This window comes from Oryctolagus cuniculus, chromosome 21 (genome assembly GCF_051225735.1).
Source record: "Oryctolagus cuniculus isolate XC-2025 breed Fujian yellow rabbit chromosome 21, ASM5122573v1, whole genome shotgun sequence".
Taxonomy (NCBI): domain Eukaryota; kingdom Metazoa; phylum Chordata; class Mammalia; order Lagomorpha; family Leporidae; genus Oryctolagus; species Oryctolagus cuniculus.
In genome coordinates, this window is record NC_142887.1 from 24,320,328 (window position 1) to 24,597,685 (window position 277,358).

Below are 277,358 nucleotides of genomic sequence, written 5' to 3' on the forward strand. Positions count from 1 at the left end.
CTTTTCGGCCTGTTTCCATAGCCTCGTGTGCTCCTGGGAAAGCAGCAGCAAATGACCCAAGTCCTTGGGCCCCTGCGCCCACATGGGGAACCTGGATGGAGCTCGAGGCTTCGGCCTGGTCCAGCTGCGCTCACACAGCCTTGTAGGGAGTGAACTCAGATGGAGAGGCTCTCTACCCCCACCCCCACCCCCGGAACTCTGCCTCTCAATTATGAAAGATTTCTGTATTTGAGAGGCAGAGTTAGGGAATGACGGAGACAGAGAGGAGGGGTGGAGGAGAGAACCCACCCCCTGCTTCATTCCCCAGATGCCTATGACTGGGGCAGCTCAGCCTGGAGCTCACCCCAGGTCTCTCACACGGGCAGCAGGAAGCCAGTTACCCGAGTGTCCCCATGGCCTCCCACGGTGCAGCAGCAGCTCCTGGAGTGAGCCGTGGAGCCAGGTTTGGAGCCTAGGTACCCGAGCGGCTCCCGCGTCTCCGCCTTTGGTGCACGTGCACGAGGGCCGACAGATGTTAGTTTATTTTTTTAAAAAGATTTATTTATTTATTTATTTATTTGAAAGTCAAGAGTTACACAGAGAGAGAAGCAGAGGCAGAGAGAGAGAGGTCTTCCATCTGCTGGTTCACTCCTCAAATGGCCACAATGGCCGGAGCTCTGCCAATCCGGAGCCAGGAGCTTCTTCCAGGTCTCCCATGTGGGTGCAGGACTTGGGCCATCTTCTACTGCTTTTCCAGGCCACAGCAGAGAGCTGGATCAGAAGCGGAGCAGCCCAAACTCGAACCAGCGCCTATATGGGACGCTGGCACTGCAGGTGGCGGATTTACCCGCTACACCACAGCACTGGCCCCCGTTACTGTTTCAGACCAGATCCGTGTGTACTCCACGGGGCAAACAGTGAAAGAGCCCGTTCTCTCCATGGACTGTACGCACTTATCTGAGACCCTTTTCTGAATTCCTTTGGCACTTCTATACTCGCATTTCACCTCTCAATTTTCCAATGGCTAGAAATGCCCACCCTTTGAAAACACGTGAGGTTCGCACCTGCGTTGCTCTCAGACCTCAGTGTGACCTTGTCACGAGCAGCAAAGGCATTTTTACTGGTTTTGGTTGTAGCCCTTGGTGACTGCTTGTAGACAAGACAGCACGCCAACAACATGAGATGCCTGTTCCCGGAGATGACGCTGGTGACCCCGCAGCGGCCAACCACCCACTACCCTCCAGCATTCTGGAATGTTCTGTTAAGGGTTTTCATCCAGTGGTGGCGTCATCTCCGCGTGATGCCCAAGGGTGAAGCCCGCAGTCCACATGGCCGGCCACCGAGGAAGGGCAGGCTCCTGCAGACTCCCGCCTGGGGGCACGGCTTAGCGGGGACAAGCCGCGCAGCCCATGTCCCAGACGGGGGCCTGGCCATCACAGCCCTCGGCCCTCCTGTGGCACCAGTTTCTAGAAAAGATGGCAGCCAGAAATTGTGCGGCACCTGTGCAGGCTGGGGGGGAACGGTGAGGGAGAACAGCAATCCCTCGGGCTCAGCAGAGCGGGGACACTACCGGACCCTGGGTCTCTTGGGGACCTGCAGCCCAGCACCCACCTCAGCCCCAGCCCCGCCAATCTGACCAAGTTCTCTATCTGGTGCGGGATACACGGCCCCACCCCACAGCCCCATCTGCGGAGCAAGTTAAAGCCTGCAGTCACCGCGTCCCTAAGAGGGACTCTGCCAGCACAGCCACCGCCCGGAGCGCCGCTCAGAGCAGGTTCACCCCGTGCCGCAGCAGCTTCTGCTTGGCTTTGCCGGAGAGGCTGAAGGCGCCGTCCTGGGGGTTGGGGAAGCCCGAGCTGGGCGCGGCGGACGCCAGTTGCTGGAAGTAGGTCTCCTGGGCGGGGTTGCAGCAGGCGTACACCGCTGTGGAGGCGTTCCTGCGGGAGGGCAGGGAGACAGGCTGGCGGTGCGGCCCCTACAGGCGCGCGGGCCCGCTCACCGCCACACCGTGCGCTGGCCAGCCGCTGGGGCTCAGGACCTCCTGATGCACCCACAGCGCGAGGGGCTATCTGGGGGCTCACTGGGGGCCGCCCGGTCCACGGGGCCTCAAGCTCTAGTCACCGCACCCAGGCTGAGCGCCTGCTCTGCTGACGGCTCCAGCCACGCAGCACGCCTCCCGTGCGGTGCTGGTCTAGTCCTCGCACATGCCTCGTGCTCTGGAGCCAGAACCCATCTGACAGGGAGGGACCCGGGGCCCAGCGGCGGGGGCTGCACGTGAGGAAGGGATCAGACGCCCCCTCCCCCAGGTGTGGCCGGACGGAGTGCTGACAGGTGGCGGCAGGTATGTGTGTGTGTATGTGCAGAGCAGGGTGGGACGGACGGCTGTGGACACAGATGCTGGGTGTGGCTGTGGGCCCCAGAGGAGGAGCCACCTGGGAGGAACCAGTACCAGGGAGAGGGTGCCCTGGTTCCCGGCCCCTCCCTGTCTGAAGCAATTCTCCACCAGGCCTGCTTCCCCATAGCTAGCATGAGGGGGGGGCAGAGACCCCCTGGCTCCCATCACCCAAGTGTCTCCTCTAGGGGCTCTCTGGGACTTTGAGGGGCGCCATGGGCTTCTTATGGGCACAGGGGAGGCACATGGCCTGTGGTGGCCGTGAGCCTGGGTCTGGGGTCCACATCCAGCCCCGTACTTCTAGCTGTGTGCCCTGGGTTGCATTACTCAGCCTGAGTCCCGGCCTTCCATGCACATTGGCTATGCCACGAGTGTGTGCCCTGGTAAGGAGGTCAGCTGAGCAGAACTGCGTACTGATTGCTGACACCTGGTAAGAGGTTGTGGCATGGCGGCTGCTGTCTCTGTCGCCCGCACTAACACAATCTCACCACATCCCAGCACTGAAACCCTGCTGGCCCCCAGGGCTATGGAACACCGCGGCTGCCGGGCAGCTGGCGGAGCAGACGCTAACATTTCACGTGCTGCCACCCCACACGCCCAAGAAAACCAGGCCCAAACCACACCCAGGCGGCGGCCCAGGGCAGCTCTGCACGGGCGCTGGAGCAGACCCATCTGGGATGGAGCGAGGCACCAGCAGAGACGGGGGCATGCGGGTGTGGTAGGCTGGGCTCACTGCAGCGGTCCCCACCACCAGGGCTCCCATGCGTCTCTGTGAGCCGGGCCCACGGCCCTCCCGCCACGCACTTTGCAGCCAGGGAGATCCGAGGTCAGACCTCGGCCTGGCCACGTCCTAACAGCGTGACTCTGGGACAGCACGCGTGCCTCTGCATGCTCGCCTGTGACTGAGGACTAGCAGGTGCACGAGACCCGGGAGTGGGGAGGGCCGGATGGAGTAGCACAGCACGCACGCCTCGGGCACTCCCTGCCTGACTCCCTGCTACCGGCTTCACCAAAGAAGCATGGGGGGGCGGGGCCAAAAACAAGGATCTTATTGGTTAAATCCTGTAAGTCAGTCACAACCGTGATTCACAGAATGGGCGAGTTCAAGACGTGCAGCGATGGGAAAAGCCAGCTGCCGAGTGCCGGGCCCTCACTTAAACCACGAGAGGAGATAAAGGTACCAATCATCTGGGTTTTATGTACAAAAATAAAAATCCCAAACCACGAAACCTGTGGCCACACACACAGACTCCGAGTGTGGGTCTGCCGGGCTGCGATGGGCGTGCAGGACGTGCCCCTCGGTAGGTTCCGGCCGTCTGCCCGCTGCTGTCCCACCGGGGACACTCAGCGCCTCCCTTGGGGACAGTGGAGCTCCCCCAGGGAGGCCCACAGGTCTCTCCTCTGTGGGACCCCGAGTGGCTGACGCAGGAAGGGACCCAGAACCCCGGGCCATGTCAGCGTGAGAGGGGGCAGACACGAGGGCCTGGTGGGGCTGGCGGCACGGCACAGCGGGTTAAGCCACTACCTGTGACTCGGGTGTCTTAGATCTGAGCGCTGGTTCGAATCCCGGCTGCTCCACTTCTGACCCAGCTCCTTGCTAATGTGCTAGGGAAAGCAGCAGAAGACGGCCCAGTGTTTGGGTCCTGCACCCATGTGGGAGACCCGGATAGAGTTCCAGGCTCCTGGCTTCAGCCATTGCAGCCAACTGTGAGTGAACTAGCGGCTGGAAGATCTCTCTCTCCATTCTCTCTCTCTCTCTGTAACTCTGCCTCTCAAATAAATAAATATTAAAAAAAAAAAAAAAAGAGAGAGAGAGAGAGAGAAGACCTTGAACAGAGCAACTAGAATGTTCCTCACTGAGTGAAGACCCTGGCACTGCCTGGCCCCCGGGAGGTGGCCGTGTGCACGGGACCGGGGACAGCAGCCGGTGACAGCGCTGGGGTAGCTCACCTGACAGTCATCTCGTACAGCGCAGGCAGCTGGGCGAAGTCGGAGTGCATCAGGCTGACGGCCTGGAGGAAGCGGCGGTCCTGGGCGGTGGCCACCTGCGGCAGGTTCGCTGGCAGAGGACACGGAGCGTGAAGAGCAGCCCCCACCCTCCCTCCGCCGGGGGAGCCTGGCGGGGGTTCGGGGCCCTTCTGTTGCACAGGTGGGCGGCACACCTCACGGACACCCGAGCACAGAGACCCATGGGCAGAGAAGCCTGGGCCAAGCCGACTCTCCGCTCCCTGAGCCGCAGGCGCCCAGCTGTGCAGAGCAGCACTGCTCGCCTCCTCCCCCTCCCGGTGTCTCTGCAGCCCACATGGGCTGCTCACCTGTCAGCATGTTCTGGATGCGGTCGTAGTGCGTGAAGTTGTAGGTGCTGCTGGCGGGGCCAGCTTTGTCCGCGGGCAGCGTCTCCTGCAGGTGCACCTCCAGCCCGTTCAGCGACGCCAGGCTGCTGTGGTACTGCAGAGCAGAGGTCGGAGCCGGTCACGGGCCGGCAGGACGAGCCCGGGCAGGCCCCGGGAGGGCTCTCGCTTCGACCGCGGACGCAGTGAGAAATGAAGCGTCTACAGAGCGTCTCGGAGGCTGCTGGATTTAGGGAGATGGGCTGGGAGCACCACTTCCGCCTGTTTTTAGAAAAGCACTAACCCCCCCCCCCCCCCAGTGCTTGTCAGCCAGGCCTGGAGGAAGGCAGCCGTCAGAGGGTGGAATGAGGTAAGAGGAGGTATTCTCTCCCTGCTCCTGGGAGGACACGGTTTTCCAGGTTCAGTGGTTCAGAGGGCTGTCGGAGGGGTGAGGGCCTCTCTGGAGAGCAGTCATGGGTGGGCAACGTTCAGGCCACTGCACTGCACTGCTGGGTTCCATTCCTTCCTCATGGGACAGAAAGGGACTCAGCCTGCAGGGTCTAGCTGCCCCATGGAGCGCGAACGACCTGCCCATCCTTACTCTACATCGCCCTCTAGTGGCCATGCAGTTATGGTGCGCCCAGGACAGCAACCCGGTTCTGACAGATTCTGTCTGAAATGGAGCCTCCCCGCTCCGTCCCACTGGGCCAAGACCGCTCTTCCCAGGCCAGTGAAGGGCACCCGGGCCTGGCCTCCTAGCCGGTGATCAGGGGCAAGCCATCGACCTCTCTAGGCCTCACTGCCCCACTGGCAAAGGGAGCCCCACAGGGCTGTGGGGCGGGCGAAGTGAGGTGGCACACATGGGGCACACAGGAGCCCTCAGTCAACGTCAATGTCAACACTACACTGCTGCTCTGGAGTGGGCATCTGGATACAGTCGCGGAAACGACGCGGTGCTGCCCCCTTGTGTGCAGACGGCTCTGCCACAGCCGGGCAGGAAACGCGCGTCCGGAAGCCCACGTGGCATCTTTGCAAGTGCGCTGGGGTTGAGTTCATGTCCTACGATATGTATCTTTCATAGATCTAGTTGGTTTTTAAGATTTACTTATTTATTTGAAAGGCAGAGCTACCGAGAGAAGAGACAGAGACAGAGGTATCTTTCATCTGCTGGTTCATTCCCCAGATGGCCACACAGCCAGGTCTGGGCCTGGTGGAAGCCAGGAGCCAGGAACTCATCTGGGTCTCCCATGTGGGTGCAGGGACTCAAGCCCTGGGGCCACCCTCCACTGCTTTCCCGGGCCATAGCAGAGAGCTGGGTCAGAAGGGGAGCCGGGCGGACTTGAATGGGTGCTCATGTGGGATGCCGGTGTCACAGGCAGAGGCTTAAGGCTTAACCTGCTGCGCCACAGCGCCAGCCCCTAAATTAGCTTTTTATCGACTGTCCTAGAGTTGACACTGAAAGCCAACAGGTCTGACATTGAAGGTTTTCTCTTACACGATCAGAGCAGCTGACTCCTAGCAGACACGCAATGAATTTGTAATAAATGGAGTCAAGGAAGACACCCAAGGCCCAGCGCTGTGGACGCTGGAGCTGTGTGGGGGTGTGGTCAGGCATGCCCGGCACCTCTGGACGTGTGTGTGTGTGTGTGTGAGCACGCACAGGCACCCACCAGCACTCTCCAGGAAGTCAGGCCACAATCTCACTGGGAGTTTCTAGACCCCAGGAACCTAGCACTTGTCATTCCTCCCACTCTAAGCCAGAGCCCTGGGCAAGGGACAACGGTCAGACTGTGAACAAAGCCAAAAATCCGTTTCCCTGACAGGCACCAAGCTCAGCTTCCAGAATCTTCTACCCTGTGCTTAAGATATAATCACCTCACCATAAGTACACAGCCAGCCACAATGTGGGCAATTCTTCACTGACTTACACAAGCAGCCAGCAGCCCACGGCCCAGGAGCTAAACCCAGCAGGGTCTGTTACACAGACTGAGAGCTACGAGCAGCCAGCCAGGGCTGCTCCGGACTGAAGCCAGGAGCCAGGAACTCCACCCGGGTCTCCCGTGTGGGAGGTACAGGCCAAGCACTCGGGCCACCCTCAGCTGCTTTCCCAGATACATCGGCAGGGAGCAGGCTCAGAAGCACAGAGCCTGGACTGGCCGTACTCCACATGGACGCCAGCAGGTGGTGCCTCGAGGCCAGCCCTGAGTTCCATGTTTTCTTGTCTGGGGACAACTTCGTGACACGTGCAGGTCGGATGAAGCGCCAGTGTCTGTGTCCCTAAACACAAGCTCTGCATGGACACAGCCAGGCCTGACCCCGCATCTTGCCCCAGGCAGTTTCCCACCCTAGCAGTCACCCCACGCTGACAATGGGGCCTCTGCCAGTTTACAGTTTGCCAGCCCCGATGCGTGCCGTGTGTGGCCCTGGGAGAGGCAGGGCTGGGCTAGCTCCTGGGTCCAGGGACTTCCCTCCCGCACCACAGCACACAGCACGCGGCACGGAACACACACTCCCTAGGAAGCCCAGGGTCACAGCCGAGGGGAGGAGCTTCGGCGTACTTCATGGTAACGCGCTCGCACAGCCGGAAGCTGCAGCCACAGCACACAGATGGCTCCATGTCCCAGTGTGTCAACGAATCACTGATCTGATCACTGTAGTTCAAGGCCAACGACAGGATCCTGGCTTTTGGAGCCCGGGGACTGACAGTGGCTCCGTGCTGCCCCCTGGCGTGAGCCTACTGGGTTCCCAGCTCAGACCCTCCTGGCTGCTCCCCCAACCCACGCTGCGCCCGCCGCTCACTCCTGGGAGTTGGGATGGGGAAAGGACGCTCTGTGCCCTTTCCTGTGGCTGTGTGCGACGGAACCAAGGCCGCTTCAAAGACGGGTCGCGCTCCCGGGCCGCCCAGCCTGGAGCTGCCCGCGCTGCGGGATTCTGGCTCTGCACAGCGGCAGACGGGCTGCGGGGACAGCGGTCACGCACTCGCACAGGTCTGCACGGAGAGGCTCACTAGAGCCCCCTTCTAATCGTAAGCAGACTTCGGGTCTGGTGAGCGCAGCTGCTCTCAGGCCCACACGCTCCCCAGGCTCGGCTGCACCCTGCTCTTCCTGGGAGAGATGAGCTTGGTGAAGCTGGACTCCACCTCACAGGCCTCGCTGGCACCAGGCCCCGCTTTCCCCGGCGCCCACAGAGGCACAGACGGGCCTGGAGGGACCAAGCGCTGCGGCGAGAGCCACAGGAAGCAGCCGCTGCCCCCTTCGTCAGGGGGAGGCACGCCAGGGAGGGCGTGGGGAAGTAGATGAGAATTCTGGGCCTGGGCCTGCAGGGGTCTTCCTGCCTCGGTGAGGCTCAGTTTTCTGATCCATAAAATGGGGGTGACAGTGCCTGCCTCCCGGGCATCTTCCAAGGCGTGGCTGAAGGAACAGGGGTGAGGTAGCACGGTGCCCCAGGGTGTGGAGGGAGAGGAGAGCCACGTTCCGTGCTCTCGCCTGCTCCCGCACGCTGGGCCCCAGGGTGCACTGCGGAGACGCAGCGCTGTGCAGAGCAGACTAGGAAGCTCCATGCACCGCCACGGAGAGGAGGGGCAAAGCTGCAACGGAACTCCCCACGGGGCTCAAAGGAGGAGGGGGACGCAGCCCCCTCAGAGCCACGGCAAGGACGGCAAGTGAGGACAGAGGCCGCGAAGGGGACAGGTGTGCCCACACAGCTCTGGAGAGGAGCTCTGTGGGTGGGAAGCTGCGGGTGGCCTTCCCGCCTCGGGGCTGCGAGGCAACCTGCTCGGTGACAGGGGGCCACAGGCCCTGCATGCTCACGGGACCGGCTTAGAATAACATAGATTTAAGGATAAAAACAAGGCAAGTCCAGGACACCACGGGCCCTGCAGCCATTTCCACCTGCTGTGCTTTCTGCTACCGCTGTCCCTGCCAACTCCAGCCAGGCTGTTACCATGGAGACCGCATCTCCAGCACCACCCGGCCTGTCCAGCCCTGGAGGTAGTCTACCCCTGGGAGGGGGGAGGGGCGCCCCCCAAGAGCCAGTGTGCATCTCAGATGGGCGGGGCCTTCTGGGAAGGAGCTGCAGACCGCCGTGGGACGTGCTGGGCCCTGGACGGACACACAGGTTCCCTGGGGAGCTCCCAGCCCGGGCTGGGCCACGCTGCAGTGCACGGGGCTGCCCAGGCCAGGCAGTGGGGCACGGCCACGCGTCACTGTGCTGTGTCTAGGGCCGCCCGTGGGGTGATGGAGTCGGGCTCACAGGGCCAGGGCTCGAGGGCAAGCCTCCCTGGCAGGTCTTTCTTCGCTCTGAAAACCACACAGGACGTGAAGCAACACTTGGGCCTCTGCAGCAGGCCAGGGGCGTGCCCTGACTTCCTCTTCCTCACTCCCACACAACCCACGCAGGTAGGAGGTAGGCCCTGGCCTCCCCCTGGCCTCCCCCGCACGCTGTAAGCGAGGGCGTCTGGCCCAGGGTCGCAGAGCCAGAGGCCGAACTGGCCGCTCCATGCTTCCAGGGGGCGGGAAGAGGGCACAGAGGGCCGGGGCGGCCAGGGACACTCACCACCTCCTCGATGGCCGCACCGTCGGCCAGCAGCGGCTCCTCGGCCAGCAGGGACAGCACCAGCCCTTTCACGCTGTGCGTGTACAGGTTCATCCGCACGAGTCCCACGCAGGGCCCTGCTGGGGGCAGGCCGGAGTCGATATCGGCGGCGGGGCCTGGGCCTGACTCGCACTGCAGACCAGGCGTGGGGGGGCGCTCGTGGGTGCCGTCCAGGGCCCCATCCCAGCCTCGTTCCCTCCCAGGAGGCGCACTTCCTCTCCGCCTGCTTTCTGGGCAGGGCAGAGATGAGGGCCAGCTGCTCCTCCTGGGGAGAGGGCCACTGTCGCCTGGGCGGTCCTCACGCTGCTCCAAGGCTCCGTTCAGGGTGAGCGCCTCAGGAGGGGAGGGGGGGGAAAAGCGGCCGGCAGCTGCGTCCTCAGGCGGCGTGGGCGCCAGGTCACCGGGCTTGCTGACGGATTCCTGGGGACGAGGCACTCCGCTGTCTGGGGCACACACAGGGGCGATGGCAAAGTGACCCGCGGCAGTCCCTGTTTCCTGAGCCCCTGGAATGTGGATTTCAGACAAGTCCAGTTCCTTCTCTGGGGAGCAGCTGAGGCCGGGCCCCCGGCCCCGGGCAGTGCCGTGCAGTCCCGCAGGCCCCAGGTTCCATGGGTGCCCGTTCTCCCCCTGGACGTCTGGCCGAGCTTCATCAGTGGACGGGGGCCGCAGCGTGGTGGCCAGTGGCCAGGCCACGGATTCCACGCACCCAGGAGATGTGCTGTCGGGCTGGGGAGGGCGCTGGGCTGAGCCGTCCCGGAGCCTGGCTGGAGGTGCAGGAGGGCTGCCAGGGGAAACAGAGGTAAGGAAGGGCAGGCACACGGGCTGAGGGCAGGGCGAGTGCCCTTCTCCTGGGGGGACCACGGCACGAGTGCCTCAGAAACACAGGCATCTGGGACAGGCGGCTGCCTGGGGCCGCACAGCCTGAGGCCACCGTGGCAAGACCCGGCATGAGCTGCATGACCACGGGCTGCAGGCGGGGCTGCGGGTGGGGCTGCGTGGCCTTCTGAACTCGGGGCTCAGAGTCACTCACGCTGGGGGGCGCTGAGCCAGGCCTGTATGGGGGCCAGGCAAAGACTGTGCTCAACTCACATGGAAACCCACGCGAGAGATGCTGCTGGGTCCATTTCACAGATGAAAACACTGAGTCTCAGAGAGAAGATGGGCTTGTCCAAGGCCACCAGACCGCTGAGAGAGCTGCAGCCTGACACCTGCTCTTCCTTACTGGGCCAAACTGCCTCTTACCAGCCTACTGCAGGCCCAGACGCTTGCCTCGGGGACAGGGTGTGTGGGAGACGGAACCGAGGGGGAGGGGCCGCGGGAGGGGGTCCCATGAGCGCAGTTTACAGCTGACCCACAGGGGGCTCCTTACCCAGTGCTCCGCTCTACTGGGAACTCACGGAGACTCGCGGCTTCCTCTCCGGTCAGGAACACAGGGATGATGCGGACGTTGGCGGGCAGCGCTGCTCCTGGAAATGCAAGTCAGCATGGGCAGGGCTCCCCGCGGGCCAGAGAAGACGAGGGGCGCTAACCGCTCTTGGGGGTGGGTGTCTGGCCCAGCGGTGAAGACGCCTGCACCCCAGAACAAGCGCCTGGCTCTGACTCCTGACCCCAGCTTCCTGTTCACGCAGACCTGCAAAGCAGCAGCTGATGGCCCAGTGCTGGGCCCCCTGCCACCCGCACGGGAGACCTGGGATGAGTTCCTGGCTCCTGTCTTTGGCCTGGCCCAGGCCTGGACCCTTGTAAGCGTCTGGGGGAGCAGCTGGGGGTACCCTCTCTCAACAAACAGTAATTAAGAAGGAAATACTGTCAACGGAACTGCACTGGCTGCGCCTGCGTGACCTAACAGCACAGCACACTGTGGTGTTAGCGCCATGGTGGGGCTGCCCACGGCTGTGTCCACTGAGCATGCCCAGCACCAGGAGAGCGGGCCGTACTGGGTACCACCGGCCTGGGAGAGGAGCAAGATTCAACACCGCAAGCATGGCTTCTATGGAACGTGCATCGCTTTGGCACCACTGTGAGGTCAAAAGACCCCAGTGGAAGCATCCTAAGAGGAGGGCTCTCCGCACTGAGTTACACAGGCTTGGCGAGGCCTAACATCGTGCATTCGGGATGGGAGATTGTCCGTGAAGCTTTGTGACGTGCCTTTTCGTTAGGAAGCGAGGCAGTGAACGCGCGGCCTGCACTGCCTTTCGCCTGGCGTGCACAGGGTGGGGAACGCTGCGGTGCCTGATGACGTACCTGATGCTGGCGGGGCGTCCCTCGCTGCAGGAAGTCTCTGAAAACAGACACATGCCCAGTCAGTGCCTAACCACCAGGAATCAGCACGCATCTGTCCACAGAACAGCCGAGCCGGGAGAGCGCTTGTCCCGACCCCAGGCCCAGGGCCGTGCAGAGGCACCGGCTCCCACCGCGACTGCGAGCAGCCGAGGCCCCACCTGAATTCCCATCACATGTTGTGTTCTGCTTCCCTGTCTGCGCTCAGGGAGCAAATGCGAGGATCCACGTTCTCTCCGATGCCTTCAGGAGAGCTCCCTGCTCTAGAAACTGCCACGCCTGTCCTGGCCCCTGACTCAGAACTCACGTCAAGCCCATCCCAGCACAGCCGTGAGAGTTGTGGGACCCTCAGCGTAGCGGATCTGACCCGAACAGAACGCCACACCGGATCGTCCTTACGGACCCCGGGTCACAGCGAGGCTCGAGAGCTCAGCACCTTCACAAGCTGGGGGTCCCGAAAGGGCCTTCCAAACAGAGCAAAGGCCGAGCAAGCAGCGCGCTTCTAACCAAAACCTTTCCACTCCTATAAACGATCAGAGGTTGCCTTTGTCTTTGGGGCTTTTCAAAATCATGTTTTTGTTTACTAAGTTATAAGTGATCTTATAGGCTGGCGCTGTGGCCTAGCAGGCAAAGCCGTCGCCTACAGTGCCGGCATCCCATATAGGTGTGGTTCGAGTCCCAGCTGCTCCACTTCCAATCCAGCTCTCTACTGTGGCCTGGGAAAGCAGAAGATGGCCCAAGTCCTTGGGCCCCTGCACCTGCATGGGAGACCCTGAAAAAGCTCCTGGATCCTGACTTTGGATCGGCATAGCTCCAGTCACTATGGCCATTTGGGGAGGGAACCAACGGATGGAAGACCTCTCTCTCTGCAACTCTGCCTTTCAAATAAAATAAAGAAAGAATATTAAAGAAAGTTATCTTACCCTAGAAACAGACACACACACAGTCCCTCACCCCCACAGCAATACGGTTCACACAGGGCATTTTCCCTGTCAGTCTGTGCACTGGGGCCAGCCATCACAGCACAGTGGGTCAAGCTGCTGCCTGCGATGCCGGCATTCCATATGAGCCCTGATTCTTCAAGTCCCAGCTGCTCTGCTTCCTATACAGCTCCCTGCTAATGTGTCTGGGAAAGCAGCAGAAGATGGCCCAATTGTTTGTGCCCCTGCCACCCATGTGGGAAACCCAGATGGAGTTCCCATCTCCTGGCTTTGGCCTGGCCCACCCCTGGCTGTTGCAGCCATTTGGGGATGAACTAGTGGATGGCAGGTCTCTCTCTGTGTCTCTCCCTCTCTAATTCTGCCTTTCAAATAAATATTTTTTTAAATAATAATTTACTGTTGGTTTTTTTAACACATTCTTTAAAAATCTTATTTACTTGAGAGGCAGAGTTAGAGAGAGAGGGAGAGACAGAGAGAGGTCTCACATCCATTGGTTCACTCCCCAGATGGCTACAAGGGCCAGAGCTGCACTGATCCAAAGCCAGGAGCCAGGAGCTTGTTCTGGGTCTCCCATGTGGGTACAGGGGCCTAAGCACTTGGGCCATCTTATACTGCTTTCCCAGGCCATAGCAGTGCTGGATCGGAAGAGGAGCTGCCGGGACTAGAACTGGTGCCCATATGGGATGCTGGTGCTTCAGGCCAGGGTTTTAACCCACTGCGCCACAGCACCGGCCCCAATAGATAAATCTTAAAAAACAAATGGTCTTTGCATTTTCTATTCTTTTAAGACCACATTGTGTAAAATTCCCCTTTTCTGCTTAAACAGGAATTCCTGTCACTGAAGCATCTCTGGTCATTTTAAATGGCTCATGAGAGCTGTGTGAAGTCCCGGCGGTCAGGCTAAGTTAACCAGCTCCCTGCTTTGCCCAGCCGTCAGCCAACATGCCCTGCAATGGGCAAACTGCTGACACCTCCGGCTTCATGAACCACGTGGTCTCTGCCTCATGGTCTCTGCGGGGTTAATGGACGGCCAGGCCACACAGCTCCCCTGGAGGCAGGTGGCCCACAGGCAAGTTCGCCAGCCCCCACCTGCGACACTCACATTTTATCCGAGTGTTCGCTTTCCTGAACCAGGCCGTATGAAAGTCCGGAGTCCAGATCTTTCCAGAGGTTGTCTCCTTGAGACAGAGTCTAGAAGCCAGGTTACCAGGAAAAAGGAATGGGCTCCCTAACTCTGGGTGACGAGACAGGCCGGTCTGGGGACTGACAGCTCCCGCTCTGGTGGGCAAGGGGGCTGCACAGAGCCCACCAGGGCGCAACGTCTCCTGATTTGAGAAGCAGGAACAGAGAGCCTTATGATACAGGTGGAAGCACAGCTTCCGCGTCCTCCGCACATCATGAACACAGGAAAAGCAGATGGGATGGAACTGGCGGGGGCCATCAGGGCTGCCTTCAGGTTGTCGAGTGGGCAAGCTCGCCCTCGGTGAGCACGGGGATGGCTTTTCATTAAAAAGCCAAGTGAGCACAGATGGAAGTACCTTAACGAGCTGCTGTTTCCCAAGGCTTTCTAAGGATGCAGCCCTGAGCATTGGTCTCTGGGAAAACCAAACGTCTGTTTGACTGACAGCCCGCCTGGTGGGAAGTCAGTCTCAGCCCTGCCCTCGGTGTGGAGAAGAACCAGCCCCCTACGCTGAACCTGTGCAAGAAAGCATCATCTCCCGGCCTCGCCAGCGGGGTCTGGACGCGATGACGGGAACAAGCGCTCCCGATCCACGGCGCGGCCACAGTCCTGCCAGATCGGAGCGCCCAGCCGAGCAGGTGCGCTTGACCATACCTGTTCCTGGGGTGCGGCGCTCTGCAGCAGGACCTTGGCAGTGATGGAGGGCGGCAGCTGGGTGCTGACGACCCTAGGGGTGACACAGGCACAAGAACAGTGTGAGGAGAAGTGAAGTGCGCCGAGGCCTCTCCGTCTCAAGGGGGCCAGGCGTCCCCTGTGGCGGAGGATCCGGGGGCAGGACTGCTGGGAGTTTGAAGGGAAGGCACTCTCAGTTCCCATCTATGCTCACTGTCTGAGGCCTCTCAGCAGGCTTGTACCCGGATGTATGCAGGATATTCAGCCCAGGGAAAATGGAAGAAATGGGCAAACATGCGGTGGGCACGCGGGGCAGCAGTTAAGACACCATTGCCATGTCTGCATCGGAGAGCCGGCACGTCCACTTCCGGTGCAGCTTCCTGCTAGTGCACGCCCTGGGAGGCAGTCAGTAATGGTTCAAGCACTTGGACCCCTGGCACCCACACGGAGACCTGTAGCTTCGACGTGGTCCAGTCCTGGCTGTTGGCAGGCATTTGGCCAGTGAACCGGTGGGTGGAAGATAGATACCTCTCTCAGAGAGATCTATTTAAAAAAGTAGAGCTTCATAATTAAAATGGGAAAAAAATACAAAAACAGGTCTTTTAAAAATTGGGCAAACAATCTAAATGTCCATCACAAAGAAAATAGTGAAACAGATCATGGCAGGGCCAGCGCACCACAACACGTGCATTCTGTCCACGGACAGGTGTCACCTCAGCCTCCCCTGTGGGACATTGCCAAGGACTCGTACAGTCCTGGATGCCTCTACTCACAGGTCCAACCAATGGTGAGGGCCAGGGAGGACTGGGCTACTCAGCACACAGCCAGTGCTGGGGATGGGGCCTGAGAGCCGGGGACGGAAGGGGGCTCTCCAACGTGCTTTCTGTGTTTCTCTGGGGTTGCGGTTTTAGTAATGAGAATGTGTTCACGTGTTAGCTGCCTAACCTAAAATACACAAGAAAGGCAGCATCAGGAACGATGCTGTGCGCGGGGCCACGGCCTCGGTGCTGGAGACGCCCCACAAGCTGACGCAGCGGCATCGTGATGGGAGCGGTGGCAGGGAAGGGGTGCCGCCACGCACCAGGGCCTGTGCCTGGCCCCTCCACACCGCCCCTCTCATTCCAGCACTGGCCCCTCCACACCGCCCCTCTCGTTCCAGCACTGGCCCCTCCACACCGCCCCTCTCATTCCAGCACTGGCCCCTCCACACCGCCCCTCTCATTCCAGCACTGGCCCCTCCACACCGCCCCTCTCATTCCAGCACTGGCCCCTCCACACCGCCCCTCTCATTCCAACAGCCACAGAGTTGCGCCCCTTCCCAGAAGACAAGGCTGAGCTTAAGCAGCTTGCACAAGGTCGCTCAGCCGCTAGGAAGGAAGTCAGGACTGGGCTTAGCCTGTCGGGCTCACGAGTGCCCGCGCTCAAGGGCTCTTCCCGAGCAGCCGGGAGCACCTGCGCAGCGGCGCGGTCCATCAGTCAGCGGAGAGCTCTGAACAAGGGCCCTGGCCGCCCCGAGCCCGGGAGAGTACACCCTCCAGGAGAGAGGCCCTGCGAGGTGCATGGAGTGGCTCTCAGGCACTCGGGCTCACAAGGAGGCCCTTCAGCTCTGTGAAGAGCCAGCAAGTCCTCGAAGGCCAAGCAGAGACATCGGCTGCGGGCTGAGAACGGCCTACCCGACAATTCTGCGATCCCTCTGCATTCCTCACGCGTCTCTGCACCGAGCTCGTATTCCCCAGCGTGGCTCCAGGACAGGTACACGCGCTCAGTCCCATCTCAGCCCCTGACATTTGTCCAGCGGGGCCACTTGGGACCGGCCAGAAGCCAGGCTGCCTGCCACGGCGTGGAGGCGGCTGGGCGGGTGAGTTCTGCAGCGGCGGGTGGCGGGCAGCGGGCGGCGGTACTTACAGTCCTTTATGGAGGATGCAGCCAGCCAGGATGTGAGGTGCGCGCTGGCAGGTCTGCAGGATGAGCGCTGCCTTCAGCAACAGCAGGGGCTCCACCTGTGCCGGGCAAGTCACACCACTCAGGAGCACGCTCCCAGTGAGCCCCAAGTCACACCACGCAGGAGCACACTCCCAGTGAGCCCCAAGTCACACCACGCAGGAGCACGCTCCCAGTGAGCCCCAAGTCACACCACGCAGGAGCACGCTCCCAGTGAGCCCCAAGTCACACCACTCAGGAGCACGCTCCCAGTGAGCCCCAAGTCACACCACTCAGGAGCACGCTCCCAGTGAGCCCCAAGTCACACCACGCAGGAGCACGCTCCCAGTGAGCCCCAAGTCACACCACACAGGAGCACGCTCCCAGTGAGCCCCAAGTCACACCACGCAGGAGCACGCTCCCAGTGAGCCCCAAGTCACACCACGCAGGAGCACGCTCCCAGTGAGCCCCAAGTCACACCACGCAGGAGCACGCTCCCAGTGAGCCCCAAGTCACACCACGCAGGAGCACACTCCCAGTGAGCCCCAAGTCACACCACGCAGGAGCACGCTCCCAGTGAGCCCCAAGTCACACCACGCAGGAGCACACTCCCAGTGAGCCCCAAGTCACACCACTCAGGAGCACACTCCCAGTGAGCCGGGGAGAGGGGAAGGGAGGGGAGGGGAGGCACAGGACAGACAGGCTCTGCACAGGCCCAGGGAGAGGAGCGGGTGTGGGACTGCCCAACCTCTCCACCCTCGACCGCTGACACGACAAAATGCCCCATTCTTGGAGTAAGGAGGCCTCTCGGCCCGCTGCAGGTGCAGCCAGTGTGGCATATGGCCTTCCTGGGGACAAGGGAGGTCCCCCAGGAGATGCTGACTACCGACGTGAGTGCGTGGCTTTCATACACGGGTTTCAGAGCCAGGGGAAGTCAACCCCCGACCTCCAGCTGCCCTCTGAGGCACGAGCCCCCTGACGGTACAGCAGCTGGGTCCCGTGAGTACCCTTAACATGAAGCAAAGCATCAGGCCTTCCACTCGGGAAGACCGGTCTCGCTCCCACGTTGCCTGGCAGGAGACAGCTGCCCAGAAGCCCCTATGGGTACAAGGAGAGCACCTGACCCTGGTCAAGAGTGGGCGGTGATGACCAGCAGCCCCTTCATCTCTCCACCTGCCTGCCTGCCAGGCACGACTCGGCATTCACAAAGCCAACCTCTGGAGCTGTGGCCATGTGAAGAAGTGCAGTTCATTCTTCCGCAGCCCCGGACTGGGCCACTCCCAGCCAGCCACTCTCTAAGGCTCAAAGTCCCACAGACAGGAGCAGCGAGAAGCCCGCGCCGTGTCTGGCGGAGTCCTGCCACGTGGTGGCCGAGGCCCAGTGCCACACCTCACGACAGTGGTGACACTTGCAGGATGCGTCCCCTGCCCAAGACGCTCAAGACCCAGGTAGCTGCTTCCCAGGAGGGCAGGGCCAGCCACACAAGCAGCCAGTGCCTCACCGTCAACAGCAGATGGAACAGCTCACAAAGACACATCCTGATCACTCTGATAAAGCAAGATACCATTTCAAGAGAGAAGGAAACCTTGAGAATACTGAGTCTACCACTTGAGTATTTCCTTGGTATCATTTGACACAGCAACGAAGTTGCTACCTGGGACGCTGGCATTCAACCCCACAGTGCCTGGTTCGAATCCCAGCTACCCTACTTCCAACCCGGCTTCCTGCTAGTGTGTGTCTCTGCAGGCAGCAGATCACGGCTCAAGTGCTTGGGCCCCTGCCATCCACGTGGGAGACCTGGATTGAGTTCCTGGCTGCTGGCTTTTGCCTGGCTTAGTCCTGGCTGTGGGCACTCTGGGGAGTGAACCGGCAGATGGTAGATCTTTTTCTCTCTCCCTTTCAAAAACAAAATAAAAGTAAATATAATTTTTAACAAAACCAATTCTAGGCAGCAGCTGTCCTGACGCCATTTTATGAGTGTGGCGGCTGTGAGAGCCGAGCTGAGGCACCCAGGTGTGCACAGCTGAGGGGCAGCAGCCTGGGGCTCGGGTGCAGGGCTTGACAAGGGCCCTGCTGGAACAACGCCCTCTGGTGGCCTTTCCAGACATTGCTCACGTAGGAGCGCTTCTTCCAAGTGCCCAAACTCTCTTCTCATAGAAGCAGTGAAGAGGAGGAGGAGAGAAATTTACTTGGGTTCGGTCCAAGTTCCAGAGGGAATTGAAGATCTTGTGCAGGTCGCCGGTGTTGTGCAGGATCTGCTCGATGAAGGAATCCCAGGCCACGCTCAGCTCGTCCCGAGAGCAGTTCTAAAACACAACCACTGGGGTCAGCGTCCAAGATTCCCAACTACCAGGAAAAGCGCCCCTCGCCCAGGGGAGCGGCCACAAGGGGGGCCTTCTTTGAACTTCCTCCATACCCGTGAGCCCCCACCTCCCACCCGATAATCGTCCCCAGCACAGATCTGCCTGCTCCTTCAGACCATCCCGGGGCAGCGCAGACAGGCCGGCGACCCAGCTGCAGACAAAGGCACCCCACAGGGCACGTTTGCTTCAAGAATCCCAGATCCCAGGGTCTGCACCATGGCACAGTGGGTTAAAGCCCCGGCCTGCAGCACTGGCATCCCATAAGGGCACCGGTTCGAGTCCCGACTGCCCCACTTCCCATCCAGCTCCCTGCTGATGTGCCTCGGAAGGCAGCGGAGGATGGCCCAAGTCCTTGGGCCCCTGCACCCACATGGGAGACCCTGAAGAAACTCCTGGCTCGTGGCTGCTGGCTTAGGATCGGCTCAGCTCTGGCCATTGCAGCTATTTGGGGAGTGAACCAGCAGATGGAAGATCTCTCTTTCTCTACCTCTCTCTGTAACTCTTTCAAATAAATAAAATAAATCTTTAAAAAAAAAAAAAAGAATCCCAGATCTCAGAGTGAGGGCTGGGCTGTGCGACCCTGTGACAGCTGCTGAGGCCCAACACAGGGCTCCTCCAGGGACGCGTTCATACCTGGTAAGCCAGGGCAACGGGGCCATTGGAAAAGTGAAAGAATCCAATGAGCTGATCCAGAAACCGCTGGCAGCTGACATCCGGGAGCTCCACGGCACAGCCCAGCACCTGGCAAGAGGGAAGCCGGGAAGTCGGGCATTCTCCCTGCCCTGAGCCCTGGCCCCCGACCCTGGCCTCCTGGGCTCTCGCCAGGCCTCAGCGCCCACTGAAACTCACCCTCCCCAGGCCCCGAGGCGCAGCCCCCATCCACCCCTGCCCACTGCCCAGGCCGAAGTGCCCTGTTCCTTCCTGTTCATTTGTCCAGGCCTTGCCCAGCCTCTCTGGGGCCCAGCCCAGATCTTGGCACCTCCATGATCGCTGTTTGGCTAGCTCCAGACCCCGTGGACCTCTCTTCAGGCCCCTGCATCGTTAAGTCTGTCACCTGGACGGAGCCATGGAAGGCGCATTTCACTACAGACCCTCCAACTGCCCCGTGGAGGGCCACGCTGTGCCTGCAGCTGGACCAGGGCCTCTGGGCCAGAGCCGGCTGAGTCATCACAGTTCTCGGCCGCCAAACTGCTGAGGTTGGTGCTTAGCTACACGGAAGACAAACGCTTGCTCAGCTGGAAAGCCAGCTGGCCACGTGCTCAACGGGCCTGAGAAAAGCTCACGTTCTTGAAGCCAGTAAGCTCCCTCCAGGAACCTGCCCTAGGGAATCGTCAGGAATACAAGCCAATAAACAAACCCGGGCAGAACACTCATTTAAAAAATTCCCTGGCCGTGGCTACAGTTGGACAAGGCTGTTTCCGTTGGTCACCGACATAAGACAAGGGCTTGTACTGGCCTGGCAGGGCAGTGCTCACTGCCCCCCAACTCATCTGCAGGCTGAACGCAACCCCAGCCGTAACCCCTTCAGCTCCTCTGCAGAAGCTGACACGCTGACTCTACAATGGAAACACAGGGGACCTAAAAGAGCCGAAGCTGTCTTAAAAAAACGGAAGAAAAAAAAAAGGACGGAGAATGTAGACTGGGGTCAAGACGAGCCCAGAGCAGAGCCACGCCCCAACGGTCACCACATCTGCGACAAAGGAGGCAAAGGAATCCCAAATGAAAGGAAAAGTCTTTTCAGTTCTGGGACAACTGGGTGTTTGTTCAGATGGAAGAAAATGACCTTTGACCCCTACCCACACCATTCATAAACAGTAACCCAAGACGGATTAAAGGACCTGAGTTTAAAATCAGAAACTACAAAACTCTTAGCAAAAAAAACAAAACTAGAGACTATTGTCTCCAAAGCAGTAGGCAAGGGTTTCCTGGATAGGAAAGCAATAATCATAAATGCTAAAAGTGATAAATTAGACTCCATTAGAACTAAAAACTTCTTCTCAAAAGGCATCATTAGGAAAATGAGGAGGGGGCAGGCCTAGTGGTGCGACAGGCTTAACCGCCACGGAGTGCATAGCTCAAGTCTCGCCTCCACTTCCCATCCAACTTCCTGCTAGTGCGCACCCTGGGAGGCAGCAGGTGACGATTCAAGTACTTGGTCCCTGCCACCCACGCGGGAGACCTGGATGGAGTTCCTGGCCCAACCCTGGCTGTTGAGGGAATGTGGGGAGTGACCTGAAGGATGGAGGATTCTCTCTCTCTGTCACTCTACCTTTCAAATAAATAAAAATTAACAAAAACAAATTCAGAAAAGAAAATTAAGGGGAAGACATCGGGCTAGCAGAAAAGACATGGGTGGGGACATCCGCGCCTCACACCAGACGTCTGACGCCAGCACTGATCCCGCCGTTGAACTCACCCAGAGGTGATCCCCGTCAACCTTCACGGCAAACTTCAGCTTCCGCAGACGAACGAGGGCCGGAGGAGAGCCGGAAATGTCGGAGACGCAGCGGACGACGCCGGCAATCTGCCCGCAGAGCAACTCCTGCTGGTCGAGCAGGGTCTGCAGGAGAGGAGCAGAGCGCAGGGCCAAGGTGAAGTTCGGGAACTCCTGGGTCACGCCTCAGACTACACGAAAGCCTGCAGGCCCACTCTGGTCTGCAAGCTAAGAATGGCTTTCGTGCATTCCCAGGGTTGTGACAACCAAGAGGAAGACGCGCTGGAGACCTTGCGGGTGCGATGCTTCCTCTCTAGCCCTCTCCAGAGCTGCCCAGCCCTGCCTGGGCTGACGGCACCGCACAGAACACCCACAGCCGACCCCGGGAGACCACGTGGAACACCAGCTGTGTCCTGGGATTACAGCACGAGCTGCAGCAGAGGCACGAGCCTCGGGTTCCCGCTGACCCCCCGGCCCGGGGTGGCTCCCAGAGCGGGATGGATCCCGCTGCCCACGCAGGGGCGCCACCTGCGGACTCTCCGGCCAATCCCAGCCTCGGCGGGCCGTGGGACGGGCAGGCACTGCGGGACGCGGCAGGGACTGTCCACGCTCCCTACAGAGAGTTCTTTCCTGAGAGAACCGACCGTGAACCCAACGAAGCTCTGGAGCTTACAACTACTTGGAAGGAAACACAATGCGTAGAAGACACTAGGAGGCGGCGCCATGCGGCAGGGAGGAGGCGAGTCGGAGCGTGAGACATCCCGCTACAGATGGGCCAGCTTCTTTAAGCACTCAACGGCCTGGGCCAGGGGGACGCTGGATGGGGAGGTGAGGGGGGGATTGAAAATACAGAATGGGGCAGGGGTTTGCAAAATATGTGGGCCTTGTTTAACTCTTAAATAGGAAAAAAAAAAAAAGACGGAAAGAGGGGAAGGAGGACAGACTAAGTAACACTGACAATAACAAGAGAAAATTTAAATATAGTCTGGGGACCAAATGATATTAAGGAATTATTGTTTCTAATTATTGTAGCTTCTGTTAGGTGTGACAATGCTTAAAATGCTAAGAGATGTTACTTGACACTGGTGAGATGACACAATGTCTAGAATTTTCTTCAGGAAAAAAAAAAATTGGGAGTGGGAGGTTAGGATAGAGCACAGGAAACTGTCCGCGAGCCGACACCTGTGGAGTCAGCAGTGACGCAGGAGGGTCCACGACACCCCCCCCCCCACGTCTACACAGGTTCAAACCAAGATGGAAGATGGAGGCGCTGAGCTGCCTGGGAATTTTATGAGTGAAATAAGAAACAGCGCGACTAAGAAGGAGACCGCAGCCACGCACGTGCCTGGGGCAGCCACCGGAGACGGCCTGTGCTCCCTGGCACGGAGCCGGTCGGAGGCCGCAGGAGCTCCCTGCAGTCACCCGCCACCGCTTACCTGCGAGGGATAGAAGTAACAGATGCCCGCTCTCGTCGGATCGCCTTCTTCCTTCACCTTGGAACCATCGTAAAGAAAAAAGTAATTCCACCTGGCGAGAGAGCAGACCGGGGCCGCGCTTCCTTTGACCCGGGGGCCGTGGCGCTCTAAAGGCAGCGCCCGACAGCCCAGCCCAGGGAGGGAGGGAGGGCTCGGGCTCGGGCTCGGAAAGCCCTCCTCTGGAGGCCCCCGAGGGGAAGGAGCCCAGCAGCTATCCAGAGATAACACCGTCCCGTCCGCAAGGGCGGGAGCCCCACTAGGAACAGGGCCCTCCCCAGCAGCGGCGTCTGCGAACAGCCCTTCCGGCAGGAGCTGGCCGCTCACCTCGCACGCCTGCAGGGGGCGCGCACCTCGCAGCTCCGGTGCAGGTGCAGCACACTCGGAGGTCCGAGACGGGAAGAGTAGAGGCCTCCCAGTCACGGAGGACACAGGACTCCTGGCTGCTCAAACCTCACCAGGCCGGGGCCTCTGAGGGTTACACAGACCCTCTCCTCACTCACTCGGCCGCGAGACACCCCCATCCCCGGATCTTCCTAAGCCTCTGTCCCCACTAAAGACTCTCAGGTCTACGCTGCGATACGCCATCCTCCGTCAACGTTTTTACCCGATTACTTCTTTAAGGCCACAAAGCAAACTCTCCAAAATCTGGGACTCAATTTTATTCTTTAAAACAAAAAATTAACCCCCCCCCTTTTTTTTTAACGCTGAGTGAAAGAGACAGAGAGAGAAACTGATCTTCCACCTGCTGCTCACTCCCCAGATGGCTGCCACAGCCAGGAGCCAGGAGCTCCATCTGGGTCTCCCAAGTGGGTGGCAGGGGCCCAAGCACTTAGCCACTGGCTGCCACCTCCCAGGTGCATTGGCAGGAAGCTGGATCTGAAGCAGAGCAGCCAAGACTTGAACCAGTGCCCTGATACGGGATGCCAGAGACGCGTCACCTTAACCCCCTGTGCCACAATGCTGCCCCAAGTTTTACTCTTAAATTCTCAAAAGCACCCCTGGTCAGCCTCAGGCATGAGCCGTGTCAGCAGCGCCCTCTGCTGGGGATCTCTGCCCTTGCTGGCTCCCGCCACCCCTTCCTGCTCCGTCCCTAACTTGCTCCACTTTCCTGGGTCCTGGGGCCGGGAGAAACTGCATGGCAAGTAGATCAAATATCCCCCAAGGCACTGCAAAACCACCCTGGAAGCCCCACAGTGGGCCCGCTCCTCGCTCCTCCCTGTCCCCCATGCGCTCAGGGAAGGCGCCCCTGCTCTCCAGGCACAAGGCAGGAACTTGGGTGTCATGGGGGGGGACTCCCCGCCCGTAATGAGTCAGTGGAGCCTGCCAATCCTAGCTGAGTCACGCCTCTCACTTTCATCTCTCTGATGAACTGAGGCAGGAGAGAGGATTAACCAGCAGACGCTGTGCAATGCCCTGCACCCCCGCTCACGCCACTCGGTCCTCAAAGGCAGCCATTCTTTGGCTCTGCAGAGTGAAAACCTCAATGCCTACATGACCATCAGAGTGGGCTGTGAGGGGCAGCTGTGGCTTTTTTTTTTTTTTTTTTTGCAAGCTACCAGCAATACCAGACTGACATGGCAAGAGCTTTGCAAGCTTAAAACACTCGCTTTTGAGAAACATGCCCCACGTGCTTGCTTCAGCAGTTCTGGGGAAAACGGCTTTCCATTTTATTCTTCTTAAGAAAATCAACATGGAGCAGGCTGTGCGGCACAGTAGGTTAAGCCACCACGTGTACTGAGTCCCGCCTCCACTGCCAATCCTCCAGCTTTCTGCCAATGCGCCAGGGAGGCAGCAGGTGACAACCCAAGGACCTGGGCCCCTGCCACCCACGTGGGAGACCTGGAGGGAGCTCCTGGCTCCTGGCTTCGGCCTGGCCCAGCCCTGACTGGTGTGCACATTTGGGGAGTGAACCAGTGCATGAAAGATCTCTTTCTATCTCTCACTATCTGTGAACTCGGCCTTTCAAATACATAAACGCATCTTTTTTTTTTTTTTTTTTTTAAGAAAGAGAGAGAATCAAGATGACCCGGCTGTGGACTTTCGATTCACGCACAGATCCACCCAGCGCGTGGCCTCGCGGCTGGATACTCACCAGGAGTTCGCCTTTGTCTCCGCGGCCGGGGCGGCGGCCATCTATTCCCCAGGGGCCCTCATCCCCGTTCTCCAGGGTCACTTCCGTCGCCCCGCGGTCCCCCAAGTCCAGTGAATCCGATGTGGCAGCTTTCTGTGTCTTCTGTCACACTGCCACGTAGTTTGTGTTCAGCATGAACGCGTCTCTTCTCTGCCTCGCAAAATCCTCAGTTCCAAATACCTCTCCGTCCCTTAGAACTGGGTGAGCACACGACACAGGACTCTACCGGAGAAGTCACTGCGCAGTGTGGTCCCGGGAGCCTCGGCGTGGCTGTCTACGCGGTGGCCTCTCCTAGGCGCTCCCCAGGAAAAGCCCAACGGGGCAGATGCATGCTGGGCCTGGATTCTGAAGGCACTCGGAGCTTCCAAAGTCCGGAAGCTTCCAGTCCAAACATCAGTGCCTCGGCTCTGGAAGGAACAAAGGGGCTGATTATTTCAGAAACCCACGAGCAAACATGTGACCAGCAGAATGAAAACAGAGGCTGTGTCTTCAAAGAGCTTCCTAATGCGAGAAAATCACGTTTCAGGCTCTAAAAAGGGCGGGCGGGCGGGCGAGACTCCAAGTTAGGAGCCTTAGTTCCTTGCACAGTCAACAGCGAATACAACACACACCTCACAGACATAAAATGAAACAGCGGGAGTGCAGAAGGCGCTGGGTGTACCGCACAGCCAGACAGATCAAGCGGCTGCTGTAGTAAGAACAGAACCCAAATTAAGGAACTGGGCTCCCCGCCAGCCCCTAAGTCATCCGAAGGTGCCGAATTCCAGGGCTGAGCAAGGCTTCTACAAGCAGAGAGAACTGGACCAAGTGGCTTCCAAACTCCCACAAGACAAAGTGGGATCCGGCTCTGGCATCATCCGCTCGGATCCTTGAATCCGCCTCTGACTTCCTCAAGTCGCAGGCTGCAGCTCCCCCCCTCCCGCGGCTCTGTGAAAACACCAAGTGTAAGCCTTCCAGCTGGCAACCCGGGGTCACGTCAAGGGGACATTCTGGGGCAGGGACCTTCTGCCGCCAGTGGGGGCTCGATATGGCTTGTTAAATTCGCCGGCCTGCACAGCAGCTCTCAGATCTGTTGAGCTGGGCCCCTCCCGGGGTCATCCCCATCGGATCTGCGTGGCGTGGAGCGACCCAGGGAAAGCAGCGTGAGCCCACTCCCCACCCCCCACGATGCCTAGTTCCCAGAGCTCCCCGGCCCTACCCTGCGAAGGTCCACTCTGCGCTCTCGGGAAGGCCCAGGAGACGAGGCTCACGGCCGGGCCTTGGGTGGGAGAAGGCAAGCGGACGACTCGCGGGAGGGGAGGGTCAGGAAGTGGCCAGAAAGGGAAAGCCGGGGGATGGGGGGCCGCGATGGCGGAAATGGCCGTGACGGGGTGGCCGGGCTGACAAGGGGGCCGCGAAGGGGCAGGGAGTCGCCGGACGCAGCCCACGGAACTCAGGAAGCGATAGCAACCCGCAAAGCGTCCGGCCTCCGTGTCCGGGGCGCTGGGAAATTGTGGGCAAGGGGCCCGGGGCTGTGATGGGGCTGGGGTCCCGCCCCCCTCGGTGTCCCCGCGCCACCAGCGCCGCCCACCCACCGGAGTACACAGGCAGCCCGGCGCTCGAGCTTCGTGCGCTCTGAACCCGGAGTGTGGACGGCGGCGACGGCGGCGCAATCGAGGGCTCGGGCCCGGTTCACCCACGCGCGGCGGCGAGGCCCCCGGTCACGCGCCGCCCCGCCTACCGCAGCTCCCGGCCAGCCGGCGCGCGGTGATGACGCACGGGCCGCCGCGCCGCGCCGCGATGGCGTCACAGGTTCATGGCGGCGGTGGACGAGTGGGAGACTGCGGCTCCGCGGAGGAGGCGCTCAGGCGCGCGGCGACCGCGGGCACGGGCGGTGGCGGCGGCGGCGGCCGGGAGTCCCGAGGCGGGGCTCGAGGCAGACCCTGGAGTCGTGCTTCGTCGCCTCCGGGAGGCTGAGTGAGTGGGAGGCCGGCCCTGGTTCTGATGATCCCCGCGTGCGGGGGCACCGCCGCACCTCCGTCTTCCTCTCCGTAAAGCAGGGCCGCACTGCGCGCCCTGTAAGCGGTGCTGGGGGGCGGGGTTCCCCCGGGGCACGGAGCGCGTGGCGTGGCGGGGCCGGGGCGGAGTACGCGCTCAGCAAAGACGGCCATTCCTGGTGCTGTGGGTGCGATGGCTTGGACTTGGGCAGGTGGTAGACCCCGCGCCTCTGCCGTCTGCTTTGTGAGCCTGGGGTACAAATAGCAGTCACCTAGGATTATTTGGGGGGCCTGTGAGCTTTCTTGTGGAGAGGGAGAAATAGAGGTCTTCCACCCGCTGGTTCATTCCCCAAATGGCCACAATGGCCAGGGCCCTGCCAGGGGGCAGCCAGGAGCTTCTTCTGGGTCTCTCACGCGAGTGTGGAGGTCCAGGCATTTGGGCCATCTTCTTCTGCTTTCCTGGCTGCATTAGCAGGGAGCTGGATCGAAAGTGGAGCAGCTGGGACTCGAACCGGCGTCCATATGGGAAGTCCGCACTGCAGGTGGTGGCTTTATGTGCTACCCCAGGGCGTGGGCCCCTGTTGTTTAGGGTTACTACTTTTGTTTGCAGTCTTGCAGCTCTAGTTAGCCTTTCTGCATCTCAGCCTCTGAAGGGCCATCAGAAAGGAGAGCAAATAGGCTGCTTCTGTGTGCTCCTCTCCTCTGGAATCAGGGGCGAGAGGCAGTGGGGACCCAGAAGTTACCTCTGAATAGCAGGTGGCGGCCTGAGAAAGAAACAGCAGGACTAAGATGTTGGAGGGTGCCTGTGAGAGTGTCTGTGTATTTGGGGAAGGGGGGGCTTGGAGAACTCTGAAGTCGCTTCTCCTAACCCTTGACCTTGGACCTCTTTCCCCAACGTCCACATCATCTCCCAGGAGCTCCCTGCTTCTCCTGGCGCCCCTGAGTGTGGTGTGGTCGACCCACCGCGAGGACAGAGGGGCCTGGCACTGGACGGGCTGACCAGAGCGCTCCTTTGCCCTCCGTGGGGGATGTGGGGGCAGCCTTCGGGCAGATTTTTACTCTTCCCTTCTGTTCCCTATGGCCTTCCGGCCTACTAAATACTGTCCCTGGCTTGAGGCGTGTCCGTCCGTCCAAATCCCATTCCCTTTAAGTCCACCGTTGATGTTGTTTTGCTCCGGCAGTTTGGAAAGCAGTTGACTAGAAAGCAAGCCCAGGTGCTTGGCGTTGGTGTCTTGGACTCTGCCGCTTTGCACTGTGGCCTCACGCCGAGTGGTGACCGTTTAACCTCCCCTCCCCCCAACCCTTGTGCTAGATGGGATTCTCCCCCCCATTTCAGCGCTGAGGCAGTTATGGCTCTGAGAGCCGAGTCTGAGCCCGCAGCCGTCCACTGAGCTGCATCCCTGTGTGCGCTGGGGACCAAGGATACGGAACAGGCCGAGACCTGACCCTGGTGATCAGGGTCGCTGTCCAGGAGGCCTCCCTGAGCCCAGCAGCATGTGCTCTGGCTCTGGCGTGTTCACCGACTCTGTTTGTAGCTTGCTGGGCTTGGGGGGCCTGGCACGGTCGGGGAGGTGAGCCTTGTAAAGGCTGGGAGACCACCGCAGTTTTTCTCTCCGCAGGGGAGACCTGCTCCTCTCGGACTTCTGGAGTTCAGCACTAGGTGAGTCCCCCCTGCCGTGGGGAGGGCCGGAGGACTGGGGAGAGCCCTGAAAGGGAACAAGGGAGGACTCCGATTCCCCCGAGAGGCATTTTGCTTCCCAGAATGGTGTAGGTGCCGGGTTCCAGTTCTGCCTGCCGCCTCACAGCTGACACCCACTTCCTTACCTGTGACATAGGGGATAACATGCATATCCTGCAGTGCCATTCTGAGAACTAAGTGCCTGTCTAGTGCTTAAAACTGTGCTGCCTGCTGCCTAGCAGGAGACCTTAGTGTCATCGTTACTGAACCTTAACATCCCTCTGCTCTGTGTCCTCGATGTTACAGCTGTAGACAGTTCTAGTCTCTCCCGACTGTGTGGCCTTGTAGTTATACAGGGAGTGACTAGACCATAGCTATCTTCATTGGTGAATGTTTACGTTTTGCCTTTATCCTTGATCATTACACCTAACTTCACAATGAACACCTTCCGTGTAAGGTGTTTACCAAATAGAGGGTGACTTTAGGATATATTCCTGGCACCAGAATTCAGTGAGAGGTGGTAGCCAGCGTGCTCTCCATTGTCAGCTTCTCCAGAAAGCTTTTGGTAGCAAGGACCTCAAGAGCCAATTCCTTCGTGGATCAGTTTCTAGCAGGAGTGGGTGTCTTACTTAACAATCTGTCTGCTGATCTGATAAGTGGCCTTTTTGTATGGCATGCGATTTTTCAACTAAATTAATGACCAGTGTGAAAAAGGCAGACAGTAGCCTTTTCTTTGAGCTTTTTATAATTAAATACTCCTATTCCTTTTTTTTTTTTTTAAAGGTCTTTGTTTACTTGAAAGGGAGAGTTAGAGAGAAAGAAAAAGGGGTATTGCTGGTTCACTCCCCAAATGGCTGCAACAGGCAGGATTGGGCCAGGCCAAAGTCAGGAGCCTGGAACTCCATCCCTGTCTCCCATGTGGGTGCAGGGGCCCGAGGACTCGGCCATCCTCCGCTGCTTTCCTAGGTGCGTTACCAGGGAGCTGGATCGGAAGTGGAGCAGCCAGGACTGGAACCCGCGCTTGAAACATTGCAGGCAGCAGCTTACCCACTGTGCTGCACCAGTCCCTCCCACTCCCGTTCATAGTGATTTTGAGAGCTCTCCTCCATTGTTTGTTGTAATAAAAAGCAGGTGTTTCACTGAGGGCCCACCTTTACCCTACATCAGAGTGGCTTCCCATTCAAGTTCAGATGGAAGCCTGTTTTGTTTAGCTGGAAGCCTTCTTTGGGTTTGAGGCCGTGGGAGCCCTTCTGTTTGTGGTGGGTGTGGCGGCACGGCCCAGGACATGCGGCCGTGAGGCCAGCAGAGTGGAGGCCCCTGACCTCATGTTCCCTTTCTCACGGGGTCTCGGGACTTGGGTGTGGGGTGACTTGCGCACGCCCTCTGACCCCATCTGGGGCTGCTCTTCCAGACACTGTCAACAGGTGTCTTACAAAACATCGGGAGCAACTGGAGGCCCCGGTGGGGTCTCTCTCTGGAGCCCTGGGAAGGCTGCATCTGGCTGAGTCAGCCGTGGCCCCTGGCTCTGCGCCGGCAGACGCGGTGGCCCCTGGAGCCTGCCAGCTCAAGTGTGTGTGCTACGGCCTCGGCAGCTTTGCCACGTGTGTCGTAGCGAGAAACCAGCTAGCGTTTTTGCTCCTCCTCCTGGAAAAGTGCCAGGTAAAGTTTCGGATTCATCCTCACCCTCACGCCCCTGGTCTCACCCTGAGCGCGCACAGACGCTTGCACTGAACTAGTCGTCTTCCCTTTCAGATCCCCAGAAGTCACTGCTGGGTGTATGACCCTCTGTTCAGCCCACTTGAAATTGCAGTTCTGAACCGCCTCGGTGTGGCTGTTCTGAGCGAGAACGAGGTGCGTGTTTCCGGGAAGTGGAAGGGGAGGGCCAGGCAAACGCTGACCACGCTGGACCCTGGCTCTGCCCGTGGAGGGGCTGGCTTGGAAATGGTGGACACTCCTCGCCACTGCTTGCCTGCCCTTCCCCGTGCTGTGCTCTGTGGCTCGTCCAATACCTCCGTGTTGGCGTGTGTTGGGCTCATCAGGAAAACGTGAATTTCACACACACAGTGTGACCCTGGTCCAGTCAGGAACAAAAGGGATGGGACAGGCTTTCCCCCTGGACTGGAGCACCCACAGCTCCCGGCCGTGATGTGGACAAAGCCCCTGCGTCCCCCAGATAGCTGGGATTTGCTGTTTGAACCCTGCAGCTCACAAGCACAGGGCTGCAGCCGCTTCAAACACACCTGTGCATTTTGTTTTGTGTTATTTGGGGACTATAGGACGTTCCCAACCTTCATCAGACTGCTGAGTAAGCGACCATGCGATGAGGTCCAGCCGAGAGAGGCCCCACTCCCCGGTAGTGGCCAGCTCCAAAAAGTCTGTAGCTTCGCTCAGGTCAGCTTTGCCTGTGCTTGCTCTGTGCCAGACAGGGAACTTCTGGGAGACCAAGAGAAACTCAGTCCCTGTCTTCAGGGGCCCCATGGTCCCATCAGAGCATGTGGCCTGTTAACCACAGATGATGGATGTCAGTCAAGTGGCACCGCGTCCCCGGAGCTGCGGCAGGGGTCCTGGTCTGAGCTGGGATCTGCAGGCCCGCCAGGGATCTGCCCAGGCTGCAGGATCAGGCCTGTGCGCCCCTTGGGCAGAGCCAGCGCTGGCTCCGCCCCTGGCAGTCTAATCTAAGCAAAGCTGCCAGGGAGAGAGGCGGCCAGGGGCAGGCAGGTGCCTACCAGAAAAGAGCCTGCTGTTCCCTGCCCAGGGGTTTGCCTGCAGACCCGTGATTCTTGGGAGGGGGTGACTGCCCCCCGGGGGACAGCTGAAGGGGCCGCACTTTGACGGGGCTCTGCAATGACGAAGTGGGCAGGATTCCAAATGCCATACGTGGGGACCACGACTGCCTTACCCAACTGTGGGATCTCCACACGCCTCTGAGGTCCGTGTAGAGATCACAGCCCTGGGCAGTGGGTGTCTTCTGTCCCTCCTCTCCCCCGCGTGCTGTTCACACCTGCCGCTGCTGTGCCCAGGAAGGAAAGCGGAGTGTTGCTGGCGAGCCCACCCTCTTCTACATGGTGCACTGTGGGACGGCCTTGTACAACAACCTCTTGTGGAGGAACTGGTCTGTGGACGCGCTTTCCAAGATGCTCATCATCGGCAACAGCTTCACGGGGCTGCAGGAAAGGTGAGCCCAAGGCCGGGCCCAGGGCGACACCTGCATCCCCCCAGACAGCCCCCAGCGGCCTGCTTCTCCGTGTGCGTTCCCCACTCAGGCATGCTTCTCCGCAGGGGCCTGGGGAGGAGGCCATCCAGAGAGGTCAGCAGGCTCTAACCAGTATCACCTCCCTGCCCTTATGCACACAAGTGTTTCTAAAGACGGGGGAAGGTAGCCGCTGCTGCCTAGGGCCCCACACCCTGTGTCCGAGTCACTCCCGTCTCAGCGAGGCGGGCAGGACACAGGGCTCGCTGGTTGGCCTCTCTCACGTCCCCAGTGGTTCTCTAACGTCTTACTACACTGAAGGCATCCAGTGTCCCGTGTCTGATGTCAAACAGGACCACTCTTCCACCTGGTAATCAGGGCTCCTTTATTTGCAGGTTGTTGACAAGGACCCTGCAGAAGAGCTACTCCTACATTGCGAAGGTATCTGTCTGAACACAGACAAGGGAGTGACATGTCACTGCTGTCACCGTGCTGGCAGCTCCCTCCCTCATCCGGGGGTTCTGCTGACCATCCCTGCCCCTCAGGGGCACCGTCCAGCACGTCCACTGGCCTAGGGGTTTCCCCATTCATTGCACAAAAACATTCCAATCAGATTCCTTGTTTCGTAAGACTTAAAATGGAATGGAAGCCAGAGCAGTGGGGCGTGACCGTGACCATTCAGTTTGTGTGTTCCAATGTTTGCCCAGGTCCTGAAGGGACTGGAGGAGCTGGAGTTCGCCCAGACGGCCCAGTACGTGGACACCTTTAACGACACTGCTGTCCACTGGTTCCCTGTGCAGAAGCTACAGCAGCTCTCCACGGAGGTCTGGACGTTCCGGGAAGAACCCGAGTATCAGGACTGCGAGGACCTGGAGATCATCAGGAAGGAGAGACGGAAGAGCCCGCAGCCCCTGAGCTGAGCTCCCTGGCAGGCACGCGGTGTGAGCGGAGGCACACGCTGCCAGGGACCACAGGGCTGGCCGCTGTGAAGGGCAGGCCGAGGGCCCCTTTCTTGGCAGCCCAGGAAGCGCCTCCACAGGGCCGTCCGATTTCGAGGACGCATGGCGTTCGAGAGCAGGTGAGGCACATGTGAGGCAGCGTGGCTGTGTCTTCTGTCCTGGAGCCTGGCACAGTGTGCAGCGTCTCCAGTGACTACGGAAGGCACCCTTCCTGGAGCACTCCACTGCCGCTGATGCCTGCACGCCGCCTACTTGGCCATGTCGATCAGGCTCTGCAGTGAGGTGGGCACCCAGGTCTTCTCGCCCTGCACGAAGACCACCCCGCGGTCGATGTAGATCACGATGCGGCCGAAGGTGTAGAGCTGCTTCCCCTCGTGCCGCTTCCCGATGACGGGCATGAAGACGATGTTGTGCTCCTCGGCCTTGGTCTCGATGAGGTCCTTAAAGTTCATGGGCACCGAGCTGGCAGCCGCGCCGATGCCCCGCTGGGCCATGTTCTCGGCCTCACGGCGCTCCTGCATGGCCTCGTACTGGAAGTCCTTCCTCCGCTCCGTGTGGGTGAGGTAGGCGATGTTCTCCCGTGCGCCTGGCTGCATGTAGGCGCCTGTGGGGAGGGGAAGGCGGTCAGGACCTGACACCCTGGCCTCGGGGTGCCACAGCGCCTGTGACTCACAAGGGCACTGAAGCACCCTCACAGAGGAGATACGCAGCTTGGGGCTGGGGGCAGCGGTTTACAGACAGCTGGCCGTCGTCATGTAAGACTGTTTGCCAATATCAAAGAACCAGAGATTATGGGCTGTCCTGAGTAAAAATGGGCTTTAGCCTTTCAGGGCTGGAAACCTTGGCAGTCATTAGCCGGGAACCCATTCCCATCTTCCTTTGTAGTTTCCATTCTGCACTGCCAAACATGCACCACCGTCCAAGACCCTGAAAACCCTGGCCCACTTCAACCCTCTCCTGCAGGGCTCTGCCTTGGGAGAATGTCACATGTGCTGGGGCAGCAGAGACATGGGTGTTTAGGGGGTAAGGCGGGACCACAATGCCAAGTGCTGGGGGGGGGCACCGACAGGGAGCAGTCCTGGGAACATGGGCAGGGCATCTGGGGAAGTTCCTGGAGAGCACGGAAATGGACACAGCCCTTGGCGGCCTGGGGAGGCGCAAGAAGTGTGGACGCGTGGCTGCCTCATTAAACAGTGTATTTACGTAACCTACAGCTCCACGTGTCTGCATGTAATAAGCTAGAGGTAAAGACACGGCAGGCCCAGCTGCCACCCTCGAGCTGGGCGACCCTGCACAGCTCTGGCCTCACTGAGCGTATGTGTGAAACAGACTCGTGTCCCAGTACACTGCTGGGAGTTGGTGAGCTGGCTTTGAGATGTCAGCTCCTAAATGTGGGCCTGCACACCTCCTTCACCTGGAATCTAACACAGGACCGACCTAGAACCAGGGAGCTCTGCCAGATGCCAAAGCCACACTGACTCCTACCCCCTGCTGAGCACCCTGCACAAACTTGAGCTCACCGAAGCCCCACTGTAACCAATCAAGTAGTCTACTGTTACCAGTAATGACCATGGGACTGAGACGAAGTGAAGCTCCCACCAAGCGTCAGCCTGTCTGTCCCAGGCCCTGCCCAGGACTGGCTGGGAGAGAGGGCCTGTCAGGGGCTTACACCGCCCTGAGTCAGACCCACATGGTCCTGGTCCTGCTCGTCTCCATTCAGGGAGACGCCCCTCCTGGTCTCGGTGGGGGTGGGCAGTGTCTGCAGGAGGGAACAGTGACCTGGGGTTCAGGCAGCCTACGGGACCAGAACACCAGGTGTGCGCCATCTGTGCGCTCAGAAACCTGCACGGGGCCAGGAGCCTTCGCTTACCAACGTTCGAGGACACTGCCCTGTTCATGATGTCAAGGGCTTCGTTGAATTTGTCCTTGACGGACGGATGCGCCAGCACCTGGTCTGAGAACATGGACTTCCAGCCCAGGTACCACTTGGTGATCTCCTCGTAATTTGGGCTGTTACTGAGCCAGGAGCACAGCACCTGCCGAGAACAAACAGGAAACTTAGATCCACAGAGGCAAACGAATGGGGCAGAATTACCAAGCGGGCCGCTGGTTCTGATGGGATCCTGGCCCTGTGAGCTGTGGGAGCCGAACAGCCTGGAACGTGAGAGTGTGGCTGGGGAAGTCAAACTGGCAGCTCCGTGTCCTGGCCACCATGTCCATCCCCCTGGGGGGCCACAGTCCCCACGGAGCTGCTGAGAGCAGCAGCCACGACTCAGCCCATGGTGCCCTCAGCCAGGCCTGCATGGAAAGGAAGCGCCGGCCCCGGCCCGAGCACACACCTGCAGCCACTTGGGGAAGAAGTGCTTCTCGAGGAGCCCCACGAGGCTGGAGACGGAGATCATGCCCTCCCAGTCGATCACCCAGTAGAAGGCATCCATGTGCTGCTGGTGGGGGTTGATGACCAACTCGCCCAGACACATTCCTGCAAGAGACAGCCTGGCTCGGAGGGGGCTCGGCTCCTGCGAGGCCGCAGCAGCCACGGTGAATCCCCGCCAAGCTGCCCGGCCGACCGTTCCCAAAGATCACTTTGAAGCCTTGATGTAACAATTCTTAAAAGGCATCTTCTTCTCTAACCCAGAACAAACTCATATTTAGCATGAAATCCCACAAAAGCTTGAGAACACCGACAGCCCAGCCAAGGCCAGTGCTCGGGAAGTGCACAGGGCACCCCGAGTCCAGCACCGCCCCTGCAGACACGGCAGAGGACCCCGCGAGGTTACGTTCGGCCCCTGCACACACGGCACGGTTCTCACAGCGAGAAATTACATGTGCTACGCATTTCCACGCACTCAGAGGCCAGGGCAGCAAAGCCACCGGATACACAGAGAAGGCGTGTGGCCCGTGTCCTCACCCAGCTTGGGCACTATGTTCTTGACCATGAAGGCCTCCCAGGAGCCGGGGGTGAAGACGTCCTTCCAGGGCTGCAGGATGAGCTTGGCGGAGGAGTCGCTGGGGTGCCACTTCTGCAGCGCGCTGGACAGCTTGCTGCGGATGGGCGAATAGAGCGGCTCCAGCCGGGCCTGCATGAGCGGCAGCCACGGGTGGATCCAGGAGTGGATGGGGACGGTGTCCGTCAGTGGGTTCCAGTTCTCCACCTGCGGATGAGTGGGGAGACGCGCTTCAGAGAGTGTGGGGCGGCTGTCTGACACCCGGCGGACTTAAAGGCAAGCGCTGGTCCTGGGGGAGGAGGCCTGGCACTCTCCTGGCCAAGGGCCAAAGCCTTCTGCATGTGGATGGAGGACATGGTCTCATGGGCAACTCTGTTTCCCCACAGACGCTGACCCAAACACGGCCATGCATCTGTGATAAATCTGACAATGGCACAGTTCTAACTGTGCAGAATGGGCAGAAAGCACTGCCCCGGGGCAGGGGGTGTGGGGGCAAAGCGGAGAAGAGGGCGGGGCTGACAGCACGGGACGACAGCCACGCCGGCAGGGCCTGCTCAGTCCAGACGTCCCCGTGGTGCCGAGGTAACGAGCAGAAATGCTGGCCAGCCCCCTGGGCACCGGCGAGGGCCCACCTCCTTCTGCAGCTTGGGGAAGATGAGCTGGTCCAGGATGTTGTCCAGGACCCACGCGGGGATGATGTGCACCCAGCTGTCCAGGAAGTCCACCATCGGGTCACAGTTCCGCGGCTGCCACTGGTTGACGATGTTTCGGACAAAAGGCATCCAGACCTCCCATATCAACCTGTGGGGAGAGGCAGGGGCGGGCGGTGAAGTGCTCAGGACACTCGTCACCGCCCGCCCCCAAGAGAAGGGAGAAGACCCAGCAGGGAAAGCCGTTAGCCCCAGGAAACCGCGCTGGTCAGCCGGGCCCGCCTCTGGGCGTGCTCTGGCTGTCTGCACCTGCTCATGTCCTCGGGGATGTTCGCCGCCAGGCAGGGCAGCTTCAGGACCACAGGGCCCCTGCAGGCCACTTTCCCCCCAGAGTCCCCCCACAGCTGACGTCTGTCTCCGGGTCACAGCTTAAATGTCGCCTCTCTGGGGGAGGGGCTGGCCCCTGCTCCTCTCCGTCACTGTGAACAGTAAGCACCCTATGTCTGCACTTTCCCATCTGTCCTCTGCCCTGTGCACTGTACTGCAGACGGGGGCTGCTCCTGAGTGTGCCCAGCACCTGGCACACGCGTTGACCCAAAGCCAGCTGAATCCGTCGATGCTCCTGGGCCTCCCCCGGGCCCAGGGGCCAGCAGCAGGAGCGTGGAGCCCCACCCGCAGTACCTGTGGAAGGCTTCTCCTGAGAGGTCCTGCCCCCCCCCCCCCGCCCCGGGCCCTGGGTCCAGGGGCCAGCAGCAGGAGGGCCGAGCCCCGCCCGCAGTACCTGTGGAAGGCGTCCGCCGAGAGGTCCTGCCCGCCGTGGGACAGGAGCTGGTCATTCTCCAGGAGGCTTTTCCACTTGGAGATGATCTCGGTTCCGTACGTGCAGTCCTAGGAGGAAGGAGCAGCTGAGGGGCAGGGCCAAGCAGCCCCGGGCCCTCGGCCCAGCCTCCCCCGACGAGGGCGAGGGCGGGCAAGGCTGGGCTCCACGGCGACTCACCTTGAGGGGGTCCCAGTCCTTGAAGTAGTCCTTCATGAGCGGGTAGACGATGGCCACGGCGAGGTCCACGCGGTCGGACATCCTGTACTCCTCGTAGTACTTGTCCTGCAGGGTCTGGAAGACGCGGGCGCACTCGTCCAGCGTGAGCGGGTTGCTGCAGGCCGGCTGCAGGCGCCGTGCGCACTGCTCCACCAGCTCCAGCACCTTGCTGAGGTTGGCGATGGCGCGCTCCTCGTGCTCCAGCACCTCGGCCATCTTGTCGAGCTCGTGCGACAGGTTCACCACCATGTCCCGCTCGTACTGCAGCTGCCGGTCGTTCTGGATGATCTCCTGCTCCGTGAGCTCGATCAGCAGCTGCAGGTTGTGCTCCAGCTCGGGCAGCGCGAAGCCGGGGGCCTTGGCCTCCTTGCCCGGCACGGGCGGCGGCTGGGCCTGCAGGGGCAGCCCCTCGTCGGGCACGCTGTGCTTGTGGCTGATCTGGCTGTAGCTGTAGTAGACCTTCTGCTCCCGGCCCGTCATGTCTATGACCTGGGGGAACGGGGGGAGGCAGAGGGGCGTGGGTCAGCAGGTGGCTAAGCCTGGCCGAGAGTGAGAGCCACGCCACTCGGCAGAGCCGCAGCGGGCAGTGTTTGATAAAGTGGGGTCCGCGCAGTACTAGACTGAGGAGACTCAGGGACAAAACAAACGACGCAGCAAGCGGTTTAGGCTGCATCCCTTAGAACAAGCTGGACAGAGGATTCTTGGGAAAGCTGAGGAAACTTCAATGGGAACTGAGGACCAGTGATGCAAAAGTGATCTGACTGGAAAAGCAGAGGCTGTACTGTGTACACACCAGGCCCTGATGGCAGCAGGCAGTAAAACATCTCACTCTGCTGAAACACACTCGTGCGCATGGAAGCATCGAGAAACATGGACAGGGACGTGCGGTAAGGAGCTAGCACCTGCTCACGTTAGGTCAGGAACTCCCTGCGGCGGTTCAACTGCTACCTGGGACACCCTCATCTCCTAGAGTGTCTGAGTTCAAGTCCAGGTTCTGATTCTAATTCTAGCTTCCAGCTAATGCACACCCTGGGGAAGCACTGGGTGTGACGGGGGCGTGACCTGGGTCACCACCTCTGTGTGTTGGGGGTGTGACCTGGGTCACCACCGCTTTATGTGATGGGGGCATGACGTGGGTGACCACCACTGTGTGTTGGGGGCATGACCTGGGTCACCACCACTGTGTGTTGGGGGCGTGACCTGGGTCACCACCGCTGTATGTGATGGGGGCATGACGTGGGTGACCACCACTGTGTGTGATGGGGCCGTGACCAAGGTCACCACCACTGTGTGTGAGGGGGCCGTGACCAAGGTCACCACCACTGTGTGTGATGGGGCCGTGACCAAGGTCACCACCACTGTGACGGGGGCGTGACCTGGGTCACCTCTACTATGTGTGACGGGGGCGTGACCTGGGTCACCCCACTGTGTGTGATGGGAGTGTGACCAAGGTCACCACCACTGTGTGTGATGGGAGTGTGACCAAGGTCACCACCACTGTGTATGACGAGGATGTGACCTGGGTCACCACTGCTGTGATGGGGATGTGACCAAGGTCATCACCCCTTGCCGTGAGGAACAACTGACGGAGTGTAACTGGATGATCATACTAAACCTAGAGTAACGAGAGCAGCGTGGCACTGTCATGGGCCACAGTAGGAGCGCTGCCCTCTCCACGCACGAGGCCCTGAAGCCCCCAGGAAGCTCAGGGATAGGCAGTGAGGGGCGGCCTCTGGGCTGTGGGACTGCTTTCTGTGGTTCCTGAACCCGATGTCCGGAGCCCCGTACCTTGACCTGCGAAATCTCCTTCTGGGGAGCACTGAGTTTCTTGCTGACCCTGCCCTTGGCCTTCAGCTCTTCCACCGTCTTATAGGAGTATTTGGGCTTCTTCTTGCTTCCGCTGGGGTCTTTCCTCCACTGGCTCAGCTCCTTCTGAAACTCCTAAACCCCAGGGAAACCACTGGTCACACAGGAAACAGCACTTCCCACAGCCTGTGGGACGAAGACCACTGACACCACAGGGCAGCCTCTCACGTTCACCCCAACTCCACACCAAGGCTGTGACGCTGCAGCCACCCAGCCTCTTACAGACAATGAGGCTCGGAAGGCGGGGCAGCAGCCCCGTGCTGCTGGGAGATCCAGAGATAAGGCCACCCCGCTGGGCATCACTGTGGGCAGGCTCTGCTGGTGTGAAACTGAGCGCGTGCGAAACTCAGAAATGCAACAGGAAGGACTTCAGGAGTACCCCAAGCCTCGGTTCTGATTAAAATGATAAACAAGTCTCAAGGTGAGGATCCACTTGACACTCGGGTGTATAAAACCCCTCTGCAGGGAGATCTGAAGAGAAGTGAGGAAGCAAGCCGGCCTGAGGATGGCACGGCGCAGCCCTCAGAAGTTGACGGTGTGGCTGTCCCTCCACTTTTCTCACACTGGTTTACACACATAATTTATTTTCTCAGACACTATCTGGACGTCTGCTGGCTTTGGGGGAATCAGATCAGGCAATCCCAAGCTCGTGTTGTCATGGCAACAAGTGCCTAGCGCCGAACACGAACAGCGGCTTTCCACAAGTTACGTCCTCAGCTGTGTGCCCGAGTCCCCACCACCCCCTACAGCCTGGCACCTGGCTCGTGGCGTGCACGCCCGTCAGCTCTGAAGCCTGAGAGCCCGACTCAGACCTGTCACTTCCACACTGTCCAGCGTGTCCTTGCTCACGAGGAGGCTGGTGACGACACGAGCGAGGCGCTCCCCTGCGGCGCCTGCCTTCCCGCTCTCTGTGGAGAGCCGCCCCACCCCTTCTGTCAGCAGCACAGCTGCCAGCAGGTGGCTCCTCCTGCACTCTGGGTGAAACCCAAACGCCTCCAACCCCCGCCCCACCCCTCCCTGAGCCACATCTCAGTGGGACTCCTTCCTTCCTGAGATCAGAGATCACTTCCGTCCCAGCCTGTGCCTTACACTTGGGCCACGCCCCTTCCCTGCCCCTCCTGTCACCTCCTCGTCTCCAGCACAGCCTGCATCCCTAAGCACGTGGAGCTGCTGGCTTACTGTGTGTCTCCATCCAACGGGCTCGAAGCCCAGCCCGGACAGCACGAGGCCTGACAGAACGCAGGAGCAGTCGGCCGCCCGCCACGGCACAGGACACCGAGGCCTGCCTTCCACTCACCTCCTCGGCTTCTTCTTCCGAGTCCACCACGGGGAAGTCCTGCAGGGACTGCGTGGTCCGCTCCGAGCCGTAGGCCCCCACGGCTCCCTTGCCCTTCCTCTGTTTGGCTTCGATGGGGTTTATGATGCCTGTCGATTGTCAGAAGACAGAGAGCTCAGACGGCAGCAATTCATGTGAATAAACCACTCGGGGATGTCAAGCAGCCTTGCCCTCAACAGGCAGCACGGTCCCCAGCAAGGAGAGCCCTGCCCTGCCCAGGCCCAGGCCATTGGAAACGTCCAGCACTTATGTGATCACACAACAGCCTGCTGACCTCACGTAACTCATGTCCCAACCAGAGGCTTGCACCGTGGATGGGAGAAAGCACAAATCACTTATCACAGAGAGCGCCGGCACACTCGATTCCCCGCTTCACTCCTCTGGAAGCTTCCATCAGGCAAAGTGCAGGGATTCAGACAACATGTACCCACGGACTCTGAAGTACAGGTGCACTTCATGGAGATGTGGCGTTTATTTATGTGAAAGACAGAGAATGACACATCTTCCATCCACTGGCTTCCTCCCCAGTTGGCTGCGACGGCTAAGACAGGGCCAGGCCAAGGCCAGGAGCCTGAAACTCCACCTGGGTCTCGCACGTGGATGGCAGCAGGGGCCCAGGGACTTGGGTCACCTTTTGCAGCTTTCCCAGGCACATTGGCAGAGAGCTGGGCTGGAAGTGGAGCAGCCAGGACACGTGGGATGCCAGTGTTGCAAGCAGAGGCTTACCCCTGCCCCACAACGGCAGCCCAAGATGCGGCACAAGACGCCGCCCCTGCTGCACTTCTTAGCTGATGTCCCCACACTGAGCTTTTCAGAAACACACTGAAGCCCCAGAAATACTCGTGCAGGTTGTTTCTCTCATAAAAGGATTTAGACAGGATTACAACTTTTCAAAAACTGCTCCCCTCCCTGCTTCCCACCTAGCGCTGGGGAAGTCTCACTCTTCCTCCCGGTCACCAGCCCTGCCTCACTCATGCTCGTGTTCTCAACACAACACAGATTTACGCCAACTACTAAAAAGAGACTGGAATTGGAACCACAGGCTTCACTCTTAATTACACCCTCGGTCACTGCCCGGGGAAAAGTTCTTGCAGGAAGAATCCAACTGCTTACTAGGGTGGTTGTGCAACCCAGGAAATGCGAACGTGCGACAGGGGCTGCGTCACAGTGGGGTGGGCTGTGCACCTGTGCTACAGACTATGTCGCAGTGGGGTGGGCTGCGCACCTGTGCTACAGGCCGCGTTGCAGTGGGGTGGGCTGCAAACCTGTGCTACAGGCTGTGTTGCAGTGGGGCGTCTCAGGGCTGACTCAGCAAACCACTTCAGGCAGAATCCAAGGTTCTAGGCGGATTTTTCAATGCTGGCAACCCATTCACTTTTCAGAAACACGAGTCAGGCCAACACAGAAGGCTGTCTGCACCCTGCACCCCTTCTCCTCCTGCTAGGACGCATGCTGTGTCTAGGGCGAGTTTTGATAAGGAGAGGGCGCTGAGAGCAGCACGCCCTGTGCTGGCGGAGCCGAGGAGAGCCGAGACACAGCAGTGCCCGCCACAGGGCGCGGCCTCGGCGGGCGGGCTGGGGCGGCGCGGTACCTTGTGCGTTCTTCCCGAGGCCCCTGCCGGGCACGTAGCCCATCTTCTGAAGAAGCTTCTGCCCAATCCCTTTCGTGTGCCTTTCCCAGCTGCCGAAGTCCATGAACGACTTGGTTCCTCCTGCAAAGCCTTTCTGGCTGGGCTTAAAATTGCCCCCCTGCAGAGAACAAAGGCCAGAGCTTGACTGCAGGGAAAGGAAGGAGAAAGCGGCAAAGTCCGAGGAAGCCTGGCCCTGGGAAAGCAGCCCGGCAGTTACAGGGCACCGGGGCAGGTGTCTGCGCTGCGCCAGGATGCAGAGACGCGGCGCGCCCACGCCTCACGCACCTGCGGCCACAGAAACCCACGTGACCAGGTCCCCCTGCCAGGAGAGGCCACCGCGGCCCAGCCCCGCGACAGAGACTCTACCGTCTTTAGCTTCTTGGGGCCCAGATCCTTCGGAAGCTCCTCCTGCTTTCCAGGCTTCTCTTCGTCCTCAGAGTCGTCCAGCTCCGCCTCCTCCGCTGCCCCCTTCTTGAGCCCAGCGCTGATGAAGTTGACCGGCGCAGAGTAGTCCCGGGGGCTGTGGGCAGACACCGAGACCAGGGGTGAAGGCTCCTCCACAGCCGCCCTGCCCAGACCCCGGCCTGCGCCAGGAGGTGGCCCCCACGGAACACATCTGAGGAGCAAACGTCTGCCTCAGAAAGTTCATGGCAAGAGGGAATTCAGGGAAAAGTTTATTTTCACACACACACACACACACACACACAAACCCTGAAATGTATGCATAATTTTTATAATATTCATTTTCCATGAATATTTTCAATCTCCTCATGTATCAGAATATCAACACTGCTTGAAAGGATTTATTTATCTGTTTAAAGGCAGAGTTACAGAGAAAGAGACACAGAGGAGAGATCTTCTATCTGCTGGTTCCCTTCCTAGATGGCCCCAACAGCCAAGCCGAAGCCAGGAGTTTCACCTGTATCTCCCACATGGGTGGCCGGGACCCAAGTACTTAGGCCATCTGCTGCTGCTTTCCCAAGCGCATTAGCAGGGAGCTGGATTAGAAGTGCAGCAGCCAGGAGTTGAACTGGCACCCAAATGGGATGCTGGTGTCGCAGGCAGCGGCTTAACCCACTGTACCATAAATGCCGGCCCTAACACTTAACATTTTTTAAACTGACATGTTCAATTCAGATCTATCACTAAAGGGTACACAATGCCAATACAGAGCTATTATAAATTCCCAATATGCAGGGTGGGTGTCTGGTCAGTGGTTAAGATGGCTGCATCCCACACCGGAGAGCTGGGTTTGCTGATCACTCCCAGCTCCAGATTCCACCTTCCTGCTAGTGCAGCTCCTAGAAGGCAACAGTGACCAGAGTTCCTATCCTTTCACCCCACGGGAGACCGGAGTGAGGTCCTCACAGCTGGCCTGTGCCTGGCCCAACTCCTGGTCATTACAGGCACTGGGGAGTGAAGTAGAGGAAGGCAGCTCTCTCTGTGCATCTCTGCCTTGCAAAGAAAAAAAAATTAAAGAAAATTAAGGGTTGTTCTATAAGTAAAAAACTAATCCTATTTTCATTTTACATTAAAAAATTAATTTAGCTCAAAAAGCATTTGTTCCAAATACAATTTTAAGGACAAAATCAAAAGAGTAGAAATTTTGATAAAGTCATAATAAGTGAAATCCAAGGTTATCTGAATGTAAAGTATATTAACAACTATGTTAATCAAGCTCAGAAGCAGTTCATATCCACTATGTGTATATGAGAATGAAAACTAAGAAAGCATAGGAGAGAGCTGTGAGTGAGCTGTGCTCCGTGAGCCCTGAGCTAGAACACCCGGGACAGCTGTGAATGAGCTGTGCTCTGTGAGCCCTGACCTAGAAACCCGGGACAGCTGTGAATGAGCTGTGCTCTGTGAGCCCTGAGCTAGAACCCGGGACAGCTGTGAATGAGCTGTGCTCTGTGAGCCCTGAGCTAGAACACCCAGGACAGCTGTGAATGAGCTGTGCTCCGTGAGCCCTGAGCTACAACACCCGGGACAGCTGTGAATGAGCTGTGCTCCGTGAGCCCTGACCTAGAACACCCGGGACAGCTGTGAATGAGCTGTGCTCCGTGAGCCCCGAGCTACAACACCCGGGACAGCTGTGAATGAGCTGTGCTCCGTGAGCCCCGAGCTACAACACCCGGGACAGCTGTGAATGAGCTGTGCTCCATGAGCCCCGAGCTAGACACCCGGGACAGCTGTGAATGAGCTGTGCTCCGTGAGCCCCGAGCTACAACACCCAGGACAGCTGTGAATGAGCTGTGCTCCGTGAGCCCTGAGCTAGAACACCCGGGACAGCTGTGAATGAGCTGTGCTCCGTGAGCCCCGAGCTACAACACCCAGGACAGCTGTGAATGAGCTGTGCTCCGTGAGCCCTGAGCTAGAACACCCGGGACAGCTGTGAATGAGCTGTGCTCCGTGAGCCCTGAGCTAGAACACCCGGGACAGCTGTGAATGAGCTGTGCTCCGTGAGCCCTGAGCTAGAACACCCGGGACAGCTGTGAATGAGCTGTGCTCCGTGAGCCCTGAGCTAGAACACCCGGGACAGCTGTGAATGAGCTGTGCTCCGTGAGCCCTGAGCTAGAACACCCGGGACAGCTGTGAATGAGCTGTGCTCCGTGAGCCCTGAGCTAGAACACCCGGGACAGCTGTGAATGAGCTGTGCTCCGTGAGCCCTGAGCTAGAACCCGGGACAGCTGTGAATGAGCTGTGCTCTGTGAGCCCTGAGCTAGAACACCTGGGACAGCTGTGAATGAGCTGTGCTCCGTGAGCCCCGACTACTTCCGACCAGCACTCACAGCCGGCCGCTAACCTCTGGTCCCTTCCTCCGTTAGCCTGAAGCTCATTTATTTCCATTGTTTACTTAAAGGAATAGAGTGGGGAGAAAAATCCAAGGAAAACCCCAGGCAATACTACAAAATGGGGTGAGCCCTACAAAACGACCAGCCGCGTCACTCAACATCCCCGGGGCAGTGTGCACCGAGGGACCTTTTCCCTAAAAGACGCAGTATCTGAGTGCCCAGGAGCCCGACCTCCAGTCAGAGAGGTCCAGCTTGCAAAGCTAGCACAGCTTCTGCCTCGGCACGAGACCCCTGGCTTCAGTTCCTTGACCTGTAAGATGGGGTGAGAATGGTTCCTCTCCTCCCAAGACCCGGCTTGTGAAGTCCCCAGAAGCAAGCAGGCAGCGCATGCGGGCTCTAACTGCAGCAGGATGAATTCTTGATCCCGACGCATCTCCACCCAGTCTGAGACCTCCCTACGATGCCAGGAGGCTGAGCTGAACCCCACCCCCGCCCCCGAAGCCTCCTCTGTGAAAAGGCCATGTCGCAATGGGCTGGGACCGCGGGCCACAGCAGGGGTGCAGAGACAGCCCCGTCAGCCACACACTGGTCGAGTAGCTGCAGCCCACACACCCGTGAAGGGGGCTTCTCAAATATAACCCCCCCAACCCTTCTCATACCGTGCTCCCCTTCCTCTCGCTGCTCCAGCCCCCAAACCTTCCTGATCCGTGTGGGTCTCCTGCAGCCCCCGCCAAGGGCCTCTGCGTGCTCACACCTCTCCCACCACCCCGCAGCCTAGGGTCACTTGTCCAGAAACATCCTCCCTGGCCCCCGGAAGACGTCAAGCACCCTTCCAGGCTTCTGTGCTCTCCTCCATAACCCTAATCCCGGTCCCAGAGTTCAGTGGTCCAGGCCTGTCTCCATGCACTGGAGTCTAGACTCCAGGAAGCCAAGCGCTGGGTCCACAGCACAAGGCCTGGACCACAGGAACTGCTTGGAAGCAGGACTGCCGGTGAAACAGTGAACGAGCAGCACTCCGGCCTCGGGAGGAAGCTGCTGTCCCAGCCTAGGGACTCCCTCCAGAAGGCCAGGAGAGGCGGCCACCTGTTGGGTCCCCTCCCCACCCCTCCCCTCCATGAGACGAGGGCAAGCTGCCCGGGGCCAGGCAGTACCGTTTGCCTCCGAAGCTGGGCCTCTCGTCGTCCGAGTCGTGCTCCGCCCACACTCCGTAGGTGGCCTCCTCCTTGGTCTGCCAGTGGCGCTGCCGGTTGGGGTTGAACTCGTTCTGCAGATCCCAGTCGGTGATCTCGAAGTTCTCCCGCTCATCGTCGTCGTCATCCACACGGCCTTCGCCATCCCGATACAGGTGGGACAGCGACATGGCCCGTCACTGAAGGGACAGAAAGGGCACGGCGTCTGCTAGGTCCTGGGGGCAGCAGGAAGATTCTCGCTGCCCCCAGAGCTTCCTCCAAATTCCAAGTCCGTCAGGACCAGTGTTACCAGTCAATGAAGCAGAAACTGGAGGTGTGGGTTAGAAAGCGGTCGGCCCTAACACGGGTGAAACAGGAGACAAGTTCCAGGGCCATGCGACTCAAGGTCACTCCCTGCCCTCACCAATGCCATAAACACGGCACACATGTACACATGCACGGATACACGCATGGACATGCAAACACACCTCCCGGCCTTCCACGCATCACTGCCTCAGAAACTGGGCGGACCTCTTCTGGGGTCCCAGATGCCACTATTTTTTAATGTAACTGTTTGGGAAAGAGGTATCGCTCCACCCCTGGCCGTCCCAGGGGGACTCCCTCGCCCCTCCCAGTATGCTTTCTGAAACATCACTTGACAAGACTCAGAGACGCCTGCTCTTCCAAAACACGGATCTCTTCCTTCGAGCCGGAAGGCTGCAGGAATTACGATTACATAACTCAGTAAGGTATCTGTGGGTCAGAACAGGGAACCCACTTCTGGGAGGTGGAGCTGTCTAAACTTGAAATCGACAGCTGTCGCGGCCCTGAGTGTGGGGAGCAATTCGGACTATACTGTTACTGGAATTAAGATTTATTCTATGCATCTGCTCTCCCACAATATGGCGCTGGGAGAGAAGTAAACAGCTTCTACCCAGCTGCCTTTCACCAACTTGACAAGCTGCAGGAGCTGCTCCTGATTGGAGGAGAGCGGCGTGCTCGGCGTGTGGGCAGCCGAGTTGGGATTGGCGGAGGAGGACTATATAGGAGGAGAGAGACGGCATAGTGGTGTGGGTTGGTTGGAGAGTGCGTTGGAGAGTTCGCGGGGAAGTTCGTTACTTCGTTCTTTCTCATTTCTCTCTACTCATTCTTGCTTTGGGAGTTTGCTGTTTACTTATTCTTACTTTACTATAGAAAGGACTTGTAAAAAAAGGGAACAACAAGCGCCCGGTCCGGTGCGGCTCCTCCGCGTGCGGAGGAGCAGCACCTGAGCAGTGCTTTGCAAGGAGGATTCCCTAGGAGGATGCTTAACGCGCACACAGCTCCTCCCCAAGTCCCATCGTTAGGTTCATCACCATCACGACAGCCCTGCTAAGACCGCAGCCCGAGTTCAAATCCCACCTCCGCCAGTCGCACAGCGCCAGGCACGTCGCGCCGCACAGTGAGGGTGGCTGTGGCCTGCGTGTAGCAGGAGCGCCAAGCAGGGACAGGAAGCTCACTGCTTCCACGGGCAGCTCCGACAGCAGGCACGCCGGGGGAGGTGGGGGAGCAGAGGGTCCCCGTGTTCTCGGAGAGCGGGTCCCAGAGACGTGGGATTACAGAATGCCGCCGCTTCCGAGGGCACGGGGCACGATATTCCCAAGAGCAGCGGCGAGTAGGGGTCCTCACCGGGCGCTCAAGCCGGCCGGGGTCAACGTTAAGACCCTTCTTAAAGGTACCGCCGACGCCTCCATGCAGAAAGGTAAGTAAAATGAGGTTCGAAGACGTTAAAAGCAACTTGCCCTGGGGGCGCCCTGCTGGCCGGCCTCACAACCCGAAGCTAGAACTCCAACTTCTGTCTCTCCTGCGTTCTAAGCTTCGCGGAGGCGGCTCCGGTTCCCAACCCCGCGGCCCGAAGTGATCGCCACCGGGACCGCCCCGCGCCGGGCTCCCACATTGCTGCGGGCAAAATGGAATCCCACCCGGGCTTGGCCGAGGCCCGCCTTCCCCGACCCGAGTCCCCCGTCCCGCGGCCCGGCCTCGCTCACGTCTCGGAGGCGGTCCAGCGAACCAAACAGCTTCACACTCCGCGCAAGTAGAACGCCGCTCTGGTGGCCGGACCCCGGATGTGGCTAGGCCGGCGCGCCGGAAATGACGTAGGCCACAGCGGAAGTGGCTCGCCGGTTGCCATGGCAGGGAGGCGCCACAACGGGTTTGGCCCCAGAGGGGCAGGCTGGGTAACCAAAAATGAAGAAGCCGATTGGCAGGGCCGGGAGTAATTGGAAAGTGACTTTTCGGTCGTGTGGGCCTCCCCGTCGCGCCTGCTTCGCCCCGCGACGCCCAGCCTATGGCGACTGGTGTGGCGGGCGCTGAGCCACGTTGGCCTGACAAGCCTCCTCTGCTGTCTGTGATTCTTTTTTTTTTTTTTTTTTTTGACAGGCAGAGTGGATAGTGAGAGAGAGAGACAGAGAGAAAGGTCTTCCTTTTGCCATTGGTTCACCCTCCAATGGCCGCTGTGCTGCGGCCGGGGCACCGCGCTGATCCAAAGCCAGGAGCCAGGTACTTATCCTGGTCTCCCATGGGGTGCAGGGCCCAAGCACTTGGGCCATCCTCCACTGCACTCCCTGGCCACAGCAGAGAGCTGGCCTGGAAGAGGAGCAACTGGGACAGAATCCGGCTCCCCGACCGGGACTAGAACCCGGTGTGCCGGCGCCGCAAGGCGGAGGATTAGCCTAGTGAGCCGTAGCGCCGGCCTTGTCTGTGATTCTAAATCTGCGACATGGGGCTGGGGCACTGGCTCGGAGGACCGCTGTGAGGAGACTGGAGGGAACCAGGGACGTGGCGATCATCGACTGAGAACAGTGAAGTCAGGACCGCGCCGTGACCGGCGCGCCGCGGGGAGCGCATGGCAGGCGGGCACGGATTCCAGAGTCCCCGAGTGTTCTCTCCGGGAACAGTGAGACCAGCTCACTTGCTCACTCATGTGGTTAAAAAGGGCTGAGTGCCTGCACTCGCAAAGGACTCGATGAACAAAAGAGGCGTGACCCGGGCTCCTCCCGGGGGAGCTGTCAGCGGCCGGGGACGCTGCGTGGACCTTGAGGACACACACGTGGGTCTTGGAGCTGCAGCCTTCGCTCTGTAATCTACCCGCTGCCGTGGACCTCGGGCGAGGCGTTGCATCTCTCTAAACCAGGGATGAGAACCTTTTTTCTGCCAAGGGCCATGCAAAATTATCAACAAAATTAGCCTGCTGTAGGTTTATTGAAACAAATAACCTTTTAAAAAATTTTTTGTTTATTTGAAAGGCAGAGTTACAGAGAAGCGGGGAGGCGTTTTCCATCCGCTGATTCACTCCCCAAATGGCCACAACGGCCAGGGCTGGGTCTCCCATGTGGGTGCAGGGGCCCAAGAACTTGAGCCATCTTGCGTGTCTTTCTCAGGTGCATTAGCAGAGAGCTGGATTGGAAATAGCCAGGAAGGAGCCAGGACTCGAACCAGTGCCCATATGGGATGCCGGCACTTCAGGTGGCATCTTACCCAGTACGCCACAGCGCTGGCCGTGGTTTATGGAATTTCCAGTCCCACCTGTGGTTGCCTTGGCAGGGCCAGAGCAAATGATTCCCCGGGCCAGCCGCTCCCCACCCCTGCTGTAAACCTGAGTTCTGTCTGCTGTGAAATGGTTGAGGAGTGAGTGAGCTGAGACATGCTGGTGATGCAGTGTGGCTGGCGCACAGTGGGGCTGAGGAAGCGCCGTCGGTGTCAGCGTGTGGTCTCTCTCCCTCCTGTGTACTCACACGGAAAGACCCAAGAGGCTATTGTCACAGTGTAGAAGGAGCACTATGCCGTGAGTCAAGGCTGGGCTATACCCTTACACAGTCATGAATCAGACACTCCAATGCAGAGTTCTCAGGGGCTTCCTGTTCTCTGCACCACTCGGCTTGTCAGACAGCAGGTGCTCAGGAGAGAAATCAGAGTCGTAGCAGAGGACCAGGTCAGGAGAGGATCTGCCAGACTGTGGGCTCCGCCAGGAAACAAGGAGAAACTGAGCCAGAACCAAATCTAAGGTAGCATGGCCCTCCGTGGCCACGTTATGGGGCTGCAGTGACTTGGATCAGGACAGGTTGGCGCTTGTGGACTTGGGTCACCAAGTGGACCTGGCCAGGTGGCTTTTTCAGAGGGGAGTTGAGTAGATTGTTGTGGGGTGACTCAAGGGTGTAGACCTGCAGCCGCTGTGGTGATGTAGTGGGTAAAGCTACCACCTGGATGCTAGTGTCCCATGTGGGCATCAGTTTGTGTCTCTGCTGCCCCACTTCTGATCCAGCTCCCTGCTAATGTCCTGGGAAAACAGTGGAGGATGGCTCAAGTGCTTGGGCCCCTGCACCCACGTGGGAGACCCGGAAGAAGCTCCTGGCTCCTGGCTTCGGCCTGGCCCATCTCTGGCCTTTGCAGCCATCTGAGAAGTGAACCTGAGAATGGAAGATCCCATCCTCTCTGTCTCTCCTCCTCTCTCTGTAACTCTGATTTTCAAATAAATAAGTTAAAAAAAAAAAGTGCAGACTCCAAGGCAGGCACGTGGCCTGGTGGTTGAGATGCCCACATTCCGTATCAGAGTGCCTGGATTGAATTCCTGGGTCTCCAGTCTTCCAGTCTAAACTGGGGACAAGGACATGGCTCTCAAAGATTTATTTTCCCAACAACGCCAAGAGCTATTGGACATACAGAAAGCTGGAACACTCAGGGTTTATTTTTATTTTTTGGATAGGCAGAGTGGACAATGAGAGAGAGAGAGACAGAGAGAAAGGTCTTCCTTTGCTGTTGGTTCACCCTCCAATGGCTACTGCGGCCGGTGCGCTGCGGCCAGCGCTGCGCTGATCCGAAGCCAGGAGCCAGGTGCTTCCTCCTGGTCTCCCATGGGGTGCAGGGCCCAAGCACTTGGGCCATCCTCCACTGCACTCCCTGGCCACAGCAGAGAGCTGGCCTGGAAGAGGGGCAACTGGGACAGAATCCGGCACCCCGACCGGGACTAGAACCTGGTGTGCCGGCGCCGCAAGGCGGAGGATTAGCCTAGTGAGCCGCGGCGCCGGCCCACACTCAGGGTTTAGTAAATGACTGCGACTGTTTTCATCTCACAGCCCAGTGTCCTATCTCTGTGCTGCATGCCTCGGCGCCTCCAGGACCAGGGGGCTTTCAGGATTTCTGGGCTCAATTACCCAGCCTTTGGAAAAACAAGGAGAAAAGGCAGCAAGTTTTAGATCCAGAGCTTCATATCCACCCTGATCTCCTGTCACTTTCAAGAGGGACCCTTGCTCTGGGACCTGGGGACATCCAGGCCCATGTTGAGATTCCCAGTGAGGTGCTCAGACATGTGGCCATCCCAGCAGGGGTTTCCAAGCAACAGGGCTCCTCCACAGGAGGCAGGCGGGGTGTGTGACACCGATCAGTCCACCCCCCCTCCTTTCACAGCTGCGGAAACAGGGGAGGCCGTGGCGGTGGGGGAGAGTTCAGTGACAGTTGAAGGACGGAGCCAGGCCTGGGACCCAGGACTTCAGACTTCCAGGCTGGTACATTCTTGGCGACACGACGCTTGGGGTCCTAGTCATTTCTGTTGGCTTATTTGAGCTAATAGAGGGAGTGAGTCCTGTGTGTGCAGGGGCACACGGCCTAGTCCTGTGCAGGTATCATCTCTTCCACTCCCCAACCCCCCAGGTAGCCCCTCATCACCACCTGAGTCCACACAGCGTCCAGATCGCCTCCAGATCTGGGAGAACACGTCCTCACTCGGTTACGACTTTAAATAGGCTGGTACCATAGAAACAATCTGTAAGTGACATTTCAAAGCTGGTGTATTTAAAGTCTAGCACATGTACTTTTTCCAGGAGGGTGATATTATACAGGCGCACATGGCTTATTCTTATTTTGAATTTTGTCGCAAAAATATAGATGGCATCCTGATCTTGGCGGAATGATAAGTCCAGATCAGCTGAGATTAGCAACGCTGTCTTCCCTCTAAATGTTCCTTCCAGATGGTTTCTACCCTACTTATCTTTTTTAAAATTCATGGGACTCTTTCCATAGCAAGCTAGGACTGAGGCCTAGCATCACCAGTTAACCCAGCACCCTCAGAAGCACGCAGGTAAGATGGGGACGTGCAGGCTGCAGCGTTCATGCCCGTGCTCATCTCCAAATATTTGATGAGTACCTATGTATTTTTTTTAAAGATTTATTTTATATATTTGAAAGGCAGAGTGATAGAGAAAAGGGAAGAGACAGAGAGAAAGAGATCTTCCATCCACTGGTTCACTCCCCATGTGGCCACAACCACCAGGACCAGGCAGAAGCCAGCAGCTTGGAACTGCATCCGGGTCTTCTCCTTGGGTGGCAGGGGCCCAAGCACTCAGGTCACCCTCCACTGCTTTCTCAGGCACGTGACGCGACTGGATGGGGAGCAGAACAGCTGGCACTTGAAGCAGCACTTCAATATGGATCCCGGAGTCTCAAGTGGTGGCTTAACCTGCATTTGTCCCGGTAGGAGTTTGAGAGTGGCTGACCTGGGCGTGTCTGACTCAGGATCTCTCATGGGGCTGCAGGCATCCCCAGGGCTGACCAGGTGCACGGTCCCATGGCTGGCGAGCTGGTGCTGACGACCCACAGGTCTCAGCTCTTCACCCCAGGGACTTCGCCAGAAGCCAGGCGAGTGTCTTTACCACTTAGCGGCTGGCTTCCTTCACAGTGACCCGAGAGAGCAAGGCCGGAGCCATGGGGTCCTTTATGACCTAGTCTCAGAAGTCACTGCCACTTCTATAGGATCACACTGGTGACATGGTCAGCTCTACCCTGGATCGCCAGATTTAGCAAGTAAATTTCACTGGATGCCTCTCAAATAAATAAATTAAAAATCTGGGGAACAAAAAACCCTCAAGAAGTTTGCTCAAATGTATCTGAGACCAACTCAGACTGCCATTCCTAAGCATGCTGAAGATTGTCCATTTGCACATCACCGACAGCAGCCCTCCGTGTCTGCAGGGGACTGGCTTTAGGACCCCCTGTGGATACCAGAACGTGGCGATGAGCTCAAGTTCCTGCCGCGGAGACAGTGTGGTGTTCACCTGTCCCTGTGCTGCCCTCCGGTCTCCCTTCAGTCACCTCCCGGTCACCTCCAACGCCTACTGCCACATCAAGACCATAGCTCATCACACTGTCCTCCTTGGGGAAGGCCGGCCGGGTTCAATCCAGAGCTGATGTCTTTGGTGGAGCATTTTCCATCTGTAGTCGGTTGAATCTGTGGATACGGACGTTGAAGACATGGAGGCCGACCATACTGTGTATGGAAATCTACAGAAGCCTGGAAGCCTAGTGTCTAGACAGAAAATGGTAGCCTTGCCTTTAAGGAAGTAAGGAGATATTGAGAGGAGGTACAGACTGGGCCTCTTACACTCTGACTCAACTCTCGGGGTTGCATTTTATAATGGACTGCTGCTGGCCGGCGCCATGGCTCAATAGGCGAATCCTCCGCCTTGCGGCGCCGGCACACCGGGTTCTAGTCCCAGTAGGGGCGCCGGATTCTGTCCCGGTCGCTCCTCATCCAGGCCAGCTCTCTGCTGTCACCGGGGAGTGCAGTGGAGGATGGCCCAAGTGCTTGGGCCCTGCACCCCATGGGAAACCAGGAGAAGCACCTGGCTCCTGCCTTCGGATCAGCGCGGTGTGCCGGCCGCGGCAGCCATTGGAGGGTGAACCAACGGCAAAGGAAGACCTTTCTCTCTGTCTCTCTCTCTCACTGTCCACTCTGCCTGTCAAAATAAATATATATATATATATATATATGTATATATATATATAATGGACTACTGTTGTATTCTTATTTTTTATTTTATTTTTTTGACAGGCAGAGTGGACAGTGAGAGAGAGAGAGAGACAGAGAGAAAGGTCTTCCTTTGCCGTTGGTTCACCCTCCAATGGCCTCCGCAGCTGGCGCACTGTGGCTGGCACATCACGCTGATCTGAAGGCAGGAGCCAGGTGCTTATCCTGGTTTCCCATGGGGTGCAGGGCCCAAGCACTTGGGCCATCCTCCACTGCACTCCCTGGCCACAGCAGAGAGCTGGACTGGAAGAGGGGCAACCGGGACAGAATACGGCGCCCGGACCGGGACTAGAACCTGGTGTGCCGGTGCCGCTAGGCGGAGGATTAGCCTATTAAGCTGCGGTGCTGGCCACTGTTGTATTCTTTTCTTTTCTTTTTTTTTTTTTTGACAGGCAGAGTGGACAGTGAGAAAGAGAGACAGAGAGAAAGGTCCTCCTTTGCCATTGGTTCACCCTCCAATGGCTGCCACATCCGGCACGCTGCAGCTGCGCTGATCCGAAGGCAGGAGCCAGGTGCTTCTCCTGGTCTCCCATGCGGGTGCAGGGCCCAAGCACTTGGGCCATCCTCCACTGCACTCCCTAGCCACAGCAGAGAGCTGGCCTGGAAGAGGGGCAACCGGGACAGAATCCAGCGCCCCGACCGGGACTAGAACCCAGTGTGCCGGCACCACAGGCAGAGGATTAGCCTATTGAGCCACAGCGCCGGCCTGTTGTATTCTAAACATCTTGACAGATCAAACCAGGGGAGATGAGGGGCCAGTGTTGTGGCACAGTGGCTTAAAGTCTCGGCCTGCTCACCAATATCCCATATGGATGCTGGTTCGAGTCCCGGCTGCTCCACTTCTGATCCAGCTCTCTGCTATGGCCTAGGAAAGCAGTAGAAGATGGCCCAAGGACTTGGCCCCTGCACCTGTGTGGGAGACCTGGAGGAAGCTCCTGGCTCCTGGCTTTGGTCTGGCCCAGCCCTGACCATTGTGGCCATTTGGGGAGTGAACCAGCGGATGGAAGACCTCTCTCTCTCTCTCTCCCCCTCCCTCTCTCACTGTCACTCTACCTTTCAAATAAATAAAATAAACCTTAAAAAAAAAAAAAAAACACCAGGGGCGATGAAACGGGTGGGTGCTCAGCCTAGGTTTTGCAGAGGATGAGACCCAAGCCCGCCGCCTGGGGACTGGGAAGAGAACCCACTCCTCCTCTCTCTCCTATTTTTATACTTGCAGTGGTTTCCCAAGTGGTTCTGCGAACATCGTCTTCACGGATGGCTTCCCATAGAAGGTGCAAACTCCTAGAGCCAGACTTCAATGTCTTCTCATGGAGGAAGGACGCACAGCCGTCCCCAGATTCCCAAAGGCACAGCCCTGCCCTTGGCAAACCAAATCGGATTCGCAGAAATGACTGTGTGTATAAACAAAAGCCTAAGTGACACCCCACTGCAGTCCCGGGACAAGGGGAGAGGGCTCAGCATGTCGCAGGCCAGCTGCCAGTGTCAACTGTTAGCCACTCCCACCCAACAAACTCCCCCATGTTGGAAGCAAAGAGCCGAAGAGCTGGTGGGTCACCTGTCTCCTTAAAACCCATGCCGTCAACACTGGGGGCCTCATGGGTTATCCTGGGGTCAAAGGTAATGGTGGGGTGAGGGTAACACCTTCACCCCGAGAGCTACGGGACTGACCCCCCTGCACCTGGGACTGCACAGCACAGGGTCCCCCAGCAGGCTCTGAGTGGCTCTGGTGCCTCTGCACAGCACCGCGTGGACAACGTGGTAACAGTGGGGGCCTTGGGCCTGCTGTGTCCCATTGACCTCTGGGTCACATGCTTGCTCCACTCCTATGTGACTCAGCCTCCTGTAAGAAACATGGACAGCGAGGCTCCTGGCTGGCCGCACCATGCACCTGCTGTCACAAGGCACCGTGGGGGAAAACGAAGCATGGCGCACAGGGATTCCACTCTGTCCTGCGTGGCTCGCACCTTTGCTCATCTTAACCCACACCCTCTCCTTCTAACAAATGGGCACCGTGAGCGAGCAGCCCTTCCGAGTTCTCTGAGTCCCTGTGCGTGGCCATGGGAGACCCCGACACGAGGGACGGACCTGCCCTGCAGCCCCTGCTCGTCCCCAACACGAGTGAAGACAGTGGACATGGACAAAGATCTGCCCGCGGCGCAAAGCCAGGCACAGACGAGCGAGACTCTGTTCACTTTATTCAATCTTTCCCCTGCCGTGGAACTGAGCAGAACCGAGGAGGAGGAACCAAAGAAAGCCTCATATATTAAATTCTTAAATAGATTCTCTGAATTCCAGGTCCAGGGCGACAGGAGAGGCACAGGTGTGGGCCTTGTCCCAGCCAGCAAAGCCGTCGAGGCAGCCCTGCGAATTAAGGAGGGTGGCGAGTCCATTTCATAAAAAAACAGTTCTGGAGGGGAGAAATTAGAAAATACCTAAGTTTCAAAATGGGCTACTTCCCACGCTCTGCTCTCCGCCCCGGGAGCAAGGCCCAGGCCACAGTGTTCCAAGGCTAGCCCTCGGTGACTCCGCTTTTGCACACATATGCAAATACATTCCTCATTAGCAGGCCCGGATTTTTTTTGGCGATTAATAGCAAGCAATATGCTTGGATTAGAGGTCCGATTCCCACTCGAATGCAGTTTCCTGTCTTCTTGGCAACAAAGCCGTTTGCAGAGATCTGAAAGGAGCGAGAAGGAGGAAAGCGAGTGAGGCCCAGAGCACTGCACCCTGAAGCAGACCTGTTCTGTGAACACTGTGACGGCAGAACCAGCGGTCTTCCTTCGCAAAGTGCGCCTGCTTTTAGAGACGCACCCCAGATGGCCAGAGAACTTCCATCTGCCAAGCAGTCCTGGGCTCGTGCCCGCAGCGCGACCCGCAGCCGCCTGACCCCAGAGACAGACTCATTTAGAAACAGCAAGGGAGAGCGCCCACGTGATCAACGCCCACGGCTTTTCTGGAGGCAAGGGAAGGATTGGCGTCTTGTCCAAGGCCAGCTCTGTGCCACGGACTAACGGAAGCACCCTGTACGCGATACCTCATTCAAACGGCAATGCCACGGATAAACCTGGTTTAGTGAATGAGAAGGGCTCTGAGTGGGGGAAGAGAGTTAGGGAGACAGTGAGAAGGGCTCTCTTCCAGGCGAGGGTGCTTGCCTTTGGAATTACATAGAACACCAGGATCTTAGCCCAGCTCAAGATGGAAACCCTGATGATGCCACAGTCGGATTATCCCCAGCCTGGCAAGTTGCTGCAAAGTAGGTTAAAAGAAAAAAATTTAAAGTATGCTGATTATCCAAAAAAGTAAGACAGGAAAACAAAAAACAAACAAACAAACAAAAACACAGAGTCTAGGCCACAGCACTGCTTCAGTCTCAAAAATCAGGCAAAGTGCAAGCAGGGCCCAGTCTCCCCACGGGCTCCCCTCGGTTTCCCTGACCCGGATGAAGAGAGACAAAGAGAAGCTGGGGCCGGCGCCATGGCTCACTCGGCTAATCCTCCGCCTGCAGCGCCCACATCCCATGTGGGCCCCGGGTTCTAGTCCCAGTTGCACCTCTTCCAGGCCAGCTCTCTGCTGTGGCCCGGGAGGGCAATGGAGGATGGCCCAAGTGCTTGGGCCCTGCACCCGCACTGGAGACCAGGAGGAAGCACTTGGCTCCTGGCTTCAGATCAGCGCAGTGCTGGCCATGGCGGCCATTTAGGGGGTGAACCAACGGAAGGAAGACCTTTCTCTCTGTTTCTCTCTCTCTCACTATCTATATCCCTACCTGTCAAATAAATAATAATAATAATAAATCTTAAAAAAAAAGAGAAAGAAGCCGTCCACAGGAGCCTCAGCTCCAGTGCCCAGGGCCTCAGCGAGGGTTCAGCTCCCTCCGTCTCACGACCACCCTCGGGGGTGAGCGCTCAGGAGTCCCCATGCTCCAAATATGGATGACCGAGACTGGCACAGGTCAAGCTTGGGGGCCTCAAATGTTTAAATTCCCAAGTTCAAAAATCCCTTTCCAGGGGCTGGCGTTGTGGCGCAATGGATTAATGCCCTGGCCTGAAGCGCCAGTATCCCATAGGGGCGCCGGTTCGAGACCCGGCTACTCCACTTCCAATCCAGCTCTCTGCTATGGCCTGGGAAAGCAGCAGAAGATGGCCCAAGTGCTTGGTTGGGCCCCTGCACCTGTGTGGGAGACCAGAGGAAGCTCCTGCCTCCTGGCTTCCAATCAGCGCAGATTCACCAGCACCGCTGCCTCCCAGGTCTGCATCAGCGGGAAGCTGGAGGCAGGAGCCTGAGCCAGGAATCCAACCCAGGGACTCCCCTGGGGGCAGCAAACATCTTAAACCACTAGGCTACATGCAGGCTCGCTAAGCTTAGCTTTCTAATTCCATGTTTCCACGAACTTTCTGGAATCTCTTTGTAGGGATGGTGAAACCTGCCCCTGAAATCACTCATCAGAAGCAAACCCTGGGCGAGACGGATTCTGGAGGGTTTCCACCACCTGGTGGCCGTGCGGCCCTGGGCAAGTCACAGCTTTGGAAGATGGGGCATTGTGCCACCTGCCTTCCAGCGCCACTGAGGGTTAAAGGAGTAACACACGGGAGTCCTTGGCTGGGTGCCTGGAGGTTATTCTTACTACAGAACTGCGTGTGGCTATTATTAGAACATTAATTGCTTTGGCCAAACCCCCATGCTGTTTATAGAAGGCCGGCTGGCACACTGCATTCTGTGCAAAAAAATGGCTACAGATTTCTCCCCGACACAGTGGTCCTGCCTGCCCCTCCCCAGTGTCAGAGGAGCCTCGTTCTGGTGAGTTCAGCACGGATCCCTGCCTCCATCCCTGGTCCACAGCCAGGAGACTAAGCCTCCATTCTATAAATAGCCACCCCAGCCTGTCACCATGGAAACCTCTGCGGCGGGGGAGGGGGGCTGGGTCAGCCCACCTGGGTGGACACTTCTCCCCCAGGGAGACTGCAGAGGACAAGCATTTGGGAACAGTGGCTCCCAGGCTTGGGCTCGGAGGCGGGCAGGAGCCCCCCCGCAAAGTCCGCAGGCCTTACCTGGAAATCAGGAGCTTCCTAGGTGGGAGGAGGTGCTGTTCTGGTTCACCTGGAAGACAGGGCGCAGAGACAGCGGTCACGGCCAGGTGGGGGACGCCACGGTCTCAGTGCCCCGAGGTTCATCTCGGCGTCACCGAGTCACACCTGCACGGCACACCTGCCAGGCGCCGGGTGCTGGGGACAGCGTGGTGAGCACCGCCTCCCCAGCCCCATTCTTAGGAGGCCTCCATTGCAGAGGAGAGCCCGTCAGACACACACGCGGGCGGCTCTGAGTGACTGCTGTCAGCGCTGCCTCTGCCTCCCACCCAGCGGTCAGCAGAGGCCTCTGCGAAGCGACAGCAAGGCTGCAGCTCGCTCTTCCTCCTGGGCTCCTGGCAAAGCTCTGGGTGGACAGGAGTGCCTCTTGCAAGCCGCTGACTGCTGGCTGTGGGAGCCCCTGCAGAGGTTCGGGGTGGGGGAGGAGGAGGATGGCTCAGAGCTGGATCAGAAGGACCCAAGCAGGATTACAGGGCTGGAGCTTTTGGCCCCCGCCCCACCCCCGAGCCAGGAACTCCATCCGGAGCCCCCACGTGGGTGGCGGGGACCCAAGCACGTGGGCCACCTTCCACCGCCTTCCCAGGTGTGTTAGCAGGGAGCTGGAGAGGAAGTGGAACAGCTGGGACTCGCACTGGCACTGATGTGGGATGGCAGCATTGCAGGCAGCGGCTTAACCAACGGTGCCACAGCGCTGGCCCCGCACCACCTCTTTCCCACTACCCTCTGGGGAATGGGGAGGGGCTGGAGGCGGAGCTAAATCACCAGTGCCCAGTGATGTAATCCACCAGACCTGCAGAAACCCTAAGTGACAGGTCTGAGGGCTTCCTGGTGGGTGAGCACACCGAGGAGCTGGCAGGGCGGGCCACCGGAGAGGGCCTGGGAACCGTGTCCCCCACACCTCACCCTAGGCACCCACCCCACTGACACTGCACCCTTTCCAGCAAACAGGTAACAGCAAGGAAAAGGGTTTTTCTGAGACCTGTGAGCCCTTCCGGCAAATTCTCAAGCCAGAGGTGGTGTCCTGGGAGCCTCCCAATGTATAGGCACCTGGACAGAACAGGGGGTGGCCTGGGAACCCCCGCCTCCCATGCATTGGAAGTGGGGCTGATGCTAACTCTGGGAGTTGGCGCTGTGGTGTAGCAGGTAAAGCCACCACCTGCAGTGCTGGCATCCCATGTGGGCGCCGGTTCTAGTCCCGGCTGCTCTACTTCTCATCCAGCTCCCTGCTGTGGCCTGGGAAAGCAGTAGAAGATGGCCCAGGTCCTTGGGCCCTGCATCTGCATGGGAGACCTGGAAGAAGCTCCTGGCTCTTGGCTTTGGATTGGTGCAGCTCCAAACATTGTGGCCAGTTGGGAAGTGAACCAGTGGGTGGAAGATCTAGACCCCTCTCTCTCTCTTTCTCGCTCTCTCTCTGCCTCTCCTTCTCTCTCTGTGTAACTCTGACTTTCAAATAAATAAATAAATCTTTAAAAAAAAAAAAAAAGAAAGAACTGAACCACCGATCGCCCTATCAGCATCCTGTTAGTCACAGAATCGGTTGCTGGTGTTGGCAAATGCCCATCTGGTACCTGCCAGCATGCACTTAACACTTTCCGGGTCCTGCACCACCCCAAATGGCCAATGCAGGGGGTGAGGGCAGCAGGCAGGGGTCTGCTGGGATCACAAGGCAGCTTCCCGCGGGCGGGCTCGGGCCTTAGGCCTTAGACCCCTTAGGGCTTCACTCCCAGGTCAGTGCCGACAGCCTGCATATTCCATCCCTGCAGTGCAGCAGGAACTGGGAAGATAACCCCTTTTGTGACGTCCAGCAACTGGAGCCCTTCCTTGCAAAGCTACCCCCTGGGAATGGCTGGGTAGAGCTCTCTCACCCCGGGGGAAAGAGCCAGGCTGGATGACATGACGCTGCAGAGCTGGGAAACACTCTTAGGGCAGCAGTTATACAGGAAGGGCAGGCACCCTCCGACAGACAGAACTACCGCCCATCCACTGGTTCACTCCCCAGACGGCTGCAGCAGCGGAAGCCGGGAGCCAGGAAGCCCAGCCAGGTCTCTCAAAAAGTGGGTGGCAGAGGCCCAAGCACTTGAGCCGCCAACCCCCTCCTTCCCAGGCGCATGAGCAGGGAGGTGGATCAGAGGCAGAGACTCAACTGGCACCCCGAAATGAGGTGCTGATGCCACCAAGAAGTGGCTGCTTAGCCCGCTGTGCCCCAGCATCAGCCGCTACGTCATCGTTCTTGGTTAGAACAAACAATACTCCAGCACCCACTACTTCTGATTCCCAGGAAGGGGACCCGCTGCACAGCCGAGGTGCCCGGTGCTCAGACGCCATGCATTTGCTCCTGTATCCGGGGGCCGCCCGCATTTCATTTGGCCACATTAAAAACAGGTGCGCAGACTAAAACTACCACTCTTAGCATCACCCCCGCATTTCAAAGGGGCATCTTAGAGCCCAGAGGACAGTTACAGTGTGGGCGGAGGAGCGGCCCATATGGAGGCCGATGCTGACGTGAAGTGTGGCCAGACCCAGGATATACGTGGGAGGCACCGAGCGCCATGAGGCTGTGCGCAATAACTCAGGAGTGTGTGCACGTGTGTGTGTATGTGTGTGTGTGCATATGCATGCATCCACGCACGTACAGGCATCACAGGGCCTGCACGCAGTTTATTTTTGTGGTACCTGGATGAGAACTCTATGCTAGGGTGTGTTTGGGAGCTGCCACTTGAAATAAAGCTGTATTTAAGGCGAAAGACAGAAGCATAGCAGAAAGTCCACAGGCAGTTTCTCCACACGCATTTCAGCCCAAAGCCAAGGTCAAGGACAGCTCAGGCGGAAAGGGGGCCGAGATCTGGCCTCAACCCCCGAGATCCTGCCCCAGTCACCTAGATCCGGCTGCCTAGATCCGGCCCTTGCAGCTGAGATCTGTCCCCAGCTGCTGAGATTGGCCCCAGCTGGTCAGAAGAGACCCTGTGGCCCAGCAGCCCCCACCCCCCATCCCTGCACCGCTGTACGCCGGGGAAGGCGTCAGCCAGCACTGAGAAGTGGCACGTCAAGCCAGGAAGGCAGGTCTCAGAATTCCCCTGGAGGTTGCTAACCTGAAAATATCCTTTCAGATTGGCTGGTGTCTTATAGTCCCCTTTCAAGACCTAGGAGAGAAGAGAAGAGACATCACCGTGTAGAAGTGGCCAAAAACCAAAACTTCTACTCTGAAACATACACACGCCCATGTACCCCTCCAGCCTCCCACCCTCCTATCTCCCCATCTACCCACACGCCCATCCGTCCGTCCGTCCATCCATCCATCCACGTATTCATTCACCAGCCAGCTAAAAGCCCTTATTGATATGGGACAGACTCACCCCTCCTATAGCTCTGTCCACCGCCCACCCACCCTTCTCTCCCCATCAATCTCCATTTGTCGAGCTCCTTGGACCCAGGCACTGTTCCAAGCCCCGCAGGGGACACTCAGATTCCCGTTCCCCTGGAGCTCCCGCAAGACGACACGCAAGGAACAGTGACCACGTCCAACCACAGGGGTGCCGTGCAGACGGTGAAACAGAGGGGTGCGGTGAGTGGGGCCTGGGGCTGCTTCTGGCCTGGGAGCCGAGCCCTGAATGATAAAGTGTTCCTGGCAGAGGAGACGGCAAAGGCAAAAGCCCCAAGGAGAGGCCCAGGACACCCCAGGCCTTCCCACCCTCTCTGGGCCCGGAAGCCACAGGATTGCCTGCTGTTGTCGTACAGAAATGTAACGTGAACCACCTAAGGGATGCAGCTTTCCTGGCAGCCGCATGACAAAAGTGAAACGAGGGGGCCGGCACTGTGGCGCAGCAGGTTAAAGCCCCGGCCAGCAGCGCCGGCATACATACGGGCGCAGGTTCGAATCCCAACTGCTCCACTTCTGATCCAGCTCCCTGCTAATTCACCTGGGAAAGCGGCAGAGGATGGTCCAAGTGCTTGGGCCCCTGCACCCATGTGGAAGACCTGGAAGAAGCTCCTGGCCCAGCCCTGGACATTTGGGGAGCAAATCAACAGATGGAAGATCTCTCTCACTATTTCTTTCTGTAGCTCTTTCAAATAAATACATTTATATATATATTTTAAATATAAATAAATAGGGGCTAGAGCTGTGGCACAGTGGGTAAAGCTGCCATCTGCAGTGCTTGGTATCCCTTCTGGGCACTAGTTTGAGTCCTGGCTGCTCCACTTCCAATCCAGCTCTCTGCTACGGTCTGGGAAAGCAGTACAAGATGGCCCAAGTCCTTGGGACCCTGCACCCACGTGGGAGACCCAGAAGAAGCTCCTGGCTCTTGGCTTCGGATCGGTGCAGCTCCAGCCACTGCAGCCATTTGGGGAGGGAACCAGTGGATGGAAGACCTCTCTCTCTCTCTCTCTCTGCCTCTGCCTCTCTGTAACTTTACCTTTCAAATAAACAAATCAATATTTTAAAAAACCTTAAAAACACCCCCCCACACACACACAGGAACATACACACACATGCACAGGCACATACACACACACATAAAAACACACAGGCTCGCTCACACGGCCTCTGCATCGGGGACGTAAGTTCACAGACACCGCAGAACCATGGTACGGAATAAACAGGGCGGCTGGCACTCGCGAAGACGCATGCAGCAGCCAGGGAAGAAACCTTCTGGAAGGGACTAGAGACTCAGTCTGCTTAAAAGAAGCAAACAAAGTTCCAAAGAAGTATCAGGACCATCAGCGCCCATGAGCACTCCCCAGGTTTCCCGTAACACAGGCAGGCCTCCCGCAGGGGACCTCTGACCCCAGCCCAGGGACAGCCGGGGGCCGCCACCTTCGCAGAGAACCCAGAGGAGCTGCTGCTGTCCCCACGGCGCCCCAGCCACCACTTCTGCAAAGGCCATTGCCATCGTAGGCTTCTTAATCTAGTACTATTATTATTGTAGGCAAAATAGCTCACTGTTTGTTTATTTTGGTTTTTATTAGTTTTAAAATTTCTTATTTTCATGTGAAAGGCAGAGAGACAGAGAGAGACACAGAGAGAGTTCTTCTGGCCACTGGTTCGCTCCCCAAGTGCCCGCAACAGCCAGGGCTGGGCCAGGCTGCAGCCAGGAGCTGGGAATTCCATCTGGGACTCTCAGGCCTGCCAGGGGGTGCGTTAGCAGGGAGCTGGATGCAAAACTGGCACCCCAGTGTGTGAGGCAGGCACCCTGTGTTCCAACCACTGTGCCACACGCCCGCCCCCTTTGTGGTCTTACTTTGTTTTCAACTGATGCATAATGCTTGTGTTAAGTTTATGGGGAGCAGTGGCCTTTCAACAGTGAGTTTGTACAAGCATAGCACACGCCCGGCAAGTCTGCAGAACACGTAAGATACCAGAGAATCACTGCTATTGTTAGGGAATATTAGTAAAGTCAAAGTGCCCGGGAATCATCTAGAATACAAGCCAACCGCACCGCAGTTCCGGGCGCCCGCACCGCCAGCATGGCTGGGCACGCTCCTCGGGTCTCCGTCAGTGAGTGTGGGCAGAATCCACTGCGGGGCGCCGGCCACCGGCTCAGGGCCGGGAAACTGTTAACAAGGGAGACGAGCAAGTGCGGAGAGGCAGCAAGGGGACCCTGCCGGAGCCGACCCAAGACCAACGGGGGAACAGGGAGAAGGGCTGGTGTCCTGGCGGCCCCACCAGAGTGTGCACATCAGCGCCTGCTCAGACATGCTGAGCTGAGCTGCAACTACGACCCTGGGTTTTCACAAGGTCAAGGCTACGGGGGCTCCGCCTTAGACCTGGGTTCCCCCCTTTTTTTTTCTTCAAATATTTCAGCTAACTTAGAGCCATGAAAGCAGTTAGAATCCAGCAGCTAAAGTAAACCAGAAGCTGATCAGCACCACAGGGACAAGACCATGAACTTGTGAGCTATCCTACCCGGGAGGCGTCTGCTTGGCGGCCTGGGCTCAGGACAAAGCGCAAAGGGATTCCAATGGCCCCGTGCTCACGTGTGTTTGAGAAATCAACAGCAAACCTCACAGGGCAATCAAGGGACCCACAGTTTGTTCAGTGGTGCCCAACCGCAACAAGAACTTGAAGCGCTTTACAGACAGGAAACGGGAAGAGAGAATGGAGAAGAGAAACAAGAAGAGATGAGCACACTCGTGGGTCTGCTGTGAGACGCCGCAGAGCAGGAGAGGCAGGCTCCCAGCTGGCTCCGAGCTTCCTTGCAGCCCAAGCAAAGGTGGAAACCCGAGCAGTCACGCCACGCCCACCCGATAAAGGAACTGAGATGCCCAGAGAGGCTGTGAGCTCCCGCACACTCACCCGGTGTGTGTTGTTGATGACAATGGGGTCCGGGTTGCCATAGTTGGGGGGGTTCGCGTAGGGGTCGTAGCCGAGCCGGGCCAGCATGGGGGCGATCTGGGCCATGTCCCGCACCACGTCCCCAGGGATGTGGCCAGTCCACTTGGAGAGCGCCTCCAGGTTCACAGGCTTGATGACCTGGTCCGTGGAGCGCTCGATCCTGGGGAGAGAGGAAAGTCGGTGGGGGCGGGGTGGGGGCGGGGCAGGCTCCCTGCTCAGCTGCTCTGGGGGCAGCAGGAAAGGCTGGGGGGACCCGCTTGCCTCGTCACACCTCTTCTGTGCAGTGGGGCTTAGAGTGTGGGTAGCAAGTCAGAGGAAGTCCTCACGATGCATACTGTTGGTGCATAAACTCTGCTCCCTTGACTCCCCGACTGTTCAAAAGTCACTTTTTTAAATTTGTATGGCTAATACGAGTATTTTGAGCTTGAAAAAAAAAAAAACCATGAAGCACAAGGGGCGGCCACCACTTGCAACACCCACATCCCACGCAGGAGTACCTGGTTCCAGCCTTGGCCACTCTGCTTCCAACGCAGCTCCCTGCTCACGTATGTGGGAGGCGGCAGAGGACAGCCCAAGTCCCTGCGCCCCTGCCACCCACACAGGAGACCCAGATGGGCGTCCCTGGCTCCTGGCTCCAGCTGTTTGCAGCCACTGGGGAGTGAACCAGCAGATGGAAGATCTCTCTCTCTCTCTCAAATAAGTAAATTAATACATCTTTTTTTTTTTTTTTTTTTTGACAGGCAGAGTAGACAGTGAGAGAGAGAGACAGAGAGAAAGGTCTTCCTTTTGCCGTTGGTTCACCCTCCAATGGCCGCCGCGGCCAGCGCGCTGCGGCCGGCGCACCACGCTGATCCGATGGCAGGAGCCAGGTGCTTCTCCTGGTCTCCCATGGGGTACAGGGCCCAAGCACTTGGGCCATCCTCCACTGCACTCCCTGGCCATAGCAGAGAGCTGGCCTGGAAGAGGGGCAACCGGGACAGAATCCGGCGCTCCGACCGGGACTAGAACCCTGGGTGCCGGCACCGCAAGGCGGAGGATTAGCCTAGTGAGCTGCGGCGCCGGCCATGAATACATCTTTAAAGAGAAGCGAAACCCTAATGGTAATGGTACCAACACGACTAAGCACCCTGGGAGCCTCAGTCTGCTCATCTGCAAATGGGAGCGATCCCAGTCTCACTGGGCTGCTCTAACGAGTAAGGGAGTTAATCCACACGAAGTGCCTGGGAGAAGACGGCTCTCCACACACTCTGCTTGCTGTTGTTAAAGCAAGAAATCATGTCCTGTACACTCTGGTCCCCTGCTCTTTTCCCCGCTGAGTTCGTCATTCTTTTTGTCAGCCGTGTAGTATTCCACGGCGTGAGCACACCGCAGCTCTCTCCTCCCTTCCTGACCCTGAGGCCGTCTGCAAACGTTCTGCTGTTACGCATGCATCCCGCACCAAGTGCGATCCCGGGACCTGGTAGGACTGGGGGTGGGGAAACCCCAGGATCGAGGGTGTGTTTCTAGAAGCTTCTGTCTCGACTGAGAGATGACTTGGGCGGGGGGGAGAACAGAAACAGGCGGGCCTGGGAGAAAGAGGTGGGGAAGGCCCAGGAGTGCACACGGGCAGGAGAGCCACGCTCTGGGGTCTGTGGACCAAGACTTAAAAAAAATCTCAGCTCTACCCGATGCACCCAAAACGCTCAAGAACGCACATGGCTTTGGCTATCACCCGCGTGTCTCTGGGACGTCACAGCATCAGAGTGACATGGGCCGCTTCCCAAGAACACAGACGGCAGCGTCAGTGCCCGATACACGTCGCTATCGCTAGGAATAACCTATGTGTCCAACGGCAGGAGATGCAAAGCAGAAAATGGGACTCTGTGAGGGGGAACGGTAGGCAGCCGCACAAAATGACATCAGGAGCGAGCGCTGGGTGCCACCCGCAGGGGCCCCTACACAGGGGAGCTGGCTGCAGAGGTGCCTGCTCACCAGGGCCCAGTTTTCTTAGTGTGCACGGAAAGACGCCCAGTAGCTCACATGTCAAAGTGCGGGTCTGGGGGCTACAGGCAGCGTTTCCTTTCCTACGTTCTGTAAGAAAGACGTACGCCTTTGGTGATCTGATTCTGTCGCGATAATCTGCAAAAGCTCAGCTCCCGCTGCAGCTGGCTGGGGTACCCGGCACGCAGATGCCTCACCCGGGGCTCAGGGGCTGCAGGGCGCAGCCGCTGTGGGGGAAGGGGATGAAGGGCCCGACCAGGAGGCCACACACTCTGCTCCTGTGCTGGTCAAGCTCTCCTGGGTGTCTGCAGAGTGACAGTGACCTCAGCAGACGCGGAAGGTCAAGGTCAAAGGGCGGGGCAGGGGAGGGGCAGGGAGGCAGGAGGAGGGGTCCTGGACGTGAGGGCTCAAGGGCAGGGGCTCTGGAGTCCAACAGCCTGGACCATGCCTTGCTGGCTGTGCCGCCTTAGCCGGGCAGTTCTCTCTGACTTGGCTTGCTCATCTGTGAAATGGGGTGAAGAGGGGCTCGCACACTGTCAGGCTCCTGTGGGGGCCAAGGGGGTGAGCATAGCGCCTTACCCCAGGGCTTAACACAGCAGGTACTCACTAAACAGAACGACCATGGGCCTGACCGGTATTCCAATAAAAGCACCAACAGGGCCGGTGCTGTGGTCCGGGGGTGACACCGCCGCCTGCTACGCCAGCAGCCCCTGTACCCCATATGGGCGCCGGTTTGAGTCCCGGCTGCTCCACTTCCGATCCAGCTCCCTGCTATGGCCTGGGAAAGCATTGGAGGATGGCCTAAGTGTCCAGGCCCCTGCACCCTCATGGGAGATCTGGATGAAGTTGGCTCCTGGCTTTGGGCAGCCTTGGCTGTCGTGGCCATTTGGGGAGTCAACCAGCAAATGGAAGATCTCTCTCTCTCTCTCTTCTTCCTCTCTCTCTCTCTCTCCCAACCTCTGTAACTCTGCTTTCGAATAAATCATTTTTTCTAAAAAAAAAAAAAAAGGCAACACTAAGACACGAACAGTAAAAATAGCACCCATGCTGAATTGACGTGTGGCCACTCAGATACTTCTAAGTTATGGAGCCAGGGCCAGAAGCATGGAGGGGTGCAGTTGTATGTTCAAGGCCACCCAGGTCCGAGGCAGTGGGGAACCCGGACAGCCGGGTCCCCGAATCTGTGCTCTGACCGTCACCTGCGCCTCCACTGCTGTACCACGAGGCACCTGCACAGGTCGGGACTCCCTTAGGAAGATGCGAGTGACCGCTCCTGCCGCGGCGGCTCAGTCAGTGTCCTCACGCTTCCTGGCCGGGCCGGGCAGCCGGCTCAAGGCTCTGCCCTTGCCCGTCCCCTTCCCAGGTCTTCCCCTCCCCCATCCGTCCACAGCAGAGGAGGCCTCTGGGCTTACAGGGGCCTCATGACTTCCGGGGAGGCCACACAGCTCAGCAGGGTGCCCGGACAGACAGGGTGGGGGCTGGGAGTGGGGGGGCGCCACTCACTTGGACAGGGAGACACCGCCGGGCTTGCCGATGAGGTCTTCGTGGTGCAAGACGGCGTCGCTCCAGGCGATGCCCAGGAAGTCCAGGATGAGCTTGAGGGAGCGCCTGGGGTGCAGCACCAGCTGCTCATAGTACACGGGCAGGCACTTGTCGCGGCCCACCTCCATGCACTGGGCGTACATCACCTCGATGGCCTTGTTCCACTTGGTGAGGCAGTCGCGGTAGCTGCTCAGGTCGAAGCCGGCGATGGTGACCTTGCGCGTGATCATGGAGTGCACCGAGGCCCGGCCGTCGCGCAGCATCAGCAGGAACTTGGAGTTGGGGAAGAGGCGCGACAGGTAGACGGAGGACTTGAGCGTGAAGGGGTCCTTGTTGCAGAGCACGCGCGCCGGCTCCCCGTGCTTGGCGATCACCTCCAGGATGAAGGCCTGCATGGCGGCGTCCAGCACCTCGTCCGTCACGCCCGCCTCGTCCAGCCGCAGCTTCTCCCGGCCCGACTTGGACCAGGCCTGGCGCATGGCCAGCACGCGCGGGATGATGCGGGTCTCCTCGCCGCAGCGCACCTCCGGGTGCGCATCCAGCATGGCGCGCATGAGCGTGGTGCCGCTGCGGGGCACGCCGCCCACGAAGATGAGCGGCATGGTCTTGCCGTAGCGGTACTCCACGCGGTCGGCGCCCACCACCACCAGCTCCTCCTGCTCCGGCCGCATGGCCCGCCGCGCGCTCCGCGGGCCCCCCAGCGCCGCGCGGCACTCCAGCACCTGCTGTCCCAGCTGTACCGCCAGCACCAGGGCCAGGGCGCAGCCGACCGCCAGCAGCGCCCTCCGAACCGACAGGCGCATGCTGGGCCGGGGACGCGGCAGGCCCGGCCTGGGCGCCCGCTTCAACGATGGGTCAGCCGGTGGCCTGCCGGGCTCACGTCTGGGGAGAGAGAGGGGAGGCACGCCATCAGGGAGGCCTGCGGGCCGGGGGCCGTCACAGCACAGACCCCAGGAAGGGCAGAGGTGTCTCTGCAGGCACTTAGGGACAGAGCGCAGCCCACCTGACCCACCCTAACTCACAGGATCCTCCCGCAGTAACAGGGAGTGGTCTGGCTATTATCACCCCCTCAAAAGACTCTGGAGACAGAGGTGGGGTTCTGACCTTACTCCCTGCTTGCCAGCGCTGGGACCTTGGACAGCTCCCAATCCCTCAGTGGCGCCCTCCTGGGACAGGGGATTGCAAAGTCCCTGATTGGGAGGCCCATGTCCCATATTGGAGTGTTTGGGTTCAAGTCCCGACTCCGCTCCCGATTCCAACTTCCCGCTAACATGCACCCTGGGAGACAGCAGGAACTCTGGCCTGTCCCAGAGGATGGAAGAGCTGTCTTTTAATAAAATAAGTAAAATACTGGGGCTGATGCTGTGGCGCAGGTGAAGCCACCATCTGCAGCTCTGGCATCCCACATGGGCCCTGGTTCGAGTCCCGGCTGCTCCACTTCCGATCCAGCTCCAGGCTAATGCACCTGGGAAAGCAGTGGAAGATGGCCCAAGTGCATGGGCCCTGCACCCATGTGGGAGACCTGGATGAAGCTCCTGGCTCCTGACTTTGGCCTGGCCATTGCGACCATTTTGGGAGTGAACCAGAAGATGGAAGCTCTCTCCACACACCCCCCACCCTGTAACTCTGTTTATAAAAAATAAATTTTGAAAGTTCCTGTGCCTCAGTTGTCTCGTCTGATCAATGGAGATGCTATAACCATTATACAGTTTACTATCAAAATGCGGAAAAGAGGAAGCCGCGGGCATGCCAGGCTCCAACAGCAGGAACTCCCCAGCAGGGAGGGGGTTTCTGCCTATTCTGTTCAGCGCCGTGTGCTCGGCTTAGCCCAGCCCTGTGCCTGGGACGTAACAGCTGCTCGGCCAATACCTACGGCCTGCGCCCGGGCTGACTGAGCCGAGTGCTAGAAAATCAGGCCAGTGGAGAGGCACAGGCAGGCCAGGAGGCGGCCAAGCCAGGGTCCAGCGGTCAGACCCACGCCGGCTGGCTCCAGCACTGACCGGGATCCACTGCCCTGTGCCGCAGCAGAGCCACTGCCCGCGGGGAAGGCTCAGCACGTCCTGGCCTGGAATCTTCCAGAACTGTCCCCTCTCAAAGTAATGACTCAGCACTGAGAGGCCAGGCACCAGCCGGGAACTCAACAGCAGCTCAGACAGCCTGGAGCCTGACCTCGGGAGGCCGCGTCCTGGCAGGGGACAGAGGTATGGACAGAAGGACAGAGCACGGTGGGTGCTTTCAAAGAACCAGCCACTGTGAGCAGGGGGAAGTGAGGGGAGTGAGGAGGTGGTCAGGGAAGCCCTCCTGGAGGAGGTAGCCTCCAAGCTGTGACCTGGATGAGGAGGAGCCATGTGAAGATGTGTGGGAATTGTGTCCTGTGCAGCGGGAACAGAGAACGCGAAAGCCCTGAGGTGGCCTGCAGGAACCAAGGGGAGGCTGCCGGGGCTGGGGGAGAGGGGAGGGGGAGGGGGAGAAGGCCTGGGGCGGGGGCAGTGGCCAGGCAGGTCCTCAGGGATGAGTGAGGAGCTGGCTGCACTCTGTGGGCAGCCCCCAGGGACGGGGCCTGCAGGGGTGCAGGTGGGGGCTGGGAGGCCAGGCAGGGGGCTCCAGCCAGTGTCGCAGGGAGGCCCGGCAGTGCTGGGACCACTGGGGATGGCTCAGGGCACGAATCCTGGCCCCGAGCCCGTGCTCCTAAGAAGGTGACTTCTCCCCGGCGACTTTATGGGTAAGGGCTCATTTTAGGAAGCAGGGGCCCACTCAGCCAGGTGCCCCTCAAATGACAGCTCTGCCCTCCTCCCCCAGGCACCCCGAGCCCTGTGCAGAAGGTGTGGAGCCACACACTGAACAGACATCCCAGGCTACCCAGGCCCTGCCTGGCCTCTCTGTGGCTGTGTCTCGGAGCCCCTCCCCTCCCCTTCCAGAATCTAAGTGCAGGCCTGAGCTATCTGTGCATGAGCTTGGGCAACGGGCTCAATTTCTCCATCTGTGAAATGGGCCTTAGAATGTCAACTTCACAGGGCTGCCGTGCACACGAAAGGAACGTGCTACAGGAGAGTATTGACAAAGGCCCCCAGCACACAAGCAGCACTGGACAGAATCTGCGTGGTTTTTACCACGACCACTGCTTCTTCATTCATTCCAGCACTTAATGAGCACCTGCTGTGTGCTGGTGGCTGGGTTGTGGAGTGAAGACCTGGGGGAAGAGGCATCCTCACGGGGACAGGGGGTGACGCGTAGGGGAAGGCAGGCTTCCTGTAGGAGGCTGCCTTAGGGACAATGGGTAGGCACCAGGCAGGTGAGCAGCAGGGTGTTGCTGGGAAAGCAAGCGGCCAGGCAGGAAGGGACCCAGCCCGAAAGGGGTGGTGTGGGTGGCCTTTGCTGGATCCAAGAGGGGAGACGGTGTCCCTGTTCAGCCGTGACGGTGTCCGGGAGATGCCAGAGGGCCCGGTGTGCAGCCGGGGCACTGCCCCCATAGGCTTGGGCTGCAGCCAGAGGAAGACGCACGTCCAGGCTGGGCGGACACCGACTCAGCCCCAGGGGGGAAGCTGCGGAGGCCCCAGCACTTCCTGGCCTCAGCGCTGGGAGAGTCACTTCCCCTGTCTCAGCCACGGTTTCTCAGCTGTGGGCAGGGCTGCACTGTCGGCTCAGAGAAGCGTCTGACAAGGTAAAAGTGTGAGTCTCCCTGGGGGCCATAGACACCCAGGCCTGATTCATTCTGCTTACAAGATCAGGGGTTCAGGGCCGGCGCTATGGCGTAGCGGGTAAAGTTGCCGCCTGCAGCCCCAGCACCCCATATGTGCACTGGTTTGAGTCCTGGCTGCTCCACTTCTGATCCAGCTCTCTGCTATGGCTTGGGAAAGCAGCAGAGGATGGCCCAAGTCCTTGGGCCCCTGCACCTGCATGGGAGACCTGGAAGAAGCTCCTGGCTCCTGGCTTCGGATCTACCTAGCTCCAGCCACTGTGGCCAACTGGGGAGTGAACCAGCAGATGAAAGATCTCTCTCTCTCTCTCTCTCTCTACCTCTCTATGTAACTCTGCCTTTCAAATACAAAAATGTTTGGAAAAAGCAAAAAGGCTGAGGGCTGACTGGTGTCCCGGATTCAAGGGCTAAGTGACCCCAGGGCTCCTCCAGGCAGGGAGGCAGCCGCCCCGGGAGTGGGGCCGCTCCGCGATCCACTTCTCCGAGGGCTCCATGAAAGTCTCCCCGGCGGCAGCCCCGTGACTCCCAGTCCTGCCAGCGGAGACCTCAGCTGTCAATCTCAAGTGCTGCCCTGGACGCACCAGCATTCTGAGCTGAGCGAAGGCCTTGCGTGCGCCCTGTCTGCACGAGCCGAGCGCGCACTCCCGGCACACCATGGCCCACGCACGGCCTGGGCTCAGAGACAGGAAGCCACCTGCCCCAGGCTGCAGACCCCGAGTGGCCGGCCAGGAGGAAGCAGCCCAAGGCGGGCAGGGCAGGGCGGCTGAGGACAGGGTTGACTTTGCAGATGGAAAGGAGGTGGGAATTCATTCACAAGTCATAATGGGGAGCGGCTTCCTGGCACCCCGGGTCAGAGGGCACATGCCAGGCCCAGCCCAGGGATCTGAGCGTGACGTGCACCCCACACCTTGCTGGGCCCTAGCACCAGAGGTACCCCGACCTCCGGGCAGTGATGATGGTGGTGAGGAAAACACCTTGAACTTGGAGCCCTAGGTTCCAATCCTGCCTCTTACGCAAGGCGCTGAGCCAGTTCGGCCGAAATGCTAGCATGGGCACAAGTGGGCTGCAAGAGGACCTGGGTTCCAGCTGGGGCCTCAGTCTGCACAGTGATGGTGGACGAGTGCCCTGGCTGCTCCGGGTCTCAGCCTCCTGTATCCTAACACCAGGGGCACTGTTGGTTCCCACGGCACAAGGGGAGTGCAGGCCTGCTTTGTCCACACCAGGGGGCCCCAGCCTGTTCTGCTCATGCGTCTCTCCCCTGCAGGCTGCACAAAAAGAAAGCTGGCCAGGGGCGCTTGGCTCAGGTCCAGGCAGCCGGGACCCCACGGGGGTCTCCTGGGTGTACTTACCTCCCCTGGGGACTGGCATCTCTGGGCTCCAGCCTGCGCACCTGCTCACCACGGCCGTGTGCCAACAGAGCCCTGCAGAGGCGAGAGAGATGCTGCATCAGGGGTGGAAGCAGCAGAGAGGGGCCGGCCCCCGCCCCCAGAGAGGCAGAGAGGGTGCCCGGGGCACCTGAGAGCAACACCTGGGGGTAGAGGATGCAGCTGGGGTTCAAACTCACTTGCTCCTACAGAGAATGAACCGGCTCCCTTCACAGACAGCGAGGAGGGGACTGAGTTTGAGTGAAAGCCCAGCTGCCTTAGGGAGCCCTAGAGTCTCCGATCAGCGAGACCTGCTCTTGGCCTCAGGACCTTGGCCTTCAGGAAAACTAACCACAGCAATAAGCAACAAAAAGCGTCACTCCACTCCTGTCCCCACCTGCGAGTGCTGGGCACAGTCAATCAGGCTGTGCACTGCACAACTCCAAAGGGTACCATGTACCCAGACTATAATGAATATGGGTGCTTTCTGGGGCTGGCCAGCATCCTGCCACCACCCCCTAACACTGACCAAATGCCCAGTAGGAGAATACCTTGTGTCGTTTAAACCCCAGGAACAGGAAAACTCGGTGTTCTGGATTTTATAGCTGGGAATACACGCACACTGGAAGAGGAGGAACCGACCCGAGGAAGTGACAGAACCAGTTTCGCCATCCAGACCTGCGGCTCCACTGCCCGGCTCTTAACCGCTGTGCTACAGGAATGAGGCCACGTCCGCGATGGGCCCGGCTGGCGGCCCGGGCCCCGCTAACGTGGAACCAAGGAACTCCTTGCAGCTCGGAGCGGGGAGCGGGGTGCATGCATCTCAAGGCTGCGTCCTGTTTTCAGAGTGGTCCGACGCTCACCTACCCCTGTTACAGATGGGACAACTGAGGCCCACGAGGGGCCGTCACTCCCAGACTCGCAGGCTGAGTCTGCGCTCGGCTCCACCCACTGCTCTCAGTTTCAGGAGGTGAGGGCCGTGCACAGGGCAGCTCTGCCCTGGGACAACTTCTGATTCCAGGAGGGATCTTCAAAAAGTTCCTGGGGAAATGGGTTTAAAAGGTGACCTGCTGGAGCCGGCGCTGTGGCGCAGTGGGTTAAGCAGCTGCCTGCAGTGCCGGCAGCCCATCCAGGCACGGGTTCGAGCCCAGCTCCTCCACTTCCAATCCAGCTCCCTGCTAATGCATGTGGGAAAGCAGCAGAAGATGGCCCAAGTCCTTGGGCCCCTGCACCCACGTGGGAGACCTAGAAGAAGCTCCTGGCTCCTGGCTCTGGCCTCGCCCAGACCTGGCCGTTGCAGCCAACTGTGGAGTGAACCAGCAGATGATGGAAGACCTCTCTCTGAATCTTCTGTCTGTAACTCTGTTTCAAAAAACAAATTGAAAAAAAAAAAAAAGGAAAGAAAGAAGAGGAGTCTATTTTTTTGGTGCAAAACAATTTGAAATTCATGTGGTTTTTTCATAATATGTATTTTTTGTGAACTTCTGGAACACTCCCTCCTATGCATATATTTCAACATTTTTTGCACCAAAATAAACTTATCCTTGAATTCCATTTCCCATGACCTTTTTGAAGTCTATTCACATGGAGGAGTGCTCCTCGGAGCCTCAGTTTTCCTGATCTGTAAAATGGGCTATGGCGAGGTCTCAGGACTCTTGGCTGTCACTGCTACGTGTGCCACGAGGGACATGAGCCTGGCTGCAAGCTGCTGTCTGTCTCTGTCCTCCCTTCCTTCCTACGGGCGCCAGTTTCATCTACTCCCCAAATGCCAGCCTGGGTAGTACCTTTAGACCCTGATGGGGGGGGGGCGGTCCTCAGGTGTTACCATAGCAACCAGCACCCACATCCCCCACTCCACCCCAAAACCACAGAGCACTCAGGCGGAGCGCTGCTGGGGCGTGGGCAGCTGCTGAGTCCAAGCCTCCCCCTCGGAACAAAGAAAACCCATTAGCGCGGGGGCCCTCGATGCTATCCGGGGGACAGCATGGCTTGGGCCCAGCTGCCCTGGGGGTGGCCCTTGAGATGCCAGCGGGCCCGAGAGGCCAGCAGCTGCACAGCTCCCACGGCCCCGGGGCCTGGCCCCTCCCTCCCCCACCTGCCCCGGAGAACACAGACCCCTTCTGGGCAAGGGTCCTCCTCGGTCTCTCACTGCCGCGTGCCATGCACAGCTCCTTAGGTCCACATTAAGCACAATTAAATGAAAAGCAAAGAGCAGCTTCCCGTCCCCAGTGGCCACACTGCACATGCCCGGTAGCCAAGGGTGGCCTGCGGCTACCCTCCCGGTACCCTGCGTACAGACACAGATCCAGAGAGGGGTGGGCGAACCACAGCCGGCCCCTGGGCCACATCCAAGCCCTGACCACGGCCCCTGAGCTGGGAACGGTTTGTCTGGTCAGCCTTGCAGCCTCCCCCGGCCTTGGAGAGAGAAGCATTGGAAAAACACGTGTGCCTTGTCCTTCCTGCCAGGACTCCCAAGACCCCACAGTCCAACAACGACCATCGGAGGGACTTCGCACGAGGGGTGACACGCGCTCTGGAGCTACCGGAAGGCTGCGTGTGGACGCCATCAGTGCAGACCCCACGCCACGTGCCCCAGGGAGAAGCTGGCAGCCACAGATTTGGGGACCCTGGGATCTGTCCTCAGTAGACACCAAGGGAAGACTGGACATTTTGCAGGGGGAAGTGGGGAAGGGAGGAGGAGGAGGAGGAGGAGGAGGAGGAGGAGGAGGAGGAGGATGTACTGCGGCAGCCACACCTGCGCCACAGCATCCGAGACCTGCACACTCACTGCAGGTTGCCACCCACTGCTCTAGAGTTCTACAACTGAGCACGGACTTCCGGCACAAACGAGAGGCTGAGTGCGGGTTAACAGTCCTCTTTCTCTTACAAGGAATAGCAGCTAGAATTTATTAAGCACCACTGTTTCCTTCACATCAAACCAAGGACTTCCCAGGCCTCGCCTGGTTTCGCTCTCACACCAACCCCCAGGAGCAGCAGCAGGTGCCACGGTGTCCACTTCACGGATGAGAAAGGGCCACGCAGGAGCAGGGTGAGTGCAACTGTAGCACCCAGCAACGCGGCCACCACATCAGCCGGACCCAGGGGCAGACAGAGACCACAGCCAAGGGGCCGGCACTGTGGCACAGCGGGTTAAGTCACAGTTTGTGATGCCGGCATCCCATATGGGCACCGGTTCAAGTCTCAGCTGCTCCACTTCCAATCCATCTCCCTGCTAATGCACCCACAAGGCTCTGGCCCAACCCTGGCTGTTGGAGGCACCGGGAGAGTGAACCGGCGATGGAAGCTCGCTCGCTCTCTCTCTCTCTCTCTCTCTCCCCTCTTCCGACAGACTGGGCTGCCCTTCTCTATGACGAACTAATTTAGAGTGACTTGTAGTTGTTGAGCTATGTGCCAGGCATCGTATGTGCCCAGACTGCTTCGGTCCAAACCCACACGGCACCTGCACCAGCTCTGTGAGCTCGGGGAGTGACAGAGTCTCTCCGAGCCTCAATCTTCTCACCTGTAAAATGGGGATAATGACAATCCCCACTAGGAGGCTCCCACGTGGCGACTGGGCACTGGAACCGGGGCTGGGAGAGCCAAGCAGCACCTCGCAGGAGCCGGGGGAGGAGGTGGGTCGGCCGTGTCGGTGGATGGCCAGTGGCAAGTACTGCCACCGCCTTAGGTACCGGCCCTCGTTTTCAGCAGGACCGGGCGAGCTGGGCATTCTCAGCCCTCTTTGGTAAGTGAGAGATGACGTCATTGGTAGAAGCCAGTTGGCAAATGTGGCTCTGTCCCAAGACGCCTTTCTTGGCACAGCGTCACATGACCCAGAAAATGGGTCACCAGGAGAGGGGGCTGGGCTCCCTCTTCCCTCACTCATAAGCTACCTGAAGGCTGCTGGGAGGGGAGAGTAGAGGAGGGGAGGGGAGGGGAGGGGAGGAGGGGAGTGGAGGGGAGGGGAGGGGAGGGGAGGGGAGGGGAGAGAGGAGGCAAAGGGAGAAGAGCTCCCCTAGATCCAGAGTCATTCATCCCACAAAGGTTTCCTGAGCACCTACTATGTGCTGGGCACTGCTTAAGCTGCTGGGTTCCATCGTGGAGCTGACACCTCGGCAGGGGACAAGGACACCAGCGCGTGCCAGGACTCCGGGGATAAATGCTCACAGAGGCAGGTGCAGGCCTTCCATGGGGGTCAGAGCAGGAGGTGACAATGACACTGAAGCCACGCTGGTCCAGGCTCAAACTCATCCGCACTGTAAAATCCTCATTTCTCTGCGCTTAGCAGATCAGGAGGTTCCCAGGGAAAAAAGTGGACGGGGGAGGGGGTTGGGTGGTGGAGCACACAAAGCCGGCTAAGGAAGCAGGTCGCGGCACCACGTGGCGGCCTTGGAGGGAGGCCCAGCACTCCCGCTCCGTGGGAACCACCTCCCAAACATTCCATTGCCATGGCCGCCACTACCCGCCCGCCATGCCCTGCGTGCCCCGTGCAGAGCTAGGGAGCCCACAGCCCTCTCTCATGCAGGTCCCCTGGGAAGCAAATAGCACCCTTTGAGCCACATCAGGGAAAGCCAGCCAGACTCCCAGGGCACGAGACGGAGGGAGAGTGAGCCCAGGACTCTGAGCACAACAGCACCCGAACTGGGTCAGGGGCGGCTCCCTGCCCTGCTTCATAGATCTTTCCCTACATCAGATCAGGGTCCCCACATGCGGTCCCAGCCCTCCCCCACTCCCCGCCGAGGCTCAGTTCAGCTGGGGGTGAGGAGCGATGAGGCCAGCAGTCACGTCCTGCCCCCCCTCCCAATCCAAGGTCAGACATCCTGGGTCCATCTGGGGTAGCTCTCCAAAGCCTCAGTGTTCGTCTCTGAGAAATGGGAATGACACCTGGAGCAAAAGGCATCATGAGGAATTTTGGGACTTTCATTAAGACAGTGTGCTGGGGCTGGCGCTGTGGCGTAGTGGAAGAAGCCCCTGCCTGCAGCGCCGGCATCCCATATGGACGCTGGTTGGTGTCTCAGGTGCTCCACTTCCGATCCACCTCTCTGCTGTGGCCTGGGAAAGCAATAGAAGATGGCCTAAGTCCTTGGGCCCCTGCACCCACGTGGGAGACCCGGAAGAAGCTCCTGGCTTTGGATTGGCTCAGCTCTGTGGCCATTTTGGAAGTGAACCAGCAGCTGGAAGACCTTTTTCTGTCTCTCCCTCTTGCTGTCTGTAACTCTATCTCTCAAATAAAAAAACAAAAATATTAAAAAAAAAGACAATATGCAAAAAAAAAAAATGAACGTGCTTAATCCTCTGATTGTGGTCATCGACGCACGTGGAGGATGAGTGGGAGGAACAGAAGATAAGGGACACGTGGCCGGGCAGTATGGGGCCTGCGGTGACTTCTTTTCCTGTACCCGTGCCCCAAACTCTCTAGAGCCTGTTCTACCGTCTTTATCGGGGATGGCAAAAGCTTCCGTCTCTGGTTCCGTGGGCCAGTGGTCTTTGCTGCGAGCACTCAACATGCCTGTGGTAGGGCAGAAGTGGCCACAGACAACACAGACGTGCACAGACATGGCTGGGTGCCAGGAAGACTATTTGCAAAGACAGGCAGGGTGAGTGAGATGTGTCCTGGGGGTCACTGCCCGCCCACCTCCTGCCCTGCCGTATGGGACGATGCTAAGCGGATCCCAGGCTCCCAGGGCAACCTGAGCAAACCTGCAAAACGCAAACGTGGGGATTTTAGTTCTGAGGCTCAGCTCAAGAGAGCCAAAGGGGAGAAGACCCAGGGGGTCAGCTTCAGTGAATATGAGAAAAATGGGGCATGCCAGAAAGCAAAGCGGCGTGGGCACGGCGGTTCTATGCAGCTTTTAGGAGGCTGGGTGCAAGTATTAGCTCCATTTTACAGAACGGGAACACTGAGGCTTGGAGAAGTGAAGTGCTTCGAAGTCAGCGGCCACCCAGTTCGGAAGTGCCTGGGCCCGAGCTGGACTCCAAGTCCATCTGATGCCAGAGCTCCGGTCACAGATGGGGAAGCTGCGCCCAGTGCGGCTGCTGTTCTGGGCAGGGACTCCCTGCTGTGCCCCAGCCCCTGCCGCAGCCCCTGCTCTGGGCTTCCTGTGCAGCAACGCACGGGGGACTCCGCCCGGTGAAGGTCACAAACAGGAAACAGCCAGGTGACCTTGCAGGGCCGGGGCTTCCTGCACCTCGCACGCGCACGCACACACACACACAGGCTCCTGTCTCGAAGCTGTCCGAGGCCAGAGAACAAGCCCAAGAGTGCTACCCGCTGGCCTGGAGCACGGAGTCTGCGGATGGCTGGCCAGGCAGCCCCGGCGCCGGGTAACATGCATGCTCCTCCTATGCAGGCCGTACATCAGCTCCGGCGCCCGGTGGGTGACTGCCCAAACGCTCACGCAGAGATGAGACTGAGTGAGGAACTGAAACATGCTATAAAAAGACGTGTAGCTGCTGCAGGTGGCCCAGGTGCTGCCACCACTACCGTGACCTGGTGCCTGCGTCCACACCGGGGCGGGGGGTGGGGGGCGTCAGAGGAGGTGCCCATCCAAATTCCTAGGCCCCTGAAGGTGGCCCGGGGCCTCTGATCAACAAACCCCTGCCGGCCCCTGCTGACACCCAGGCGACGGCTCTCAGGGGCAGGGAGCTGGAAACATCTCCCTCTGCCCACAGCAAGCACGAGCCAGGGGAGGAACGTGCAGAAAAGCCCAGTGGCGTATTTGGGAGCAAGGTGTGGCCACCCGAGGGCCAGGGCCTTCCTATGCCACGGTAACCTGCACCCCTGCTTCCCTGCTACCTTGCTTTGGCTTCGGTATGATATAGCTTTTTTTTTAATGTACTGATTTGAAATGCAGAGTTATATATATAGAGAGAGAAACAGAGATCTTCCATCTGCTGGTTCTCTCCCCAGATGGCCCAAACAGCTGAGGCTGGGCCAGGTCAAAGCCAAGAGCCAGGTGCTTCACCTGGGTCTCCCACGCAGGTGCAGGGGCCCAAGCACTTCAACCCCATCTTCTACTGCTTCCCCAGGCAGAGAGCTGGATCGGAAATGGAGCAGTCAGGATTCAAACCAGTGTCCACATAGAATGCCGGTGTCACAGGCAATGGCTTCACCAGCCGCAGCACCAGCCACATAATCTCTCTCTTCCCTGCCAGTTTTCTCATAAATGAACCACCCCAGGAACGCCACAGACAGCAAGGAGCTAGGTGCCACCACGGATGACCAAAGTCAGCCAGTGAGGATTCGAAACTTGTGCGCATGCCTAGTTGCCGCGGACTGACCTCGGGACCGCTGGAAGGCTGTGGCAAACACACTGTGTTTGTGGTTTTTGGCTCAAAGTCCCCTTTCTGGGACCCAGAGACAATCGGCGACTCCCCTCTCTGCAGCGTCTGTCTTATGCTGGAGAGAAAGCACTGGACAAAACTGCTGACGTGTTTTGGTTTTTTTCCTGCACTGTGTCTGTAAATATCCATCCTGCTGGGTTCGGAGTCTGCCTTCTGGACGTGAAGCCTGAGGCCGTTCTCGGGGCGTGGGAACTGTTGGTCCCACGGAGCAGCTCGGGATGGCGCACGACTCTGGGGGTCTGTGAATGTGTCCGCGGAAAATGAAAATGCTTTTCAGGGCAGTGCAGTGCCTGGAATTTACTAACCGTGTACATCTGTTCCGTAACAACATCATGTACTCTAAAATAAGTAAATGAAAGGGGGAGTTAAAAAACCATTACAGGTGGGCCAGCGCCGCAGCTCAATAGGCTAATCCTCCACCTTGTGGCGCCGGCACACTGGGTTCTAGTCCCGGTCGGGGCACCGGATTCTGTCCCGGTTGCCCCTCTTCCAGGCCAGCTCTCTGCTGTGGCCAGGGAGTGCAGTGGAGGATGGCCCAAGTGCTTGGGCCCTGCACCCCATGGGAGACCAGGAGAAGCACCTGGCTCCTGCCATCGGATCAGCGCGGTGCACTGGCCGCGGCAGCCATTGGAGGGTGAACCAACGGCAAAGGAAGACCTCTCTGTCTCTCTCTCTCTCACTGTCTACTCTGCCTGTCAAAAAAAAAAAAAAAAAAAAAAAAAAAAAAAAAAAAAAAAAAACATTACAGGGGCCGGTGCTGTGGCGTAGCGGGTAAAGCCGCCGCCTACAATACCAGCATCCCATACGGACACCGGTTCGAGTCCCAGCTGCTCCACTTCCAATCTAGCTCCCCGCTAATACTCCCGGGAAAGCAACAGAGGATGGCTCAAGTGCTTGGGGTCCTGCACCCATGTGGGAGACTTGGGGGAAGCTCCTGGCTTCAATCTGGCCCAAGCCCAGTCGATGCAGCTATTAGGGAAGCGAACCATGGATGAAAAGAATTCTCTCTCTCTCTACTCTGCCTTTCAAATAAATAAAGAAAATATTAAAATAATTAAAAAAAACTATTACAGAAGCAGCACGCCTTCTGTCCATGCTGGCCTCCCACACTGGCACGTACGTGATCTTGAATTTTTAGCTCAGGTCAGGACCGTGGTGTGCGCTGGGGGCAGGAGTGACCTTGGCCATAGACATGGGTGCAGGGCCCCAGGGGAAAGCAGAAAGAGGTTCTTCTTCTCAGCTGAGCGGCAGTGGACGAGGGAGGCACAGGCAGGTGCACAGAGCCCAGGTGAGCCGTCAGCTGACATGGGCATGAACCTGCCTCTCTCCCAGACCCTCCGCAGCGTCAAGTCCACCTCGAGCCTCAGTTTCCCTATCTGTGAAATGGGCTCAATGGCTGCTTCTTCTCACTGATGTTCACCATATGTGTTTGTGGGGTACAGAGTGACAGCTCCATCCGTGTGTGATGCAGAGTAATCAGATCAGGGTTACTTTGCCTGTGCATCTCACCATCTATCACTTTTCTGTGCTGGGAATATAAAGTCCTCTTTAGGGCCAGCATGTAACCCAGTGGTGGGGAAGCGGTGAAGGCACCTGTGTCCCCCGTCAGAGCACCTGGGTTCAAGTCCTCCTCCTGGCTCCTGATGCCCAAAGGGGTTCACGGCCGACAACTCAGTGATTACAGAAGGTGTCAGTCCCCGTGACTGGACCGGGTGGCACCCACGTGGGACAGAGTGATACCCACTGGTGCCCGGAGGAGCACCCGGCACTGGCCATGCCTCCCAGGGACTCAGGCGGTGCAGGTGACCTCCCGGAGCTCTGGATCCCTTCTCCAGGCTATGAGCTCCTACACGCTAAATACCTTTACGGATGGGACAGCACCATATCCGGCAACCCCCAGAAGCACCCTGGAGGCTCGGGGACGGCCGTCTGGATCTCACAGACACACACACACACGCACACACACACACACACACACCACACGCACGTGGCTCATTGAGTTCCTGCAGGCAGGTGCGTCACTGGCCCTGGAGAGCTGTTCCAAGCATTCTGACTTCTAATCGGTCTTCCTCCCTTCCCCGGCCAGCACCCTGCCTGCCCACCCTCCCCCAGGACGCACGGCAGTAAGAGAGCACAGGGGAACAAGCGCAGGTCGCAGGGGCCCAGCGCTGAAGGGCCCGGGGGCCACCAGCGGCTCTGCCGAGGACCCGGGGCAGTTTAACTTCAGCAGCCTCAACCTGTTCATCTGTACAATGGAACTGCATCGCCTGCCTCGGAGGGCGGCTGCGAGGGGTGATGGGCGAGTGCTGGGGGCGGGACTTGGCAGCAGGAGCTGTTCCGTAAACGCCAGCCATTAATTTCTCATCATCTCTTAATTAGGGAATAAACAGTCCACACCGCATAGCGTGGGCGTAGACAGGCCCAGGCAAAAGCACTCATTATCCGGGGTCAGAGATCAGGGGATGAACAGGTCATCTGCTCCGTTCTGGTAAAGATGTTGGGAGGAAAAAAGAAATCTCTCAAGAAACACCCTAGGATACAAGCCAGGGCTTCCGGGCAGGCACTGGGCCTCGAGGCCGCCTGGCTCTACTCCCACATCCAGCTTCCTGCCAGTGCACACCCTAGCAGGCAGCAGGCCAGGGCTCAGGTCCTCCCGGCCCTGTCATCCACCTGGGAGCCCTGGCTAATGTCCTGGCTCTCAGCTGCAGCCTGGCCCAGCCCCAGGCCTCGCAGGCATCTGGGAAGCAAGCTCTCGCTCTGTCTCTCCCAAATAAAACAAATGCATTCATTACTGGATAAAATGTAACCTGCGGCTTCATATAAGGGTACTGCAAAAGGTTCACACAAAGTGGAATGAAAAGATAAGTTTGTTCTGTCGAACACATTTTTGAATTCTATGTATGATTCTCCCCCACCATATGCATTTTCCAAGAACTTGCTGAACTTCCTTCACCCGCCCCCCCCCCCCCCATTTTCTGAATTTGCCAACGATTCAGTAGTAGCTATACCAACCATGTGGTACAGAGAAAGAGAATGGAAAAACGAGACTGGGGTGACGTCTTGGTTTGTTACGTCACTCGCGACCTTGGGCCCCAGAACAGAGTGAGGTGCGGCCTTGTGGAAAGCTCTGGGAGGGTCCAGGCAACGTCAGAGCAAGCCCCGCCCTGAAGACCCCCAGCCCAGCTGCCGCCTATGCTCCCAGGGTCACTTCTGCTGGCACCACACTGGTGCACTCTCCAGACAAGACCAAGCAGGATGACTCCTGGTTAAAGACGGTTCTAGTCCCGGCTGCTCCACTTCCGATCCAGTTCTCTGCTGTGGCCTGGGAAAGCAGTAGAAGATGGCCCAAGTCCTTGGGACCCTGCACTCACATGGGAGACCTGGAAGAAGCTCCTGGCTCCTGGCTTCTGATCAGCCCAGCTCTGGCCATTGCAGCTATCTGGGGAGTAAACCAGTGGATAGAAGACTTCCCTCTCTGTCTCTGTCTCTCTGTAACTCTGCCTTTCAAATAAATAAATAAATCTTAAAAAAAGAGAAAGAAAAAGACGCAGCTCTGGAGTCGGCGGCAGATCCCGGCTGCACCACGAGCTCTGGGACCCTGGGCGAGACACCCCACCTCCACGGGCATCACCTTCCTCATTTGCAAAATAGGAAGCAGCAGAGCCACTTGGCTCTCACAAGGATTCAATTAGATATCACGCACGAGATATTTAGCGCCAGGCCCGGCTGCCGGCAGGTGCTCCAGCTCCTCCGATCACAGCCAGCTGTCACACGGAGAGTCTTTTGTAGGACATGCGGTGCTAACCCAGCGGGCACAGGAAGGCAAATTTAGACTGAGGTTCTAGGGAGCCACAGCAGATGTCTGAGCAGCAGAGAAGCTGCACGGGGCTGGCCGTCAGTGCCCACCTACAGAGACCAGACCTGCCAAGGTCCCCCCGTCCCAGGCTCCCTGTCCCTGGCGGTCTTCCCGGTGCTGTCAGGCAAAGCCACAGCACAACTCCCACACGGTCTGTCCCCTGCCACTTCTGGCCCTGCCTGCTTCCTGGTGGGTGTCAGCCAAGCTGGGGGTGGGGAGGAGGCTGGAACAGCTCACCCGGCCTCAGGGCACAGGTCTGATGGCCAGGAGGCCCAGGAGCCTGGCCGGAGCTGAGGTGGCAGAGGAGAAACGGCCCCTACTTGAGAACTTCTGGTCCGAGGTTCGGTCCTATTTGCTGTGTGGCTCTGGGCAAGTGCCTCTTGGTCTCTGAGCTCCAGCCTGAACACACACAGTTTTGGCTGCTTCCGCCTAGGGGGAGCTGGGAGGACGTAGCAGCACCATAATGGGCTCTGGCTACATTCCCACTGCGAGCCAGGTGCCGACATGCACTCCCTGAGTGCACGCTTGCATCAAATCCACACAGCTTGGGGCCAGCCCGGGGTTTCACTCCCATTTGAAAAATCCACTGAACTGTTCCACTCACAGCTATGATCAATCTCCACATTAAACGGAACAAGCCAGGGGCGAGTGTCTGGTATAGTGGTTAAGCTGCCCAGGGCACCTGCATTCCAATCCTGGCTCTGCTTCCGGTCCAGCGTCCTGCTCACGCACGCCCTGGGAGGCAGCAGTGACGGCTCAAGTACTTGGGTCCCTGCCACCCACGTGGGAGACCTGCATGGAGCCCATAGCTCCTGGATTTGACCTGGCCCAGCCCAAGCTGTTGCAGGCATTCGGGGAGTAAAGCAAACTCCTCTCGCTCTCTCTGTCTCACTGCCCGCCCCCCTTAAAGATTTATTTTGTTTATTTAAAAGATAAAATGACAGAGGCCAAAGCCAGGAGCCTGGAACTCTGTCCAGATCTCCCACGCAGGTGCAGGGGCCCAAGCACTTGGGGCCACCCTCTGCTGCTTTCCCAGGTACATTAGCAGGGAGCTGGATCTGAAGCGGAGCAGCCAGGACTTGAACCGGCATTCTGAAATGGGATGCTGAATTCACAGGTGGCGGCTTAACCAGCTGTGCCACAAGGTGGGGCCCACCGCCTTTCAAAGAAAAAAAAATAAAAATAAATCAGTCAATAAAAAGGACATGAGAAAAGCTTTAAGTCTCTAGAGCAAAACCTCCAACCTGTCCTCTGGTCCCTTTTCTTTTTCTTTTTCTTTTTTTTTTATTTGACAGGTAGAATTATAGACAGTGAGAGAGAGAGAAACAGAGAGAAAGGTCTTCCTTCCGTTGGTTCACCTCCTAAATGGCTGCTACGGCTGGCACTGCGCTGATCCAAAGCCAGGAGCCAGGTGCTTCCTCCTGGTCTCCCATGCAGGTGCAGGGCCCAAGCACCTGGGCCATCCTCCACTGTCCTCCTGGGCCACAGCAGAGAGCTGGACTGGAAGAGGAGCGACCGGGACAGAATCCGGCGCCCGTATGGGATACCGGCACTGCAGGCAGAGGATTAACCAAGTGAGCCACGGCGCTGGCCCCTTGTCTCTTTTCTAAGAGGTGGCCCCAGCTGGGCAGTTCGGACAGGAGCCAGGTGCACCTGCATTCTCCAGGAGGTCACAACCAAGTGTCTGTCGAACAGGAAGGACGCGGGGCCTCACCCTCCTTCCACCCGCCCACCAGCCCATCAAGCAGTCCCTCAGGGGACAACAGGCGGTATCCAGAGACAGTTGTGATGGCTGGGGGCTATCCGATGGGAGAGGCTGGGGATGCTGCTGTTATCCTACAGGGAGCGGGCCCCTTGCCCCGCAGTTAGGACGCGGGTGAAGGCACCCTGGAGCACCCGGCTTCCACTCGCAGCTCCCCCTCCCGGGAGGCAGCAGGTGATGGCTCCCATGATTGCTTCCCGCCCCCAACGTGGGAGACCCGCACCACGTTTCTGGCTCCCAGCTTCGGCTCCAATCCCGCCCTAGCCGCTGGAGGCATCTGGGGAGCGACCCAGTGGCCGGGGGCTCCGTCTGTCCATCTGCCTTTCTCTGCCACCCACCACCACCGATCACGGAGCCCCAGATGTCAGCAAACCCCAGCTAAGAGGCCCTGGATTATTCCCCCACTTTTGAACCTCACCTGCTCCCCTCACCTTGAAGTCCTCCCTGTCACCCTACGTGTCCCTCCTGCCAGGTGCCTGGGCACCTACCATGTGCCAGGCCCTGTTCTAGGACGGTGGCCACTTCAGTAAACGCAGGCGAAGCCCCAGCACCCAGACAAGCCCCTCACCAGGCTGGACCCCCGTGGCTCTCTCCCTCTTTTAATCGCTCCCCAGCAGCCCCGGCAGCTACGGGGCACCTCCCCCCAGCTGAGGCCTCCCCGACAGACGCCTAAGCTGCCAGCCACACGCCCTTCCTATCTCGGCAGCACCCCCCGCCCCAGACCCATCCCCCAGCACTGGGCCAGCGCCCCTTCGGCACCCACTCTGCACTGGTGCACCTCGCCGTCTGTGCTACACTGGCGATTCCTCCCATTTTCCAGATGCAGTGAGTGAGGCTGAACGAGGCATCCAGGCAACCAGCACCGGGGACCGACTCCCTTCTAAGGCCTCTCCCGGCTCTGACTCGTAGGATCTGGCCCCGGCCTGGGCCACCTTCCTGGCCAACCGCTCTGGCTGTCAGAATCAGCTTAGAGCAGGAAGGTGGATGGGTAAGCGCTCACCCAGCATGGAGGGAGGGAGGGAGACAGCTCGTGGGCACTGGCACGGCTACTCCTGTGCCTGTTCACGTCCAGCCATGCAGGACGGATGCCTGGGCTGGGCACCGGGCAAACCCACTCTGCCTGTGTGCAACAGGCACCCCCAGAGAGCTGCGCGGTGGAGGCCAAGGGCACCGGAGCCCAGCGGCAGTGGGACCCCAGCAGCAGGTGGCATGGCTTAGCCTCGGTTCCCTCTGCTGATGAATGGGCTCACAGCACACGCCGCGGAGGGCTGCAGGGAGGGCTCCCAGGCAGATCAATCAATGAGCCTTGGGCACTGCTCAGCACCCAGCCCATTTGACAGATGCAGAAACTGAGGCTTGGAGAAGTACAAGACCCTTGACCGAACACGGAGATACAGCCCAGGGATTTGCGGCCTTGCACCTGCAAACTCAGCATTCCTCATCCGAATTCTGCCTCTGCAAAGCTGTGTGGCCCTGGGCAAGGTGCTTCACCTGGGCCTCGGCTTTCTCGGCAATGAAATGGGACCATAACACAGAGACTGGAGAAGCCACCCACAAACCCAGAGTGCCATCTGCACGGTACCAGCTGGGTATCCTCTGTGCCACCCCCAGGCCCTACTCCAGGAAGACCTGTCACCCGTGGGCATTTCTCAGGTTTCCTGAGCACCAGGCATGACAGGAGTAAGGCCGGGCAAAGCCGGCAGCCCCCAGAGACAGAAAGCTATTTGCTTAGGGTCACACAGCAGGTAAGGGGGGTGGAAAAGAGGGCTGGGCAGCAAGAGATGGGGCATCAAACCTGGGCAGGTGCAGAACACTTGACTGAACACGGAGATACAGCTCAGGGAGGTGCGGGCTTGCACCTGCAAACTCAGGAAGTGGAGCAGCCGGGGAAGGGGAGGGCCAGGCCGGGGCTGGCAGGTGAGAGGGAGCAGCGGTAGCTGAAGTCTCTCCTGCTGGCGTCTGGCCGTTGAGGGCTTTGAAGGAGCGGTCGGCCCTGGGCCAGTCCCGCCTCCCCGGAAGGCTCCTCCTTCCCCTGGGTCCAGCCTGGGCGTTCACCCGTGGATCGGCGACAGTGGGGACACCTGGGGCATCCAGGCTCCTCTCCGCACTGCAGTGCAGCCCTTCTATTCCAATCTCCCTACGGGTACACTTGTACACCCAGCTCAGACGTCCAACCGCGGGGCTCCTGCCTCAAGCGTCCCGTGACGGGGCCTGCACTGTGGTGCAGCGGGTTAAGCCGCTGCCTACAATGTCAACATCCTATACTGGCGCCAGTTCAAGTCCCAGCTGCTCCACTTCCGGTCCAGCTCCCTGCTTATGTGCCTGGGAAAGCAGCGGAGGATGGCCCAAGAGCTTGGATCCCTGCACCCACGTAGGAGACCCAGATGGAGTTCCAGGCTCCTGGTTTTGGCCTGTCCTGGTCCCAACTATTGCAGCCATTTGAGGGGTGAAGCCAGGACTGAAATCCAGGAGCTTGGATGTGGGGTGTGGGCACTCTGACTGGCATCTCCTCTCTGAGGCCAAACACCTGCCCCCACGGCTGTGCTTGCAGCGCCCAGCCCGGAGCCTGGTATACACTAGGTGCTCAATAGATGCCTGCAGAACTTCCCTGAGAAACAGGAAGGACTTTGATGAGAAAACCCCACTGGGCCAGTTTTGCCCATTTTAGTTCAGGGCTTTCTTATGCTAGCAAAGGTGCTAATCAAAGCCACAGACAATGGGTTAACGTTCTGCAGGCTGTAGGAAGGAAAACTGAGGCTCGCACAGGGGATGGGCTTGCCTTGTGCTCAAATCAAGGAGTCCAAGGCTCAGAGCTCCTGCTTGTTCCTCTTGCTGCTCAACGAAGCCACAGGCAAAAGGAGACATTTACAATACCCATTAGACAAAAGACCTGTATCTGGAATATATAAAGAGCTCTGAGAAATCAATAAGAAACGGGAAAGGCGAGTCTGAAGAGACAGTTCACCAAAGAGGTTATCTGAACAGTCAGTAAAGTGTTTGGCAGGCGCACCATCTCACTATCCAGGGAATAAATGCAAACTAAAAGCACGTGGCCAGGGAGGTGCATGCTTGGTAGAGCGGTTACGCTGCTGCGTGGGGCCCTGTGCCCCGGATCAGAGTGCATCGTTCGAGTCCTGCTGCTTCTGCTTCCAATCCAGCGTCCTGCTAGTGCACATCCTGGGATGGCTCAAGTACTGGGGCCCCATCATGCACATGGGAGACCCGGATGGAGTTCCCGGCTCCTGGCTTCCGCCTGGCCCAGCCCCAGCTGTTCACGGGCATTTGGGGAGTGAACCAATGAGTGGGAGATAACTCTCTCTCTCTCTCTCTCTCCCTTTTTAAATAAATCCATAATTTTTAATACTCCACTGTGGGGTCACTATGCATCTGACGAAAGTGAAGCCAACCCCAAGTGCTGGCGAGGCGGCGATGCAAGCGGACCCTGGCTGCTCTTATGCTGGGAGGCTGACCGGGCGCTGGCCTCCGGAAAACCTGACGGCAGCAACTCCGCCCCTGGGCGTTCACCACAGCACAGACGTCAGTGCAACCCCAGCGGCGACCCCCCCACCCCCCCCCCCCCACCGCCAGGGACGCTCTGATGCACGTTCACTGAAGGGTGGAAAAATAAATGGTTGCCGGCGCTGCGGCTCAACAGGCTAATCCTCCGCCTTGCGGCACCGGCACACCGGGTTCTAGTCCCGGTCGGGGCGCTGGATTCTGTCCTGGTTGCCCCTCTTCCAGGCCAGCTCTCTGCTGTGGCCAGGGAGTGCAGTGGAGGATGGCCCAAGTGCTTGGGCCCTGCACCCCATGGGAGACCAGGAGAAGCACCTGGCTCCTGGCTTCGGATCAACAAGGTGCACCGGCTGCGGCGGCCATTGGAGGGTGAACCAACGGCAAAGGAAGACCTTTCTCTCTGTCTCTCTCTCTCTCACTGTCCACTCTGTCTGTCAAAAAAAAAAAAAGAAAAGAAAAGAAAAATAAATGAACACGACAGATAGCCGGGAGATGGAGTCAGACTGGACCGACAACAGCAGAAGTCAATGCAGAGCGACCATGGTGCGTGGTCCCTGGGATGCCAGGGCCAGTATAGACAGGGGGGGGGGGGAGTGAGTGACAGCAGCCACTAGGGGCCGGCCGCCCCAGGGACTGGAGGGGGCACAGGATGCCCTGGTGCAGGGAGGGCGCGGGCTGGGTTTCCTTTCTAGATTTGGGAACTGGTCCCAGGGACACATCTGTCTACAAAACCCCTCGAGCTGGCCTCACGATGCACACCCTTCCCTGTGGGTGTCTTGGAATTGTGCTGTGCCCGACGCTGCCACTCGCACGCCATCCCTGGCTGCCCCGGAGGGACACACCATTCATTCATCCATTCCATCCGCACTCCCTAGTGGCCCCCTCCCTGCCGGAGCAGGGAACACCCAGGCCGAGTGAGCCTCAGCCTGCGACCGTGCCAGCCACGCCCCAGCTGCTGGCACCCACGACCCCCAGGCCCGCACTCAGTAAGCCGGCAGCCGGGCTGGACTGGCCTGTGCGCACACGCCCAGGAGTGAGGGCCGCTTGGCTCCGCCTCGCTCACTCTCTGCCACCCCGAGGTGTGAGCTTGTTTACAGGGTTTTTCCTTAGGCCGGGCCAAACCCAGCCATCCCAAGTCCTCCCGGTGTCCCCTCCCGGTCCTGGCAGCGCCACCCTTTCATCCTCGGGCCAGAACCCCTGCGGGCAGCTCTGCTGTTTGCCTTTCTCTCGCACCCCAACGGGACCTTTCAGACACAGCCATACCCCTGTCTTCACCACTCGCTCGGGTGGGCGTGCTCCGGGGGCCACCCTGCTCTGTGGCCTTTCGCCTTGGGCTGTGCAACTTTCTCCGGTCTCCCTGCTCCCCTCCGCGTCTCCTGGGTCTGTTTGCGGCGAGCATCAGGAGCGATCTCGGGAAAGGGGAAGCCAGGCCCTTCCTGCCCCTTCCTGGACTCCCACTTCAGCAGGAAAGGCCAGTTCTTGCACGGCCTACCTGCCAAGGCGCCTGGGAAGGCAGCAGAAGACGGCCCAAGAACATGGGCCCCTGCCACCCGGGTGGGAGGCCAGGGCGGAGTTCCAGGCTCCCGGGTTCAGCCTGGCCCAGCCCCAGTTCCTTCAAGAGCACAAACAGGGGCTGGCACTGTGGCCTAGAGGGTGAAGCTGCCACCTGCAGTGCTGGCCACGGTTCGAGACGCGGCTGCTCCACCTCCCATTCAGCTCCCTGCTGACGTGCCTGGGAAAACAGTGGAAGATGGCCCGAGTGCTTGGGCCCCTGCAACCAGGTGGGAGACCTGGAAGAATCTCCTGGCTTCAACCTGGCCCAGCTCCAGCAGGTGCAGCCATTTGGGGAGTGAACCAGCAAATGGAAGACCTCTCTCTCTCTCTCTGTAACTCTACCTTTCAAATAAAACAAGTTTAAAAAAAAAAAAAATAATGCAGTGTCCTGACCCACAGGAGCACCTGGATACAGCTGCACCTGAAGACAATGTGCCTTTGAAACTTCCCATGTCCCAGGGCCAGGTCACTGCTTCCCTTCCTTCCTTCGGTCACTGACTCACCGTGTTGCCACTCAAAGGCGCATAGTAGGTTCTTTGTGACCTCAGCATGCTTCCTGTTTTCACAGTCATCTCCCAGCACCAGCCTGACTTCGAAAGTCTGTCTCAGCAAAAGCAGCCAAATGTGTACCCGGAGTCTCAACGGAACACTGAGGCTGCCCGGGGCCGCTCTCCCTTCCGCCCCCTAAATGCAGATGTGAGTTTCCACTTGGGAAGAAGATTCCAGAATATCTGCGCAAAAAGGTCAGAAGGTGATGAGATGCCTGGTGCTTAGGAAGTCTCCAGCTGCCTTCCCCTTGCCCCCCACCCCCACCCCCCGCCCCCGCCGCCGGCACTTCTGATCACACCGCCTTCCACGACTTCGTGGTGGCGGCTTTGCGAGTGGCTGCCGGCCAAAAGGTGGAAAAGCTTCACCAAGAACAAAGCAAGCAACTAATAAATACCAGCTGCAAGCAATGTTCTGGGCTAGACGGGCTCCATCTTCTCTTGTAGTCCGTCCAAGAGGCATTAGGCTGCCGTCCCAGGGACACCGTGGGCGCGTTAGCAGGGCACAGGATTTAGGTGGGGGTTTGAACGGTGTCATTTCTTGGCCCCGTTCCGAGGTGGCCAGGCTTGTGACTCTCATCTCCTGCAGGCATTAACCCACCCCTCTGTCCTGCCGGAGAAACCGGCAGAGCCTCCTCGCTTGGTCCTGGAAGCAGGAAGAGCTTCAAAGGCCTCCAGCCCTGCTCAGAATGAGAACACACACGCACACGCACACGCGCACATGCACACGCACACACAGACACATGGACACATGTGCACACACGGACACACACGTACAGATGCACACACAGACACACACACGCACATGCACATGCACACGCACACAGGCACACACACATGGACACATGTGCACACACGGACACACACGTACAGATGCACACATGGACACATGAACACACACACGGACATACACGCGCACACACAGGCACGGACACACACCCATGGACACATGTGCACACACGGACACACACGTACAGATGCACACACAGACACATGAACACACACACGGACACACACGCACATGCACACAGGCACGGACACACACACATGGACACATGTGCACACACAGACACACACGTACAGATGCACACATGGACACACACATGGACATACATGCGCACACACAGGCATGGACACACACATGGACACATGTGCACACACGGACACACACGTACAGATGCACACACAGACACATGAACACACACACGGACATACACGCGCACGCACAGGCACGGACACATGTGCACACATGGACACACACAGATGCACACATGGACACACACATGCGCACACAGGCATGGACACACATACAGATGCACACATGGACACACGTGCACACACATGGACACACATGCACACACAGACACATGCACGCATGCACACACACATGGAGTGACTGAGGCAGGAGAAACGGCAGGTTCAGAATAAGGGAAGAGCCTTGGGCTGGGGGCTCCGAGGGGGCCTGGGATCTTGCTGGTGGCCAGTTCCCTCTGCAGACTTGCCTGGTCATGTCCAGGAAGGCCTTGAACTTCTGAGCCTGTTCACCTGCAAAATGGGTGAACAGCAAAACCCTTGGAGGAGCTCCTGGGTGCGTCTGTGCACCAGGTACCACGACAGCCCCGAGATGGTCATTGCTATGATCCCTGTTTGAGGGGAGTTGGGGGGACTGACTACCACAGCGAGAACATGTGTGTACCCGGAGGTCTCAGGTCCTGCAGCTCAAGCCAGAGAGAGAGCTGCGGGTCTCGCTCCAGTGTGCCTGACCCAAGAGCTCCCACATTTCCACCACCGGGGGCCCCTGCTCGACGCCTGCACCCCAGGTCACCATGAGCTTCCAAGGCCTCTCAGACAAGCCCAGATGCAGCCCCAGGCACCTGTTGGCTCAGCAACAGTTGGAGGTTTACCAGATGACCAATGCAGGCAGCTACAAGTCCTTCCTCCTTGGTTCTTCCTGTCCCTCCCCCGTCAAGAGTGCAGGGCCCCCGCAAGCAGAGGTGGAGGAAAAGGCAGGAGGGAGCCACTGCTTCCGTGTGACACAGGCCACGCACGGGTCACATGGTGCCGTCGCCTCCGCCCACACCACACCCCACTCCCAAGCGTTCCATCCTCCAAAGCCTCCACGATGCCCAACGCCTTAGTGTGCCCCTCTGGGGAAGGACAGGGCTGGACCCAGGTTCCAATCTCATTTTTCTCCCCAAAGCTCTTAGCCAAGAGGCACCCCTGGCCTACTATGTGCTCGGGCAGGGCAGCGAGCAGGCAGCCACAGAGAGAAGGCAGACACCTACTGTGTGCAGGCACTGGGGGTCCTCAGAGGAAGAGGACCCGGCACCCCCCAGCCTGCCTGCTGCCCACCTGCTCTGGGCCCCAACGCAAACCAGACCCAGAGCGGCCCTGCCGCCTGCTGCTGCCCGCCCAGCCTTCCTTCCTCTTCCTCCCCAACAGCCCTAAGGCAGGCAGGGAGGCCCTGCAGGCATAGGGCACACACCAGCCTCGGGCACGCAGGGGCCTGCCTCCGTCCTCCCCCCACGCCCCAGGAGGCCCTGAGCAGGTTCCAGGAGGTTCTGCAGCAGAGGTCCCTGGCAGCCAGGGGAAGTGGGGCAAGCGCACCTGATGAGTCAGGGAAGGCTGTGCCACTGCCTGTGTGCACGTGAGTGTGTGCACGCGAGTGTGTGCCTGAGTGTGTGTGAGCGTGTGTGTGCACGCGAGTGTGTGCATGCGAGTGCATGTGCACGAGTGTGTGCGCACGTATGAGTGTGAGTCTGAGTGTGTGTGAGCATTTGCATGCGTGTGTGCACCTGAGTCTGTGTGTATGTGAGTGTGTACATGAGTGTGTGAGTGTGTGCACGCGTGAGTGTGCACCTGAGTGTGGGCACGAATGTGCGTGAGCGTGTGCATGCGTGAGTATGCACACCTGAGTGTGTGTGCATGAGTGTGTGTGAGTGTGCACATGAGTATGTGCCTGAGTGTGTGAGCATGTGCACATATAAGTGTGCACGCCTGAGTGTATATGTGTGCATCTGTGAGTGTGTGTGTGCACACGCAAGCATGCACATGAGCCTGCGAGTGTAAGGGCGGGGAGGAAGGCAGCAGGGGACCCAGAGGCAGAGAGCCAGTCAGTCAGGGAGACAGGGACAGAGAGAGATGAGACACAGCAGAGGAGAGCGCCAGCGGGCAGAGGCAGGGAGACCAAGACGAGCAGAGACACAAACCCAGGAGATGGCGTGGAAGGAGACAGAGACGCAAGCAGGGACCAAGACAGACGGGTTGGGACGAAGCAGCTGGAACAGGGCCTCAGCCCCACCATCCCCTCTGCGCTCACCCAGCCGCCTCCCTCAATGGCTCCCACGGCCCCAGGCAGGCAGCTGAGCCCTGGCAGGCACAGCACCGCTGGCCCCGCCCCTGTCCCAGGGCTCCCCAAACTCCCACCCGCTGGGTGCCACCTGCTCAGCGTCAGCCCCTTGGAGCTTGGGTTGCTGGACTGCCCGTGTGTAAAACCTGTTCTCAAAGGAAACTATGCGGGGCCAGCCCTTTGGCACAGCGGGTTAACCCCCTGGCCTGCAGTGCCAGCATCTCATATGGGCGCCAGTTCAAGACCAGGCTGCTCTACTTCCAATCAGCTCTCTGCTGTGGCCTGGGAAAGCAGTAGAAGATGGCCCAAGTCCTTGGGCCCCTGCACCTACATGGAAGACCTGGAGGAAGTTCCTGGCTCCTGGCTTCAGATTGGTGCAACTCCAGCCATTGTGGCCAATTGGGGAGTGAACCAACGGATAGAAGACCTCTCTCTCTAACTCTGCCTCTCCTCTCTCTGTGAAACTCTGACTTTCAAGTAAATAAATAATATCTTTATATATATTATTTATATAATATATAATATGTATTATATATATTATTTATATACTTGAAAGGCAAAGTTATAGAGAAGCAGAGGCAGAGAAAGAGAGAGAGTGAGAGAGAGAGAAGGCTTCCATCCACTGGTTCACTTCCCAGATGGCCACAATGGCTGGAGCTGCGCTGATCTGGAGCCAGGAGCCAGAAGCTCCCTCCGGGTCTCCCACGCGGGTGCAGGGGCCCAAGGACCTGGGCTATCTTCTAGCACTTTCCCAGGCCACAGCAGATAGCTGGATCAGAAGTAGAGCAGCCGGGACTCGAACCGGCACCCATATGAGATGCCGGCACTGCAGGCAGTGGCTTTACTCGCTATGCCACAGCACTGGCCCCACCACAAAGTTTTATAACATGAAGGGGTCCAAGAGACAAGCACCAAGAGCCAAGAGCAGACAGCAGGCCCCAGGGTCTCCCAGTACCCCCATCCAGGGCACGCCAAGAGATCAACAGTAAGGAATAATACAGAAAATCAGTGAGACGCAAGAGCATGGGTCGGGGGTCCTTGTGATGTAAAACAAGGGTGACCCGAGCAAGGCACCAAGACAGCGGGCGGTGCAGGCTCCCCAGCGGCACAGGGCGAGGCAGTGCACGGCTTCCGGCTCCCTCACACTCCTCACTCCATCACCGCGCACTCTGACCTTCTGGAATTTTCCATAGGGCATTTGCTGACTGCAGATGCTGGGGGTAGCTGGCTGCAGCCATGGACGGGGGACTGCTGGTCTCCACTCTGCTTCTGTGACGCGAAGGCAGCTGCAGCCAGGACACAATCCAACGAGCGTGAGATCCACGAGAAGGCTCTAGAGAAATGGGGGTGGGCAGGTACGGCCCCGTGGGCTCTGTCACCTGCTCGTCAGGGCCTTGCTATGCCAAACTGCTCATTGGCCGAGCAGGAATGGGGTCCCCTGGACGCTGGTTAGAAATGCAGTCTGTGGCCCTCACCCTAACCTGCTCCCTGCACCTGCTCTGCACTGAGACCCCCAGGGGCTTCGAGCACACATTCAGGCTAGGGAGGGGCACGGACCCCGATTTCTAGGTAACCCTCTCAGGTCAGAGTCGTGCCTGGCTCTTTCATCACTATTTGCCAGGCACACAGACAAGGGAGCGAGCTTCTGTCTGCTGGTTCACTCCCCAAATGCCAGCAACAGCTGGGGCCAGATCAGCCCGAAGCTAGGAGCCTGGCACTCAATCCAGGTCTCCCATGTGGATGGCAGGGACCCAAGTACTTGAGCTGTCACCTGCTGCCTCCCAGGAAGCTGGATTAAAAACAGCCAGGACTCGGATCCATGGGCTGTGATACAGGACACAGGAGCCAGAAACCACAGGCTCCTGACCCAGGGAGTGTGGAATGACGGCGAAGGCCGGGTGTGTAAAAAGCCCCAAGGGTGGGGCCAGCACTGCTGTGAAAAGGTTAAGCCACAACTTGCAATGCCAGTTCGAGTCCCAGCTGCTCCACTTCCAATCCAGCTCCCTGCTAATGCACCTGCGAAAGCAGCAGAGGATGCCCCAAGTCCTTGGGCCCCAGCACCCATGTGGGAGGCTCAGATGCAGTTCCTGGCTCCTGGCTTCAGCCTGGCTCAGCCCTGGCGGTTGCAGCCATTTGGGGAATGAACCAGCAGATTGAACAGCTCCGTCTCTCTGTTTCTGTCACTCAAATAAATAAATCTTAAAAAAAAAAAAAATCCCCAAGGCACCAGGAGGCCTCAGCCAGCCTCCAATGTCTAAGAAAAGCAGAGCTGAACAGGCTCAGCGAGGACATCACAACCAGTCATTTAAAAAAAAGAGCTGTTTTCCGAGCACTGGAACTGCTTGTTCAAGTGGCACCAGGCAGGCTCAGGGCGTCCTCTCAGCCCGGCAGACGGCGCCAGGCCAAGGGGCGTCTGAGGCCACTCGGGTCTTGCAGGTGACAATGGGGAAGGGGCACGGATCAACTGGGCCTGACTGCCTGAGTTTCTGAGTGACAAACTGGACTTTCTTTCCAAAATGTTTGAACGTTGTGGATGTTAAGAAACACACACATGGGGCCGGTACTGTGGCATAGTGGGTAAAGCTGTGACCTGCAGTGCCGCATCCCATATGGGCGCCGGTTCAAGTCCCGGCTGCTCCACTTCTGATCCAGCTCTCTGCTATGGCCTGGGAAAGCAGTGGAAGATGGCCCAAGTCCTTGGGCCCCTGCACCTGTGTGGGAGACCTGGAAGAAGTTCCTGGCTTTGGTCTGGCCCAGCCCTGGCCATTCCGGCCATTTGGGGAATGAACCAATGGAATGGAAGACTTCTCTCTCTCTGGCTCTACCTCTCTCTGTAACTCTGTCTCCCAAATAAATAAAATAAATCTTTTTTTTTTTTAATAAATCACACACACACACACACACACACTGCACAGGAGCTAAACGAAAACCATGTTGCAGGCTGAATTCACCCATTTAACAGTTTGGAAAACTGAGGCTCAGAGACGGACCGTGCCTTGCCCCGTGCTTACAGTGAACTAGAGGGAGAGTTGAGACTTGGTTGCTGATGAGAGTGTGGGAAGTGGGAGGGTGGGAGGACTGGAGTCTGCATTTCACGAGCCAGACCCATCTCTGCTGCCCACCAGGGAGGGGTGTGGCACAGGGACTTGAGAACCTGCCCAACAACTGCCATTTGCTACCTGCTTCCTGCGTGCTGGGCAGCAGGAAAGGCATGGAGGTGTAGCCACGTGTACACAGAGAGGACAGGGCCTGGGTTCAAATCCTGCCTCTCCCACTCCCAGTCTGGGCGACCTTGTACAAGTCACTTCCCCTCTCTGTGCCCTGGCTTGTTGGTCGCTCAGGGCTGTGGGGTGAGGGAAAGGGGTTCAAGGACACGGGAAGTCTGAACAGCGGCTGGCGCCCCCTAGCGTATTCAGGATTAGTGCTTTGACAAACGGGGCCGTAGAGGCTCCCAGGCGGCCCAAAAGCTTGTGTGACAACTCAAATTCCACCTGGGACCAGGATAAGCACCTTACTGCCAACGCCCTCCCGTCCCACGCCCGCAACTCTGCCGGCGTGAGAGCGGAATCCCCGGGAAAAGCAGCCAGCCCGTGCACCCTCGTACGCTACCGGCCTGCTCAGTCTGCCCGCTGCACACTGGCTCGGCAGACGGGCTGGCCGCCTGCCGCCTGAGCACACAGGATGAGATGGAGCCGCTTCCCCAGGGCCAAGTGGGCACTGCCCTCAGAGGGCCTCCCCTGCAATTTCTGGGACTTGGCCTGGCCAGCCCGCAGCCTCCTCTGGAGTGAATCATTCCCAAGAATCCACCCCGGGGCGGGGAAGACCTGCAGAGGGGCGGAGGAGGGGGCGGTGTGTCTGCAGACAGCAAAGCAGCACGTGGGGAGGCTACACAAAGAAGCTTCCAGCACGCCCCATGGCCACCCGAGCCACACCCGAAGCTTTGGAGAAAGCACCTTCCAGTCACCAGTCAGTACTCCTGCCATGCAGCTGACCTGCCACCATGGCTACAAGTTCATCTACAAAATCACACCCACCAACAAGCGCTGGCCCCAACAGCTTCGCTGACTCCGGGGTTCTGACAGGCCTATTCCCATTCTTCAGTGAGGTACACTGAGGCCCGGAGAAGGGCAGCCCCATCCCCCTAGGCTGCGTTTCTTTTTTTTAAGATTTATTTGTTTATTTGAAAGGCAGAGTCACAGACAGAGAGATCTTTTTTTTTTTTTTTTTTTTTTTTTTTGACAGGCAGAGTGGACAGTGAGAGAGAGACAGAGAGAAAGGTCTTCCTTTGCCGTTGGTTCACCCTCCAATGGCCGCCGCGGCTGGCGCACCGCGCTGATCCGATGGCAGGAGCCAGGTACTTATCCTGGTCTCCCATGGGGTGCAGGGCCCAAGCACTTGGGCCATCCTCCACTGCACTCCCGGGCCACAGCAGAGAGCTGGCCTGGAAGAGGGGCAACCGGGACAGAATCCGGCGCCCCGACCGGGACTAGAACCCAGTGTGCCAGCGCCACTAGGCGGAGGATTAGCCTAGTGAGCTGCGGCGCCGGCCGACAGAGAGATCTTGCATCTGCTGGTTCACTCTCCAAATGGCTGCAACGGCCAGAGCTACACTGATCCGAAGCCAGGAGCCAGGAGCTTCTTCCAGGTCTCCCATGCGGGTGCAGGGGCCCAGGGACTCGGGCCATCTTCTACTGCTTTCCCAGGCTGTAGCAGAGAGCTGGGTCAGAACAAGAGCAGCTGGGACAAGAACCAGCGCCCACATGGGACGCCGGTGCTGCAGGCGGAGGCTTACCCTGCTACACCACAGCGCCGGCCCCTGGGCTGCGTTTCTTCCTAGTGCACAGGAGTTCGGGATCTTCAAGGGACAAGGAAGCGCAAGCATGCAAACACGAACAAAGGCAGGAGGGCCCAGGGAGGGAGCTGGAGGTGTAGACGTCAAGCCCCGCCCAGAGGGCAGGTGCCCAGGTGAGCTGTGGCGTGGCGGCTGGGAAGCCGGACCACGCGGAGGAACGCCGGTTGGAATTCCTGAGCCAGCAGACCACAGGGTAGCCTCCCAGGAACCCGGCACCTCCATGGAAACCCCGCGCCCCGCTCTGACCCGGAGCTCTTGACTTCCCCGAAAGCAAGAAGCGAGAAGCAAGAGGGAAAGTGTGTGAGTCTGGGGTGCTGGCGTGTTTCGAACTCTGGACTGCTCATCTCAGGCCTGGCGCTGGCTCCCTGAGGCCCCTCCCACAGCCATGGCCATGAGGCACGGACAGGACCAGGCTTGATGGCAAGGCCGAGGGGCAGGGCTTTGCTGTGGGCTGTGGTCTAGGAAGCCTCCCCATGGGCCTCTGCTGTCCGAGGACTCCAGGCTGGCCTGGGGCTGGAGGATCTGAGCAGCTTCCGCCTGTTCATCACCTCCTCCTCTTCCTCCCCCCCTCCCATGCCGGTCCCGGGGAGGGGGCTCTGTGTACCCCTGGCTCTCCTGCTGCCTTGGGTGCATCAGCAAGGACTTGGCATTGTCACAACAACAATGCAGCGCACGCAAACCCCGCCTACCCACTCAGCCAGCTTCACCTCTGCTTCCCTCACTGGGAGTCCCAGGCGACACAGGGGACACCCCTCATTCTGCTAATGAGGTGCTTGACTTACTGTGTATCAGGAAAGCGATTACGGGGGCTGGTGTTGTAGTGCAGCGGACGAAGCCGCCACGGGCATCCCCAGTGGGAGCGTCGTCAGTTCCAGTGCCGGCTGCTCCTCTTCAGGTCCAGCTCCCTACTGACGCTCCTGGGAGAGCAGCAAATAACGGCCCAAGTGCCTGGGCCCCTGCTACCCCCAGAGGAGACCCAGATGGAGCTCCTGGCTCCTGGCTTCAGCCTGGCCCAGCCCCCACTTTGGGGAGTAAACCAGTGGATGGAAGATCGATCTCTCTCTCTCTCTCTCTCTCTCTCTCTGCCTTTCAGACAAACAAATCCTAGGAAACCATTTATAACTAGCACATCTAACCCAGTGACCTCAAGGACTACAATGCTGTCAGCGGACGATGACTGAAGCCCTCCTACACTGCCCGTGGGGATCCACCACAGGGTCTCCACTTTGGGAAAGAGCTCCCCTGGGACCCACAATCAAACCACACCTTCATACTGAGACTGACATGCATTGTTTACAACAGCCAAAAAGGAGCAACGCCCCAATGTCCACCCACTGATAAGTGGATAAATAAAACCGGGTCTGTCCACACAGCAAAATAGTTACCAGCCATAAAAAGTAACTCATCCCCAAATAAACAAACACAAAAGGAAGCACGCGCGGATCTCTGCGACAACAGGCTGGACCCCGGGAGCAGCACCCCACGAGCAAAGCTCCAAACACCACGGGACACACGGGCCCCACGGACACAGACACCCGGCCCCGGGACATGCACGCCGAGAGCGGGTAAGTGGCTGCCAGGCCCTGGGAAGTGACTGTTAATGGGCACTGGGTTGCTTTTGGGGATGACGAAAATGTTCTAAAATTAGATGGTGGTGATGGTTGCACAACTTGGTGAATATCCGAAAAGCCACCGAATTGTATACTCTAAAGGGGGCAACTTGTGGGCCAGGGGACTTGTCCGCACAATGACAGTGATAGTGAACATGACCGTGACGGGTGCTGGGTGTGGGGCACAGCAGTGAACGCGGCACCCAGGAAGCCCATACCCCATCAGAGTCCCGGCTCTAGCTCTTGCGAACGGGCACCCCGGGAGGCAGCAGGTGAGAGCCCTAGCAGTCACCCACACGTCACAGATGAGCTCCCAGCTCCTCGCCCAGCCCTGCCTGCTGTGGGTATCTGGGGGCCGGGGGGAGTGGTGTGAACAAAAGAGATGGAAGATTTCTCTGACTCTCAAATAAAACGAATTCAAAAAATGTTTAACATGACATGGTACAAAAATACACAGTAAGTAAACAACAGCATAAATGGGGTTCAACAGGGGAGAGTAAAATGGTTCATAAATGATGCAACTATTCCTTCAGGACTGAGGCTATGGTGTAATGGGTAAAGCCAATGTCTGCAGAGCCAGCATCCCATATGGGCGCCGGTTTGAGTCCCGGCTGCTCCACTTCCGATCCAGCTCTCTGCTATGGCCTGGGAAAGCAGTGGAGGACGGCCCAAGTGCTTGGACTCCTGCACCTGTGTGGGAGACCCTGAAGAAGCTCCTGGCTTTGGCCTGGCATTTGCAGCTATCTGGGGAGTGAACCACCAAATGGAAGCTCGCTTGTTCTCTCTCTCTCTCTCTCTGTAACTCTGCCTTTCAAATACATAAACAAATCTTAAAAAAACAAAACAAATTCCTTTAGCACAATGCAACAAACCCAGGCTCGGCTGTGGGGGCAGTGACTCGCTCAGGCCACATAGCCACTGAACTAAACCACAGTGACTCATGGCCCCATCTGTCCAGATCCAGGGGCCTGGCCTAACCATCAGGCCCCCTTGCCAGAATGAAGGGTGCATGAGCTGAGACATGGAGACAGGCAAAGGGGCTCCCTCTGTGGGGTTCAAAACAGGAAGCACCCAAGCCCGCCTGGCCACATTCAGAGGCGGCTTCCAGGGTGAGTGGGAGTCCCCGGGCCAGCCCTGTTCCCCAACACCCCTGCAGGACATGCAATGCGGGTGGGGGGCCCGTGGGGGTGGGCTGAGTCTCAGCTCTGCCACATCCTAGCTGGGGGGGGGGGGGGGGGCTAGGGCCACAGGCACCTGACCTCGGGGACCTTTTGCAAAAGTAGAATGGAGGAGAGGTGATAGGTTCAAAAGAGGAGGGCTCCCACCCGGCCCCTGTGGAGCGGGAGAGCCAGACCTTGACCTCTGTCCCACATACTGGCCGCCAGGTCCCAGGCGCCCACCCCCTTTTCTCCACTGCCACACTCCCAGCCCCAGCTCCACGAGGCAGGTCCGGGGCAGCCCATTCGGCCAGGGGGAGGCTGTCCGCCTTGGGACGGGGTGGCACCTGGGGCCCAACGGACTCCAGCGTGACCTCCAAGCGGTCCAGGGCTCCCCGTGCCCATGCGCTCAGCACCCACCTCCCCATCAGCGATCCCCGCCCCCCCACGCCTCCCAACTCCACGGCGGGCGGCTCCAAGTTAACTTCCACGCGCCCGGGCGGCCGCCGGGGGGTCCGCGCGCGCCGGGGCGGGGCTGGGGACTCCGGGGGCGGCGGCGACACGCGGGTGCCCCCCCCCCGCCTCAGTCTCTCTCTCTCTCTCACACACACACACGCACTCAGACCCCGAGCGCCGCCGGGTCCCGGACGAGCAGCGCGGTTACCGGGGCCCCGGCAGTGCCGCACCCCGCCGAGAGCGCTCGGGGCGCCTGGCGGCTCTGCGGGTCCCCGCCCGCCCGCCTCCCGGCTCCCCGCCGCCGAGCTGGAGCAGGCGCGCCGGGCCCCGGGGGCAGACGCCGGGACCGAGAGCTCCAGGGCGCCGGAGGCCGCGCGCCCGCCCGCCCGCGCCCGCAGCCCGACACCCCCCGCGCCGCCGCGGGGACACCTACCGTGGCGAGGCGCGGCCAGGCGGCCCCGCGCGCCCAGCGACTCGCGGCTCTCCAGCCGCCCCGGCCGGGCGGGGAGGGGGGGAGGAGGAGGAGGAGGAGGAGGAGGGGGAGGAGGAGGAGGAGGGGCCCGCACGGGGGCGGGGCCTCGGCGCCGTGACGCGGAGGGGGCGTGTGCAGGCGCGGCCCCGCCCGCCGCCCGAGCGCGTGGTGAGCCCGGGAGGCCCGGGGCTGTGCTCGGAGCTGCCCGCGTGCGGGGCTGCCACCTGCGAGGGCAGCGCCTCGCGTTTCCTCGCTGCCTGGAAGCAGGAAAGTTGGATGCTGGCCCCAAAGTGGCGATTTGGAGACGGAAACCAGACCCGGAGCGGGGTGCACTGGTGCTGCCGCGTCTGCTACACGCACATGCATTAGTGCCAGAGAGAGAGAGAGCGAGACAGAAGCGCGGCTCCAGCATCCTCTCCCCACCTCCCTATCTGACATCTGACCTCAGCTGAGGACTTTTTTGGGGGTGTCACTGCGTGGGGCAGCTTGTGGGTAGAAGCCTGGGGTGCAACTCGGTAGCCCCCAGAGAGGCGCGGGACAGCCCCACCCCTCCAGTGCGGAGGTGGCGAAACCCCGGAATAAATAGGACGCCAAGCTTGAAAAGCCACAGACGCACAACCCCTCTGCTTCTTGGCGTCATCAGTAATGCCTGCCGGAAAGGAGGAGAAAGAAATATACAGGCTTATTTTTCACCGTGAACTTTTGCTTTTGTTCTCTTTCTAATCTGTTTCAACTATAGCAGCAACTATGACACGCGCATGTGTGTGGGAAAACCAAGTTGGGGCTGGCTTTGTGCTAAGCTGGCATCCGTGTCAGAGTGCAGATTCCAGTCCAGCTGCTCTGCTTCCAATCCAGCTCCCTGCTAATCCGCCTGGGAAAGCAGCGGAAGATGGCCCAAGTGCCTGGGCCCCTGCGCCCACCTGGGGGACCCGGATGGAGCTCCTGGCTCCTGCCTTCAGCCTGATCCAGTCCTGGCTTTTGCAGCCATTTGGGGAGTGAACCAGTAGATGGAAAGTCATTCTCTTGCTCTCTCGCTCTGCCTTTCAAATAAATAAATCAATCTTTAAAAAAAGAAAGAATGAAGAAGAAGATACCGGGGCACACAGATAGTAAGTGATTTGCCCCTGGCCAGGCATGTGTCCATTCAAAGCTCATTCATTAATTCATTCGGGTGTCTGATAAATGGTGCCTTCCACATGGAAGGTGCAGGGCCTGGCAAATCGAAACCCACTGCCTTCGCAGAGCTGGCAATTACTGGTCTGGAAATAATAAAAATATTAGGCAGTGTTTATTGGGTGCCTATTAGAGACTTCCTATGACTGATCTGACGGACACACAGATTAAACGCCAGCTGGGTGTTGTGTAAAGTCCTGCTGTGGGTGGAGAAACGGAGATCAAAGGAAGAAGGTGGAGCCGGGGCCTGTGTTTAGTAACAGCAGCAGTACTCAGTGCTGGGTGCTGGGCGCTGGGATGCCACAGGTAACAGCAGGCCAGGGCCTGGAGCCAGGCTCGCCAAGGGAGTCCCTGCGGCTGGCGGGCCAAGAGCTGGGAGTTCCGGGCGGGAGGGAGGGCCAGATGTGTTTACACGGAGGCCAGAGGCATGATGGGGTGGGGGTGGAAACGTGTGGCAGGCACCAGGAACAGCAGGTGCGAAGGCTCAGCAGGTGGGGGCGGGGCCTTTCCCGCAGTGCAGAGTGGACAGGATGTGGTGGTGAGAGATCAGGGGGCTTCCTGGCCTTGTGGGCAGGGGTCCAGGTTTCGCCTGCCCGCAGCCACGCCGAGATGGAGAGAATCCGGGACAGGGTGCGGCAGGGGAAGGGCGTGGTTTGCCCAGCTGTCTGCAGGGATCCCCTGATGCTGCCTGCAGCCCGGGGAGGAGGCCGGGGAGGTCAGCAGAGCCCGGGGAAGCACCGAGGGCACGCAGGGAGTGCTCTGCATCGGAGATGTTTGGCAGGCAGCATTGATGGGCAGGTGTCAATCCCAGGGCTAAGGAGGAACAGCGGAAGGACCCTCTGGTCTCTAGATTTCACCTTCTCCCCTCAGTCCCCAGCCCCGCAAGTCTTCTCGGGGCTCCATCTGGGTGCCGGCTCCTGGAGGGAGCCTAGGGCACCCTGACCCATCAGGCACAGGACCGCACAGCCTGGGAATCCGACGCAGCCTTGAAGGCAGGTGAATGAGCGAGCTCCTTCTTGTCTGCTCCCCCAGCCTGGGCACACCCAGGGCAGGGCCTGATGCTTGTCTTCTCCCAGCAGCGTCTAGACAAAGCGTGCCACTTAGGAGGTCTACCATCCATACTTGTAGAAAGCCGGAGACAGACACGCAGCCTAAGACACATCGATCCCAAAACTCGGTCAAGAAGAGGCCACTGATGCCAGGTCAATAACTGTGCGTTATCCAGGTGCTTGCTGTGTGCAGAGCCCCTCATAAATATTAAATCAAGCTGCTCATTTGCTTCCTCCGCCCTCCCCCCGCCATCACCTTCTGAGGTTTTGTTATCATTACTCCTGTTCTACAGAGGGACAACCGAGCCTACACCGAATGCTCTGATTCGCCGAGGACAGCAGCTGCAAACCGGCAGAGCTGGAGACCAAACGTGGGTCTCTCTCACGTCTTCCAGTGAGCTGGCAGCAGGGGATGGCTGCGAGGGGACAGGAAGCCCCGGGCGGATGGCGGCTTCCCTTTCCTGTTGGAAGGGTTTGGAGGCACCCTTCCGCACTGGGGAGCCAGGCTTTACAAAGCAACCTTTGATCTGGCCTGTGTCAGCCAGGTAGCTGACTGTGTTTCAGAAAAACCCCGTAAGTACACAGGGCCAGCTGCCAACGGAGGAAGGTGCTGTGTGGTGGGGAAAAAAAGACAGAAAAATTCAGAGTGACACCAAGTTGATTTTATTAGTGACTCCTAGGCGGAAGAGTAGTCGTGGGTGGCCACAGGACTTGAAGATCCCTGTACCACACCACACAGGAGAAAAAGGTGGTTTTTTTAAATTAATTAATTTGAAAGGCAGAGGGGAGGGGGGAAACAGAGAGAGGAGAGAGAGAGAGACTGGGCCAGGCCAAAGCCAGGGGCCAGCCATGCCATCCAGGTCTCCCACGTGGGTACACTCAGATCATCTTCCTCTGCTTTCCGGGCACATGGGCAGGGGGCTGGATTGGGAGTGGAGCTGCCAGGGCTCTTGTTGGCTCTCCAGTACGGAAGGCCAGCGTCCCAAGGGGATCCTTCTCCTTCAGCTGGGCCACACCCCTGGACGCTGCAGGGTTTCCTAGGCAAAGCTGCCCTGCGCTAACCGGAATGCACCCGGACTCTCTCAAGAAATGCTCACGTTCTGGGCATTGGATAGGAGACATTCCATGAGGCAGGTTGTATTAATGACTGGGTTTGTCCCATGGGGCCTGGGGTGACCATCAGCTCACCGAAAGGACATGATGATGGCTGCTACTAATGAGATGGTTGCGGTGACCCCAAGCCGGGTCCTCAGACGCCGCAATGGCAACGTGGCTCTGAGCAGCGGTGGGGAATGTCCAGCCTGCTGGCCGTGTAAGGCACTCAGAATCATTTGTTCTGGGCCTGCCAAGGCCCACAGGGGGGACTCGAAATTCATCTCTAGCAGACTGGTGTTTAAGGTGATAATGTTGTGTGGCCCGCAAATGACATCATCCGTATCCAAATTGCCTTTGGCAGAAAAAAAAAAAATAGGAAGGTTCCCAGCCCTGCTTTGGAACCCACTCAGGGACCCTGGAACCAAATCTTTTCCCCAGAGCTCAGCTGTTGTGTGTCCATCAGCATCGGACACTGACACCCACGCGGCCGATACCTCTGATGGCTTTGAGAATGGCCCTCCTGTCCCCACTGCACGTGTGTGCCTCATGCTGGCACCCCGGTGCCTGGGAGGGGCTGCCTTCTGTCACCGTGGCAGGGAGATGACGCTGCATAACCAAGACACTGTCTTCCCAGAGGCCCACGATGGGGAGTTTTACCCACCAGGCTCCCGCGATGGAGCATAACGAGTCCCCAGACTGTGCATCCGCTGAGCTCCAAAGGCCGTGTTCGTGGAAAATTACAGCAGAGCCAGAGCTACCATGCAGAAGCCCCCGCCCCAGGGCACGGCGGCTGCTCCGTGAGTCCAGCTCCACCGGTTTCCCCCGGTATCACCCCCATCACCGAGCACCCAGTGAAATCGAAACTCAAAGTTTCAGTTTCAAGGCAAAAAGGTGACTTCTCTGTGAATTCGGACAGCCTGCTGCAGGTGGCGGGGAGCTGAAAACCCAGGGGGAGGGCACGGGGTTTGCGGCTCTCACGCGACGCTCACTCCTGCCCTCCTTTCGTGTTCCCTCTCTTGGTCTCGGTTCGTCTTTATGATTTATTTTTGTTTATACTCTCTTATTCTGTGTTTTTATTACCACGTGTTCTATGGCTTCAGACATCCATCAGCATACAAAAAAAAAGTCAATGAAGTATAAATATCACCATGTTAACTGTTGTTTTCTTCTGGTTTGGGCAAATGTATGGATCTGATTTCAGCCATGCAAATGGGCACTTTTTTGGTTTTGTTTTGTTTTGGTGTGTTAACATCTGCGAGAAAGAGGATATTTGTGAGTTGAAAGCAGTCCAAAAGAGCTGACCTACCAATGCAAAGACGTTTGGAGAAGAGCTGGACGGACGAATTTCTAGTATGTCTACCTTTTTATAGGACTCGTTAGATTGAGACACTGGAAACTGTTATGTTCAAAGTTCTCCCACGTGGTTCTCTCACTGATGATAGAATGAAAATCCCGGGTGATCAGGAAGCGACAGGGACTCAGAGAGCGATAGCTCTCCTTTCCTCTCCGGGGTTACAGAATCACCGTGCATCTCAGCAGAGAGAGCGTGGGGTTGAGGAAACACACAGTCAGCCCCTCGTGACTCACAGCATTGGAAGGCTCGCGACCTCAGGGCCTCAGACACTGCAGTCAGAGACTCCCAGAAGCGGGGAGATTAAGTGGCAGAATCTGGGAGAGTCGTGGACCCTGGGAGCCGTGGAATCCCAGCCACAGAACTTGGGGCTCACTGGGCGCGAGAGCTGCCACTCTGCAGGAGGGAAGAGGGAATGGTCCCCGAGTATGTGTTTGGAGGGAGGGGTGGACGCGCTCTGTCAATCCTTTGCAGTGACGACACCCACGTGTCCCGATCTGCTCCGCAATGCCGGCCCACAGGCTGCACTGCAGGACGGAGCTGGGAGAACGAGGCTGGGAAGAAGCAAGAGGGAGGGTGCATCACACAGCATGACCCACCCAAGGCTATATGAGGCGGCGCCTCAACCTTGAAGTTCAGAAAAACCACGGAGCGCGGTGTCGGAAGGCCCACGACTCCATCTTCCACCACACTCAGCATCCCCTTCCTGCCTCCCACTTCTGCCCACGCAGCCACCAAGCTGCTGCTTCGGTGAGCTCTCTCAGCCTCTGGGCCCTCGCTCACAGTGTGGCAGGACTGCCAAGCACAGCCGCACAGGTTGGGCACTGCACCAGGGGGGCCACATTCGCACCGCAGCCATGCCAAATGTATACCAATAATGTCTGGCAGATGGCAAGACAACGTCTTGAAGAAGAATCATCTTTTCATCTTGGAACACAAGTGCCATCTGGGGTGGCAGGGACCTGGATGTCTGCCCTGCCAGGGATACCATCACCCCCGTTCTCCACCACAGAAATTCCTGCCCCATCCTCTAATGTCTCTTTCAAATGTTCCCTTCTTGGCTGGTGCCGCGGCTCACTAGGCTAATCCTCTGCCTGCGGCACCAGTGCCCCGGGTTCTAGTCCCGATTGGGGCACCTGTTCTGTCCCGGCTGCTCCTCTTCTGATCCAGCTCTCTGCTGTGGCCCGGGAAGGCAGTGGAGGATGGCCCAAGTGCTTGGGCCCTGCACCCACATGGGAGACCAGGAGGAAGCACCTGGCTCCTGGCTTCGGATCGATGCAGTGCGCTGGCCGTGGTGGCCATCTGGAGAGTGAACCAATGGAAGGAAGACCTTTCTCTCTCTCTCTCTCTCTCACTGTCTAACTCTGCCTGTCAAAAAAAAAAAAAAAAAAAAAAAAAAAAAGTTCCCTTCTCCAGGAAGTTCTACCCACCCTCCTGCGGGGTTCCTGCGTGGATTAATGGTTGATAACCCCAATCAATGTGAGCTGTTGATACAGGAGCCAATCAATAGTGCCTGGCAGTGATTTCCAAAATAGATGATTCCAGGTGGAACTTGGACCCGGAATTAAATAACAGTGAATCGGGGGCAGGAGTTGTGGCTCAGTGGATCAAGCAGTGACTTGTGACACCAGCACCTCATATGAGCGCCTGTTCAAGTCCTGGCTGTTCCACGTCTGATCCAGCTCCCTGTTAAAGTGCCTGGGAAAGCAGCAGAAGATGGCCCAGGTACCTGGATCCCTGCTACCACATGGGAGACCTGGATCAAGTTCCTGGCTCCTGGCTTCAACCTGGCCCAGCCCTGGCTGTTGCAGCCATTTGAGGAGTGAACCAGTAGATAGAAGATGCCTCCCTCTCTCTGTCTCTCCCTCTGTCTCTCTGTAACTCTGTTTTTCAAATAAATAAATAAATCTTTAGAGAAAATAAATGGGCCAGCGCCGCGGCTCACTAGGCTAATCCTCCGCCTTGCGGCGCTGGCACACCGGGTTCTAGTCACGGTCGGGGCACCGGATTCTGTCCTGGTTGCCTCTCTTCCAGGCCAGCTCTCTGCTGTGGCCAGGGAGTGCAGTGGAGGATGGCCCAAGTGCTTGGGCCCTGCACCCCATGGGAGACCAGGAGAAGCACCTGGCTCCTGCCATCGGATCAGCGCGGTACGCCGGCCGCAGCGCACTGGCCGCGGCGGACATTGGAGTGTGAACAAACGGCAAAGGAAGACCTTTCTCTCTGTCTCCCTCTCTCACTGTCCACTCTGCCTGTCAAAAAAAAAAAAATTAAAAAAAAAAAAGAGAAAATAAATGATGCCAGGTCAGATACACTAGTATTCTCTTCCATCTTTGTTGAGGAAGTCAAGGAGAGAAACGTCTCATCTTGCTGCATGCATGTCTTTCACACTTGTCCCCAGAGCCAGCCAGTCATCCACTGTGTGAAAGAGGAAGCAGCGGGCCGGCGCTGTGGCGTAGCAGGTAAAGCCCCTGCCTGCAGTGCCAGCATCCCATATAGGCGCTGGTTCAAGACCTGGCTGCTCCACTTCCTGTCCAGCTCTCTGCTGTGGCCTGGGAAAGCAGTGGAGGATGGCCCAAAGCCTTGGGCCCCTGCATCTGCGTGGGAGACCCAGGGGAAGCTCCTGGCTCCTGGCTTCGGATTGGCTGAGCTCAGGCCATTGCAACCATCTGGGGAGTGAACCAGCGGATAGAAGACCTCTCTCTCTCTCTCTCTCTCTCTCTCTACCTCTCCTTGTCTGTCTGTGTAACTGCCTTTCAAATAAATAAATTAAAAAAAAAAAAAAAAGCGTGAACAGACTGAAAGCCTTCTGCAGGCAGCCATGTCCACAGAGAAGCTGTCGTCTTTCCATCTGATTGATTTGATTACAGGATGCTGATTCTCCACCTCCCACAGTGCTGTAAAGCACAAACAAGCACACCAAGCCTCTTTAAATACAACTCTGAAGTCACCGCAGGGCCAGGTGGTGCGCAGATGTGACCAGGAAGCCAGGAGAGTGGTGCACAGAGCACGAGTTTGCAGAGTGCACATTTGGCAAAGACTCTGGAACCAGACTTCCTGGATTCAAATCTAGACAGGCTGTCTGTGTGGCCTCGGGCAAGTCACTTCCCTGCTCTGAGCCTCGAGGGGAATATTTCAACACCAGCCCCCCAGTGTTGTCTGAAAGATAAACCAGAGTAATGTACACAAGAACTTTGCTTGGTGGGCATCGAGTGAAGCATTTAAGATGCCACTTGGGGGGCCAGCGCTGTGGCACAGTGGGTAAAGCCTCCACCCATGGTACCGGCATCCCATATGGGCGCTGGCTCAAGTCCCGGCTGCTCCTCTTCCAATCCAGCTCTCTGCTATGGCCTGGGAAAGCAGTAGAAGATGGCCCAAGTCCTTGGGCCCTTGCACCCCCCATGGAAGACCCAGAAGAAGCTCCTGGCTCTTGGCTCCTGGCTCCTGGCTTCGGATTGGCCCAGCTCTGACTGCTGTGGCCATTTGGGGCATGAACCAGTGGATGAAGGACCTTTCTCTCTGTCTCTCCCTCTCTGTTTGTAACTCTGCCTCTCAAATAGATCTTTAAAAAAGAAAAACACGTGGCCCGTGGGACACCCGCATCCCACATCAGAGCGCCGCGGTTTTGAGTCCTGGCTCTGCTCCTGGTTCCGGCTTCCTGCTTGTGTGCACCCCGGGTGGCGGGGGGTGCAGGCTCCAGCGGCAGGGTCCCCGCCATCCAAGTAGGAGACGTGGATGGAGCTCCCAGATCTGGGCTATAGCCTGGCCCAGCCCTGGCTGTCGTGGGCATCTGGGGAGTGAGCCAGTGGAGGGGGAGTTCTCTTTCTCTCTTTCAAAGTTTAAAAAAAAAAAAAAAAGCACATTGCAGTGTCATTGTTACAAGGACTAAGACTGTGCAAGTCACGCCACCACCCCCCCCAACCTGGGGACTCCGAGGCACACAGCAGTTCACAGACCCCAAGAGACACTCTGGCTTAGGAGTTTTTATTTGCATGGGAACAGCAGATGCGACAGTGAGCCTGGGAGGGGCGGGGCCGGGGAGTGGAGCAGCGCGTGACCCCGCGTGGCCCCGCGTGGACTCACTGCGGGGGCTCGGCGGCCAGCACAGGGAAGCAGCCCTCGCGGTGCCACTGCCGGTCACGCAGGCGGCGCACGGCCTGCATCTGCGGCTGGAAGGCCCCCCAGTCGTTCCAGTGCCGGAAGTCTCCAGGCTCCAGGAGGTACTGGTACCCACGGTAGCCGGGATACTGGTAGCCAACCCACCTAGGAGGAGAGCAAAAGGGACAGCCTGGCTCCTGGACCCCTGCGCGGGGCCGGCCAGTTCTCCGACTAGTGTGGTTTGAAATGTCTGTCTCCCCAGTACCCCAAACTCGCACAGGAGTTTAGTCCCCAAAGTCCCACATTAATGGTACTGAGGATTGCACAGTCAATGCAAGTCTAGTGGTCGAGGCGGGGCCTTGAGGGAGGGATGAGATTGGACTAAATCAGTAGGGTAGAACACCCATGAGTGCATGAGAGAGGGGGAGGGGGGGAGAGGAGAGAGGGAGGGGGAGAGGGAGAGAGGACAGAGACGCAGACACGTGCTCGCTGTCTCCGGCTGTGTGCCCTGTGCCCTCGGGACTCCCTCATCAACAGAGGCTGAACCCACTGGGCCTGTAGAACCATGAGACAAAGCCAACTCATTTTCTTGATAAAGCAGACAAGGAGCTCATGGATCCCGGCAATCTTCTGTCCATCTCTCACCTCTGTGGTCTGGGGCCTGTGTCACATGGGGCTCCTCAGCCCTGAATTTGCCCCATCCCAATGCGTGCACTCGTTTCTCAGACAGGCCTCAGTTTCCAATTCTGGAAAGTGGGCACAACCACAGGGACTGGCTTATTCCGAGTGTTTTGCGGGGCACATGGGAAAGAGGACTTGAGGTGTTTTCGATGTACGATGTCCACACGTGAGAAGGGAGATCAACACACACCCCACTGGATGTGGTGCCCCGGGGCTCAGAGGAGAACGAGCAAAACGTAGCAAAAATGGGGGCTTTGAGATTGCTCAGCAAATGTCAATGATTCCTTTCTCACTTCCCTCTCTGCTCCTGTTGGGAGAAGAGTCTGTAGGTTTCTGCTGGGCCCTTGATGGTCTTTCAAAGCCTGGTTCAAGCCCCAGTCTCTTTGAGCAACCGTTGGAGCTGTCTGCCACCCAAAACACACACCCAGGACCCAGGCTCCTTCCTCCCTCCTGCAGCACGGACATCTCGTCTGGGCCACGGCTTCCCTAGCACGGCTGGACCTCATCTCACCAGGCGTGGGGCACCCCCGAGAGCCCGAGGAAGCTTCTGGAAGGCAGGACCTGGGCCTCACTCTCCTCTGCCTGCCCCAAGGTGGCACCTGACCCCAGACAAGTCTCTGTTCGCTCAAGATGGTTCGAACGGCAGGATCACAGGCTTCCAGGAATGGGGAAATAGGGCCAGGGCTGCGACAGTGTTACAAGGGACTCAGCACGAGCCTGGGCTGGAGGGATGGAGGGGCCCGGGGGTCTCCGGCATGGCTGTTTGGAGGCAGAGTGATGGACACAGTGGCCTCCCCGGGCACCCAGCCTTTCCCTCCTGTCTTCTCAAGGCCACGGGGACACAGGGCTCAGCCTGGGACAACTGCAGATCCTGGGGGTTGAGAGCAGGAAAGGCCCTTTAAGTCCTAGGAGCGCGGCGTGCCCATTGTGCAGCCGACGACCCTGAGCCATGGCGGGCCAGGGGGGTAGTGGGTGGGGGCCAGGACTCAGGCTCTCAGCACCATGGTGGCCACACCCAGCCGGTTTCTAGGGCCCTGCAGAAACCTAGAAAGACCCTTCTCCCAGGAGAGGCAGAGAGAGAAGTGAGAGACAAATTCTTGGCGTCAATGACTTTTTTGAGTGCTGACAGTACGTGAAGACTGTGCCTCTCGCCCGAGCTGGACCTCCCTGCTCGGGAGTTCTTCTGCTCCTTTCCCAGGGACTGTGCGTGTCCCTCGTCCCTCTCTGTCCCCAGGCCATGCACCCCTCTGTCCACAGCAGCCCTGAGCCCCGACTCCATTGCTCCCTCGGACCCCGTCTTGGCCAAGCAGCTCTCCGTCTCTCCATTTCCAGGCTTTTTTTTTTTTTTTTTTTTTTTTTTGACAGGCAGAGTGGACAGTGAGAGAGAGAGACAGAGAGAGAAAGGTCTTCCTTTGCCGCTGGTTCACCCTCCAATGGCCGCCGCTGCAGCCGGCGCACCGCGCTGATCCTGGCAGGAGCCAGGAGCCAGGTGCTTTTCCTGGTCTCCCATGGGGTGCAGGGCCCAAGCACCTGGGCCATCCTCCACTGCACTCCCTGGCCATAGCAGAGAGCTGGCCTGGAAGAGGGGCAACCGGGACAGAATCTGGCGCCCCAACCGGGACTAGAACCCGGTGTGCCGGCGCCGCAAGGTGGAGGATTAGCCTATTGAGCCACGGCGCCGGCTCATTTCCAGGCTTTTCACAGCCAGCGGCCAGCTTTGTCTTGCCTGCCTGCCATGGAATACACCAGAACCCCAGGTGCCAGCACCAGGAGGCTTGGGGAGGGGCGGGGCAGGGCACACTGTTAGCACGCAGCCTCCCAGTCTGTGTGAGCCCGGGGCAGGGGGCTTACGTTCCACTGGCGACCTTCACGCTGCCCACGCGGTCACAGAAGCCGTAGACCCAGAGGCTGGGCACGTCGTCCTCCTGGATCTCCATGGTGTTGCCCTTGAAGTTGGCACCTTCGTACAGGCAGATCTTGTGCTCCTGGGAGTCCTGGGAAAGCAGAGGCGGGGTCAGCTGTGGCACGTGTTGGCGGGGTGAGAAACAGAGACAGGTCGCTTGGTGAGGCCTCCTGGGTATGGAGAGAGGACGCCGTGGGGCTCCCCCGGGATCACTGGCCCCGAAGGAACTTCCTCGTCTGTGAAAAGGGCTCATGGTTCCTACATCCCAGTGTTGAGATGGTGATGAAATGGATTAACCCACCCAGGGCACCAAGTGCGATGCCTGGCCCTCAGCCACTGCTCAGAACACCAGGTTCATGGCAGCTATGATCACGGCCAGGGTCAAGGGTTGTGGTCAGTGTCACACGGCCGAGGAGGGCAGATGCTTGCAGGGAAACATGGCATTCCCAAGCCCCATGCCATCGAGAGCTTAACCGCCGGCCCTGCAGTTCCTACTTCTGCCTCACAGAGGATAGGCCAACCTGGAGAGTCTCGGGGGGCTCGGGGGGGCTGTGATCTGGATTCAAAATCGCCCCCTGACGTTCACATGCTGGTGACCTGGGGCATTTTACCCTGCCCTTCCGTGCCTTGGTTTGTTCGCCTGTGGAACGGGCTTCCAGTGGGCCCAGGGGATGGTGAGGGACAACCACTCCACTCATGACAGGTGTCAGCTTTGTAACAGGCCTGCCCTTGGACTTGGGCACACGATTCGGCTCTGGCTTCTCAGAGGCTTGCACATCCTGACCTCGCCTCCAGTGGGGGTGGGGAAGGTACCGAGGGAGGCAAGGCGTGGGCGGTGGTGGTGGGGGAGGTTGGAATGCGTGGGATGTATCTGTGTGGCCAGGGCACAAGCGGATGAGAGCGTGGTGTGGGGCAGGGTTGGGAGCCCAGGGGATCCGCTCAGGGGCAGGCCGCGCACCCCCGAGCAGTTGCCAGCCCAAGGTGAGTGCCTCACTGCTGCAGACAACCATCATTTATCACTGTCAAAGCCTTGAGTCTTGGGGAGGTGGAGCCATGATGGCTCCCCATCGTGGGTGGAGTCAACACGAACTCCGCGTGGGGGCCTGCATGCCCAGCTCTGTCCCTGCCCACACCCCTCCCGTCTGGCACGCCTCTCCCCTCCACTCCCCCTGCTGCAGCCAGCCATACAGGCCCCCACCACCCAACGTGAGAGACCTGGCTCACTCTCCCCAGTGAGCTTCCGTGACACAGAGGGCCGTATAAGGACCATCAGCAATGGAGAGAGGAATGCACGTGTTCTGACAGTCTTGTGTGGGCTGATGGTTCAGAGAACTGGAGGATGGCTGGGTTACAGAGACCATCAGGACGCATTGCGTGAGGCCCAGCAGCTGCTGCTGGCTCCGGAGCACCTCGGATGGGCGGTTGTGAAGATTGAGCAACAGGGGTTGGAGAGCTGGCACAGTCCCGGCCAGCTCCCTGTGAATGCTCCCGGGCTTGATACCTGGGCCCCTGCCACCCACATGGGAGACGGGGAGGCAGTTCCAGGCCCCTGGCTATGCCCAGTCCCAGTGACCATTGGGAAGTGAGAGATCTCTCTCTCTCTTCCTCTCACTCTCTCTCTCTCCCCTTTCTCCCTCACTTTCTCTCTGTCACTCTGCCTTTCAAATAAATAAATAATCTTTTCAAAAAGAAAATTCTGCACGAGTATTCCCACTGGGGAAGACACACGTGGTGTCCCACATTGAGGGGACCAGCTTGTGACTCATCATTGAGTCATAATCCCGGAAAAATTCTGAGTCCCCTGCGGATATCGCCACGTGCCTAACCTTGACTCTCCTTAGTTAAATATCGCGATCAGCAAATTCGCAGTGTCTGATTATCAACAAGTTCAAGTGGCTTTTCAGTAACAACCCGTGAGCCCACTCCTACCCACTGCATACTCTGCAGCCTGCAGCTTTGCTGATTGGGTGGGCCTTGAAGGGGTATAACGTGAGCCTAGGGTTCGAATCCTTCCACCGGGAGAATGAAAGCAGACACCGGAATTTCTATTCTTAACCATTGCAACATTGAGTCCACTCCCCATAGCTACCGAAAAAGGAAAAACCTGGCTTTGGGTTTATCATGTGCCCAAGGCTCCTAACGTAGGGCTGGGAGCCCAGTGAGGGTGTCAGGGCAGCTGGATGAACAGGAGAACCCACTGCCCTGGGGCACACCCCAGAGGCTCCCACGCCTCCCATCCTCTCACCATCGGCCAGCAGAGGGGCCCCAGCCCTCCGCCAGGAGCCACTCACCATCTTGATGGGCCGGAAGGACATGAGGCGGTCACTGCGGTAGCTGCTGGACCAGGTGTCCCAGCGCGGGTACTCTCCCTTCTCCAGCACAAACATCTCCCCGCGGAAGTTGGACTGCTCAAAGGCAACCCAGCTGCGGGCGACCAGAACGGTGAGGGCAGGGAGGGCAGAGAAGAGACAGCTGTTAGCGGAAGTCCCTCTGCACCTCTGTCCCCCCTTGCAGGACAGCTCCAAGGCCAGAGCCATAGCCCACAATGGGCCTAACAGGCCTGGGTTTAATTCCAGGCTCTGCCTCTTGCAGGCTGTGAGACTCTGGGCAAGTGGCTTCCCTCTCTGAGCTGTCTACAGTAGTGAGCGTGTTTTCTGGAAACTAGCAAAGGGTAAATGGGATCATGTGGGTAATTAGCTGAGCACACTGTGTCCACAGATTGTAACACCCAGAGAAACACTTTCTTTGGAGCTTAGTTATGCTGGGAGCAAGTCTCTGAGGCTAGAGTGCCTTTAACGCTTACTAATCTCTCTCTTTCTAACAAAGGAAGACCAAGCCACAGGCTCAGAGCCTTGAGCAGGTGATGGGATTAACATAACTGCATTTGCGTTCCTTAGATCAAGTCCCCCACAGCCCTTTTACTTAAAGCAAGCGATCCTTAGCTTTCTATTTACAAATGAATATATGTTCTCTGTGTTTAAAAAAGGAAAGTCCCTTTAAATGAAGTGTGTTAAGTAAATAATAGTTCCGGAGCTACGGGAAACCTTGGGACAGGTGCTCGACTCAGACATTGCGCCAAGCATGGGCTGGCAACCAGGTCACACTGGCTAACAGGTATGGGGCAGTGGGAGGGGAGCCCCGCAGATCCCCCGCAGGAATGAAATGGGACGGTGCAAACGAATGTGTTCAGTCCTCTGCAAAGACTCATTAGAAGCTGGCAGTCAGATGAGAGCCCTCCCTGGCTTTCCCAGTGCTGCCCGATATAGGGCGGGGCATGAGCTTGTGTCAGAGATGCCAGGGGCTCCTGGGAGCTAGGATGATCCGCGTCGCCCAGGGGAGAAGGTGGAGACCGTGCCCTTTACTCTCTCTGTGTTCTGGAGTTTTCAGGGAACAAGAGAAGGCTGAAGGGACAAAGGCACGAGCGTCAGCTTCCTGCAGGCTCCTGGGAACCTCCCTCCCCACAAGGAAATGGGAGGGAGACAGAATGTACCCCAGAAACCTCAGGGCCTTGTCAGAGGCAGGGGTGAACCACGCAGGAGAGATAAGATTCAAGATGGGGACTCGTGCTACCAGAGTAGAGTTGGATTTGCCTCAGTCCTGTTGTGTCTAGAATAGAAGAGAAAAGGACACTTGGGTGGATAGGTGGATGGATAGATGGGTAGATGGCTGAGTGGATGGCTGGGTGGGTGGATGGCTGGCTGGGTGAATGGCTGGGTGGGTGGGTAGATGGCTGAGTGGATGGCTGGGGGTGGTTGGATGGCTGGGTGGATGAGTGCATAGGTGGATGGATGGACGATTGGATGGATGGATAGGCAGAGGGATATATGGATGGTAGGTAGATAGATGGATAAATGGGTATATGGCTGGGTGGATGGGTGGGTGGTTGGGTGGATAGATGGTGGGTGGGTAGATGGGTAGATGGCTGAGTGGATCAATAGATGGGTGGTTGGTTGGATAGATAGATGAGTGGATGGAGAAGCAAGAAAGGGATAAGTAGACATATGAATGAATGGGTTGGTGGATGGATGGATCTGTAGCTGGATAGAGAGAAGTAGACGGGTGATGAATGGGTGGATGGATATATGCATGAGTGGGTAGGAGGGAGCTTGGAGGGTGACCTCATGTGGGAGTTAAGAGCAGACTCTGGAAGCAGATAATCCCGAGTTCTAATCCCCATTCACCATTTGTTTGCTGTGGGACTTAGGCCAGTCAAGCTCACTAAGTTTCAGTGAAGAGAGAAAACCATTGCCAAGTACCTGGTCAGGAGACTGTGGGGGCCTACAAGAGGGAATGCATGGGACGGATCCAGCCCGGGGTCTGCACGGTCACCAATGCCATTATGACACAAGGGAGAGAGAAGCTTCTGGGGACCCGAGCTCATGGAAAGACAGATGCAGAGGGGGTCTGGCTACCCCACCCAGCCTGCCCCCGACCCTCCCCCCCACTGTCTTCTTCAGGGGGCCCAGGAGGAGCCGTGGCAGGATGAGGAATGGTCAGTATTTATGTCAATGCCTTTTCTCTCCCAGGGCTCCTTGGAGCCCAGCAGCAAGGAGAGAGGAGGACGGGGATTCTGATTTACAGATGTGGCCACTGAGACCCAGAGAGGGCACAGCTCTAGCGTCACATGACGGTGTCAGGTGTCGGGCTGAGGTTTCCCCGGTCTCACGCAGGCATGGCTGCTCGCCCCCACGCTGCGGGCTCTGCCTCTCTTCCCGCACCCCTGCCCACCCTGCCCTTCCTTTCTGCCCGCAGCCCTGCTGGCCCTGACACAGATCCGGGCCCCCGCAGCACAGGCCTTTGTGCTCCCCGCCTTGGGCACAGCGGGAGCAGCTGCATCTCTGCTGGAGGAGAAATACTCTAGGTTTGAGTCACCAGTGCTGAAAAAAGCCTGAAAACCCAAGCTGCCCACATCCGGTGCAGTTTCTGTTCCCAGCTAAGTTTGGGGGCCGAGGGTGGGGCTGAGGCTGTGCTGGCCACACTGGGGGTGGGGTGGGGGCAGGAGGTGGAAAAGGGCCCCTCCCCAGCCTGCACTGGACCAGGGCGACTTGGCTAACAGTCATCACAGTCACCTTCAGGGTCTGGTGCCCACTGAACACCTGAACAGTCCCCCGAGGGGCCTCAGAACCATCCTGGGAGGGCTGGTGGGGAGCAGGTGCCTCCCCACTTCAGAGGTGTAGAAACTGAGGCTTGGAGACTGAACAAGACAAAGGGGACAGTGGGGACTCCAATCCACGCTTCTCCGACCTCACAGCCCATGTCTGCTCTCTGTCCCACCAAGAACCTGAGATGCTCAGGATACAGGTGGAACATGCCCTTGAGGGGTCGGGGGAACAGAGACGAAAGGAAGCGGTCTACTGGGTTTCGTCCTGGGACCGGGCCTGTGTCCTGCCTTCATCGCACACAGTGGGGCAGCCACTCCACCTGCGGGACGGTTCTTTCTACTCTGGGAGACCATGGAGACCCAGAGAAACCCAGAGAGCAGGCAGTGAGGTCCAGGGGTTAAGAGCTCTGGGATCGATTTCGGCCAGCCTGGGTTGAATCCTGGCTCTGTCACTCACCAGAGATTGTCTCCACCCCTACCCCACCCCCGCCAAGCCTCAGTATTCCCATCAGTCCAATGGGTACAAGAATAGCCCTCCCTCATGCAACATGGTACTGGCATCTAGGTAAGCCCTCGGCCAGTGCCTGACCCCCAGTGGGGGCCCTACAGATGCTTCTTGTGACTCCCAGGGGCTGCCTGAGGCTGGCAGAGGAGGCAGCTCGGTGGGCACTTGGCTCTTGGGACTCCTCTTATCCTCTCTGATAGGTTAGAACAAGAGCAACATTATAGCGGGAGAACCATGACTCACTGACCGTGTCATACAATTAGATCACATCTGAGCCTCTTTTCTCATCTGTAAGATGGGAAGAACCATAGCACCTCCCTCCGGGGCTCGACATGGGCTGGTGGCACAGTGGCAGGCACACAGCGGCCGCCCTCGTGTGCCGATGATGTCGCCCCTCCCTTGCCCCACACTCACGGTCCCGAGGTGACAATGAGGCTGCGCACTCGGTCAAAGCTGCGGTCGCCCAGGTTCACGCACTCCCCCGAGAATTCCACGCGGCGGCCCTGGAAGTTCTCCTGTTCGAAGACCACCAACTGCAGGAGAGAAGCCCCCACGTCCCAGGGCGGGGGTGGGGTGGGGCAGAGAGTGAGGGGTGGGGCTTCCTCCAAACCACAGAAGCTCCAAGTGAAAAACCCAGTAAGGGTCTGGCATTGCGGTGCCGCAGGTTAAGCCGCTGCCTGTGACGCTGGTGTCCCATATCAGAGAAGTGGTTCGAGTCCCAGCTGCTCCACTTCTGATCCAGCTCCCTGCTCGTGTGCCTGGGAAGGCAGCGGGTGATGGCCCAGTGCTTGGGTCCCTGCCACCCGCATGAGAGCAGGATAGAATTCCGGGCTCCGAGCTCCTGGCTTTGTCCAACCATGACCATTATGGCCATGTGGGGAGTGAACCAGCACATGGAAGATATGGGTGCCGGGTTCTAGTCCCAGTTGCTCCTCTTCCAGTCCAGCTCTCTGCTGTGGCCCGGGAGGGCAGTGGAGGATGGCCCAAGTGCTTGGGCCCTGCACCCGCATGGGAGACCAGGAGGAAACACCTGGCTCCTGGCTCTGGATTGGCGCAGTGCGCCGGCCGTAGCAGCCATTTGGGGGGTGTCTCTCTTTCTCACAGTCTAACTCTGTCAAATTAAAAAAAAAAAAAGACTGCCCCACTGTGATCCACTTCTAAACAAAACAAGTAACTCCACTTAGTCACTGCTGCTAGCTTTTGCTCTGGGGGCTCTCTCTCTCTCTCTCTCTTGCTCTCTCTCTCTGCACCCTCTCTTTACCCAAGCTCAGCAGAGACCAGGGACTCCTGCAGCACGTGCTCCAGGGCCAAGGCTCCAGACACACCTGCCGGTCTAGGGGAGAACTCGAGCTCACGGAGCAGCACCTGCTGTTCCAGGTCGGGGACACTCTGTGGCTCACCTGAACCAGGGAATCGTCTGCCTTTGAGTCTCAGTTTCCCTAACTGTAAAAAGGAGGAGTCTTTTGACCTTGACCTTGTCCTTCCACAGCTACCTGAGAAGCCCTGGCCTGAGCAGGGACCGTGTGGTTCTGGACTGCAGAGAGCCACCACTCACAGGGCCCCCTGCAGGAGAGCGACCGGCACTGCACGTCCGGCAGCCGACGTGAGCCACGCACGGCAATGCACAGGACGGTAGGGGTTTCACAGTGAGTGGAGAAGAAAAAGGAGATAAAGAACAAAAAGAAGAAGGAAGGGGCTGACGTTGGGTGCAGCAGGTGAAGCTGCAGCCTGCAACGCCAGCATCCCAGATGAGCGCTGGTTCGAGTCCTGGCTGCTCCACTTCCTGTTCAGCTCCCTGCTGACGTGCCTGAGAAGGCAGTGGAGGATGGCCCGAGTCCTTGGGCCCCTGCAGCCACGTGGGGGACCTGGATGGAGCTCCTGGCATCTAGCTTCAGCCTGGCCCAGCCCTGGCTGTTGCGCCTATTTGGGGAATAAACCAGCAGATGGAAAACCTCTCTCTCTCTCTCTCTCTCTCTGTCACTCTGCTATTCAAATCAATCAACCAATCCTTAAAAAAAAAAAAAAAGAAAAGGAAAAACGAGAATAATCGCATCTAGCATATGTCAATAAGTTCCCTTAAAGGAATAGTGCATACAAATATATCAAAAGGAATCCGGCAGATGACAGACACAGGGTAAGGATGTGATGATCTGGAACTGGGAGGAGGGGAGGGCTCTGGAGGACACCCAGGGCTAAGGGGAGGGTTTTCACCAAGTCCTAACTTCTGCAGAGGTCTTTAAGAAGTTTATGAAAAAAGGTATGCCTGGTTAAAAAAATATTTGCACCTGGGGCTGGCGCTGTGGCACAGTGGCTTAAAGCCTTGGCCTGAAGTGTCAGCATCCCATGTGGGCACCGGTTCTAGCCCTGGCTGCTCCTCTTCCAATCCAGCTCTCTCCTATGGCCTGGGAAAGCAGTGGAAGATGGCCCAAGTCCTTGGGCCCCTGCACCCGCATGGGAGACCCAGAAGAAGCTCTTGGCTCCTGGCTTCGGATTGGCACAGCTCCGGCCATTGCGGCCAATTGGGGAGTGAACCAGCAGGTGGAAGACCTCTCTCTGTCTCTACCTTTTTCTCTAACTCTGTCTTTCAAATAAATAAAATAAATCTTTAAAAAAATTTGCAGCCCAAAACACCTTTCTTTTAATTTCATTACTAATGTACTTTAAAAAATATTTATTTGAAAGGCAGAGAGAGAGAGAGAGAGAGAAAGAGAGAGAGATCTACCATCCACAGGTTCACTGTCCAAATGCCTGCAACAGCCGGGACTGGGCCAGGTTGAATCTGGGAACCAGGAACTCAACCCAGGTCCCAGGTCTCCCACATGGGTGGCAGGTGCATAAGTACTCGAGCCATCATTTGCTGCCTCCCAGGATAAATCAGTGCCAGGACTTGAACCTGCACTCCAAAAGGGTACACAGGTGTCCCAAGTGGTGGCTTAACCCGAGCTAGGACGCCCACCCACCGAGACTTTTTGAAGTATCCTTGTAGGTGGGTGGGTTTGCAGGTAGTGGTTACATTATTACTAATTAATGCTCGGTGCTGAAGACACTGCTCAGGATGCCTACGTCCCATGGGGGGACCTGGGTTCCAGCTCAGCTCCTCTCCTGACTCCAGCTTCCTGCTAATGCACACCCTGGGAGGCAGCGGGGGACGGCTCAGTGGACGCATCCTTGCCACTCTCACGGGACACCTGGGTTGAGCTCTTGGGTGAGCCTGGCCCAGCTGCAGCTTTATTTTGGGCATTTGAGGAAGGAACAAGCAGATGGGAGAGCTCTCTCTGTCTCTGCCTGTTTGTTTCCTCGACTTTCAAATGAATAAGGGGCATGAATACAACTAAACAATGTAATGATGAAATAAGTAACAGTATAAACAAAAGCCAATCATATCCAGCCCATACAACAGCATAGCACAGACCAAGGGACCTGAACGTTGAAACCGAAGCAAACCGCAGAGGACCGGACCCCAGGCTCTCCAGGGGCCCCTTTGGCAGGGGCTGTTTGGAGCGATTCTCCAGGAAGTTGGAGCCCCTCCTGCTGCCTGCCCCGGGCCAGGTGGTTCCTGTTGCTAAGCCAACCTCCTTCCGTCTGGAGAGTCCTCCTCCTGTGTTTAGCTTTAGATCAGCTCTCAGCTTGTACTGATCTGGGCTCTCTGGCAGGTGTCCAGAGTGGCCCCGCCCCCCTGCCCAGGTGTGGCCATTCTCCTAGGCTCCCCAGATTGGCCGGGGCACATCTGTGTGTGCAGAGGAGTGGGGAGAGGAAGAAGCCACGGAGGAGGAAAGGGCGGGGTGGGGGAGAGGAGGGAGAGGATGGTGAGATGGAGAAAGAGAAAAGGGGACCGGGAGAAGGAGGAGGAGGAGGAAGAGTGGTGGAGCCCTACCACCCGGCTCCGGCTCCTTACCTTGTAGCTCCCAGGAGGCAGGTCTCCCGCTTTGGCACCGGGCAAGGGCACTGAGGCTGGGGCCTGGGCAGGGCCGGAGCCTGGGGCTGGTCCTGCCGGGGGGGCCCCCTTCCCTTTGGCATCTGGCCCTGGGTTCACGGCCGCCGTGGCTGTGGCCTTCACAGCCTGAGACATGGTCCCGACCTGCAAAAGTCTGCACGGAAACCCCTGGCCTGCGTGGGTCCTGGCTGGCACCGCAGGCTGCCTCCTGCTCTCCCCCCCGCCGTCCCCTGGTGCGTTTCTGCCTCCATGGACTCATCTCTCTCTCCTCCAGAAACCTTCGCCTGCACAGCTTTCGATGCCCCCCATTTTCCAGGATGCCATCCCTGGGTCCCACAGGTCCCTAGTACATTTCCTGCCGCTCCTTCTACCAGCCATGCCTTTCCCTGTACCCCTGACCAACCAGCCAGTCCCTCCTTAGCCCTCTGCCAGTCTCCCCCAACCCCACCCCCACTAATCCTGTTTGGTGGTCTGTGCACCAGCAAGACACCTGGCCAAATTAATAACAAGAACCAGGCGCGGTCACACACAGTGTCACACATTGCAATGTGGCCCTGACCCCTTGGAGGAGCCGTGACGGCACTGGCACCAGCCCGGCACAGCCTGAGGCTTGGGGTAGGGGGTGCTGTGTGTGCTGCTCTGTCACTGAGACTCTGATGCAGCCCCTCCCCTCACCCTAGCACCCGGCTCTATAGCCAGCACACAGGAGGCTCTGGGTTAGCATCTGTTTCAAGAACGAAGGAGCGCATGTGTTCGTCTCCTTTCCCAGCCGGCTGCCTCTGGCCCTGTCTGGGGGCCCGGGCTGTGCGTGCAAATTCAAGCCAGGAACTGGGGTGAGAAGGAGGCCCCTGAGGAGGCCCTGAGCGTGCGTCCCGGGCTCTACCACGGGGGCTGTGGCCGTATGGGTGGTAGGTGGAGAGGGCTGTGGCCCCCTCCAGCGGTTCCTCATAGCTTTGGGGTCACGGATGCCTCTGAGTGCTCAGTGAAGGCCTTGACCTTGTCCCCAGAATGAACAGACCAAGCCCTCCATGCCCTAGCTTTCCTCGTCTGTGAAATGGGTACAACCCTAGAGACTGGCCGAATGGACAGAGCTCCTGGAAGTGCAGATGCAGAGCCGCTGGCCCCAGGGTCCCCAGAGCTGCCTGTAGGAGGGGCTGATTTGGTGGGCAGACCCCTGCCCCGGCCTCCCCTGGGGCCACACTGCCCACACTGGGCAGGACAGGCATCTGGACCCCATCTGGGGTGGCTGCCGCCACCCCCTCTCTGCTGGCAGCTGAACCAGCTCCCTCCTGGAGACGCGCTCATTCTCTCTCTTCCCCACTCCCCGTTTCTCTCACTGTTTCCTCCAACTGTCTTTGTGTCTCTCTCCCCATCTCTCTGTATATCTCTCTCTCCCCATCTCTCTGTATGTCTCTCTCTCCCCGACTCTCTGTATGTCTCTCTCTCCCCCGTCTGTCTCTGTATGTCTCTCTCTCCTCTCGCCCTCATCTCATCTGAGTCTGTTTCTAGTTCCTTCACCATCTCCTCCATCTCTCTCTGTGTCTCTCTAGCCCCATCTGTCTCTCTCTCTCCCCCTGTATCTTGCCCTCACTGTATCACAACCTCTCTCTCTTCTTTATTACTTTTTTATTTCTCCCCTCTCTATTTCTATCTTTTATTTTCTCCCCTATCCCTCTCCTTCTCCTCCCTTTCTTCTTCCTTTACCAGCCCCCTTGTCTCTTTTTCACTGTATCTCTGTCTCCCTCTCTCTCTTGTCTTTATTACGTGTGTTTTACTTCTCCTCTCTCTATTTCTATGGTTTCTTTTCTCCCTCTCTCCCCTCCTCTTTTCCTTCCCTGTCTTCTTCCTCTATCTGCATCTCTCTCTGTGTGTTTCATTCTCTCCCTGTTGCAGTCTCTCTCTTGCTCTCTCCCTCTCTGTGTGTGTGTTGCATTCTCTCTCTGTTTCTCTCTCTGTGTTGTATCCTCTCTCTCTCTCTCTCACTCTCTCTGTTGCATTCTATTTCACTCTGTTGCATTCTCTCTCTCTTGCATTATCTCTCTCTCTTGCTCTCTCTGTTGCATTTTCTCTCTCTCTCTTGCATTCTCTCTCTCTCTGTTGCATTCTCTCTCTCTCTCTTGCATTCTCTCTCTCTCTCTCTCCCCCCTGTGCTGTCTTGTGTCCTCCTCTCTCTGACTCTCCTGGCTGCCGCCCCCTCCCCTGCAGCTCTCAGCGGCTGCAGCCCGGTGTATTTCCTCTTACCTGGGCCTTGCTACTTCCTGCTAGAGGACAGGCAGGTGGACAGGCGGGTGCTGTGGGTGCCTAGGGGCCGACCCCCCATTTTATAGTCTGGCAGACACCAGGGCCTATAGTCTGTGGCACAAAGGGGGTGCTGGCTCAGCAGGCCTGGGTGGGGAGCAGAGCCTGGGGCCCTGCCCTTGGCTGCAGACAGCAGCACTTTCCATTGTGAGCCCAGAGCGCACAGCAGGAACCTGGCCAGCAGCCGCCTCATCTTCCGTCCCTGCCCTGACCCCCTTCTGCTGGTGGCAGCCGTGGGACGGGGCCCAGGGGAGCCCCTGGGAGGCAGGGGCTCTGGGTTTGAATCCTGCTCAGCCAGCGTGTGCTGCGCGGGTTTTGGATGCTCAGGGCCTCTGCACCTGTAGCTCCAAGGTGGACCCGAGCGTTCTTGCTGGTTGCTGTCCAACAAGAAAGAGGAACACAGTGCCAAGCCTGAAATGGGCTGGGGGGTCCATGGCCCCGATTACCGAGGCCTCACCATGAGTCAAGTCCAGCTGCAGACGCTCTGTCCACTCGGCCAGTGTGCAGGATATACCCATTTCACAGATGAGGAAAGCAAGGGCACAGAGGTGCAGCTGGCTCTGGCTCTCATTCTTTATTCTCACCCTCTCTGACCTTGGTCCTTGGCCGACCTTGCTGTTGCTAAACGGGAGACGAGGAGAGGCCCGCTGGTCTCACCCTGCTCACGTGGCTTGGACACTCGAGACCTAGGTCGTGCTGCCGTGTCTACGCTGGGCCCCCTCCTGGCTGCCTTGCCTCTAAGGTGCCTCTTGCCCCCATCATCTGTCCCCAGGGGCAGAGCCGGCAGCTAGGGATATGACAAGCATCTCGGGGCCTCCCCAAACCCCATCATATTCGTTCCCTGCTGCACCAGCACCCAGCATAGGCCCTGGCGTCCAGTGGGCCCGAGGGACCGGAAGGGAAGGCGGGCCCGGGTTGAGAGAGGGAACCCAAGCTGGGGGAGAGAAATCGGGAGAGTGACAGGGAGGTGTGGAGAGAGACGGAAACGCAGATGTGGTGGGGACAGAGCTCAGGGGGAAGCCGGCCCCAGGACTCAGAACAACCAAGGCCCCTGGTGGAACAGGGGCACCCCGGGGAGCCGCTCAGCCCCACTACCTGCAGCTCCCCTGCCCCAGGCAGGGGGGAGGGGCGTCCATGTGGGTTCCTGCCTCTTCCTTGGGGGTCCGAGATCCCCACGGAGCCCATTTCCTGTATCTCCGTGGCCCCGGGCCAGTTCTGCCTCTGCCGCTCCACCCACCCCGCACCCCCTCCTTTCCCAGCCTCCCCTCGGTCTTTCATCTTGGGCCAAGCTGAGGTTGGGGGCGAGGGGGTGGCAGGAACCACAGGATGGCGCAGCCGCTGGAACCGGGGCCAGGACGCCTGCGGCGGGGGCCACCCACAGGCTGGCTGGGGCAGCTCCCTGTCCCCCACGGCAACGGGCTGCCTGCCAGAGATGGGGGACGGCCCACCCTGCTGGGGGGCTCACTGCGAGGGTGGCATCTCTGGGCTACATCCACCCCCCCTTAGAAGCTTCAGCGTCTCCCATCTCCTCCTTCCACTGCTTTCTCATCCATCAAAAGGAGTTGGAATTCACGGCTTTTTAGCACCTGGACCCAAGCCCTCAAAAAATGGTCTCCTGGGCTGTTGCTGTGGCTACTGCCTGAGAGGCCAGCATCCCATATGGGGCCAATCCAGCTCCCTGCTAATGCACCTGGGAAAGCAGCGGAGGATGGCCCAAGTATTTGGGTCCCTGCACCCACATGGGAGACCCGGAAGAAGCTCCTGACTTTATCCTAGCCCGTCCCTGGCCAGGGGAGTGGCCACTTGGGGAGTGAACCAGCGGATGGAAGATCTCTCTCTCCTTTCTCTCCCTCTCTCTCTCTCTCTCTGTCTCTCTCCTCTCTCTTGCTCACTTGTTTTGTCTGTAACTCTGCCTTTCAAATAAATAAATGGATCTTTCAAGAAGTGGGGCACTCCTGCGTTTTACGAAGCGCTCCTTAACAGACAAGGACGCATCTCCGTTGTGAGTGATGATGATGATAACGAAGATGATAATGAAGATAAGGAGATCCACAACGCTTTCCAGGCCCCAGGAGCAGCTCCAAGTGTTACCCGTAATAATTCACGTTGGTCCTCACGAGACAGCAATGTCTTAGCAGAAACCCCACTTGGGGTGCTGCTGTGCCTGTTTTGCATACAAACAAACTGAGGCTCGGACAGGTTAAGGGACACACTCACAGTTACCCAGCCAGCCAGGGCGGGATCCGAGCCAGAGTCATCGGGCCCCTGGCCAGCTCCTTCCTAAGCGAGGAGACATCCCTCCCAGGCCTACTCCAGGGGCAGGTGCAGGGACAGGAGGCACACAGCGAATGTTGCAAGCCGTGGATATTTGGCAGGTGCGCTACAAGCTTGCGATGCGTGTTGTACCCAGTGGCTCCTCGCCGTGCCCACAGAACCATCTGGACTCCTCCTGAGGGCCCTGGCCCTGTCCACCCCTCCTGCCTCACTCCCGCCCACCTGGACCACCTGCATTTTCTTGTGGTCACCTCCACACTTTCGCTTAGCCTGCCCCTCCTTACATCTCAGTCATGGATCTCTCCACCCCGCGGAGCCTAGTATAAATGCCACCTCCTGCATGCAGCGCACCCTGGTTGCTCCAGCTGAAAGAGGAAGAGGCAAAGAACAGCATTTGTTGAATGTTTACTCCGTGACGGGCATGTGCCACAAGCTCCTTACAACATCATCCTGTTTTACAGTGAGGAGGCCAAGGAGACAATGACTTGCCCAGGACCACACAGCAAGGAGAGCCTTTGTCCACCGCACAGCGTCCTGCCACAGGCACAAGCCCCGTGGCGCTGACTAAGGCAGACCTTGCGCCTCTGGCCATCCCTGCGGCTGATGCATGGTTCCCTCCCAGCTAGAGCTGGGGCTGCTGACTCCTCTGGCCTGGGCTTCTGCCAGGGCTGCCTTTTGTTTCTCGCGCTCCCTTGCTGAGTCGGGACTTTGTCTCCGGGGGGCCCTTCTCCCCTCCCGGCCTATAAGAGCCCTGAGCTCCGCGGTCCCCGTTCTGACACAGTCTCTGGGCCCATCTCGGTAAGTCCCAGGTTGGAAGGAGGGGTGGGACCAGAGCCTCGAGTGAGCACCCAGGGAAGGTGGGGAGCCCGGGTTCCTCCATCCCGAGGACGCCACTGTGTCGTCTCGATCGCCAGCCCCATCCTAACCAGGGGCAGGCAAGTCATGCAGGTCATGGCAAAGCGAGATGACTCCTGTTTGTCCCTTTGCCTACATCTCCGCCGTGAGAGCGTCCTTGTTGGGTTTGGTGCTGCAGTGCACCCACCAGTGACAGCCACGGCAAAAACTCTCCCACGGTACCCAGAGCTGAGATCAGGGGCGAAGGCACTGGGAACCGGTAAGCTATGAGATGGTGACGGGGCCGGAGATGGCACTGGTCACAGATGGACAGGGTAGGGCTGGCCACCTGGCCCGGTCACATCTGGACCCCACCTGGATCCCGCCAGCGTCAAGGAGGAGAAGAGAGTCAGGGCGGGAGATGATCCTTGATCCTGTTCTCTCCCTTGCAGGAAGGGGCCAACATGACCCTGCAATGCACCAAGTCAGCGGGACACTGGAAGGTAGGGCGTGGCCTGGGCAGGTGTGTCCAGGGAGTGCGGTGGGGGTGGGGAGACCCCCGTGCCCGGCTCCACAGAGTCCCCTCCTCACCCCTACGAGGAAGGAATCAGCAAGGCTCACCTCACAGCTCAGGCAACCAAGGCTCAGAGTGGGAAAGGGAGTTGCTCAAGGTCACACACAAGGAGCTTGAATTTGAACTTGGGGTTTCTGGGTCCCAAACATGAGCTCATAATTATAGCGTCCCCGGGAGAGACGGCGAGCAGACAGTGAACATGGCTTCTTTGATCTTCTCTGTGTTTACAAAAAGAAAAAAAAAAAAGTTTCAAGCTTGTCAACTGCTTGACAACCTGGAGGTTTTCAAAGGTTTTCACCTCTGGGGTCTAGATTGGGGAACCTGCAGTCCCACTTGGCAGTCGTGGGTGGCGCTAGAGAGCGGCCACACAATTACCGGGGGACCTGGGCTTTTGGTTCTAGCCAGCTCGGGGCTCCCTTACCTGCCTGGCCCCGGAGGCCTGTGCATTTGTGGCCCATCTTGAGCCCCCCACCCCCCGGCCCCAGTCCCCCATAGGATTCTGACGGGGACTGACCCCTGCCTTTTCTTTGGGGTGCAGATGGTGGTGTGGGACGAGGAAGGCTTCCAGGGCCGGCGGCATGAGTTCACGGCGGAGTGTCCCAGCGTGCTGGAGCTCGGCTTCGAGACTGTGCGATCTCTAAAAGTGCTGAGCGGCGCGTGAGTCCCGGAGGGGCGTGGCGGGCTGGGAACAGAGGAGGTGGTGGGGGCGGGGGCAGGAAGGGACCTGGCACCTTCCCGGGCTCCGACCATGCAGGTGTGCCCTCCTGAGGTGCTGAGCCGCGCACAGGACTACCTGCGTGGTTCCAGGACTACCTGCGTGGTTCGGTAGGTCGTGCACTGCCCAAGGGTAGGACTCAGCATTCCCACAATCCCTGCTCATCGGATGGAGCGGCTTGGCAGGGGGAAAACCTCAGAGCTGAGTGTTGGGTCTGGAGTTGCCCTCTTAGGCATAAACCAAAAGCCAAATTAGAAGGTAAAAATAAATACTGTATGTTTAGTAAAAAATGCACTGATTTGTAGCTAAATATTGTTGCCCGTGACTCTGAGGGTGATGCCTGCTTTCTTTATGTGGAGGGAGAGGTGGGGGGGAGGTTAATAAGCTGTGGAGAGACATTAAAGACATGCTAATAACATGTGTTCTCCACCCTCGGTCATTCACAGCCCCTGGATACATGGCCACCAAGGATTCCAACTATAGCAAGTGGGAGTAAAGGACTTATTTTTATTTTAAAGGTTTACTTGTTTGAAAGGCAGAGTCATGGAGAGAGAAGGCAAGAGAGAGAGAGAGAGAGAGAGAGAAATGGCTGCAATGGCCGGGGCTGGGCCAGGCAAAAGCCAGGAGCCAGAAGCTTCTTGCAGGTCTCCCATGAGGGCAGCAGGCCCCGGGCACGTGGGCCGTCCTCTGCTGCTTTCCCAGGCGCATCAGCAGGGAGCTGGATGGGAAGCGGAGCAGCCGGGACTCGATCTGGTGCTCTGATGCTGGCCCCACAAGCCGCTGGCCCTGAGACCTTAATTTTAATTTGGATTTAATCTTGATTTATTTATGTTGAAATGTAATTAATGAACCGCCTGTGACCAGTGACTACCACTTTGGGTAGAACGTTCTAGAAAGTTAGAAAGTGGACTGACAGGCGTACACGGTGCCTTGCCTGTGAGTGCCACCTGCAGCCACCTTGGATGGTTTTCACGTTCGCTCAGCTTCTGCTTGGCACACAGGTGCGCCAGCGGGGGCTCCGGTGGGGACCGTGGCCCGCAGAGGGCTGTAAGCAGCTGACTTCGGACTTGGCCAGTGAGGAGGCACTGAGTCTGGGTAGCGTGGGCCAGGTTATTGGATAGACAGCAAACGCAAGGTGCACATGGTGACTGCCTCCTGTGTCCCCTGTCCCCTGTCCCATGGGACACCACCAAAAGCAAGGAGCCAGGTCATGGGAAATAGGAGTAGGAGAGGCTTGTGGCTGAGAAGGGACTTCCCTGCGCTGGTGGCAGCCTGATGCTGCTGTCCCCACCTGAGTGGCTTGTTATCTCGGGGGACCCAGAGAGAAACCACCAGATTGGAAGTGGAGCAGCTGGCACCATCCCACATGGCAGTGGCTTCACCCCTGTGACATAACATGGGCCCCTGCCCCAACCTTGACACCAAAAGTGTCTCCAAGCCATCAGCCAGGGGCTCCTGGAGACACTGTCACCCCCTGAATGAGCCCAGTGGCTGAGACCTCCGGGCGGGGGGGCCCTCACTTCTGCTCTCTGCCTCTCTCTGCAGGTGGGTGGGTTTTGAGCACGCCGGCTTCCAAGGGCAGCAGTATGTGCTGGAGCGCGGCGAGTACCCCTCCTGGGATGCCTGGAGCGGCAACACCGCCTACCCTGCAGAACGGCTCAGCTCCTTCCGCCCGGTGGCCTGCGCTGTGAGCCGATGCCCATTCCAGGGGTGGGGAGGGGGGCGGGCTCCCTCCAGTGGGCGCCCCAGAGCCCAGCGGGTGCTGGGGAAGGCAGGGGTTCCAGAGCCTGCTGCCGGTTCCTGGTTGGTGCTCCCAAGTCGTCCATGGGGGACGCGTGGAGGTGGGCTTCGGATCCCCTCTTACACTCAAAACCACTGAGAACAGGAGAAGGAACCGTGGTTTGTTCTGGAAGCAACCAGATTGGCGTGGAATGACGTGAGGCGCCCTGTTTTACCATCTGAAGTTCAGGGGAAAATGTGCCAGAAGGAGAAAAGTCACCCAGCCATAATTACAGATGAGCTAGAAGCCCACTGTCAGGGGGCTGGAGATGGCCTCTGCTTCCCTCCCTCAAATGCCCACAAACCCACGGGGCTGGGCCAGGCCAAAGCCAGGAGCCAGCAAACCCATGCTGGCCTCCCACAGGGGTGGCAGGAACCCAAATAGTTGGTGGCCAACACCTGACACCTCTCAGGAGCGTAGGCAAGAAGCAGAGGTGGTACCCAATCCCAGGGCACGCCCGTAACGGAGGTGGGTGTCGCAGGGGTGCCTTATCTCGCTGTACCACAACACCTGCCCGTCGCAGGATTTGTGCTCACAGAGCTGACGCCCTTCCTCCTACCCTAGTGCGATACGCAGTTTGCCCCCTGCCCCTGCTCCCTCATGGCTGGACATTCAGGTTGATTCCCTACGTATTGATTGCTTTTATTGCTATACCCAAAGCCCTTGCAGCTCATTGGGTCGTTGATGAGTTTCTTTGTGAATATTTCCGCAAAGGGAATTTCGGGAAGTATCAGGTGTTCACCTCTTGTAAGGTTTCTGGTTCCTGTTGCCTTACTGTCCTTCTAAAAGGCTTGGGGGACAAGTGCGGGGGCATCTGGGTTTCCCACTCCGCGCCCGGGAATCTGAGCCATTCCCTGTGCCCATAGAACCACCGCGACTCGAGGCTGACCATCTTCGAACATGAGAACTTCCTGGGCAGGAAAGGGGAGCTGAGTGACGACTACCCCTCCCTGCAGGCCATGGGCTGGGACAGCAACGAGGTGGGCTCCTTCCACGTCCACTCTGGCGCGTAAGTGCATCCGAGGCTCGACCTGGCAGGCGGGGAGGGGGAGGGACCCTGGGAGAAGAGTGTGCTGGGTGTGTCTGTGGCCTGACGCCCACTTTCCAGCGACCACTGAGGCTCAGGGAAGTAACACGCAGGATCCGCGGGACTGCAAGTGACAGGTCACACTGGTGTAAGCCTAAAGGATATTTATTGGTAACAGATTCAGGCAAGCTGGATCCAGGTGCCTGCCTGGGCGTGGCTGCATTTTTACCTTGTGAAAACACAGAGGGTAGCTCCATCTTTCCATTCCTCTCCTTTCTCCCAAGGATTCCATCAAAGATTTCAGGAAAGGCTCTCATTGGTCAAACACGGGTGACGTGCTCAATTCTGAACCAATCACGGTGCCCACAGGAGTGGTGTTTTCTAATTGGCTAGACCTGGACCAATCACAGTGCCCAAAGGAGCGATGTTTTCTAATTGGCTAGACCTGGTCATGTGCTCATTGCTAGACGCAGCCCCCTTTCCCCACCTTGTCGGGGGGCGGGGGCAGCAGGATCTGTGGCAGAAGAGGGGAGATGGGAGCTTGGCCACAATGAAACAGGAGGGTCAAGTTCAGCGACAGAAGGGGACTGAAGTCGGCTTCAGGTTCAGTGCTCATGGACCCTCCCCATTTCCCCCCCAGGAGGCTGAGATCCTCACGAGAGAGGGCGCCAGCGCCAGTCCCAGCTTCTCAGGGGCGCGGGAGGGGGCGTGGCGAGTCCCAGGCACTGAGGACGGCAGGGTCTCCGGGCTGGGTGTGGTGCTCGGGTCCCTTCATCCCTGTCCTGCTGAGCGCGCTGGTAACGGGCCCCTGCCTGCCTCTTCCCTTTCCAGCTGGGTCTGCTCGCAGTACCCGGGCTACCGAGGTTTCCAGTACGTGCTGGAGTGCGACCACCACTCGGGCGACTACAAGCACTTCCGGGAGTGGGGCTCGCACGCCCAGACCTTCCAGGTGCAGAGCATCCGCCGGATCCAGCAGTGAGCCGGGCCTGGCGGGGAGGAGCTCGCGCGTGCCTGTCTGCTGCGGGGCAGCCCCGGAGGGCGGCCCGGCTCTCCGATCCGATCCGGCCTCCGCCGGTGCCCTGTGTGAACTCCGCACGCTGTGAGCCGGCCCGTGCACACTCAGCACAAAAAGCCTCAGAGTAATAAAGAAAAGATGGTTCGCTATCAGCTGTGCTTTTTGATTTTCTCAATCTTTTCCAAACCTACTTTTCTTTCTATCATTTGCATTTCATTTTAATGGTGTTTGCTTTTAATAATTCCTTCCTCCTGTTTACTTTGGGTCTGCTTTGTTCTTAGTGTTCTATCTTTTTTGACTTATTTATTTATTTTACTTATTTGAAAGTCAGAGAGAGAGAGAGAGAGAGAGGGAGAGAAAGTCTTCCATCCACTGGTTCACTCCCCAATTGGCCGCAGTGGCCAGGGCTGGGCTGATCTGAAGCCAGGAGCCAGGAGCTTCTTCCAGGTCTCCCAAGTGGGTGCAGGGGCCCAAGCACTTGGGGCATCTTCCGCTGCTTTCCCAGGCCAATAGCAGGGACTTGGATTGCAAATGGAGCAGCCAGGACTCAAACAGGTGCTCTGATACTGAATGCTGGTACCTCGGGTGGCAGCTCTACCCACTGCCTCAGACAGCCGGCCAGCCCCCATAACCCTTTATTTCTTCTCAATTCCCTATGACATCCGATATCCTGAAGTCTCTCATCTAACACTCTTCACCTTCCAAAGAAAGCCCATCAAACAACAACAACAAAAAATAAACTCCCAAATCATTTACAGCCTAATGACAAGATGGTCCTCTCCTCTCCCCTCCCCTCCCCTGCCCTCCCCTCCCCTCCCTTGCCCTCCTCTCCTCTCCTCTCCTCTCCTCTCCCCTCTACTCCCTCCCCTCCTCACTCCCTGTCTCTGTCCCTCCTCCCTCCCCTTCTCACTACCCGTCTCTTTATTACATAGATTTCCTTATTCTCTCTCATAAACTCTGTGACTTTTTTTTCCGGATTCTCTTGACCCGTCTTCCCCCGTGCACAAATGTCCGTGATCTGTGATCCGCCTGCCAAGAACAGGCAGGCGCGGGGAGGAGCAGCCTGCGGGAAGAGAGAGCCTTCTTCAGCCCAGGGATATTTGCCCTGGAGCCAGTCCAAGCCCTTGTGTATCCTCCCAGTCATCCTGTAGTCCACCTTCCCCGGGCTCTCCTGGGTACCAGGCTCTGGGAAACACGATGGTAAACAACCCACAGGAAGTCCCGCCTCCTGCTCAGTGTGCCGGGAAGACAGATCCGGGCGTGGCAGGTGAAGCCTGTCCTGTGACAGGTGCTGCAGTGGGGGAGGCTGGGGGGACAGAGGGTGGGGAGGGGCTGGTCACGGACTTTCTTTCTTTCTTTCTTTCTTTCTTTCTTTCTTTCTTTCTTTCTTTCTTTCTTTCTTTCTTTCTTTCTTTCTTTCTTTTTGACTGGCGGAATTAGTGAGAGAGAGACAGAGAGAAAGGAGAGAGAAAGGTCTTCCTTCCGTTGGTTCACTCCCCAAATGGCCACCACGGCAGGCGCTACGCCAATTCGAAGCCAGGAGCCAGGGGCTTCCTCCTGGTCTCCCATGGGGTGCAGGGCCCAAGCACTTGGGCCATCCTCCACTGCTCCCGGGCCACAGCAGAGAGCTGGAGTGGAAGAGGGGCAACTGGGACAGAATCTGGCGCCCCAATCAGGACTAGAACCCAGGGTACCAGCGCTGCAGGTGGAGGATTAGCCTAGTGAGCCGCGGCACCGGCCTCGGACTTCCCTTCTGAGCTCCACCCTTGGACGTCCACCTGCCTGCTCAACACCTCCACGTGGGTGTCTCATATACGTCTCGGAGCCCGTGCTGAGCCTCTTTTAGATTGTTCCAGCCCAACCTTTGGGATGACCCATAGCTCTGCCCCTTCTTTCCCACCCCACAACCGACTCGGGCTCTTCTGAGATGCACCGGAATCCACTCACTGCCACCCTCCGTGCTGCTGCTGCGCTGACCCAAGCACCCTCCTCTCTGCCCCTCAGAGTCTCTGCTTCTACTGCTGCCCAGTTAAAAATGCACGGTGCAGTGGCCAGCTCTCTCTCTCTCTCTCTCTCTCTCTCTAACTCTGCCTTTCAAACAAGTAAATAAATCCTTTAAAAAAGATTTCATTTATTTATTTATTTGAGAGGTAGAGTTACAGAGAGAGAGGGAGAGACACAGAGAGAGGTCTTCCATCCGTTTGTTCACTCCCCAAACGGCCTCAAAGGCTGGAGCTGAGCTGGTCGGAAGCCAGGAGCCAGGAGCCTCTTCCGGGTCTCCCGTGCGGGTGCAGGGGCTCAAGCCCTTCGGCAATTCTCCGCTGCTTTCCCAGGCTACAGCAGAGAGCTGGATTGGAAGAGGCGCCTGGATTCGAACCTGTGCTCCGATATGGGATGCCGGCGTCATTGTCTTCCTCTGACTCTTTGCTCTGCCATCTCCACCCCAACTCCACCTGCCTGAGGCCACGCAGCCTGTGAAAGCATTTAGTCCGCCACGTGGGGTGTGTTGAAGACACAATGGGCACACATAGGCTTATCAACAGTAAGTTGCTGCATGCGTGTCGTGCCTAAAAGGAGTTGAGACAGGGGCAGTCACTGAACGCAGCGGTTAAGACGCCGCATGGGACAGCTGCGTCCTATGTCAGAGGACCTGGGTTCGAGTCCCAGTTCTTCTTCCCACACTTCCACTCCAGCTGCCTGAGAATGCACACCCTTGGAGGCAGCAGGTGATGGCTCAAGTATTTGAGTCCCTGTCACCCCCCCCCCCCCCAGAAGACTGCAGTGGAATTCTGGGCTCCTGGCTTTGGCCTGGCCCAGCCATGGCTGTTGCAGGCATTTGGGGGAGGGAATCAGCAAGTGGAAAGTTCTCTCTCCCTCTTTCTGTCTTGTCTCTGTCTCTCTGCCTTTTAACTATAAATAAATAAATACGAGTGTTTAGGAAGTAGCTCCTCACACTTCAGTATGAATAACTGTAGAGCTGCTTATCAGATCCCTGGGGGGCAGGGCAGACAGTGTTTGCCAGGGGAAGGAGTTTCCTTGGACTTTGAGGGGCAGCTCTTTTAACAGCCGGCCAGAGGCAGGGCCAGGAGTGAGTCTGGCAACCATGGAGAAAGGAGACCCCAGATGTGCGCGGACGCTGGAGTGAGAGGCAATAAAGAGACAATTTGTCGGGGGCCACCCGTGGGAGGGGAGGGAAGAGAGCGTGAAATTATTTTTCGTATCTTGCCAGGAGACCAATTTTCCTAGGCTATAAAGGCGAGGGAGCTTCCATTAGGGACGGTCTGGGCTCCAAAGGAAGTGGTGGGGTGGAGGACAGCCCTGGTCGGGGCATCGCGGTCTGCTCTAAGGATGACCGCAGGAGCGGCCGGCCGGGGAACCCTGGACCAGAGAGGGGAAGGCTCAAGGCTCGGTCTCAGACCCTGAAGCAAGTCTGTCCGCGTTGTGGCTCCCTGCAGCCCCATCCGCGGCTGCACGCTCTGGGTCCCGCGGGGTGAGGTGCGGGGGGGAGCAGGCGGGGCGACCTGCCCTGCCCGGAGCCCCCTGGCCTGTTTCCTCCGCTTGTAAAGGGCCCAGGAAGGCGACATCTGGAAAAGTGCAGGCCAAGGTGCGGCTTCTCCCTCCCCCTTCCCTGAGCCCTCTCCTGATCCCTGGCCCAGCCTGGCTGCTGCTTCCTCCTGCGCCCTGTCCCCCGTCCCCGCCCCCACACGGCAGAGCCACAGTCAGAATGAAGCCCCCAGGAATGGAAGGGGTGAGGATGTTGTAGGATACCCCCCCACCAATTCCACGGTCCTCCCATCGCTAGGACAGAGCAAAGCTGAGTTTGCCATCCCCAGGCCTCGCGCGGGATGAAGACTTGAGGAATGCTACCGACTCATGCTGCTCTTGAGCGGGGCGTGGCTAGCTTGTGTGAGCACCTCTGATTGGCCCACGGCGCTCGGGGCCCTCCTTTGATTGGTCAGCCATGGCACCTGCCTGGGACTTTCCCGGCCAATGCTGTCCCGGCTGGGGTCTGGGGGCAGCAGGTGGATGACGCACAGCGCCGTTGCATCACAGCCTGGGGTCGTGTGGGGCCTGTGCAAGCAGAGCGAGCGGTAGGAGAGAGATCACAGGGGCTTCGCTGAATTCTGAGAATTACGGGACCCGCCTGACCGTGCCACCGCGGCCTTCACTGAATTGAGTTCTTCACTAAGCAGCTGGCGTCTCACGAGCGTCGAAGAGCAGACAGGAACTGCAGGCGCCAGCCCAGGGATCAAGCCTGCGTTAGAGGTGTTTGGGATGGGATCGAGTCCCAGCTGCTCCACTTCCGACCCAGCTCCCTGCTACTGCGCCTGGGAGGCAGCGGAAGATGGGCCAGGTCCCTGGGGCCCTGCCACTCACGTGGGAGACCCAGATGGAGTTCCTGGCTCCTGGCTTCCACCTGGCCCGGCCATTTGAGGACTGAACCAGCACATGGAGGATTCTCCTCACCCCCATCCTTGTAGTTCTGCCTTTCAAATAAATAAATAACCTTAACAAGGAATTAGGGATAGTTGAAGAGCTGTACAGATCTGGGTGTGTTGATGAGAGGGAAAAAGGGAGAGAGAGAAAGAGGGAGGGAGGGAGACAGAGAGAGAGAGAGAGGAAGAGGAAAAGAGTGAGCAAAGCGACCGTGTAAGCACTTATCTGTTATCGAGAAACAGCACAGCGATGGCGGTTACAGTAACAGCACCCCCCACCCCCCTCCGCCACCGCCTTTCTGGAAAGGAGACAGAGAGGGCCCAGGGCCGGGCGACACCCCCCCCCCCCCCGCCCTGCCCCGGCCCCGTTATCCCAGAGCCAGCAGCCTCCAGCGCCAGGCCTGTCTGGATCCCCACTCCTGCACGCTGGGTAATGAGCCCCGAGCCCGGAGCCCCCTCCGCAGGGCCCCGGCCCCGCCTGTGGGCGGCGAATGCCCGCCCACCCCTCCCGCTTCCCGGAGCCTCCGTTTGCAGCCGCTGTAATTACAAGATTAATGGAGGGGAAATATCAGCGGGGTGGAGAGGCCCTTCCTTTTCCTGCCAGGAGCTCCCCAGCTCCCAGAACCTTCTGTTAACAGGAGACATCCAGACATCGGGGCAGGAGGCCCGCGGTCCCCACAGCTTCCTGCGGGGGGCGGGGACGAGCTGTTGTTTTTGGCTTTTGGGAGGAACTGCGGTGTCTGTCGGTCGCTTGGGGGAGGACCAGGCTGCTCGCTGACCCGCCCTGATGCCAGAGGGGAGGGCGGGACTCAGGTCTGGCCAGCGGCGGCCAGGGTGATTGAATCCAGGGTGGGCAGACACTGACGGTCGGTGCTGGGCTGTGACCCGGGTCAGTGGTAGTTTGGAGGTTGCCGCTAAAGCCAGCCTACAAACAGAGCGGCTTCAGACGCCCACATCTGCCTTCAGGGAGCCTGGCTCCAAGCCCCAGCCCCGCTCTGGATTCCAGCTTCCTGCTGGTGTGCAGGAAGGCTCCAGTACTTGGGTCCTGCCCCCAACCTGGGAGACCCAGGTGGAGTTCCCGGCCCTTGTCTTTGGCCCCCACCCAGCCCGGCCTGTTTTAGACAATTGAGGGGTGAGCCAGAGGCTGTGAACTCTCTGTCTCTTTCTCTCCAAGGATCTCAAAAACAAACAAACAAAAACAATGTAGAGAAAAGCAGAGGCAGAGACGGCAGAATGGGCCAGGCAGCCTGTTCTACAGGTGGGTGTCTGCGGTTTACTTTTCAAAGACGCCCTGAAACTGTTCCCAAGGAGAACACTTCCATTCCAGAACAGGGGTCCCAGGACAGCGGCTGCCTCCTCTGCCCCCCGCTCCTTCAGCGTCTGCCTGTCCCAGGCCCTCGCCTTGCCTGTGGCAACCTCCTCTTCTCTCAATGAGCACCATCAGCCACCCCCTTACTCAGATGGGAAGACTGAGGTCAAGAGAGGCAGACCGATGGGCTCAAGTCTGCAGAGAACTGGAAGCACAGCCGGGCTCCGCACCCCTGACTGTCCAGGGCTCTCTTCCACTCTTCCCGCTCCCGGAGCTGCTGTGAGGCCTTTTTCTCGAGGTTCAGCAAAGCCCTGCCCCCATGCCCTGTTTTCTAGGGGCTCCTCCCACGCTGGGAAACCTCCTTCGGAGACCTGCCCCGCACTGACACCTGGTGGTGAGATCTGGAAACACACCTCTAAGGCGCGCCGGGGAGCCTCTGTTCAGACCCTAGGGTGGTGGGGCCCAAGGAACCGGTAAGGGAAAGCCGCGCCAGGTGTTAGGAGACTGAGAGTCCGCGCCGAGCCGAGGGGCCCTAAGCCGGCTTCTCTGCAGCGTCAGCCATCGCTGTGTCTCCGTGTCTGGGCTTCCTTCTTTTAGCTGACACTCAATGCCTGACCATTGTGGCCATTTGGGAAGTGGATCAGCAGATGGAAAAAAAAAAAAAAAAACCTCTCTCTCTCACTCTGCCCTTCAAATCCATCGAGAAGTCTTTAAAAAATAAAAGAGCTTGGCCGGCTCTGCGGCTCACTAGGCTAATCCTCCACCTGCGGCGCCAGCACACCGGGTTCTAGTCCCAGTCGGGGCGCTGGATTCTGTCCTGGTTGCCCCTCTTCCAGGCCAGCTCTCTGCTGTGGCCCGGGAGTGCAGTGGAGGATGGCCCAAGTGCTTGGGCCCTGCACCCGCATGGAAGACCAGAAGAAGCACCTGGCTCCTGGCTTCGGATCAGGCCGGCTGTGGCGGCCACTGGAGGGTGAACCAACGGCAAAGGAAGACCTTTCTCTCTGTCTCTCTCTCTCTCACTGTCCACTCTGCCTGTCAAAAAAAAAAAAAAGTGAAAAATAAAAGAGCTTGTCTACCTTCCACCGCCCTCTGTTTCCTTCTCTGTGAAATGGGCACAGTGTCTCTGAGTTGCAGGGACCTGCGTGGGTCTAAGAGGTTGCTTGGCTGGCATCAGCATCTGTCCCATCTCCCATCGCCTCTTCCCCAGGGCTCTTCGAGGCCTGTCGAGATGCAGAGGACAGTAGAAGCACCCACATTTTGTCCTCGGCCACCCTGCTCCATGCTCGGTAGGTCCGGTGGGTGCTCCTGCCAGGGCCTGGTGTCCTGACCCCGGCCTCTGCCTGCCCCTGGAGGACCTGTGCTACAGAACCTTCCACCTGGTTCTGCACATCCTGAGGCTTTGCAGGGAGCCCAGATGCAGCTTATACATGACGCATGTGCTGTTCTGCAGGACAGCTGTGGCTTGGCCAAGGGGGGGCAGGCGCATGGGGCTGGGAGCCACAGAGACGGGCGGCAGGGGGGCACACCGGGCTGCTGCTCAGCTGGGAGGAAGCTGGCCTGGGGAGGTGTGGCGGGACAGGACGGGGAGGGGGATGTAAATGGGGAGGGGCTCCCTGAGGCCAGACCTGGATGCATACCCTTGGAGTGGAATCCTGGCTCTGATGCCTTCTACCTGTGTCTGTTTAGCCTCAGTTTGTTCATCTGTAAAAAGGACACCATTAAGGGGCTGGCGCTGTGGTGCAGTGGGTTAAAGCCCTGGCCTGAAGTGCCGGCAACCCAAATGGGCTCCAGTTCTAGTCCTGGCTGCTCCTCTTCCAGTCCAGCTCTCTGCTATGGCCTGGGAAAGCAGTAGAGGATGGCCCAAGTCCTTGGGCCCCTGAACCTGCATGGGAGACCCGGAAGAAGCTCCTGGCTCCTGGCTTCAGATCAGCTCTGGCCATTGTGGTCATTTGGGGAGTGAACCAGCAGATGGAAGACCTCTCTGTCTCTACCTCTCTCTGTAACTCTGTCTTTCAAATAAATAAAATAAATCTAAAAAAAAAATGACACCATTAGGCTGTTAAGACATATTGCATTTGTAGCATTTATCCCAGGCCCCAGGAAATGCTCAATGTGTGTTATTTGCCCCAAACTTCTCCTTCTTTTAAAGATTTATCCATTTATTTAAAAGTTGTACAGAGAGAGAGGGAGAGACAGAGAAGTCTTCCATCTGCTGACTCATTCTACAAATAGCTGCAATGGCAGGGCCCAGCCAGGCCAAAGCCAGGAGCCAGCGCTTCATCTGGGTCTCCCACGTGGGTGCAGGGGCCCAAGTACTGGGGCCATCTTCCACTGCTTTCCCTGGTGCATTAGCAGGGAGCTGGATTGGAAGTGGAGCAGCTGGGACTCAAACCAGCGCCCACATGGGACACTGGCATTGCAGACAGTGCCTTAACCTTATACCCCACAGCGCCAACTCCTGGCCCAGACTTCTTCAGTGTCTTTCCTAAGAGCGCTGTGTCGTTTGCGCCGGGGGGAGCCATGAGGACGGGCTGCAGGCCTGCATCTGTGTCAGGAAAGGGACAGGGCACAGGAACGGGGCCAGGGCAGGCAGAGGTGGTCACGGTGGCAGGAACAAGAGAGAAGACATCGGTCACCAACCCAGACAGGCTGTGCAGCCGGCTTGCGGTGGGGGCTGGAGATATTGGCCTGGCTTCAAAGGGAGGGGCTGACCGTCGGGAGATGGATGGAGCCAGGAGACGCTGGGATTGTGTGGTTGTGTTGGGGCGGAGCCTGGGGCAGGCTGCTTCCTGGGCTGGCTCTCTGGGGTCTTTCCAGAACTACAGCATTTGAAGCTTCAGGATCTGATCATTCTATGGCAGGTGTTTTGGTACAGCAGCGAAGACAGCTCGGGACACCTGCATCCCATAACAGGCCCCCGGTCCAATTCCGATTCCAGCTTCCTGCTAGGGTGCACCCTGGGAGGCAGCAGATGGTAGCCCAAGTCCTTGGGTCTCCATCACCCAAACCGATGTGTCCCAGATGGAGTTCCTAGCTCTTGGCTTTGGTGTGGCCCAGCCCTGGCTGTTGTGGGCCCCTCGGGAGTGAGCCAGCCCGCGAAACAGCTCCTTCTCTCCCTCTCTTTCTGCCCTTCAAACAAAAATAAAGTGCTAAAAGTTCCAGCCATTCTTTTAAACAATAGACATCAAGACATCGCCTGTGTGCAGACCCGTGGCCCATGGGTTGAAAAATACAGCAGGACACCTGCCTGAGGAATGTCCCAGGTTGGTCATGCTGTGTGTGTGTGTGTGTGTGTGTGTGTATACAACAGACCAGCAAGTGCATTTATAATCACATCATACCCTGTGCTGTCGGGACCACGTGTGTCCAAGGGATTGACTTCCATCTGGAGGTCAGACAAGGTTCCCTGGAGGCCTAGAGGCCAGGCTGGGGCGGGGCTTGGTGACCGTGAACCTGGAGCCCTTGCAAGTGGAGGTGAAAGTGGTTCTTTGTGCTGAGGTCAGCGGGGACTGTGCACAGGGGAGCGATGAGGTCAGCTTTGCATTTCTAGAATCTTCTGGCTTGCAGCAAGGGGGAAGGGAGTGGAAGGGGACCGAGTAGGGGCTGATGGGGGCAGGGAGGACGGTGGAGCCCTGGAGGGGTGAAATGTTCAAGATGGGTCTGGGCTGCATCGGCTCTCTCGGTGCTGGGAGAGCAACAGCGGGACAGACGCCTGCGACGTTAGCGTGCGGTGGGGGAGGGGCGGAGTCTGGGTACAGTCTGGGGCAGCGTCTGTCCGCGCAGGGCAGAAGAGGAACCTCATCTCCCCCTGCTGAGGGCGGCGGCGGGGGCAGGGCGGCGGGGAGGGCGGCAGCTGCTGTGCTGGCGGCTGTGGCTGGTGTAGCAGGAGAGGCTGGCGGAGTAACAGCACCTGCTGGGGCGGGGAGGGCCCCGGAGCAGGTGCGGGGCGTCTGGCAGGGGGTCTGTTTGCAGATGGATTACCACGAGATGGGATGCGGGCGGGCGGCACATACTCTGCCCGCTCTCTGCTGTCGGGACACAAAGGCTCAGACAAAGGAGTGGGGTGGGGGGCGGAGGGCAGGGCTATGCACGTGGGCGCGCACACACATGGCCCACGCCTGGTGCAGACAAAGGGGAGGAGGGCAGAGGGGTGGAGGGCCACGGAACAAGAGCATGGGGCAGTGGGGAGGCGGCCTGTGACCTCAGACAAGGCCACCTTGCTCTGGGCCCCACAAAATGAAGAGGTTGGCGATGGGGACAGAGCGATCCCCCAGTTTTCCCAGTTGGGATGGGCTTGTTCCTACAGGACCACGGGGTGCAGACTCCATGAAGGCAGGTGACACAATTGCAGGTCCTGCCTGTGGCGGGAGAGCGGATGGGGAAGGAGCGACCCTGCACGCAGCGCAGGTCTGAGTTTACCCTGAGCCCTGGGCGGAGGGTCCACATCCACGCACACAGGCAAAACCATGGGGGCATCGCAGACTGGCCCGCTACGTGCGTGCGCTGCGGCCGGTGCGGGGCCTCTCTCTGACCGCTTGTGACAACTTCCTAGGAATAGGTTCTCCAAGTCTTGCTACAGCTGGGGCTGCACCAGGCAGAAGCCAGGAGCTAGGAGCTTCTTTCAGGTCTCCCACGTGGGTGCAGGGACCCAAGCACTTGGACCATCTTCCACTGCTTTCCCAGCTGCATTAGCAGAGAGCTGGATCGGAAGTGGAGCAGCTGGGACTGGAATCAGTGCCCACATGGGATGCCGTTTCTTAGGTGGCGGCTTAATCCGCTCTGCCACAGTGCCAGCTCCTGTATTTCTATACTCAAATCACTGAATTATTCCAAGGGCCCTGTAAGAGAGGTTATATTATGCCCATTTGCCTCAGTTCTTTTCTGAAAACCACATGGAGAGCGAGGGGCACAGTTGGGATTCGAACTCAGGTCTGCTTGATTCCTCTGTGCACATGTCAGCAGCCAGCCCGGGCTGGGGCTGGGGACAGAGAAAGAAAGCAAGATACAGTTTGGGTGGCAAAGGGGCTGGCTGTCCCTGGAGGGCTCCTCCCCGCTTCTTCTGCAGACGGAAGGAGGCAGGGCTGCGGACACCACTCCTTGCCACCCTAGAGCGTCCACTGCCTTGTATGCCCAAGGCAGAGCCCAGAGCCCGCCCCGTGGGGCAGTGCAAGGTGGCTGCGCTTGGGCAGGCTGGACACGGCCCCCTCCTCGAGGACTTGTGAGTCTTGCATGGAGCAGGCCTGCCACCGGGCCTGGCACCGGGGATGTCGTCCGTATCGGGGCTTTTATTCAAGTCTACAGCCCTGGCTCATGATGGGCTCCGGCAGAAGGGCATGTGTGTGTTAGGCAGAGACGTGGCTCGCCAGACGATGCCCACATCCTGCCCCAGGGACCCTGTGAAGGCGCTGGGTGACTCAGCAAAGCAGAGTGAAGCGAGCTCATGCAGGTGGGGCTCATGGGGCGGGCCCAGTGGGATCCCAAAGGACCTTACAGGTGGGAGAAGCACATGGAGGCGTGAGAGTGGAGGAAGGCCCGGTGACACGCCACGCCAGGGGCTCAGTCCTTCGCTGCTGGCTTTGATGATGGAGGCAGTGGCCACAGGCCCCAAGTCCGGCAGAGGCCAGGACGCCAATTCTCACCTAAAGTTTCCAGAGCAGACGCAGCCCCGCTGATGTCGTGATTCTGTCCCAGCCGGACTCGGGTCAGACTTCTGAGCTCCAGCAGGACACGGGGACAGACCTGCCTGTGTCTCTGGGAGCCACCACGTTTATACGAATTTTTTTTTTTTTTTTTGACAGGCAGAGTGGACAGTGAGAGAGAGAGACAGAGAGAAAGGTCTTCCTTTGCCGTTGGTTCACCCTCCAATGGCTGCCGCGGCTGGCGCACTGTGGCCAGCGCACCGCGCTGATCCGATGGCAGGAGCCAGGAACCAGGTGCTTTTCCTGGTCTCCCATGGGGTGCAGGGCCCAAGCACTTGGGCCATCCTCCACTGCACTCCTGGGCCACAGCAGAGAGCTGACCTGGAAGAGGGGCAACCGGGACAGAATCCGGCGCCCCGACTGGGACTAGAACCCGGTGTGCCGGCGCCGCAAGGTGGAGGATTAGCCTAGTGAGCCGAGGCGCCGGCTGTTTATGCAAATTTGAAACAGCAGGCTCAGAGGCGAGTCCCCCTCCAGTGCCTCCCTCCCTCTTCCTTGGGAGGCAGCCCCTCGGATTGCCACCCTCCTGTTCCCTGCTTCAGGGTTCATGGCTACCTGACCCGGGCCAGAGCGCTGGACTGCTTACAGGGGTGTGGCTGAGCTGCAGGCAGGAGCCTCGTGTTTCCGGGGCCCTTTCGGGCTGCATGTGGGCGGGGCCTGTCTGGGAACAAAGCAGCCCAGAGGATGGCAAAGCCCGCAGCTTCGAGAAGGGCTCTTGGACAGCTGGATGCAGCTGTGCCCGAAGCTGTGCGTGGAACTGGCGTCCGCTACTTAAAACGAAGAGGGTTTTGGAAAAGTTCAATGTTCAATGCGGTTGCACTTATTCTTGCCATGTTAGCTTCTTAGCACCTGCTGTGGGGTCTGGAACTCAGCGTCTCCCTGCAGGAGGCCGTGCGCTCAAGAGGGAAAGGTTCTGTCACAGCCATAACACACCAGGTTGGCATCTAAGGGGCATGGGATTCTCATGCTGGACTCGGGGCGGGCTCTGCAGAGGGAGGACCAGGCTGTGGATGGCTGCTGGGGACATGGGCCATCCCTGGTCCCCGTGGGGATGTCTCCTCAACATTCACTGTTCCCAGGTGCACCGGTGGCTTCTTCCTCTGGGATACTGTGATTCCCCGCTGATGGCCAAGGACACGCACTAGGTCTGTGCACGCGGCAGCCTGGAGGTGGGACGGGGTGGATGTGCAAGTGGCTTCCTTCCTCCATGACAGCCTCTTTGGGCTCAGGTAGGACAAGCCAGGTCCCCAGCCTGTCCCACAGGCCCCAGCAGGGCTGAGTTCCAGTTGCCCACCACAATTTGCTCCTCACTATGGACTGTACTGGGTCCCCTTCCTGCCACACTCCTGAGTTGAAGCCTGAGCCCCCAAGGTTGTCTGTATTTGGAGAGAGGTGATTCAGGCGAAGATGAGGACTAGGAAGGGACGCCAGGCATGTGTGCACGTAGACAAAAAGCTACGTGAGGTCAGGCGAGAAGGTGCCGTCTGTATACAGAGGGGCGAGGGTAAAGGAGAAGCTGACCTTGCAGGCGCCTTGATCTTGGACTTGGCGGCCTCAGAGCTGAGAACAGAAATCTGCTGTGTAAGCCGTGCTGCAGAGCAGCCTGAGCAAGTGAGCAAAATCATGGCCGCACCTGCCCTGGCTGTCTTCTCCCCGTCTCTCCATCCTGCCCCCTTAACAAAGCGGCTTGAGATCCTCTCGCACTGGGAGTCTTGCCTCGGGCCCCACGTCTGGGACAACCAGGTGAACAGTCCCACCCATCCCTTACCTAGAGGCACAGCTGCCTTCCCTGGACGCACAGAACAGGGAGAAGTCTTCGGAGACTGCAACTCCAGTCGTCCGAGGTAGTGACCCTGAGCCAGTGACGCCCCTTGTGAAAGGGCTCAGAGATTCCTGGCTGGCGTCACACCCAGGGCTGGGGAAGGAGCAGACTCCAGCCTGGCCCGGCGCGGCCTGTGGGTTCATTCACCATCCAGACAGCTGCGGGGTGGCCGATCCCTTCCTGGGTGTGAAGGCAAAGAGGCTGCCAGAGATTCCGATGGAGCTTCCGGAGCCACACACAGTGCCGCTGGCTCAGCTGTTTTCTCTCCCTGAGCCTGGCACTGATGGACATGAGGCCGGCACCTCCGGGAGGGACCCGGGAGGGGGTGCAGATGAAACACTTGGGAGGGGTTGAGGCCACTGCATCTGGGGGGCCCTTCCAGGGGCTGGGGGGCGGGGGCGGGGGTAGATTCTGGAGCTGCAGGGATTATGGCAGGGCACTCTGTCCCCGGGGCCACTTCCAGTTCGGCAGGGGCTACTCCAAGGATGAGGAGCTGTTTCCTGCACATGGTGGGCTGTGGGGTGGGAGCGCCGAGCCGAGCCTCCCTAGCTGGCAGGCCTCGCTGCAAGGGAGTCTCCCGGGAAACCCAGGAGGCAGCAGCTCCAGCTTCAAGGTGCAACTTTATTCCGAAGTGCAGCTTGCGAGGGGTCTGGGCCCCCCCCCCTGCGTCTGTTGCCATGGCAACCAGTGCTTTCTAGTGAATGGCTCCAGTCATTTTCAAGAGAGGGGAGAGGATGATGTCTCTTTGGGATTCTCTCTCTGTCTTTCAGATTTATTTATTTAAAAGATAGAGTACACACACACACGCACGCATGCACGCACACCCAGATCTTACTCATGTTCCTTCATTTCCCAAATGCTGCATCAGCTCAGCTGAGCTTGGGCCAGGCTGAAACCAGGACCGAGTCTCCCACGTGGGTGGCAGGGGCCCGAGGACTTGGGGCAGCTTCCGCTGCTTTCCCAGGTGCATCAGGAGGGAGGTGGAGGGGAGGTGGAGCAGCTGGGACTGGAACCAACACTCCTGTGGGGACATCAGCGATACAAGAAGTGGCCTACCGCACTGTGCCACAGTGTCGGCCCCTCTCCGGGATGTTTTTGGCAGCTCATGAGGAAGATCGGGAGCTTTGCGATGAGGATGGTGTTCCCCACATTGGAGTAGATTCTTCCATGCCCCGGAAGAATATCGCCGGAAGACGAGGATGGCAGATGTAGCTATAAATCTGGACAGCAATCTCCAAGGAGCTCACAGCGGAGCCCCTGGGCCCACAGGAGACCAAACAGGCCGCTGAATGTCCTGGGCCATCCCTGGGGATGTGGAGGGTGCCAGGGCAGGTTTTGCTTTTTGCAAAGGTGCTTGGCAGATCAACAAAAGGAGGGCAAAGGACCAGCCGAGGCCCTTGGAGAGCTAGTTTGGTTCGCTACGTGATCAAGACATGCACTGCTTTAGAGAACCAGAGACTGAGGCCAGCCAGGCAGGTCCACGCTGCCTTTGGGGTCTGCCCCCTCGTAATGGCTGCACTCAGCTCTGGCCTTACCCAGCGCCCACCTGAGTGAGACAGCACCGGAGCCACACCTGTCACTTGCCTTGCAAAGACACCTCTAGCACCAACCACACTCGGATCCAGGAGCGTGGGCTCATGGCGCGCGTCTTTAACAAGCCCCAGGGAAGACGAGAAGAGTTGAAAGTTTGGGGGTGGACAGCGGCTGCTGTTATTATTTCTTCCTCATGGATATTGGAAGCAATGGGCTGATTCCAGAGAGACTCTGGGGACAGTGTAATGACACAGGTGGCTTGGGGACACTTAAAAGAAAAAGTGGTGCTCCTTATATGTCCCCTGCGTTCTTTTAGGACGTGCTGTGCCAGATCCCATTCCCTTCTTCGGTTTGAAGTCTGGGGAGACTGCACCAGGGCGGTTAGCTCTGCCGGGAGGGGAGGGACCAGCTTCCAGCCAGGGCCTTGGGCACGTTGGAGACGTGCTAGGAGTCTGGTTTGGGTTTTCCCAAGGTCTCAGCAAGAGGTGGCCGGTGTAGAAAGCTGGCCTTGCAAGGGGTGTGTGGTGTGGTCAGGTGCATGGGCAAGGCGGGCATTTAACCCAGGGCAGTCTGGTGCTGGAGGCCAGTGGAAAGTTCTAGCACGATGGGGGCTGGCGTTATGGCAACGCAGGCATCTCCCATCTGAGTGCTGGGTGCTGCTTCCCATCCAGCTTCCGGCTCCCGTGCGTGGACGATGGCTCAAGTACTTGGGTCCCTGCCACTGTGTGGGAGACTGCTGGGTGGAGTTCCTGGCTCCTGTTTCCTCCCAGCCCCTCCCGATGCTGCATTTGGGATCAGTGGATGAGTGGATGGAAGCTCTCTCTGTTTCTCTCTCTCTCTCTCTCTCTCTGCCTTTTCAGTAAGTAAATAAAGCAAATCTTGAAAAAAGCATCTGGCGGTGGCTTGTTAGGATATGCAGTTCTCTGGGCCCCACCCTAGGGGTGCTGACGTCTGACAACCGTTGCTGTAGAACTTTCTAGCATCGCTGGCTGAGAAAGAAAGAGGTACGAAGCAAAGGGCAGTTAAAAAAAAAAGTCTACACCTATGAATGCCGTTAGGCCAAAGAGGCAGGTGCATGTATGAAGTCAGGGGCCTGGGTTCAAGTGTGACTCCAGCGGAACCGCGTGCCCATCACGCGGGGTTAACAGAGAGGCACATGCCCGGGGCCTGGTGGGGCTGGGCGCTCGGTACCCCGGGATCGGTGCCTACCTGCAGTCCCCCGCCGCCGCCAGGGTTCGAGCACAGCCCGGGCAGGCGTTGCCATGGCAGCGCCGCGGGCGGGGACGCCTGAGGCTGAGCGCGCCGCCCCGAGGGCCCCTCGGCGAGGCGGGGGCGGAGGGCGTTCTCCCACCCCAAAGCCTCGTTGCCCCGCGCCTCCCGGGCCGGGTTAAAGGGTGGGGTTGCAGGGGTGCAGCGGGGCGGGCGCAGGGCCGGGGGCGGGGCGCCGCCGCCTGCCAGCCGCTCCCGCATTAAAATTTCATGCGCGCTGCAGCAGCTACGAAGTCGGCGCCGGCTGCGCTCGGGGGACCAGCGGGAGGGAGGCTGCGGACGAGTGCGGGGAGGAGTCTGCGCTGGGAGGCGCTTGCAGGGGCTCCCCCAGTTCTGCGCCGAGAGCCGCGGCACAAAGAGCTCTCTGCGCCCACCAGAGGTAAGCGGCCGCCCGCGTCCCCACCGCCCGCGCCGGCCGGGCATCTTCGTCGCCTCCCCGGAGGTCCCGGGGTCCCAGGGCAGGGTCCGGGGGAGGGGGCGGGCCGACGCTGCCCGGAACGCCCTGCCTCCGATGGGCGAAGAGGCGCTCGCTCAACCTGCGGTTGTCAAACGCAGCCAATGGGGCGCGGGAAGGCAGGCTGGGCTGGGAGTGCGGGGAGGATCGGAGATTATGCCGTCGGGATCTGGGGTGGGAGGCGACGAACAAAGACCCTTGGCTTCCCCTGCCACCAGACAGACGTGGGAGGCGGACCCCCGGGTTAGCAGCTAACTGGCCGAGTCGTGGACAGAGCCCAGATGGTCTTGCGGGTGGGGGTGGGGCGGTGGGGCGGGGTCCTCGAGTCCTGCGCCCCCGTCCCCAGCCTGTCGTGTGCCCCCAGCCAGCGCCTTCCATTCATTCCCGCACTTCCGGAGCTCCAGTCGCAGACGTGCGGTGTCGTCCCGGGCGGCTAGAAGGGGCCGGAGAGGGCTGGCCGTGGTGGTGACAGCGGTGCCGGCAGCGATACTTGGGCTTGCTGCTCCGCCTGCGTTCTTCCGGCAAGCCCACGAGGTTCGTGAGAGCCCCGTATTAAGGATGAGATGGAAATGGAAATCCAGAGAGGGTTAGCGACATGCCCAAGGTGACACAGCCGGCGAGTTTGGGATCCAGACCTCTGGGACTCTAAGATCTGTTTTACACCCCCACCCCGCAGGGGTCCGCAGAGACCCCCAGAACCCAGCAGCTTGGCTCCCTTACCTCTCCTTGGACCCAGCGCACTCTGGAGAGGCTGGGAATTGGGGGAGGGTGGGGGGGGCCAGGCCGGATCTTTTCTCTCCTCAGGCGGAGAGTCCTGAGCTGGAGACATTGTTTCCGGGGCTGTGGGCGCTGGCAGAGCAGGGAGAAGGGGTATGCGGGGAAGGTCCCGGGGGGCCCCGGATTCCCCATCCTCGCCCAGGGCTCCAGACCCGAGGCAACCGAGCGCCCGGCCTTGCTGGCGCGCGCACCCCACTGCAGTGCGCGGCTGGGAAGCCGCCCCCACCTGCTGCAGGAGCGGAGCGGCGGGCGGAGGGAGCGCGGGAGCGAGGCTGGCGAGTTCTTGCGGGAAGCCGCTTTGTTTTGCTTGCGGTCAGCCTCGCAGCGAGCGCAGCCAGGGAAAGCGCACGGCCATTTGGGGGCACCCGGGCTGGATGAGTAATTCCACTTGACAGACGGGGAAACCTGCGCACGGCGGCTGTGAGGCTCCAGGGGCGTGGCTTCCCGTCGGCAGATGCCTGGGCCACGTGGCCAGGGGCGTGAATCAGCAGGTTTGGGGTGGGGCTGGGCATGGGGCATTGGCTCAGGTGCGGCCTCAGGGGTCGGACCGCAGGGAACGCAGCAGTGCCGGCGCGCCTGTCCTCACCCCGTCCAGCCTGGCTTCCTTGGGGATCCTCCTTTGGGGGCGTCATTGACCGCACCCCACACAGCTAAATCCCAGTTTGGCTGGTTTCGCGTTGACCTCCGTGGTCTAGTTGTCCTTGAAAATGATTCTGAAATCTTCCCAGGGTCGTTCTTGCTGCAATATTTTAGCCTCTGCCTTCCTCCACAGAGGGTCTCAGAAAGGAAGCAAGCCCCCCACCCCGGCCGCCAGGCTCGCCGGGCTCACCTTCCATGCCTGCCTGTTTTTAGAATTTTTTGGTGATCTTTCAAAAGACAAAAGCTAGGAAGCTTTATAATGCATAATAATTGTGGAAGATTGAAACAGAGAGGAAGACGGCACCCTTCCGGCAGCCAAGAATCACCCGTGTTTTCTGTTGCTGAAAAGAAATGACTCAAACTGAATTCTGTGATTCCTGCTTTAGAGAGGCCACAGCAGGTGTGTGAGTCAGCGTGACCTCTGCGGAGAACCTGCAGAGCTGTTAGCGTTCCCTGGGGCAGACGAATAAGGTCCACCCAGCCCCTAGTGCTGGGTCTGCCAGGTGTTTGTGGTCCCTACAACTTTTTTTAAAAAAAATATTTATTTATTTGAGAGGTAGGGTTAGAGAGAGAGAGAGAGAGAGAGAGAAAGGTCTTCCATTTGCTGGTTTACTCTCCAGCAATGGCCGGAACTGGGCTGATCTGAAGCCAGGAGCCAGGAGCTTCTTCCAGGTCTCCCACACAGGTACAGGGGCCCAGGCACTTGGGCCATCTTCTACTGCTTTCCCAGGCCATAGCAGGGAGCTGGACGGGAAGTGGAGCAGCTGGGTCTCTAACCAGCGCCCATGTGGGATGCTGGTGCCCCAGACGGAGGCTCAGCCTACTGTGCCACAGCGCGCCCCGCTCCTTCCGTTGGACCTGATGGGTGCTTCTTCCTAGGGTGGGACTGCACTCTTTGGGCTTGTTTGCAATGGCAGCACAGCCTGGTGGAAAGAGCAGGGTTGGCCATGACACCTGTCCGTGTGCAAATCTTCTCTGAGCTCAGTCTGCTCATCTGAGATTGCTGTGAGGCCATGCACAGTGAGTGTAAAGTACCTGACCCCCTGTGGGTGATGCCCCGGGTGCCCCCAGGGCGCCGGCCCCTTCCTTTGGGAAGACCCCCCCCCCCTTGCCTCCGTTCCTTGTTTGGACGCCTACGTACCAGCTCTTATTCCGCCAAGGCTGTTGTTTCCTGTCCTGGGTGATCCTTGGGCTGTTGGTGCTTCTGGCACTTTGGAGCCATTGTGCAGGTTCAATGGGCTGGTGAATAACACATCGGATCGTCTTTTGTCCCTCCGGAGTCCCTCTCCTTGTCTCTGAGGCCGGGCTCATCTGTCAGCCGGCGGAACAATAAGCACAGATTCGCAGAGGCAGAGGCGAGGTCTGGCTGAGGGGACATCTGTCTCCCTCTCCTTTGCACGCTGATCGGATTAGATGGGGCAGGTGCTCCCTGCTCCCTCGCCCTGCCAGGTGGGCCCTCTGGAAGCTGCTGGGTGAATCACAGCCGGCCGGGAGGGAGGGGCTGGGCTGCTACGCGCTCCAGCCTGCACGGCAGCGATGAATGACAGTTGGAGTTCTTTTGAAGGCTGGGGCTATTACAGATGAGACACTGGGGCTCAGAGAGGGGGAGTGACGAGTTCAGAGTCACACAGCAGTTTAGCTGGAGAGTTAGGATTTGTTAAATGTTAATTATTTATTGTTTTCTTTAGTAGGGGGAGAGAGAGATCTCACATCTGCTGGTTCATTCCCCACATAACCACAACAGCTAGGGCTGGGCCAGACCGAAGTGAGGAGCCAGGAACTACATTGGGGTCTCCCACAGGAGTGGCAGGAACCCAAGCACTTGAGCCCTCAGCTGCTGCCTCCCAGGGGGCGCATTAGCAGGGGGCTGGGACTGGGAGTGGGGCTGGGACTGGGAGTGGAGCTGGGGCCCGAGCCCCAGCACTGAGACGTGGGGTGCTCCAGCCCTCTGCAGCTCTGCCGAACCCTCCGCTGCAGAGTGAGGTTTTTATTTTTTAATCTCTCCTGGATCTTTGAAGATTTTTTTAAAATTAATTTGAAAGAGTGTCAGAAAGAGAGAGCGAGAGAGATCTTCCATGTGCTGGTTCCCTCCCCAGATGGCCACTATCTCTCTCTCTTTTATCTCTCTCTGGAGAGAGAAACTGACAGAGAAAGAGAGTGCCCCCGAGAAAGATCTCCCGTTTGCTGTTCACTCCCTAAATGCCTGCAACAGCCAGGGCTGGGCTGAGGCTGGAGCTGGGGGCAGGGGGAACTCAGCCCGGGTCTCCCTCGCAGGTGGCAGGGACCCAACCTTGGGAGCCCCCACTGCTGCCTCACAGGGTGTGCATGAGCGGGACGCCAGGATTGGGAGTGGTGCTGAGAATGAAACCTGGGCTTTGATTTGGAACGATCTGCTAGTGGCCATGGGGTACCCCCCCATTCATTTTTGATCCACACCCTGGGGGTGTCTTTGACTGCCATATCTTGAAACAGGACCTGGCATCCTGCCCCCAGGTGCCCACGGCCACACCTGGCCCCTCACTGCTGCCTTCTTCTCTCTTGATGATAGCTGTGGCCTCTCCCTGCCCATGCACGTGGTTTCTGAGACACGCGTGTGGCCGCCATGACCCAGTGGCAGCAAAGGGGTAAGCAAAGTGCTCGTCATCACTCTCTGTCTGTGGGCAGTGGGAGTGGGGGCCCTGGCAGCCATGTGCTGATTCCTCCTGAAGGCCAGAGGTGGGGGAGGAGCTGGGTCCCAGCGCTTCCTTTAGGGGGCTCCTTGAGGGACCCGTGTGGCCTTTGCGAGCCCAGATGCGGGGGTCCTGGCACCCAGCATGAGGTCTCTTTCATTACATGTGAACAGGTTTGGACAAAAATCGCCTTACAGAGGTGTACGGTACCCAGAGGGAAATGTACCTGCGGACGGGTGGGACCCTCACCACGGTCCAGATGTGGGACACGAGCAGGGCGCGAAAATGTCCCTCTGCGTCCTGTCCCTGCCAGGCCCCAAGACACCAATGATCTACTTTCTGTGACTGTAGATTCTGTGTGTGTGTGTGTGTGTGTGTGTGTGTGTGTTTTAAGATTTATTTACAGATAGGCAGAGGCAGAGAGAGAGAGAGAGAGGTCTTCCATCCACTGGTTCACTCCCCAATTGGCTGCAATGGCTAGAGCTGTGCTGATCTGAAGCCAGGAGCTTCCTCCAAGTCTCCCACACAGGTGCAGGGGCCCAAGGACCTGGGCCATCTTCCACTGCTTTCCCAGGCCATAGTAGAGAGCTGGATCGCAAGTGGAGCAGCTGGGACTAGAACTGGCGCCCATATGGGATGCCAGCACCCACATGGGATGCTGGTTCTGGTGTTTTTGCTAAAGGTCCACGCCCGTGTGCAGAATCCTCCGCTTGGCTGCTGGTGCATCGTATTTTTAAGGCTCACCCTTGTCTGCCTCAGTGGTTGGAGCCCTTCTGGAAGCCGAGTTGAACATCAGCAGTGTCAAGTGTACAACTCAACAGTAATTTCTAGTCAGTTTACCAACTTGTACAAACACCGCCATCCGTCAGTTTTAGGACATTCACGACATCCCAAAGACATCCTCGTGTCCACTGTGGATGCCCCTTGCACCCCGGTCCCAGGCACCCATGCACCCATGCACCCACTTCCTGTTGGCTTGGTTTTCCTGAGCTGTTCGCATAAATGGGATCCATGTGTGTTCTGTTGTTTCTGTCTTCCTTCTCTTAGTTGAATGTTTTTGAGGCTGGTTCTTGTTGTAGTTTCTATCAATGCTTTTCCTTTGAATTCTTGAGTAAATGTATGTGTGGATGTGCCACGTTGAGTAGATGGGGTTGGGGTACCTCAATCTTTTTTTTAAGATTTATTTATTCCTTTGAAAGGCAGAAAGAGAGAGAGGGCGAGAGAGAGAGAGGGAGACGGGGAGAGAGAGAGAAAGAGAGAGAGAGAGAGATTTTCCATCAATGGTTCACTCCCCAAATGGCTGCAACAGCTAGGGCTGGGCCAGGTGGAAACCAGGAGCCAGGAGCTTCTTCTGGATCTCCCACGTGGGTGCAGGGGCCCAGACACGTGGGCCATCTTTCTCCGCTTTCCCAGGAGTATTAGCAGGGAGCTGGATCAGAAGTGGAGCAGCAGGGACACAAACCAGGATGCCATGGTCTTAATCATGTTTATCTGACCCTAAAGTCCATCCCTATCTTTGTACCCTGGAAGACAATGGCAGCTTTTGAAAAATAGATGTATTGGGGTGGCATGATACAGGGGGTTCAGCTGCAGCCTTGGACGTCAGCATCCACGTGAGCACTGGTTCCAGTTCTGGCTGCTCCACTTCTGATCCAGCTCCCTGCTAATGCACCTGGGAAAGCAGTGGAAGATGGCCCGAGTGCCTGCGCCACTGCACCCACACGGGAGACCTGGATGGAGTTCCAGGCTCCTGGCTTTGGCCTGGCCCTGCCCCAGCAGTTGTGGCCATTTAGGGAATGAACTAGTGGATGGAAGATCTCTTTCTGTGTCTCTTTCTGTCACTCTGTGTTTCACACAAATCAAATACACCTTTAGAAAAAATTATTTCCTTTCATATAGTTGAAATGTTTGAAAGGCTGAGAGAGAGAGAGATTGAGATTGATCTTCCATCTGCTGATTCACTTCCCAGATGCCTGTAACAGCCAGGGTTGGGCCAGGAGCCTAGAACTCAGTCCAGTTTTCCTGTGTGAGTGGCAGGGACCAACAACCTGCTACCTCCCACGGTGCACATTAGCAGGATGGGATCTGGAACCAGGACTCGAACTGGGCACTCTGCTATGGGATCCAAGCATCCCGAGTGGCGTCCTAAGCACTGTGCCCAGTGCCTGCCCCTGTGACAGTGCTAACTGAACCCAGGGGCTCCAGTTCCCTCGAAGCTGCCATTGCCTTCGTCACATCAGGGATTCTGGGGCCACAGGAGCCTGGGCAGGGGTCACTGATGGTCAAACGATGCTGCTCTGAGCAGCCCGGGGCTGTTTGCAGAGTACGGCGATCCGGGGACCCAGGAGACAGAAGAGAGCGCCCAGATTGTTCCGGACCTGCACGGTCAGCGGGAGCCACCTTGCAGATAAGTGTGGGACTGGCCAGCCTGCAGCCCTCTGGCCCGCCCCCTGCTGGCCTGTTCAGCAAAGTGCTGGATCCCAGGATCAGGAAGAGGGAGGGAGGGTAATCCGTGAGGCCCCTACTCACTTTTCTACCTCTGTGCCAGAAAGAAAGAGCTTGTCCCTGTTTTGTGGGGCGCAAGAAAAGGCGATCGGTATTCCGGATTCCCGACTCGCTGTCCAGTGCTCCCTCCCAGCCGTCAGCAAGCTGCAAGTTTCTCCTGTGTTCTCTCGGGTCGCCTGTGACGTTGCTGGGGAGCGGGTGGGGGTGGTGCAGGGAGACCTGGCCTCCGCGCTCTCTGGGGATGTTCTGGGGTGGGAGCCAGGGGAGGTGGAGAGTGGTGCGCCCCCACCCCCCGCCGGGCTCCCAGGCCACCTGCTCACCAGCAGGGAGTTCTGGCTATGCCCAGGCTGGGGCGGGGGTTGGGGTAGGGGTGGGGGGATGGTGAGGGCTGGATGCTGTTTTCTCCCGAGTTGTGTTTGGTGCTTTTTTTTTTTCCTTCCAGGATGGGGCTGTGGGGTCGACATGGGGAATGAGCCGGAGCCGGGCCTGGGCTGCCGAGGCACTGGCTGGAGGCTGCCAGGTGTGATCTGGGGGTGGGGGGGAGGGGGGTCGAGAGGGAGGCTGCACTGAGCCTGGTCTGATGGGGGCTAGAATAGCCTCCTGCTTCGTCCCTTTCCTCGGGGGGGGGTAGGGAGGGGGCTGCAGGCTTCAGGCTTGTGTGCTCTCTGTGGTCCGTGCGGGGCAGGTGTGCTCTTGGCCATGACTCCAGCAGGCTTCTCTCTTCAGCAGGGCATGCACTGCGTCCCTTCTCTGAGCTGGACTCGGGGATCCAGCGGTGAGCACCTGAGATGCCCCGTACTGTTCCCTGGGATCTTCAGGTGAGAAGCCGTGGCTGCGGGGGGTCGGCGAAGGGGTGTGTGTGTGTGTGTGTGTGTGTGTGTATGAGGAGGTGGGGTGCAGACGCCCTCAGTGGGAAAGCTGCAGAGGGAATTCAAACCAGCCGAGGTCTCTGAAGGTCTGTGCCACCCACCGAGCCCTTGTCCCCTCCCCTGCGACACTCTGAGCTAACCCTGCCTGGGGGCAGGCTGTAGTGTGTGTGTGTGTGTTTGTGTGTGTGTAGGGGGCTTCACAGCCACACACACTTCCTCCCCGATCCTGAGATTTCTCCTGCAAGGTTTTAGTGCCCAAAGCTCTCGCCCCGACCCTGTGTGGGTATTGGGGGTGCTGGGGTCTCTGAGTGTCTGAGTTAGGCTGGGAGAGGGGAGCCGCGGGAAGTTGGGGATGGAGGCCGTGGCCTTAGTCTCCCTTGCTGCATCTCTCCCAGGAGCCTCTGCTCCGGCCGCGTGGCCAGGACTCCAGGCCTGGTGCCAGCAGCTGTCAGTGGTTTTCTGGACCTCTGGGTGATCCTGCCAAGACCTCAGCCTTCCCCATGCACAGGACGGAGCCTGCTGTGGACGCGAGCCCTCCCTGGCCGACACTCCGCTGAGGACTGAACTGGATGTCAAGGGCAGCTCAAGGGTACAGCAGGGGCCGCAGCAGCCGCCTGCCTGTCGCATCTGCTGGGCTCCAGTGTCTGGGGCTGGGGGTCACTTCCTGACCCCGCTTGGACTCGGTTCCTCCTCGGGTCTCTGCCTGCGACCTGGGGCCAGGTCTCCCTGACCACGCCTTCCCTCGGGCTGTGTCTCAGAGGAAGCCACAGCTCGAAGCAGGCGTGAGACAGGGGTCGGGAGGGGCTCTGCGCGGGCTGGAGGCTGTGGGGACTTCCTAGGGGACACTTTCCCTGGTGGCTTGGGAGGAGTAGGGGCCTGGCCTCAGGGTGCTCCAGCTCTGGGGGCTTGGTGGGGGTGCAGCTGGAGGGGCAGCGGGGGCAGTGCCCTGGAAAGATAGTTCTTGGGTGAGGAGGCGCCGAGGCCAAGGAGACGCATTAGGAAAGACATAGCCAGCTCCAGGTGCGGTGCTGCTACCTGCAGGCCTGAGGGGCTGCCCCCGGCTCCATCTCAGGATGCTATGTCCCAGTCGGACCCCTTGGAGCTCCTCCCACCGTGGCTGGATTCTGGCCCTGGGAGCAGAGGCTGGCAACCCCCGTCCCCACTGCTCCCTTGTCCATCTGTGAGTAGACCCCTAGGGAGGCGGTCGGCCATCTCAGTGCCTTCCCGTGGCCGGGGTGGGGAGGAGGTGCAGGCAGGGCGGCGTAAACACTGGCCCTTTACTTTCCCATAGCTGGGGAGGCTGTGACGGCTCAGAAGCCAGGGCTGGTTTTCAGCAAGTCCTCTGCCCACGGCGCCTCTGCTGTGTCCTCTGCTTACGAGGTCCTCAGCCCCGTTGGGCCAGAGCCCTGCCCCGTTGAACTCATGCCCCCTTCGGCACAGCCCTGGAGGTCCCATCTCGCACGCAGTGACACAGGGCTCAGGGCTTGGGCCCGAATGGACTCTGGGGGAGACAGTTCTGTGTGTCAGGTGTGGAGAGCTGGAGTCATCAACTCTTCAATCAGGGATGGGGAGGAGCAGATGTGGAGAGGGGGGCAGGTGCAGGGCCTGGGTGGGCTGGGGGCATCTGGGCACAGGTGGAGCTGGCGGGGACCAGGGCGGGAGGAGGCACCTCCTGGGAGCCAGGTCAGGTCTCTGCTGTGAGTTCTGCCGCACCCGTCTCAGACCAGTCCACTCCCCTCTGCTAGCCTCGGCTTCCACTTGCAGGGGGCGCCGCGTGCTCTCCTGGGAGCGAAGGGGGATCTGATGAGGTCGTGTGCTTGGCCCAGGGCCTGTTAGTAGCTGCCCGGTAAACACTGCCATCCATCTGGGAGTGTGGAGTTAGGGTTTATCTATTGTTGGCACGCTGGACTGGAGAACAGCATCTTCCGACCCAGCCGCTTAGCTGTCCAACCCTTCCCCGTATCTCATCGGCTGGGGGAAGTGACTGCATTTCACAGCCTCCATGGTAGATGGTAGCGGTAGTTCATGGTGTTTTCTGGGGGTATTTACTGTTTTTTTTTTTTTTTTTAAGATTTATTTATTTGAGAGAGAGAGAGAGAGAGAAGGGGGAGAGAGAGAGAAAGAGAGAGATTTTTTGCATCTTCCAGATTCACTTTCCAATTGGCCATAACAGCCAGGTCTGGACCAGCCTGAAGCCAGGAGCCAGGAGCTCCATCCTGGTCTCCCACGTGGGCGGCAGAGGCCCAAGCACTTGGGCATCTTCCATTGCCTCCCAGGCGGGCGCATTAACAGCAAGCTGATTGGCAGCTGAGCAGCCAGGACTTGAACCAGAAACCCCGACATGGGATGCAGGTGTTCCGAACGCCAGCCCCTGGGGTGTTTAAATTCTGCTTCTGTCATTAGAATTGAGCACCCACTTGGAGCCTTTCCTGTGGGAGCCACCAGGGGGTGAGGAAGAAGGAGGGCAGATGGGTAAAGACCAGGTCATGGTTCAGATCTTTAAGATTTCACGGCCAGGCCAGGGGGAAGAAACCAGCTCCTGGGGAGCTGGAGATGAGGGGCTAGGACCGTCTACTAAGGCACAGGTTCTGAGTCCTTGAGGCGCGGGGATAAAACCCCTGAGGCTGAACCCACCAGAGCCTTGAAGGAGGAAAAAAATATGTCTAGACAAGAGCTTATTGGGGGGAAGAATTAGAGCGGAGAGCCACATAGTATGTTCTAGATGTTGAAAAGAGAGTCCCGATGCAGCGGGTTTCTCTAGTGCAGGGCTTATCAGAGCGTTTAGAATGCTCACGGTAATTCTGGATGTCCAGGGACATCCAGGACAAAGAAGGGAGGGCTCCTAGCTTCTCTGGACACGCCATTCTTTTCTCATAGAAATCATTGTGAACCATGAGAGATGCGAGGCTGGGGGGTTGGGAAGGAAAATGTAGCAGGGAGGTAGATGGCATAGCGAGGTGCCCTCAGGTGCATGGTAGCATCCACAGGAAAGGGGGCAGAGCAGGAGGGGCCAGGGATGTGAACTTGGCTGCAAGAGCCAGGTCAACTCACTGCAGATTCTGGAGGGCGTGGGGGAGAACAGGCCAGTGGTTGGAGCAGGTAGAGACCTGGAGGATGGTGATGGCGTCCACCGGGCATGGTGGCTCTGGGGGACTGGGTGTTTGGTGGTGTGATGCTGGTGTAGTGTGAGTGTGCCCAGGTGTGAAAGCACCCAGCCCCCAGGGGAATGGGCTGCCTAGAACCAGGTAGGGGTTTCCATTCAGAACAAGTAGAGAACTTTCGGGAGAACTGAAGTATTTGGGGGTGGTGGTGGTGGGGTGGGGAGGAGGGGCTTGGAGACCCACAGCCACCATGCTTCCGGGCAGGGTGCACGTGGTTGGGTTTGATTCTGTGGGACCCCGGAGACTTCCAGGTGGACCCCCTGCCCTGGTGGGGCCCCGCTCCCGGGCTGGCGGGCTGCAGCTGGAGGGGCCGGGGAAGTGTGTTGCATGTGTGATTAACCTACTAACCCAGGGCTCGGCCGGGACGCTGTGTGACGAGGTGCTGGCCTTCTGCCAACCAACTAACCCACTAACCAGGCCCGAGCATGCCCTACTAACCCCTCCCGCAGCCAGACCCTACTAACCCGCGCAGCTCATGGGCCTTTCCAGGGGCTGGGACGTGGGGGCAGAGGAGGCTCTGCAGGACCCTCCCTGCCTGAGGGCTGGGGTCTTTGTGCAGACCCACAATGCAGGGCAGGGCGAGTCATGCCCACGCACCAATTCTGCCACTTCCTGTCCGTGACTCTGAACACAACATTTCTCTGGTCCTGTTCCCGCTGACCCCTACCTCACAGGCTGCAGTGAGGCGTGCCCAGAATAAAGGGTCTTGGCACAGGGCAGATACTTAAAATAAAAAGGGTGGGGGTGGGGGTGGGACGCGCTGAAACCCCGGGGGCCCCGCCCCCTGCCTGGGCCCTGGTCTCTGGGCGTTCTGCACACAGACCCTTCCACCTGGGGCCAGACACTCCCTTGGAAGCCCTGGCCGTCCCTTGCCCATTCTTCCTCCTCCTCAGCTCTCCCTCCTGGAGGCGGCTCTTCCGTCCCATTACTAACTCGTCTAACGCAGGGGCGCCCCCACCCCGCCCCGTAACACACTAACGGACCCGCGTGCCTTCTGCCTTTCCCTCCTGGCGACTCCCGTGTGTGTCTGCTGAGGTGCCCCCGCCCGCTGGCGCTGCGCTCTGACATACTAACCCAGCCCCTACTAACCCTGTTTTCTTACTAACCCCAGCCCTGCCGAGCTCTGGGCCCCCCACCCACCCCCGGGGGCCTGGTCCCCTTCCCTTTGGCAAGCACGTGGCCCAGGGCTGGCCCTGTAGACAGGTGGTCGGCTCTGCAGCCCCACACCGGCTGTTGGGGTAACAGAGCCCACTGGGCCAGGTCTGAGGCAGGGGACAACGCTCTAAGAACAATGCAAGGGGTAGGGGGGTAGGGGAGGGGTCCCTGCGGCTGGAGGGCAGCTGGACTCTGAGCCTTGGTTGCCACAGGGTGTGGGCAGGACCAGGGAACCCTCTGGAGGCGTGAGTGTGGAGGCCTGCGGGTCTAGACAGTGGAGCTCTGGGCTTTTCCCAGCCAAGGGAGCAAAGAGAAGGGACAGGAGCCCCAACCAGTAAGTCCTGAAGGGGGCATGTTCTACACCGGAAGTCGTCCGGCTGAGACGCCCCCATCTTGGATGGCCATGGCGAGGGCGTGTCCACGCTGAAAAATGATGAGTGGAGCCTTTTGTTCTCAGGAAGCCAGCCAGCGAGGCTGTCCCCATATCTGAAGGTGGAGACAGGGGCTGTTCTGACTCGGAAGTCTGAGAGGGGCTTGCCCTTAGGCCAAGCTGGAGAGAAACAGGGCCAGTGACCAACGAGAGGCCCTTTCCAACACAGGAAGTCAGCTAGAGAGGCCCTTCCCGTACTTGGGGCTGAGAGGCGGCTTTCAGGAAGTAGAGTGCCCGGTCTTTTTTTCACACCGGAAGTCACTGGGAAAGACCCGCCCCATCCCGGAAGCTAGGGGGCGCAGTTCTGCCCTGGGCATGGTGTACTCAGGAGGAGGAAGCAGGGCTCGGGGGAGGAGCTGCCAAAGCCGCTCAGCTGCCCCCGCCTTGCGTTCACCCCCAGCTCCCCGTCCTGTTCCCAACAGCCCACCTCCCCCAGAGCCCGCCAGCCGCTCACACCAGGGCCACACCTGGGGGTGACTTCCGGCCTCACCTCCAGTAGGCACCTTGGTCGCCTTGGGCTAATCTCTGGCTCCTGTGCACTAACTCTCGCTCCCGCCCAGCTACTCTCTGCCTGGCCCTGGCTGCCCCAGGGGCTGACCACTAACAGCCAACCCTGCCCCTCTAGGGGCTCCGGGCTCCTGGCCTGGCTCCCGTCGGCCCCTAATTAACCCGCCCTCACCTTGACTAACTCCTGCCCTTCTGATCTGTCCCTTTTAGCTGGAACTAATGGCTTGCCGAGTTCTTTCTAACAGCAGGTGTAACACTCGTCCCTGTCACTATTAACAGCTTGGATGTTGGCATGGCTGGGAAGGCTCTATCTAACACACGTTTGGGACCTGACTAACCCAGGGAGAGGTGCAGTTAGCGATGTGGGTGCTGGGGCACAGCAAAGATCGTAGCCCTCCACGGGAGATGCCGGGCTCTGGGCTGTGGCGTCCCTGGGGGGATGCCCCAAGGAGGAGTCAGCCGCGAGCCAGCCTCTCAAGGGGTTGGCCCCTGGGCAGATTGATTCACACTTCACCAGCTGCATTTGGTTTGGATTAAAGAAAAAAATAAGTATCATAGCTTCGTAGTGTGCAGCTAAGAACAGCTGTGTGTCTCGGGTGTGCCACTGTGTGTGGAAGGAGGAGGGTCTGGAGCTTTTGTTTTGGGGATGCTGGGATGTTTGGATCGGGCTATCCTGAAATATCGTGACTCCATCAGCCACGTACACCTTAGCGTAAATCAGCTCCACTCCGTCTCCTGCCATAACTCTGCCATGCGGTTTAGCTGCCCTGGGGAGATGGGAGTTTGGTTGGCAGGGTGTCTGGATCTCTTTAGGTCTGGGGAGGGGAGTGGTTTGGCAGCAGAGAGGGGGAGCTGTGAGGTCAGGGGTTCCCAGGGTCCCGGTGAGAGGCGGCTGGCTCAGGCTGGCGGGATAGGAGAGCTTATGGTCAGAATTAGAGGCCAGCCCGGCAGCTTTAGAGACAGGTTGCTTGGACCAAATGATGCTGGTGACAGCCCGCGTCTAACAGTCACGGGCTCAGAGCTTGCCCAGGGTGGTCGCTGGCAGTGAGCTGTGAAGGGAGACCCAGACACTTAAAAGCAAGCGAGGAATGATGGCCTAGGCAGGTGCAGGGGCAGCCGGCAGGGACCTGGCATGGGGCAGAACGCACTTGCCTGTCGCCCTCTGGTGGCCAGCTTGCCTCATGGCACACAAAGCTGGGCGCTCAGAAGCGAAAACACGTCCCAACTACAGAGCTTTGGGTGTGCTGAGGCCCTGCTATGTGCCAGGCGCCGCTCTGGAGGTGGAGCTCTGCACGTGGGATCCCCCCCCCCCCAATCTTGGTGCTTCTATAGCTCAGTAGAAGTAGACAGTGACGCAGGGAGAAGGGTGTCCTTTGGGGCTGGCGAGAGGGCACAGACAAGATTGCTGTGCACATGCTGTGCCAGGCATGGGGTGGTTAAAGGCCACTCAGTCTTTGCTAGCTTGAATTCTCATGTGTTAGGTGGGTGTAGGGGAGAGTAGGGGTAGGGAGACGCCTAGTCTTCCATGGGTGTAGCAGTCAGGGTGGGCTTCCTGGAGAGGGAGATATCCAGACTGAGCCCTGCATGGCTGGAGTGTGGCTGGGGATGAGTTTAGGACAGCAAGACTGGCAGACACAGGGCTGTGGGAAATGAGGGAGGAGCCAAGGAGATTCATGCAGAGTGTGGGAGGACTCAGATGGGGACATGGACAAGGCCTTTGGACTTTGTCCAGTGAGGGGCCATGGATGTGGCCTGAGAAGGTGAAGGAGTTGGGCTTCACTTCCAGCCCCAGGGAGCTTGTAATGAGCTCTAATCACAGCTGCCACAACCGAGTGCACTCTTGGAAAGGAGAAAGACCCTTCGGGCTGTCCTGAGAGAAACAGGTTGTAGAAACTCTCGCCCGGTTGCAGGCAGCTCTGCAGTGATGGGGAACTAAAGAGGACCGAGGTGACAGTGAGGACTTGGGGTGGGGGGGCACAGTCCTGAAATCCCATCACCCCCGCTGGGTGGGGCCCCGGAGAGGCTGCAGGGAGACACGACGTGGGTGGTAGGTTTACTAGGAGATCAGTGAGGGAGGGGATTCCTTTGTCTTGGAGGCTGCCAGGGCAAGAGAACAGTGTGGTGTAGGCGCCCAAGAGGTGGCCCTGGCCCCAGAGAGGGGAAACACGTGTCTTCTGTCCCTGGAGATGGAAAGATGGGAACTGGGCCAACGCTGAGGCTGGCGGTGGCTGCGAGATTCCCGGTGTGTGTGCGTGTTTTTTGACTCAGCCCACACGGGCACATTCTGTCTGTCCCTCCCTGATCACAACCTGAGGGTGCCCATTCCCCCTGGCTTGCTCCAGCCCACTGGACTGCAGGCCGGCTGGGAGTCGGGCCTAATGAACCGAGGACTTGGCTCTCAATCTTTTCTCACTGGGCTGTGTGGAGGGAATGGGCACCATGGAGCCTGGCTGGGGGCTGTGCTGGTGTAGAGGGGGCCAGGTGCAGCCAGGAAGATGCCTTGGGGGGGGGTGCGTGGTCCCAGCCCAACAGAATACCCCCTACCTAAGATGCTCCTGCGTGTCTCCGGGGCTGATGGCGGGACATCAACAGACCAGAAAAGGTGCTCGCGTTCCCCGACGTGACCTCCAGGGGGCGCCGAGGGAGGGCACAGAGATTCTGCCGTGGATGGAAAGCAATGGGGTTTTCACACCGGGTCAGCCGTGTCGGGTCTCTTGGCTTTTGGTTTTCACCCATGAATGTAGCTGCTTCTGTGTAAAATACCACGTTGATATTAAATCTCGATTCACACCCAAAGCATGGCTGTGGCTTCTGAGACACAGGGCTGAGAAGGTTGTGGGCAGAGCGTGGTCGTCAGGGTACACGTGGGCTGTGCCGTGAGTCAGCCTTGACCGTGACCTTGGAGGCCAGCACAATGAAGCGTTTGCTTCTATTTCAAATTATAAGATTTACTGTTGTCCTCATCCCATTTCTAAAAACATATTAGAGAGAGAGAAACGGTTTCACTCCCCAAATGCCCACCCCAGCCAGGGCTGGGTCAAACTGAAGCTGGGAGCTGGGAACTCACTCCAGGTGAGTGGTAGGGACCCAAGTCCCTGAGCCGCACGGCTTCCTCCCGGGTGTGCGTTAGCAGGAAGCTGGATTTGGAAGCCGACTGGGAACTTGCATTGGGCGCTCTGATACAGGATGCAAGCGTTCCGAGAAGTGGCGTTGGTTGCTAAGCCAAACACCTGCCTCCCCCGAAGCCATTTTTAAGGGACCGGTTCTGTGTGTCCATCAGATTCACATCGTGGTGCAGCCATTCCTGCCACCGGCCCTGCTTTGTGCCCAGAGAACATCCAAGCTCTTACTGCCTGAGAGCTTACCCTTCCCCCGGGGGGAGGAGGAGTGGCAGGTGGGTGGAGCTCCTTGGTGGCTGAGAGAAAGGTTTAACACAGGGTCATGCAGGGCTGGCAGAGAGATGGCACATGTGAAGCCACTGCCAGAGTCCTCATCCATGCAGACATCGCCAGTCAATCGCCTATCTCTTTGGGAACGTGGATGCATCCACCCTCAAGGTCTTTCTCAGCCCTGTGTTCTGGGTGGCCAGGACCATCTGTCCTAGGCTTGAGGTGTTGACAGACCTTGGCATATTGTTCAGCTTGTCTTCGCAATCATGAGGTTTCCACTGTTAACAGTAAAAGAGATGTTTATGTAGCTCAGACCAGGCATCCCTACTGGCCTGGCCCCTTGTGCTAGGAGAGACCCCCACACGGAGCGGGAAGCCGTGGCTGGGGGAGGAGTCAGGTGAGCGCCACCTTCAGGGGACCGCACCTGCGGTGACCTAAGGACCACCCTCCTCCACCGCCCTTGGAGAGGGGCCAGCTCTCAACACCACCACCCTGGGGCCCACGTTCCCACCTAAGGACCCCTCCGGGTGGGGGATGCACTCAAACCCCACCCAAACCTCTGCGTGCAGCTGGGACCTCAGCCCTGCCACCCATGTGCATGTCTCCGAGCCTCTGTCTGCTCGGTCACGTGGTGACACAGTGACGAGCTGGCATGGCACTCTGCAGCTTTACCGGGGCTCTCACAGGGCTGGGGCAGGGCCCCAAAGCCTCCTTCTGTGTTGGCCCTGGCTAAGCTGTTGGAGGGAAACTCTGGGATGGGAGGCTTCCTGGAAGAGGTGACCCAGGAGGGAAGCCTTGAAGGATGAGAAAACCAATCATCCGAGAGGAAACAGCTGTGGTGGTGCAGGGCACGCCGGGGTGGCTCCCTTAAGATTTATCAGCCCGGGAGCTGGTGTTGTGGGGCAGCGGGTTAAGCCACCTGAGATCCCGGCGTCCCATATGAGTACCAGTCGACATCCCAGCTGCTCTGCTTTCCATCTAGATCCCTGCAAATGCACCTGGGAAGGCAGCGGAAAATAGCCCAGGTGCTTGGGCCCCTGCACCCATGTGGGAGACCTGGATGGAGCTCCAGGCTCCCAGCTTCAGCCTGGCCCAGCCCTGGCTGAGACAGCTATTTAGGGAATGAACCAGTGGAAGCAAGACTCTCTCTCTCTCTCTCTCCCCCCCCCCCCCCCCCCGTTCCAAATAAGTCATGAAATCTGAAAAAGTGAGATCCTACAGGCACATCCTACAGGAGGTGGGGACACTCCAGGGTGTGGAGGTGACCGCCTGAGCTCAGACCTGGCCCCCCGTGCATGGCGCTCATGAGCTGGTGGGAACAGGTGGGAATCCCCCGGGGGAGCAGGACTTAGAAACCTGCCCACAAAGGACACGAAGACACCTGTCTCAGTCTCTCCTCTCTTTCACAGCACACTTCTCTTGCAATCCCACTTTGCTACAAAGTTTTAGAAATTTATTCACTTGAGATATCTAGGAGAAGGGAACTGGTGCAGGGAGGGTCTGGCAGGGCAGAAATTAATTGATACTTTGTTATTTTTATTTTGTTCCTTGGGAAGGAGAGAGAGTCAACCAGGGAGCCCTACCTGTTGGCTCACTCCCCAGATGCCCAAACCTCTGGGAGCTGGGAGCTTCCTCCAGCTCTCCCACGTGGGAGCCAGCACCACTGCCTCCCAGCGCCCACCTGAGCTGGAAGGGGAGCCTGGGGCAGGAGCCAAACTCAGGTACTGGGAGGTGGGACACGGGTGTCCTGGCTCATGTGGCCCCGCCCTCCAAAACAGAGCTGTTTAAGGCGCGTGTGGTGCAGTAGGTTAAGTTGCTACTTGGGATGCTGTGGCCCATACTGGAGCCCTGGTTCAGGTCCCAGCCCCTCTGCTTCCCAACTGTCTTCCTGCTAACACACTTGGGAGGCAGCAGGTGACGGCTCAAGGGCTTGGGCCCTGCCACCCACGTGGGAGCCTTTGATGGAGTGTCTGGCTCCTGGCTCAAGCCTGGACCAGCTCCAGGTGTTGCAGCCATTTGGGGAGTGAACCAGTGGATGGAAGATCTCTCTCTCTCTCTCCCTCTCCCTCTCCCTCTCTTCCCTGCTCTCCCTTTCAAGCAAACCTATAAAATGAGTGTTAAACCTGAGATTTTTTTTCAACCTGAGACATTTTAAAAAGACTTGTTAGCTCATATAAAAATATCAATAATGGTAAAAAAATTTCACATTAACATAAATCACACATGCATTATTTTTAAAGATTTATTTATTATTTGAAAGGCAGAGTTACAGAGAAGCAGAGGCAGAGAGAAAGAGAGAGGTCTTCCACTCACTGGTTCACTCCCCAATTGGCTACAATGCTGGAGCTGTGCCGATCCGAAGCCAGGAGCTTCCTCCAGGTCTCCCATGTGGGTGCAGGGGCCCAAGGACTTGGGCCATCCTCCACTGCTTTCCCAGGCCACAGCAGAGAGCTGGATTGGAAGTGGAGTAGCTGGGACTTGAACCAGCACCACATGGGATGCCAGCACTGCAGGTGATGGCTTTCCCCACTACACCCCAGCGCCAGCCCCTCACACACACATTATTAATAACATTCTCCAAAACCAAACCAGCTTAGTGAGGCGACTGCGTTGCTTTAGTTTTCCCATCAACCGCATGTCGGGATCGATAGGAATGGAGAGGTAGTTCTGGAGCTGCACCTGCAGGCCAGCTGGGGCCGCCTCAGCTGTGCTGCCCGGCAGGTGCCCACGGCCCATCCACTCATTCACTCCGGGGCCTGAGCTGCAGTTCACAGGAGTGGCCAGCAGGTGGCGGTATTTTACCAGAACCATCACTGCCTAGTCCTGGTTCTTGAACACCTGGCTCCTCTCTCTCTCTGGGGCATCTGGGGGCTGCTCTAGAGGGGGATCCTCTTGGGCTCCCAGAATTTGAAGACACCGGACAGGGCCTGGCCTGAGTGGGGGAAAGGAAAGCGGCTGGAGAGAATGTGGCTGAGGACAGGAATTCTGGAAAAGTTCTGCTGCGGGCTTCCGCTGGGAGCTGGAGCCACGGCGGGCGACTTCCTCACCCGGAGCCTGTTCTCTCCGCTGCAGAGTGGGCTGACTCTACGCTGGCGTCCCCCCAAGGTGCACTCGGATTGTGCCTGCGCAGCAGTCTCAGGCGAGGCAGCCTCCCCCAGCGCTCTCCCACTCCCTGCAGGCAGTGCCGGCTCCTGCTCCCACCTCCCAGCCCCCTGGACTGACCACAGGTGGCCGGGGCATCACACTTGTCAACTCCTCAAGCGCTCCTTTGGCTGGAGAGTTTCATGGTCTCTGCTTTGCAGAGAGGAGGGCCGCGAGGCTCAGAGGGGTGCAGAGCGTTGCCCTGGGGCTCACAGCTTTGGTGCGGGACGCCTGGGCTCATCGGGCACAACCTCCAGGGGTGCGACTCTCCAGGCAGACGGGGCCCCTCGCTTGTCTCTGTGCCCTTCCTCTGCCTGCAAGGTGTGCAAGTGCTCTCAGAGGGCCGAGCACAGTTTGTGATTCTGTTTTTTTTTAAAAAATGATGTTTATTGATTCATTTTTATTTATTTGAAAGGCAAGAGTCGCGTGCGCACACGCACACTTTCCATCTGCTGGTTCACTCCCCAGATGGCCGCAATGGCCAGGGCTGGGCCAGGTCAAAGCCAGAGCTTCCTCTGGTCTCCCACGTGGGTGCAGGCGCCCAAGCACTTGAGCGCCACCTGCTGCCCCCTAGGTGTAATAGCAGGAAGCTGGATGGGAGGCAGAGGTGGGACTGGTCCCAACACCTCCCATTCCACCTACTGCACCTGCAGCACACGCCCGAAGTTCTCATCTTTATTTGCTCGTTTCCAGCTTTCCCTGGCTGTGAGCTCCACGAAGCCTGCTGCCTTTGCGGCTTCGGGCACCCAGCGCGGTATTCGGCACAGAGTCACCCACGGCGTTTCTGTGCAAAGCAGGAAACAGGAGCCAGTTGAGGCTCCGACGTGGCTGGATCCGCCCGGCACCGGCTGTGCGTCTTTTGGAGACTCAGTTTCTTCATCTGTGAAATGGGTTTCCTTGTCCTCTCGAGAAAGTTGTGAGGGTTTGGCCAGAGGGCATCAGCGCAGGCGTGGGGTCCTGCGCCCCATTTCCTCTGCCTGCAGCAGTTTCTCCTGGCCCCTGGTGCTCCTGGTGCTTTGCCAGCAGGGTGCGGGAGGAAGATGGCACAGCCTGAAGATCAGACCGGCAGCAGCTCAGGCCTCCTTCTGCTCTGAGTTGGCCTGAATGGGAGCGCCCCATGGGCAGTGTCCCGGCAGCCCTGGCCAGGGCCCCCTCCGGCAGGAGAACAACCCTGGAATGCGAGGAACGTGCCGGCACCTCCAACCCCAGGGGGCCCAGGTTGCCTTGGAAGCACTGGGTCCAGGGGGCATCTTCCCAGCAACGCCAGGGCCCCAGAGTGGAGTGGGGGAGACCGTCCCCAGAGGCCTCATACCAGACGTCACCTCTGGCGCGGGGGGTCAGGCCTCAGCCGCTCGGGAACTTTCCCAGGTTCTCAGACTGTGAGGGGTGGCTGCTCTCACGCTCCTGGGCGGCAGCTGCTCTCCCCGGGCACCAGCATCCCCAGGGGGCCAGGCCTGGGCCCTGGGGTAGTCACGGAGGGGTGGAAAAAAAATGGAGCTGGCTTCAGGTGCGGTGTCAGCCTGGACAGGTCTCTTCACCCGTGAGCCTCTGTGTCACCGTCTGTAGAATGGGTACAGCACAAGGCTGTGTCCCAGGGGCTGGCTGCAAGGAGGGAGCATGCTGGGGGTGTGCAGCTCCTGGTGCAGCCACTGGAGTTGCTATGGTGGGTGGTGAAGGGCCCCACCCCACATGCTCTTCTTCTAAGGGCTCCTCCCCTGGGTTTGTGGCTCCGTGACTTCCAGGCTGGGTCGTGGAAGGGGAGCTTGCTCTACGGTGGAATGTAGCCACTGCAGTGTGAGGAAGCACCAGGGGCCGTGAGGAGGCTGGCACAGGGGGCGATGGAGGTCCCTGGGCAGATGCCGGCCGCTGCCAACATGGCGATCAGTCAAGGGAGTGACCCACTGGGAAGGCGGCTCACTCAGCGCCGGCTCAGCCACCCCAGCAGGTGCAGCGTGGGGGCTAGGCTGCCAGCTTGGGGCCCTGCCCAAATGCAGGGTTGTGAGCAAAATCACTGGCTGTAGTGTTTTGGACAAAGTATGTATTTAAGAGGTGGGGAGAGAGAGAGAGAGAGAGAGAGAGAGAGAGAGAGAGAGAAGAAGAAGAAGAAGAAGAAGAAGAAGAAGAAGAAGGAGGAGGAGGAGGAGGAGGAGGAGGAGGAGGAGGAGGAGGAGGAGGGGGAGGGGAGGGGAGGTGGAGGGGAGGAGGAGGAGAAGGGGAGGGGAGGGGAGGGAGAGGAGAGGAGAGGAGAGGGAGCACTCCTGTTGCTGATTGACTCCCCAAGTGCCCACTGTGTCCAGGACATTGTGCTGCGAGCTAGGAACTCAGAGATCCAAGTACCTGAGCCATCACCGCTGCCTCCCAGAGCCTCAGCAAGGAGTTGGAGCTCGGACTTGAACCCACGCACACCGGCGCCTTGGTCACCAGGCCACATGTGCGCCCCCTAGTGATTTGGTCTTTGGCTTCGTGTGTCTTGGAGAGACATTGTGCGCAAGGGCCTGTGGCGCAGCTCCCTCTAGGGACACCTTTGCTTCCAGCTCGGCTGAGCTCTGGGTCCTTGCCCCCTACGCCTGGTCCTGTTCTAGCACTTTCCATTTCCATATCACCCCTGTGTCAGGATGCTCCAAGGAGCAACCTGGGGGTCCTCCCCTCTTCTGTCACCTTCCGCTGTGACCCTGACCTGTCCCCCACCCCCTGCCCACTGCCTCTCCCTCTGCCACTGTCCTTGGCCTGGCCACCTGTGCTCTGTCTTGGGGACATGGGACTGTTCTCCCGGTTCGTGGGTAGAGCAGGGTCCCGTCAGGGACGCACAGACCCTGGACACAGGGGCGTGCAGCTGCACCTGCCTGGAGCGTGGGCCACAGCTGGAAGCCCTCAGCGGTCTCACCTCCTGGGTCCCCTCTGCCCCCCGCGGGAGCCTGGTGAGGCCCCTCCGGCCGCCACACCTGTCACCCTCACCACTCACCGCTTCAGTCTCTGGCCAGGGAGGCCCCGGTTAGTGCACTGACTGATGGTTTTCTGGTCTAGAGCTCCGACCGGACGCCAGCACTTGCCGCTCGGATAGGCACGGTGCGCACTCTGGGCCGGTTGGGGAGCTGGCGGCTAGAACGCCGTCGTGAGGACAGTCCATGCATCTGTGTCATGGGGCTCACAGCCGGGCGGGGTGGGGGGAGTCAGACGCTCAACATGGGTGGGGTGGGCCTGTGACACAGCTGGTTAAGCCACTGCTTGCCACCCCGGCATCCCGTGTCCATGGGCCTGGGTTTGGATCCTGCCTCTGTTTCTGATCCAGCTGCCTGCTAACATGTGTCTTGGGAGGCAGCAGATCTGGCTCAGGTGCTTGGGGTCCCCGCCAGCCACGTGGGAGACTCAGACAGAGCGCCTGGCTGTTGCAGGCATTTGGGGTGTGACCCAGTGGATGGAAGCCTCTCTCTCCTTCTCTCCCCTTCTGGGCCACTCTGCCTTATACATAAACAAAAAATAAACTCTTTAAAAATATCCCTTACTTTGTATTGCTGTTTATTGCTATGAAAGAATAATGGGGCACTGTGGCCTGGGGTGGGGTGGGGTGGGGGCTGGGCAAGTCAGAGAGGGCTTCTCTGAGGAGGTGATACCTGGGCTGTTGAGGAGTCAACCATGTGACACAAGGAGGAAGAGTGTGGCAAGGGGAGCATCCTGGGGAAAGACCCCTGGGGGTTGGTGCATTGGAGAAGCGGAGATGAGGCTGGGGGTTGCAGGAGCAGGTGGGGCTTCGTGGCTCAGGGCTGTCAGCTGCAGTGGGGAGCCTGATGGGGCCCAAGGACTGGAGGGCGGGGCAGGAGGGAGGCGGGGAGGAGCCCAGGTGCGGCCCCATTCATGGTGAACGCCAGCCACACTGGCCCCACGCCGGGGGCGCCTCTGTTCCTGCACCCCAGCCCCGCTGCCCTGGCTCCTGACCCTCACGCCCCACTGGGTGCTGCTCCCTGCTCCCCCTGGAGCCTGGGGTCCCTCCTCACAGACTCACCCCAGCACCCTGAGGGGCCTCCCCAGCCCAGCCGCCCTGCACTGCCCTGCAGGCTTTGATGGAGCCATTTGTCACCGTCCCAGCCCAGCCATACCCTTGCCCCCGACCCACCCAAATCCTCCAAGAAGGCCGCCCCCCTCTCCCACCAAGGAGGCTGTATGTCGTTCCTAAGGAGGCAATTTGAAATTCTGTATTCATTTGTTTGTCTAACCGGGTTGCTGGTTCCTTGATGGCCAGCGACAGGCTATGCACCGTCCCTGTTGGGGCTGGGAGTGCCACGTGCCTACCCTGACTCCTGTTCAAAGCAAACTTTCATGGGTCTCTCCTCGGGGCTTCCTACCCAGGGCCAGCCTCACCTGCCAGGCGAAGGCTTCTGGGCTCACCCCGCTCTCTTGTTTCCCTCGGGACTCCCACGCCTGTGGCCCTGCAGCCAGAGTGCTGGCTTGCAGCTGTCTCGCGGGGGCCTTTCTTGCTGGCCAGGCCGGTGTGTCTGGGAGGGAGCTTCCCCGATCACATCAGAGCCTCTGGCCCGGCGCTACGAGGGGAGACCCGAGGGAGGGCGTTTGGCGCAGCAGTTGGGACGCCTGCATCCCTTCCCCGGACGAGAGCCTGGGTTCAAGTCCCTGCTCCGCTTCTGATTCCAGCTTCCTGCTCCTGCGCCCCCAGGGAGGCAGCAGCTCAAGGAGTTGGGCAGAGGCCGAGAGTGTGTTCCAGGCTCCCAGCTGCGGCTCAGTCCATTCCTGGCTGTTGCAAGTGTTTGAGGAGTGTGGCGCCAGCAAACGGAACATCGATTCTCTCTGCCTTTCGAGTAAATATAAATAAATAAATAAAAATTTAAAAAATGCGTACTCTTCTGAATCAGAATCTTGGGGACTCAGGAATTTGGCTTTTTGAGCGAGACCCCTGCCACATGATTCGTGGGTTACAGCTTCTCTTTAAGTACCCTAACTTTGAAAATGTATTTATTTGGAAGGCAGACTACAGAGAGAGAAGAGGGAGGCAGAAAGGGAGAGAGATCTTCCATCTGCTGGCTCACTCCCCAGATGGCCAAAACAGTTGGGGGTGGGTCAGGTCAAAACCAGGAGCTCAACCCAAGTCTCCCACGTGGGTGCAGGGGCCCAAGCACTTGAGTCATCTTCTTCTGCCCTCCCAGGTGCATTAGCAGGGAGCTGGATCGGAATTGGAGCAGCCGGGACTCGAACCAGCATTCCTGTGGGATGCCAGCGTCTCAGGTAGCAGCCTAACCCACGGCACCACAGGCGGTGCCGAGTTCTTAGCAGGGAGCTGCATCCGACATTGCCGGCACCATCCCAGGTCCTGGCACAGAGCTCCTGGCCCATACAGGCGTGCTAAGCCAGTGAGCGAGGTTTTCTGCAGGAATGGGGGGAGGGAAGACTCGACCCTCATCTGGGCGCTGCCTCTCACGGATCAACACCCTCCCCCCCCCGCCAGAGGTCAGGCCTCAGCACAGGGTCCTCCAGGAAGAATCCCCCCTCCTCACCACTGCATAATTTGCTCATTAATACACAGCATTGTAGAAGAACTCTATAATGAGATGCTAACCGAGTTTGCCGTAGAACTAGGTGGGCGAGGTCAGCGAGGGAAGCTGGGAGCCAGCTGATTGTTATGATCAATCAATAACCTATTTATTTCCCTCCATTTCTATTAACCTCTGCCAGCCAATCGCAGTTTCAATTTGGAAGGCTGGGGCCCGCTTTGCTGACTGGACAAGTCTGATGGAAAGCGGGCCCCTGACACGACCCCAAGGGCGAAATCCAATTAAAATCATTTTCACTTGTAGATTAATATTTTTAGCATGTTCTACATCCTGGGATCCATCATCCCTGGCAGTTACTAATGTCTTGTGACACGAGCAGGTGGATTGGCACTGACATCAATAATAATTGTGATTAATTGGCTCGTCAGATGCCTGATGGCTGTGGGGTGGCGGTTGAGCAGGGTTTGGGACACTGGGGGCGTGGATGAGTCCGAATCCTATAAGGGCAACGGCTTCTAAACGCAGGCGGGATGTAGAAGATCCGTCTCCGGGTCTCTCCAGGAACGGGGAGCGTTTCGAGGGCCGCCTCTCTCAGCAAGTCACTCACCCAGGATCCCTTCCTTGGAGTGGGCCCCTGGCTTCCTCCATCCATAGGCTTAGAATGGGAGCCGCCATATTTGTGCCACGTAGCCCCGCCCCTGGCTGCTAGTGATTGGACCACATGTGGGGACTGACTTCAGCTGGGCCAATGGAAGTCTTACGGCTTTGGCCTTGGATCTGTTGATTGGATGAGGGCTGTGGCCCAACAGTTGGACCAATCAAAGTCTTCCTTAGGAATATATTTACAAACATCCTTTTATTTATTTGAGAGAGAGAGAGCGAGAGAGAGAGAAAGAGAGAGAGAGAGAGAGAATGAATCTTCTATCCACTGGTTCACTCCCCAAATGCCCGCAACAACTAGGGAGGGTAAGCCAGACAGAAGCGAGGAGCCGGGAACTGCATTCAGGACTCCTGCATGAGTGTTAGGAAGGGGACTACAGGGCCATGGCCGGCTCAGGCAGCCCGGGGAAGTGGAGGCGGGACGCAGCCCCAGGCGCTCTGATACGGGATTGGCTGATGCCTGCCCCTGCTCAGGAGTTTGCGGCTGGGCTTAGGGGACAGGATCCCGCTGCCTAGCCCGGGCGTTGGGCGGAGCTGTGGCTGCCACTCTCCGTGAGCCGGGAAGCAGCTACAGAGCAGAGCGAAGCTGAGAGAGGAGAAAGCGGGAAAGCCGGAGAGACGCTTAGGTCTCCCGGCACCTCCCGGTCTGTTCCCGGTCCTTTTCCCAGGCGCGGCTACATTCCAGCTCTTTGGTTCTCTGAGCCACCCACCCCTGCGTTTGTTTGTTTGTTTGTTTTTCAGTTTTTAAAAGATTTATTTTTACTTATTTGAAAGACAAGATTACAGAAAGAGTGTGAGAGAGAGGTCTTCCACCTGCTGATTCATTCCCCAGATGGCCGCAATGGTTGGAGCTGCGCCAATCCGAAGCCAGGAGCCAGGGGCTTCTTCCCTGTCTCCCACGCGGATGCAGGGGCCTAACGACTTGAGCCATCTTCCACTGCTTTCCCAGGCCACAGCAGAGAGCTGGATTGGAAGTGGAGCAGCCAGGACTCGAACTGGCGCCCATATGGGATGCCAGGGCTGCAGGTGTGGCTTTAACCTGTTGCGCCATAGCGCCGGCCCCCACCCCTGCATTTTTATAATCATCTTTTCTTTTCATCCACCTCCTCTGAGTTACCCGAAGCAAACCAGACAAACTCGGCTCCCAGCAGGTGTCTGCTGCTACAGAGCCTCTGGGGAGAAAGAACAAGAGAGGAGGAGTGAGGTGCATTTACTGAAGTCCTACTGTGTGCTGGGTGCTTTGGAACACTGTGGATTTAGTCTTCTCCACACTGGGAGGGAGCTTTATTCTATCCATTTACAGATGAGGAAGCGGAGGCTCCGGGTGCCGGAGTTGGGGGTTGCATTCCATCATTTTGACCAATTTCCTGATGTCTGGTCGCACAAGGCGGCCTCTTGAAAAGATGTGGGCTGCTGGGCTGTTGGAAGGAAGCTGAGTTCAGCAGGATGGGCCCTGGGAGGAAGCAAAGCAGGGGTTGGAAGTCAAGGAGGAGAAAGGGCGAGAGATGGAGAGAAGGGACAGCCTAGAGTCCCCACCGGGGATCTGCGCTGTCGGTGCTCTGGGTGCAATGCTGCCGTCCCATACTGGAGCGCTGGTTCGAGACCCAGCTGTTCCACTTCTGATCCAGCTACCTGCTGATGCGCCTGGGAAAGTAGTGGGAGATGGCCTAAGTGCTTGGGCCCCTAAACCCATGTGGGAGACCCGGATGAATTTTTTTTTTTGACGGGCAGAGTTAGACAGTGAGAGAGAGAGAGAGACAGAGAGAAAGGTCTTCCTTCCATTGGTTCACCCCCCAAATGGCCACCATGGCTGGTGCCCTGTGCCCATCCAAAGCCAGGAGCCAGGTGCTTCCTCCTGGTCTCCCATGGGGTGCAGGGCCCAAGCACTTGGGCCATCCTCCACTGCCCTCCCGGGCCACAGCAGAGAGCTGGACTGGAAGAGGAGCAACCAGGACAGAACCGGTGCCACGACCGGGACTAGATCCTGGGGTGCCGGCACCGCAGGCGGAGGATTTGTCTAATGAACCATGGCGCCAGCCCCGGAGGGAATTCTTGACTCCTGGCTTCAACATGGCCCAGCCCTGGCTCTTGCAGCCATTGGGGTTGGGAGTGTGTGTGACCCAGTGGATGGAAGATCTCGATTCCTCTCCCTCTCTCTCCTTCAAATAAATAAATAAATCCTAAAAAAGGAAACCCTGCAGGGTGCAGACAGGCCGAGAGTTCAGGCATGCCAAACCTCCCCACCTCTTTCTAGCACTCACTCAATGTTTGCTGATAACTTCCGGAATCCCCCTAGGGCCCGTCCACCTCCAGCTGTGGGGACTTCTCCCCAGTGGGTGCTGTAACTGTCACTCCAGCCCTTGCACCTACGTTTTAAGAAAGCCCAGGGCAAAACCAGATCTTCTGAGAAAGGGGGAAATCCAACAGGCCAAGGTGCACGCTCGGGTTGGTGCCCTTAGCAACATCTGTCTCCTAACGCTGGGCACCTGGCCCTCCGTCAGCTGCGTCTCTGGTCTGAGCTGAGACCACCGAGGCTGATCTCAGGGGAAGGGATGACCAGGGACCTGAGTACCATCAGGACAGGATCGCTGCCCAGTGCAGAAGCTTCGGCTCCGGCAGCTCCCCCCGGGAGGCAGAGAAGCCGGGGACTTCACTGCAGCCTTGGCTTCTGATATCTGGATGCCTTTAGCTGCCGGGCGGTGTTTGGTGCCTTGGTGAAGTCGCTGCTCATGATCCGTGTCAGAATGCTTGCCCTTGAGCCTTGCCTTGGCCCCAGAATCCAGCTCCTTGCTACTGTGCGCCCTGGGAGGCAGCAGGTGGCACTCAAGTCTTTGGGTCCCTGCCACCCACGTGGGAGACCCAGAGTAAGTTCTCAGCCCCCAGCTTTGGTCTGGCCCAGAGCCAGCTGTTGCTGGCAATTCCGGACTCCACCAGCAGATGGCAGACGTCTTTTTCAGTCTCCTTGCCTTCGAAGAAATAAAGAACACAACAGCCAGAGCTGGGCCGATCCAAAGCTCGGAATCAAGAGCTTCTTCCAGGTCTCCACGTGAGTGCCGGGGCTCAAGCACTTGGGCCATCTTCTACTGCTTTCCCAGGTGCATCAGCAGGGAGCTGGATCTGAAGTGGAGCGGCTGGGACTCAAACCGTTGCCTATATGTGATGCCGGCACTGCAGGTAGAGGCTTAGCCCACCATGCCACAGCGTCGGCCCCCAGAATATCTATTTTTTATCCTCCATATCTCAGCATTTCCCCCACGACAATTCTACTCTCAAATGGTCAGTCGCTGCTGCTTTTGTACCTTTCCTGAGGTTTTACTGTGCCTGTGAGACTGCTCTCTCCCTGCCGGCAGGGACAGAGTCCGTGCCATCGGCTGAGTACATCAAGGCGTCTCTTAAAATCGTCTCTGGGGGCCAGCTCTGGGGTGCAGTAGGTTAATCCTCCGCTTGCGGCTCTGGCATCACAAATGGGCGCCGGTTCTAGTCCCGGCTGCCTCTCTTCCAATCCTGCTATGGCCTGGGAAAGCAGTGGAAGATGGCCCAAGTCCTTGGACCCCTGCACCCATATGGGAGACCAGGAAGAGGCTCCTGGCTTAGGATCGGCACAGCTCTGGCCATTGCGTCCGTTTGGGGAGTGAACCAATGGAAGGAAGATCTTTCTCTCTGTGTCTTCCTCTCACTGTCTGTAACTCTAGCTCTGAAATAAATAAATAAAAAATCGTCTCTGAGCAGAGGACTGGCCGTTGGCTTCCAACAGCGAAGTGGACATGGAGGGGCGAGGCCAGCCTGCAGCAGGTGGGCGTCGCCAAGCCCGCAGCAATACCGTTGGCGGACTGTGGTGGCCCACGCGAGCGCCCTAGCATTTGCCTCTTCTTCACACGCTGGGTTCCTGGCAGCCCTGCTGGGAGCCGGGGAGTTCTTGCTTCAGCTGCAGGGGGTTCGAAGAGAGCGGCGCTGGAGCCACGGACGTGGGCTCGTCCGCAGCAGAGCGAGCCCTGGTGTGGGGAGCGGGGTTAAAGTGAGCATCATCAGCCATTCGTGATGGCTCTGTGCACCCCGGGAGCGCTCGGATCCCACTAATCTCCAGCCTAAACAATTACAGCATGAAGGGTACCCTGTTCATCCCGGAGGCCCTCGGGCATCTGGGAGTCAGGGAGCCACGGGACCACCCATGTTCGGGACTTTCCAGTGGGGGGTGGGGTGGGACCTGGGGCTGCCTGCTGGGCCCCCCGGACAGACGTCCTGGGCAGAGCCGAGGGGCTGGAGAGATCCCGGGCTTCCTCTGTGTAGCGGACACTCTGCAGGTGTGGGCCCTTTAAATGCACCTGCTCATTATGTCCTCACAAGGGCTTTGCGACTGTCACCTCCTTTTCAAGCTGAGGACGCTGAGGCACAGAGAGGTTGGATAATGAGCCCACCAGGGCCCACCCCCCAACAGATGACGCCGCACGCTAGCGTCGTTGGAGAAGAGTTTCATAGCTTCATCGTCTACGCAGACGCGTCTACGCAGACGTAGCTACTCTGCCTCGGCACAAAGAGTAGCTTTAAACAGCACACACCCGGGCTCACTAGGCTAATCTTCCGCCTTGCGGCGCCGGCACACCGGGTTCTAGTCCCGGTCGGGGCACCGGATTTTGTCCCGGTTGCCCCTCTTCCAGGCCAGCTCTCTGCTGTGGCCAGGGAGTGCAGTGGAGGATGGCCCAAGTCCTTGGGCCCTGCACCCCATGGGAGACCAGGAGAAGCACCTGGCTCCTGCCATCGGATCAGCGTGGTGCGCCGGCCGCAACGCGCCGGCCGTGGCGGCCATTGGAGGGTGAACCAACGGCAAAGGAAGACCTTTCTCTCTGTCTCTCTCTGTCACTGTCCACTCTGCCTGTCAAAAAAAAAATTAAAAAAAAAAAAAGCATTTAACAGCACACACCCGCCAGCGCCCGGGTCTAAGGGGTCAGTGGCCCGCATGCGCTGGGGTTAGGATCAGTCTCCTGGGTGTCGAGGGCTGTGACCCCATCTCAGACTCAGGATCTCTGCCAGGCCCATTCAGGGCGTTGGCAGAAGCCACCTCCCCTCAAGCTTGCTTGCTGGCTGTTTCCTTGCCACGCCCCCCTCCTCCATGCGCACACACCTGTGCTCCTTGGTGGCCAGCACGTGGCTCTCCCCCACTCTCCAAATGGCTGACTTCTTGTCAGCACTCCCTGATTAGGCCAGGCCCACCCAGGATGAGCGCCTAGGCAAGTGATCAGCACCCAGAGACACAGGCACGGTGAAATTCCGTCACACCCATGGGCCCAGCCCGGACTCTGGGAGCAGGGGTTATATGGGGTGTGTTCAGCTGGGAGCGGGAGCTCAGGGGTTGGCTTCACATTCCGCCTCCCCTGCTCAGGCAGGGAGTAGCCAACCCTCAGGGAGGCCGAGGCTCCCTGGGTTCAGCCATGTGGGACTTGATTTCCATCCCTAGTCATGAACTGGTGAGGAGCTGGCAGGCGGGGAAGGCCGACTGGAGCTGGGTCCAGGGGTTGGGAGACACAGGCAGTGCATGCCATACAGCTGGGGACATAGATACCCTGACCTCTGCTCTATACTTTTAGTAATAGTCATAAAATATACATAGCACCCAGTTTACCATTTTAACCATTTCTTTCTTTTTAAAAAGATTTTTTTTAGGTATTCAAAAGGGAGAGAGAGAGAAAGAGAGAGAGAGAGAGGAGAGATCTTCCATCTCCTGGTTCACTCCCCAAATGCCTGAAACAGCCAGGGCGGAGGCAGCCCCAGCCCCCCTGCACATGGGTGGTCCCGTGGCTCCCTGACTCCCAGACGCCCGAGGGCCTCCGGGATGAACAGGGACCCCAGCACTTGAGCCATCACCTGCTGCTTCCCAGGCTGCATCAGCAGGAAGCTGGGACTGGAAGCGGAGCTGGGACTCAGGCACTCCGATACGGGACGTGGGCATCGCAAGCAGCGCCTTTGCCCGTCCCCATGACGACCCGCTGATGTCTCTCACTCTTCCTGGACTGTCGGCACCTCGAGGGTGCAAGCTGCTCATGGAAGTTCCTGCTTGGAATTCCCTGAGGGTTTCTTGCTACTTTAGGGTTGGGCTTGTGCTCCGCCTTCCTCATGTCGCCCTGCCTGGCTCCCCTGCTCCATCTCTGTCCCAGCCACAGGATCTCCCTTGGGTCCTCGTGCTTCCTACCTCAGGACCTTTGCATGTGCCATTCCCACTGCCTGGATGTCTCCTCATCTTCTTTGCTCCACCGTCAGAGTTTGGGAAGCCTTCTAGGATTCTCTCCCAGATGAGGTTCCTGTCATTAGCTCCGTCCCTGTCTCCTCTTTTGCACCAACTAGTTTGTTGCTTCCATTATTCAATATGCAGCCATCTGGCTCCAGTGGCCAGCTCAGTTTCTGGAGCAGGGTAGGCATGAAATAAACCTATGCCTCAGAGTGAATGCATCCCGAGACTCCGGAGCCCGTGTAGGGTCTCCTCGGAAATAGCTGGTTCCATGCTCCCTGGATTTCGGGCGAGGTCTCTGAGACGGGGCACACCCCCACCTCTGCTCCTGTGTGACGTCAGCAGCTCACGCTCGCAAATAGACAGACGTGTGTTCTGACGAGGGCGCCTCTGTCTTCTGGCAGCGTTACCTGGGGCGGGCGGGTCTCTTTCTTGCAATCCGTGGACATCTTCGTGGCTGATGGCTTTGGAATCCCTCTGTGTGCCCACGTCCTCTGCAGGTGCCTTTGAGGAAGCACGGCCGGTCCCAGCCTCCTTCCGTAGGGACGGGTTCTCGAGCGGAGGTAGGCACCATCCTCTCTGTGTGTCCCCTCCACCCCCCCCCCCGTCCCCGCCCTCCTCCATCGCTGCTGCTTGATAAACAGCAGCCTGGGCTGCGCTTCCTGGCGCCCTGAGTGACTGGGGCGCACGGCCACAAATCTGACCAGCTCCGGTGTAATTTCTGACTCCGGGCACCTGCGACTCGCAGGCAAGGGGGCGGTGGACAGATTTAGCTGCGGGATGAGCCCATGGCTGCTGGGCTCCTGTCTTCCTGCTTTATGACATGAGATCTGAGACCTGCTCCCGCTGCTCGCAGCCCCCTGCTCCCCCACTGCGGCTCAGATGCGTGAGCCTGCCTGGCGCTGATTTATTTTTTCCTATGGTTTCTCCTCTCTTAATTATCAAATAATGCATGTGTTTTGCAAGGAAGGTACAGACGATACAGCAGAGCACGAAACAGAAAGTGAGGGTGATTCCTGCCTCCCTCAAGCCCCAGATTTGTCTTCTTTTAAAGATTTACTTATTTATTTTGAAAGCCAAAGTTACAGAGAGAAAGAGAGAGAGAGAGAGAGAGAGAGAGAGAGAGAGAGAGAGAGAGATCTTCCATCCATTTTTACTCCCCAGATGGTTGAAACGGTCAGGACTGGGCCTGGCCAAAGCCAGGAACCAGGAACTTCCTCCAGGTCTCCCACATGGGTGCAGGGGCCCAAGCACTTGGGCCATCTTCTTCCGCTTTCCCAGGTGTCTCAGCAGGGAGCTGGATCGGTAGTGGAGCAGCTGGGACTTGAACCAGCACCCATATGGGATGTCGGTGTTGCAGGGAGAAGGCTTTATCAGCTACGCTGCAGCGCCAAATACGTTTTTTAAGAACAATTTATTTCTTTGAAAGGCAGAGTGACAGACAGAACAGAGACAGAAATCTCCCATCTGCTGGTTCATTCCCCAAATGGCTGCAATGGCCAGGGCTGGACCAGGCTGAAGACAGAAGCCAGGAGCTTTGTCTGGGTCTCCCACGTGGGTGGTGGGGCACCAGGTACTTAGGGGGCTGGCTTCTGCCTTCCCAGGTGAATTAGCAGGGAACTGGGTCAGAAGCAGCGCAGCCGGGACTTGAATGGGCGCCCCCATGTGGAACGCCAGTGTTCCAAGCAGCGGCCCTGCAAATGTTTTTAATTTCTATTTATTTATTTATTTATTTATTTATTTTTTGACAGGCAGACTGGACAGTGAGAGAGAGACAGAGAGAAAGGTCTTCCTTTTTCTGTTGGTTCACCCCCCCCCCCAAGTAGCCTCTATGGCCGGCGCGCTGCACCGATCCGCAGCTAGGAGCCAGGTGCTTCTCCTGGTCTCCCATGGGGTCCAGGGCCCAAGGACTTGGGCCATCCTCCACTGCACTCCCGGGCCACAGCAGAGAGCTGGCCTGGAAGAGGGGCAACCGGGAAAGAATCCAGAGCCCCGACTGGGACTAGAACCTGGGGTGCCGTTGCTTCAGGCGGAGGATTAGCCAAGTGAGCCGCGGCGCTGGCCCAGATGTTTTAATTTCTAAAGAGTATTCCGGAGTACGGATGAGCAGAAAGCCACACAAACGCAAGGCTGAGGGACTTCGCTAGTGACTGCCTTTCCACAGACGGCGCTGAAACTGTCCTAAAAATGCTCGTTGCACACGGTGAGCAGCCACGTGCTTTCTGGGTGGACAGTCCCTGCCTGTCCCTCTCCAGGCCCTCATCAGGATACGTCAGTGTCACCTGTGTCTTTGAGAGAATAAGTATGTGTGTGTGTGTATGTAACACACGCGTACACACGTGTGCACACATCCATGTAAACACAGATGCACACAGTTTGGACTCATCAGAGAGAGCATGTGCTCCCTGGTATGTGCGCACACACTGGCATGTATGTATATACGTGTGTGTGTATGTGTGTGTGATACGCATACGCACGCGTGCTCAAATTTGCACATCTTTTTGGGGCAGACAGATGTGACTAGAGATGCTGTCTTGCACCTTTTCCGTTGAGAGGCGTCTACAGGAGACATCGCTGCCTCAGGCGCATCCTTAGAGTAACGAGAAACGAATACATAGAGTGGACCTCTGCTTTTAACGTGAAAATAAATGGAATTCACTTACGTGGGCGAAAACCCACGATCCAGCTCTCTGCTGTGGCCTGGGAAAGCAGTAGAAGATGGCCCAAGTGCTTGGGTCTCTGCACCTGCGTGGGAGACCTGGAAGAAGCTCCTGGCTCCGATGCCTGGAGAGTGAACTGGCAGATGGAGATCTCCCTCTCTTTCCCTCTCTGTAGCTCTGACATTCACATAAATACATACATACATACATACATAAATAAGATTAAAAAGAGGCTTGAAGGATAGAGCCAGTTAAAAAAAAGGAAATGATTGCTTTGATGTGTGAAGTCAGCGATGCAGGCATAGAGACACCACTCAGAGGGTGCAGGGGGTGAAGGCACACTGCTCCCTCTTCTGTCTCTGGGTCCTTTGGTCCCTCTGTTTGGAGACAGCCACTGCCCCAGGACTGTGCCGTCCTTGTGGAGGTGAGTGGCCCCCATGCCTCTGTGTGTGCGTATGTGTGTGTGCATGTGTATGTGTGTGTGCATGTGTGTGCAGGTGTGTGTGTTGTTTGCACACTCTTCCATTTTGATGGTTGTGTAGGTTTCCACTGCCTGGGTTATACCATACTTGCTTTTTCTTTTTTTCTTTTTTCTTTTTTTGACAGGCAGAGTGGACAGTGAGAGAGAGAGAGAGAGACAGAGAGAAAGGTCTTCCTTTTTCTGTTGGTTCACCCTCCAATGGCCACCGCGGCCGGTGCACTGTGGCTGGCGCATCATGCTGATCTGAAGCCAGGAGCCAGGTGCTTCTCCTGGTCTCCTATGTGGGTTCAGGGCCCAAGCACTTGGGCCATCCTCCACTGCACTCCCGGGCCACAGCAGAGAGCTGGCCTGGAAGAGGGGCAACCAGGACAGAATCCGGTGCCCTGACCGGGACTAGAACCCGGTGTGCTGGCGCTGCAAGGTGGAGGATTAGCCTAGTGAGCTGCGGCGCTGGCCTTATACTTCCTTTTTCAAGCAAGATTTATTTATTTGAAAGGTAGATTGACAGAAAGAGAAGGAGAGAAAGAGAGAGAGAGAGAGAGAGAGAGAGATCTTTCAGCTGCTCATTCACTCCTCAAATGCCCAAGGCCAGGAGCCAGGAGCTTCTTCCAGGTCTCCCACGTGGGTGCAGGGGCCCAAGCACCTGCGGCATCCTCCACTGCTTTCCCAGGCCATAGCAGAGAGCTGGATTGGAAGTGGAGCAGCCGGGACTCGAACTGGCGGTCATGTGGATGCAGGTGCTGCAGGCAGAGGCTCAACCTACTATGCCACAGCGCTGGGCTGCATTTTTAGTCCCTGTGTGCTCTGTTATGGGACAAACACACAGGAGGCTGTGGAGCAAACAAAACAGGGCCAGAGAAGAAGCCGCTGCATTCACTTAGGCCACTGAGTGCATGCCAGCCCGACTCCTACACTAAGAAAATTATCCCGGGGAGAGGGGGCGGGGTGGGGGGAGAGGGGGAGAGAGAGAGAGAGAGAGAGAGAGGGAGAGAGAGAGAGAGAGGGAGAGAGAGAGGGAAAGGGAGAGAGAGACTTCCATCCACTGCCTCTCTGCTCCCCTGATGGCAGTGGTCCTGACCGAAGCCATGTGGGAGCCTGGAACTCAGTCCAGCTCTGCCGTGTGCATGCCGGGAACCCAGCTACTTGCACCAGGGCCTCTGCTTCCCCAGATCTGCATCGGCAAGAAGTTGGCGCAGGAGCCACACGCGGGCATCAAACCCAGGCACTCTGCCAGGGGCCCTGCTAGTCCGAATGGTGGCCCCACGACTCCCGCGTGTCAGCATTTAGTTTCCCCAAGGGGGCGCTCTCTGGCAGCCAGCTGGAAGCGCTGGATGGGTGTGTACATACCCCAGCTCTGTCCCCTTGGGGAAGACGCCGCAGTGTACGCTGTCCATGGAGACGGAAGGGAAGCTTTCGCCCACGTAAGTGAATTCCATTTATTTTCACATTAAAAGCGGAGGTCCACTCTACGTATCCTTTTCTCGTTACTCTAAGGGTGTGCCTGAGGCAGCCCCACTTTATAAAGAAAGGAGGTTGACTGCCAGCCGACAGCTCGGCAGGTGTAAGGTCTCAGGGCCTCATCTGGCCGTGGCCTTGTTGGCAGTGTTTCCAGGAGGCCCAGGGCACCACACAGCCAGAGGCAGGGCATGTGCTTGTCTGTGTCTACGTGGGTCTTTTACAAAACTGCAAGCTAATCACTTGCAAATAGCCCCCACCTCTGAGCACTGTGATCTGGCTTAGGACCGCTAACACGAGAGCTTGAAGACTAAGCTCTTGAGTTCAAGGCAGGGTGGGGGGTGACACTATTCACAGCATAGCTAGCGCTGACCCACAGTGAGCTGAACTGGCGTGTGTGTGTGTGTGTGTGTGTGTGTGCTGGGGGCAGAACTGGCTCCTGGCACGTCACACAGGTCACACGAGGAAGGGCCCTGGGGAGCACTGCCGGCCCCCAGCCTGGGTGATCTCCTGCAGGCTTTTAGCAGGGCCATCCCCCCACCCCCACGCCATATCCACCACGGGCACGGAGCAGCCAGCTAGTCCCTCACGCTCACGCCCGGCAGGAATCCAGCTCTGATCGCCACGCGTCTCTGGGGTGAGTGGGATGTTCCTTGTTGTCTTGGCTTTTCAACCAACTCTCTCCTTTCTGCTTCTGTTGGGCAGGGATGCGGTCGTTTGCAGAGCGCAGGCAGCTTTGTGAGACGGGTGAAGGCGAATCCGTCTGTTCCGAGCTGCGATGTGCTGATGGGGTCAAAAGCTTACGGCTGCTCATGTTGTAAAGTGCAGAACGAGACGTCACCAGCAGCAGGGACTGGACCTGCTCCCAGAGCAAGCTCTGGGCTTGCATTTTCAAAGCTCGCCTCCCTGCGTAAAGCCACTCACTGGCTTTCGTCCTCAGAAGAATAAAGCGCGCACCCCACAAACCCCAAGTGCCAAACGCTGCTGGCTTCTCCTCCTCCTCTTCTCCCGCTCCTGTTCTGTGTCCCACCCCCACCATTCTGCTGCCCAGGCTTATTCCTGCCCCAGGGCCTTTGCATTGGCTGCTGCTTCTGTCTGTAATGCTCTTCCTTCTGCCCTTCATGGCTGGACTTCTTCACCTTGAGGCTCGGCGTTTCGGGACTTTTGCCATCTTGTCCGGGATTACCTTTGTCTCCTCCAAATCCGAGCCATATTTCTTTCTTTCTTTTTTTTTTTTTGACAGGCAGAGTGGACAGTGAGAGAGAGAGACAGAGAGAAGGGTCTTCCTTTGCCGTTGGTTCACCCTCCAATGGCCACCGCGGCCGGCGCGCTGCGGCCGGCGCACTGCGCTGATCTGATGGCAGGAGCCAGGTACTTATCCTGGTCTCCCATGGGGTGCAGGGCCCAAGGACTTGGGCCATCCTCCACTGCACTCCCGGGCCACAGCAGAGAGCTGGCCTGGAAGAGGGGCAACCGGGACAGAATCCGGTGCCCTGACCAGGACTAGAACCCGGTGTGCCGGCGCCGCTAGGTGGAGGATTAGCCTAGTGGGCTGCGGCACTGGCTCCCGAGCCATTTCTTTAACAGAACCGGGCCATCAGTCTCGTTTCTTCCAGATCAGTTTGGAGGGAGAGGAAGGAAGTGCCAGTGACCCCACCCTTGGCACCTGCTTGGTACAGCAGTGAGGATGCCACCTGGGACCCCTGCATCCCATCCTGCAGTGCCCGGGGTTTGAATCTGAGAGACAGGATGTGATGTCTTAAGTGGTTGGGTCCCTGCCACCCGTGGGGGAGATCTGGACTGACTCTTGGTTTCGGTGTCCTTTTGTCTCTTCCATTTCTCTGCCTTTAAAATAAAATAGAAACGTTTTAAAGGTGCAGAGATGGACCCCTGGTGGCTCTGACACCGCTTGGGGCATCTCCTCCCGTAGCAGAGCACCTGCGTCCCCGTCCAGGCTCCTTCTGGTCCAGCTTCCGGTCAGTGTGCACCTTTCGAGGCACCAGTGATGGCTCAGGTAGCTTCCAGCTTCCAACGCTGGCTGCTGCAGGCTCTTGAACAAGATCTTCCAGAGCAGCCCCTGTGCCTTCTGGACCTGGACCAGCTGACCTCAAGGCTGACTTCCACAGCGAGGAGAATGGCAGGTGCAGGGGGCCTTTGTCCAGCTTGGAGAGGAGCCTCCCACGCTCATCGGGGTCTCAGACCAGAGGCGAGCATTAGCGGAGATCAAGCATAGCTGGGGAGGTCTTGACCTTGGGATGTTGGCATGACCAAGGTGCCTTTCCAGGGCCCAACACCCTGAGGTGCTCACGCCCAGCAGCCTCTCTGGGAAGGTGGGGGTAGAAACCCAGGGGCACAGGGGAGCAGCAGCTGTCCCCCACTGGACAAAGAGCTGGACTCCCCACCATTGTCCACCCCCCCCCCCCCCCGGCCCCGGTGCAGCCAATGGTGCCTCCAAGTGCAGCCAGAGGTCGTTTTCCTGGGCGCAGGTCTGGAAAGCAGGGCGGGAAGGCAGGAGCCACAGAGGAAGTGGGTGGAGGGAAAAAGGGCTCTGGAGAGGGGGCTGTTGTGTGGCGAGGAGCCAGAGGGCTTGTCCCCGCCCACCACGTACCCTCCAAATGGAACTGATCACCGTGTCCAGGCTTGCTAGGCTCCTGCCCACGCAGACGCCCCTGGGGACCAGGAAGGCAGAGGGAGCCCTCCGAGTCACAGGTGGGCGGGAGCACCATGCAGGTGCCACCCTGCTTTTAAGGACTGGCAATGCCGCCCGCGGGGTTGTGGGGCTCACGGATGCCGGGCTGTCAGCAGCAGGAGAGGCAGAAAGTCCAGGATGACAAGAAAGGGAGCAGGCTTGGCCCCAGGAATGTTGTGGTGCAGGGAAAAAGTGTAGGTCCACGTTCTCACTTTCCAGGTGGAGGAATAAAACTGGGGAGAATAAGAGAAGCTGCGTCGGTCTCCCTGTGACGTCGCCCAGAGCGATGTTCTGCTTGTATTCCGGGTCGGCGGGGTCCTGGCTCAGTCTGGGCACTTTAGTTGGAAATAGATGCCGGAAGCAGGGGTGAGGCAGGGGGCGCCGGGAAAGGAGCTGATCGTCACGGGGCGGCTGGGGCTTGGTCTTGCAGGAGACCCCCAGAGGAGCTGGGCCCCATGTGCCTCTGCCACGGCTGCTACAATAGGAGCTTCAGTCCCACGTGATGGTGTTCCCAGGTGGGCCCGAGGGAGGAGATGGGGGCGTGAGGGTGGTGGGTTCGCAGTAAAAGCAGGTTTGGTCCCTGTGCCCTCTCTGTCTATTAAAAAATCTACCTCTTTCTATCTACTTACCTATCACCAACCATCTATCCATCAATCATCTATCTACCTCTTTATCATTAATCAATCACCTATCAATTTACTTATCTATCAGTCTATCATCAATCACCTATCAATCTACTTATCATCTACTAATCTATCATCTGTTTATCTATCGCCAATCTACTTATCATTTATCAATTATCTATCATCTATCTCTTTATAAGTCAGAGATACATGCACACACACACACTATATATATATATATAGAGAGAGAGAGAGAGAGAGAGAGAGAGAGAGAGAGAGATCCCACTCTGGTTCACTCCCCAAATGGCCACAGCAGCAGGAGCTGGGCCAGGCAGAAGCCAGCAACCTGGAGCTCCATCCGGGTCTCCCACGTGGGTGCAGGGACCCACGTACTTGAGCCACCACCTGCCGCCTCCTGGCATGCGCATTAGCAGGGAGCTGGATTTGCAAACAGAGTGGGGACTTGAACCCAGGCCCTCTGATACAGGATGTGGGCGTTAACTGCTAGGCCAGATGCCCTTCCCCCAACCCCCGGGCCCCCTCCTGCGTGCGCTCTCTCAGCCGCGATGCCTTCTGCAGTGGGATGCTGTGGCAGGAAGACCTTCGCCAACATGGTCTGTCCCTTGATCTTGGACTTCAGTCTCCAGATCTGTGAGCCTGGTATCCGCTCATGACAAGTTGCCCCGTCTGTGTTGGAGCAGCACAAAGCAGACAAGACCCCCTGTGAGGGATGGGAGCCTTGGTCCCCTGACCCCGGGCTGAGGGCGACCCCAGGGCTCTGGCCTCTCCCCGCTGGCTGGCTGTACCTCTTGGAGACCAGGTTTGCTCCTGGGTCGTTGGAGAAGGCAGAAGAGTAGAGGTGTCCCGGCTTGCTCTGGGGCAGGGGCGTGGCCAGCCTGCATGGACCTGGGGAGCTTGCAGGAGGTTCAAGGGCGGGGCTGCGGGCGTGTGGCTCTCCCATTGGACTCCCTGTGGGATCACAGCCAGGAAAGCGGGCCCGGGAGCCAGACTGCCCAGGGTTCCATGCCAGTACCACTACCTGGCATGGGGGCAGCCAGAATCAGTCGGCATTGCTCACCTCCCTCCGTGACGTCCCCCGTGGTGCGAGGAGGGCACGGCTGGGCGTGGATACTCCTAAGGCCCAAACAGCTTGCAGGGGGTGAGAGGCCCCTGGAGCCACTTCCAAAAGGGCCAGGGGCAGTTTCGCCGGCGCAGCCCTGGCTCCTGGCGCACGCTGGCGCTCGCCCCTAACGCGTGCGTGCGCGGGAGTCCCGGGGAGCCAGGGGGGCGCCCCGCCTCCGGCCCCCCGCCCCCCGCTGTTCTCCTGTCCTCATAAACACGCATCCTGTTATCTCCCGCTCTCGCAGCACTTGCCCCTTGATTTAAGCCGCCTTTCCCTTCCCCTTTCATCGGGCGCCGGGCCCCTCCTGTCGTATATCTGCCCGTTTATCTGCTCCCCGCCGCCCCGCTGGATCGATCGGTAGGTGGGGGAGACCGCAGGCCGCCTGCTCAGCGCCCCCGAACCCGCGCTCCTCCTCCGGAGCCCGGGTCAGTATTTCTTGTTAAGCTTCTGTCTGGCCATGTTGGGTTTCTCATTAGGTCTCTGCCTGGGCGCGGTAGTATTTCTTGTCCCTCAGCCGCACAGCCTGGCGATGCCTACTAATTCTTACCGGGCCAGGCAGACAGGGGCATCTTCAGAACACTCTGGAATCCATTTGGCTTTGTGGGAGGAGGGATGGTGAGGGCGGCCCCTGCTCCTACAGGTGGGAACCAGCGGGTCCCTCAATCCTTGCTTTGGCACAGCTTGGTGGGTTAGCTTGTGCACCTGCTGCAGTCAGACCTGTCTGAGTTATTGTAATTGGCTCATCCCTGGTCCCCGGTCCTGGCCTCATCTCCAATCCATGGCTGGAAAGGCCAGGACAAGAGCCCAGCTCTGCCAGTCACTCACTGTGTGGACTTGATTCAGTTTCTTTCTTTTAAAGTTTTTTTTTTTCTTTTAAGATTTACTTATTTGAAAGGCAGAAATACAGAGAGAGAGAGAGAGAGAGAGAGATATCTCCCATCTGCTGGTTTACTCCCCAAATACTGGCAACACCCAGCGTTGGGCCAGGTCAATGGCAGAAGCTTCATCCAAGTCTCCCACATGGGTGCAGGGGTCCAAGCACTTGGGCCATCTTCTGCTGCTTTCCCAGGTACATTAGCAGGGAGCTGGGCTGGAAATGGAGCAGCCAGGACTGGAACCCGTGCCCATATGGGATGCTGACTGCAGGCAGTGGTCCCGATTCAGTGTCTTTGCCTGTGAAATGAGATATCCCCCTTTCTAATAAGCAAGAAGCATTCAACCAACGTTCATTATATGCCAGGTAATTTTTAAATTTTTAAAAAATTTTTATTTATTTATTTTTTTGACAGGCAGAGTGGACAGTGAGACCGAGAGAGAGAGAGAGACAGAAAGGTCTTCCTTTTTCCGTTGGTTCACCCCCTAATGGCCGCTGCGGCCGGCGCACTGTGTGATCCGAAGCCAGGAGCCAGGTGCTTCTCCTGGTCTCCCATGGGGTGCAGGGCCCAAGCACTTGGGCCATCCTCCACTGCACTCCCGGGCCACAGCAGAGAGCTGGCCTGGAAGAGGGGCAACCGGGACAGAATCCGGTGCCCCGACCGGGACTAGAACCTGGGGTGCTGGCGCCGCAGGCGGAGGATTAGCCTAGTGAGCCGCGGCACCGGCCAGGTAATTTTTTTTTTTTTAAAAAGATTGTATTTGAAAGGCAGAGTGACAGAGATGGGACACATGCACAGACACAGAGGAAGAGAGAGAGAGAGAGAGAGAGGCAGGAGAGAGAGGAGAGAGAGGGAGAGAGAGGAGAGAGAGGGAGAGAGAGGAGAGAGAGGAGAGAGAGGAGAGAGAGAGGGAGAGGAGAGAGAGAGGAGGGAGAGGAGAGAGAGGGAGAGAGAGAGGAGAGAGAGAGAGAGGGAGAGAGAGAGGAGAGAGAGAGAGGGAGAGGAGAGAGAGAGGAGAGAGAGAGGGAGAGGGGGGGAAGGAGGAGAGAGAGAGAGAGGAGAGAGAGAGAGGGAGAGAGAGAGAGGAGAGAGAGAGGGGGAGAGAGAGAGAGAGGAGAGAGAGGGGGAGAGAGAGAGTGAGGAGAGAGAGAGAGGAGAGAGAGAAGAGAGGGAGAGAGAGAGGAGAGAGAGAGGAGAGAGAGAGAGGGAGGAGAGAGAGGAGAGAGAGGAGAGAGAGAGAGGATTCCCATTGCAGCACCCACTTTCAGAAGCCTGGAGCCTCTTCAGTGCTGGGCAAGCCCCTGACTTCTAGGGGTCTCAGCTTCCCCGAGAAGGTGGAAGGTGGGGGTGGGGCATGTGGAGCTGCTTTGCCGGTGTTCTGTGGCAGGCTGTGGGTGTCAGGGGTCCCCGGATGCAGCCCCACCTTACCACCTGCCACACTGCACACTGCAGCTGGCTAGACCCCTTCGCTCTGACTCGCTCGCTCCCCTGTGTCCCTCAGCCTCCAGTACACGGCAGCAGGCTGGACGCTGAACAGATTTACGTGGAGTGGAGTGCGTGCAGGAACTCTGCCTGGATCTGTTTGATCTATTGGGGTTTTTGCATCTGATTTTGTTGGAACAAAGAGCTGCGTTGTTTATCAATCAGGGCCCAGCAGGGAGCACACAGCACATATAAATTAGGTCGACTGGTAGAGGAATTGTTTGCAAAGGTGTGGGGAGGTGTAGGGCAACCCCTTGGCCTGGGAGCCAGCATCAGTGGGCGCCATCCTCACTCCTGCCCCAACATAAGAGGAATGGTAAAAGGGCCGATGGAGAGAGGTCTCCATGCAAGGGAGCAGCCACCTGGACAACCCGGCTGGGGGGAGCAGGAGGAGTAAGTTCCCCACTCCAGCTCCTTCCCTCTATGGGTTTCCTCCTAGGCCTTCTGCTGGCGGAGCCCAACTGGAAGTCAGAAGTCCAGACAGCCTATGGCCATTACAGGGCCGCGGGTGGGGGAGAGGGCAGGCGCGGAGCACATCTGGCCGTGGTCTGTGCCCACGACTCAGGGTCACGTCGTGGATCTGCACCTGCTAAGGAGCCTTCCGGGTCTAATATGCACAATGTATTCAGCTAAAACTTTTAAAAATTAGTTTATTTTTCTTTAGTGGAAAGGGAGTGACACAGAGAGAGGGGATGGGAAGAGATGGGAGAGGGAGAGAAAGAGAGAGAGAGAGAGAGAATGAATGAGCTTCCATCCATTGATTCACTTCCCAAGTGCCCACAACAGCCAGAGTTGGGGCCAGGCTGGAGCTGGGACCCGGGAACTGGGTCCAGGCCTCCCACGTGGGTGGTGGGGATGTGGATACTGGAGCCGTCCCCTGCTGCCTCCCAGCGCTCACATTAGTAGGAAACCAGAACCGGAAGTGGAGCTGGGACTTGGACGCAGGAACCAGGCATTTGGAGCGCCCGCCCTCGATTTCTTCCACCTTTAACCCAGTGTCAAACCTACGTAGCCTTGGCAGAGCAGCTCAGTTACTGTGAGCTGGGTGGCGCTGGCCTGGTGCTTCCCGCGCCATTTTATTAAGTCAGGTCAAACTGTGCCTAGATTGCGAGTCTCTCCCCTGAGTCTCGTCTCTCGCCTATGCACTCAGGAGTGTCCCCCTGGTCCCTTGGGAGGTGGACAGGGGAGCAGCTGTGCTGCCTCTGTGCCGTGATCTAAGTGCACGGCTCTGCCCCCCCCCCCTAGAATGCACTGCGCATGTGTGTGAAACTCGGCTCTGCCTTGTCGCGGCTGGGTGTCCGCTGGCTTTTCCGGCGATGCTTGTCGAGGGTCTAGGCCTTGTTTCTCTCCCCCGCTCCCCCCAGGGGACATCTGGCAACATCTGGAGTCATTTCTGTTGGCCCCATTTGAGGAGGTGCTACCGGCTCAACATCCTGTGATGACCCGGGCGGCTCCCATCCCCAGGGGACGACCCTGCCCCAAATAGCAGCAGGGCCCTCGCTGAGGCAGCCTGCGCCGGAGGGGGCCTGTTCCTGGGGCTCTGGTACACCTGCTGCGTGGTGACACTGGCCCTGGCAGGCCACTTTCCCTGCTGTGCAACGGGAGGCTGTAGCCCTGGGCTCGACCCTGGCTCTTCCACCCGCGGCTGTGTGACCCTGTGTCCTCCACCTGGGGCCTCTGTTTCCTGCAGGACCATGGGATTAGCTGGAGCCCGGGCTCTCAGGGTGTGTGAGCATGGAATGCAGTGGTGCCCCAGGCCGGCTGGCCCAGTCACGGCCACCGTGAGTGCTCAGGGGGTGGACGTTCCCGGCCCCAACTCCTTCATCCAGGCTGCAGGTGGGTGCCACGGTCTGGACTCTGTCTGTCTCCCAAAGGCACGTGTGCCGGAAGCAGGGTCCCCAGCGTGGTGTTGTTGAGGTGGTGAGCTCTCTAGCAGGGGGCTTGGTGGGAGGTCCTAGTGTGGTGGTGTTGAGGTGGTGGGCTCTCTAGTGGGGGGCTCGGTGGGAAGGTCCTAGTGTGGTGGTGTTGAGGTGGTGGGCTCTCTAGTGGGGGGCTCGGTGGGAGGTCCTAGCGTGGTGGTGTTGAGGTGGTGGGCTCTCTAGCAGGGGCTCGGTGGGAGGTCCTAGGTCAGTGGGCTCCGTTTCTTGAGTGTATTCATGTTGGTCTTATGGGTTGGGGTGGGTTTTCCAGGACAGGATTAGTTCCCGACAGAGCAGCTTTTTAAATTTATTTATTTATTTACAATTTAAAAAAAATTATTTGACAGAGTTAGTGAGAGACAGAGACAAAGGTCTTCCTTCCGTTGATTCACTCTCCAAATGGCCGCCACAGCTGGAAGTATGCTGATCCGAAGCCAGGAGCCAGGTGCTTCCTCCTGGTTTCCCATGCAGGTGCACGGCCCAAGGACCTGGGCCATCCTCCACTGCCTTCCCGGGCCACAGCAGAGAGCTGGACTGGAAGAGGAGCAACCGGGACAGCATCCGGTGCCCCAACCGAGAGTAGAACCTGAGGTGCCGGCACCGCAGGTGGAGGATTAGCCAAGTGAGCCGCGGCGCTGGCCAAGAGCAATTTTTTTTTTTAAAGATTTATTTATTTATTTATTTTAAATTTATTTGAAGAGGGGGGTGGACAGAGAGAGTGCTGGTTTTCACGGGCTGGATCACAACAGCTGGGGCTGGGTCAGGCTGACACCAAGGCCTGGGAATTCCATGTAGGTCGCCCGTGTGGGTGGCAGGGACCCAAGTACCTGGGCCCTCACCTGCTGCCTCCCAGGGTGCGCATTGGTAGGAAGCTGGGATTGGGAGCAGAACCAGGACTCAAACCCAGGCGTCTGATGTGGGAGGCAAGTGTTCCAATCACTGTCTTTTTCTTTTTAAATAAAGATTTATTTATTCATTTGAAAGGCAGAGTTACTCAGAGAGAGGGAGAGACACACAGATCTTCCATCCCCTAGATCATTCCCCAAATGGCCACAAAGGCTCAGGGCTGGGCCAGGCTGAAACCAGGGCCAGCAGCTTCCTCCGGGTCTCCCACATGGGTGCAGGGGCCCAAGGACTTGGGCCATCCTCCACTGCTTTCCCAGGCCATAGCAGAGAGCTGGATGGGAAGTGGAGCAGCTGGGACATGAACCGGCGCCCATATGGGATGCTGGCACTACAGGTCAGGGCTTTAACCCGCTGCGCCACAGCGCTGCCCCTCTCATGAATGCTTTGAAAGGTGTGGATTTTGAAAATTTTTGCATTAATATTGAGTTCCTTCTTCTGTTTATTTGAGGAGCTGGGGGGGGGGGGAGGGGAGAGGAGAGAGAGAGAGAGAAACTCCTGTCTGCTGGTTCACTCCCCAATGCCCACAACAGCAGGGGCTGGGCCAAGGCTGAAGCCAGGAGCCAGGAACTCCATCCAGGTCTCTCCTGAGGATGGCAGGAACCCAACCACTTGAGCCATTGCTGCTGCTTCCAGGGTGTGTATTAACCAGAAGCAGGGCTCAGGGCCCAGAGCAGGGGCTGGAACTTTAGCACTCTGATATGGGGTGCCGTGCTGAACACTTGGCTCCCAAATGCATCTTTTAATTTCACTTTCCACAAGCTTTGTGAAGTACCCACAAATACACCAGTATTCCAAACAACGCATCTGCAGAATAAGCAACTATTCTAAACTCTGAAAAGTCCCAAACTCAGAGCCCTCTGGCCCCAAGCATTTGGGTAAAGGCTGCTCACCCTGGACCCCATCGAGTGGAGGAGGAGACTGAGAAGTGCTGCCACTTTCCCAAGGCCACACAGCGGGGAAGGGGCACAGCGGGGACCCCTTCTGGGCAGCCGGGCTCTGGAGCCCGTGCCCCCGGCCGCTGCCGCTCTGCGGAGTCTGCCTTGTGCACCTGCTAGCTGCACGCATCATGCTTCCTGCCATCCATCTCCCCTCGGCCCAGCACCCTCTAATCTATGCGAGAAACCAACCGCTCACTGCATTTCATCTCACCGGGAGCCTGACAGCGAGAATTTGCAGCCTTGCCAAGAGGGGAGACTGATTACAGGAGGTAAATATGAAGTTGGGAGCCTAGTACAGATGTCGGCGAGAACGAGGACCTGGAGCCTGCAGGGCGCAGGGACTCCGTGGCGGGGGAGCTCAGAGCTGTGGGAAGCATCCATCCCCTGCTGTCGGCCCCATGCTCAGCTGCCTAGAGCTGGGGCCGGCTGGGGTTTGAGGAGAAGATGGGAGAATGTGCCGGGTGGAAGTGCAGGTGGATGGGAAGGCAGGCATGTCGCCCTGTGGGAGCGAGAGAGAAGTGGGAAGAAATGGAGAAGCCAGAAAGAGATGAGAGAGAGCGAGAGCGAGAGAGCGAGAGAGCAAGAGAGAGAGAGAGAGAAATTCCATCTGCTGATTCAGTCCACAAATGGCTACAACAGACAGGGCGCTGGGCCAGGCTGAAGCCAGGAGCCTGCAACTCCATCCCGGGCTCCCACATAGGTGGTAGTCTGGGGCCATCTTCCACTGCCTTCCCAGGTGCATTAGCAGGAAGCCGGATCTGTAACAGAGCTGCCGGGACTGGAACTGGCGCTCCGATGCAGGAGGCAATGCACTGGAAGCAGCGGCTTAACCTGCTGTGCTACAGCACTGGCCCCAGCACTTTCTCATTCTAGCCTCTGCAAGTTCAGGGCCTGGGTTAAGCACTTGTTCTGTAAGTATTTGCTGAGCACCTACTAAGTGCCAGGCACTGGGGTTGCAAAGAGCCGTGAACAGAGACAAACGTCGGTGCCCGCGTGACACACGCAGTCTGAAGGCTCCTTGGTTCTGGCCAAATCCAGCAACTGCTTCTCAAGTCCCTGACTGTGGCTGTGTAGCCGCCCACTGACTGCAGCCTGTTTCGTCCCAGGCTACGCTCAGCTCCTGGAGGAGAGAGCAGGGCCCAGATTGCCTGATCTCTGGCATGCACTCAGCCTTACATATCAGAGCCTGAGGGACCTTTGTGCTCCTAGAATGCAGATAAGTCTTTGTGGCTGCAAAAACCAGAGACCAGAGAAGCCAAGTGACTTGCTCAGGGGCACACAGCAGTAGAGGTTGGGGGAGGGGGACCTCTGCTCTTTCTCCCATTGGATGTTGTTACATATTCTGGTTTGTTCTCACTGATAATTAATTGTTCAGGACACAGACCTGAGCGAGTCCCATGGAGCATCCACAAATGTCCAGTGTGGACAGCGGCTACTGTGCTGGGCAGGACAAGTGTAGTCCTTGGCCACAAGACAATCACAAAACATTACAGAATGGGGCTGGCACTGGTGCAGAGCATGAAGCTTGGGATGCCAGCATCCCAACTCAGGGCACTGGTTCAAGTCCCAGCTGCTCCACTTGGGATCCAGCTCCCTGCTGATGCGCCTGGGAAAGCAGCAGAAGATGGCCCAATGCTTGGGTCCCTACTGCTCACGTGGGAGAACAGGATGGAGTTCTTGGCTCTTAACTTCCACCTAGCCCAGACCTGGCTGTTGAGGTCATTTGGGGAATGAACCAGCAGATGGAAGAACTCTCTCTCTCTCTGTCTCTGTCTCTGTCTCTCTCTCTCTTCCTCTCTCTCTGTTGCTCTTTCAATAAATACTTTTTAAAAAGCATAAACTTCTTTTAAAAATGAGAGAATTACGAGCTGTTTTGGGTGCTGCAAGAGATGAGAACAGGGGAACACTGGGTGTCCCCGAGCTCGCAGATGGCTGCGTCACCGGCTGCATGGAGTCCCCGCAGGTCCTTTACTGGAAGGACCCAGGTGCCTCAAGAGTTTACCACAGGACAAGGATTGGGAGCTGCAAACGGAAAAGGTGCAGAGGACAGAACCAGGCGCAAGCTTGCATCTGTCCCCTCCCGGTGCAGGCTGACCCAGGTTCTGTGTCCTCTTGCCTGTGACATGTGACGTGTGACCCCACATCCCGAGTGGGCCGAGCAGGAAAGCCCCCGAGGAGAGCGTCCAGGGTCTGTCCAGCAGATGTGGCCTCCGGCACTCCATCGCCAGCCTCTCCGGACGGCAACGTGGCACCGCATGACCCAAAGCCTCTGCCACGGCCACACGGCCGGCATAGATTATGCAGCTAGGTGTGGCCCCAGACCCCTTGATGCCGCTGGTGGGTAGGATTCTTCCGCGTTACATCTTCCCTCCCTGGGGCTTTCTTTGTAATGTGCAAGTTGCACCTGCTAAGGCTGCCGAGTGAGCCCCTTCTTTCATCGCAGGAGTCTCGGGTGAGAATAGCACCGGTCAGGGTCCTCCAGACAGAGCCGAGAGGCCAGATACATAGAGGACCGCAGGGCGCTTACTAGGGAGCTGCTTTATGTCATTGTCACAGCCGAGAGGCCTCACGACGGAAGACCCCAGCAGGCTGGCGGTGCAGCTCAGTCCAAGCCTGCTGCTCTCAGAACCAGTGGTGTAGCTCATTGTTCAAGGACAGACATCTCAGAGCCCAGGTACAGGGCCCCAGCCATCAGTCCCGGAATCCAAATGCCAGAGATCCGGGGTTTCTGACGCCCACGACAGGCGACAGGCGAGTCCCAGCTCTGGAGTGGAGGCTGATGCGCCTCCTCTGTTCGTTCTTTCTGCACCCCAAGCCAGCTGGGGGTGGGTCTTGCCCACTTGGGCCTCTTGGCACCCCCGTGCTAACCTCCCCTGGGAACAGCCTTGCAGGCGTTTGCAGGCACTTGGTTGCTGGGTGTGGCCTTAGTGCAGTCAGGTCGAGGATGGGAAGGAACCATCCCCACGTCCACGTGTGGAGATGTGGGGAAGCCAGGGCTGACCCTTCCGTCTGAGTCCGTTCTCGCCTTCTCGGAGCCGTGGTTCGGGGCTCATCATTATCTGTATTTATCCCATTGGTCAGTTTGCTCACCAGCTTCTTGGCCTTTTCTGTGAAACTGGGGGCTCCTGGAGGGTAATGTGTGCATCCGCTGCTTCCTTGGTTGCCCCAGGACTTAGCGTACTTACTACAGAGTCAAGACAGGGGTCAGGAAACTGAGGCACCACCCCAGCGTACAAAAGTGTTCATGTTTTATTTATGTATTTACTTGAAAGGCAGAGAGAGATAGAGAGAGACAGAGAGAGAATCTTCCATCATTGGTTCACTCCCTAAATGCCTGCACCAGCCTGGGTTGCGGCAAGCTGAAGCCAGGAGCCAGGAGCTCCAACTGGGTCTCCCACATGGGTGGCAGGGGCTCAGGCACTTGGGCCATCTTCTGCTGCCTTCCCAGGTGCACTGGCAGGAAGTTGGATTGGAAGCGGAGCAGCTGCGACTTGAACTGGCACTCCAGTAGGGGACACAGGCGTCCTAAAAGGTGGCTTCACCCGCTGCACCATGACGCCTGCTCCCTGGGTTGCAAGATTTAAGGTGGGAAGAGAATGAATCAACCTTAGTCATAAAGGCAAGTAAGGCAAGTGCTATTTTGACACAGCTTTTAAAAGAAATCCAAATCAACGCAAAAGGCTCATGGGAAAAAAAAATCATCACACTTTCAAATAAAAGACAGGGCCAATACCAGGGCTGAGTTCTCCTTTGACCTCAGCTCCCATATGGCTGGGTGCTGACACTGGGATTTTGTTTGTTACGGAGTTTTGGGCGTTGGCACCGTCTAAAATGGTGCATTAAGATTGTTTATTGTGAGTTCTGAGGTCTTCGGCATCATGTTGAGTTTTGCACCGATGGCGAGCACCTCACCTGACTCCTCCCAGGCCCTGCCCCTGTGCTGGCCACACAGAAGGCCTCCACCACGTGTCTGTTGCAGGCACAGAGCACCCACCTGTGAGTCGGACATGCAAATCTTTGCTTTTTCAGAGGAAACTGAGGCAAGGCTCAGGGAGGGGAAGCCACTCACCCAAGACCCAGGAGAGGCGCTGGCATTCGCTCCTCCTCAGAACGTCTTTCTGTGAAGCCTGGGCATTTATCCACTGCGTCCAGCTGCCTCCCCTCTCCCTCCCATGGAGCAGCAGCCCCAGGGTGGAGGCCTCCCAGGGGTGTGGCCAGGAGGTGCAAATCGAGGGGTGGAGGAAGCCGATGGTGGGGAGAGCGGAGAGAAAGGTTGGAAACTGCAGGGAGTGTGACACATGTTCCAGGCGTCCGGACAGAGAAACATGATGGGAACATTGCGGGCGAGACAAAACCCCTGTCTTTCTCGCTCACTGTAAATTGTCCCCCAATCACCGGGCTGACAGAGATGGATTCCCGGGCCTCACAGCGCAATTAAGCTTTCGCGGGCATCTCCTGGGGGAAGCAGGCCGTTGGTTTGCTTGTGAATGGTTGGGGGTGATTTCCTAATGTCCCCTCCACCATCACAAAAGCTCCGTTCCAATCTCTTATCATATGTAATTCCTAATGATTTCTCTGTTATGTCCTGTTTTATTAAAGCGTCATTGAACTATACCCTATTGATTTAGATTTCACAGACAATTGAAATTTAAATTGACTCCAAATTGAATGTCTCCATGTAATCTCTGTTCTGCAATAAAGATGGATAAAATGCTTCTATTTTTGATAGCGAGTTGTACTGGAGGCACATTTTAATTTTGGGAGGGAAGGAAAAAAAAATGTGACAGAGTCTTGAGTTTCTTTGAAAAGTGGGTGATGGTTCAGAGCCCGACGAGAGGTTTTTTTCTTTTTTTTTTTTTCTTTTTTTTTCTTTTCTTTTTTTTTTTTTTGGTTGTTGTTTCTCTCTGGGGCATGATGCTGGAGTTATGGAATTTTGCAGTCAGGGTTGGCTCACAGATGGGAGTGGAAGGTGACGGAGCCTGCTACATTAGTTCATTAGGCGACCCAACCGCCCGTCCATTTATTTGTGCAGGGGGCACAGTGTTCTAGGCATGCTGAGGACAGCCTGGGAGAAGACAGCCAGGGGAGCTCATTCCCTACCGTGAGGGGCCTCCACGCTACGTCCTTACAGGCTTGGGTGCGCGGAGCCACTATGGAAGGCAGACGTGACATCGCAGTGAGCAGCGTGGGGATGCTGTTGCCCAGTTCCTGTCTGCCCTGTGCCTGGGCTTTCACGGCGACGGCCACCCCACTGCTTCCTTTGTCTGCTCTAAGGAGGGAGGAGTGCGGATTTGAGTCCTGGGCAGGAGGAGCAGGCGAGGACAGACGGCATCAACTCATGAATTCTCTCCTCTTCCCGACGATTTGGAGAAGGGCGCGTCAGTCCAGCCTCCGTCTGTCCAGGTCAGATCCTGGCAGAACAGTTCTGAGAGCGAGCCTCTGGAAGGTTCTAGATCTCCCATGAAATGCACCTGCAGGGATCAGGAGATGTGCGTGGAATGGTGGAAAGGTGCACTTGTTTCCTCCTGCTGCTGTAACAAATCACCGCACACTTGTTGGCTTGAGACAGCACCACTGGGAGCGAATTGATGGTTCTAGAGGGTTCTGAGTCCACATCAGGCCATCCAGGGTCATCACCAGTGCCTCAGGGGAGCTGGGTTCCCACAGGAGGTCCAGGAGTGCCTGGGCATCCTTAGCTCTCAGCTTTAAGAGGCTGTGCTGATTCCTTGGCTCAGGAGCCCTTCCTCCATCCTAAAGCCAGCGGCGTGGCACCTCCAGATCCCCCAGTGTGACCCGCATTCCAGCCTCCGTGCTCTTCCTCTGGCTTTGAGCCACTTGCCCCTTTCCTGTGGTTGCATCGGGACCACCCAGATCATCCAGGGTAATCTCCCCATTCCAACAGCCTGAACCTAATCACGCCTGCAATGACTCTTTCGCCATGCAAGGCGTTTGCGGTTTCTAGGAATTAGAAGAGGGGATTCTCGGGGTGGGCATGGGGGTAGGATTCCGCCTGCCACAAAAGGATGGGAAATGTCCACACTGCAGTGACCTCGTGTTACCCATAATCCCGCCCACCATGTACTTGGCCCAGAAGAGCCTCCTGGGGTTGCTCTATGGATGGCAGGGCACTGGGGAGGTGGGAGCTGGAGCTGGAGCTTGGGGCTCTTGTACCTCCTCCCAGCTCTGTCTCAACAGGTGGGTCCATGAGGGTGCTGGGGGTGAGAGAGAAAGGAGACAGAGAGAGCAGGTACACTCAGGGAGCTGGAGGAACTCCCGTCTGCTGTGGAGTCTGAGACAGAGGCTGAGGTCAGAGGTGCCCCATGGTCACCCCCGGAGCGTCACACAGCTGATGTGCCGGATTCTTGGTGATATCTTCTGGCCTGCGTTCCTTCCCCACTGAATGGTGAGGATGGTGGGTTTGGGGGGGCAGTCCCTGCACCCAGCACGGTGCTCACCACTCCAATGAATGAGTGAATGAGGTTAGAGATGGTGGGAACAGGCTGCTTTGTACATCCACCTGCCATGGTGAGCGCCCAGCCCCTCTTGGACAGGCGGCCTACAGCTGGCCCAGGTTCTGGTCCAGGCTAGTGGAGGATCAGGTGAACACTCGGTGGTGGGGCCGGGGCCATGAAGAAAAACCACCAGGACAGAGCGTGCCTGGCTGATGGGGCCATCTCAGGAGTCCTGTATTCAGAACTCTGACAACCAAGAGTGACTGCCCCTGTCTGCCTCAGCACTTGCTGGTTATGGCTCCTGGCAGACCAGACCCTGCAGTCCACTGCTGTCTCAGCCATGATACCATGTTTCTGGGGGCGCAGACTGTGAGCGTCACCTTGAGCTCGCATCCACGGGGGCCTCAGGCCAAGCAGAGCTGCTCACCCAGCATCCAATGCAGCCAGCTCACGCCCGAGCTAACTGGACGCTGGAGAAGACACGTCCTACCTTGCAACGGAACTGCTTGAGAGATGGGCTGGCTGTGAGCGCCCAGCACGGGGCCTGGAACACAGCAGGCGCTCAGCGGGCATCTTTGGAATGATGACTACATGGTTGCTGTGACGACTTCAGGATCCCAGAGCTGGTGACATCCCGGATTTCACTTAGTCCCAGCATGCAGTTAACAGATGGGTGAAGCTGAGGCCCGGAGAGCGACAGGGCCTTGGCCAAGGACCCACTGTCAGTGGACAGGAGGCAGTGGTCCTATTGGCCAAGTACAAACAACCGGGCATCTTTCACCGGTCCATTGTATTCCGGCCGTGTCCACTGTATTCTGGCCTTGTCCATTCCATTCAATTTAGCCTGCCCCATCCTGCACTCTCCATTCACTCCTCCCTCCCCGCCCCGCTCCACCCCCTCTAGTCCCTTCCCGCCCCACTGCAGCCCATCCTCCCTGCTGTGGGGTGAATGTTCCCCACCAAAACACACGCTGAAATGGAATCCCCAGGCCCTCCATTCGTGGCATCAGGAGGTGACACTCTGGGGAGGTGACGGAGTCACGTGGGCTCTGCTGTCAGGCGTGGGCTGCCCCTTCACAGCTGCACAAATCCATTCACGTCCCGAGGGCATGGCCTGCTGGCTGTGTCCAGCCTTGAGTCGCCCTGGGGTTGCCACGAGTCTCCCCCAGCAGCAAGACCGCCTCTGGGTGCAGCCGTGGGATCTCCAACTTCCCAGCCGTCAGAAGTGTGAGCTGAGTAGAGCTGTGGTTCTTTCTAGCTGCCCAGTCCGTGCCATCAGCCCGGTCTGTGCTATCCTGTTGGTCTGTGCTATCCCATTGGTCTGTGCTATCCGCTTGCAGCAACAGAAAACGGACTACGATCCCTGCCTCTTTCTCCTCTCTCCTACTTCCTGTGCGTCCTGCACTGTCCCCCTCACTTCCTTCCCCCACGCTCCCTGCCTTCCTGCTCCACTCCAGCTCATTCCACTCCCTCCCTCCCCTCCCAGGAATCTCATCCCACCACCACACCACACATCACACCACACCACACCACACACACCACACCACATCACACATCACACCACACCACACCACACACACCACACCACACCACACACACCACACCACACCACACACACCACACATCACACCACACCACACCACACACACCACACCACAAACCACACCACCCCACACCACACAGCACACCACACCACACCACAAACCACACCACACCACACCACACCACACATCACACCACATCACACCACACCACATCACACCACACACACCACGCCACACCACACCCCACACCATACCACACCACACACACTACGCCACACCACAAATTACACCACACCACACCACACCACACCACACATCACACCACATCACACATCACACCACACCACACCACACATATTACACCATACCACACACACCACACCACACACACCACACCACACCACACAGCACACCACACCATACCACCCCACACCCCACCCCACACCATACCACACCACACCACACATCACATCACACCACACACACCACACCACACACACCACGCCACACCACACCACAAACCACACCACACCACACACCACACATCACACCACATCACATACCACACCTGTGCTCTCTTCTACCCCCTTCACTCCATCCCACGCACTGACTCCATCCCACGCATTGACTGAGGAGCAGTCAATGCACCTCTAGGGTGCGGAGCCCTGACTTTCGGGGTGAGTAAGCGTTGGCTCTGATTTTGGAGACAGAGGGCGTGTTGGGTGACCAGATGTCTGCCCCACCTTCTTCAGCTTAGCCTGCTGTTGAGTGCAGGGGCAGGAGGGCCAAGTGACCGCCCACTTATTGAGAGGCAGAACTTTGGTTCCCATCTGCTTATTATTTTGGGATGTATGAGGATATGTCTATGGGGAGCTTTCCAGAAACCAGAGACTCAGGAGGGACCCAGTCTGGTGGAAGCATGTGGCTTCATCCACTGCTTCTGGTGGTGGATCTCCTGCCACCAGCCATGCACCCCACCTTTCTCTCAGCCCAGTCGTTGGCCCAGGACCTCCCAGGGCACCTGTTCCAGGCTCGAGTTTGCCCTGCCTCATCAAATGCTGGATGCTTATTTGACCTGCTGCTGAGGTCCCAGAACACCCATGGCTGCTGGGACCCCAAGTCCACCCTGGGGCCCCCTCAGCTGTCTTCTCTCTGCTGCCGTCTTCCCCAGCCTACCCCCTAGGCTGTCTCCTGCTTGCCCTTCAGTCTCCCGGGTTTGGAACGCGGGAAGCACCTGGCAGATAATTGCCGCTTAATAAATGAATCAATCCTCATTAGGGCTTGATTGGTCATTAGCCTCATTATCCCACGAGCAGAGGGCTGGGGAAGGTTTTAGAATGCTGATGCCAAGAGAGAGACGGATGGGGGTGTGGGTACGGGCTGCGGCTTGCAGACCCGGCAGCACCCAGAGGTGTCCGGGAACAGGGGGAGCTTGCCCAGGGATCCCGAACCCTGGCTGCACGTTACATACACGGGGAGGCCCGAATAACACCCAAGTCCTGGCCCCACCCAGGCCTAGAGCTGCAGACCTTTAGGGGCATTTCAGAAGCTTGGATTTTTTTTTTTTTTTTTTTAATGTGCAACCAAGGAGGCCTGAACCTCATTTGTAATCTCTTGAGCAAAGCAAAGGGTTCAGTGTGTGGCCGCTGGAGCCTGCCTGTTCAGGGGTGCCTATTAAATTGCATTTTCTCTGAGATCGCGGGCTACTTCTGGGGAGGCGTCGGTTACTGCGGGCGGCACTCTCATCGCTAGGGCCCCGTGACACCTTGCCGTGCACGGGGTCTCCCGCTACCCTCATAACCACTGCGTGGTTGCTGCCTCATTTGCAGCCTGCCCGTGAGCCTCTGGGTTTAACCTTACTTTCAACTGAGTTTCTTCGATAGTTCCTATGGTCTAATCACACAGAAGTGTGGCTGGCTAGATTACTTGTATTTTTCTCTAGCACACACAAGCACATAGATAATGCAGGACCATTGAAACCACACCCAATGTCTTCGGTTTTGGAGCCTTTTGCCAAGCTCAGTGGCTCGGCCATGGCAAAGCACCTTGCTGATCACCGTTTGTGTCTATTCCACTCCTTGGAACATAGTATCTTTAAGGTTTCCAATTCTTTGTGTTGACATATATTGACAATAGTTAATTTGGAGTTTTAAAAGTTGTGCAGCTCCATCCACATGTGGGACATGGTTGTCTCCTCATTAAAGTCCTGTGACATTTGAAACAGCACCGGAACCAGCGCCGTGTTGCTAGGTGATGTCTTTCTAGAACCCTAGAAGTGCTGATTTTTTTTCTTTTGTATTTGTTTGGGCCACAGATCAGCTTAACCCTGAAAGTCCTACTTTTACGTAGAATCCAGAATTTTTATTAGTAATTTAGAATATTAATATCTTCAGCTGGATTTAGCACATTGGAGAAATTGACAAGGACGTAAGTCAGGACAGAGGTCATAGTTCACGTACCAAAGTGTTCAAAATACTGTTATGCACAAACCCGAGAAGCATCAGCTCACTCACATGTCCATGAACATAAGCTTGATCAGTGCATATTAACATGCTTTTAAAGGTGTGTTTTGGGGCCGCAATGTGGCGTAGTGGGTAAAGCCGCCGCCTGCAGTGCCTGCATCCCATGTGGATGCCGGTTCAAGTCCTGGCTGCTCCTCTTCTGATCCAGTTCTCTGCTATGGCCTGGGAAAGCAGTGAAAGATGGCCCAAGTCCTTGGGCCCCTGCACCCACGTGGGAGACCCAGAAGAAGCTCCTGGCTTCAGATCTGCACAGCTCCGGCAGCTGTGGCCAATTGGGGAGTGAACCAGCGGATGGAAGACTTCTCTGCCTCTCCTTCTCTCTCTGTGTAACTCTTTCAAGTAAATAAATCTTAAAAATAAATAAATAATCAACGTGTCTCTGATAAGGTCTGAAACCTTCGGCGACTCGAATCCTAGGGGTCTCATTTCCACATCTTTATCACACGGTGCTTGGCACAGATCAGCTCTGCAAAAATAGTCGGTAAAGTTTAAATGACTCATTAAACTGATTGGTGCTGCGTTTATAACAGAGAAGCTGCTGCTGGCTAGGTGGGAAACCCCTGGTGCACTATTTCCCTGGAAGAACCGTCACATCGCTGCTGCAACAGGCCGCGGCCATGCAGGCATAGACATGAGGCAGCTGGACACAACGTGTGGGGTGCCCAGGCTGCCCGACACGCCCCAGGCAAGGTGCCCGCCGATACATTCAGTACAAAGCGACAAAAGCGGGGGCTGGGGTGGGGGCAGCGGTGACGGTGTTCCACGGGGGAGGGTGGGCGTTTGGCTGTTGTTAAGCAGCCCCCGGATGCCCGAGTGACACACGCCAGTGCTTGGGTTCCAGTCCAGGTGCTGCTGTCTATTCCAGCTCCCTGCAGGTGCACGACGCCGGAGGCGCAGCTGATCACTGTGGAGTGCCGGGGCCCTGCCACCACTGGGAGCTCCAGATAGCTTCAGCTTGGCTCAACTGCACCTCTTACCGATTTTTGGGGAAAGAACCAATGGATAGAAAATTTCTATGTCTCTCTCTCTCTACCTCTCAAATAAATAAAGTAAATTTTAAAAATTAAAAAGGATAAAAAAATCCACTTTTAGTATAATTACAATGTATCAGCATGTATATATCATGCATAATTAGTTATATGTCATGTTACAATATACTTTTAATTATAATATATTCCTATTTTTACTTTATAATATGAATATTAAAATAGCTTGGCTTTCATATTTATATATCTTAAATATTTTATTATGGATACTAAATGTTACATATATATTATTAAATTATGTTATATATAAATTAAATACATATTTAATATATTTAATTTTACATATATTTTATAACTGCATATGCAAAATACATGTGTATACACACACATTTATACTAAGGCACACGTAATAGAACATATGGCTAGGGCTAGCACTGTGGCGTAGTGGGTAAAGCCGCCGCCTGCAGTGCCGGCATCCCAGGTGGGCGCTGGTTTGAGTCCCAGCTGCTCCTCTTCTGATCCAGCTCTCTGCTGTGGCCTGGAAAAGCAGTGGAAGATGGCCCAACTTCTTGGGCCCCTGCACCCACGTGGGAGACTGGGAAAAAGCTCCTGGCTCCTGGCTTCAGATTGGTGCAGCTCTGGCCATTGTGGCCAATTGGGGAGTGAACCAGTGGGATGGAAGACCTTTCTCTCTGTCTCTCTCTCTGCCTCTCTTTCTCTGTGTAACTCTGACTTTCAAATAAATAATAATTTTTTTTTTTTTAAAAAAGGACATAGGGCTGATATTGGTTACCTTGTGTGGTGAGACCAGGCAAGATTTTTCCTTCTCTCCCTATTTCGCCTTTTGCTGTATTGCAAATTTTCTCCTACAACGAGCGTGTGACTTTTCTCAAACAAGACACAAGAATACTTGCAAGTAAAACAGGCACAGTTTGGACAAGGTAGGTGGGAGTGGATCCTGGGTTGGAGGCTGGATGGACGCTGCCCACGGGAAGCAGAGGCCGATGATGGCACTAGGGTGCGCTCCCAGCCGGGGGTGCGCTCCCGGGCCCAGGGCCCCTGCGTAGCTCCTGCAGGCCCGCCTCCTTCCCCCAGTTTGCTGGGTCTCCCTGGTTGCTGAGAATGATCGACAGTAATTAAAACTAAGCTAATGACCTCCTCACTCCTGACATTTCTATGGGGTTTTTGTTCACCGTTATCTACATATAGATTAAAAATTGTAATTGCACTGGCGATCGGGTTAGGGAAACCAACCACCTTCCGCCTCGTCGTTTGCCTGCGACTGACACTTTGAAATTTTATTTAATCTGAGAAAATTGAGTTGCACTCGGCACCCTGGGACTGGGGGGAAAAGGCAACAGCATTTATCCTTAGGGGCTGACGCTAGCCAAGAAAGCAGTCATGCTCCCAGCAGGCACGGGTGGGGTCCCAATAACCACTGGCCAGTGTGTGCTGGGAGTTGCTGAACACAAGCAGAGGCGCCCTCACAGAGGCAGCGGGGAGTGGGAAGAGATGTCCCACTGGGACCTGTACGAGGGAGATTTAGGGGGACCAAGGCCATGTCCCCAAAGAGGATGCCAGTGTCTCTTCATAGGTCTTGGGCTGCGCGACCCAGCCGGCTCCCAGCTGCCAGCAAGGCGCCCTGCTCCAGTGGTTTCGCGTCTGTGGTTCCAGGCCCCGCAGGGCTGTGCACAGAGGGCTCCCCGTCGTCTGGCCTCTGATTTCCGCCTATCTTTCCACGAGGTCTCCTCCTGCCTTTCCCAGGGCCCACGAGGAAGTTTCCCCCTTTCCAGGAGTCTCTGCTGCTGGGAGCCCGCGCGCAGACTCTAAGAACCAGCGATTCCAGCGTGGGCTCGGAAAACCGAGGGGCTCTCCCATTCGCCAGCTGCTCCCGCTCCACAGCCATTCATCTGTCCACACGGAGACCTTGAAATGGATATTCATTCTCAGTCCATGTCCCCAAGGCAGCAGGCCAGCTGTGGACCATTTTCTTTCCAATACATAATGTGGCTGTGTCACGCCCTTGCTTAATATACTTCTGTGGGGTCCCGTGACCTCACTGGGATCCGGTCCAGCTTCCTGTGGACGGCCTGAGCACTGCTTAGTGCCTCGTCTCTCCAGGCTCAGCCCCTGAGTTCACACCCATTCTCCACAATCAAGAATTCATATTCTCTCTCGCTCTCTCGCTCTTTTTCTCTTTCCCTCCCTCCCTCCCTCCCTCCCTTCCTCCCTCTCTCTCTTCCTCTCTCTCTCACAGCATTCTGCTAACTCCTCCTGGGACTGCCTCCTTCCTCCCCCGCCCAGCACCTTCCCTAACTCCACCTCCACCCGCAGGTTTGCCTCCTCCCTCCACCTAATTTCCACCCATCTCTCAGCGCTCACCCTGGGCTCCCTGTCTCTAGGAAGTGTTTGCTGCCTTCCCAAGTCTTGTTTTCTGTGGCAACTCTGGTGCAACTCTGCCAGCGTCTACAATCCCACCAGCCAGTGCTGTGGCGTAGTGGGTAAAGCCACCACCTGCAGTGCCGGTATCCCAAATGGGTGCCGGTTCGAGTCCCAGCTGCTCCACTTCCGATCCAGCTTTCTGCTATGGCCTGGGAAAGCAGCAGAAGATGGCCCAAGTCCTTGGGCCCCTGTGCCTGTGTGGGAGACCTGGAAGAAGCTCCTGGCTCCTGGCTTCAGATTGGCCATTTGGGGGAGTGAACCAGCGGATGGAAGAGTTCTCTATTTCTCTCTCTGCCTCTGCCTGTCTGTAATTATGTCTTTCAAACAAATAAATAAATCTTTAAAAAAGAGAATGCTTTCTTGTGTACTGTAACCCCTAGTCCATGCTGCAGTATTGAGTGAATGACTGAGCGAGCGAGTGAGTCTGGTGCTGAAGGCGGGAAATTCATGCCTCTGGTACCCTTGGAATAATAAATATGGAGGCCCCTCTGTATCCATGGGTTCCACATCAGAGGATTCAACCAAACACAGATTGAAAATATTTGAAAAGGCAAAAAATTGCATCTGTGGGGCCAGCGCTGTGGTGCAGTGGGCTAAACTTCCGCCTGTGGCCCCTGCATCCCATATGGGCACCAGTTTGAGTCCTGGCTGCTCCACTTCTGATGTAGCTCCCTGATAATATGCCTGGGAAAGCACTGGAAGATGGCCTAAGTGCTTGGGCCCTTGCACCCATGTGGGAGACCTGGAAGAAGCCCCTGGCTCCTGGCTTTGGATCAGTTCAGTTTTGGCTGTTGTGGCCACCTGGGGAGTGAACCAGAGGATGGAAGACCTCTCTTTCTCTCTCTGCTTCTCTCTGTCTGTAACTCTGCCTCTCAAATAAATAAAATAAATCTTTAAAAAAATTGCATCTGTACTGAACATGTATAGACTTTTCTCCTTGTCATGATTCCCTTAAGCAGTAAGATTATTTACATAGTGCTTACACTGTGTTAGCTGTTACACATGATCTAGAGATTATATATAATGTGGGTTATGTACAAAGAGTGACTTCTTTGAAAAGTTCGCAGAATTAAAAGATAAGTTTAGGGTCCAGCATTGTGGTATAGTAAGTTAAGCTGCCGTTTGTGATGGCGGCATGTCAGGTTCAAGTCCTGGCTGCTCCACTTCTGATCCAGTTTCCTGCTAATGTGCCTGGTAAGGCAGCAGAGGATGGCAAAGGGCTTGAGCCCCTGCCACGCACGTGGGAGACCCAGACGGAGTTCCAGGCTCCTGGCTTCGACCTGGCCCAGTCCTGGCTATTGTGGCCATTTGGAGAGTGAATCAGCAGATGAGAGAGAGAGAGAGAGAGAGAAAGAAAGAGAGAGAGAGAGGCTCTTTAATCCACTGGTTCATTCCTCAAATGGCCACAACAGCCAGGACTGGGCCAGGCTGAAGCCAGGAGCCAGGAGCTCCACTGGAGGCTCCTACATGGTGGCAGGGACCTAAGCCATTGCCTGCTGCTTCCCAGATGCCTCTGCAAGGAGTTGAATGAGAAAGGAGAGGTGTGGCTTGACCCAGGCTCTCTGATTCGGGACATGGGCGCCCCAAGTGGCAGCTTAAGAAACTGCACCACGCATCTGTCCCGTATGAACTTTGAAGCCCCCTGCACTTCTGTTTCCTAGAAGGGACTTGAGCACCCACAGATCTGGGTATCTGCAGAGGGTCCTGTGGACACAGAGGGACAACCGTACATGTAGCTGTGCTCATTTCAAGGGTATTTGTCACCTGCCTACTCTGTGCCGTGCTCCGGGGCTGCAGTGGTCAGCAAGACACTAAAATGGGGTCTGGGCCAATGTGGTGCTTACAGGGGAGACAGCCCTGAGCTGGGATCGAGGAGCCGGGGGAGGCGGCATTTTAGGCAGAAGGAGACGTGTGTGCAATGACCTTGGGGGAGGAACGGGGAGGGCAGGGCACAGTCTCGAGTCGGAGAAGCATCATGGGGGTGTGGCGCTGTGGGAATGGGCCCAGGGGGTGGGCAGCAGTGAGATCAGGGGACCCTGGCCGATTTTCCAGTGTGGACGGCAGGTCAGGTCTGCGCTGCAAACACAGAGTTCTACCAGGAAGTCCCGTACGACACGCACAAGTCGCATCCCTTTATTCTAAGAGGATCTTTCTTACGCTGGATGCGTGTTGTTTCCATCTTTCTGCCACATGCTCCCCTCTGGGTGTGCGCTGTTGAGTTCACCTCTCAGGAGGTCTTTCCTATTTGCTTCCCACAAGTAGGCTCCACCTGTGGCCTGGCTTTGACCAATCACAGCATCCGAGTCCTCTGATAACCGTGATTGGTCCAAGAGGTAAGCACGTGACACAAGCAGGGCCAATCAGAGCCCTTTCATGGGATAGCTGGGTGGGCCTGCAGGAGGAAGCACCTTTTGTTTTTGCCGAAGTTTATTAATTTATATTCTTCTACTTGACAGACAGCAGACACACACACACACACACACACACACACACAGCTTGCTCTTCCTCCGCTGGTTCACTCCTCAGATGCCCCCAGCAGCCAGAGCTGGGCCAGTCTGAAGCCCGGAGCCTGGAACTCGATCTGAGCCTTTCACATGCACGACGGGGACCCGAGGACTTGAGCCACCACCTGCTGCATCTCAGGGTCTGCCTTCGCGGGACGCTGGATTGGAAGCAGAGGAGGCGGGACTTGACCCAGGCACTGGGATAAGGGTTGCAAGGCCAAGCGGCAGTTTTAACACCACAAGGCCCGCCCACCCACTGCGGTTTGCAGGGAGGGTGCCAGCCACAAGGAGAAGGTGGTCTGGGGGGGGGGGGGGCAGAGTGAAGCCACCATGAAGAGATGAAAGGGCGGACAGAGAAAGGAGAAACACAGCCAGCCTTCCCTCTCAATGCCTGAATTACCCTGCACCCCAAATAACACCGAGGACAACGAACCCCCTCTAACCCATCCAGCCCGATTACACTGGAATCTACCACCAAAGCACAGACATGCAAGCGAGTCCCAGTCCACGCACTCTGCATCTCTCTGGGATGCCGTCTCAGCTTAGGGAGCCGGGGGCTCGGCGAATTCCCTGAGCTTATGCATGAAGGCGGCGGCAGAGCTGGCATCTGCGGACCCACGGCCCCTCCCGTCAGGCGGTGGAGACGCGTCAAGCTATGATTTTGAAGACAACTGTGGGATTTTCTAGAGCAGCCCCAGTGTCAGACACTGCGTCCCAGTGTCCCCTCAAGCCCCCGAGAGGCTCATGAACGTGAACTGATGGACATTTCCGGAGAGCTTCTGCACATCCTGAAATAATCAAGCAATCCTTTCTGGCCGCTGTGTTCGCTTCCCCTCGGAAGGCACCGCGGCTCGGCGGGAGCCCTGGGAGATGCTGAGGGATGGGCTCTCCGAGCGGGGCTCTGGGGCTCTGATATCCAGCTGCTTGATGTTTCTGTTTACATTAATGAGGAAGACAAAGAAAAGCAACAGAGCTGTATGTGGGGGCTTCGCTTGTTTATCAAGGAAGGGAACAACTTCCGGGCTGAATGGAACAATGGTTTGCAAATACTGGAAGAATATGTCCTCAGCTGTTTTCGCTACTCAAAATATAATGGCTGGGCTGGTGCCCTGGCTCACTTGGCTAATCCTCCACCTGCGGCACCAGCACCCCAGGTTCTAGTCCAAGTTGGGGTGCTGGATTCTGTCCCGGTTGCTCCTCTTCCAGGCCAGCTCTCTGCTGTGGCCAGGGAGTGCAGTGGAGGATGGCCCAAGTGCTTGGGCCCTGCACCCCATGGGAGACCAGGAGAAGCATCTGGCTCCTGGCTTCGGATAGGCGCAGCGCCAGCCACAGCGGCCATTTTGGGGGTGAACCAACGGAAAAGGAAGACCTTTCTGTCTGTCTCTCTCTCACTGTCTAACTCTGCCTGTCAAAAATATATATAATCGCTGCTGATACATCATATTTCCTCTATCTTTTTTTTTAAAGATTTATTTCTTTGAAAGTCAGAGTTACAGAGAGGCAGAGAGAGAGGTCTACCATCCACTGGTTCACTCCCCAATTGGCCACAACAGCTGGAGCAGGGCCAATCCAAAGCCAGGAGCCAGGAGCTTCTTCCAGGTCTCCCACGTGGGTGCAGGGCCCTAAGGACTTGGGCCATCTTCTACTGCTTTCCCAGGCCACAGCAGAGAGCTGGATCGGAAGTGGAGCAGCTGGGACTCGAACTGGCGCCCATTTGGGATGCCGGCACTGCAGGTGGCGGCTTTAACCATTATGCCATAGTGCCAGCCCCCATATTTCTTTTAAAGATTTGTTTATTTGAAAGTCAGAGTGACAGAGAGAAAGGGAGAGATGAGATGAGATGAGATGAGATGAGATGAGATGAGGTGAGGTGAGGTGAGGTGAGATGAGATGAGAGAATCTTCTGTAAGCTGGTTCACTCCCCAAATGGACAGAAAGGCCTGGCCTGGGCCAAGCCCCAGCCAGGAGCTTGGAACCCTGTCCAGGTCTCCCACATGAATGCATCTTCTGCTGCGTTCCCAGGTGCACTAGCAGGGAGCTGGATTGGATGTGGAGCAGCTGGGACTCGAGCCAGCACTTGGACACTGGATGCTGGCACTGCAGGAGGCTGCTTAACCCACTTCACCACACCACCAGCCTGTATCATCTTTTAAAGTTTAATTTGCTTTAACCTTTTTTCCATCAATATTTATTTATTTATTTGAAAGCCAAATGTGTGTGTGTGTGTGTGTGTGTGTGTGTGTGTGAGAGAGAGAGAGAGAGAGAGAGAGAAAGTGAGAAAGAGAGAGATTGATTTTCCATTTGTTGGTTCACTCCTCAAATACCTGCAACAGCTGGAGCTGGGCCAGGCTAAACCAGGAACCCAGAATCCACCACAGTCTCCCACATGTGTGGCAGGAACACAAGCATTTGAGACATCTGCTGCCTCCCAAGTGCATTAACAGGAAGCTGGATCCAGGACTTGAACCAGGCATCCCATATGGAATGCAAATGTCCCAGTGGAGGCCTGACCCACACTGGGCCATGTTTTATTTAATCTAGAAATCAACAGGACAAAAATCTGGCTGTGATCTGTAGCATTTGTCAACATGCCCGGGGTACGGATTCCCACTTGGTTAATCATTGAACATGGACTTGGAGACACATGCAGATCCTCTTGTGTGTATTTCCACCGCACAGGTGCGCTGGCTGTCAATAACTCCAAGAGCGTAAGCAAGCCTGAAGTGGGTGTGCTTCATTAAGAGGGATGAGCTTTGAATAATTCGTGGTGTGATTTCACGACCCGTTTATGCCATTTCATTTTTAGCGACTGCAGCATTTCATAAGCAGCTCACATGATCCCTGAAAATCTAACCCGGGCTCTGATGAGCCGGGCCCAGCACACGGCTGCAAACGGCCGTGTTCTCGCTTCAGAGAGGAATGGCAGCAACTCCACGCCGCCGCTGAGTGGACTTGGCTCTCCTTTCTGGAATGATCATAACTGGAGGTCCCTCCAGGAGGGTCCTTTCTGGCCAGGTCCCTCCCTCTCCCAGAACCCATGAGTTTGTAACTCTGCCCTCACTTGGGTGTCCACGGACTTGGCCCTCACCTGACTGTGAGCCCCAAGGCAGCAGGAATGTGGCCGTCCCCCTCTCCCTCATCCTGTATTTCCGGGACCTGACTGCGGTGTGGTCCACACAGAGGAGCCTAAATCCTTGCTGAGAGCACGCGGAAGCGGGTACAGCTCAATCCTCGCTTTGGAGAGTGGGGAAGAGTGGTTAGCAGAGTCGACAGTGGCCTTGTTCACCACAGCCCATAGGTGGAAGCCACCCCGTGTCCACCCCCAGAGGAAGGGCTAGGCAAAGGGCATGGCCATACCCTCCGGTACTGTTCAGATAGACAGGACGGGAGCATTGGCGGGGATGGACCCGGACGCGCTGAACAGAGTGAAATGAAGCAGTCACATAGGACAGATGTTGCCCGAGTCACCGAGAGTGCACAGGGATGGTGGCGATAGTGGCACAACCCAGAGTGTGCCCCATGCTCCTAACCTCACAGTGGTTCACGCCGGGGCCGTGTCGCGGTGCAGTGGGTTAAGGCACTGCTTGCATCGCGGCTCAGCGTGCTGGTTCCAGTCCGGCTGCCTGCAAACGAGCCTGGGAAGGCGGCAGGTGACGGCTCAAGTACTCGGGTGTCTGCTGCTCTCATGGGAGACCCAGGTCGAGTTCCTGGTTCAGCCTGGCCCCGCCCTGGCCATTGTGGCCATCTGGGGAGTGAACCAGCAGATGGAAGACCTCTCTGTTTCTACCCCTCTCTCTCTCTCTCTGTGCCTTTGCCTTTTAAATAAATACATAAATAAGATAAATCTTTCCAAATGGTCAATAAGATGGTACATTTTATGTGCATTTTATCTCAATAAATAAGTATTAGAACTTCCTTGGCTTCTCAAATTCTTTCAATGGAGTGATCACTTCTATATTAGGACAGAACAAATAATAAAGGGGGGACAGTGATGGTGGTGATGGTGATGAAGATGATGGTGATGACAGTGGTAATGGTGATGATGGTGGTGATGATGATGGTGGCGATGTGGTGATGATGACGACAGTGGTAATGGTGGCAACAGTGACAAGGACAACATGTGCTCCTAGGACAACACAGCTTTGATGTGAAGTTTCTCATTCATGGTTCCAGTCCACTTCTGGGGTAGCTACTACCAGCTCCATCTTACGTGAAGAGCGAGGTTCAGTGACTTACCCGAGGCCCCACAGCGTCACTCCAAAGTGAGCCGACTGAAGCCCAGGCTCCCAGCACCTCCTCCCCACGTCTTTATCATCTTAGGAGGGCCGGCCGGCCCGGATGGGGGCAGGTACAGGACCCTCTGGCTCATAGCTCTCTGTTCAGTTCCTTTCCAGAGTGGCCTTCCAGCCAGAGAGGCACAAATGGCCTCCCCGCCTTTGCCACCTCTCACGTTCACCGAGCTCAGCCATCAGCACTAAGACTGAGTTAGTTGTCAACCAGGAGATAGGAAGAAAGAAAAAGCCACTTCTCCCCTTTCTTGGCTCAATCCTGTGCAGTCAGTGCTGTGAACAGTAAATCCAACATCAGGACTGCACTGACCCAGGACAAGGCCAAGGAAAGGAAAAAACAAAACAAAACAACCAGATCAGACCTGGAGAACAGGCAGCCGCAGGGGCGGCAGGAGGCAGAGTGGCCCCAGGATGGCCGCTTCCGGCTTTCTGGTTTCTGCACCCCCTACCCCTCTACCCCTCCCCGGCGGCCCCAGGGGACACGAGGCCACTGAAGGAGGACTGAGGGTTTCTGACTTCAGACTCCCCCTCCCCCCAGCCCCTCCAACCCTCTCGCCCTGCAAGCAAGGAGGCTCCAGCAAGTACCACTTTGGGGCTGACCCCCACCCCAACGTCCTTGCATGCTCATTTTTAAGATTTCACAGCTGCGTGTGCTGGCTCCAATGTTCTGAAGCAAATTCCAGGCGTAGCTGGGCCAGGCCGCTGACCAAACTGTGGCTTCTTACGTAGGAAGGCAGGAATTCAACCAATGTGTCTGAGGCACCACTGCCCACTGTTCTCAGGCCCCGGGGAGTCAGCCGAGGGCAAGATAGACACGCATTCCCGACTTCCCAGAGATGAGTGGGGGAAGAGACCGAAGATTTATTTACTTGAGAGGGAGAGAAGGAGGGGGGGGAGAGGGAGGGAGGAGAGGGATGGGGGGAGAGGGAGAGAGAGAGAGAGAGAGCTCTCCCATCCACTGGTTCACTCTCCAAATGCCTGCAACAGCCAAGAGTCACGCAGTCCGTCTCCCTCATGACTCGCACCCTCACGGCGGCTTCCCAGGTCTGCACTAACAGGACGCTGGAGGCAGGAACGGAGCCGGAAGCCAAACTCAGGTCCTGTGATGGGGGATGCCCGCTTCTTAATCTGCGTCTTAACCTCTAGGCTTAACACCTGCCCCCAGATGTTGCAGCCTGGGGTGTGGGTGGGTGGGGGTGGGTGGGTGTGTATGTAGCTTGGTATCGAGGGACCCCGAGACGGCTCCTTCTCCCTGTGCCCCGGGGGAGAGCCGCCCACCCACCCTGCAAACTAAGGGCTCCCACACAGGGGAGCGCCACAGCCACAGCCACACCAGAGCTTCGCCAGGCGCTCCTCTCGGCTTCACAGCAGGAACTTCCCGCACCTCATCTTGTCCCAAGCCCCCAGGTACACGCCTGTGGCGTTCGCCTCCTGTGCATCCTGTTTTTCTTGAGAAATAAGCCCCGGCACTTCGCCCAGCCCAGCGCCATGCGGAAGCCTGACTCCCATGGCCTCTTCCGCCAGGTCTCAGCCAATCAGAGCACGCCCGCCCTCAGCCTGCAGGGATTGGTGGGGCGGCAGGACACATGACCTGACCTAGCCAATGAGAGCCACTTCCGGGCTTTGGGTCCCGGCGGGAGATGGCGGCAGCCGTCAGCGTGGCCTGGGGTGTGCCGCAGTAAGAAGCTGCAGCGAGATACGATGGCCTGATCTCTCTCGCTCCGTGGCTGCTGCAGGTGGGCAGGGGGCTCAAGTGCGTCCTCTCTCCCTTGTTCCAGGACATGGGCTAATGGGCAGACTCTGGAGTGTCAGCCGGCGGCCTGGCTTCCAACCCTGACTTGACGCCCCCAAGCCATGGGCCTTCCAGGTGGGCTTCCTCCTCCTCGCCCTCTTGGCATTGAAGGAGCAGGTGATAGGGGCTGTCCCGGGTGTCCCCTAGCGAAGGCCCGAGCTCCCAGCAGGTGCATTCCCAGTACCACCACCAGGCACCGTGCATGGTGCCCAGCCCAACGCCCAGCACCGAGTGGGCGCTATCCTTGCCGGGTCCGTCCTTCAACTCCAGGAAATGACCACCCGACTCCCCAGGTACCTGCCCCCTGCTCGGCACCCCCTCAGTGGCTGCGCCCTGGCGGTTTGCAGCTGGGACGTGCCGCCCCGATGCTGTTGGCTGAAATAGGTGGGGTGGAGCCAGGGGCCCTGGAAGGGGCGGCCCAGGGCTGTGCCTCCCCGTGGGGGTCAGCAGGGGTCAGTGCGCAGCGACTTGGCTTCGGCAGTTCCTCCCAGGGCCCCAGACAAAGAGGGAAGTCGTTGGCAGTGCGGTTTCCTTGGCAACTCTTTGTGCAGGAGAGTGGGAGAGAGGGGGGAGGGAGGCGGCCGGGGAAGGGGCCGGCTGCAGGGGAGGAGCGGGAAGGGAATCCGCCTTGCCAAGGCTTTCTGGAAAGAGCAGGGGGAGAGGTGTCTTCCAGACGCAGGACGGAGCCTGCTCTGCGTGGGGGCGATCCCGCCTCCCCTCCTGGTCCCGCCCTTCTCCCGCCTTGCTGTGTGCCCTTGTGCGAGTCGCTCTCCCTCTCTGAGTCTCGACTGCCTCCTCTACAACAAGGGGGCTATGAGGATCGGAGGAGGATTTTATATAGCGCCGCGTCTCCGGGGGTGCTGGCTACTTGGGGCCCACCTCTCCCTGGAGGTGCAGGGGGGCTCAGGCAAGCAGCCGCGCCATCTCAGTCTGTTTGTTTATAAGACTGGGCGGTTTCTGTGGGCGTGGCAGGACTCCGAGGGAGCTCCTGGTTGCGCAGTCTTGGCCAGGAGGGTGGTACTGATGTTGCTGGAATTGGAGCGCTAAGGACGCTGTGCGTGGTTGGTGATTTTGTTTGTCCGGTTTTCTTGAACGGAGTCCATTGGCGCTCAGGACAGAGTTGCCGCGGTCACTCACTGGCCGGAATAGGCAGGCGGTGGCGCGCACGGCCGGGGGTGTCTCACGTAGAGCCAGCTGCCTGGTCCGGGCGTGCGCAGCGGCAGTGCCCGGGGCTCAGGCCTGAACTTCGCGGTGCCTCCACTTCCTCATCTGTGCAGTGGGCACGCTCGTCGCGTCCTCCGATCATGACGAACACTTTGTAGTCGGGAAACTTTGGGAAGTGTTTGGCTCTGTCTTCCCCACAGAGCTCCGGGGCAGCATTTGGGATTCATTCAACAGATCTCGGGGATGCCTTCTAGATGTGGGGGCCACAGCAAGGGAGCAGAACAGGTCCCTAGACCCCCGTGCCGTGCGTGGATGCTCTCTCCATGGGGCCCTGCCTCGTGACCACAGAGTAGCCCACTCCAAGCCTTGAGGCGGCCACGCCCTCGCTCGACCCAGGACCGTGGAATATCTGCCCTGTGCCAGCCGGGCCGAGAGGAGTCAGGCAGGGGTCTGGTGGGAGGCAGAGACCAGCAGCTCCGAGGAAGTGGGTAATGGGGCTGTGGCTGGGGAAGATGGGGGTCAGAGCCTTCAGGGCAGGGAGCAGAATCTAGGTGCAGCACCCAGCATGCGCCAAGGCCTGGGGGCCGCTGTCTGTGGATTCCCATCAACCTTGGCATCTACCAGACTGCTGTATTCCTGGGCCATTTCCTCCCTGAGCCTGGCACGTAGGGTTCAAAGAATCATTTATTTAGATTCATCATTTTATTTGAGGGAGGGAGGGAGGGAATGAAGGAGGGAAGGGGAGAGAGAGAGAGAGAGAGAATCTCCCATCTGTTGGTTCACTCCACTAATGCCTTAACAGCCATGACTGGGCCAGGCTGAAGCCGGGAGCCCACAGCTCCATCCAGGTCTCCCATGAGGGTGGCAGGGGCCCATGTGCTTGAGCCGTCACTGCTGCCGCCCCGGGGTGCACATGAGCAGGGAGCCGGGACTGGAAGCAGGCTCTCCCAGCGTGCCGGACGCCCGGCCCTGGTTCTCCTGTGGCTCTCTGCACCTGTCGCCTCACTGGTGTGCACACGGTGCTGTGGGTGCGTCACCCGCACTCAGGGACGGGATGTCACTTCCTTTGTTTATAGGAGCACAGAGGCCCGGTGCAGGGCTCCCAGATTCACAACAGCAAAGCGAAGCAGCCACAGCGAGTGGCGTGACCTTACAGGGTGGGCGTGTCCCCCGAGGTCTTTGCGACGTCCCAGGGGGCTGCAGAGAAAGGTAAGGAAAAGATAAGTTTACTTCTGTGCCGAAGACATATTTTCAATTGAAATTTGTTTTTATTTATTTTCATTTTATTTGAAGGGCAGCATGTTGGTCAGGAGAGAGAGAATCTGCCGGTCACTCCGTGAATGTCCCACACAGTCAAGACTGGGCCAGCCCAGAGCCTGGAGCCTGGAGCTCTGTCCCCGTCTCCCACGTGGGCAGCAGGGAGCCAAGTGCTCGGGCCAGCACCGCTGCTTCCCAGGCTGTGCAGGGGCAGGAAGCAGAGCCAGGCCTGGGACCCCGGGCACAGCAACTAGGAATGCAGGCGTCCCAGGCAGAGACTTAGCCTGTCCCAGGTGCAAAAGTCGTCAAATCCACGCACACGAGGGTGTCTTCAGACAGCCCGTGGGGTAACAGGAAGACATGTGTTATGAAGAAAGTGCGTGGATTTCAAGGTGCCTGGCACTGAACTGGAATTATCTTTTAATTCCATTTTTCTGTGAATTCTTGCACCTCCGTGCTAAAACCAATTTGCCACCCAGTTTTTGGCTTACGCGTGCTTTCCCCCTGAGAATCGAGGTGGTGATAGCTGGCATCTGGGTCTTGGGAGAGCCCACGACGCCGGCCCGGCTGTGCGCAGAGAGAGGTGGTACCCCCAGACTCGCAGGCTAGCGGGGGGCTGTCGCGGCCCCAGGCGCAGTGCCGCCGGCGGCCGCGAGGTGTCGCCCTCGGCCCGCGGTACCCAGGCGGCAGTGCCGGCGGCGGCGGCCCATCCATCACCACGCGCAGACAATGCGGGGAGCGGCCCTGGCCCGCGCCCGCGTGGCTGTCGGTACAAAGGATGCGCTGTTAACACGTGTACGGTAATGGGCTCCCCCACGGCCTCTTCCCGGGCCGCCCGCTCCCAGCCTGCCGGCTGGCCCGAGCCATCCATCTAAATCATGTCAGGAGCTATCAGCCACCTCCTCTGTCCAGTGCGGCTGGACGCCCGGCCGGCCTTGGCCTCGAGGCCGCGTGCTCCACCCCTGGGCGCCCCTGGTCAGTGCCTGCGGCGGGGCGAGCGCCTGCTGGGGCTGCACCCGTGACTGGTGCACGCTGGTGTGGTGCCTGAGCCCACTTTGCAGACGAGCACACTGAGGCTCGACCCCGGGGCGTCTTCATCGGGAAGTCACACAGCTCTGGGGTTTGCCAGAGATTTTTTTTTCCTTTTAAAACATAACGTTTTATTGAGATTAGGATTCTCACACCGTGAAATCTACGTGTTTAGAGGGTGCTTTACGATGGCTTTTAGTACGGGCACATTCAGGCACCACGATGGAATTCCGGAATATGTCCGTCACCCTCAGAAGGCCCCCCAACACCTGTCACTCATCACTGCGCCCCCCTGCCCCTCCCCACCTGTCCCTGGCAATAGCCTTGTTACTCCCCGGCCCTAGAGATTTGCCTTGGTGGGTATTTTTCATCGAGAGAATCAGATGTGCTCTCGTGCGACTGGCTTATTTCACCGAGCCTCAAGTTTCATGCCAGCTCCTCGCTGCTTTTCATTGTTGAATACTATTCCGTGGCCTGGTAGTCCACATCGTTAAACAAAGCTTTGTTTATTTGAAAGTCAGAGTTAGGGAGAGGGAGGGAGAGACAGAAAGAGAGAGAGAGAGGGAAGGAGAGAGAGAGAGGGAGCTGCCATCCACTGGTTCACTCCCCAGATGGCCACAATAGCCGGAGCCAGGAGCTTCTTCCAGGTCTCCCACATGGGTGCAGGGGCCCAGGCACTTGGGGCATCTTCCACTGCTTTCCTAGGCCATTGGCAGGGAGCTGGATGGGAAGGGGAGCAGACAGGACATGAATTGGAGCCCACAGGGATGCCGGCACTGCAGGCGGCGGTTAACTCCTCCCCCCATTTGAAAGTTTTACTCGTGTTGATTGTGTCCGTTTGGGGGCTTTTATCAATAATACTGAGAAGAGTTTTTCTGTGGATGTATATTTTTCTTTTTTAAGAAGTTTTTTTCTTTTTTCTCTTTTACTGATTTGAAAGATAGTGTGACAGAGAGAGGGAGACACAGAGAGAGAAAGCCATCTTCCATCTGCCGGTTTGCTCTCCAAATGGGTCTCCCACGTGGGTACAGGGGCCCAGGCACTTGGGCCATCCTCAGTTGCCGTCCCAGGCACATCAGCAGGGGGTGGGATCAGAAGTGGAGGCAGCCCGGCCCCGAGCAGGTGCCATGACTTGGGCTGGTGCTGCCCCCTGCGCCCCGACAGCAGTCCTGGTGCGTGGCTCCCACTGCGGCCCTGTAGGAGTGGAAGTGCAGGCGGTGGGGGGTGCTGCCGTGGCTGCTGCCCGAGTGGCCGCCCCCTTTCCCCACGCCGTGCCGGCACAGGTGCGCTCTGAACGTGCCGTTGCCACCTTGGCGGCCCTGGGCTGTGCACCTTGTGCCCTGTGGTTCTGACTGGCGTTTCTCTGTGGACTGGCAATGGTTCCCTGGCTCTCCTGGGCTCGGCGGACCCTCCTGTACCATCACGGGCGCGGGGGGCGGTGCTTCTTTACGTCCTGTGCTCACTTTCCAAAGTTGCGTTCGCCTTTTTCTTGTTGAGTTGTGCGAGCTCTTTACATATTGTGGCTATGGGTCCCTTCTCCCAGCTGGGACTTGCCAACATCTGCTCTCATCCTCTTGTGGTTATACCCAGTGGCATCATCTGAGCCACAAATGTTGTGCAGTTTGGTTGAGGTCCCGTGTGTCTGTTTTTGCTGTTGTTCCTGGTATTTTCAGTGCTGTCTGTAAAGTTTCCAGCTTGGTGTCAGTGTGAGGCTGAAGTGTTTTTTTTTTTTTTTTTTTTTTTTTGCTCTGCTTCTCTCTTCTCCCTCCCCGGGGGATTGGGGAAGGGGCTGGAGGGGTGTGGAGCTGGGAGGAATTGCACAGGTGTGGGTTCTAATCCTGGCTGCGCCGATGCCTTCCCAGCTGACCGGCGTGGGTCTGAGCCTCCTCTGTACAGTGGACATAATCCCGGTTACCCTCAGGTTTGCTGTGTGACAAAGTGAGGGAATGCCAGTGGCCGAGGTGCCACCGACCCTCAGGGTCCCCAGGGAGGCCCCCCAGCTCCCCACAGATCCACTGTGGGGCACGGTTCTGAATACAGGACTCACAACACCTGCTCTTGCCCTCGGGGTCCCAGGAGTCAGCACACGTGGCTGGGGGGTCCCTGAGCCTGTCCTGGCTCCCACGGCCCCTCCCCGGTGTGGGCTCTGTGTGGGAGCCCCGAGCTGGAGGAAGCCCCCGTATTCCTGGGGTGAAGCATTCGCCCGCAGTTGCACAGCTCCTTCCTTCCGGGCCCAGGGCCTCCCTGTCCGGCGGTGCACCTGCTCTGCTTGGAGTCTTCAGATCCCACTGGACCCTGGCTGCCCGTCACGTCCTCCCTGAACCCGAGTCTTCCTCTGCCTCGTGGGGACACTCGTCTCTGCTTCCCAGCTGCTGCGAGGACAAAGGGAGACAGACAGACAAGCAGACAGGGCTGTCTCCCACCTCCCCGTGCATCTCTGGCGTCCTCCTGGTCGTGGCTCCTCCTGGTGGTCTTGTTCCTGCTGTGGCCTGGCGCCCAGCAGGTGTGCAGTTACTGCTGCCGGGCGGGGCCTGGGGGAGGCCAGTCTGAGGGCAGAGGTTTCAGTCTGAGGGTGGAGGTTTCAGGCCCAGCCCCTTGGCCAGGCTTGGGGATGAGAAGAGACAGCACAGGACTCCACGCTGACCACAGATTGTCATGTCTGTGGCTTCCTGTGCTGATGCTGTGCACACAGCACAGCGGTGTGGGAGTTGGGCAGGCTCTGGGTCGACCAGAACTCCATGGCTTCTTTACTGGGTGAGCTTGGCAAGGACCTTGGCCCCTTGAGCCTCAGTTTCCAGCTCCGTAAATGGGGATGAGAGTAATGCCCACCTCACCATCTGTTCACAAGGAGGCAAGATGAGAATCTAGCGTCTGGGCTGGGTCAGGGCCCTGTGCGGTCCGAGCTTGGTGGGTGGTGGATGAGGGTGTGGAGTGCAGGGGGCAGAAAGCCTCAGCGTCCCTAGACAGCAGCCAGAAGGGACCAAGGCCTGGCTGAGTGGCCGCCGTGAGCCACTTCTTTGGCAGAGCCTCGGTTTGTTCATCTGTACGAGGGGCTGCAGGAGACTCGGCGAGGTCAGAGGGTGACAGCTGAGCACCGCACCTGCCCCGGGGCGGGGGTGTCAGGGACTGGCTGGTGTTGATGAGGGAAGAAGATGAGGATGGGGAGGAGGGGAAGGAGGAGGGGGGAGGAGGAGGGGAGGGAGGATGTTCTGGGGTCGGGGCCAGAAGAAGATGCATTCAGGCTAAAGACTCATCCAGTGTAGTCCCATGGGTGTCCCAACCCACTGACGGCCCTGGGTAAGTTGCCCGTCATCTTGCCTCTGTTGCCATATTGATCCCTGGTGCAGATGGGTGGAATCGTGGACCACTAGGGGCCTAAGGGGGGGTGGGTTGCCACATGGAGGAGCTGGGTGGGTGGGTGGGACGTGACAGGACCATGGCAGGTGGCTGAGCTGCTAGAGCGCACGGCCAGGGGACCCACGGACGTCGCCCCCTGGCCTCAGCCTGCGTGTTGGCGCTGGGTGTGCAGAACTGGACCCCCCGCCTGACCACCTCCCGTCTTGGAAGCTCACACTTGTGCTCGCTGCCTGCTGAGGTCGGGATGGCAATGAGCCCATTTTCCAGCTGAGGAAACTGAGGCCGTGCAGGCAGGAAGCAGGAGCTGTTCCGGAAACCCAGTGGTGTTGCACGCGAGTCCAGAATCCTTGCTGTGAGCCTGCACGCCTCCCTTCCAGTCATTCCCACTCCAGCCTCAGGGCTGACGGTGTAACCCCAAGGGCAGGGCAGGTATGGCCCCCGGGGGGGTCCGCCCTGCTGACATTCAGTGATGCGAGACTGGGACCCTAGACCGCCGGTGTCACGGGGGCAGGCGGTCACCTTGGCCCCCATCCTGTGCCCCAGCCTAGCAGGGTGCCCCGGGGCCACAATGGGCAGGTGCAGCTTTGCTTCCCTTTCCCCTCCCCGCAGTCCCTGCCGCGTGGACACAGCCGTCGACCGGCCCAGTTGTGGCACCAGCAGGACCGTCTGAAAGTCTGTAGCATGCCTGTCCCATTTTCCAGATGGGAACACTGAGGCCCGGCCAGGGAGCGGCTTCCCACTTTTCCACTCACCACCCCCACCCCCAATATTCCAAGGGAACAGCGACCTTTCAGAGCCGGTCATCGGCCAAGGGTCTTGTTTCATCACCTACGTCCCAGAACGGACAGGCCCAGAACACCTGCTCTGCACTGCTCTGGACTGGGTGACGGGGGCACAGAGGTGGCAGAGACTTGGCCTTGCAAGGTTGGAGTGTGCTGTGGGGGACGGACAGGGAGACAAGACTTCTCCTTGGGTGGCCTCGGCGACAAGCGCTCGCCCCTCCTGATTCATGGGGGATGCGTCCTGAGACCCCCAGTGGAGCCCTGCGTCTACACGTCTACACGGTGCTCTCCCTCTGCTGCACGGTCCACACAGAGTTCCATTCATACACTGGGCACAGAGAGAGGCTAGCAGGAAGTGGTAATCAAAGGGAACGCTTGGAACCACATACTGTAACACTGTAACACACGTTCTGAGAATATGGCCCTTGAAAGAGCCAAGATAAACATCTTGGGCCCCAGCTCCCTGCGGGGAACTCAAAGGGTGGCTGAAGGGCAGCGGCTCCATCAGTGTTGCTTCAGTGGGTTCTGGGGGCGGGGGCTGGGGCAGAGCTGGCGCTGTGGCACAGCAGGTTAAACTGACGCCAACACCAGTGCCAATGCCAGCACCCCATCTGAGCTCCTGTTCGAGTCCCAACTGCTCTACTTCCAAACCAGCTCCCTGCTGATGCGCCTGGGAAAGCAGTGGAAGATGGCCAAAGTGCATGGGCCCCTGCATTCCCGTGGGAGACCCGGAAGAAGCTCCTGGCTCTTGGCTCCTGGCTCCTGGCTCCGGCCCTGCCCAGCCCTGGCTGTTGTGGGCATTTGGGGAGTGAACCAGCAGGTGGCGGCTCTCCCCCCTCCTTCCCCATGTATGTATGTGTGGAACTCTGCCCTGCCCTTCAAATAAATAAATAAACCTTTAAAAAAATGAGTGTTGGGGAATGGCTACTGGAAGGTGGGCTCTAGCCCACTGGGGCATCAGATGGGAATCTGGGCTGAGGGTGTCTTAGGTCCCAGGCCCTGCATTGATACAGCCCAGGCTTAGACACAGATCTGCCTTTGACCTTGGTTGGTGATGGGCTTCTTGGGTACCTCCTGGGGCTGCGGAAGCTTAGCGGCTCCTACAACTGAGGTTTACTCTTCCCTGTCTGGATGCTGAAGTCAGAATCCAGGTGTTGGCACTCAGGGGCCCTGGCTAGCCGGTGGCCACCATGCCCCTGTGTCTCTCCACTGCCTTCTCTCTACATGGCCTGTGTCCAGGTTCCCTTTTATAAAAAAAAATTTTTTTGAAAGATGGAGATACATGCACGCAGATATCTTCCAACCAATGGTTCATTCCCCAAATGCCTCTAACAGCCAGGGCTGGCCCAGGCTGAAGCCAGGAGCCTGAATCTCAATCCAGGTGTCCTTCGTGGGTGCAGGGACCCAAGCAGCTGAGCTGTCACCTGCTGCCTCCCAGGGGCTGCATGAGCAGGAAGCTGGAGCCAGCAGCTGGAACTGGACCCCGCCCTAGGTCTGAGCAGGTCACAGGTATGTTACCTGCAAGGCCATGTGTGCGCACCTATAGTGAGACCGAGAGGGAGGAAAGCATTGGGTGTCCACGGCGCGCGCTGGCTATGGATGAGGAGGGCGGAATTCCACGGCCAGGGCAAGTTTGGGGCCAGGACAGTGCGGCATCAGAGGCACCGGCGGCTTCTGGCCTGGCTGTGGTTCTGAGCTGGACATGCTGGAGCTGGGTTAGAGTCAGGCTCTCCGCACGCTTTCGGGAGCGCAGAGTCATTTTGGGTTGGTTTGGCCGGCCCTGGGTAACCAATCCATGCCCCCTCTCTTTCCTCCCCTTCATCCTCAGGCCCTTGGAATCGAAGTTGGGACAGAAACATTCTTGTGTCATCGCCGAGGCATCTTCGGCAGGAGACAAGGTTGCTGATGGCTGAGCTGCAGAAGCTAGGGTTGGTTGGTTGGTTCGGAGAGGGGTCTCCTTACGGAGCAGAGCTGGCCCACGTGCTCCCAGTTCCCAGGCACATGGCTGTCCCAGAAGTGTGCAGCCGCTGGGGAGGGGACGGACACCCTAAGGCACGTGGCTTTCTTTGCAATTGCAGACATGCCACGGCAGTTACGATGACAGTGTCTTTCACATGCCTCGTCTCCACTCAGCCCCATCTCCAGGGTGAGTGAGCTGAGTTTCTAGGTAGGCTCGACGGGGCACTGAGATGGGCTTCCTGATTCTCGTACTTGTCCTCCAAAGCACCTGCCCCGCAGGGGGCCAGGCTCAGGGAAGCCCAGCTCCACAGCTTGGGAGTGGCGGGGCCATTACTGACGAGGGCCCCGTGGCTGGTCCCCGGCAGTCCCTTGAATATCAGCAGCAGTCGTTACAACAGCTGACTGACTGTGCACCAGACCCGCTGGCCCCAAGCCTTCCCGTGTCTTCCTGTGCGTGCTAACGTGCACGGAGAGCTCTTAGCCAGGTGTATGGTGAGTAGCCGACAGATAATCTGTGCAGCACTGGCAGTCTGCACGCGCGGTCTGCTCGGCTCTGCTGGTGAGACTCAGCTCACTTTAGTGACTCGGCTGGACACTGTGGTGCCGGGCCAGGGTCTGCTTACTACAGGGTTTTCCTCCCCCTCCATCCTCCCCCTCTGCCTCCTCCTCTTCCTCCCCTCCCCTCTCCTCTTCCTCCTCCTTCTCATTTTCCTTTTTCTTCTTTGGGGTGTTGTGGTGTAGCGGGTTAAGCTGCTGCCTGCAGTGCCCGCATCCCATATGGGTGCCAGATTCAAATCCCGGCTGTCCACTTCTGATCCAGCTCTCTGCTGATGCACCTGTAAAAGCAGCAGGACATGGCCCAAGTACTTTGGCCCCTGCATCTACATGGGAGACCCAGATGAAGCTCCTGGCTCCTGGCTCCTGGCTTTGGCCTGACCCAGCCCTGACTGTTGCAGACATCTGGGGAGTGAACCAGCAGATGGTTTATCTCTCTCTGTATCTCTCCCTCCCTCTCTCTGTAACCCTGCCTTTCAAATAAGTAAATACATCTTTTAAAAAAAGTGTAGTTGACCGGCGCCGTGGCTCACTAGGCTAATCCTCCGCCTGTGGCACCGGTACCCCGGGTTCTAGTCCTGGTTGGGGGGCCGGATTCTGTCCTGGTTGCTCCTCTTCCAGTCCAGCTCTCTGCTGTGGCCTGGGAAGGCAGTGGAGGATGGCCCAAGTGCTTGGTCCCTGCACCGCATGGGAGACCAGGAGGAAGCACCTGGCTTCTGGCTTCAGATCGGCACAGCCCGCCGGCTGTAGCAGCCATTTGAGGGTGAACCAATGGAAGGAAGACTTTTCAATCTGTCTCTCTCTCTCACTGTCTAACTCTGCCTGTCCAAGAAAAAAAAAGTGTACAGCCATTAGCATCAGATTTAATGATCATTGGAATACATTGTTTTAAAAAGTTCTTCTTTCGGTACCTTTCTCTGAAGGGAGGAGAGAACTTCCACTTTGACTACGACCTTGTCTAAATATGATCAGAGTTGGTGAACTCAAAAGGCTTCCATAGCCTTGGCAACTCCTGACAAGAGCCTAGGGTGATTACTGATGCCTTAAACAAGAGTGTCAGTTTGTTAAGTCAACAACAGGAGTCACTGTGCACTTACTCCTCATGTAGGATCTCTGTCCTTAATGTGCTGTACATTGTGAATTAATGCTATAACTAGTACTCAAACAGTATTTTTCACTTTGTGTTTCTGTGTGGGTGCAAACTGTTGAAATCTTTACTTAATGTATGCTAAACTGATCTTCTGTATATAAAGAGAAACGAAAATGAATCTTGATATGAATGGAAGGGGAGAAAGAGCAGGAAAGGGGAGGGTTGCGGGTGGGAGGGACGTTATGGGGGGGAAGCCATTGTAATCCATAAGCTGTACTTTGGAAATTTATATTCATTAAAGAAAAGTTTAAAAAAAAGTGTAGTATCTGCATAGAACCTATGCAATCCTCTTTTTTTAAAGAATTATGTTATTTATTTGAAAGAGAGAGGTAGAGCCAGGGGGAGGGAGGGAGGGAGGGAGGGAGGGAGAGAGAGAGAGAGAGAGAGAGAGATCTTCTATTCCACTAGTTCATTCTCCAAATGATGGCAACAGCCATAACTGAGCTGATCTGAAGCCGGGAGCCAGGAGCTTCTTCCAGGTCTCCCACGTGGGTGCAGGGGCCCAAGGACTTGGGCCATCTTCTACTGCTTTCCCAGGCCACAGCAGAGAGCTGGATCAGAAGTGGAGCAGCCAGGATTCGACCCGGCGCCCATATGGGATGCTGGCACTGCAGGCTGGGGCTTTAACCCGCTGTGCCACAGCTCCGGCCCCTGCAATCTTCTTGTAGGCTCAGTAATCTCTAGATGCCCTGTCATTCCTATTGCAACATCCATGCCATGTAAACAGTTACAGTGTTGTTTAGGGAGTAATAATGACTAGGAAAAAACATGTCTGTCCAGGTTGAGCACAGATGCAGCTGTTTTTGTCCCAAGTATTTTTGATCTACAGTAAGCTGAATCCGTGGACGTGAGACCCGGGGAGGCAGGGGCCAAGTGCGTCTCGCCGTACCGGTCAGCTGCTGCTTTGTGACTCACACAAATCAGGTCATTGCTGGTCTGGAAGCAGAGGAGATCGGGACCCGGGGAAGCACACGCTGTCTTCTGTAGGCTCCGTGTGCTAGAAACACCCACATCCCATAATCTGAGTGCCTGGGATTGACTTCCAGCCCTGCCTCTGACTCCAGCTTCCTGCTCACGCTCACCCTGGGAGGCAGCAGGGGATGGCTCAACTCCCTGGGCCCCCGCCCTGGACTGAGTCCCAGGCTCCTGGCTTCAGTCTGGCCCAGCCCTGGCTGTTGCGGGAGTGCACCAGTCGGGGGGTGGGGAGGGGAGCTCTCTGCCTGTCTCTGTCTTTCATCTAAATGAAGACAAAAATGAGAAGGTTGCACCTGGAAGTCAGAGGAATCACGTCCGCTGCCAGTTCACCAACCAGAACAAGTCACACGAGCCGGCTGCTTGGGATGGGTCCTGGCAGCGTCTCAAGGAAGGGATCTGGGTGGGTGGGTGTTGGGCATTGCCTAAAATAGTCCCTAACAACTTGGCGCCTGGCGGATGATTGGGGGCCATGTCTGCGGCCGCTTCGGTTAAACCGCGGGAGATCGGACCACCTGCAGGGATAGGTCCAATTTATTTCTGGACACGTGGACAGTGTGTGATCCCTATACCTCGCTTAAGGTGCCACTGTGCGTGGTCCACCTGTGCTTGCGTGACCTTTATGCTGATTGGCTCCCCTACTGCGCATGTCCTTCGTAAGCTTTATAAGCCTGTACACTTCCTCAATAAAGCAGTTCCTGCCTACCCACGGGTGCTTGTGGTGTGTTCATCACCCGTGGACCTTACCCTTCCCGTTCACCTTGTTGGGGAGTGTCTGTACTGGCCCCTGCTGGTCAGGGGCCAGCCTCGGACTTGAGACCCCGACAGTTGGGTGCTGCTTGGAGGAGGCAATCGGCAGCATTTTGGGTGGCAGTTTAACGCGGTGTTTCGGCGCCAGGACCCCCTCCTCCCATCTGCAAGGCTCCTCCATGCTAATGATGTGAGACGGAGGCTGATTTGACAAGCCAATTGGAGTCCCTCTGATTGCATTTGACTCTGACTAATGGCAGATGAACTTCCTTTTCTTAGTGCAACTTACAGTTGGATAGCCTTGGGCCATCACACGGTCCCAGCGTTCCAAATGTAGCCTTGTAAATTGTCTAATAAAGTAATAAAGGGGCTTGCTAAATGATTTGTCTTTTAACCATTGTAATGGGATCTCTTTTTTTGTAACATTGTTTCATGTTAGAATGCAGAAATTATCACACGTAATTAGAAGCATTTCCATTCTAGTCTCTCGCAGGCCCCTGACATCCCGTAGCTCGCACGTCACCACGTTGAGCGAGTCAGCTTGGAGCTCGGCAGATACCGCTTTCCCCAGTGCGGTCCGAGGTGGAGCCGGGCAGGGGCGACTGGGAGCAAAGCTGCCCCCCCCCCCCCCCCGCCCCAGCTCTGCCTTGGAGAGAGAAGAGAGGAGGAGGAAACAGGCAAAGAGCCGGCAGGAAGGTGAGAAGCCCAATGCCAGCGGCTGTCTCTTTGGTGTCCCTAGGGGACAGGCGGAAGGTGGCCTGGGACCCGCGGGGATGTGGGTCACCTTAGAAGCTCCTCATTACTGCCCCCTGGGCTCTCAGCTCCGACACCCGCGCCCTTGGGTTTCGGCTCGTTCAGGCTGGCCTGCACAGCTCCTTAATCTCTCATGGTAATCCTGCAGGCACATGTATGTATCTGTTTATCCCCCAAAGCTGCCGTATAAATGTTTAACCAGGGAAGCGCACGGCAGCTCAGATCGTCTGCTAGAGGAGCTTCTGCAAGGGCACGAGGACACAGGCTGCCTGGCTTCCTCTAGGGTGTGGATTTCTGTCAAGAAAAAACAGCCCCGATTCCCGGAACGTCCGCTCCACGACGTGGTCGGGGGAAGGTGGGGGGCGGGAGGGAGGGGAGAGCGGGTTAACAAACTGTTGCTTTGTTCAGTTGGCTCTAGTGGGAGGCTGCTTGTTCCTGGCTGGAGCTGCAAGGTGCAGGATAAAGACAGCCTTGGGACAGACGGCGGTGGGGTCTCGGGCCCCTTGTAATTGTCCGTGATGTCCCCTTGCACCAGGGACAGCCCACACGTGTGGTGTGGGCGGAGCAAGTGGGGGGCAGAGGAATAATGGCGCTGCCCCGGGCTGGGGGCTTGATGCCCCCAGGGAATGGCGGCACAGCTCATGAGTATTCCGGGCGCCGTGCCCACCGCCAGCGCCAGGCCCACCTCCTGATTCATCAATATTACAAATCGGCACAGTGGCAAGCAGTCTGTCAGCAACTTTAATTTTTGCTTTAAGCCGGAGGAATTACAATGGACGCGTTTCCCAGGTGCACCCGGCACCAACACAGGCAGCGCCTTCTGCTGCCGTCAGAGACCACGGAGCTCTGAGTTCAGGATCCAGGTGCCCACCGCAGGGCTGTGCACTCTTAGCCAAGGCCCGCGCCCCCCAGGGACGGGAGCAGGGAGAGCCTGTGGTGTACCACACCCGCTGTCCCGCCCAGGACAGACCACTGGCCCCATCAGACCTGTGAGAACTGGGGCTCAGCGCAGGCCAGCTGGTGCAGAGAGCCCCGAGCCCAGCGTGAGCTGCAGGCGTGGCTCCCCTCACTTGCCAAGCGCAGGAAGTGATGGTCACCACAGCAGCTTGCGGGGACAGAGCTTGCCGGGGCCTTGGAAGCATCGGAAGGTGTTGGGGGAGGAGCGTCCGGATAACTGCCATGATCATGGCTGAAGTCAGCGCGGCCCTGTGTGGGAGGCCATGGCCTTTCACCTCCACTGTGCCTCAGCGTGGGTGTGACCCTGAACTTGAGGTCGGCTCTGCAGGGGGTAGGGCTCCAGGAAGTGGAGCACCTTGCCTTTCCACGGCTTCACAGCTTGGAAAGGGCAAGGTCACCCTTCAAGGTCGTGGTTGAAGGGCTTCAGCCATGCAGAGAGGGTCGGTGCCGTGCACCCGGGTTGCAGAGCAGACATGGGAGGGCCTGGGTGCAAGTTGAGGGCATTATCTCTGCAGAATTTGAGATTTGCTCCAAAAGGGGCAGACTCCCGTTCTCTCCATATCACTCGCCGTCTCTTCTATGTTCACTGACAATGAGAGATAATCTCCCTGCCCCCCACCTCCCTCCCTTGGCTCCTCTGCTTACAACCCAGCTCCCCGCTAATGCACAGCCCGGGACGCAGCAGGTGCTGGCTTCAGTACTTGGGCCCCTGCTACCCTCATGGGAAACTTGGACTGAGCTCCTGGCTCCCGACGTGGGCCTTTCGCAACTCTGGGGGTTGTGGGCATTTGGGGAGTGAACCTGTGGATGGGAGAGCTCTCTCTGTCTTTTCTTTAGACTAGGGGCAGAGCAGTGGGGGGGTGGTGGTGCGGGAATTCTGTCCTCACCCCACACCCTTCTGCAAGGACTGCCTCACAAATGAGACAGCAGGGGGGTGGGGAGCAGAGCGCCCCCCACCACGGGGTCCTGGGAGTGTGAGCTGATGTTGTCATCGTGGGACCCCAGGGCCGGCACAGGGTGCTCTTTCCTTCCGGCTGTTTGTATCCATCAGGAAGCACCAGGGAAAGAGCCCTCCCCCCACCCCCCGGTATTTCAAGCAGGAGGAGATTTGGTACAGGGAAGGCGATTCCTAGCACATGCGGGACGTCAGCGAGCCGCTGCGGCCTTTGGGACAGCAGAGTGCGGAGCGACAGGAGAGCACCACCTCTGCCCACAGCTGCCCACAGCCCCAGGTCCTCGCTCAGGGACAGCAAGACCAGGTGCGCTGGAAGACCACACTTAGGCCTCTTAAAAAAGCATTTTTATTTTCCTTCATGCATTTGAACGGCACAGACAGAAAGAGAGACAGAGAGAGAGATCCCCTGTCTACTGGTCCACTCCTCAAATGGCCACCAACAGCCCAGGCTGGGCCAGGCCGCACCTTCGAGCCAGGAGCTCCATGTGGGTCTCCCAGTGTGGGATGCAAGTACTTGACCCATCAGCAGCTTCCTCCCAGGGTGCACATGAGCTGGGAGCTGGGATCAGAAACGGGGCTGAGATTCCAACCAGGGCACTCCATCACGGGACGGCGGCATCTTCACCCATGAGCTCACCGCTGTGCCGGATGGCCACCCCAGGAAGGCTTCATCCAGGGCCATCGTGACGCATATCAGGACGACTTCCCTGGGGAGCAAGATCAAGGTCAACTCCAAGTACAAGCACACATGGGGATTTCTGTGTATGGCTGCTGGTGGATGGAGAATTACTAGGAGGAGAGCTCAAGGTAGAGGGGTTCTAGCTGCCAGCAGGCCAGGGGGTCGGCTATCACCTGGGCGATGGCTGGCGGGGAGAACAAGGGCTCGGACCAGACAAGAAGGATGACCGGGTATCAAGTGTGTGTGCGGGGGTCGGTGGGGACGCTCCCTAAACCAACGCAGCAGGATTCCGGCTCCGAGTGGGCTGTGCAGGCCCCGTGAGGGCAGGAGCCAAGTTGGAGGTCCTGCAGAGAGGAGCCTCACCCAAGTTTGGACAAGGAGAGGGTGTTGTTCAGAGAGCCATGGGTGGCCTGGTCTCGCCTGTCCTCTGCCATCCAGGACCCCCAGCGCAGACCCTGTGCCGCAGCAACTCATGCAAATTGACGCCCGGGGGTAGAGCCAGCCGACACGCCAAACTCCCACTTCGGCTCAGCTGGGATCTGCAGTTCTGCGGCTTTCTCTGTGTGTGTGTGATTCTCTGGTTTTTAGTGTCCTTTGATTCCTGAGCACTCCGTCCTGAACTTCTGTAGCACTTTGATTCTGCATTTCTTTGATTCTGTGGTGTGATCCTGGGATGTGGACTCTCCGGCTCAATTATTCCAAGGAAGAATCTTTTTATTGGTGGGGGAGGGGATCAATGTCGCCAGGTTGCTCTTGGGAGACACGGGTCCCTGCTGGGAGGGACACTCAGGAAGGAGGACGATGGGGGAGATGCTGACGGTGAAGCAGTCTCAGGTGTTAGCTGTGTCCAAGGTCAAAGCCGGAGCAGCTGCCCCTGCTGGAGAGTGGATACAAGGTGATGGCATGGAGGGGGCGGGGCTGCAGTGGCGGGATGGAAGCCAGCACCCTGTGATGGACACACTGGGACTGGGGCTGGGGGTGGGACATCCTCCCGTCGGGTGGGGTGTTCCCTGCGGCTTCCTGTGACCGCCCCTTTGCATCCTCCTCCCCCACCAAGGCAGCCTGCCTTCGCATCCCCTCCTGCCTGCTGTCATCTGCAGGTTAGTCACTCAGCTAACAGCCCTAGGGAACTTAGAGCGATCTGAGTGGGGCCCTTCTAGACACAGCACGGCGTCAACAGGAAAGACGTCACAGCCTTCAGACGCCAAGTTTCTTTCTCACCTCTGTAATGTCCACTGAGGGCCTGGGCAGCTACAGTCCATGGGGCGATTCAGGGAGCCAAGGTCCTCAGGGCAAAAAATCTCACAGGGACGGTGCCCTGCCTGGGCCTTCACACGGCCAGCAAAGTGGGAGGGCACTGGAGAGGCAGTTGGCTGGGTGTCTAGGACGCATAGGACAAGGTGTGGCGCCAGCAGCGGCCACCACAGTCACGGATGTGAACCTGGCTTGCACGGCTCGGAAAGCTGTGCCCTTCCCCTCTCAGACCATGGGGCCCGAGCCTCAGAGGAGCAGCTGCAGCTCCTCTCGCCACCCTCCAGCCGCCGCAGGTGCACCAGAGCAGCTGCACCACTGTCTTTCCTGCCCATCGCAACCAGGCCTGGATCCACGAATGGAGATGCAGAGACGCATCCCGCTGACGTGGCAGAGCCACGCTGTGGCTGTGACCCTCGCAAAAGACACCCATGGGGGCTGGCGCTGTGGTGTAGCGGATGAAGCTGCCGCCTGCAGTGCCGGCATCCCATATGGGCACTGGTTCCAGCCCTGACTGCTCACTTCCCATCCTGCTCTCTGCTGTGGCCTGGGAAAGCAGTAGAAGATGGCCCAAGTGCTTGGGCCCCTGCACCCATGTGGGAGACACAGAGGAAGCTCCTGGCTCCTGGCTTCAGATTGACACAGCTCCGGCCATTGTGGCTATCTGGAGAGTTCTTTGCTGCCGATGGAGGATATGACGGTGGTCCCAGTTCTTCTTTCTCTTGCGCTCTTGGTGAGTCCCCCAGCTTCCCTCGCCCTCCACGTCTGACCCCCCCAGCTCTCTTGTGGGGGCAGCTGGGGGTGAGCATCTTGCAGGGGCACCGGGTTGGTCCTGTGTCCCTTTAGGTCCCCTCCTTCCGTGCCCTGTGCCTAAAACGCTGCCATGCAAAGCGCCTTCCCTTTAGCCCAAGAGGTTTCCTCCCTCTTAAGCTCCCTGAGATAGAGAGCTCTCCGGTGATCTGGAGGAACTTGAAGACAGCAGAGTTCAGGGGAGCAAAGGCAGCAGGGAGCCCGAGCCGTGGCACAGCTGTGTCAAGAACACTGGGCTGGGTCAGAAGACCTCTGACCTCTGCCCCATGGATGCGATCTCTCTGCCTCGGCTTCCTGGTCTGTAAAATGGGAAGACCCCAGTTATGTCTTACACAGAGAAAAGCGACCGAGAGGAAAAGGGCAGCTTCCGTGAATATGGGATTGTGCAAACGTGGCAGGAAAATCTTCTGAAATATTAACTGAAGGCCCCCTCCCTGTGTTTTGCATTTATTTATGTCCTGTGGCCTTGCTCAGGCAGCAGCCAGGCCAGGCTGCAGCTCTTGCCTCAGGGCCAGCAGTGACACAGCACAAAGCCAGCCAAGGACCAGGCAGGTGACGCGCGCTCCTTTAGACACTGAGCTGTGGAATGGAGAGACACGGGGGGCGGGCTGAAGCGGGGCGGAGGGGAGGGGGCCTGTCACGTTCTCCAGGGCAGAGACGTGGGCATCACCACGAACAAGATGACATCCACTCTGGACTCCCCGGGGACGCTCGCCTCCCAGGAGCCCCACTCACGCTCTTCTCTGCGCGCCCCAGGACTGCCCACGTGGTCGGCACGGCAGAGGGCGGGTGATTTCCAGGGCTGCTCTGGAGGGGCCTTTGAAGCGTCCACCTGGTCCTGCTGGAGTCCTCACTGTGACCACAGCGGCTCCAGGTGACCAGGCCGGAGTGAGGCCCCTGCCCGCCTTCACAGGATACCGCACAGTCCCCTGGGGGGAGAGGCAGGTGAGTTCCCGACCCCCGGCATCCAGGTCACAGTGTGGGTGCTCACTGCACCTGAAGAGGGTGACGTGCTCCGCACCTGCTGGTAACTGGGGCACCCAGGCCGGCTTGAGCGCTGTCCCATGATGCTCCCAGAGTGTGGACCCAGCCCCGGGAGAGGGGGAAGGGAGCACCGGTGCTCTGTGGTTTGGTGAAGAACTGCCTAAGCTGGTGGAGAACCGAGTTACATCCAAGGTGTTGGCGTCCATACATGGTTTTGGAAGAGCATACATTTTCCTGCCCAGGAGCCAGGAACTCAGGCTGGGTCCCCGACGTGCGTGCCAGGGACTCGGCGCCTCCAGCTCTACCCTTTGGCGCACCAGCAGGAAGCGGGAGTCTGCAGCAGAGATCCAGATAGGAAGCGGGCGTCCTCTGTGCCGACTGCCCGGCCCCCTCCATGAACTTCGTGGCGACTCCTTGTATTTCTGCCGCCCCCAGAACGTGGGCTGCGACAGAAAAGATGTCAACGTCAGGAACGTGGACTTGTAGTTGGGACCGCCTGAGCTTGGAGCCTCCCTGTCCTGTTGCAACCAATTTTCTGGACTGTGGAGTGTGTGTGTGTGTGTGTTTGTGTGTGTGTGTGTGTTGGGGGTTAGCCTGTGTGTGTGTGTGTGTGTGTGTGTGTCTGGTGGCGGGGGGGTCAGCCAGGACAAGAAGAACCAGGTTTTGGGGTAGAGGGCAAGGGCACGTTTTCTCAGGAAGCCTGGGCTCCACACTTCCTCAAATCCAGAGCTTGGGGGGGGGGCGCCCCACCTGGGCTTGTCTCTTCTCTGGGGCTCCCCACGGCACCTGCCTCACGCCAGCACGCGCGAGCCCGGCTTGAGGCCCAAGCCCTTCAATTTGCCTCGTTAGAAAACCCGGTGCTAAAGAGACCATTAGCAAAAGAGGGGAAGATAAATTGCCCGCAGCAGCGAGGCCCAGGAGGCCAGGGCAGAGCAGGTGAGGGAGAACAGGCCTGTGATTACCGGGCAGGGGGCGCCTCAGGAGCCCGGGCGGGCACGCGCTTCCACTGGAGATGTCAAAACATTTGAAAATCCTCTTCCTTTGGCGAACTGACTTACCAAAATTTCTTGCTCTTTTTCTTTCCTCTTTTTTTTTTTTTTCTTTTTTGTACACAGAAAAAAGTCTGGAGTAGAATGCACGATCATCCTGCCCAGAGTCAAGCCAGCTGAGCTCTGGCCCTTCCTAGCTGCTGTCAGGCGTCAGGCAAGTCCTGGGACGCCCCGGACCCTCGGGTCCCTCACCTGGAATGAGGGGATGGTGGTAAGCCCGGGAAAGCGGCCCAGGGTCTCCGTTTCCCTCGGGGTGCATGCTGGGGCCTGTGTGCCTGCTCCTTCTGGGGTCTCCGTTCCTCTTGGCATGCATACTGGGGTCTCTGTGCCTTTGGTCGGTCAAGCGTGCTCCCTGGTCCCTGGTCCATAAGGAGACGCTCAGGCCAGCGTGCTGGGGGGGGGGTGAGCTGTCCCCGCTGAGCGCGTGCTGAAATTCACCTCCACTTCCAGATGACCACCGGTGTCTGCTGGGGCAGCTCCAGAGTGACCAACAGACCCCCAGGCTCGTGGAGGTCGTGGCTCCAGGCAAACCTCGAGATGGTGCGTGTTTGCATGCAGACCCCGGTGCGTGGAGTTCTGGGTTTCCTGGAGCATACCCGCACTGCCTTGCAGTGTGCAGCATAGCGCTCCGGCTGGATCAGCAGTGTGAACCTGTCATGAAATCGCAGTGTACTACCTCCCCATCATCTGAGCTCTCTGAGAAAGGGCTCCGGGCACCTTGCTCAGTACGGGGCTGCCCCAGCAAACAGCGCATCTGAGGGGTGGGCTGCACAGGCACGTGCCAGGTCTGGGGTTGCTCTGTGACTCAGTGGTGACTCACGGCTACTGCGTGGCCATGGGAACCTGCTGGGAGGACAGAGTGCTCTCTGCTTTGGATCTTCTTAGTTTGGACACCATCGTCCCCCACATCCCATTACACAAGGGCTCGGTCCCTGAGGTGTTGCTGCTGGGAGGTGGTAGAAGCACAGGGGGGTGAGCCCCAGGGGCTGGGGGCTCCTTGGTGCCCCTGGAAGGTTGTTTTCCTGTGACCTTGGGTTCTGTGCTCAGGAGAGGGTTGTTGTGAAAGCCTGAGTTGGGGCCCAGCCGCCCTCTCTCCTCCCGGGCTTGCCGTGGGATTGTGCTTCTGCCTGCCTTGTGCCATCCTCCCCGCTTCTCAGAGCCCAAACCAAGGGGGCTGCCTGATCCTGGACTTGACCCTCAGAAACTGCCATCTAAATTAACCTTTCTGGCATGGTCGTTTGGCACAGTGGTGAAGATGCCACTTGGGACACCCACATCCCACATTGCGATGCCTGGCTCAGGTTCCCGGTTGCAGCCTCAGCTCCCTGCTCAGGCACTCGTGGGAGGCAGCAGGGGACGGCTTGAGCACTTTGGTCCCCGCCACCCACAAGGGAGACCTGGGTGAAGCTCCCGACTCCTCTTTTCAGCCTGGCCCAGCCCCAGCTGTTGTCACTTGGGGGATGAACCAGCAGACGGATGATTCTCTCTCTCTCTCTCTCTCTCTCTCTGTTTTTCAAATAAATACAAATAAACTAAAACACTTGCATACCCCCGCTATACATTTAGTCGCCTCAAGTATGTCAGTGGGGCAGCAAACAGCTGCCTTGTCCCGTGTGCAGTTGGACGGGAACAGGACAGGAGCTGTGACAGCTGTTATTGGTGGGGAGCTGACCACCCGGAAGGGTGCTGGGCACGGGCATCGGGTCCCAGGCTCCTGCAGGGCCTGGAAGCCGGCGGCTGCTGTTCAAGGTCGGGGCCTCCCGTGGCCTCGTGTGCAGGCACACGGCCCCTGCTCCATGCATGCTGGGTCAGAACTTGTCCCTCGCGTGTCCAGAAGCCTGGGCAGACTAGCGGGCAGCCCCTGTGGCAGGGATGATGCCTCCAGCCAGGTGCTCCCTCCTCCACCCTCAATGGTGCAGTCCCTGGACCAGCCCCCCCCACCCCGCCCCGCTGCCCTTGTTAGAAATGCACACTCCCAGGTCCCGCCCCGGCTGACAGAATCAGCAAGTGCATTTTAACAAGCTCCCCGAGGGATTGGTGTGCGGTTGGGTTTGTCTGGAGTACGCCTCTCAAACTGGCTGTGCTGAGCGGTTGGCTATTTAAAAAAAAGAAAATTTTCCAATCCATTGCGCAGTGACACTTTTGTAAAATACAGCAAAAAATCAATTACTGGATAAATTCAATGAAAGATACCTACAGCATCTAAGCCCTCTTTTTTTATTATTATTATTATTAGATTCACTAGGTAAAAAAATTGCTGGCTGTCAAGTCACTATCAAAGTTTCTTTTAAAAATTTAAGTTAATTATTCATTTTTATATTTAAGAGGGGGAATCTGTCATCCAATGGGTCACTCCCCAAATGTCTGCACCAGCCAGGGCTGAGCCAGGCCAAAGCCAGGAGCCAGGAGCTCCATCTGAGTCTCCCAGGTGGGTGGCGGGGGCCCAAGGACTTGAGCCATCACCTGCCACCTCCCGGGCATGTTAGCAGGGAGCTGGAATAGGAGATGGAGCTGGGATTCGAACCCAGGCCTCTCACGTGGCATCCTAACTGCCGTGCCAAACACCTGCTCCCAGTCACGCTTCTACGTCTGCTCGCTGGGCGAGAGCCCCGGGGCCCAGAGAACCTAGGGGGCTCGCTCAAGGTCACACAGCACACAAAAGAAGGAGCCACAGCCCATCTGTCGGGGCATGGCCAGGCAGGAGGAGGGGGGCGAAGGCAACCTTGCAGGAGGTACAAGGACATTGTCCCCTGCACCCTGTATGAGTGACAGCTGTCAAGAAGCCCGGTGTATGGCACTCGCTGTCATGGCAACCCCCACGAGGCGGAAGCTGGAGCCCGCCAAGCTGCCTGCCAGCCCTGGGCTGGGACCGTATCCCTTGCACCTGGCTCTTGGGTGTAGCTCCAGGAACGTAGGTCTCCGTGGCACCCATCCCTTGGCACCAGTCCGTACAGCTGCGCCTCCAGGGGTTAGGAGCAGAGACCAATTGCCAGGAGCCTTCTCCGTCTTGCGTTCCTTTTTCCCTGGAGCCCCGGGGCGGGGCGGGGGGGGGGCGGGCACAGAGGCCGAGGGTCTGGCGGCCGGGTGATCGCTGCTTCTGGACAGGTTGATGGCTGCCACCGAAGACTTGCCCGAGGACATCAAGGCGAGAGCCACTTCTGAGGCCGGCTGCTCCCGGAGAGCCGACTGCCAGCTCTCTGCCCAGGGCCCAGCGTTTCCCCTCGCCATCTCATTAATCCTGATTTACAGGAAAGGGCGGCCGGCAGGGGCTCTCTTAACAGGCCGAGCAGGCGACTGATTTGCCTTCACTGAAGACAATGGTGCCCAGGAGACCCGGCATTGCTGAATTATTCAAATCAGCCGTGGGAGGGAAATCTGAGGACACAGGGCGGCTGGCATCCCCCTAGCCCCTGGCCAGCCCTGCCGAGCTGCCCCCGGGGCGGCGGTACCTGGGCGCCTGGGGTGGCCGACACGACTCCCCGTTGCCCGCGTCGCGGGCTGCTCCCGGGTGCCCCTCCTGCCTGGGTAGAAGCTGAAATTGGTGTTGATCATCCTTAAGCACCTTGGAGCTCCAGTAATGGATCCAAAATGACATCTCCCACCTGCTGGTCTCCGGGGGGACATTCTGACAAGGACTTCTGGATGAACATGTGACGGGGCGGGGGCGGGGGCGGGGGCGGGCAGCAGGAGACGGCGGCTTTGCCAAGGGCTGTGTGTGTGTGCATGTTTGTGTGTGTGTGTGTGTGTGTATTGCACAGCAGCACAGGACATGGGCTGGACCCGGCCTTGGCAAACCCCGGTGTTTCCCCTCTGGGAAAGAAAAAAAAAAAAAAGGAAAAGGCTCCATGCATAAGCAGATCTCCTTGGAGGCCATTGAGATCAGAGGCAGAACTGCTCGGCCTGGGGGGCGGGGGGGGGCGCTGGTGCCGGCAGAGGACGGGCACCAACACAGGACGGCGGACTCCCCCTGGGCAGGGAGCCTGCGGCGCACACAGGGCACACTGAGGCCCGGAGCAGGGCAAAGTCCGTTGGTGGCCCAAATGGAAGGCAGGGTCCCAGCGTTTGGCTGGGTGTGGGGCGCCGTCCGGGTGAATGGCAGGTACCCGCTGCCGGTCGGGGGCCCTGCACCCCACCCTGAGTTAGGGGCTGGTCAGCGTGTTTGTCTGGGGCCACGACAATTCCTGTTCCACCACCGAGGGCACGGGGGTTCAGGGAGACAGAGGCACCAGGCAGCAGTGTGGGCTGGGGAGGGGGCGCCTGGCTGGGCCTGGGCGGGAGGTCAGGTGCTGTCAAGCCACTCCCAGTTTGGGGGGGTGGGCACGGGATTCCCAGCTGCTGCCTGCACCCCTCCCCCTGGCGGAGGTTTCCTGGGCTCCTTCCTTCCAGGCCTCCTGCCTGCTGTCCCCCATGGGGAGGGACCCGTGAAGTGGTGACCCCTGCTCAGGGAGACTGGTGCTGCTGCCCGCACCCGCGGCCATCCCAGGCGCCGGATCCCGGATCCCAGGAAGGGTCTGCGAGTGGAGGGCGGGGATCTACGAGGGAAGGGTTCCGCTCTCTGCACACACCAGTGCCTTCTGCACCAGCAGGAAGCTGGAATCAGGAGCAGAGCTGGGACTGGGACCGAGCGCTGATACAGGAGCAGTGCATCCCCCAGGGACATCTTTTGGCCTTTTTTTTTTTTTTTTTAAAGATTTATTTTCTTTGAAAGGCAGAGTGACAGAGAGAAAGGACGACAGAGAGATCTCCCATCTGCTGGTTCATTCCCCAAACAGCCACAGCAGCCAGGCTGGGCCAGGCCAAAGGCAGGAGCCTGGAACTCCATCCGGGTCTCCCAAGTGGGTGGCAGGAAGTCAAATGCTTGGGCCATCTTTGACCACTTCCCACATGCCTTAGCGGGGGCGAGATCCGGAAGCGGGGCAGCCGGGACTCGCTGGAACTGGCTCTCCAGTACGGGATGCTGGCATTGCAGGTGGCGGCTTAACCTGCTGTGCCACAAGGCTTGCACGCCCCGCCCCCAGGGACGCCGTAGCTACTGTGCCAGACACCTGTGCTGAGCCCCATCTTTAAACGCAGACATCCTTCCGCCCTCAAGACCATTCATGAGCCCAGCGCCGCCTCTCTGAGTCCAGCGCCGCCTCTGTGAGCTCAGGATTACGACGTCTGCTTTGCAAGGGAAGAAACAGAGAAGGGAAACCATTTCTCGGGCGGCTGGTACCGGGGTGTACACATGTCAGGATTTGAACCCAGGGCTTGGTCCATGGAGCATAGGCCTGTAGGATATGCTACTCGTGGGACACCTTCTCTGTCCTGCTTGAAGCCCCCGCCCCTCAAGGGGGAGATGTCCACGTGCCCCAAAGACTGGTTCATTCACCGGGCTGTGGGTCCTGCCCAGCATCCCCACAGGGAGGCCCGGCCGCCGCACAGCAGCTCAGACACACGTTCACCTTTCTGCGGCTTTGCAGAGAGCTCCCTCCGCCCTCCCACCGTCAGCATCCGAATCAGCGAGGTCTAGACGGGAGCTTCCCAGGATTCCCCCTCCCTCTGCAGAACAACCAAACTGAGAGAGATTTATCTCCCGGGTCAGATAAAGGTGACTAAATGCAAACTGGCCAATTCCGTTCAGCAAACAGTTCCCCGGGGAGGGCTCCTACCGGGAGGAGAGGAGCCGATCGATCAGAAAAAGGCTTCCAGGTGACTCCTAGGAGAGCGCGTGTCCACACAGCCTGCGGACGCCTTCTGTCTTATCAAGCGGACAGGACCCGCCCCCGGAGAGGGGAAGGAGGGGTGTGCACAGTTCTGCCCCTCTGGCCTCTGAGGTCTCCAGCTGAGTTCTGCCTCCATCTATTGAGTGCCTACTCTGTGCCTGCCTAGAGCCTTGCCGTGCCTTGTGCCACTGAGACCTCCAGGTGGCGCCGTTATTACCCCATTTCACAGAGGAGAAACCGAGGGCTCCCTGGGGTCCCAGAGCAGGCAAGGGGGTGGGTCCTGGCATGTGGATTCAGCCCCCAACCCCCAGCCTCTCCTGCTCCTGTGTTGCTGCCTCTCTAGTGGGTCTGGTCCTCATCTAGCTCCAGGTCCAAGTTCCACTCAAGTTCAGGTTCTTCCTCCCTTCCTCTCTCGCCAGCTCTGAGCTCCGCTTTCTGCTCCAGACTCACTAAGCGACCTTCCTTACGGTCTGGGGAAGGGCGGTGAGTCCTGGTTTCCCTCGCAATCTCTGGGGTTTGTGTTGACTTCTCTGATTTCTTTACAGTGCAAATAGCACCTGCTGGGGGCGCGGCTGGGGCCTGGGAGGGTCTGCACCTCTGCAGAGGGCCAGAGCATCAGTACTTTCAGCCTTGTGGATTAGAGGTAGCCACAGGCTTTGTTGCTGTGCTGTGATGACAACGTGTGAATAAAACTTTATTGACAAGCCCAGAAAGTGGGCAAGGTTTGGCCCATGTCCTGTCATCTGCCGGCCCTTGCAATCAACGATAACAGATTTAGGTTTGGCTTTTCAGACCTACAGCTGCTCCCGGGCCACTCCTTCTGTTTCCTGGCTGTGTGACCCTGCGCAGGTTGCTGCGTCACTCTGAGCCCTGTTTGCCTTCGGCAAGTTGCCCCCAATGCTGCAGACAGCACCAAGCTGGCGTGCAGACCGGGAGTGGTTATTTTCTAACGAACCACAGTAAACCTTGGGAGGGAAGTCCTCTCCCTCCCTGCCTCCCTGGTTCTGCGGGGAGGGACGTGGGGGTGGGGGTGCGGGTATTTCCTGGCTCATTATGCTGATAAGATTTCCATTCTTTTCAAGTCCGTGCACTTGGCATTTTAATGATTTGGAAAGGATGTGGAGTGTGGCTCCTTCGGGGCAGCACCGGCTGGCTGGCTGGTCTTTCGCGGGGTGGCTGGGGAGATACCGCACCCCGCAAAGTCCCTTTGAGTCAACTCTCTGGCTCTCCTTCCCGGCCCCAGAGGTCGGCGTGTTGGTCCTCTGGTGGGGAGCCGATCACAAGTGGCCAATTAATCTATTACTTGCAGATACATTTTCCATTAGCGGTGGTGGAATCAATTAGTCGGCATAATGAACTTGAGTCTGGGCAAACAGGACGAAGAGAGGTTAACCCCTTGGTTCCCAGAGGAGGCTGTGATGGCGGGGGAGCCCGGAGAAGGTGTGGGGAGAAGGGAGGCGCTGGGGAGGAAGCTCCCCTCGGACGCCCGGGGCCTGGGATGTGCTGGCTTGGAGCCAAAGCTTGAGCTCAGAGCCAGGAAACAGTGGCTTTGCTGGTGACGTGGGCGGGAGTGCGTCATGGTCGCCTCAGTCTAATCCTCTGCAGAGTGGGCTGCACAGCAGTGCACACGTCAGGGGTGGCGGTGTGAGACGCATGGCCCCACGGCAGGGCGGGGGTGGAGTTCCAGAGGCTGCTACAGTTTCCTGCCTTACTTCAAGGACAGAGAGGCGGACAGGGCCTTCCGGGCCGAGGGAGGGAGCATCCTCTGATCCGCACCTGTTCTGAAAGTTTCATGTAGTTATCTGACAGGCGGAGTTAAAAGACAGAGGAACAGAGAGAAAGAGAGAGAGGTCTTCCATCTGCTGGTTCACTCCCCAGATGGCCACAGCAGCCAGGGCTGGGCCAGGCTGAAGCCAGGAGCTCCATCCGGGTCCCTCTCATGGGTGCAGGGGCCCAAGCACTCTCCCAGGTGCATTAGCAGGGAGCTGGACTGGAAGTGGAGCAGCCGGGACTGGAACAGGTGCTCATAGGGGATGCCGGCGCCGCAGGCGGAGGCTTAATCGTTAGCACCTGTGCCGGCCCTGCATCCACACGTGTGTGTGTTACGGCTGTGGCGACCCCATCAGGGGTCTCTCCCGCAGGCCTTGTCCGGGTGTAGATGTCTGACAGGTACCTGACTCTCCCGAGGGGACTGGACTGGATTTCCCCGGCCTGTTAGCAGGAAACAGATTTGTTTTCCACCTCGGAGCATCACCTGGGACTATGAGTTTTGCTGTAAAAACAAGGAAGTGATGCAATTGCCAAATTCCCCCATAGCCCTTCTCTGTGTCCACAGCTTCTCCCCCACCCCCATCCACTCGGGCCTCCCGTGTGGCCTTCATGGAAGGAGAAAGCCTGGGACGCGGGGGTTCTGTGTCATCAGTGAGCCCCGGGATGAGGGGGTGCACAGAGCTGGGGACCTCGGAGATCACGCATCGAAAGGGGAAAGGAGACCATCCCCAGTGAGGCTGGGGAGGGGATGCGGAGCCAGGGAGGAGTTCAGGGGGGGGGAGGGGACTTCTCCCATGGACACGAAAACAATGACATTTGAGAGGGTGGTCTTGGAGGGCCTCTCTGGGGAAGTGACGTTGGGAATGGGGTCTGTGCACAGGCAGGAGCCGTCAGAAGGAGGATGTTCTGGGGGGAGGAGGGTCCCGTGCAAAGGCCCTGGGGTAGGAGCAGGCTCTGCTGGTTCCAGTCGCAGACTGCAGGGCAGTGCGGTTGAGTGTGATGAGCCGGGGGGGGGGGGAGGGCAGGAAGGAAACGGGTGCCTGGGCCTTGGAGACCCTCGGCGGGGGGGGGGGGGTCTGGGTGCTCCTGAAAGAGACCAGGAGGGACGTGTTTCCTAAAGATCCCTGTGCTCATCCATGGGGTAGCGTGTCAGCCAGCTCCGCCCCTTTCCAGGGCTGAGGGATACCCCAGGCATAGACGGGCCGTGGTCTGTCCGCTGCTGGGCACAGGCTCGTCTCTGCCTTGGGCTGTTAGGCACAGCGTGGCCGTGAGCGGTGCTCCTCAGGCAGCCTTGGGGGAGGACCTGGGGTTTACTCTGGCTCCCGGCTGCAGGGCCGCAGGCTCAGGGTCACATCTGGTGACGGCGTCCTCGCTGCTGGACTCTGAGGTGACGCCACCCCTGGCAGCTTTGAATGGAGTCCCAGGTCCTGGCTTCGGCCTGGCCCAGCCCTGCCTGTCGCGGGCGTCTGGGGGGTGTGGCTGCCTCCTTGGGGTGCTGAGGCCGCAATCCCCCGACCACCCGTCTCTAAAGCGCCTTCTCCCACCGGAAGCTGCTCCGGGAGTCTCCATGAGGGTTCCCCGGACCCCAGCCAGGGCAGGGCCCTTCTAGTCCTGGCTCGAGGTTGCCCCGTCCCAGAGAATCTCTGCACGCCGGCTCCTCCCGCGGGCCCTGAAGACAGCTGCCCTGGGGGGGCCCGGCTGCTCCCTGGGTGGTGCCGGCAGGGACAGGGGGCTGGGCCGGCGAGCCACCGTGCACCTGCACGCAGCTGCCTCGTGTGTGGTGCAGGCGCTGGCAGGTGACCCCCCATAATGGAGATGGATGGAACCCACTTTGGTAATAGAGAACCTTTCATTAAGAAAACCACAGCCTTCGCGTGACGCGAAGGCGCTAATGGAGCGGCCCCAGCTTGGGGCTTAATTATGTTCCTGCTAACGAGCTGTGGCTCCTGGCTTCCCCGGGCATCGCCACAACAGCTGGGCCTCAGGTGACGCCGTTAGAGAGTATAGGGCACGTGGGACCCGGGACGGGGGTCGTGCGACGGCCGCTCCCTACGAAAGCTCCCTGCCTGGCCACCCAGGGGGTGCAGGCGCGTCCTGCACATGGCCAAGTCTTTGCTCCGTCGTCCACGTCCTTCCCCGGCCCGGGGATCCCCCCGCCCAGAGCGGAGCTGGGATGAGCGCTGCCTGGCCGGGCCGGGGAGAGAGGCCAGGAGGCAGGTCGATTACCTGTGTGCGGGAGCGCCCGTTACCCGCGAGCACCTGCCCCTCCGCGCTGTTTGCATGGCCACTTCCCGCGGGTCTCGGGGCACCTGCTGGCTCCCCAGGGACAGAGATCTTCACAGGGAAAACCCAGCTTCTGGGGCCGGCGCGGTGGCCCAGCAGGTTAAGCTGAGCGCCGGTTCGAGTCCTGGCTGCTCCTCTTCTGATCCAGCTCCCTGCTAATGCGCCTGGGAAAGGCAGTGGAAGATGGCCCAAGTGCTTGGGCTCCTGCACCCATGTGGGAGACCCTGATGGAGCTCTTGGCTCCTGGCTTTGGCCTGGCCCAGCCCCGGCCGTTGTGGCCAACTGGGCAGTGAACCAGAGGATGGAAGATCTTTCCCTCTCTCTCTCTCTGTAACTCTGCCTTTCAAATCAATGAATAAATCTTACAAACCAGAAAAGCTCATCTCCACGTCTCCTAGCGCACAGCCCTGTTACCCCATCTGGAACCGAGCTGCTTGTTAAACACCGACCACTTCCTGTTGCCTCACGGGCTCCTGCTCTCTGCCAGCGATGGGCGGCCCCGTGTCCTCCGCCTCCGCCTCCCCAGCGCCTGGAACTCTGTCCGCAGCATTGCCACAGCCATCGTCTGCAGGAGGTTTTCATTTTTCCCAGCAGAAACTCTGTATCCACTCAGCGACAGCTCCCCAGTGCCTTCCTGCAGCCCCTGGAGTCCGCTACTCTGCCCTCTGTCTCTGGGAATTGGGCGCCGGGTAGGTGGAGTCGTGCTGTACAAAGGGCAGCTTGGCCGGGCTGAGCACCGTGCTCCGTACGTGGAGGGCGTCAGCCTGGGCAGCTTCCCCAGTATGTTCTTTGAAAGCAGAGGAACCCACGGGACGTGGGGATGGAGGAACATGCACTTTATTCCACGACTTTGGATCAAGCCATCTGAAAACTCAACTCTAAATGGCTTCAACAGTGTAGAAGGAAACCAGAGGTAGGGCAGCCCCAGGGTGGGTTAATTCAGGGGTTCAATGACCTCATCAAAGGCCCCAGTTCTGTCTATACGTTCACTTTACTCTCCTCTGAGGGTGAGACGCTGTCTTCAACGGGTTTTCTCCATGGTCACAAAATGGCTGCTGTAGCTCATGCTCTTACAACAGCATCTCAAAGTAGATGAGATACTTCTATTTCAGACTCCCTTTAAAGAGAGAGGAAAACTTTCCCCGAATCCTTCCAGGCCACTTATCTCAGGGCAGCACTGTGTGGGTTTGTTTGAGCCCGTGGCGCTGGGAGGGAGCCCACAGAGTGGGTAAGCACGCCCCAGCTGGGGAGCTGGTTGGAAGTCCTACTTTCGAAGTTAATTCGCGGTGTGATCTTGAGTGAGCCTCCCTGGTTCCCAGGCCCCGAAACCAGAAAGCTGGAGGGTGCGCCTAGACGGTCCCAAGGCTCTTTCCACGTGAGAGGTCCTAGGCTCCCAAGGGGGCCATTGCTGGTGTAGCAGTTCTATACTTTCTGCATTAAGTTTTTATTTTCTCACTCTCTGGGCACTTGAAGCTTGTACTTTCTGGTTTCCAGTGGGTGGGATCATGTGGCTAGCTCTGGCCAGTGAGGAGAGGGCATCCTAGTGGGTGGGTGGGATCATGTGACTAGCTCTGGCCAATGAGGAGAGGGCATCCCAGTGGGTGGGTGGGATCATGTGACTAGCTCTGGCCAATGAGGAGAGGGCATCCCAGTGGGTGGGTGGGATCATGTGACTAGCTCTGGCCAATGAAGGGAGGGCAGCCCTTGGGAGTTTGTATGGCCGAGCTTCCCAGTGACTGGGTGGGTGGGATTATATGACTAGCTCTGGCCAATAAGGAGAGGGCTTTCCAGTGGGCGGATGGGATCATGTGACTAGCTCTGGCCAATGAGGGGAGGGCGTGTTCCTGTTCCCACCCAGGCTGGAACGCCTGGGCGCTGACTCTGAATTTCGGTTTTCCTCTCGGATGGACGCTGTGGGTGTCGGTGGGGGAGGCGGCTGCTCTGTCAGCGCGTGGGACGAGGGCGTCTGCACCGGGCCGTGGGGTGGACATGGGGCACAGGCATAAACGAGTGAGAACGGGCCGGGGGGCGGCCTCGTCTCAGCGGCTCGGCGCCCCCTACCACGGCCCGTGACCGTGTAGCCGACCGGGAACGCGGCCGCCCGAGCCGGACGTGGCGCGAGGCCACTGGTGGCCTGCGTGATGGGTGCAGCCGGGCTTCCTGTTTATTAGAGAGAGAGACTTCTGTCCACGACAGCCAGGCCCGAGCCAGGAGCTGGATCCCGATCTCCCCCTTGGGGCAGACACCCAAGTCCCTGAGCCCTCGCCCGCCGGCCCCGGGGGCGCAGGAGCAGGGAGCGGGTTAGAAGCAGCACCGGCCGCAAACCAGGCGCCGGCCGAGGAGGCAGGCGTCCCAGCAGGGCCCTAACTGCTGTGCCACCTCCTTGTCTAATGAGACGAAGCCACAGCGTCTCAGAGCCGGAGCGCGCAAGCCGAGGCTGCACAACTGGGAGCGGGAGACAAGCGGGGGTGGCCCTGGCTGCGTCCTCAGCCCCCGCCCCAGCGGGAGAGCCCTGGAGGAGCAGCTGAGCCGGGGGAGACCCCGTCCAGCCCCGGCTGTCTCCGCAGGCGCCCTCCGCCCCGGGCTCCCTGCAGGCCCTGAGCATCCCCGCCGTCTGAGAGCCCTAATTAGAGCCCCGGGGGGTGATGGGAGCCTCAGCGCCTGGCAGGCAGCTCCCTGGCCTGGGGAGAGCCGTGGCTGGGGCGGCGGGGCAGGGATCCAGAGCAGAGAGAGAGCAGAGATAGCGACACGGCCACGTCTCCAGGCACAGCCACAGGAGCAGCGGTGGCGCTTGGGACGCCTGCCTGCATCCCGTGTCACAGGGCCCAGGTCAAGTCCTGGCACTTCTGCTTCTGATCCGGCTCCCTGCTCACGCGCACCCGGGAGGCAGCGCGTGATGGCTCAAGGACATGGGTCCCTGCACCCACCTGGGAGACCCGGATGGAGCTCCAGGGGGACCACATGGGGACCCCGAGGCTGGAGAGGCCCGGGTCTCGCCAGGGGTCACCCAGAGGCTGGGGCCTGCCAGCTGCCCGCGGGCGCGCGCTCCTGCTGAAGGCAGTCCTGGCGAGGTCGCGGAGCTGAGCCCCAGGCAGGCTCTGGCTCCGGACCCGCTCCTGCAGGCCCCGCCTCGGGGAAGGAGCCTTATTAGCACCGCGGCCTGCACGGCCCTGGGTGCTGCCGGCGGCCAGAAAAGGCCTCATTTACCCCAGCGCCGGCCCCTGGCGGCTCCGTGGCCACTCTCGCCCCAGGTGGGGCTTGCGGAGGGGCCTGGACGCGGCCGCACGCACGTCTCAGGTCACGGTGCGCAGCGGGCGCGGCCCGGCCTCTGTGCTCAGATGGGGAGATGTGGCCACTTCCACCCAGCAAGGGGCCTTCACGCACACCCCCGCCTGCGCACGCGTTCCCTGGCACGCACTCACCTTGATGCACACGCAAACACACGGAAGCCCGGGCATTCATTCGGTGCACAACGCCGGCGTCGTGGCACAGTGGGGAATGCTGCCCTCTGTGACGCTGGCATCGCACATGAGAGCCGGTTCCTGTGCAGCCTCCTGCTAAGGTGCCCGGGACAGCAGCGGAAGACGCCCCAGTTGCTTGGGCCCCTGCACCTGCGTGAGAGACCTGGGTGGAGCTCCTGGCTCCTGGCTTCAGCCTGGCCCAGCCCTGGCTTTTCTGGGCATTTGGGGAGTGAACCAGCAGGTGGAAAAACTCTCTGTCTCTGTTTCTCTGCATCTCAAATGAAAATGAACACAGGAAAAATGTTTAAAAACAGAATAAAAAAATACACAGAGGCCCAGATGTAGACAAACACACAATCCATGCTCCTGTCTGTTCACCTGCACACAGACCGACCAACCCAGAGACCCTAAAAACCCTCCTGTGGGCAGGTCTCCAAGCACAGGTGCTGCCCTTTCACTCACCCATGCACACACCATTTACACACGTGTGCCCACCACCTGCATGTCTGTCTCTCTGTTACTCTGAGTCTGTACTAAGGTTTTTTTTTATTTTCATTTATTTATTTATTTATTTATTTTGACAGGCAGAGTGGACAGTGAGAGAGAGAGACAGAGAGAAAGCTCTTCCTTTGCCGTTGGTTCACCCTCCAATGGCCGCCGAGGCCGGCATGCTGTGGCCGGCGCACTGCGCTGATCCGAAGCCAGGAGCCAGATGCTTCTCCTGGTCTCCCATGGGGTTCAGGTCCCAAGCACTTGGGCCATCCTCCACTGCACTCCCTGGCCACAGCAGAGAGCTGGCCTGGAAGAGGGGCAACCGGGACAGAATCCGGCGCCACCACTGGGACTAGAACCCGGTGTGCCGGCGCCGCTAGATGGAGGATTAGCCTGTTGAGCCACGGCGCCGGCCTGTACTAAGTTTTATTTGTCTTCCCGAGAGCTGGCGTCTGATGCAGCTGAAACAAGCATCCTTGGGTTCCCACAGCCTTCCTGGGGGTGGGCTTTCTTTACACCCATTTTACAGATGAGCAAATGGAGTTTCAGGCAGGAGACTCCCCAGGGCCCCCCTGCTAGGAAGTGACAGAATGGATTTATTTTTATGTCTTTGAGAGACAAGAGTTACAGAGAGAGAAAGGGAGATCCTCCATCCGCTGGTCCACTCTGCAGATGGCCACACCAGCTGGGGCTGGGCCAGGCTGAAGCCAGGAGCCAGGAGCTCCTTGGGGTCTCCCATCTGTGTGCAGGGGCCCAAGCACCTGGGCCATCGTTGGCTGCTTTCCCAGGCTGTCAGCAGGGCTCTGCTGCTTCCAGCCTCACAGGTCAGGTGTCCACCACTCCGTGGCGCAGCGTGGCGGGGACAGGGAGAAGGGATGCAGGCAGCGGCGGGGAGAGGCAGGAAAGGGGGTCTGCTGTGTGTCAGTGTCAGGTGTCCCGGCTTGTTATCACACAAGACCCCTGCTGGCTACTCCAAGTGCCAGGAGGAGAGGCAGCTGGGGATGGGGGCAGGATGTCCAGAGAGACCTCTGCCCCAGGAGCACCTTGAACTTGAACTTGGACTTCGGGCCTCCAGAACCGCAGGGCGACTCATTTCCGACTTGTTTCCACCATTGACGGCCGCGCAGGCTGTAGGAATCCAAGGGTCAGTTTATTGTACTCAAGAAACCAACAGAGAAGTCCGTGCGCTGACTCCTCGTGCTTGGCCTGCTCTGTGGCTGTTTTGAAGACCTCTCGTACAGGTGGATTTCATTAAAAACAAACAACTTCTGGCACCCAGATAAACTTACCTTTCAAATCCATTCATTTTTCCCTGAACGTCTACCCGTGTGCTTGGACCTTGTCTGGCAAACTCACATAGCTCCGAGCCCACGGCAAGCCCAGTGGGCTGGCAACAGGGTCCCACCCTGCACCCCTCCGCCCCCATGCCCAGGCGGGCCTCAGGCGAGCGGCAGGTGCGCCTGGGACGCAGAGAACCTGCACCTGCCCACGGGGAGCAGCAGCAGGGAGCCAGTTCCCCGGCAGTGGCGTTCCGATGCCGAGACAGCCGGGCACGTTGTAACAGTGACTTAGAGCTGGTATAACAACCCTCGTATTCTTTTAGTGAGGCCTGAAAGGTGCTATTAAACGGAATATTGAGATAAGGAAGTGGGAGTCGGCAAAGGTTAGACACTATTTATTCAGGTTTTCATAGGGCACTAAAATATCCTAGCCTGCTCCTGCGGGCGGCCCCTCCCTGCTCCGCGGCTCCGCTGGGCTCCCCATGGGAAGGAGGGCCTGGGCCCTGCATCGCCTCCCTGGCATGCAGGCCTCCGTGTGGCAGGCAGCGTAGACCTGGGAGCAGTCCGGGATCTGTGCCCAAGGGCACCCAAGTCCAAGCCACTCCTCAGCCTTGGGCAGTGGTGGGGAACCAAAGAGAGGGTGGGCAGGGCTGGGCCCACGGCAGGTGGAGCCAGGCTGTCCCCCTTCCCTGTCCCTGGATGCCCCCAGTGGCAGGAGGCTAGAGGGACTCTGCACAGCAGCCTCTTCCCAAAGGACGCCCCGCCCCGAGTCTGCCCCGCCCCGCGTCTGCCCCACCCCTGTGTCCACCCTGCCCACACCCCACCCTGCTTGGCTCTGCCCTGCCCTGTGTCCGCCCCGCCCAGACGAGCTACTGGAGTGTCCCCTGCTGCCTCCCAGTTAGTAGGGAACTGTGTTGGAAGCAGAGGAGCTGGGATTCGAACCCCGGGCAGCCCCGCTATGGGATGCGCACACCTGAGCAGCGTCTTGACCATTGTGCCAGGGGCGTCCCGCAAAGCTGGTGACTCAGCAGCAGTGCGGGGTCTCCGAGAGCGATGCAGGTAGACTGACGGGGGCGGCAGGGGAGTAGCACGTGCCTCCTGGGTGCTGGCCGCCCCCGTCACTCCTCAGAGACCCGCTGAACTCACTTCACAGCAAACCACGTATGACAGGTCCTGGGATCCGCCCGAGCCCACAGATGGGGAAAAGGGCACAGCGGGTGGCCGTCCGTTGGGGTTCGAGCAGGAGCCGGCGCTGAGGGTGGGTGTCCTGTGTGTCCTGTGTGGCTTACGCCCCACCATGCGCTCCGAGAGACTCTTGGGAACCTCGCAGAGACGCGGGCTATGGGGCTGGGCTTTGCTGACTGGGGCAAGGCTTCCCTGCTAACCTGAGCCTTCAGCCCAGTGCTCTGTGTCTCAGGGCTGCAGGAGCCGGGGTGGGTGCCCCAGGAGCTGCAGTTGGGGGTGACCTCAGAGGGTAGTAAGCCCCTGGGGCCAGGCAGCTCAGCCACAGAGCCCTCCCCCCGACCAGAAGGAGGCAGAGGAGCAGTGGGGGCCTCTCTACATTTGGTGGGGGCGCTCAGCAATGGGTCAGCCACCCTTGCACCTGATTCTGCCCCCCACCCAAGCTGCGGGGTATCCCAGCCATATCTGCCTCCTGCCCCCCCCCCCAAAGGAGGCAGAGGAGCAGTGGGGACCTCTCTGCACCTGGGGGGGGGGCTCAGCAATGGGTCAGCCACTCTTGCACCTGATTCTGCCCCCCACCCAAGCTGCGGGGTATCCCAGCCATGTCTGCCTCCTGCCCCACTGGAGGAATTTGTCAAGAGGCTTTACAGGCATTACGGCCGACAGCCCTGAATTCAAATCCTGAATCCTAATGCGGTCACTTCCTGGTCGTCGTGGGACTCTGGCCAAGCGACTTAGAACTTCAGGTCGCCCATGGATCAAATACACAGCCGCACCGCCTGTTGTGAGCGGCTCGGGGCTCCTGCAGTAGGCAGGCTTTACAAACTGTGAAGTGCTGTCCGCCAGGGAGGGTGTGGCCACATGTATGTCCATCTCCATCTTGTCTGACTCCACCCTGTATACAGCTGGTGCCTGAGAAGTGTCAAAGGCAGGACCTGTGGTGTGGTTACCCTCGGTTTGCTTATTCCCCTTGTGGTGGGCGGTGCACGGTGAGCCGCTCTGGGTCTTCCAGGGGTGCTTCAACAGTGGCCGTGAGGGTTATTATTACTGGTAACAACAGTGACGACATCTTTTTATTTATTTTTTGAGTGATTGCTTCCATTTTAAAATCAGATCTGCTGTTTCCAATGCCCGCCACACCTGGGCTGGGGGGCTGGGTTGGGGCCAGAGAAGGGAGCCAGACTCACTCTCGGTCTCCCATGTGGATGGCAGGAACCCAGCTGCTTGAGCCCTCTGCAGGGTGTGTGTTAGCAGGGAGCTGGGGTCAGGAGTGGGGGACCCAGGTACTGTGATGGGCGACATGGGTGTCATTTTTTAAAAAGATTCATTTATTTATTTGAATGGCAGAATTACAGAGAGGGAGGGAGAGAGAGAGAGAGAGAGAGAGAGAGAGAGAGAGGTCTTCCATCTGCTGGTTCACTCCCCAAATGGCTGCAACAGCCAGAGCTGCACCAATCCGAAGCCAGGAGCTTCTTCTGGGTCTTCCACATGGGTGCAGGGGCCCAAGGACTCGGGCCATCTTCTACTGCTTTCCCAGGCCATAGCAGAAAGCTGGATCGGAAGTGGAGCAGCCGGGACTTGAACTGGTGCCCATATGGGATGCCGGCACTGCAGGTGGCGACTTTACCCGCTATGCCACAGCACCGGCCCCGGGACGTGGGTGTCTTAACCACTGGGTTAAATGCTTGCACCAAGTGGAGCGATTTCTGTGTGTGTGGCTCATCACACCAGCACAGCCACCTCGGCGTCATCCCCACTTCACAGAAGGGAAAGGCAAGGCTCCGAGCTGCCGTGTGCTGTTTGGGGGGGGGGGCGTGCCGCACCTGGTTGGGGGAGGGGCCTGGGACCTCAACCCAGGTCTGGGTCTTTCTAACTCCCAGCCTGAGCCACCCACTGGGTGTGCACCGGGGCACCCTGCTTTCACAGGTGTCGGTCCCCGGGCCTGGGCAGGAGACAGACGGAATGCAGAGGGTGTCGTGGGCGAGGCCCTCCCGGCCGCTAATAAAACAGTCAATTGCTCTGTTCAAATTACAGTAAATGTTTTCCCCGGCAACAAATCATTTACCGCAGCTGCAGAAAGAGTGTCCTGTTTACACACACGGCCGAAGGAATTCCAATCCGGTGTAATGATTGCCGTGCAGCCTCCATGGCCTTGGGAAAGGGCGGCCTAATTGCACCAATTAATACCTGCCACTCGCGTGGGCTCCGGCCAGGAGGGTGGGGGGGGGCTGGGCACTGGGGGTTTCCCGGTTCGAGTCCCTCTTGTGCTCTGACGCACACATGCTGAGCTTCTGCACGGGGCAGGGCGTCTGCCTGAGCCTCAGTTTTGCCATCCAGAACTTATGGAGTTTCTACCCATTTTCGTGTTCACTGTGGGGGTCTATGGGATCCAAGTAGCAGGTGCAGTTCCCACGGAAGGGCTTTTTACTGGACATGGGAGACCCAGATCCTACATCTTGGGTGCACCTCTTACTTGCCATGTGGCTGGGGTGGTGGACGACGCCTGTCCTTGGGTGGACCTCACGGAAGCTTCCTGGGCCGTGGAATGGGGCTATTTCTATGCTGCTGGGGTGGAAACCTTACAAAGCACACCCCGGCCCCCAGATCTGGAGGCGGTGATGAGCGGACGGACATCGCCATGTTGGGCCAGGGGAGCTCTTTGGGACCAGTTTGAGCGGCAGCTGGGTACTGGGGGGCAGAGCGGGCAGCAGGCCCAAATCAGGGGTTTTTGAATCAAACGGAGCTGTCCCCAGTCCTCTGGGCCGTGTGCTCCTTGGTGGTGATGTTTGCCATGCTCAGTGCTCGCTGTGTACCAGGGTCCGTGGGACACACGCTATGTGTGCAGCCCCATGACAGGCTCTGAGAGGTAGCTGTGGTCTCTGTGCCTGACAGAGAGAGGCTGAGTAAGTGGCCCGAGGCCGCCCAGCTGGGGATTGCACCAGTCAGGACTTGAGTCTGGTGCCTGCCATCCACGTGCCTCCAGCTGCCTCAGTGTCCCCATCCATACAAAGGGCGGATGGTGAACTCCTTGCAAGCAAAGCTGGGGCTGGGGCTGGGCTCGGGGACCCGGGCTATGGCACGTGCAGAGACACACAGCCCACAGAAGCCCCGGTGGTTTGTCAACGCCATCATCGCTGGCCCGCCCTCCTGCCCCCACCCATCCGTGGGACCCTGGGCCGTTTTCCTGTCTCAGAGGCAGAGTCGGAAGTGGGTCGTGGGACTTTTCATTCTCCCACAGCCCCCTTGGCTGGAAATCCCCTCTCTTTGATTTCCCGGGACCCCTGGGGCTTGTGGTCCCACCTGAGCTGGGCCATTTGCCGCGGTGACACATTGTCACCGTGTATTATGTGTCAACAGCCTTGCCAGGCGGTGACACTGCCACGGATGCCATGCGACAACAAAAAAGGCACAGGGGTCCCCAGGGTTGGGGGTGGGGGTGTCTCGCGTGATGACAGGAGCCCTGCATCCCCCCACCCCCACCCCCCCGGGCCCGCCCCTGCCTCCCACTCTGCCCCGGGGAGGGTAGGGGTGAGGGTGAGCCTGATGCCCTGGAGCCTGACACGCGCCTCCTATGAGGTCCCCACATTAAGAGGAACAAAGCAGCTCCAGTCTGCGGCAGCCTGGGCCCGGTGCGGGGACGCGGGAGTGCTCCCCAGTGTGCGGTGAGTGACTCCCCCTCATTACGGCGGCTTTAATATTTATGGGGACGGCGGCGGCGGCGGCTGCCAGGGCGGGCTCGGCCTGCACAGCTGCCCTCGCTGGGCCTCGGTGGCGGGCGCTGAGCAGGGGGGACGTCTGTTTGCATTCGGGGGTCCTGGCTGCACCCTCCAGGGGCACAGCAAGCATCCGTTCCTAGGGCACCAAGTGTGTGCTGGGCCCTGAGCTCAAACAGCGACCTGCTTGAAGGCCCCCACGGCCCAGGAGTCAGGTGGGGGTTCTGGAGCCAGACTGAGCCGGGATTTTTTTTTTAATTCGATTCTGACGCTTTATTCCTGGCTGTGTACCCTGGGGCAAGTGGCCATCCCGCTCTGGGCATCTGTTTCCTTATCCACAAAGCCGGTGCTGAACATGTGCTTTCTTGTGGCGATGGCCAGGAAAATCGAGTAAGACCAATCAGGCAGGGCTGGTGCCTGGCACCCACAGAGACGCACCCAATGGGCGGGGGACAGGTGAGTCTCCCTCAGTTCTCCTGTTGGAGACTTAGTTCCCCGTGCTGGGGTAGGGTGGGGTCCATGAGAGGTGCAGAAGAGGAGCCGGCACTGTGGTGTAGCTATACCTCCACCCGTGGTGCCGGCATCCCATATGGGCGCTGGGTCGAGTCCCGGCTGCTCCTCTTCTGATCCAGCTCTCTGCTATGGCCTGGGAAAGCAGTATGGCCAGGGACTGGGAAAGTCCCTGCACCCATGTGGGAGACCCAGAAGAAGCTCCTGGCTCCTGGCTTTGGATTGGTGCAGCTCTGGCCATTTGGGGAGTGAACCAGCGGATGGAAGATCTCTCTCTCTCTCTCTTTCTCTCTCCCTCTCTCTCTCTTTCTTTCTCTCTCTGTAGCTATGCCTCTCAAATAAATTAAAAAAAAAAAGAGGTGAGTAAGAGGCTGTGGCCAAGGTATGGATGCATTGTGGCGGGGTGGGGGCGGGCTGTCTTGCAGGTGACTGTTATACAATTCCGCCCTCCCTGGCCCCCTGTTTGCTCTCAGGCGTGGAGTGACCGACAAAGAGGTCCCCGGCAGGTGCCGGCACCTTCATATTGGGCTTCCCGGGCTCCAGAATGGGGAGGAAGAAATTCCCTCGCTTTGTGAATTACCCGACCTGTGGTATTCTGTTACAGCCGCACAGGACGAGTGGAGACTGCGTCTCTGCCTCTGTTTTGGGGATCCGTTAATTGTGGGTATGGTGCAGCTCTGGAGCAAGCCAGCCCCACCCTGGGCAGTGTGGAGCAGCCACCGGTATTCCCGTGGACTTGGGGGGCGCTGTGCGGGTTGGTTCCACTGGGCTGAGCTGCCCGCTCCTGCCCCTGGGGGCACAGAGCACAGATGTGCTCTATTCGTTGCCATGGCTGGGGCCTGCAAGAGTTTTTTTTTTTTAAAGATTTATTTATTTGAAAGTCAGAGTTACATAGAGAAGAAGAGGCGGGGTGGGGGGGTCTTCCATCTGCTGGTTCACTCCCCAATTGTCGCAACAGCCGGAGCTGTGCTGATCTGAAGCCAGGAGCCAGGAGCCAGGAGGTTTTCTGGGTGTTCCACGCAGGTTCAGGGGCCCAAAGACTTGGGCCTTCTTCCACTGCTTTCCCAGACCATAGCAGGAAGCTGGATTGGAATTGGAGCAGCTGGGACTCGAACTGGTGCCCATATGGGATGCCGGCACTGCAGGCGGTGGCTTTACCCGCTACACCACAGCACCAGCCCCAAGATTGTTCTTATTATTTGTTTTAATCTGACAGAGATACAGACAGACACACAGAGAGATTTTCTAACCACTGGGTCACTCCCCATGTGCTGGCCACAGCCAGGGCTGGGCCAGGCAGAAGCCAGGAGCCTGCAGCTCCATCTGGGTCTCCCACATGGGTGGCAGGGAATCAACCACTTGAGCCATCACCTGCTGCCTCCCAGGGCCCATGTTCACAGGGAGCTGCAACGGCAGTGGAGCCAGGACAGGAGCCAGGAACGCTGGCTGGGGATGTGGCCGTCCAGGCTGTCCCAGGCGGTACCTTCACGGCAGAGCCAAATGCTTGTCCAGAGCAATGCTGGGATCTGTCTTCTGCCTGAACTTCCTGTGGGGGAGATGCTGTTCTTCCCATATTCCTGACGGGAAAACTGGGATTCGGGGAGAGGAATGGTGGGGACAGAACACGATCACTTCTGAGAGTACATTTTCAAACTCCAGAGTGGTGGGTGTGGAGCAGCTCGGGGTCCCTGCCTTCCACACCCCCAGAAGAGAGGCAGGGCAAGGAGGCGGAGGCCAACCTCAGCAGAGACAGGTGCATTCCTGGGAGCGAAGAGGTCAGTGACGGGATGTCCTTGCAAAGTGACCGCGCACTGGGCCATTCAGAACTTGGCTCTTATCTGGTTAAGGGGGGAATTTGCCAACACCAGGGAGGGGTAGGAGGCAGCTGTTGGAAAAGGGGGGGGGCTCTGTGAAGTGTCAGGGAACTTCCCCTTACCTGTTTCATAGCTGCCTGGAGAATGGTCTGGTTAGGCTCCAAAGGGAGGAAATGGGGTGGGGGGGGGGCTGGGGGGGTCAAGGAGGAGGAAAGGGAGGAGGGGAAAGTTTGGACAACTCCTTCACAGATTCTCTGAGCTCCTGTAAATCACAATAGCAATGACCATGTATTAAATCCCTACTGTATACCAAGTTGCTTTGCATTCAATCCCCAAGCAGCATTGGCTGGCGGCATGTATATGCCCATTTTACAGATGAACAAGGTGAGGCTCAGAGACCAAGTGACCTGTCTGTGATCTCGCAGAACAGACCGGAGATAGGAATGTGTGTAACTCTAACTCTGTGCCCACATCTTTCTACCCGTGAGTGCCTTTTCCTGCCCAACCCTTTCCCTCTGTGTGTGTGTCTTTCTGGAATCGGGCTCTATGGCCGTGCACATAATAGATGTTCAGGAAGTCATGATAAATAGCAGATACGATGGGGTGCACATGTGGTTCAGTGGCGAAGCTGCCACTTAGACACCTGCATGCCCTGTGCGGGAGAGAGCCCGAGCTTGAACCCCGGCTCCGTTCCCGGTTCCAGCGTCCTGCTAACGTGCTCCCGGGAGGCAGCAGGGATGGCTCACATTCCTGGCTCCCTGTGACCCGTGTGGGAGACCAAGGTGGAATTCCAGGCTCCTGACTCCTCATGGCCTCGTCCTGGCCGTTGGAGACATCTGGGGGGTGAACCAGTGGCGGGAAGATCTCTCTGTGTCAGGCCTCCTCAGCAGGTCACTCAGCCCGGTGTGGTTCTGCGCCACAGAACCAGAACTTGAACTCCGGGCTGGCTGCCCACCTGTGTCTCTCTGCACTGAGCTCCCTGCAGCCAAGGGGCTGCCCTCGGCCCCGCCCCTCGGCCTTGTCTATCAAAGCCGACTCCTCCCCTTGCCTCTGATGAGCTACTGTGGGTCTCCTTGGAGTGGAAGGATGAGCACGGCCTCCTCTCCCGACCCGCACTGGGCTAAACGGGGTGCATGATGCTCCCCCGGCAGCCTTAGCCTCTGTCTTCACCTGTGGCCCGGAGAGTCGTCCACACCCGCAGGGCTGCCGCCAGCATCCCGGGTACCTGCGCCTGGCCTTGGCCCTGGGTCTGGTGCAGCGCCAGCTACTGAGACCATCAGTGGTGCTGAGGTTTTCTGGGAGCTCCAGAGCCATCCTTCTGCCGACTGGGAAATGAGCTACACTCCACCGAGAGCCAGCGGCAGAGACCGGCGGTGACGGGGCCGTGCCCGGTGCTAACGGGCTGAAGGCTCAGGGGGGCCCGCGACGTGGCTCAAAGCTGAATGGCAGAGGCCACTCGGAGGCTGAGGCTGTGGACGTCTGGTCAGGGCTCTGTGGGGCATCCCGGGGAGGAGCAGCCGAGCTTCTGCCTGCGGCATGGGGAGGGAGGGTGCGAGAAAAAGCTGCGGAAGCAATTCTCCACGAAAACCCTGGGGGTTTGTGTCAAGGGCAAAATAGTGTATCCCATGGGTAAATATAGTTCACGCAGCTGCAAAACAGAATTTATTTCTTGTTTGAGATATCATTTTTAAAGTATGGCATAGGGAGAGCTTTAAAAATGAAATTATGGCCAGCAATAAAAAAACCTCATAGGCACTGTATTCAAATTACGCTACCATAATAGGCCAAGCTCATAAATAAACATCACCTGTTAACCCTTGGTGGCGCCCCAGGGGCAGGTGGCTTGGCATTCAGCTGGGGGTGGGGCAGAGCCGGGAGGAAGCCCGAATCGCCTTGCAGCTGTGCCTGGGGCAAGCCCCCTTGTCCAGGAGCCCCTCATTCAGCTGTGACAGCCCCACACACTCCTGTCTGCTGGAAGGAGAGGCTTGGGTTACCTGTGGGGGCGGGGTGCAGACTGAGCAGGGGTCTGATTGGGCGGGCCCCGCCTCCTGGGACTGTGATACTAAATGTCATTGTGTTACAGACACACACATACACACACACACAGACATCTCCAGGCATTGCCAAGTGTCCCCTGGGGACGAAATCAGCTCTGGCTGAGAACCAGGCGGCTAAAACCTTGTGAGAGAGACAGAGAGAAAGAGAATGATGCGGTGAGGCCGTCCCATACGCGGTGTTCTGTAACACCGATACCCACTGGGTAGAGGCCTGGGATTCTGCTCTGCACCTGCTGTGTGCAGGAGAGACCCCCCGCTCCACCCCCAGGAACAAGCCACAGGGCAAGGTGGAGCCAGCAGCTCCCCCACACTGACGTCCTGCACTGCAGGCACCTGCTGCTTTGCAACCTGCGTCTCTCGGCCTGGGGCTTGGTGCACAGTGGATCTTCAGTGGGAATTTGCTAAAGGGTTTGCCAAATCCGGGGAATTTCTCCCTACTCCATCTTCTGATTGCCTCTGAACCATCATTTCTTTTCTTTCTTTCTTTTTTTTTTTTAAAGATGTATTTATTTATTTGAGAGGCAGAGTTAGAGAGAGAGGGAGAAACAGAGAGAGAAGTCTTCCATCCACTGATTCACTCCCCAGATGGCTGCAATGGCCAGAACTGGGTGGGTCTGAAGCCAGGAGCCAGGAACTTCCTCCGGGTCTCCCACACAGGCGCAGGGGCCCAAGCACTCGGGCCATCTTCCACTGCTTTCCCAGGCCATAGCAGAGAGCTGGATCGGAAGAGGAGCAGCCGGGACTCGAATCAGTGCCCATATAGGATACTGGGGCTGTAGGCTGAGCCTTAACCCGCTTCGCCACGGCGCCGGTCCTGAGCCATCATTTAATTCTGAGTTTGCAGGTTGCTTTCTCGGGGAGACACCCCTGACCCCACACCCTGAGGCTCCGAACTTCCCGCCTCCTGTTGGATGTTCCCATGATCCTCCTTGTTCATCGGGGGATTTCCTTGTTCGTTGTTCACTTCCCAAGTCATATGTCACCTCCTCCAAGCAGCCACCGTGACTGCCCCGAAGCGTTTCTCTGTTGCTGGAATCCTCTTGTTTCTCATGGGCGGGGTCTCGGCACCACGGGGTCCTCAGTGGCTGCGTGGGAAACCTTGCTGCCCCCTCCTCCTTGCTGACTGTGACCCCTCTGGGCTCCCCCAGTCACTCGCTCAGTCACCAGCAAAGCCGAGTGCAAACTGAAGGCACAGGGGACCCCGTGCTGGGTGTCTGAGAGTGCGCGCCTCAGAATCACACCGGGAGCTTTGCTAAGAGGCACAGCCTCGCCCCTGCCCCGCAGAGGGAGTCCCCCGGACCTGTGCTGTTCACACTACCTGGTGGTGCGTGTCTGCCTGCCTCTCCCTGGTGATCCAGGTTCACAGAGAACTGGGGGGCTGTGGAGCCCCTCCCGCTCCCCCCCCCGCCCCTCCCCGCCCCTCCCCGGCCCCTGCCGGCCCCTCCCCGGCCCCCTCCCGCCCCTCCCCGGCTCCTCCCCGGCTCCTCCCCATCCCTCCCCGTCCCTCCCGGGCCCCTCCCCGCTCCTGCGTTGCGGGCCCTGTGGTTTTTGCCGCCCGGCCTGGGCCATTTATCTCAGCGGCTCTCTCCCCTGGCACTTTTGCTAATTTAATAGCATTTAATTCAATTTTAAAATGATTTTTTAAAAAAGGCTTGTTGCTTCAGAAGCCCCAGCTGCCTCGTTCCCCTTCTGCCCCGAGGCTGGGAACGCACCTCGCGGCTGCAGCGAGGTCTCTGGCCGCACGGGCTCCTGGAGGGCAGCGCGGCTTCCTTGGACATAATCACCTTCTCCTCTCAAGACCACGGCGCAGGTCCCGTCCTGAGGAGGGGGAGGGCTGAACACCCAGGCCAGGTGAGACAGGCTCAGGAGCTCTCCCCTCAGACAAAGGGTTTGTACCCCCACCAGCACACACATGTGTACACATACATGCATACACACGAGCACACACATGCACACACAAGCACATGCATGACCACACATGAGCACACACATACACACAAGTACATATGTGCACAGGCACATGCCTGCACACGCGAGCACACACGCACACGGATGCATTCCTCCCCATTCTTTAAGAAAGAGCAGCTGTCGCTCACGGCCGCATTTACCTCTGGGTTTTCTCCTGGACATCTGAACCCCGAGGTGCGCCACGCGATGCCTTTGCTCCCTTTAATTACTTTCTACTCTGATTCTAAAATCCCATTTCCCAAGTGTTTGCTCGTCGTGGAGCATCATTGATTCATTTGTGCAGGGGTCAACTCATTGATTAATTAATTTTTTGAACAAAGCCCCTCACATCTACCCGTGGTTCACACGCGTGCAGAGAGAGAGAGCGGTGAGCCGCCGAGGCCTGGCGCCGTCTGTGAAAGCAGAGAACCTGCTAGAGGAGTGATCCATGCAAGGAGGAGGCCTTCGGAGCAAACACGGGTAGCACGGGGACTGAGCAGATGGCCCCTGGAGTCCTGTGGGGCGGTGGCTCCACAGACAGCACGCTGCTGGTGGACAGGGTGGGGATGGGAACCGACACATTACCCCCAGGCAAGCCGGCTCTGCGCTGATGTGCTGTGTCTCCTGCCGGGCCACGCAGCGCGGATCCACCTGCCAGCCCCCTTGCTGTTCCAGGGAAATCTGAGATGTGGCTGTGCCCCACACCCCGGCCTGACCCATCCACCTTCCCACTCGGGAGTCTCCACGCTTCTCCCCTTCCGCTGCTGCAGCTCAGACCAGCAGGTGGCTGGGGTCACTCCAAGCGGACGAGGGAGGAGCCACAACACAGTCGGAACCTGGGTCTCCGATGTCCTTGGGAGGAGGGGCACCCTAGGGAGTCCCCCATCGGGATCACTGTGGCCGGGTCAGTGCACGTCTGGGGTTCATTTGTTACATCAGCTGACGGTCCCGGAGCTCACAGGCACAGAGCCTCCCGCCACCTGCCCCCAGGTTGTTGCTGCTCTCACCCCCTTTCCTGGCACAAATTCATCCAATCACAGGTGGAGAAACCAGGGCTCCGAGGACTCGGGTAGCCTTCCCAAGCTTGCACTTGAGTAGAACGGCAGCTTCCTTGGGACGCAGTCTCTGGCTGCTTTTAACCTGAAACAGCAGAGTTGGGGTTGTGCGTTGGCTGTTTGAGTCCCGGCTGCTCCACTTCTGATCCAGCTCTCTGCTATGGCCCGGGAAAGCAGGGGAAGATGACCCAAGTGCTTGGGCCCCTGCACCCATGTGGGAGACCCGGAAGAAGCTCCTGGCTTCAGATTGCCCAGCTCCAGCCATTGTGGCCATCTGGGGAGTGAATCAGTGGATGGAAGACCTCTCTCTCTCCCTCTGTGTAACTCTGTCTTTCAAATAAAATAAGTACAAAATAAACCAGCAGAGATAAGTGGTGTAAGTCTCATAGACTTACTCTCCGGCTCTTGAGTGTTCCTGGCTGGACTAACACAGACTCGCTTTTTGTGGCGAGCACCGAAACTGCTCTGCCTCCCCCTGCTCTCCAGTGTGGCTGCCTTCGAGCAGCTCAGCCCCCTGTGCTCTGATTTCACTGTGGTCTCCGCTCTTTGCTTTATAAATCGGCCCCTGAGACCCAACAGGGCTGAGCAGTCTCAACTCCTTTAACTGGCAGCTCTGGTCTTCCTGGTCACCTAGGTCAAGTCCCCCTGCTCTACCGACCTGGGAAGGGGACACTCAGTGAGAGTAATGACTTTGCCAGCGTGACTTGGTCAGCACGTGACCGAGGGGTCCCACGAAGAACGCTGGGTGGAGCTGCTTTTTGGATGAAACACTTGCTCTGAGACAGGCACACGTTCACTGCTTCCAATAAACCTCATCACTACTACCATCCTCTTCCTCCTCCTCCTGCTCACCCCCATTTTACAGATAGGGAAACTGAGGCATGGAAGGACATTAACTTGTCCAAGGTCTACTCTGTTTGGTGAAGACAGGGTGCAAACACAGCATGAAGAGTTCAGAGCCCATGTTCTTGGCCATGGCGCCATGTTAGTCTGTCATCTTTGCCCACCCGAGCTTTCAAACGTCCCCCTTGTCAACACTGATGGAGAGGAGGGGCCCCCTCGGCTGTCCCGTGTCCCCACGATCTCCAAGCCCAGAATTGGCCATCGATTTTATTTGCAGACCCAACTTGAACCCCTGTCATTTCATTACCCCAAGTAAGGGGCTCTTCCTACAAGGTTGGGCTTGCATAATTCTTAAATTTCCAGAGAAATGTATGCTTAATTATATTTGCATATGAAAAATAGGGTCTAATTAGTTTGATTGATTATTATTTTAACCCTAATGGCATTTTGAGTATCTGTCCCAACTAATAGCAACTGTATCCCTCATAAATCATTGAATTTTTATGGCATGGTCTATTGAGCTGGCTTATGAAATATATTTTATTAATATCCTGGAATGTATTGAAACTGATACAAGTCAAACAGCAGCTCATTTATTAAACTGTTTAAATGTCACTTTTATCCAAGAGCAATAATGCAGGAAATATGCCCATTCAGGAGACACCAGTGGGCCGTGGGTACTCAAAATATTAGTTATCTTGGAAAAATATATTATAGAAATAAAAGCCCAATTATGTCATTTATTGCATTAAATAAATCTATATTGACTAACATAAATGCTGCACATTAGCGGGTGTGCTTTCCCCGAAACTTTTTAATGCTCCGAGTTTGAGCTCAGAGGCTCTGGGGGGCACAAAGAGCCCAGGGGGTGTCCTGGGCATCCCTTCCGGGGCAGTTCTGTGCACATCCGGTCTCCAGAACATTTCTCACGAGTTCCTCTTCCAGGGCATCTCCAAAGACTGGAGCTCAGATCACAGCTCTTCCCTGAGCGTGGGTGTCACCCCTCGTTGTCTCCGTGGTCCGATGAACACGGATGGGGCTGGGGTGCCTGCTGTGTGTGTCGGGTGCTGCACCCCAGGGACTCTGCGGTGCCCCAGGCAGGCAGGCAGGCAGGCAGGCCAGGGTCCTGCTCCCATGGAGGTGACATTCCAGTGGGCAAAAAAAAAAAAAAAAAAAAAAAAAAGATAAATGAGCTCATTTGCTGCAGGGGGCGCTGTGGGCAGGTGGCAGGCAGCTTTGAAGACCACACTCGAGATGCCTGCAGAGCAGCCCAGGAATCAGAGGGGTGACGGGTCAAGATGGGTGTCTGGTGACAGGTGGCAGCATGCACCAGGATGCAGAGCCGGCAGGCAGCACGTTTCTCTACCCCGTGTGTGGTCTCTCCTTAGCAAGCCGCCAGAGTCCCTCGTAGGGGGACCACAGCCCAACAAACTAAGCCAGTCTATTTTCCAAGGCCCCTTCAGGGACCATTCTTGGGTTCACTTCCATCCTTTGTGCAGTGGCATCAAACTCCAGGGTTCAAGTACCTAACACGTGGGACTTTAGGGACCACCCTAAGCTACTCTCCAAAGTACAACAGCAGCTGGGAAAGACAGGAGGGAGGGCTGGGAGGAGACAGCCCGGTACAAGAGCTGGAGGCGCTGACTCCTAGAAGACAGAGCAGCAGGTGCCAAAGCGCTGAGGTCCCAGAGAGCCTGGCTTGTCCGCAGGGTGTAGACCAAGGCTGGTGGCCAGGAGGAGCAGGACAGGGCAGGAGGATGGCCACAGGGTAAGGGAAGCCTGGAGGATCGTGGGAAGAATTTGGGTTTAGCCTTCAGGGTAATGGATGCCATTGGTGGGTTGGACTCAGTAGAGGGAGATGTGAAGGTTTTTAATTCTGCCAGGGTCCCTGGGTGCTGGGAGGTTGGAGGGCTTGCAGGGGCCAGGCTGGGAAAGGGGACATGGGGGGAGGCAGGCGTTGTGACAGCGGTGACGGGAAGTCAGAGCTCCGGGACACTGTAGAGGTCACGTTGACAGCCGTTCTGATGGATTGGAGGCTGCAGGACAGGGAGCTGGGAGCCAAGGACACGGGTGCAGTGTGGGAGGCTTTGGGGTTGGACAGGGAGAGGTTCAGAAGCTGAGCACTGCCACTTTGCTCTGCAACCTCTCTGATCCTGGCTCCCTCTCCCTGTCGTTGGACGTCGTAGTGACAGGAGAAACGGGGCGAGCAGCAGCGGTCCAGGGAGCAGAGTCAAGGGCTGGCTTCCAGTCACAGCGGGTGAGGAGGTGTGGCAGAGTCATGTGGTCTGGGGGTCCTCAAAGGCTGGGGTAGAACAGAGCCATGGAGGATGCTGGTCAGAAGGCGGCGTCCTGGGCCCTGCCGGAGACTCTGGGGACCCCCAGTGGCTCCCACGGGCAGCTCTGCCAGGGGATTGCTGCTTTTCCAGCTTGCTTGATTGGCAGATGGGGAAACTGAGGCCCAGGGAGGCCCCTGGACTTGAAAATTGGTGGCAAAATAAAGACACCAAGAGGGGGAATCCAGGCTCTCTGCCCCTTGTCCTTGTGGTGGTTCAGGCTGCCGGTGCCGAGTGACTCAGAGCCCTCGCCCACAGCCCAGGGATTGCAGCTCAGCCTCGCTCACAAGTGTTTGGCAGAAGGGTGTGAGAGGAGGCTTTGGAGTTAGGAAGAGGCGGGAGTGAGCGGGCCAGAGCGGGAGCACTGCCACCTTGCTGTGTGACCCCGCACAGTTCACACAACCTCTCTGATTTTTGTCATCACGATGGACTGCGAGGATTAGATGGGATTCTCCCAGGAGGTGCTCAGCGCCATGCCTGGCACGTGGAGATTCCTGAATCCACTTCCACACAGCGGGAACACTAGTGGCTGCCCAACCTGAGGAGGCAGCCCCCCGGGTGCTAATGGGACTCTGCCTGGACCGGGCACTCAGTCTTGTGTGGGCTCAAACCCCACTTCTTCACTGTGGGAACCCAGGCAGGTGCTTGACCTCTCTGAGCGCCGACGGGAAAACGGGAGGAGGGGAGCTGCAGCATCCACGCGGAACGCCGGTATGTGGATCGGAGAGAAATGTGCGTCACGTTTCAGGCTCAGGGAGGGTGGGGCCTTCGGTGCAGTGGCTGAGGTCACAGCCTGGTCCAACCACAGCCCACGTGGGAGCGCCTGGTTCCATTGCCGTCTACTCTGTTCCCCATCCGCTCCCTGCTGATGCAAACCCTGGGAGACAGCCACTGTTGGCTCAAGCACTGGGGGCCCTGCCATCCACACGGGAGAGCGGAGTGAGTTCTGGGCCCTGGCTGCTGCTGCAGGCATCTGGTGAGTGGACCAGCAGGTGCACGATTTCTCTCTCTCTCTCTCTCTCCCTTTCAAATAAAATGAAAATAAATAAGTAAAAAATAAAAAGTGGTCTTGGAATGCCTGCTTCAGTTTACTTAGAAGAAAAAAAAACAGCGTTTCAAGTGCAGAGCCTGGCCACTGCCATTGGGATCATTGTCGCAGTTTCCATCCGCTGCGGCTCCTGGGACCCCACCCCCACCCCCACTGCTGGGGAGCAGCTGCATGGCGAGCGGAAGCCTGGGGTGTCTTACCTGGGCCTTGCTACCTTGCTGTGTGACCTTGGGGGAGCCCCTCACCCTCTCTGGCCCCTGTTGCTTCCTCCTGCACGAGCTGAGGCAGGGCTAGTTCATGACTGAGATCTTTTTGCAAAGCGATCAATGATTACTAAGGTCTGTCATTAGCAGGGAGCCATCTGCCCCAGGCGTGGCCCAGACCCCGCCCACCCTTTCAGGAGAACTAAAACAATAAGCAGATGAGGGAGCAAATTGCCATCTCGCAGGCCTTAAAAGCGGGTATCTGCTTTTGTATCAGCCTTGATTGAAATTCTTATGCCATGGCGGCTGTCCCCGCCATCAAGGCCTTAATTAGAAATTAGGACAGTCACATTGGCATAAATTAAATCAGACTAAAGATGATTAACAAAGTAATGCAAGAAATCATTAAATTAAACCATTGTGCCAAGTCCTCCGCTGATCTATCAGAAATTTGGGCTGCTAATGAGGTCTTAATTAGTAAGTTAGGTCGAAATAATTCATGTCATTCACTTCAAAGACAGCCCTCTTTCTTCCTTCCTCCCTTTCTTGCTCCTCTTTCTCCGCCTCCCCTCTCTTTGAATCCAGCCCCCAGTGCAAATGTATCCCGGGCTGCGGATGGCGGTGGGTGGACGCCGTCGTCGCTAAGTCCCGGCAGCCCTAGTGTGAGCAGAACCTCCTATGTTGCAGATCTGTGTGGCGGGAGGCCCGGGCTGATGTCACGCTGGGCTGAAGGGGCAGAGACCACGCGGGATCCCAAAGTGACAGGGCGGCAGAAATCCAGACAGCCGTTGGGAAGTTCAGCATCCCCTCCAGCTACAGACGGGAGACTCAGGGCCAGGGAGAGCTGTGCAGGGCAGAGCTGGGGGCCTGGTGTCCCGATGATGCATCTACTCTTCTTCCCAGTGCTTCCTGGGATTTTTTGTTTGTTTGTGCAGAAACAGCAAACTATTCAATAAACTATGTATGATTTTGTTCCCTGTCCGTATGACAGAGGGGGAAGCGGGAGCTCAGAGGGGGTGCATGCACTTGCCCAAGGTCACACAGCCCCCAAGAGGCTGACACAGGTTCCATAGTATGAGTGCTTTCTGGCTGGCCCGAGGGGTGGAGGCGTGGGAAGGGTAGGTGCATGGGCAAGTGGTAGGCATCAGTGAGAGGGGTGACAGGCAGAGCTCACGGCCCCCAGAGATGAGCGTGCTGACTCAGCAGGATTTGGGAGCAGGAGGAAGCTGTGGGGAAGCCTGGTCTTAGGGTCGGGGGATCTGACATTGACGCCTGGTTCTGCAGGCTTCCATCCCGGTGGCTTCGGTTTTCTCGTCTGTAACGAGCATGCAATTAGTACCCACCTAGGAGGAACTGGTGAGAACTTGTGAGAAATGTAAACAGTCGGTATTTAATAAATGCTGTGTTCCCCCACCTTCTCAGGGGTTGTCTGGTGAGTCAGCTTGCTTTGGCTTCATAACGAACCACGAGGACCTCGGTGGCCTACACCAAGAACAACTTGTTTCACGCAGGGTTGGCTGGGCTCTGCAGGAGGTTGTTGTGCTGGTCCTTGATGGGCTCACACGAGCGTCGGCTGTGAGCCACTGCTCCACGGGGTGGTTGCAGCCCTGGGGTTTGTCCGGCTGTCGGCTGAGAGAATGGGACAGTGAGGCCCCATGTGTGGCTCATTCTGCTGCAGGCTAGCTTCAGAGCTTGAGTTCTTGGTGTTGGAAGGGGGCTGAGCCCGGCAAAAGAGGGCGAGACCTCTGTAAGAGGTCTCATTGGTTACTGAGGGCTGAGTTACGTCCCCTCCGGGCTGAGTTACATCCCCTCCGTCACCCCACAGGTGTGATGGCCCCTTCCCTGGAACCTATGCATATGTGACTTTTATGACCAAAGAGACTTTGCAGATGTGAGGAAGCTAAGGATCCTCCAGTGGGGAGATTATCCTGAATTGCGAGCAGCTCCAGTGATGTCATCACAATGTGTAAGAAGGAGGCAGAGGGATGTTGCAGAAGAAGAGAAGATACTACGAGGACAGGACGGGAGCAGAAAAGTGGCCTTGCACGTGGAGCAAGTGGCCAAAGCCTAGGAAAGCAGGCAGCTGCCAGTCTGGACTCTCCAGGAGGCACTGACCCTGCTGACCCTTGAACTTCAGCCCCTCAAGCTCATAGTGAACTTCTGAGCTCTAGGAATGAGAATATATTTGTGCTTTTCAAGCCATCAATCATCGTGTTTGTGGTCATTGCTTCCCTGGCCGAGGCAAAACATCAGCTGAAGCAAGGCACGTGGCTCGGCCCAGACTCAGAGGGAGGGAGCAGAGCCCGCCTTCAAGGGGAGGATGCTGGGTCACTGTCGGCCATCTGTGAAGACTGCACCCTGGCACTTTAACTTTTAAATGATTTTTACTTATTTGAAAGGAGGGAGGGAGGGGGTGAGGGAGAGAGAGAGAGAGAGAGAGAGAGAGAGATCTTCCAGATCTTCCATCTGCCTGTTCATTCCTCAATGCCCACAAAAGCCAGGGCCAGACCAGGCTGGAGTCAGGAGCCTGGAACTCCATCCAGGTCTCCTACATGGGTAGCAGGGACTCAACTGCTTGAGCCATTGCCTGCTGCCTCCCAGGGACTGCACCAGCAGGGAGCTGGGATTGGAAATGGAGCTGGGAGCTGAACCCAGGCTTCCTAACATGGCACGCAGGGACCCTAGCATCTGCCCCCCTTCTGTTTTTTTTTTTTTTTTTTTTGTCAGGCAGGGTTAGACAGTGAGAAAGGTCTTACTTCCATTGGTTCACCCCCTAAATGTCTGCTATGGCCAGGGCGCTGCGTCGATCTGAAGCCAGGAGCCAGGTGCCTCACCCTGGTCTCCCATGCGGGTGCAGGGCCCAAGCACTTGGGCCATCCTCCACTGCCTTTCCAGGCCACAGCAGAGAGCTGGACTGAAAGAGGAGTGACGGGGACAGAACTGGCGCCCCAACTGGGACTAGAACCCAGAGTGTCGGCACCGCAGGTGGAGGATTAGCCTAGTGAGCCGTGGCTCTGGGGGGCCCTCCCATTCTGTGTTTTTAAAGAAACAATGGAAACAATGTGTACTTAGCGCCTTCTAGAGGTCAGACAATTCAAGCACAGGACAGGAAGCACCTCTTTGTAGCATGGGTCAAGGTTGAATCCTCAAAGCACCTCCCCCAAGACAACCCAGGCTCACAGGGGTGGGGCGACTCGTTGAAGCCCAGGCAGCAGGCTAGAGGGGCAGTCGGGGCCTGATCCCAGGTGTACTGAGCCCTGGGGTGACAGTGTCCACCACCTGCCTTTCCCATCTCCTTCTTCCACCCTGCAGCAGGTGCAGAGGCCTCCTGGGAGGCCCCCTCAGTACCCACAGCTCAACCGCGTCTCCATAAACCACCCCTCCCCCACCGCGCCATCCATTCCCGAGCCGCAGCCCAGGCAGCTCCCCACCCAGCCGGGCCCAAAGCAATCACTTCTTCATCGATTCTGCTTCAATTAATTAAAAAATCCATCCAAGCACTCCACAGCTTGATAGACTTGGAGGATTCAGAAGGAAATAAATAAATTAGTCCTGGAACACTGGGTGGGGGTGGCGGGGAGGTGGCGGTGGGGAGCGGGTGGGTGGGGGAGCAGATGGGGCTACAGGCCTCGCTCCATGGTCTTATCTGCACATCTGCAGGCAAGGGGGCCTCTGAGCTGCTGCTTGTACTGTCGACATTCTTCCTTCTCCTCTCCCTTCCCCTCCCCTCCCCCCTCCTCTTTTTCTTCTTAAAGATTTATTTATTTATTTGAAAAGTGGAGCGATAGAGAGAGGGAGAAAC

At 58.2% G+C, this 277,358-nt stretch overlaps 6 protein-coding genes and 2 long non-coding RNA genes across 31 annotated transcripts; 4 read left to right on the forward strand and 4 right to left on the reverse strand.

Moving 5' to 3' along the window:
• Positions 1–518: 518 nt before the first annotated feature.
• On the reverse strand, positions 519–26,410 carry HPS4 (HPS4 biogenesis of lysosomal organelles complex 3 subunit 2). 4 transcript variants are annotated; one of them, XM_089323173.1, is made up of 15 exons: positions 26,262–26,401; positions 25,299–25,614; positions 24,649–25,094; positions 22,518–22,608; positions 21,064–21,207; positions 19,281–19,388; positions 18,474–18,590; positions 16,270–16,364; positions 14,347–14,419; positions 11,536–11,572; positions 10,664–10,760; positions 9,256–10,075; positions 4,687–4,819; positions 4,322–4,430; positions 519–1,916 (listed from the first exon to the last, which is right to left on the reverse strand). In XM_089323173.1, exons 3-15 carry the CDS (start codon positions 24,687–24,689, stop codon positions 1,745–1,747), a joined length of 2,037 nt encoding a protein of 678 aa, XP_089179299.1. In that variant the 5' UTR covers positions 24,690–25,094; positions 25,299–25,614; positions 26,262–26,401; the 3' UTR covers positions 519–1,744. The 4 variants fall into 4 exon arrangements, with proteins under 4 accessions (XP_089179299.1, XP_089179298.1, XP_017206152.2 ...); XM_089323172.1 differs by lacking the exon at positions 25,299–25,614 and adding an exon at positions 25,886–25,945 and having other exon boundaries at positions 26,262–26,398; XM_017350663.3 differs by lacking the exon at positions 25,299–25,614 and having other exon boundaries at positions 26,262–26,410.
• A 43-nt stretch (positions 26,411–26,453) lies between these two features.
• SRRD (SRR1 domain containing) lies at positions 26,454–33,697 on the forward strand. The gene is made up of 7 exons (XM_008274612.5): positions 26,454–26,643; positions 28,283–28,323; positions 29,753–30,000; positions 30,094–30,192; positions 31,362–31,516; positions 31,927–31,972; positions 32,239–33,697. Exons 1-7 carry the CDS (start codon positions 26,483–26,485, stop codon positions 32,449–32,451), a joined length of 963 nt encoding a protein of 320 aa, XP_008272834.4. The 5' UTR covers positions 26,454–26,482; the 3' UTR covers positions 32,452–33,697.
• Positions 31,893–48,080, reverse strand: TFIP11 (tuftelin interacting protein 11). Of its 4 annotated transcripts, none has more exons than XM_070065681.2 (13): positions 47,945–48,080; positions 45,900–46,117; positions 42,323–42,476; positions 41,918–42,074; positions 40,288–40,415; positions 38,913–39,065; positions 37,086–37,613; positions 36,870–36,976; positions 36,071–36,239; positions 35,402–35,645; positions 34,830–34,972; positions 34,361–34,526; positions 31,893–33,094 (listed from the first exon to the last, which is right to left on the reverse strand). In XM_070065681.2, the coding sequence occupies exons 2-13, from the start codon at positions 46,106–46,108 to the stop codon at positions 32,739–32,741; spliced, it is 2,514 nt and encodes an 837-aa protein (XP_069921782.1). In that variant the 5' UTR covers positions 46,109–46,117; positions 47,945–48,080; the 3' UTR covers positions 31,893–32,738.
• Positions 48,081–55,935: 7,855 nt separating this feature from the next.
• On the reverse strand, positions 55,936–104,246 carry TPST2 (tyrosylprotein sulfotransferase 2). 2 transcript variants are annotated; one of them, XM_051826473.3, is made up of 7 exons: positions 104,181–104,246; positions 73,738–73,809; positions 68,653–69,573; positions 65,131–65,329; positions 61,928–61,978; positions 58,803–58,851; positions 55,936–56,434 (listed from the first exon to the last, which is right to left on the reverse strand). In XM_051826473.3, the coding sequence occupies exons 3-6, from the start codon at positions 69,492–69,494 to the stop codon at positions 58,810–58,812; spliced, it is 1,134 nt and encodes a 377-aa protein (XP_051682433.1). In that variant the 5' UTR covers positions 69,495–69,573; positions 73,738–73,809; positions 104,181–104,246; the 3' UTR covers positions 55,936–56,434; positions 58,803–58,809. The 2 variants fall into 2 exon arrangements, with proteins under 2 accessions (XP_051682433.1, XP_089179302.1); XM_089323176.1 differs by lacking the exon at positions 104,181–104,246 and adding an exon at positions 88,507–88,656.
• An 8,606-nt stretch (positions 104,247–112,852) lies between these two features.
• CRYBB1 (crystallin beta B1) lies at positions 112,853–125,424 on the reverse strand. The gene is made up of 5 exons (XM_017350692.4): positions 125,068–125,424; positions 121,587–121,705; positions 117,858–117,990; positions 115,515–115,657; positions 112,853–113,147 (listed from the first exon to the last, which is right to left on the reverse strand). Exons 1-5 carry the CDS (start codon positions 125,239–125,241, stop codon positions 112,964–112,966), a joined length of 753 nt encoding a protein of 250 aa, XP_017206181.1. The 5' UTR covers positions 125,242–125,424; the 3' UTR covers positions 112,853–112,963.
• Positions 125,425–130,338: 4,914 nt separating this feature from the next.
• On the forward strand, positions 130,339–135,775 carry CRYBA4 (crystallin beta A4). The gene is made up of 6 exons (XM_002721154.6): positions 130,339–130,476; positions 130,965–131,015; positions 131,625–131,743; positions 133,347–133,488; positions 134,448–134,590; positions 135,440–135,775. The coding sequence occupies exons 2-6, from the start codon at positions 130,977–130,979 to the stop codon at positions 135,585–135,587; spliced, it is 591 nt and encodes a 196-aa protein (XP_002721200.1). The 5' UTR covers positions 130,339–130,476; positions 130,965–130,976; the 3' UTR covers positions 135,588–135,775.
• Positions 135,776–151,892: 16,117 nt separating this feature from the next.
• On the forward strand, positions 151,893–167,653 carry LOC103352354 (uncharacterized). 15 transcript variants are annotated; one of them, XR_016227206.1, is made up of 8 exons: positions 151,893–152,070; positions 152,510–152,679; positions 156,110–156,185; positions 158,553–158,641; positions 158,779–158,881; positions 159,178–159,255; positions 159,465–159,553; positions 160,000–167,653. It is a non-coding gene; the product is annotated as an uncharacterized LOC103352354 (long non-coding RNA). The 15 variants fall into 15 exon arrangements; XR_016227204.1 differs by having other exon boundaries at positions 158,783–158,881; XR_016227203.1 differs by having other exon boundaries at positions 151,894–152,070; positions 158,553–158,615.
• A 53,307-nt stretch (positions 167,654–220,960) lies between these two features.
• Positions 220,961–229,915, forward strand: LOC149119860 (uncharacterized). 3 transcript variants are annotated; one of them, XR_016227370.1, is made up of 3 exons: positions 220,961–221,522; positions 223,688–223,820; positions 229,691–229,915. It is a non-coding gene; the product is annotated as an uncharacterized LOC149119860 (long non-coding RNA). The 3 variants fall into 3 exon arrangements; XR_016227368.1 differs by having other exon boundaries at positions 220,961–221,391; XR_016227369.1 differs by lacking the exon at positions 229,691–229,915 and adding an exon at positions 223,905–224,290 and having other exon boundaries at positions 220,961–221,391.
• The last annotated feature ends 47,443 nt before the right edge of the window (positions 229,916–277,358 follow it).

Coding starts and splice junctions, on each gene's coding strand:
- HPS4 (XM_017350663.3), bottom strand. CDS start 24,689: ATGGCCGCCGCCCCGGCCGCGGAGACAAAGGCGAACTCCTG. Junction 14,420..16,269: donor TGCATCCTCCATAAAGGACT/GTAAGTACCGCC, acceptor TGTCACCCCTAG/GGTCGTCAGCACCCAGCTGC. Junction 1,917..4,321: donor CTGTACGAGATGACTGTCAG/GTGAGCTACCCC, acceptor GCCCTCCCGCAG/GAACGCCTCCACAGCGGTGT.
- SRRD (XM_008274612.5), top strand. CDS start 26,483: ATGGCGGCGGTGGACGAGTGGGAGACTGCGGCTCCGCGGAGGAGGCGC. Junction 26,644..28,282: donor CGTCGCCTCCGGGAGGCTGA/GTGAGTGGGAGG, acceptor TTCTCTCCGCAG/GGGAGACCTGCTCCTCTCGG. Junction 31,973..32,238: donor GCTACTCCTACATTGCGAAG/GTATCTGTCTGA, acceptor ATGTTTGCCCAG/GTCCTGAAGGGACTGGAGGA.
- TFIP11 (XM_070065681.2), bottom strand. CDS start 46,108: ATGTCGCTGTCCCACCTGTATCGGGATGGCGAAGGCCGTGTGGATGAC. Junction 42,477..45,899: donor CCCAGCTTCGGAGGCAAACG/GTACTGCCTGGC, acceptor GTCTGCCCACAG/CCCCCGGGACTACTCTGCGC. Junction 35,646..36,070: donor TCCCCAAGCTGCAGAAGGAG/GTGGGCCCTCGC, acceptor ACTCATCCGCAG/GTGGAGAACTGGAACCCACT.
- TPST2 (XM_051826473.3), bottom strand. CDS start 69,494: ATGCGCCTGTCGGTTCGGAGGGCGCTGCTGGCGGTCGGCTGCGCCCTG. Junction 61,979..65,130: donor TCATCAACAACACACACCGG/GTGAGTGTGCGG, acceptor CTTCTCTCCTAG/GTCTTGAAAGGGGACTATAA. Junction 58,852..61,927: donor ATCTGAAAGGATATTTTCAG/GTTAGCAACCTC, acceptor CCTGTCTTCCAG/GTGAACCAGAACAGCACCTC.
- CRYBB1 (XM_017350692.4), bottom strand. CDS start 125,241: ATGTCTCAGGCTGTGAAGGCCACAGCCACGGCGGCCGTGAACCCAGGG. Junction 121,706..125,067: donor TGCCTCCTGGGAGCTACAAG/GTAAGGAGCCGG, acceptor TCTCTCCTGCAG/TTGGTGGTCTTCGAACAGGA. Junction 117,991..121,586: donor CTCATTGTCACCTCGGGACC/GTGAGTGTGGGG, acceptor GGTCGCCCGCAG/CTGGGTTGCCTTTGAGCAGT.
- CRYBA4 (XM_002721154.6), top strand. CDS start 130,977: ATGACCCTGCAATGCACCAAGTCAGCGGGACACTGGAAG. Junction 131,744..133,346: donor CTAAAAGTGCTGAGCGGCGC/GTGAGTCCCGGA, acceptor CTCTCTCTGCAG/GTGGGTGGGTTTTGAGCACG. Junction 133,489..134,447: donor TCCGCCCGGTGGCCTGCGCT/GTGAGCCGATGC, acceptor CTGTGCCCATAG/AACCACCGCGACTCGAGGCT.